At 37.7% G+C, this 251,520-nt stretch overlaps 2 protein-coding genes across 4 annotated transcripts; one reads left to right on the plus strand and one right to left on the minus strand.

Annotated features, from left to right (window-relative positions):
* The first annotated feature begins 20,371 nt into the window (after positions 1-20,371).
* Positions 20,372-24,067, plus strand: LOC114142396 (free fatty acid receptor 2-like). 2 transcript variants are annotated; one of them, XM_028013667.1, is made up of 2 exons: positions 20,372-20,637; positions 22,239-24,067. In XM_028013667.1, exon 2 carries the CDS (start codon positions 22,474-22,476, stop codon positions 23,509-23,511), a length of 1,038 nt encoding a protein of 345 aa, XP_027869468.1. In that variant the 5' UTR covers positions 20,372-20,637; positions 22,239-22,473; the 3' UTR covers positions 23,512-24,067. The 2 variants fall into 2 exon arrangements, with proteins under 2 accessions (XP_027869468.1, XP_027869467.1); XM_028013666.1 differs by lacking the exon at positions 20,372-20,637 and adding an exon at positions 20,778-20,897.
* Positions 24,068-36,415: 12,348 nt separating this feature from the next.
* On the minus strand, positions 36,416-189,780 carry iglon5 (IgLON family member 5). Of its 2 annotated transcripts, none has more exons than XM_028012726.1 (8): positions 189,159-189,780; positions 70,199-70,277; positions 64,992-65,224; positions 62,286-62,405; positions 53,687-53,818; positions 53,300-53,420; positions 48,726-48,877; positions 36,416-43,699 (listed from the first exon to the last, which is right to left on the minus strand). In XM_028012726.1, exons 1-8 carry the CDS (start codon positions 189,217-189,219, stop codon positions 43,596-43,598), a joined length of 1,002 nt encoding a protein of 333 aa, XP_027868527.1. In that variant the 5' UTR covers positions 189,220-189,780; the 3' UTR covers positions 36,416-43,595. The 2 variants fall into 2 exon arrangements, with proteins under 2 accessions (XP_027868527.1, XP_027868526.1); XM_028012725.1 differs by lacking the exon at positions 189,159-189,780 and adding an exon at positions 89,259-89,626.
* Between the last annotated feature and the right edge of the window lie 61,740 nt (positions 189,781-251,520).

The following is a 251,520-nucleotide window of genomic DNA, read 5'->3' on the forward strand; positions in this document are numbered from 1 at the left end:
TTTAAGTGACTTTTAACATTGTTGCCAGACAGGCTGGTCAGAGTATTTCAGAGACTGCTGAGCTTGTGGGATTTTACACGCACATCCATCTCTGAGGTTTACAGAAAAGAGTGCAATGCCTTAAAGATGCCAGAGAAGAATGGTGAGGCTGGTCTGAGTTAATAGAAAGGCTGCAGTATCTGAAAAAAGCACTACTTCTGGGTTTGTACTATTTTACTCTTTTTTTATTCACAACTGTCATAATTCTTTGTGGCATAGATTAAACGTGTTGGAATCATTCCGCAAAAGATTTTCATCCATATTGACATGATAGCATCACACAGTTTCAGCAGGTTTCTCAGCTGCTCTTCCTTGATGTAAATCTTTGATAGTGCTTTTTTTTTTGCTTTAATCTACAACCAGTCTGTGCATTCTCCCCTGAAGGCTAAAAAGCATTTTGTGCCGCTTGCAGGACATTTTCTGTTGTTTGGACTGTTCTCTTTTAATTCAAGAGATGGCTGTAGGTTGAAATCAGCCAACAGCAATGCCACTTTCAAAGGCAGCTACATCCTCTGTCTTTAAGATATTATTTTTTGTGTCTAAAATGTTTATAAATACAAGAAGGTTTTGTGTGCCCCATATTTTAGGGAGACACCATTGTCATATTCTACTAGTAAACAAACTTCATTTGTAATTTTGATCTCCCATGCATAGATAAGTAGATATAATAAAAGAGTAGGATAAAATAGCCCTCATAAGCTTGCATCTTACTGGAATATTATTTAAAATAACTGTTAAATTTTTGATTCATCTTTGAGAAAAGACAAGAAAACCAAAGGAAACCATCATCACTGCAGCTGTCTGGCAATATTGTTTTTTCAATTTATTCTTCCATTTTGGTTGGCCTTTGGCCAGAAAGATACGTCTGTGCTGCTTATAGGCTAAAAATTGTATGAAAGTCTCCACACTGAAACTGCAACAGTGACAGTTTAGGTCTCTTCACCCACCAGGGGGAGCTGTGAGAAAGTAGTCTTGACACCCATTGAGTTGCATTTAGTTCCTTATTTATCAGCATCTCGAGGCCTTGGCCATCTGTTCAACTCTAAAGGTGTGTGCTGCAAGCCATAGGCAAAGTTATTTTTATCAACAGACCGATAAAAAATAGAAAAAAATAATAAATAAAGAAAAGAGCAAGGGGAAAGAAGTGCAACAACAACAAAACCCTCAGTTGTCACAGGCTTGTTTAAAGGTGAACTGCTGCCTTCAGGGGAACAAATAAACCACAGTTTCTTCAAAGAGTTTTGTTTTCTATCATAATCTTTTGTTGGATCAACTGAGCGCATCATGTTCTGTTTAATATTTTCAGCATGTTTCACTTCAGATGCAGGCAAACTGTTTTATTCCTACTGTGCAGTAAAATAAGTCAGAAAAAATCTGAGTCCTTGTGGAATTTTAGTGTTTTAAACTCTTCTCAGCATTGATGAATTCTTATTTCTGCCTTGTGACGTTTTTAAAGATGTCTGAGAAGATGAAATTTAGAACTAGAAATAGGCAATCATTTTATTTCATGTTAAATGTGCTTGACCTTGAGGCTGTCTACCACAGTGCAAATGAAACTGTGCTGACCCATCATGCCCTACTTCACAAGCTTCTGAAATCCACAGCTACTAAGTATGTCAGAGGCCGAGTTTTGTCATCTAAAACTGAAACCACAGAGGAGAGTGCAGAAGAAATTCAGGGGGCTGAAAAAAAGCTGATTCTTCGAAGTGAGGGGGGATGTGTATTTGCAGCAGAAACTCAATATAAGGAAAACAAAAAAAAGTGAGCTGACACATGACTCACTAAAAATATATGTAAGCCCAGAATAGCAATGCATGCAGTCTCAGAATGGTGTGCATTTAGCGAAGTGATAGAACATTAGGCGCATGCTGAGTGGACTTATGCTGCTTCTGCTCTGTTTTTAGAAGGGAATTTTATGCCTTTTAGTCAACTCTCTCTCCACTAACTTTTAAGTTCTTATGTCTTACAAAACAAGTTACTCAGCATCCAGTAAATGGAATATAGAAAACGAAATTGATGAATGATGGATTGTCATGAGTTTTTAATTTGGGTCACAGCTGATTTATCCACATTTTAGCACACTGACCACATTTCACATTTATATCCAGAAATGAAAAAATGAACAAATCAGAATTTAACTCCATGAGACTTTGCCATAACTCTGACCAATTTCTTTCTTCCTGCATAGAACGGTCTTCCCCACTGCATAATGTTGCCTCTGCCATGTTTCACAGTAGGGATATTATGTTCAAGGTGATGCTCAGTGTTATTTTCTGTGTGTGCCACAGTGTTTTGCATGTATCCAGAAAGTCTTATTTTAATCTCTTCCTACCAGAGAACTTTCTTCCACATGGTTTTTGTATCTTCAAATCATTGATTCCAGACCTTGGATGTCAAAGCAGCTCATTTTTCAAATATTGTACCTTAAAAAAAAGAAAATCCTTTGGTTTTTCTTACCGTTTTACAGTTGTGTGCTACTTTGTGTTGGCCTATCAAACAAAATCCCAATGAAATAGAAGTTTGAGGTGGACAAAAAGAGAAGAATTTCAAGCAGTATGCATACTTTTGCAACGCACTACATCTGAAAGCTGGAGGCACAGACCTCATAAGTATTCAATGCATAACTCTACATGGCCTTTAAATATACAACCTAACCTGAAGTAGCAACAAGCGATGATCAATTCAGTACAGTGAACCGGTAGCCAAGGAGTATGAAAGTTGCTCAAACGAGTTTTTCCCTCTTTACTTTGTTTGAACTGTTTCCTGTCTCGTGCTCATTATTATGGGAGGAGAGGATGAAGAAGATAGAGCTCAGAGAGTTAAGGCCAGCTCTGCTCCTGTGACAGCCGGGTGGAGGTAAGGTGCAGAATATTATAGAGGAAGACTGATTAAACAAGCAAACAACCCTCTGTCCTCCAGCACTTTAACACCTGCAGCTAAAAAAATATAAAAAACGTTAAATAAACATAATCATAGGGCTGGCAGAGGAGCTGTAAATACCCCGCGGGAAAGGTGGTTTACTCATTTATTGGCTATATTTTCATGCCTCCAACTGGATTGCTTTCTCCTCTTCCCTCATTTATGATGTTTGGATTCATATGTTTTTACTGCAAAGCAAGGCATACAACCAAAACATGTCAAAAATATCTAAAAATCACAAATCATGACATATAGTACTGATCTCTTTTGGAAGTGACACATTCTTTGCCACAGAAATCTGTATTCTTATCGTTTTCTGGTCTCTGGTACAGAATATTAAACATTTAGATAAATTTATTGTGAAATAAATTTAGCTGAAAAAATTTCTCTCTCTCTCTTGCTATACATACATATATATATATATATATATATATATATATATATATATGCTCTGCTAGAAACTACGAGCAAGCATTTCAGCACAGTCACTCAATGAGCACAGGTGAAGATGTGAAAGAGTAAAATCAAATCCCTTTTTTAATCTCCTTAGCAGACTGATTGCATGAAGTAATTAGCAACAATTGCCTCCAAAAGAAAAGTGAACACCTGTCATCACTTTGCATCAAAATGGCCTCACAAGGAAGGAAGCTGCTGCACAAATAATTGTTTTCCTTCATCATCAAGAACTTCAAGATGAGATGAGTTGCAGTGAGGAAGATGTTAGTATAAAGCAAAAACCACAGCGAGTTGTCTCCTCTTGAGGACCAATGTAGAGCTTGTGCAACAAAGGCAGCAAATTGTTGTGTGTCAATCTGCATGCATGCTGGTGGAAATGGTAATTAGTAATGGCCATGTGAGAAGAATAAGGACAGCAAAGATCCCAACTTGTCTTAAAGAAAAACAGTGAATAGACTGAAATGTTACTGGGAATGCAATGCAGCAGAGGACTCATTTTACTTAGTGAAACCAATTCTAAATGGTTGGGTGCCTGGAAAATAATTTGTCCAGATAAGGAAAGGTAAGCTGTACTATCAGTGAAGGATCCTAAAACAATTCTTGTTTGGAGTTGCTGCTTTTCCATGGTAAACAAAACTGCCATAAATAAAGATTAGGATCAGAACATTCAGGCCCAGCAATCCAGTTCCAGTTTGGTGAATATCTGTGTGTATCTTCCATGATGAAACATTGTGTCCAGTAGAGATTGTTATGAGTAATGTGGCTTTTGACTATGGGGCAACAAAACTTTGGGTGTGCTACGATGCAAATAATAAAGAAATGTTCCCTTTGTTGCATCCTAAATAAATATCGCATCTCCAGTCAAAGGTACAGGAGGAACTCTGTGGTATGTAAAAAAACAACAACCCATTACAGAAAATTGTAGGACACTGATTACGCTGTAGTTGTCTAATTTGCATGGTATTAGTGATACGTTCTATGCATTTAAACTGTTAAACTGAAATAAATATTAACGTATTGTTTTCTCAAGTAAGAAAGAAACTCAGTTCACTTTAAAGGGTTAAAATCCCTACTTAACTAAAGGCCATGACAATTAAAATGAATTAATTCTATTCCTTACAATTCCAAAAAAGTCACCAATACATAGTCACTTCTGAAAGGAAAAACAGAAAGCCAAGTTGTATTACTAAAAAAAACAAAGTGAAGGAAAATACAAAGTAAAAGGAAGCATGGTGCAGCATGTTTTGTGAGAAATCAGTGCAATTACATTACAAGAAGATTTATTAGGACTTTTACCTTTTTTTTTAAGCCTTTGCATTTCTTCAGCATATCTATACCAAAGAAATTGACAATAATCTATAAATACTTAGGTCTAAAACATTTGCGTCACTGCCACAACTGCACATGTATTAAACACGATGCGTTTTAAAGCTGTACTTCACATTCAGCTCACATCCTGCTCTGAAACAAGCCTTTATGGAAAACTGTTTTTAGATTACCTAACATGCTCTTTTTACAGATCTTTCCTGTTTATGGCACTGATTGCACTCTGGTGTGAACTCCAACATTCCTTTTAAATGCAACCCTTCTTTTTGTACACAGAGCTCCTAGCCTAGTTTTAAAGTTGTAATATCCTGGAGGTTTTTGCATTTATAGTTTTTCTGTTTGAGTTTCCACTTTCTTGCTTACCTGTGATCAGCCTGAGTTTTTGTTTGTACTTTTGATCAGTCTTTCTTTTGTTTATTTCTTCAGCTTATTTTTTTTGTGGTAATATTCACTTGCCACTATGCTCTCTTTCCCCCAGCCTGCCTGTCTGGTCCTCTCTTTCACCTGCACCTTGTTGCCATTCAGCCACCTGTTCTTTGTCAGTAATCACTCTTTTCTGTTTCTAACTCTGTAGGATTTTTCCCTTGCATCCTCTCCTGCTGTCTCCTGTTGGTTCCTGTTTGCAAGTTTATAATTTGTTCATTAAAACACCATGACAAAAGGTTGCATTCAATCTGTGACTGTTGTAAAATTAAATCTAATTTTATCTTTTACACTCAAAGCAACAAACAAAATGGGCTTTAAATTAATAAAGTTTTTAAATGTAAGGTTTAATCTGTTTCAAATGAAAGTTTTTTTTTTATTTGCATTGATTCATGCATGTCACTGAACAGTGTGGGGACCATTTGACTGGGTTTTAATATGTTAGGGTTATCCTAAAAGTTTCCCACCATGTCAGATTTCTTCAGTTTTTGCTCATTTGCCACACTTGCATGCTTCACACCAAATAATTACAAATATAACCTGAGTAAATGCTAAATGCAGCTTTCAAAGTCTTTCATGTTAAGCAAAAGAGCTATGCAGAACAACCTGGCCCAAAATGAAAAAGCAATCTCCTCTTTCATAACATCGCCATTTCTAGAGCTTTGGGACTCCAGCGAACCACAGTGAGAGCTATTATCCACAAAAGGGTAAAACATGGAAAAAATGAACCTTCCCTGGAGTGGCTGGCCTACCAAAATTACAAGCCTGCATCAATGATTAACCCAGGATGTCAAAAAAAAAAAAAAGAACCCAGAACAACATCTACAGCCCTGCAGCAGTCACTTTCCTCAGTAATCATCAGTCATCATCAGTGTTAAGAAAGAGATTAGGAAAAAACTGAAATTAATGAGGGAGTTCGAAGCTGAAAACCAACACTGACCACAAAGGACCCAAATGGCCAGCTCATATTTGCCAAAAAAAACATTTTAATGATTTTTCAGGTCTTTGGGGAAAATATTCTGTGGATTAATGAGGAAAAAAAAAAGATCATCATGTTAGTATGATGGTCTCAGGTTGCTTGGCTTCTTTATAAGTGGTAGGTCCATGAGATTTATGAGAATTTGTGGTTTTTCTACCAGTTAATCATGAAGGATAATGTCTCTTTGACCTTTTATCTGACGCTTGAGTTATGTAGCAGATCAATTAACCAAAGTAAATAAGCAAGCCTGCCTCTAAATGGCTGGAAAAAGGGTAGAGGGGTCAAAGGCATGACCTTAAACAGGCCATTCATCCACAGAAAACCCTCCAGTCTTGCTGATAAACAATTCTGTAATAAAGTGTGAGCCACAATAACTTGATGGGGATTTAAGACTCATTTCCAGTTGTTGCTTGACTGTACTATAGGCCACCAAGGGTGGTACAAGCAGTTATAAAGTGCAGGGGCAACCTAATGTAGAATCAAATTGGTTGCAATAGCTCTTTTCCTTCAATAAATGAATCCATCATTTGAAAATGGAGCTTTGAAATTGTCTGACTGCCTGAAATCTGCACAATAAGGCCATGCAGCATGCTTTACCTGCTCTATGACTATGTATTCCATCAAATGATATCAACAATAATTTTATCTGTGTTAAACCTTCTACAGATTAGTCACAGAGGATAAACCCATCCCAAATACATTCATTATCAACCAAAAGTCCTCTTATCTGTTCATGCTGTGTGATAAACAGCAATTATAAGTGTTTGAATGCTTCTTGCTAATGTTAAAAAGAAAATACGGGTATTTTTCTTAGATAAAATCACATAGTCAAATACTGACAGCTTGAAAGACTGCACTCAGACATAATAATAATTTTCTGATTGATTTCTGAGGGATATACACTGATATTTAATTTGAGCTGTTGTCTAACCAAGAAAGTCCTTTTTATGAAACAGATAATATTTTAGGTTTTATACACTCACAGATAATTAGCTGCAATTTGAAAAAGCCTAACTTTGAGAAATTATTCATTTATTTTCTCGCCAATAAAAACATCCATCAAACAAGACCCTGCTTTCATTATCTTCCCACTGAGTCCTTCTTGGAAATTACTTTGGTTTCTGATGGGCTTTTGTAATTAATTCTGGCATTTAAAATAAAGAACCTGGACAGAAAGTAAATGGTAATGAAAAACAGCATTTGTTACAGACCTTGAGAGTAGCAACCTGTTCCTGCTTATTTTTGCTCAGGCTCATATTATATCTCTGCCTTTAAAATGCCACCGCGCTGCCATGTGACCCCACATAAGACAGGACTTTGAGGGAGTTAAATGTGACATTTGAAAAAAAAAAAAACTATTAGGCATGGTTCAATTTTGTAAAAAAAAAAAAAAAAAAAAAAAAAATCCACTATCATGTATTTTCCAATGGCCTTTGATAAGGACAATGTTTTCTAAAAGGTTTGTTGGACTTTGTAGAGAGTGACATTTTGCTGACCTAAAAAATGCAGCTTGTTCCATCTGTCATCACAGAAAGAGCTGAGTCAGCACTTCAAAGCTGAATAGTAATAACTTATTTTTTATTTATCTGTAAACTCAGCAGAAGCAAGGTCTTAAATAATAAATATACACTAGAATCATGATGACGTTTTTATTTGACAAGTGACAACAATGTATATTTAGAATAACCAGTGTTTTTTGTCCAGATTCTTTTATTTGGGAGATATAAGAGTACATCCTCCCTCCTATCCCAATTCAGACTTTTTGGGGGGTGGGAAAGACATCTAAAAAACATGGAGTGCATTTGTATTCACCACTCTTGACTCTGTTACACCTAAATAAAACCCAGTGCAACTAAGAGTCTTCAGATGTAACATATATAGCACATCTTAGTATAATTCCAGCTATTCTGTGAGGGAAGTTCTGCAGAAAACAGTGAACAAGCAAGCAAGAACGAGGACCATACAAAAAACAGTTTGGTTTACATTGCCATAATATGCTATTTGTGTGCAGAATTTTGAGAAAAGATATTAATTTAATACAATTTGGAATAAGTCTGTGCCATTACAAAATGTGGAAGTGAAGTGCTGTGAATACTTTACTGAGGCACTGTTCACTTTTCAATGTAACATAAACATATAGCCATAAATGCCAGGCTTTATATTTTCATATGTTAGAATGGCCAGGTCAAATGACAGATCTAAATTTAATTAAGAATCTGTGGCAAGACTTCAAAATTGACATTCACCAACGCTCTCCATCAAATCTGATTGAGGTTGAACATATTATGCTGTGTGGACAAAGGTCACAATAACTACTCTATATACGTTTTGTTAAGCAGATATATTTTGCTCTAGTTCATAAATCTGTTTCAATCCATATGATGAGCAGAATGTCCAACAAAAACACTCAGAATATTTAACTTCCACACCTTCTCAGCCATTAACATTTTAATCATATTTTTAAGATTAATGGCAACAGTCAGCTCAAATTGAGATACACATAGAAAAAATCCCCAACAAAAACATCTCTGTGGACATTGAGTTGTTTTAATGCAGAAAGCTGCTGTGCTCAAAATTAGGTTGCTTTGAAATTATTTTTCAACAATTAATTTTACCTTAACATACTAAGCAAACTGATTTCCAAAGCACTTTCCCTTTGGAGGATGTTAGAAATGCCATTCAAAATAAAACAACCAACAACAACAAATGTATATATCTTTATATATACAGTACAGACCAAAAGTTTGGGCACACCTTTCTAATTCAATGGGTTTTCTTTATTTTCATGACTATTTATAAGGCAAGAAATCCCACTTATTAACCTGACAGGGCACACCTATGAAGTGAAAACCATTTCAGGTGACGACCTCTTGAAGCTCATCAAGAAAATGCAGAGTGTGTGTAAAGCAGTAATCACAGCAAAATGTTGCTACTTTGAAGAAACTAGAAAATAAGGGGTATTTTCAGTTGTTTTACACCTTTTTGTTTAGTGCATATTTCCACATGTGTTATTCATAGTTTTGATGCCTTCAGTGTGAATCTACAATGTCAATAGTCATGAAAATAAAGGAAACTCATTGAATTAAAAGGTGTGTCCAAACGTTTGGTCTGTACTGTATATATTTTTAAATATATGCATATATATTTTTTTGTTTTTGCAAAATGTCTATCAACATCTAGGGAAGGCCTACAGCATCATGATCAAACCCAAAGCCACTAAGGTCATATTATTATTATTATTATTATTATTATTATTATTATTATTAATGTACCTATATCAAATTATATAATCAGATATAATTTGACTTAGTGTCAAATACCAAATACATTTATTTGGGTGCCAAATAAATGTAATTGCTGTTAAGTAGGTATACTTACAGTATATGCATATAGTAGTTTTTATTTTAAAGGTTTTCCAAAATAACACCACTCATAAGTTCATTTACTATTTTTATATTTTTAACCTTTTTTTAAAACTATTTTAAAATCTCCTTTTAAGAAAAGAAATCAAACATTGATTAGTTTTACAGCTATAACTGTGGGTCCATCAGCTGCCCATAAAAATGTTCCAAACACATGTCAAATGTTCCCCACAGCCATCATTAAACTTTCATCTCACCTTAATTTTGGTACAGAGCAGCCTCCTTTGTATTAAACGGTAAATTATAGAGTTGTAATTTGCTCATCTTTTTCACACTCTGATTAGAGGAGTAGTGACTTTCAAGTTGGACTGACCTCGAAGAATGAGTGCGATTTCTTCGTCTTGTGCCTCTGGTTCAAAAGGAGGTTGCTTTTATCTCACCAAACACCCGTTGCTTGATGAAATCAATGATTTAGCTCCTTTTTTGTCTCCATAATTAGATGCATTTTAAGAGCAAAGCTTTTTGATCTTTCTAGACATTTCTCATCTTCAGGAGGTGATATCATTCATTTTTTAGACAAACTCTGCTGAGCTGAGAGTTTAATGACCTTTCCTCGGTATGTTATCAAGTTTCACACAGGCCTGGTTGTGGAGCAGTTCATTTAATTCAGGTAAAATATCTAACATATAGGACATTGGGACTGAAGAAACTGAGTTGCCCATACCTGATTCAATTAAATTCAAATTTAATTAATGCTTTGTTTATTCCTAATGGAAATTAAATGAGGTCATAACTCACATCATCCAAGTATCTTCAAAGAGTCGTTATGGATGGTGATGCAGGAACGATCTGTGGTAGCAGTCAGCCTTGCAACAAATTTGATGAGGCCTCTGACTGAAGGCTATTGCTGTTTGACCGTCTCATGGCAGTCATGACATGCTAACAGACGATATTTCACAGTAACATGTACTGGATGATGCCAAGCACTGCTAATCTAGATCATTTGCGTTTGCTGCACCTTTTTTGAATCTGTGTGGATGTATCATTAAAAGTCCTAACAGAGAGACATTGGTGTCGGGGACAGGATTCTTGCCCAGTAGGATCAATGGAAGATGTTGTGGAAAAAAACAAAACAAACTATTTTACCAAGCACTGTCAGGTGAAATCACTCAATCAGGTTTATTCATATATTGTGCACAATACAGAGAGCTTGTAGGACAATCAATAATGAAGCAGGTCTGGGTGAAAAGCTATGCCAGACAACACGTGAGTTTTATACCAAAGATAAAGGCTCCAAAACAAGGGATGAGACAGTCTGGTTCTGATGCAGCTGTAGAAAACAACTCCCAGCCTTGTACATGTAACCCAAATAGTTCTTTTGGTGAGAGTTCACAAGCATTTCATATAACATGGTCAGCAGATGTTAACTTGTAGTAATTTTCCACCACAAAGCAATGGGTTGAACTTCCTCCTACTCTGTCAGCCCTTTAGTCCTGCTCTGCATCTATGAAGAGCATAGGAGTTTCTTTCTGTCATGTGGTTGCAGTTCTGCTATTATTTGAGCTTTTGAGATGCTAATCAGTTGCTGACAGTTGTAAAAACAATGTCTTGCTGCCATGGTTACACATCATAGCAACTGTCAGAGAGTATAAAAAGTATTTGTAAGAATTTACAACAGAAGGAATAGTTGAATTTAAGTCCATCAAAAAGTAACTTTTAGCCATTTTGTCATGCAAATCTCAATATCTTGTATTGGGTATTTTTTTGACAGCTCAACACAAGGTAGTGATAATGAAATAGAAGAATGCATGATTTTTTGTTTCTTTACATATAAGATAAGAAAAGGTGTGGCATGTATTTGCTTTCAGCCAACTTGAATTAATACCTTCTGTCCTAAATTACCAGTTGCACATCTTCTAGGATGTCCCTACAAGTTTGGAACAGAATAATTGTATCCCCATTCAAGCCAGTTAATGCAAAAACTCCTAAATTCCAACAGATATAAATTAATTAGTAATTAATCTCAAAACACTTTACAAAATAAACTGATTTAAATTTTACACCTGGATACTGATCAATCCAATGCAACGACATTGACAGATTTAAATTCAAACTTGATCATAGTTATAATATCATTCAGACGAGTTTGGATTATTGTATGGTGTGAAAAAAGCACAGCTGATTTGATTGAATCGTTGACTTTGGAGTAATTTTTCTGCATGGATGATGGTGACAGTAGAAAGACATGACTCCCTACAGCTTAGAGTGAGAATAGACCATCTACTGCAACTAACATTCCTCTTTGCAAAGCAGTTTTACCATAGATTTTCAACAAGATCTAGACGTTTTTTTCTGGTTTGCCCTTTGTGTATGTCTAGCCCATGAACTCTGACCCATTACCCTGTCACTGCTTGTGACCACAGCATCTTCTTTGTTCTGTTACCTCTGATCTATAAACTAAAATGTTTAATTTTCTTTTTCCTTCCAACAATTTACTGCCCTTTCCACTCTTTTACAGAGGCAACATCTGTGGAGTTTTCATCTAATAGTTCTGTCCACAGATTCTCCCACCTAAACTGAAATGCTGCAGCTCCTCCTGCTTCTCTGATTAGCATTCTCAGACAGTCTTTCAGTCTTGATAGGTTTTCATACTCCTTTCATTTTCACATGATTGATTACGCAGGGCTCTTTGAGCTTGGGACATTATTTTATAACCTATTTCCACTTTAAAATTTCTCCCTAAGCTTAGCCCCAACCAGCTATGTTCATTGGTCAACATGATGCTGTTTATTCACAAGATTTCTCTGATAAACTTCTGAGGCCTTCACAGAATAGTTAGTGGTTGTAATGTAATACAATGAGAAAAATTTTAAATCTTTTTGCTAGTAGACAGAGTATTTCTAAGTTTCTGGGTGATTGTGAACTGTGTATGTTTTGAAAGGATATTTTCTTTTAAGACTCAAACCAACTGACCATCCCAAAAAAACAAATAGGTTAGCCAGTGTTGGTCCTGATTATGCACTTCCAGAAACACACACGATCAAATAAACCCACGTCTGCACCCATTGCACCTTTGTGTGGCTTGCGCTTTGTTCTGTTTTCTGAAACTGTCGTAGTTTCTGTGTTCACAAGAGTACATAATTACTGCAATAGTGTTTGCACATATCTGGCATTTCAAAATGAGTCTGTTGGAGAATTTCCTTTTGGTGTTTCTGTATAAAAGGTATTGATTTGATCATTATGAATGTGATTACTTGAAATGGGAGGGGAGCCAAGGTCTGAAAATCAATTTTGTCTTTGTGGCCCTTAAGTGTTTTCTATTTTTACGCCCAGTTTTCTCCCCTGTCCTGTTTCTTGGACTCAGGTCAGTCTAGATAAGGCTGCCAGCGGAATGTGGAGGATTATCTTTTAAACATGGCAAGCTTTATTTCATTAATGTGTCACTGGGAATGGAATCAGCCCAAGCCATGTTGGCCACAAAATCACTCTTCAAATAGCAACACGGTAGCTTAGCTCCGACTGAACTCTTCTGTTGGGTTGAGAGAATTATGTTGTCATTCTCTTCCCTCCACCACAAACATAAGGGAGCTTATAGGTTCATGCTCTGGGTATTAACAGAGGGATTAGTGAAGCAAGCTTCTGGGATGCTCCAGTCTGTGATGCACAGAGCAGCAAGCTCTTAATTGTTGAGATATCTCCTTGATGTAACACAATGAGGTTTTTATTTCAAACGCCCCAGAACAAGATGGCAGCAGATTTTAGATGCATTCTTTCTTTCTGTGGGGGACCCAACATGATGTGTGGGGAGCAACTGTCTTCCTTCAGACAGCAATTATTCCTCTATAATCTGAACCATAACTCTATGCGACGATAAGAAGCTATGAATTCTGTGAGATGTGGGTCAGATAAACTGTGAAGCTGGACGAATTAACGACATGATGTAGCAAATGGTTCTCATAGACTTAATTAAAACACTTCATAGATGAAGACGGAACAACTAAAATTAGCAGGAGACAGTTTGAGGTGTAATCCCTTTGTGGTGGGTGAAGGATGTAATACGTTAAGTGTATTTCTTCAAGCAAACAAATATTGCTAAAGCTAACATGAAACAATAACAAAGAAGACACTGAATCCATCTTCAGTAGCCGAAGATCAGATTACAAAGGTTTGGCCTCTACCCATCCCATATTGCACCCGCCATCTTTGACCCTTCCCACAGGTGGTGGTTGTTACATTGTATTTTCTGATTTACAAGCTGGTATCTCTTAGCAGCTAGCAGTGCAGTTTCCCACCAAAACTCTTCCTCAAATATCTGCACGCATTATTCATTAATAGTGCCTTGACACAGGAAAGAGTTGCTAATGTCATGTACATCTGTGCAGCTGCACTAATGCTGATGATAGAAAGCAGACTTGTTCCTCTTTTCTGTGCATTTCCAATTTTTATTCACAAAACCACAGAGCAGTTTTCTTTTCCACTGCCAGGCAACTTAAAAAAGCTCAGACAAAGTGAAGACTTCCATCAGGACTGAGAAATATTTTTGCTTTTATTTGCTTTCTAGACGTGCAGAATAAAGCATCACCAGCAAATGCAGGAACTCAATTAGGTCGTCAACTGTAGTTATATTTTTAAAGGTACATATGATTTCATAAATAGTGTCAATGTGCTGATTCTGAAACTGTGGTGACAAGTGAAGACCAGGAAGTACCACAATTAAGATCTGAGTCAACAGTCTACTTCTTTTTTTTTACAGTGAGGCTAACTAGAACAATAGAGCTAGAAGTTATTCTTTTATAACATGACTTTTTCTTAAGGTTTTAATGCTGAAAGTTTTGAATTTCATCCACACTTCTAAAATTTGCAATTTACATTTTTTTATTTATTTTATAAAGGGACATTTTTAAAGGTACAGATACATAAAATGTCAGTATAACAATAATAAACATTAATGAAGCAAAATTCAACGGTACCTTTTCGATTCCCTTCTGACCTACATTAAATATAAAATGCAATAGCAGAAAAAACAAATCTCCCTCACTGACTTTTCATTTATTTTCTTAATCTAAAAACAATTTTTAAGCTAAGAGCATTTTTGCACATTTCACAAATGGAAAGATTTGAATCACACTGGGTATTTACCACCGCAACTTTCAACAAAAATAATCACCATCAGACGAGCTGAGTGAGGGATGTTAGAACATGTTTCACATTGCATGTGGTGGTGGTTACCTCAGCAGAGAATTTCTTCTCACTTTATTTCCTTCTCCTTTCTCTGAAGAGCTCAGGAAGCTGAGAGTTTTTTTTATTTTATTTTATTCTTAAAATTTACAGTAAATGAAGAAGTTAAAGCACATACAGTATTTCCCACTTTATCCTACTGCACAGTCATCTCCAAACTCTTCCAGTTGCTTCTCAAACAGATGCTGATAACGCAGCAGAACCACTCTCGTCTCTACAGCAGCATGTTTGTGCTCTTCAACAACACAAGCCCTCTCACGCTCTGCTTTTAACAGCCATGGCAATTGGACTCGAAACTGGCCTTTTCTGTTGGGCGCAGAGAAATAGATGAAGGATCTATTTTTTAGCTGCTGTAGATTTGATTAAATATTCAGATATTTTCACTTCATAAACCCCTTAAAAACCTTTTTAGTATAATGAAATTCTAGTTAGCAGCTGCATTAAGCATAATTGCTGAACTTTTTCTGTTGATCTCTGAACCGCCTAGGAAAGAAAAAAAAAATCTCTAAACATTTGTTAACATTTGCACATTTGTTTTGAGAAAATAAAGTAGGAATTTTCTAAATAAACTCATAATCTTCTTGGACAAAACCAAAAACATATGCAGTCTTTTTATTAAATATTTTAATGAGAGTATCTTTGTGTTTTTCATCAACACGGCCTGATACAGTCACACACCATTACTTTCTACCCATTGCATGATTGTATTCGTGCTACTCCAGTGACCACACAGAGTGCTGCTTTGATGACTCTTTTCTGTGAACCTCAGCAACACTTTTGAACCATGTCCTTGTTCTATTTTCTACGCTCTGTCACAAATATCATTTCATTGCATCAGCTATGACCAGCTATGTTGTGAACGCCTAAGGTTTTTGATGCTGCTGTCCATAGCCTGTTTTCAAACAAACCAGATCTAATGTAAAATAGTTTATTTTTCTTAGACAGTTGTCTGCAGCAGCTGGCAGGATGCTAAGTCTTTAATATTGTATTGGTCTGAGTAAATGAAACACCTGTGACATGGTTTGGCCTTTTAGTTACCAAGGTTGTGTCCGTTTGTGTCATGTTACAAGCACAGATGTCAGTCAATTTCAGTGGGATTTTATGTCATAAATATGCACAAAATAGTTCATATTTGTGAAGTGGGAGGAACTCATGCCAACTCTGTATAGCTTCAGAGACTCAGAGATCAGAAGGGACAATTTGTTAACACAAGAATGTATTCCTCACTTTACAAATCTGGCATTTATATTCAGAATGACAAAAAGCAAGCAGTTTCTTATGCTTTTAGACAACAGCATAAGAAACCCTGTTAAAGGTCAGAGGGGAACATGGCAAGCATGTGGTACAATGACACTATGTGACAAAAGTTTACGTTTTGATCTACGTGCTAAAAGCTGAGGGGAGAAAAATTACCATTGCATATGTCCCTTAACACTCCATCTACACTGTGAAACAAAGCAGGGTCATGAAGAGAGGCTACTTTTTTAGCAGAGACAGGAAGAATGACCCAGTCTTAGTCCAAACCACCATCCAGTTGAGCACCTTTGGCAGTACTTAAAAATTGATGCTAATATGCAGTTTTTATTCAGTCTGACTGAAATTGAGCAAATTAGCATCTAATAGGCAATGGTTCAAGAGCTGCAAAACTGGCAGAGAGGAAGATTTACTACAGACATTGCAGTGAAATGTAGTTTTGCAATATATTAATAAGTAAGCTTGCCACACATTTTTGATTTTAATTTCTAGAAACTTTGTCAACAACCTTTACTCTCCAGAATCATGTACTTCTTCATGTTGGCTCAAAATGTAAAGTCCCAATATCAAACACTGAAATTTATGACTGTTATATGACAAAATGTGAAAATGAGAAGGAGTTTGATGCACTATTTCTAATGCAGCTTCTACACTGTTAAACACCCACAACCTTTTTAAATAGTGTCAATGTGCTGATTCTGAATCTGTGGTGACAAGTGAAGACCAGTAACTACAACAATTAAGATCTGAGTCAACAGTCTACTTCTTTTTTTTTTTTTTTACAGTGAGGCGAACTAGAACAATAGAGCTAGAAGTTATTCTTTTATAACATGACTTTTTCTTAAGGTTTTAATGCTGAAAGTTTTGAATTTCATCCACACTTCTAAAATTTGCAAAAGAAAAGAAAGGGACAGACGTCAAACTTGTCATTTTGTAACATAGGTGTTGTGTAAGAACATATGAACAAGCACAATGCAGCACAGTTCTTGCTATTGCCTCACAAACCACAAGTGTCATCATGTATTTTTTTCATAATTCTCTATTAATTTGGTTTTCCACAGAATATACCTCAGACTGTTGCACAGTGGAAAATTACATTTGTATCTCAAACATTTGTATAGTTTTCTAAACCTGTGAAGTAGAGACTAGGCCAAAACTGTGGCTTTCACTCACATTCAGGCTAACAGAGTCCATTTGAACACAAGCTTTAATAAACAGATTTTAAAGTAACTATAAGAAGTCAAATTTATCATGCCAGGTGGTAAAATGTTTGCTATATAAGGAATCCCATCTGAATGTATCGAATCACTGATTTTAAGGCAAATCAAAAACAGAGCGTCCATGTGGCGACAGTAGAAAGAAAAAACTCCCTTTTAATATGAAAAAGCCTCCAGCAAAACTATTTGAGTTTGTAACCATGTAACATTATGTTTCCATCTTAATTTGCAATTCCTTTTTAAACCACACCGGTAGATGAAAATAACAGCTCAGCCTGCTGTACGTCACCTTAGGTGCTTTGTAACACTATAAATACACCTTTAAAAACTTTCTCTCAAGCAAACACACACACACAAACACACACATGCACACGCCCCTGTGCACACAACACACACACACACACATGCCACACATATGTCTGCACAGCTATCTTTGCGGGGACTTTCCATTGACTTCCATTCATTTCTAGAGCCTAAACCTTACCCTTACCCTAACCCTAACCCTAACCAAAACTCAATTCACACCTTAGTCCTAAATCTGACCCCTGACCCAAAAACAACGTTTCCCCTTGTGGGGACCAGGATTTGGTCCCCACAAGGAGCAGTGTGTCCCCACAACGTAGTATATGTCAGGAAAATGGTCCCCAGAAGGTATTAGAAACAAACGCACTAGATTGGGAGAACAATAGCGGAGACTAGTTTTTATCAATGTGATTAATTGGTTATAGTAAACAAAAAGTTAACAATATGAATTATTCTGGTCAGACAGACATCTTCCCTCATGAATACAACTCATATGGACTACAATCAGACAAAGATTAGACAGAGGTAGTGTTCCAGCTACAAGAGTTGCAGCCTCATATACTGGATCAGAAAATTACAGAAAATTTACCAGCCGATATGGATTGCAACCATCAACTGAGGCTGAATTAAATAATGACTGGGATAGTGATTGGCTCCTGAGCTTACACTTCTATAAATCTATTTGCAGTCCAGTTTAAGGATTGACATTTGACAGATTTTCACATATTTAACTGCAAACAATTGTAAATGTTGTACTCTGCCAGCTTTACCCCAACAAAATATGTGACCAGCCAGGTCAGCAGTCATAAAAAGTATATACAAATCCAACGTAATATACATTAATCCTCTTGGAATGTGAGTAAACAGAGCTGAGACTTAATCGCGTGATTTGTGCATAACAGAATTGGGTGCTGTGTTTCAAAGATTCCCTTGTTCACTCGCTGCAACGAAGCTCACTCCTTGTTTCAATTAATAGCAAACCTTTAAATCATGTTTAACAGCTGCAGACACGATGGGGCTGACTGGCTGAAATACACGCCTCATCCAGCTGTCTGTTTGCCCATGATTCTTGGTAGTTATCTTTGATGATGCAGCAGTTACATGAGTTTGATTGATTTTAAAGCCGACTGTGATGTTTAACTTTCCATAAATTGCTGTTAATGCTCTTGAAGACTTAATTTGAAGACCCCTTGATCTGGACTTTACACATAGACTCTCAATTTTTTTTTTTTTCACTCATATTTTAATTTTGAATTTGACCTTTCAAATACAGTGTTGTAACCCATCACAGATTTCTTCAAAAAATATTTCCTCTTCTAATTTTGCTGTTTATACACAGTCAAATGTTTAAGATCAAACTCTTTTGAATATCAAAGACAACCTGAGAAAATACAAAATAAGTTTTTTGTCTTGATCACTTGACTAAAAAAATGATTCAAGCTACGTGAACAATAACTTTCCCCTCGTCTGATTAACTAAATATTAACCTATTGACCTTGTGATGCTTATAGTGCTTCACATGTTGTGATCTCCTGGATGAGTTGTGGATGGACTTTTGGAGTATTTGGCTGGCCAGGCACTCCTGGTCTGGTTTTTCAGTGCTCCATCTTGTCCATTTGTTGAATCCCTGTAATTTCCTACTGTGGTTCATTAAAGCACCAAAGCCTTAGAAATGACTATTTTTATCAATGTGATAAAAAAAACCAAAACAGCATGACACAAAATAACTCTGTAGGGGCGAATAATTATTTTTTATTTTTTTGTTAACAATGCTCTTTGTATATAATATTCAAATGGTTGGGTAAATTTAAATTAGTTCATACACTACAAAATGCTGGATTTAAACTTTATTGCACATAATGAACTAAATATTTCCATTGCTAGTAGCGATAATTTTAATTTAAAAATAATGTTCTGACTCAGACGGCATTTAAAAAGATAAGAAAATGTTAAAGTGCAAACGATACCCTGTATGCAAATCCTTTTTCAGTTATGCTTCTGTCTCGTGCCGAGAGCTCAAATTTTTTCTACTTTCTTAAGCGGTTTTGTAAGACGATTATGACATACCACACAGCATCACAACTGAGACGTTGGTGGTCAGACAACATCTCTAAAGTTCTCTGATGTCACTCTGTAAAAACACGTCTTACAGTGTTACAAAGGCGCTTTCATAATCTATTATGTCCAGGATTGTGCAAGGAATACTAAAACTGACATAAACACAATTTGTGCTTTTTTTACCCCTGTAAAAAAACAGCATAACGAGGGTTTAAGAAAAAAAAAATTCAATAGCTGCACTTAGAAGTGAGTGACAAAGTTAAAAAGGATTATTAAATAGGTCTGGCAAAACACCTGAAACTCGCCCTCACAAGTCAAGTGTTTAAAGAATTACTTTAAATGAAACCAACTCAGTGATTGCATACATTTAGCAACATCAAAAGGACTCCATACTCCTCTGAGTCATAACTTCAAAAGCCTGGGTAGGTGACTTTGTAAAAATTAACCAGGGGCATCTTTACTTCCTCTATCACCTACTCAAGACAAATCTGACCTGCTGGCTCCAATTTTCAATACATTCAGAAACAGTCTATGATTTCTGACATGACTGAGAGTTATTCAGGAATAGATTATTAACTATTCCTCTAAATGTAAGCCAAAGTTCACATTAATTTGGTTTATTTACTTTTCTTTTTATCACATGGCATTTTAAGCCTCTATTTGACAGTCATATAGATGGCTTTACTACATGTTGTTGCAGGGAGGGACATCGCTTTTACAGATCACCTCACTTACCTGCGTCACGTGATGACATGAACTACTAAACACGATTTAACTGTCTGGAATCAAAAAGGACTGCAAAGACTGTCTGTGACTGTCACAGAGGGAAAAGGCCAGTTGTTACCAAGGAAACTATGTTTGGCAAATGTGGGGGATAAATTGTGGCGGTGTCTCACTAATAATAATTTCTATTATCAGTGCTGAATGTTTAGATTATCATGTAAATAAGGGGCTGTGCCAGGCAGAGGCAGATTGGATTTGAAGGCTGGTGAATGGAAAATATCAAACAAAACAGCTGAGCAATCATGGCATGTTGGTCCATCCAAGTATGTCTGCAGTGGAGGTAAGCCCCTATTACCTGTGTTATTTCTTTTGAATTGAAAGCTTGTGGTAGAGCACATTTACTCTGAGGGGAGAAAAAAACCCACCGCATAAAGAGGAAGTCTTCTTCAGGTTACTTTAGTTAGTGTTGCTTCTTTTTTTTCATCACAATGCTATTAAGGAAACAAACAGTACTTCCTCTTGCTACACTAGTAACCTATAAGAGGAGAGATTCAGCCGCTCAAGTAAACATTTGAATCGAAACAACCATTTACAGAAGAGGTAAGAAATACATAGTTTTTATTTCGAAATGTTTTTGTAAATTGTTTTTTGATTTCTTTTAGCAGTATGAAAATCAGTGCTCGATTTCCTTAAGAATCAAGCATTTCTACAGTTTTATGCTGATATTTAAAAAATGTAGACCGTCATTTGAACTTGTTTACTACAGTCCAGGTCTCAGGTTATCTGCACTTTTTCACTTAATTTTTAACTTGGGCTAGTAGTTGAATAAATAATTATTTCTCTGATCAAATTTAGGCACAAAACCTTCCTTTTCAGATTAATTTGGTTTTATTTATTCACCAGACTGACTTAAATGGTGTTCATAATTTATTTGAAGGTTCTTAAATTTTATGAGACCTTTTTACTTTCAAACAGCATTGCTTAAAAGAAAAACGCTTCCCGAACTAAAATTAGCTTAACAACAGTGAGGTAGTGGTATATATATTAATTGGGAGTAATCTACATACCGATGCCTCCTATAGGTCACACAAGGAACACAGCTGTGACAAGCGAATACAACTCAGTAGACAGTAATATAATATTTTATTTTACTTTTACGTGTCACAACAAAAAAAGAAGTGGATTAGAGAGATAGTTTAAACAATCCTATTCATCATATTGTAGCACTTTTGTGGCAAGCCATTTGTATTAATTCAACGGCCTCAATATCAAGTATTATTTGACCTAATTGTGATTATATATCCCTAGAGAACGATGTAAAGGCCAGGGGGATCATGGTGACTTTGTTGAACTAAAACACATTCATATTTAATTTTTAACAAATAATTAGAAAATAATCAAACTTCTGATTTGACTGACCTTTTTAGGCTTGTTGTAATTTAATTCCTTAAAAGACTTATGAACTTGTCCACCTATGAAAAAAAGCAAGATACAAACGACATTTTCTATCTCAATTATTTTATAATTGAGAGGTGTTGAATTGAAATTTAAGTGTCAAAATTTAGAGGAAAAACTTCTTTAAAATTGCCACTGGTTTTGGCTGTCATACAGTCCCTATGGTATAACACAATCCAAATAATAAAGATTTAGGTTTATCTCCATCTACAAAATGTCCCAGAACTGCAATCAGTTCTGATAGGGGTCCAAACCTCTAACAAAGAAGGATTATTTGTTTAAAAAAACAAAAACCAGGTAAGAAAAAAGGGATAAAAAATATATAAATAAATAAAACAACTCCTAAAATAAATAGTCTATTTTTGCTTTATATTATGTCTATACATATAATCCTCATTATAGCTAAATAAAAGCAAAGAAGTAAATGACCTGTATGTACTTTGTTGAGCAGTGAAGTAATCACTTTCTACTCTCTCTTATCATCAGAACTCAGACCTCAAGGGAAAGATGAGCGTCGGGAAGACAGTGAAACCATCTTGTCCTGTCACGTTTTTTCCAGGCCACTGACCAAATAAGAAGCCTTTGTGTCCTTTGCTTTGGACTGCATGACAGATCAAACATTCCTGTGCAGTGGCCCATTTGTCCTCAGAGTCAGAGTCAAGGATATAATGTGACACATCTCAATCCCTGACACTTGTGCGAGAATAAATCTGAAGACAACATGCAGGAGTGCCACACTGGGCTGTGTCTCTCTGTCTACATCATCACCTTTGTGCTGGGCTTCCCCACCAATGTCCTGGCCTTCTACACCTTTTGGAAGAAAGTGAAGCAAAAACCCACGCCAATCGACATTCTTCTGCTCAACCTGACCATCTCTGATCTCCTCTTCCTCCTGTTTTTGCCCTTCAAGATGCAGGAAGCTGTGGACGACTTGAAGTGGAACCTGCCCTATGCCCTGTGCCCACTGTCTGGCTTTGTTTTCTACATGACCATTTACAACAGTACTTTCTTCCTCACTGCCGTCAGCGTAGAGCGGTACTTGGGTGTCGCTTTCCCTATCAAGCACACCCTGAAGCGTCGACCCATTTATGCTGTCGCTGCCAGCATCTTCTTCTGGATCTTCTCCTTCCTCCACCTGAGCATTGTATTCATAGTGCCATTTATTGGACAAGAACATGGCATAAATTCCACCTTAGCCATCCCTGAAAGCAAGAAGGACGTGTGTTATGAAAATTTTACTGATGCCCAACTAAAGGTCCTCCTGCCTGTGCGTTTGGAGCTCTGCATAGTGCTTTTCTGCATCCCCTTCCTCATTTCCAGTTACTGCTACATCAACTTCATCAGGATTCTGTCCAAGCTGCAGCACATCGACCGCCGCCGCCGCCTGCGGGCCATCGGCATGGCATTGGGGACACTAGTCGTCTTCGCCTTGTGCTTCGGCCCCTACAACGTCTCACACATTGTGGGCTTCATCAGAAAGAGGAGTCCCGATTGGAGAGACAAAGCACTGCTGTGCAGCACCTTCAACGCCTGTCTGGACCCTTTTATTTTCTACTTCTCCTCCTCTGCTGTGAGAGGAACTGTCGACAAATTGAAGCAAGGAGTTAAAAGTTGCCTCTGCAGGTGCGTGTCCTGTCACATGCTCCAGGACATGTGTGGGAGAGCTAACAAGAATGAGAAAGATAAGGAACACAAACAACAGGAGATCAATGCTATCACAACTGACAGGAAGGGGACTGGGAGCAGTAGCCTCAACTAATTTCTTCATCTCTGCAAGCAGGAAATTAATACCGCATTTATGTTTTTACCCATGTGAAAATGACTTGGCTGTGTATACTATGGCGGGATTTGTTTGACTCACTGATGAACTTGCGATGTGAGGCGCCCTTTTGTTTGCCTGAACAAGCCGCAGCAATTTTTAAAGGCAGCGTAGTGTGTAAAGCTGCAGAGACAGGCCTGCTTTGAACTGTCACATGAAATAAAAAAAGCATTTCTTGCATTAAGTAGCAGGGTTTCATAATAACACCCATAATGCAGTGGGGTGCAGGGATTGCATGCCGCAGGGATTGCAAATATGCAGCACCTAAGCAATAGCTTCAACTGTCACTTCCCTGCAATAAGATTGAGGAGCTTGTTGTTTTTTTGGATTGTTTATTTCCATTTGTAATCAATAGAGAGATATTGTCACTTTGGGCTCATTATATTTCAGGCTTTGGTGATGTTTTTATGTGGATTATACATTATATTTTTACTGAGTACTTCAAACGTAAGCATTATTTTTTATACATGAATCATATAAAAAGAGTTTTACATAATCATGTCTCCGAGTGTTTTGTAAAAAGATCAACCATGTAAAGCTGGTGTGTGTGCATGAGAGAGAGCGAGAGCGAGAGGAAACCAAACTTAATGAGAAGAGGAAGAAAACAGGTTCCTCTATAAACAGAATTTCCATATATGAATCACATAATAATTTGTTTGAGTAATTAATAACCATTCAATAAACAGGAGCAAGAAAGAAAGCCACTGTGTGCATGAGGAAGTAGAGATAATGAGTGATTTGGTTTTAAAGAAGCAAAAGCATGAAAGCTGATTGTACCCACTGCATCTCCATCAGATCAGCAACGTTACATAAAATGCATGCTACTTGTGTATTTTTCCATTTATAAATTTAGAGAAAACAATGATTAATGCGATCACTCAAAACTCTTCTAAGTTGATAAAACAGCCTGTGTTTGACGTCACTAATCTGCTTATAAATGGTTCTCCATATTGTGTTCACTTTCTCTGGGACTAGTTCTTCTTTTTTTGTGGTCAGAGTTATATTTATAGATCACACAACATGTGAATGAACAGATCCACCACATGTTCCAAAGAGAAACAATTCTCTGACATAAGCAAAATGTTGGCATAGGCAGTAATCCTGTTTGGTGAGGATTAGAACAGTACGGAGGTTGAGCTAATCACTGTATCTGCTTGACAGGTGGATGACGAAATTGTGCATTTTGACTCATAAATGCTGGAGAATGACTAACATGGGCAGGCTACAAACCACTAAAGCAAGGGAAAATGATCTCAAACTACACAAGCATGGTATAGTGAAAGAGATGTGATATGAAGTGTAAGAAATTGATATAAAATATGACAATTGTGAATCTTTGTGTACATTTGTACTTATTATGAGCATGTTGCTCTGTTAATTTGGGACTGTTCTTAAGCTAAATAACCATAATACAAACAAGTGCAATAATGTTTTATACAATGATTTAATGCCCACTTTTTCAATTATTGTTTTTTCTTGCAAAAATATTTTAAGTAATGGTCATGAAATCTTTGGATGTTATAAAAATGGCCCCACAAGTCTTTCTCAATTTATTCAGATTTACAATTATCCGTAGATATTTTCACTTCACTTCTATTGGTCAGTCCAGTGACGGCTGCCAAATAAATCCAAAAACAAACTTTGAACTTCATCCAATTGCCATCACTGACAAGAAGCTTATAAAACGTAGCTCTGTCATGTTAAAAACCCCTAAAATAAATAGATGCATGTATTTATTTAATCCTACAGGAAAAGTTTGGAGCCTGTCTTAATGAGAGTTTTTAAAAGTCATTGTAGATTTTCTTTTATAATCACTCCATTGGGAAGGGTGATTACACCTGTATGGAAAAGAGTACTTGCTAACTAGGGATGAATCATGTTTGTCCTGTGATGGATCTCTGCTTAAATTTGCATGAACTTGTTTGTCAAAGGTTGGTTTGCTGAGAAAAAACACCCAGAATCCCAGCAGTCCCTTTTTGAATATGTAGTTCCTGAAAGACAGTCATTGGTTTTCCCATCAGTGTTGACTTTTTTCTAATCCTGGGTGATAAGTTACAGTGATAAGGCAATAAGAAAAACACCCTTGGGAGATGATATCAGTACAAGCGTCTGTGTTTGCCAAAGGCAGAGAAACACTGTCCTCACATGACCATCATCACTGTCCCTGTATCCGGACATCATTGACTGCTGTGAAAAACAACGCTGAGCCAATTAAACAACATTCTTTAAAGGCTTTCTAGGATTCTTCGAAATTTCCAGTAAACATCTCAGCCATCAGAGGAAGCACATTTTTACATTCCAATGTGCAATCAACTAATTTGGTGTGGCATCTGGAATCTGGAACAAGAAAATTACAGCATTGACTTGTCTGTTTTATCAATTTATTGAGACTGATACAAAAATCTAAACGAGGCTAAACTGGATTAGGTGCAAAAATGTTCCTCTTCTCGCTGGAAGTTTTAAGCACTGACTGGGAAAAATCATTAACTTGCCCAGCTATGTTCTATTTCAGGCAACCCGATGCCTCTGACTAATCAGTCTGTGAATAGATCAAGCAGCTTTAGTGAAGTCTTGTCACCCAGACACTCTGCTTCAGTGCAGAATGAGTTGATTTGCAAAGTGGGCAATTGCCTTTTTATGGGATCATTAAAAGTCCAGTTTATTGACTGGCTGTTCAAAGTGAACTGAAGAGATCTGATGGTTAAATGAAATAGGAACTCACACCTGATTTATCAGGTTTTGAGAAGTGTGACACAGTACTTATTACCTGCGTTAATAAATACAATGTCACCAAAAAGATATACAATATATTCAATTATTCAATACATTCAATTTTGTGCTTATCCACTCTTTTTCCATACTTTCATTTAGATTTTTTATTTTTTTTTAAACAGGAATTTGGACTAATGGGCAACAGTTAAGTCCCGATTCTCCTTGGACTAGGTAAAATGTTTCTGATGTTATTTCCTTCTACTCAGATTCTCATCAACATTCTTGGACACAGCGCTCTGTGATCGGCCTGCATCTTTAGCAAATAACTTTTGTGGTTTATCCTCCTTGGATTCTTTAACTGTTTACTGGAGAACTGTCAAATCAGTTTCCATCAGATTCCTTTGTGGATTACAATGCAACATTTCTGATTTAAACAACAACAAAAAAGGCCTTCCATAATGTCTAATTGTGTAAGAAAGCCAACCTCGGGTTCTCATTAGGTGTCATCCAAAGTTATTAAATATATTATATGTGTAAGAATTTATGTAGTGAGTTGTTGAACATAAAAAAAAAACTTTATTGATGGTATTCTTATGTATTGAGATCACTTTTTATCTGCATTTAATTTGAAATCAGAGCATTGAGATAGATAATTAATATCAAGAAGTTAAATGGGAACATATTTTATATAAAAAAAACAAACATGCAGACATCAATTTATCATGAGCACCAAACAGCAGAAACACTGAGCTCCTGCTGTAATAGTGGTTAACAAATAAGCTTTTTAGCGTCTTAAAAGCTTAACTTTGTATGAAATAAACACCAGTGCTTTTTGCCGGGACATGCAACATGCAATATCAAAAAACTTTAACTTTTTAAAATATTCAGCAAATAAAATATAAAAAAACTTCTGTTTTATGGGTTTCCTGAAGTCTAAACAAATCCATTCTGCACTTTGTTTTTGCTGTAACTATGTTCAGTGATGTAGAAACAACGTTTATTGAAGGGAATTGGGCTCCTGGTTTGCAGTCGTGATTCATTCATGCACTTGGCAGCTTTCCTAACAAGCCGCAGCTATCATAATATTTAGTGCAATCTGTCATATTAAAATGAAAAAATACATGATGTGTTACATAAATTGCTGGTGGGAGTAGCATATATAATCCCATGTAATGTTATGCTACTTACTAATTTTAATTGAAAGAAATTGCCTAATTTAAAAAAGCACTCGAGTAAAAATAATCCAACAACAAGCAACAAATTTCTAGCTCCTTTTCCAGCAACACTTACCCTGTGTGTAGGAAGCAGTCAAAGCAAAGTTCATAGTAAGATGTTACTTCACCCATGTGAATGCTATCCCTGCTTTCAGGGATTGCTTTCTAGGAAGGATAATACAACTGAACAGCTACACTTTCAGACGTGGGTTGTCTGTCACCACAAAGCACTTTGACTGGCGTGAAGGGATGGAGTTCACCAACAAGCCTGAAGACAGCAGGGCTCTGCCAACAGGAGGTTCAGGCATGCTGCCTCCAGAGATGTTGGCTGGGAGGGTGTAACGGGCATCTGACACGAGATCAATATCAGCTGCTGTGCCTCGATACATCCAGGTGACAGAGAGTCTGCTTGGAGGGAACCCTCCAGTGAAGCAAAGGAGAGCCTACTAATCGCCCTGTGTGCAAGGAGGAGTCTAGAGATAGAGTTTCGGAGCGGAAGGTATGGTAAACATTGGGAGATGGGCATAAAACCAAGCTAACAGTTCATACAGTGTCAGTTAATTACAGGTAGACCATTCTAACTCCAATTAAAATAGTAAAAAAAAAATAAAAATATGGTGAGGATGATTGCCACATTTATGTAACATAGCAACGAACTTTACTTTCATGAACTCTAATGAGACACAAAGTAGGTGAACAAACACACTCTTAAACTGCCTTTCAGAAGTATTCATTCACATTTAGGATCATTGCAGAATTGTGAAGTGCAAAACTAACACTGCATCTCACCATAACCATAACATTCCTATGCTCAAGCATGCTGGTGGCAGCATCATGCTCTGGGAATTCAGAGGGAATAGTGGAGCTAGCCTGAATTGATGTGTAGATCCTATTAGAAAAACTGTTAGAGGTCCAAAGAAATTACAAAGGTTCAGCTTCCAGCAGCACAAAAACATTAAAGGCCCAGCCAGAGCAGCAGTAGGATGGTTTTAGATCGAATAATATTCATGCATCAGACTTGCCTAGTTTGTTCTGTTTGTGTCTACAGAATCTTTCCATCCAAACCAACTGAGACAGAGTTACTTTTGTAAGAAAAATGGCAAAAGCAAGTACAGACAACAACAGGCATACATGTACATACATATTTACAGTATATCATCACTATGACACAAAAAAACTTGTTTCTCCAATAAATTTTACTTTTTAGAAAGTGACTGATACAAAATTAATATAAAGAAATGAAGTACAAGGTCTGGCAAAAGCCAGACAGCATCAAAATGATTTGGTGGCTCTACAAAACTTTGTCCCAAGGACATTTGGTAAATACAACAGTGGACCAAGTATTTCAAATAATTACTTTAGGTAGCACTTTTTTTCAACTTAACAACTTCACAATTGTTCTATTATATAAAATCCTGACATTTGAAAGCCTCACCATATCCAAATCAAATATATTTTTGAAGCTTATGAAGTTTACCCTGCGGTACAAGAATATGACACTGTAGTTAAAAAAGATAAAATCATGACATAAAACATATTAAAACTATTATAATCAGAAAAGAGTAAATAGAAAGAGCATGTTACCTCACGCTTGGCCAAATGCGACTGAAAAGGTCTAATACCGGTATTAAAAGTTCTAAAGGTTGGAAACCACAAAATATTAACACTAAACATTCCCACACTAGTCCCTAAATAAGCATTTAAAACAATTTAAAACAATATTAAAAAAGGGAGCTCCAAGATTAAAGTTTGAGCAAACTAAGCCCAAATGATAGAATTTACAAAGGCATGTTTAAAAACATCAGGGGTGATACTGGTAGTAATACTGGTGTTTAAAAAAGAAAGGTCATAGGTTCAAGTTGAAAGAAAAAAGAACTTGCAGGGTTTTCAGCAAGTTTTATTTGATAAACCACCTCTTTATTTATTTTTTTGTTTTACATAAAATGGGCTCTAACTTATTTAAGACAACAAGAATATTTAAAGAATGGACAGGGTATGATTGCATCTCTGATACTTCCTTTAACAACTCTACACTGAACTGACTTATTGAAGTCATTTCAGACAAACAATGGATTATAAAACCTTAACCTACAGCAAATAAACCCAGAAATTGAAGCTAACTAAAGTACAATACAACAGCAAGAAAAATTATTACAAAAAACCCCAATAAAAACGTGTAAAAACATGTTGGCCATTCGGTGGGGACAACATCCAGGGGAAATCAAAAGAAAGCTTTTCTTCCGCATGAAGGATTTCCACATAATAATTTGGCCATCCCTCCCTGCCTTGTTTTCTGGTGAGTTTCAATTCCCGGGGCAAGATCAATACAAGGCACAGCGAATCGTGCTGGGGCGATTATTTCTAGATCTGTCACGAAACTGCTCAGGCAAAAAGATGAACTCAAAGGGAATTTCACGTCTTGAATTTTTATAGATTGAGCCTGGCCGTTCCTTTTTTCACTGTGATACATGGGCCTCGTAAGGACCACACTAAACAGTGTTGCTCTTGTGCACAGAGGATACAAATGAGACGTAATTACCAGCACAGCAAGATCTCCCAAACACGGCAAGCCTAATAAATTGCGGCCATGTTCATTTCTGAAACAGACTATTTGTTTCTCACCCAAGAAGAGCAGCTTGGTCCCATTTCCCAGCTTTGGGTCCTTCTGTAGGACGTTCACCTCACAGAAAAACCACCCACAATCCTCTAGTGTCACCTCAGTGATCACCAGAGAGGAGGTTTGATTCTTCTCTACAAAGATCCGCCTCAGTGACTTTGGGATGAGCTGCTTTCCAGGCTTCATTTTGAACCACTGAACCCCAGACTTAAGGGACTTGAAGTTGAAATGACAGGACAGGGTTGCCATCTCGCCCACTGTGACAGTGAGAGATTGAGGATACTGTCTAACCTTCAGTCCTTTGGGTGTTGGTGTGAGGCCTAAAGACAGAGCCATTAATACAATGTGTTATACAAGGTATTTTGACAATGAAAAATGTTATTTTAAATGTGTTTCTAAGGTAAACTGACAAGGGTTAAACTGGTCCCATGTTTGTCATGTTTACTTGTGGGGAAGGAAGTCACATGTCCTGTCGGTCCAGACAAATATCACAGTGAAATGTGAGAATAATAAAATCATTCTACAGCAATAGTATTCTTACAGCTAAAGAAAATTTTAATGGATTATTGCAAGTGATAGACTACTTTAAATTATAACCTGATTAATCTAATAAGAAAGTTCAAATATATTTTTGACAACTAGTGATGAGTTTTTGTAGATTCGTAAAAAAACAGAGAAATATTTAATATTCAGTCAAGCCAGTTACAAGTTTTAATGGATATTAGTGATGAACTAAATTATAATACTTGGTATTATTGCTTTATTTCAAGCCTTATAGAAGAAACAAAAATACTTACATCCTTTAGTAAGTAAAACACGTACAAACAAAACTACTGCATAACTAATGAATTGATCAGTATTACATATGTATATAAATTAATCTAGTTGTCAATTGTTGAGGATAAATCATTCTGTGTTTTTCCTTCTATCTCTTTTAGCTAGTTGCAAAGCTAAAGCTAAAAGAAATGACATGTTGGGAAATGCCTTCAAAGCTAGGATTAAAGGATGTGACACACTAGGGAACGCCCTCTTTAGGGCGTAGCTTAGACAGAGGCTAACAAAGGAAGTTACCAACTGTTGCTTGTTGCCATTTTGTCCTGCCAGCTCCTAAAGGTAGTATGAGAAATGGACCAGCTGTATTTTGGTATTAATAAATAGAATTTATGAATTCAACTCACTGACTCTTCTTCAACCTCAGACACCAAGAATGGATAAATTCTCCAAAAAGCAAGGACAGAAAACAGAACCACCATCACTACTGAAAGGATCTCACTTTTCCAGTTCCCAGTCAGCACAGCAACACATAATTTTCCACCTTGTGTCCTGTGGAAAACTTGCTCTCTTGGTTTCAGGCTTTCAGTATTCAGACAGAATGTCGTCTCCTTTTCTTTATGTTGAAGCTGCCTCAGGCTGTAGACCATTAGAAAGGCCTGGATTACTCTGGGGAACGAGAGGAGGCAACAGGTTGTTTGGACGATGCCTCCAGGGACCATTATTAATGTAACGCCCAGTGGACAAAAGAAGATGGCTACTTGCGGGGTTGATTCTTGGGAGGTTTCCCAGTTGATGAGAAAGTGACACAGTCTGTAAGAAGTTGCATACAAAAGTCTCTTCTCAGGAATGTTTCAGAGTCTCAGGAGTGTTGAGGGCAAAAAATCCCCCCCCAGAAAGCAGCAACATTGACACAAACAAAACCTTACAAAGGATTTTCAGCCAGTCACACAAGGCAAAGCAGATCAGACTGAACCATACTGATGGGACATCTCTTGGCTGGAGCAGATTCACATATCTCTGACATGTTGCTGAGATGACTAGATTTTAACATCTCCCCAAGTCTCTCAATTGTTCAAGCAATTTCTGAAAAGTTGTTCTGATAAGGAGGAGACATGAATAACAAATGCAATCCGGACACCATTCAGGACGATGTTTTCTCAAAGTATGGTGAATCTGTGGGTGACAACCCTCATCAAGACTTCAGCACAAAAAGAGCTGTTCAAACAAGATCTGAAAAAAATACTCCAAAATTCTAACCTCTTCAAAATGACAAGTAGTATTTCCTAAGAAGTCAGTAGATTTTTTTTTTCTAAAAACAAAATTTTAAGTTTTTGAAATTAGATTTTAAAAAAATTATTTTTGCATTACTTCAAGGATGCTGTGCAACTTGTCTCAGAACTTAAAGGTAAGAAAAAATGTCTGTAAACCAAACATTGTTTACAGAAATATTTTTTAAGCTTCACTGTATAAATATAATTGCTTTACATCCAACATTTGGTTCTGTGTGAAACTACAGGGTGGTTCATATTTAAAGTTCTTTACAATAAATAGGGTTTTTTTTTAGGTTTTTAATTGCAGAGAAAGTATTATCCAGATAAATGTTTAAAATTCAGCAGCATCTGCCAACATGTCGTGTTCTAAGTTAATGTGAAAATTTGTGATTTATAAAGTCTGATACAAAAATATTAATATTTAGAGTGGGAGAGGAAGGAGGCACCTGACTCTTTAACTTAGAATTTTATAATTGAGCTGGAAGGCGGAAAATCCATTGATCCAACTTCATATAAATATTTCCGTTGTTGCTGAAAAGTATAGAAGGTTATGCAAGGTTGAATTCACTAACTTCAATGAGATTGTTTTTCCAAACAGAACCATTGTCTTGTCTCATTGCATTAAATTATAACCATGCCTACAATAAATTATAAATTGGAGAAACAAATAAATTGTTAATTGTAAGAGATAGAGATAAAGATAGAGATCTGTAAAAGTCAAATTAATACAATACTAACCTAAAACTAATTACCAGTAGATAAAAAAAACTATTTTGAACATGACAATTCAGACTGACCTGTTTATTGGGAGTCAACTACATAAGCAAACATAGATTTGCTTGTTTTACCATACTGCAGTTGTTCCTTCCTGCTGTTCTGAGTACTGAAATAATTTCTCTGGATCTGTGAAATCTGAACCTTGCTGAGCATTAAATTCTGATGCTCTCAGCTTTCATTCTTTTTTTTTTAATTTTTTTACCCGTCACACTGTAGTTAACGCTGATGGTTCATTATTAGGTCATGTCTCAGCACAAACTTGCATCTCAGTGACCAATGGGGTAAAAAACTACATATGTCAGTGTCTAGGAAGACAATTATGCAGTTTGCCTGCATGCTGACATAAACTGCATTGCAACATTGATTATTATTCTGCAAGGTGCTTTTTTTGACCCAGATTAGTCAGGACACCTTTAGACAAGAGCGGTTTAGATTCAAGTAGTGCCTGTTTCTTTTTTAAGATAACAAAATCTTTAATCCTTGGTATGACCCAGAAAGAAGTTTTTTATTTCATTTCATTTTGCATAGCACTTGCATCATAGTCCTATGTGTACTCATATTTTTCAAGTCTCACTTTGATTTGGATTTTGTGAGTTTTTACTTATGCAACAGCATTAAATACATGTGCTCTCACAAGGTACAGTGAAACCTAAATCTCTTTCATCAACATAAGTAACTTACTTTCAAGTTTAATAATAAGCTGTCTGCTAGGACTTGATTTGCTTAACATAAGTATCATATGATTGTCCTTGAAAACTCTTTTTTTACATTAATTTGAAAAGGAATAACCCTGTATTCTTAAAGTGACAAGATGGACTTGTCACAAAAATACCAAAAATAGTGAAAAAAAAAGGAAAATAGTATAACTGTAAATAATGTTAGTAAGAAACCATGCATAATGTCTGAATGACCTTGAATAGTTCACAAGAACTCTCTACAAGCACAAGCACATACTCATTTAAATGTACACTGAAATTTTTCCATGTGGAAAATAACCTAATGAGCAAATTTGATTTGATGTTAAATGATCTCTGCAGAACACACATCAGAGTTTGCACATTAAGTTAAGTCATTATGATCATATTTAAACTGAGGTTTGAATGTGCAACTTTGACAGAAATACAGTACCTAGTTTTTTTTTTTTTTAGTGATACTGTATGTTATAAACCAATATGGTTATATTAAACTTTTTTCTGATGTCAGGATGAATAAAAAAATGTGAGAATTTAGCATACTGACCAATTCCTTAAAAAATAAAAAACATAAACATCAATAACTTTTCTTGTTAATTTGCATAAAACCCACAGGAATCTCTTGTGCTCTAAATGGCTATCAAAGAGTTTCCTGTGATTTCCTCCCTGAATTATTTGCAATTTTGTTATGCAGTTATGCAGTACTTCAAGTTAATAACTCTTTTACACTTTAACATATGTGTACCTAAACTAATCGAGCATTTAAAAACAACAACAATTAGAGAAGGCACATGATATCTCTGGAATAGCTGCAGAAATCCACCGCTCAGACAAGAGAGTCTGTAGTAAAAGTAATCAAATTCCCATTTTGCCACTATGGGACACAGACATGCATGAAAGAATGTAGCCTGGTCACATGAGAAGAAAACAGGAGCTTTTTGGCCTACTTTGGGAAACATTGTAATGGAAAACATGCACATCACCCTGAACACATCATGATGAAAGCATCATTCTATGGTGACATTTTGTGTTGCACAGGCAGGTAAGTCGATCACAGTACAGTAGATTGGAAGATGATTCTAGGTATATAAGGAGTGAACTTGAAAAACAAACTGTTAAAGGCTGCAAATGTCTTATTTGCAGCGTTTGTTTGTAGTTTACCATCATCCAAACTGGATGGACATTTGAAGCTGATACTGTAACAGGATGAAGTATTCATTAAATACTGCATTGTATGCAAAAAAACAAGAACAAAAAAAATATCCCTGACAATAATCATTAACATACATAACAAGCAGAAATAATTGCCTATAGTGTGCACAACATGCAGAAAGACCCCAGGCTGGGATTCAAACCAAGGATCTTCTTGCTGCAAGGCAGAGGTGCTATCAACTGCACCACTGTGCAACCTTATTTCTAAATGTTTTATTTACATTTTTAGGAATAACTTCGGGGGACAAAGTATAAGGAAGTTCTGTGCCCACTTTGTCACTCTTCAGTTTGGACCAGACAATAGATATTTGTTGCAAATTGAAACTAATTATTTTTATCAATGTAACATGAATCATTAAAATATAAAAGGCTACAGAATCTTTTCCATCCATTCCTTAAATAATTTACCACTTTACTAAGTGTTAAGAAGCTTGTTCCAAATGGGTGTTTGTCTGCACAGGAGAATTGAACATCTAATTATTTTTGAAATATTCCCACCAAGCTGTCAGAGATGAACTGATATTATTGCTTTAAAAACAGCTATGCTGTTTAATGAAAGGGCTGGTTGATATAATGTGTGAGAAACAAATTTCATCTGCAATAGTCTTGAGATTGGGGTAGAGAGTAGCCTTTAGGCAGAACAACAGATTAAAGTATATTCATCACATAAAATAGCCAAAGTCCAAACCTACACAAAAAGTAAAACCATTCCTGAAAATGTAGATGGACAACATACTACATGCAGTGTGACTGATCTTGAACTATTTCGAAAACAAAAATAGGCAAAATGTTAAGCATCTAGATGTCGAAACCTTCTAGAGGCTCAAAACACTTGGAGCATCTAATCAGCTCACGAGAGCTCAATACAAATGCAACACATTTTTAAGATTTTATTTCCTCCTCAAGGATAAAACTTTTCTTAAAGATAAAATTAACTCTTTTCTCCACCTTCCAATTATGTTCTGCATTTTTGACATTGATGTTTTCAGTTTACAAAATTTGAAAAAGTAAATTTTGGTAAAAAATACTTTACTACATAAAATGTGTGGTAATGTTTCTGTGCTTTCCTAATTAACTGGACCAAATTTGTGCACAAAGTGATTCTCTATCTATGTGATCTTCTTAGATTAAATATGCAGAAGTTGTTGATGAGAGCACATCAATGTTTGTCCTTAGGGATGTTTTTTTGGCTGCAAAATCATCTTCTGAGGAGAAACCATTGTGAAATTAACACCAAACATGAAGCGACAGCGATAATTTTCTCCTCAAAAATGAATAATGACAAGACATTGTGTCAATCAATTATCTCAAAACAGTGCGTGGCTGTTGGTTATCAATTTGATGTGAGCCTAAAATTAAAGAGTATTGTTTAAACAGATATGTCAGATGCTCATGAAGGCAAAAAACAAACAAACCAAACAGAAAATCATGCATTAACACTACAAAATCAAGGACCTTTTATAACAATAGAAAGCTAAAACCAAGGTGAAGAAGCAACAAGCTGACCTCACCTCATTTTCTCAATTTGATTCTCTTGCACTGCCCCATTTCCAGCAACAAAACACACAAAATAGGTTTTGTTAAAAACAAAACTGTTTTATTTTTTGTCTCCCTCCACTTGATATCATTTTCCACTTTGTGGATTTTGAAAAAAAAAGGAAAAATACCAACAGCAATGAAATAAAAGTAAAAAAGACAGGATTTGCAGTTAAAAAAAATACAATCATCACTTTACAGCACAGAACAACAACTCTCAGGATGGAAAACAAACATTTTGTTCCTTTCATTTTGTCTTGTGTGTTTACGTTGATAACATCTTTAGGAATGTAATAAGAACCTGCAATCCAGGTGTATGTTACGAATGAAACAACCTGCCCAGTGGAGCTTTGAGGGAACACAAACACGCAGATGCACACATACTGCTCAGATACAAGGCCCTTGGTATTACTAATGGATAATGCACACTTTAACATGCATCACTGCAGTCCTTGTGCTAGTTTATACACAATGCATCTCTAAAAAATGCAAAAAGGTGGGCAAACCTGTAGAAAAGAGGGGTGGGGACCATTTTCTCAGATCATCTGCACAAATTCAAATTGTAAAAAAGAGAAATATGGAGAGATGGGTTTTTACATTCAACATTAAGTCAGCTTATTCCAGCAATTATACACATCAGGAGTCCTCAAGTAAAATTTGTTATCAGATTTCAAATGAGACGTTTTCCTTGTTCTATTTGAAGCAGTAATTTCCATCCAGAGGCACACAGCCCTCTTACTATCTTCTCATGTATCCCAGATTCCAGCATTTTACCCTGCAGCTGTGACTTCAGCTTGCCTTGGTTTGCAACATAACTGCTTTTCTGTAACATGACTGCAATATTAATCAGCACAAAAATACCAGTTGTGACTGTGAGTTGTGGAAAAAAAAAATCATCCACCTTTTTTTTTTCTCCCTGTCAGTCCTTGGAACTGCATCCAATATTTACTCATCAGTTGATTGACAAGGAAAATGCAACGCGTAGGACGGTTATTCACAGAGGCCAAGTAATGGTGCTCTCTCTGTGTTGGAGATGCGAGGTGGGCGACGTAATGACTAGAAAGACGTGGTGGGCGAGATTCCTGCTTTTGCCTGCCTGAATGTTGCTGTTGCCCAGGTGGTGGACTGTGGCATGCTGTTAATTAGACCAATCCTTCTGCTCTGTGGCCCGAAGTCTTTGTTAAGAGAAGAATCTCTGCCTGTCTGTCCATCTATCAATCCATCGCAGTTTTTCCTCGCCTTATTGACACCCAACAGGCAGCATACAGGGGCACACGTTAGCGGCAGTAATGAAACTATATTGCGTCTTAATAAACTTGCAACACTGACTTTGCCCACGAGAGCAAAATGGGCCTCCGGATAGCTGGTAAACAATGGATGATTGGGATAATATATGGGAATTAGGCATGCTTTGCAGTAAAGGACATGAGCAGGGGATTTGGAATAATGATATTGATTCATATGCAATCTGGTGTAGCATATCCTTTTGGTATACTGCCTCTAGTTGCTGTGAGACCATGCTGTAGCTCACAAATGAAACTAATCTGTTGCACATAATTTATTGTTCTTGTGGATGTCAACCCTATATTGACATAATAGCTAAATTTAAGTCTGTGTTGCTGTTGCTCTGGAATTAAATTGCACATGCAATGTTATAGGGAGGCTATGTACCAAAACAAGCAATACGAATACAAGACTGCATTTACTTGGAAATGGAAAAGTAATGATTAATTCTTTATTTCCTTGGATCTGACTCATACTTCTGAGTACAGAGTTTACCAAGCAGATATTACAGCTTGCCCAAATAGTTTCAGAAAAGGGCCTAAAATCGATGTGCAATTAGGGGTGTCTTGTATCAGGCATGATGAATAATGCTCTCTGCTCTAAGGCTGGGTTATGGACACTTGATCAATCCAGCTTCTGAGGCTGGGGAGATATTGCTCTATTTCAAAGCTGTTCAGTCAACTATATTGATTAACTATTGTGTTGAGGATTGAAAGTCTATTCCAGGATTTGCTTTGAGCAGCAAACCTGCTGTAAAGAGGGGATATGCTGTAAGCCCACTACCATGTATTAAATTGCGGGATATATTCATGTTGTTCTAACTATCAGATTTACTTTTCAACAGTTATATTTATTATTTTACTACCGTGCTTTTATTTGTACCATTAAGCATTTAAATATGCTATCCTTTTCTAAAAGCACATTTCTCTGAATATTTTACAATCCTCTTCATGCAACTTTAATAATATGCTAAACATAAATAAAGATCCAATAAATCTATTCATTTAATATTCTTTGACCAAGCATTTATGTGAAACAATTGTGAAACAAATACAGCTGTTAAAGTGCACTACAATGCTACAAACAGCTGAAGTTTAGTGAGCTCCAAACAACATGGCACTTTATTAAGAATGACTCTGGAAATAGATCATCATAACCTTCAGCTACAGGAGCCAATCAACACTTTCTCATCAGGGTACGCCGAATGTAATTAGGGCCTGAAGAATTGTCTTGTTTATATCACTGTAAACGCATTGCACCCCAGTTGGAGTGTTATTTACACACTGGAAATAGGCCAGACTGCATTTGTGATCAAGGCTATGTTAATGATGTTCATATTACATGGTGCAAGCATAAATAGAATGTGCTACACCTTCCCCTGGGGGGGACCACAAAGCTCAAGTTTGGAAATGCAATTTGAATGCTTGTCTGTCTTCCTTCTCTCAATGAAGGGTTCACTGTCTGGTGAGTGTCATTGCATCTCCCTCTAGCTATGAACTTTTGGATTTGCATTGTCAGGATATCATCCCACGGGATCATCCGGCTGGTTGTTCCCTCAGCAGAAACTTCATCTGCCCTTAAATTTTACACCCCAGGGATCTTCTTCCAGCTTGACAGCCTTCTCTGCAGCCTTTATGTCATAATAAGAGTGTGAATCATGTATGGCTGTGAGCAAAGATATGTGCTTGTGTATATATAATAACATTGACAAAAAGCTTCAAAGAGGCCTGTCATTATCAACCTGTTGCTCAGTAGTTGATACTAAAGATTAAATAAGAGGTTAGCAATGAGGAAACAATGATCTCTAATAGAAGGAGTGGCAACCCCAAGTGTAGCAGGTGTTGAAGGAGTGTGGTAGTTTCAGTTTTATCTGAAACTGGATTAGATGAAGAGAGCAATTAGTATTTTGTGGAAATAGTTAAAAAAAACAACACTTGCTTGGCAGTAGTAAGCAAGAGAGGCAAGATCCAAAGCAGATTAATTAGTTTTATGCTTTCCATTTTTGGGTATGGAATGGGACATTTAGCATGGACCGCTGGCAAAGCAACTCTATTTCCAAAGTTTTTATGACTTCTTGTGGTATAAAATCAAGTGTTACAGTGGTTCGACTACTGATTTTGATACTTTACCTTTAGTTAGTTAGTCACTTTGTAAGGTGAAGCACTCTTCACACGTTTAAAAAAATTTGGCTAAGGAGGACACTCCCAAATTATCTTATGCAAATAAGTAAATAAAATAAAAATGTCAGGAGTGTAAAGGTGTAAAGAATGACCTTTAGCTGTTATAAAATGTTTGAGATTGAAATTGCTCCATTAAAACCAGTACTGCTCTGACAAGTTGTTAGCACTTGGTGTTGGCACTACATGATTCTCTAGTCTTCCCTGAAATATACCATTCAGAGAACTCTGCTGTACGATAACGACTACCTTCAAGGAGGCTGGAAGAATCCAAACAAGCTAAAATATGTCAAAACAGCCTTTGATTGTAGTTGTTCCCTTGATTTAATCCCAGTTTTGCTAAACTACAGCATCCAGAAAGTTTTCTACTGGAAGATCTTAGTCTGATACCAAATCCGGGTAGCATTGAAATGGCCCTCAAACCTTGATCTTCAATGCAAAAAATTATAAGAGTTATGTTTAAAAATACACAACAGTAAATGTGTGGAGGTTTATAAAGAATCATTTTTTTAAATGAACTCTTATTAAAATTTGTTTTGCAAGGGAAGAAATACGGATAGGACCCATATTCTCTGCTTCTACAAACTAATGTGTTCATTATTTCCTATTAAAAATCCAAACTAGCCGACTCAAATATATCAATAGACATAAGCATGCTGTTAGCATGAAGCTAAATGTCACTCCTGCAAGATATTACCCTCTCATAATTCTTCCTTCCTAAATTCAATCTAATCAGTTGAATGATGGTAAAATTACTAAAACATATTGAAGAATAGCAATACATATTTAGTTGAATCAATAGCCTAGGAAAATTCATGAAATCTAAAGTAATTCCAGTAATCTTTCCAAGTTGTAAAACCTAATATCATATAAAAGTGTATTATGGTGAAATGGGAGAAATGTTTCAAACATTGAAATGCTTAGATTCAGTTTTAAACCTGTACTCTTTTCAGACCTTTCACCATTAAACTTGAACATAACAGACAAAATCTGGTAGTTTTTTTTTTTTCAAAATCCACCCATTCACAAATACAGACATGCTATTTTCAAACACACGCTGACAAACATGACATGTTTTCTCGTCCACAGTTTTTTTTTATCTTCTTTTTATCTTTATCAACAACAGATTATGTACAGACAGATGTTATGGGCCACTGATAACCCTCAGTGGGTAGCAGACGCAGGACAGTAAGTGAGTGTGAAAAAAAAATCTTCTAAAAGACAGTAAGAGTTTAAAAATATTGGCAATAAATGTTTCACAGACCAAATGACCTGTTATTGTGCTTGAAATGGAATCCATCATTGTTTTGGGAGCAAGTAGTTGCATGCACAATATGTGTTCTTTAACACCCAAATACATCGCAGAGGAAACGACATATAGTGTCCTAGCTTAAGGGCCATTTAAACAGAGCTTCACAATCATTTCCGAGGAAAGTACACAGTAAAAGTACAACAACAGACTTTTGATAGAGCTTGTTAATGGCAGATCATTTCAGATATTACACCACAGATTTGACCATGATGGAAATCTCTTGCACAGTAAAATTAGGGGTTATTGCTGATTTGAAAAAGAAACAACAAAATAAACAAACAAACAAACAAACAAAAACACATTCACACATTTGATTCAGTATTGAGTAATTCCCCTGTCATGTTGTAGTAGTCAGGGTTTAGCTGGGGTAGACTCATCTCTTGGTGCACACTTGCTATGGCAAATTTGCATATAGTCTCTGAGTGTGAGCTGAACACAAGAAATGGGTGCAGGCATGACGAAATACGGGATTTCCTCTCGCTGTTTGTGCTGTACAGGGTTTTTTGTCACAGGTACACACACCAGAGGGAGTAGTGGTGCACCAAGGTGAGATTTGTCCTTGAAGAGGATTCCTGTCAGTGGTAGGATTGAGCTTGATTTATGGGGGCCATAACTGAGCGGCGGAAAGGACAGGTGGAGCTCGGGCTCCTTCGCTCAGCCAGCCACAGGTAATGGCTAATTACATCTTTATCTCCCTGTGGTCTGGCAGAACAAGAACTGACTTACAGCCACAGCCAGAGACCGACATGGATCAAAATCATTTATCTAGATGGTCGGTAGAGGACACACCATGACAAGAGGACAGATGTGGTGTAAATGTGTGTTTGATGCAGTTAAAAGCATGACAGAAAGAGTCAAATACATAAACTGTTACAAATTATAAATTACATCACCAGCCACCGCTTCAGGACCTGATCGAAATGACCCCCTCGAACTGTTTCAAATGTGATTTTAAAAAGCTTGCCATGGCAAAATAGACCACATCACTTCAAAAACTTTACACCTTTTTTTGTTCTGTTTTTTTTTACCTTCATTGAAGTTGTTCGATGTGTGCGAGCAAAGTAGAAAACATTTCTTTTTTTTATCTCCCCACGCACAACTCATTACCATCGTATTTTGTTCATGTTTTCTCCTTACATGGAATTACTATTCATAGTTATTCAAATACTTATTAACATCATCATCATCATCACTGAATCATTATCATCAGTAGTAGTAGTAGTATTAACACCAAAAAAGTAAAAGCAGTAAAAGCAGGTAACCTTGCAGAGAAAAAACAGACACAGTGCAGGGAGAGAGAGAGGGCGTATGGACTCACAACAGGAACATTTCTAACCAGTACATGCTATCAACAAGCGACAAAGATAATGGAGCAGCAACAGCTTTGAAACAGAAGATATTATTTATCAATAGACAGTCTCTTGCTGCTTCAGAAGACTTAAGTGTAGTAGAGGCTTGCTGAAGATCTTATGGAGGCAACCTGAAGTCACCAGCATGGCCTCTGTACTGCGTATATTTACAGTGGCGGGATGAAGAGCAGGTGATGATGTTTGGTAGGATTGACGCACAGCTGAGAACACTAGCAATATGAAGCTCAACTAGACAAAGCAGTTTAAACAGAGAGGCAAGGAGGAGGGTGGAGGGACTTAAAAAGGTCTGGGTAGTGAGGGCTACATGCGAAAACTTAGTATAAACCTCCCCAAATTACATAAAGGGGACTGGCGCCATCACCACCCATCCTTTTTTAATACATTTTGACATCATTCATAGCAGCTTCACTGCTACACTGGTAAAATAAAAATAATAATAATTTAAAAAAAACATACATGTGTCTCCACTTGGTTTAAGTGTGTGATCATAGGGTGAAACTTCACATGACAGCCAGTATCACATTATAATTATCATTTCCATAAATATCCACCAAAATATTGTGATTTCATGTATTATTTCCATAAGGCAAACATTGTAGGTCAGTCAATAGTCTGTTTTATATTACATAAATGACCATACAGTTGTTAGATTATCTATTTTCTCGTTTGTCGCTGTCATTGTTAATATACACTCTCTATCAGCTTCACCTCAGTGGGAGTAATGGGGGAAAGCAAAAGGCGGAGAGGGGAAGTACCAAGTCAGACAAGTCTGCAAGGTGAAAAGGACAAATTGTATGCATGAAAGAGAAACAGAAGAAAGACATATTGTGACTAAGTTGAATTCATAACTGAACAGAGGGTGCAGGGGAGGGAGTTTCAAGGGAGTAGTCGTGTTTGATGCAGTGTTTCAATGGCTCCTGAAATAATGCATATTCTTTTTGTTCACAGTGATGGGTTCGTAATTAAAGAATTTCATTTCCGTTTTCCTTCCTTTGAGAGAGGGGAGAGAGTGAGACAGAGGGAGCAGAGGAAGAAATGGGGCTTGGTGTTTGAGGATGATTCCAGCAAACAGAGCTTCACACTTTCACCAGAAGAACAGCAGAGAGGGAAACCCAAACACACAGGCTGGCACTCATCCCTGCATGTAAACCAGCTCCTCGCCCCTGGAGGGCTCCTGGTCCTGGATAGAGAAATAGGAGATTGGAAAAGAGAGCCGGGAGACAGGTGAGGGAGAAAGAAAAAAAAAAAAAAGAGGTCTATTTACTATCACTTACAACATGAGTTCCTGAAGATCACTAGCTCTTACATCCATCACAATTTATATCTAGATTCTGAGATTTTTCACACATGACTAAATTCATATCGATTTGTAATCTGATTTATGGCAAAAACATATTTTTCTGGCTGTTGACTGTGTGCTGATTTATTAAAGGATAAAACCAGGTATCCAGTATGCTCTCTGGATGTGTCACTGGCTGGAACCTGCCAATTAAACGTAAGAATTTTCATATACTTGTAGTGTAAAAATAAATGAATATTTCTATCTTGTTTGGCTATAAATAGCTAGTTTGCATACATTTTATTCTATATGTTGACAATGCAGGTTACACAGTGAAAACTCCATCCAGCACTCAAATTCCTCCCATAAAAAGCTTAATACCAATGGCCTAATAGCTTTCACATGTTGCTTTACTACATGACATTTTATAACCATGATAAGGTATGGCAGTTATTAATTTCACTTTGATGCATCTGTGTTAGACACATGAGATGAAAAAGGTGACCTTAATGTCCTGATCTAATAATTTGAACATGGTGAATCCCACGTCATGAAAGCATGCATGAGGCTTGTCATTTTGACTCATCAAGCAACATTCATTTGACATCTGTCAAAAAATAACGACATTGATTGCTCTGTGGCAATTTTAGTTATCCCAGTGAGGCGTTACACCGTGTCAACATCTCCATAACAGTGTCACATCAGACAAAGACCACCAGAGTAAATACAAAAAAACTCTTTTCAAAAATACTTTTTTTATTGGAGGGAGAAATGTATCCAAGCCATCCTGGCACTGTGTGAATATATAATTCAATCATGAATTAGCTGTTGACAACCTTTGTAGGAGTTTAAAGTTTAAATCTGGCCACCAAGACCAGAATACTGACTGCTTTTTAAAATAGATAGATCACTTAATGAGTAGAATGTGTCTGACAAAACAAAGGAAGCTGAAGATCTCAAAAAGCAACACATTAATCTAAAGCCTCTGTGATCACTCTGTGGCATGTCAGTGTGTGCTATTATCAAAAACCAGGAGAAAATATGGCACAGTGATGAGCCTTCTCAGAAGTGGCCAAGGCCTCACTGATGTTCACAAAGATCGACTTCTAAAGAACAATTTACCCTTACTTGTCTCAATTAAAGGTGACCTTGATTTTTTCTTGAACAGGTTAGGGTAGGTCTGTACAAAATATGTGTGTTTTTGCACAAAATAATTCTTAGATAATGAGATTTTAGTCTGGTCGGTTCTGCCTATTTTGAGCTCCTTTCAGAATGAGCTGATTCAGAGGCTCTTGCCAGACAAAACACTTGTCTTTTCCAGCAAGCATTGTACAGCACACAGTGGTAAGACCAGCTGAGCAAACATGCTCGAGTTCCACTTGGGTTGCTAGGTAACAGGCTGGGCTCAGCTGGGATTTCTAGGTAACGGCATACGATCAGTCAATTGTGACTCAACAATTAAGAGGTTTTTGAAATGGGCAATTTTCCAGAGGCCAAAAAATAATAGCTCCCCTTTTATGTCAGTATTCATGATTCATCAATATTACTTAAGTAACTGAAGAGTGATTTTCAGTACAAAAAGTTAACAGAACATAAACAATTTTTAATCAAAGTTTCTTATATCTTACCCTGTCATTCTTAGTCTGGTTGCCCAAATGAACATCTGACAGACTTACATATCCTGTACTCTTCTTGGTGTACTGTAATTTGTCACATGTCATTTTTTTCTCAGTATCAGGCTTGTCTACATATTTTTCAGTCTGTATTGTTAAACTTACAACTAAATGCTGATTCTGTATCCTCCTTTTATGAGTGATTTAACTCATAAATTGGGACACTAACATCTTATGTGAAAGTAAGCCTTGGAGACAGCTATATGTTAGCCAGCAGCTAAATCTGGTTCTGCGCATCTCTTTCCCCGTGAATGTATGTCACTGTGTGATTCAGAATAAATTAACATCCAATCATCAACTGATGTTTATTTATATCATTGTGCCAAAAAAACAACTACTGTAGTTGTGCTGAAATTATAAGAGACCATTTGATCTTTTGTCAGATTAATAAGTAGATTTTAACTGTTCAAACTTCCTTTCTTTAATAATTGTGTGTCAGTTTAGGTCAGTGATCATCATTTGGATAAGCAAGCTGATTCCATCCTGCTCAAAAGTGTTCAGTAATTAAATGCATTGCACACAATCTAATGCAGAAATTATTTTCATTTCAGCTCAGAAGAGGTTAATGATGGTGGTATCTTAGTTCATAGTATGTGGTCAATGCTGAGTCAGACTCTGACATAGAGCAAAAACACCACCAAAGAAAAAAACAAAACAAAAAAAAAACAAGCAGCTGACCACTGAAAAACTGTTTTGCTGGTTTGCTCAGTAGAAGGAAAGAAAAACTGCAAAGCTGATCACCCAGCTGAACTTATTTTCTTGATGATTCCTGATGGCTTGGTGTAATTGTAAACTTCTTTTAATTTAAAATGTGTATCAAAGTTATCCAGTAGACATGGACTAATATTATTGTTTATTATTTTATACTGTTGCACCTCAAAACAGATTGAGGTTTGTTGTATTTTTAATGTACTTCACAGTCATTTCTCATTGTCAAGAAAACAGTGACTGATTGAAGATACTCTAGAAGAGTTTGAGTGCTATAGAGTTCAACTATTTAATGAATCCAAGACTGGAGATTCTTAAAAGCTTTGTTTTTGTTTTACTAATTCAACATTAAAATATACAGTAGGTATGTAGTAGCCTAAATACTATTATTTTCTGTTCATGTTGTGCTTGGCTCACTTTGTTTATTCAATAGTTGTTTTGGGTAGTGAGAATTTGTGTTATGGTTTTGAAACTCATTAAAACATTTTATATTATGACATAATCATGATTATTGTATAAGTTTGTATTATATTTTTTATTAGTTTTCTTACCTGAGTGCTTCAACTTAAAATGTTTAATTTTTGTCATCATGACCTGTAATGGCAGGAAGGTACAAAAGATTGTGATATATTTGAAAATCATCTAACAGATTAGAAATCTCTTCCAAAATAATAATGTTGAGTGCATCCATAAAGACACATCCCCGTGTTACATACACTCAATCATTACATAAAAGCAACACTTATAAAGTGAATCACTTCAATTACAGTGCTTTATTATGAAGGCACTTGATCTGTGGACTCTCCTTCTTCTACCAATGATTTTTATAAAGGCAGATTTTTAGTTGGAGCAATATCTACTTTTTGAAAATTAGACTGGTAGTGAATGAATGTTGAAGATAAAACATTTCTCACCTTGAACGTGTTTTTTGAAGATGTACCGAGGACTATACTTTATGCTCCTTACAGCCTGAGAAAAGTTTGGATACTCCTGCACTTTCTCTGGTGTATTCTCTAAAAAACTTTAAATTCATGGACAGGCAAATTTTGCATTTTGGAAATCCTGATATTGATAACCAGATTATGGCTACATGTAGGTAAAGGAAGCCTTTACTTTTAACAAACACGCTGGTGTTGGCGTTGTTATTTAAGTGGCATTACTCTGATCTTTATTCATTTATACTTTTCAAGAAACAATTGAGAACATGAATGTTTAGGAGGTATGTAAGATAACTAAGCAAACATTAAAAATACTAAGAAATGAGAGCAGCAAAAGTTAAAACATAGCAGACAAAAACATTATAACATCTCACAAAAAAATCTTTTTTTTCCTCTGTGTCTGCAGCTAAAGATGAAGGATCTGTTGTAACCCCGAGAATCTTCACACAAAGCCACTGTTTAGTGGGTGTAATTCTCTAGAAAAACAAGTCATTATTTTTTATGTCACTAAACATGTTTAGCAGTAACACGGCAGTAACACTTAAAAGGCTAAACTGGAAACCCCTTAATTAACCCTTTGTATTCATATTGTCGCTTGTTTTACAGTTTACAGAGATAAAAGCAGGTGATTTATGCTGTAGCGTATGAGTGTAAAGTGAAAGCAAGTAGCGACTGCCAATGGTCTATGTAATGGACTCATCGACAGAGAGTAATTACAATAATGTGCCAATTTTGACATGATTGGGGGGTTGCTGGTGTTGAAACATTGCATTTGGTACCTTTAAAATGGTGAACAAAGAGGTATAGTAGCAGACAAATTAAGTCATGTGAGGTAAAGACAGTGAGGCTCTGAATGTGAACAAAAAAACACAAAAGGATTCAGATTATGGTCCATTACTGGTTGAGGAAAGAAGTGGGTTTGTTGTGTACTAATGATAGCAGGAGAAGATTAGGAAAGAAAAAGTAGGCAGAAGGACAGATGATGGAGAGATAGGCTGACAGAAGTGACTGTGGCGGTGAAAAAGAGAGCAGAAAGATGTATGGGTCTGGCAGAGGAGTGAGTCATTGAAGGGAGACTGGACGAGATAATGGGGAAAGGAATGGAAGAAGAAAAGGGATAGATGAAGGACTCACTTAAGATGGTAATGCCAAATGCACTAAAGGGAGGGTGATGGGAAATGGAAGGGTAGGAAATCGCTCATTGGGGACGGTTAATGTGAATTGGGCTCTGAGAGAAATGACAACTTCTCGGGTAACAGGACAGAATAGAGCGACAGTCGGGGTGTAAAGGCGGGTGTGCGAACAGACGAGCTATAGTAGGGGAGAGTGTGAGCGAACAGAAAGAGAAAGAGGCTGTAATATAGGCAGCAAAGCTTTAATGGGGCGGAGAAAAACGTAAATGGGAAGAAGGAGGGAGTGTAAAGGCTCAGTGAAGGCTGTGCAGTGTGCAGAGCAAAAACAGATTTGGAATATTTTTGCAGCAGACAGTCCTGTCTAACTCCGGATAGTCACAAAAGATGAATGTGAACATATTTGGCAAAAAAAAATAAATAAAAAAGGTCAATGCGCTTGCACACCTAGGTATGTGAGATGTGTGTGATAACTTACGAAACAGCAGCATACTGGCGTTGGAGGAGCCCAGACGGTTTGAGGCGAAGCAAGTGTAGTTGCCAAAATGTTTCTCTGTCACATTGGTAAACAGCAACAGCGAGCGCGTCTTCTCGTTTTTGATCCGTAAGGTGTTGTCATTCTCTACTGGCCTGGGTTGTGTGCGCAAAAGCAAAGAAAAGAAAAGGAAAGAAACAGAACAACGGAGTTTTTTTTAGAGAAACAGAAAGAAAACCCAGGATAATATCACACCTCCTGACTCAGTCTGCCGAGAAGAATACATTACTCTGTCATTTAACATTTTTGCAGCATAGTCTCTAATAATGATCTTACTTTGTAACAACATTTGAACTCTCACTGTGTTTAAACAACAAATGCTTTGTATAGAAGTCTATTATACTGCATTCTCAAACGAAAGCTTAATTTCTATTAGCACGTATTTGTTTAACAGATACCATATCACACATGTTTATGTCTGTTGTTTCATTTCATTCTACTGAATATGATAGAACAACAGTCTGTTTAAGATTTGCTGAAGGTAAACAGCTGTGACAATCAAGACTTTTGCTGCCCATTCTCCTTGTTAAGGCTACACAACATATAGTGCAAATACATTGCCAACACATGCAATTTTCACATAACTAAGGACTGTTTAGAGTGGAATAACTGTAATACTTAGCCAGTTGGACAGAATCTCATAACTCCGGACACAAATGACAAATCAGTCAAAATGCTAAAAGTTCAACAGAGTGGGATACACAGATGAGAATAAGAGAAAAAAGAATTTTAATATTTGTCATTGCAATATTTATCATTATTTTCTCCATCACAGCAGTTTCTAATCTTGTTTAGCCCTACTGTGTATTATGTTCTTGTCCAGTCTGGTTGGTCATAGTTCAGGTTGTTTTTTACCTGTGTGACTCTAAATATGACCAAGTTTAGATAAGTCTTTTTTTTTTTTTTTTGCAATGAAGAGCTTTGCCTTATATGAATGGCTAATTTTCTTTTCTTACCCAATTTGAAAAGAGGTACTCATGGGAGGTTTTGTTATTGACTGTTTACAAGTTTAATTTGAAGCAAATTAGACGTAATGTGACACTAATAAGCACAAATAAGGATGAGTAGCTTAAGCATATTATTCTTTGCTTCAGACAGATAACACTCAGAGGTGAAGTGCAGGGGAGAGTATTTTCAGAACCGACTCAGAAGTGAACCAAAAACAAGCGGCAATGGCAAAACACACTGTGGTTCATTTTGCCCCTAAAGTCAAAAGTTGGATCTCAGAATAACATCAAAACTTGTACTCCTGTTGCAAGTCTTAACTCAGAAGGACTTACAAATTGTTCTAGTACATGATCAGGCAGATTTTATTTATTTTTTTAGCAATACAAGCTAAAAGCTTGGGAAAAATGGGGAAAAAAAGCGTTTTTTTCCCATTTAATACTAGCAAATACTAAAGCAAGATGTTTTATTACACAAACCAGCTTTCCTGACCCTGGTGAAGAAAAAACATCCCCACAGCATGATTCTCCCACCACTGTGTTACACTGTGAGGGTGGTTCATTCAGGATGACATGCTGTCCCTGCCACACGAAGCATTTTGTATACACATCAAGAGGAACACCTTTCTCCAGATTTGCTATGGGCCTTAGGAAGTTTCCGGTAAACTTTAACCAGGACTTCCAGGCTGAACACACCACAAATACACTTATTTTTTGAAAGCAACATAATCATTTATCTTGACTAATTCTTATTTGCTATTTTATCTTAATTTATCACATAAAATAAGGTTGTATTGTGTCAAAATATGTGAGAAAGGTCAAGGAATATAAATACTTTTCCACATCATGGTACTTTTGGCAGCATAGAGACATTTTTTTCTTAATTAATTCTCTCTTTTGTTTTATTTTCAGGCAGTTGGCCATGTACATATGGCTTCATAGACTTTGACTGGAGTGTCATACACAGCAATAAGATTACTGTCTGAAAATGCACAGACAATTTCATTTTAAAGTATACTGCTCAGAAAAATAAAGGGAACACTCAAATAACACATCCTAGATCTGAATGAAAGAAATAGTCTCATTGAATACTTTGTTCTGTACAAAGTTGAATGTGCTGACAACAAAATCACATTGATTGTCAATCAGTGTTGCTTCCTAAGTGGACAGTTTGATTCCACAGAGGTTTGTTTTACTTGGAGTTATATTGTGTTGTTTAAGTGTTCCCTTTATTTTTTTGAGCAGTGTATTTTTAAAGCAAAAAAAAAAATAGATAACTTAATAAATACTCAACCATGCTGCTCAAGGGACACTGCCTTGCATGTTTTAGGTGTTTTCCTGCTTCGGCACACCTGATTTCAATTGATGACTGATTAACAGGCTTTTACTGAACTGCAATCATCTGAATTGAGTATTTTAAAGCAGAGAAACAAATAAAACACACAGTGCAAAAATGATATAAGGACTAGGGTGGGGAAAATCTGACCTAAGCTATGAGTATATGAAGTCTTGAAAATAACGACAATTTGTTTTGAAATATAAAATGTCACAGAAGATTCTGAAATCTGTTCTTCTGCTTTGGTGTTTGGTAACAAATGATTATGAGGAAAGTCGGAAAAAAAAACATTGTATTGTAGCATTTTTTTTATGTGGTTATATGTGCTGTTTCACTTCTAAAATATTTTTTAAAAAGACACAGCTGCTGTAGTCACTGCGTTTTCAGGGATTTTTTACTGACAGAAACCACACAGCATGTGTCCAAAACTCTGAAAAAAAAAAAAAAAAAAAATAACAGAACTACTAAGCTTTTAGACCTTGATACTCAAGTTTTATATAAATGCTACAGGTTTGCCAAATATCTCACATCATGAATACAAATTTGTTCTCAAGCTTAACTTTTGAGCTTCTCAAGATCCTGTTTACTTACAAGGTCACTGAACCAGTGCTGGGTCAGCTTGACATCTCAGTTCACCAAAGTTTAGGTTGAATTATACAGATAAGCATTCCTTTCAATTACTAACTCTGTGTTTTTATCAAAAACAACTCATTCTCATCAGAATCAACACATATCTGGTAGAAATTAGACTATTACTCAAAGTTAATGAAGTCTATAGTCTTGTAGCAACTCATATAACTCCTTTAACTGTGCATACCTAATTTACTCTCTAACTCCCTCTCAATCAGAGTAAACAATGCACTCACATTTTTCTATGTCACTTTTTCTGTCATCATTAAGCAGGGAATTGTTGTGGCTCATGAACCCATCATTCTAACCCTCTGAGAAATTTGATGCCTAAAAGATGTTTCCCAGAAATCCATAATGGCTTATTTGCATTTAGATATTGAGTTAAGATGGAATACATTATATCCTGGCGACATCACAAACAAACTTTATTTTTCTGAGCGTTCATTCTATTAATGCTCTATGCGTCACCAGCTTGTCTCTACATTGCTTTAGCTATAATTTCTTAAGAGAAGAATTTGCTGACATATTTAGTGATTCTCTTATAAAGACAAAAACTAGGCCCAAAAGACAAGTGTTGCAAAAGGCTGTTGAAGAAAACTATTCAAACACATTGGTGCTGTCTTAACAACATATGGAGACACTCCTTAAAAATAACTGAATAACATTTAATGTAAAAAAAGCACAGATTTTATTTCTACATAATTGTAAGCTTTTCTTAATAACCTTCTAAAAATCCCAACTACTTGTTAATGCCAGGACCTTAATATATTGTAGTGCATGTAATAAAAGAGTAATTAATGAGCTGACATTCCAAATACTGCAATGTAATATAGTTTCATAAACATTGTAGCTATACATTGTTATCAATTAAACTTAAGCCTCTTAGCATTTTTCTGACATTGACAAACAAAAATCTGAAAAGATTCACCATTAAATGAAGTTGTAGAGAAGTTTAAAGCAGGATTATCTTGAAAAGCAGCACCACTTTTAATATCTCAGACTACTGTTCAGTGCATCATCTCAATATGAAAAGATTTTGAAACAGCTACAATCAAGACACAGCCATCCTGACAGGCTCGACAAGAAAAGCAGAGAAATGGAATCACTGGAGGAGCTGCAGAGATCCTCAACTAAAGAGGGAGAATCTGCCAACAGGTTGATTTTTAGCTGTGTCTTCTTCAAATTTGGCTTCTATGTGTCTGTATATGTGAGAAGTACCCTGCTATTGAGTGAAAGTCATAAGAAATCCTATTTACCACAAGCAGGGTAGGGGGCACAGAGGAGGAAGGGGCTCTGAATACGTGAGACAAAAAAGTTCCTTTTTGGCATACAGGCAAAATTTTTTGTGTGGTAGAAAATTCACACTCCTTTCCAGTGCAAGCAAAATATATATTTCTTAATACATTTTTATAACAGATGTAAAGTATGAATCAATGTCACCACAAGAAAGATGTTTCAGAAAATCAGATGTGTAAAAACTTAGATTTGGTTATGAAGAGTATTTATCAAAATGCATCCATGCAGACTCTAAAAGGTTTTATAGTGGTTTCATATGGTCATAGAGAAATAATCTCAACAACCCTGACCTATTTGCTCTGTAACCTTACCTATGATCGTCTCTGTACCACTCAAATGTAGCTGGTGGAACTGCCATTGCATCACACCTCAAGATGGCTGTCTTTCCTAGATTTGCAGGCATGTTCTTCATGTCTGTGATCATCGGAGGGTCTGGTGGAAAAAAAAAGTAGAAAAATAAAATCAGCAAGAGATAATTCAATAATTAATACACACCATCTTTTACTGAATAATCAAGTCAGGTCTGATGGGGGTTGCGTACAAGGTTGAAAAATGCCCACAGAGAATGAAATTAAAATATGTAGAGACTAATGCATTCACAACATTAACATATATTATTAATACATAATTATGCACATGAGGTTGACCTGGATTACGACCACTGGCCTTTTGTGTCCTGCAAACAGAGAAGTACTTACAGTTTACCGTGACTCTGACCTTCTGCTGGTCAGGTGGAGCCACACCGTTGTGGGTGATGCATTCATAATCCTCAGCCTGCTGCCTCTTGATCTCTGTGATATCCAAGAACTCCCCCTCACTCACCAGTCCATCTAATTACAGAAAGGGTAAAGTCAAAGGTCACAATACATCAAGTGCAAGGCGACTCAGTCTGCAGATTTACGGCACACTACTTGAAGTACAGCATACGCCCTTCCAGCTTTAGACAGTTTAAGAGCATGCAGAAGGCCAACATGCAAATAACTGCAAATGAAGCATCACTCAATTCTGCCGGGGAATATTGATATACAAAGATGGGGGATGTGATGGAAATCAATATCATGATAATTAAAACCGTAATGACATGATGAAAAGGATGATAATGAATTTATCAACAGACACTAATGAAACATTTGTAATGAAGAAAAATTGATCATATTGCAGTTTTTGCCAGCAGCCGGTTCGACACTGACAGAAAATAACTGCACTTGTTCATGTAGAAAAACGAACACCCTCTGACGTAAGTGGCACTATTACTTTTGAAATGCTAGGGGAACTTGGACACTTCTCAACAAACAACTGGATGAGCCGGGGTGTAATAGCTAATTCGCCACATTACATGGTGAGAAGAATATTTGGCGGTTGTTTGATGTTGACAAACTCCCAGGTGCAGCTAAAACCAAATTAGTCAGTCTAGCGCTTTTCCTCGGGCGACGAACATCTCTTCAGAGGTGGAGAGTCGAGGGAATAGACTGCGAGTTATTGCTCCTTCATGTGGGGGGAATTGATGTTATTGGCTCGACAGTGACAGAGACTGAGACAGGAAGAAAACAAAGGACAAGACTGACTGTGCACACGTTCCATCCAGTCAGCCTCAGCAGCCAGCTGTCTCTTAGCCCTTAAAGCCATCAGGCCTATTTTTTCTTCCTCTTTAACCAATTAAAGAAGCCAGACTGTGTGACACAGCAGAACATATAACCTCACAGTTAACAAGGAAATCCATCTATTAATTTGCTACTTACTTTTCCATTTGAACCCTCCTCTAAGGAATACAAACAAACAAAAAATTCCACCAATCTATTGTCAGTCTGTAGACCTATACCTCCCATCATGAACTCTGCAGCAGGAAATTTAAGAACAACACTAACACACAAACACCAAAAAGACACTAAACGCTACAATTATTCCTGTCAGAGATTAGCGCTGCGCTTCTAATTGAAGATTATGCTGGAGGATTATTAGTGAGGCTACTGAGCTGGAGACGATCCATTGTGGCTGAGAGGAGAACGCCGACACTATGACGACTGCATGTGCCACCCAAGAGATGGCAGGCAGACGCTAAGTGTTGCGGTCGGGTGGTTGCAATATTATTCACTCATGCCATTAGTGAACAAAGTACACCGTAGGTCTCTTGTGACAGAATTGTTAAGCAGACAGAAACAATATAAAACGTCAGTACACCTTTTAAAATAGAAAACTTGTTTTATAAAAAACCCCAAAAAATATATTATTACAAGACAAATCACTGCAGAGCATCTGTCTTTCTTTAATGTGACCTATAACCTATGCAATTCAGCTCAAATATTTTAGGAACCTAATGATCTAAAGTGAGATAAGCAAAGAAGATGCCCTCAAAATCTAGCAAATCTGAAGATTTTTTGCAGCATTTAGACAAATATGCCAAGATGTGTTATTCTCATTGACTTCTGCTGGAGAAAAGACTGGCTACTGTGTTAACAGTAAACAATGAATGAAAAAGTAGGAGCTTAAATGTGTTCATATTAACACAACCCCTTTGCTTTAGTTCTTCAGTTGTTATTCTTCAACCCAATAAATGTCACTGTTCTTATTAGTGACATTAAAGTCAAAAAAAGTTGGTAGTTATTTATTCTCTTAATTAATGTCACATTTAAAAAAAAACCTAGTAAACAAATAAATCTGGCATTTTAACAAGGCCATGAAGATTTTTCTGACTCACTGTAAACTGACATTAACAGAGGAGTTGTAAGAAATAAAGATGACAAATTAAATGACACATTGGAGTAAACAAGCGCTAAATTTTACATTGCAGACATAAAGACCGATAATATACAACACTTGGAAGAAGATGCAGAGATGAAAGGTGAGTAGGATGGAAAAAAAAAAAGCCACACAGAGGAGAACGGTAACGTGTCAAGTTGGGTTTTTGATATGCTTGGTCTTTTTTCACTGACAATTCATCGACAGCTCCTACAGACTGTATGATGTAATATGACAGCCCCTCTCTTGCTCCATCCCCTGAGATCTGCGAACATGCCTTGCACATTTCTTTGCACTTTGGCGGGTGATCATATCTTAGCAGACGGCCTCTGGCACTCCTACAATGGTCAGTAAAATACAGCTCCATCAACCACTTAAGGCTTTTGAAGGAGCCTAACTCCTGACCACCAGAGATAATTGGATTCCACCTTGGAGGAGAGGGAAAGGGAGGAGTGTGAATGAACAAAAATGGGGGAAAGGATCAGGACTCTTGGCTTTCCCCAGCAGTGAAATGGTGCTCTATTTTTCGACGGCACTGAGAGTCTGAGTGGAACTTCAGGGTGCTTGATTTCTGGGCTTCTCTGATCCGTTTCCATTACAAAAACTACAGTGATGGCAAAGAGGACTGAAGTTAGGCTGAAAAGGAGAATAATAGGGAGACTAAAATTAATTTTACTCAGAACTCTGAAAGGGAGGACTTATGTTCGCTTGTTTTTGTGAAAAATTTGGTGATTGCTACTACAGTGCTGACCTGATTTATTGGGACTAGTGTAAATTAATCAACGGTAAATAAGGTTTTGATTGCAAAGATATAAGTTTATGCTAAAAACCTTCAGAAAAACCCAACCTTGCATTTGAGCACACTTATTTGGTGGGGGTAAAACTTCAAATCTTTATTAAAAAACTCACTGCTGACCTCATTATTGGCACCCTTTACTGTCAATACTTTGGATACTCAATTTCTGCAAGCCAGACAGATGTTAGTCCTTTGCAAAATATGGACTTTGTAAGGTTTTTAAAAGACAGAGTTATATTTGACCATTTCTTTTTGCACAATTTTCTAGTTCATAAGGAGCCCTGAGTCTCAACAGATTTTAAATCTGGTGTCTGACCCTAGTCCTACCCCTATTGACCATGGAAACAGTTTGATTTTTTTGTTTAGTTATCAATTGCTGCTTTGGCAAAATCTTTCTGTCAATATTCTATTGATGCAAAATTATGACTTATTCTCAGTTTTCTGCCAGAGGTTGACAGGTTTTAATTCAAAATTTTGTATTTCCAAGAAACCACAGTATCATATCTAACAAGGTTAATAGAACATTTAAAAGACGAAAAAGCCCATAGCATGATGGATTCTCTGCCATAATTAACATTAGGTGGGTCTTTTATAAAAGATATATGACATTACCTTGTAAATTGGATACAAGTATTTGAAGCCCAGATATGGGCCACTTGCCTTGAACTTACGATGTCTGCAGCAAAGTTTAGAAAACTTTCAACTTTTAAAAGCATCAAGTAAAAATACTTCAGTTGAATCTATTTTAAAGAATTTCCGCTAATACTTTCTCCATCTGTAATTTTGTTAAAAACAACACTCGACATGGATTGTTTTTCGTGTAAGAAAGTGTACACAGATTACAAGGTGAATTTTCAAATGTGACAGTTGCCACTGTATTTCAGTAATTTAGCTACTCTAAACAGCTATATTAGATTTTTTTAAAACAATTTAAAATGCTTAGGAACATGTTTTTACTAATAATTTCATCAAAACAATTAAATTAGGTAAGGATTGGTAAATTGACTTGATTAACATTCTGCAGACTGATTTGGGGACTTTAGCTGCATTTTGAGAACATTTATCATTATCACTGTAATAAACTGAGAGCTGATATTCATCACTTAGATTCATTAGGGAACAGTAATCAAGATACATCATTGTCTCAGTTGAAAATAATTGCTCTAACAAAAGTGAGAGGGAAGCAGTCTCGGTCTGCACCTTTGAAAAGTTGACTTATGAAAAACGTACTGTAAAAGATTTTTGGTACATTATGTATTAAAATATTTGAAAAATAGTGTGCTGAGACCAAGCTGGAAGCAATTTATTCCCTTGAGAAAAACAAAGTTTTATTAAGTCATAACTCTTGTTTGGAAGTTTTGGTACAACACTTTTATGACTGTAAATCATTTATCATTTGTGCATCAGACCTATAAATCCTAGTATGTGCTGTCGTCACATTTTAATTCAGAGTTAGATTCAGAAGCGGTATTCATATCCAGTTATAGAGACTCAGAAGAGACTTATGTAAAACTAAAAAAACAAAAAATGAACAAAATGCCAATAACCATTTTTCCACTGATGTTAATTCCAACAAAAATATGTCTAATATTAATCTGCACTTGTTTGGCTGTCCAATACAAACAGTAACACCTTTGGCCTGTCAAAACATCTTGTGTTTTATCACAAATCCTTCTATGAACAGTAAACAGGATTTTGCCTGAGGTAATTACCCAAAGTCAAAGTGCAATGACGTACTAAGGTTACTAGTGGAAACCATGATGGGTTTTATAACTCAAGACAAACTAACAAGCGTGTAAGTACCAGTGATAAAGTAAAATAAAAAAGGTCAGGCATTAACACCTACACTGTGCCAAAGTAAAGAGCAATACACTTGTCCCACATCTGCTGCCATGAACAAAGAGGCTGGTATATGCTGATCTGTTTTACACAGGTTATATGAGGCCCAGTTTAGGGAAGTACCACAACTTGTTGATGATTACTGTATCCCACTCCTTCCATTCTTGCATGAAAGAGTCAAAAAGTATCTCATGTCTATGAGCTTTTTGTGCTTCCTTGAGATATCTTGGCTGCTTTTCTTGTCAATATTTCACCACATTTGCATATGAACTTTGAAATTCACATACTTGATTTAGAAGGAAGATTTTTCTTTTGGTAGCTTCACAAAGAAAATTCAAGTTGGTATAGATGAATGAAAGCTAGCCCCCTGGCAAAAATCTTGTGAAATGTCTTTTGTGATGAAAAAGGGAACTTTGGTTCTTTTTGACTATTGTTGAAAAAAAAAGTAAAAAAAAAAAATTCTGCAAAAAAATTCGCCTTGTCTAGATCTGACCTCTGCTGATGCTGCTTTTTCTCTGCGTTAGAATAGCAGCCAAGGCATTTAATTTAATACCACTGTCCTCTTTGTAGGCATCATTGAAGTTAGTTTTAACATAATGAAATGCTATTTACTATGAGTATGACGTTTAAAGATAATCAGAACTTTTTCAGAAACTGGCTGAGTGACTCATTGACTGACTGTCTTTTGTTCTTTAAACTCTGAAAAGAGTCATTTTTTAAAAGAAAAGGATTATTGACATTTTAGTTTGATTTAGAAGCTCATGTCTCATCCTCCCATCACCTTTCTTGACATACAGTATGTTCAGGTTAAGTCTTTGTATTTTAAAGAATTGCATCTGAGGCTCTATTTGACAAAATGGCAAGTTTTTTGCTGTGTGGGTAAATGATGGAGCTCATGTTTGGGTGAGTCAAAGATCAGATCTGTGCTTCGGTTAAGATAAAGAAGGCGGCACCTGAAAATAATGGTGCAGCACAGTCTCACTGCAGCATGCAGGTAAGATCTCAGGAAACTGCAGACACACTCCGAAGGTTTCTGGGACTTTAAGCAGGTCCCTGTGACCTCTGAGGTCCTCCGGCTCCTCCTAATTCACAGCCTCCTGGTGTAAATTCGCACATCAACACACACACACACACACACACACACACACACACACACACACACACACACACCCCATCCAACTTAGATTCTTCTCCAGAATGCCCTCCCTGCAGTTTTCTCTGCAGTCTCTGAGTAATGGGGACAGATGGCTAGCAGCTTCTTGCTGTTTCTTTGGGCTCAACAACCCCCCATCCCCTATCTACAGCAACCCCTGGTCTCCTACAACTGATGGTTTGGTTGTAGAAACTCCCATGGAATAGCAATGTGGGCGCTATCTCATTCTCTGCTCGCTGAGGGGTTATGAGGGGGTAGAGGAAGGGAGGGAGGATGAGATGATGGGGGCGGCTAGAGAGGGAGGATTACTGCTGACAGAGGAGAAATGCTGTAGGCTTTCAAGTGAGGACAACCGCACAGAGTTTGTGATGCGGAGTTGTGTCTGTGTGTGTTTGTTGCAGGTGTGCATTCATGCGTGCTTTCCTTTTCTCCTGTTTACTTCTGTGTTTCTGTGGGTGTGTATGATCTCCACTGGGCTTGTCCCTGCCCGAGGTACTGTATTCTACTGTGCAGCATCACAAACAATACTTGTGGGAAGAAGGGCAAACACAGGTAGGAACACAGGAGAGGAGGGGGATCCGACCTTTGAGCAAGCCTATAGCTGACTGTACATACACCAGTACAGTTGTTTGTGAATATATTTGCTTGCTGTATAATTACAGTATGTTTCAGTAGTTGTTCACACTGACCTGTTTATTGTTACTATCCTGCTGCTTATTACTATCTACAAAACAACTTTAAAAACAAAACATCATCCAGCAGTAGACAGAGTGAGGGTGAACACTGCTGGAAACATAATGCAATAAAGCAAATGTCAAATATGGTTTGACTTAATGTTGTTGAACAAAGTGCAATACATAAAGTAGCACAGAAATGTAAAACAACAGCAGAAATTACAAAATAAAAATTGTACAGATTAAAAACAGGCACTCTTCCAACAGGTGGGATCACTTGGTTCTATAGTTTAAATCAGGGGTGCCCAAAGTTGGTCCTTGAGGGCCAGTATCCTGTATGTTTTAGTTCTCTCCCTGGTTTAACGCACCTGGATCAAATGATGGCTCGTTAGAAGGCCTAAGAAGAATACTGACATGCTGAAAATGTTGTTGGTACTACCAAGGAGAGAACTAAAAAGTGCAGGATGCCGACCCTCGAGGACCGACTTTGGGCACCCCTGGTTTAAATGCTATAGCTCTTCAAAACACTAAAGAGCAATTTGTACATCTAGGTGAGCTGAATGACTAAGAGATACATAGAAAACATTGTGTCCATTAATTACGTCACATGATCAAATCAGAATGCTCTTGTTATACATCAATGTAAGGATTTGGTTTTTCTTTGTGTTAGGTTAGGTTTTTGTGTGTCGTTTTTCAGTTTATTGAGTCTTTGTATTGTCCTGTCTACCCTTTGATTGTTCCCAGCTGTGTCTCGTTCCCCGATTACCCTCTGTGTATTTAATGCCACCTGTGTTCAATGTTCTTTGTCGGGTCCTTGTCGTATCTGTCTTGTCAAGCTGTCTGGTTAAGTCTGTTGCTACCGTCAATTGAGTTTCCAGTTGCTACCAGTTTTTTTAGCCTTAGCCTTCTGCTCTTTATCTGTGCTGCCTGGACTTTGGATTGTTGTTTTTTCTGAATTCATCATTAAATCATTGTTTTTTCATTTTCTACCTGGGTCCTCAGCGTCTGCCTCACCACTTCACACCACACATCATGACAATCAATGCAAGAAATAGATATCACTCTATCCAAAGCATAATATTTCAATTTTGTACAATTTAAAACCGAGTAACATTTAATATTGAACATTAAACCCTGAACCATAACATGTATTGTGTTTGTAGACCTGTACTTTCAAAATTACAGAGAAGAGATCCTAGCAGAGGATAGTGAGGGGAGATGAGAAATTTAGTGGACTCTATCCTCTGTTCAGAGCTTAGCATAGTTATAGGAACACGAATTCTGTCAGAATCCTCACTCTCTTTCCTACTAAACAGTTCCCATCAGGCAAACCACACAGCAGCTTCAAAAGCTGAACCACTAGGCTGCTTCATAGGTTTCTGCCTTCAGTTGTTAAAAAGCTGTAGTTGGATGAGATGAAGGGACACAGCCAGGACAGGTTGCTTACCATCATAGGGGAACATAGAGACACACAACCATGCTCACGCACTCACACCGAAGGGCAATTTAGAGAGACCATTTACCTAACAGTCATGTTTTTATACTCCCAATTAGAGCTATAAAGTCTTTACACTTGACACTTTCCAGAGGCAATGCAGAGATTGTTTTGTCTCAGTCTGAACTGATAACAACAAAGATGTGAGCTTGTATGCTACAAAAACTGCACTCATAATATCAAGAATCATGAATTCAAACACATTTAGAAGCAAAAACGGTCAGATTTTAAGCCCAAAGTAGCCATGCGGCCAATGTGGTACAGGCTGAAAGGGTGGATGAAGACAGATGTCGACAATTATAGGTGGTGCAGTGGGAATAATTATGTGTAATGTGCGGGTATTCAGGACAAAACATTAGGAGAAATGCAAAATGATTTAGGCAGGGGACAGAATAAACAGTTAGATTTAAGAGAGATGACACAGGGACAAAGGATAAAGAGATGGATGCAAGCTGAATGCTGATAAGCCTGCAGGTTGGAAAAGAAAGCATGGATAGACTTCAGCTGGCAGAATATGGACAGGGATGAGCGTGTAGACTGGGAGATAAAGGCAAGGGTGTTAACATAAGATATCTGGATGTAAAAACAAGAATCAGTAGCTTACATTTCTGGTCCTTCCATGTGACTGTGGGCTCCGGCCGGCCGACAGCCAGACAATAAAGGTTTACATTCTCTCCCTCATTCACTGAAACGCTTTTTGAGATGTTTACGATTCTTGCTGGCACTGAAAAACAAGATTTCACCATTAAAACCCGACCTCAAAATCACCTTTCACTCATAAATTATTGATAAGGCTTGGCCTTGCAGTTTATTAAGGTGTTAAGGTCTTTGCGTTTCAGACAGACAGGCAATCAGCTGATTAATGATCTAAGCCTGGGTGCTTACTGAACTGTGCAACAATATGGTCGACCATCTACTTAAAATGCAATAGATCTTTAAGCTCCTGCAAATTAACATTAAAATGCCCTCCTAACATTTGATCTCATTTCATCCTTAGCTGGAAAGAACATCTATTAGGTTACCCACTTGTTGGAGGAGTTTTTTTTTCTTGTATTCCTTTAACATAATGACCCTAAACTCAAAGTACTGGTGCACTACATATGTTCTTAGTCTGATATCATGATGGACCTTGAATTTAAATGACCACGTATCATTATTTTTAATGAGCTTGGCTCAGAAATTTGTAACATCAACTGAGGATTTTTATGTTATGTCTTTCTGGAGTGGAAAGCTTGCAGTGATAAAGCACAGATTGCAGTGCTGCTACTGCTCAGGGGTATAATTATTTTGTGTACCACCAAGCTCTGACTTCAATTGGAGGAAACTTGGAACTGAACATAAACAGTCATCCTTGCCAGCTTTCAGATCCTGCAGACATAGCTGCTTTTAAATGTGTTAGTAAAGTGGCTCATATTCACCTGTGACCAACCCTTATCATTTATATTTAAGCAAAATGTAACTAATATAGCTATCAGTAGTTTTAATCTGCTAGTAACGTATAACTATTATATGAATATAGCAATTTACCAGACCATAAACTGTAAATAGGGGGTGTGAGGCCCTCCTGGCAGTCCTGCATCAATACTTTGTGTCACTCAAGATCAGTCAGTTTCACTGCACTGAATTGCTGACGTGATGACTGAGCCTCAGTCATGAGCCTACGCTGACAGTCACTGTATTTAGTCAGACAGTTGGACTGCCTCCTGTGCATTTAATCTACTCAACACAGATGCTCATTCATTCGAAGCATGCCCAAAATTCTGTTTAAGGTTAATGGAAAGTTAGCAGGCTATAGAAACAAAATAAGAAATGCATTTAAGTTCTTCGACAGGACACCTTCATGTTCTGTGTCACCTGCTATGCTGTTTTCTGTTAGTGATTATAACCTAAATACACTGCTCAAAAAAATAAAGGGAACACTTAAACAACACAATATAACTCCAAGTAAATCAAACTTCTGTGAAATCAAACTGTCCACTTAGGAAGCAACACTGACTGACAATCAATGTCACCTGCTGTTGTGCAAATGGAACTTTGTACAGAACAAAGTATTCAATGAGAATATTTCTTTCATTCAGATCTAGGATGTGTTATTTGAGTGTTCCCTTTATTTTTTTGAGCAGTATATTTATATCATAACAATCTCTATCAATAATACCATTTATAATTTAGTTTAGTTGAAATACTTCCATTGGTATGAATTTCTATAATAATTCAGATACATTTGAATTACTCATTACAAAATATTACGTACAAGCTAAAATGAATAAATCAATACTTCCCATCTAATTTTTGTTAAACATTCCTTACCAAGTTGCAGCTTGACCACACTCTTTTTGAAGCTATTAGCAAACTTCTGACATATTTCTGGCAGGATATTTGAATAATGTTATTATCAGAAAGCTTATTTTTCTGGTCCTGACCTGTCCTTCAAGTGCAGTTTAAAGATTTTCAATAAGGTTGAGATAAAGATCAGGAAGTTTAAAGCAGTTTTCCATTTAAAAACCAAATTAATGTGTGTTTACTTTACACTCAGCAGTTACTCAGCAGTCAGTGTTTATTTGTTGTAAAACTCTGGTAGTAATGACCTCCTTGACTTTAAGAAGTGAAGCTTGGGATTTCAAACTTACAAATACTGTGTCATCTATCAAGCATGAGGGCAGTTTATTGTACTGTGTATTGGTTTAGATGTTATTTATACTGGTGGAAGAAGTTGACATAATGAAGAAAGATGGCCACATCTAAATTCTTCAACTTAACTTTAGCTTCAACGTGAATCCCAAACACTCATCAAAACAAGTTTTAGGACAGATAAAGCAGGCTAACAATTAACTTCTAGAATGATCCAGAGTTCAACCCTATTAAAAATGTGTGAAATATTCACAAAAGATCAGTCCTTTCCTGTAAACCGACCAGTTTAAAAAAAACTTTACGATTGCTGATAAGACTGACCATAAATGTGAGTTGTTTGTCGGTAACTTGCTTAATGACATTTGATCAGATACTAATGGGTTGGTGTGCGTATATTTTGAGTTTACTTTACACATGTTTTCAAATAATAGAAAAAAAATCTGTAATAAATGAATTCCATTTTGAAAAAAGCTCATTTAAAATGCATTCTGAAGAGTCAAATATTAATGACGGTCTTGCCTACAATGAGTGTATGATAAACCTTTCTTTTGCACGATATTTGCATAGCTAATATCTAAAATTGCAGTATACATAAAAAATGCAGACTGCAGACTATTAATCATTTATTGCATTTAACTGCCACACATTAAAATTCAGTTGTCACATCTCAGCTGCTGACCTTGGACTATGAGGTAGACATGGGTGATGCGGGGTTTGTTGTTGGCCTGAAAGGTGCAGGTGTACGGTCCCTCGTCTGTTACTTGCACCTTGTCGATGAGGATGGAGAACTCCCTGTTGCTGGTGTTGACCAGCGTCACTCTCTTGTCCAGAGACCACTTATCAGTCCCCGTGAAAAGGATGTTTGAGCGGTTCAGCCAAGCTTTGTGGGTCACCTCCTCGTCGATCCGACATCTATTAGACAGCATAGTGTTATTTATAAGTGGCAGGATTTTCACTTCAAAACATAACATTTAGTAACAAAATATTACCTTTCTTGGTTAACATACTTTACATAGTCAAAGCTTTAGAGGATAAACAAATATATTGTATATATAGTTTTTTTATATATATAAAACATACATTGCCACTTTCTGAGCAACATGTTAGTTTGGTTTATCTTAGTTTATGCCAAATTCAACTTTTGCATTTTAATGCAAAATGTTTTGGTCACCTCAAATATTTGGGCTAAGACAGACCATTCTAATTTGAAGAGAGTAAAAAAACATGACTTGCAGAAGAATTTATACCAAATGACAATTTACATTTTCTTTCACATTAAAACCACAGCCTCAAATATGAGCTATGTATTAATATGTATTTTATTGGAATTGCATTCGATAGACAAGCACAACTATTAAGTTTTAGTTTAAGAATACATGCTTTTCTATATGTTCAGTAGCAAAAATACAGTATGTGTAATGTGCATATACATGCAGCAACCCTGAGCCAATACTTAGTATTCTAACTTTTTACTACAGTAGAAGCTACAAGTCTTCTTTGGATATCGTTCTCATACTTATGAACAGTAAGAAACTGATTTTTATTTATTTATTTCTTTGTCTATTCTTTGCAAAATACACGTATGAATGTCAACTTTCAAGTCTGGGCACAGATTGCCAGTTGAACTTAGGTCTGGACTTTTAACATGTTATCTTTTAAGACTGCCTAATATTTAACACCCATATCTGTGACCAGGTTTTCTGTTCCTGTTGATGAAAAGCATCACAATCATAATGTGGCCTCTTTCATCAGTGGCTTTCTTCTCATCATTCATCTACAAAGCCCAGAGTTTTGGAGTGCATAAAAAATAAGTTATTCCGTTACTGATGGTCCCACCTGAGTTGCAGCTCTCTGCAGCGTGTCACAATTACTTCTCTGGTAATAAGTAAGTTGAGCTACAGTCTTTCTATGTCCAAAAAAGCATTAAACAGTGCTCCATGAGGTCTTTACAATTTTTATTGTAAAAATGTAGTTTCTTTCCACTTCACAATTATGTTCAACCTTGTGTTGGTCTATTACATAAAGCAAAGATAGAATACATTAAAAGTTTGCAGTTGCAACATAAGAAAAATGTCAGGAGCTGTATGAAACAGACTGTGTTTATAATGTATGCCTTTTAAAGCTTTCTGCAAAACCTTTTAGCATTGCAGAAGAACCCAACCTCCATTTTTCTAAAAATAATCCTTCTGTTGCTGTTTCGATGAGAATGAGTGAGCACTCTCTGTTCATTTAAGAAAAAATGCTGTGACTGCAAAGGAAACAGCACATCATTTACCTCATTATCATTCCCATCAAACCATTCAATTACCCTATCTGCTGAATCAGCATTGCTTTGTCTAGCAAATTTTTTTTTGCAACCTTTTTTCTTTAATTTGTCTTTAACTGTTCTGCAATGCACTCAAATGTTTTATGCTGGAGAAAAGGGATTGAAGTGATAACACATTTGGCTGTCTAAGACCAGTCATATGTCAGAAAACAGCTTGTGAGCAACACATTGCATGACAAGAGGCTGTATAACATTATTCACAGCTTAGTAATTTGTTTTGTCGGGAAGCAAATTTAGAAAACCTATTTGGTCTACAACTCAAGAAAGTAGATTTCCTCCCTAAATTAAAGTTAACAGCAATACATTGAAAAATCTGTCAAACAATGAGAAGTAATATAGCACTTTTTGCTGGAGCTCTGTAATTTGCTTTTGTTTTGTTGTGTGCAGCCTGACACAAATGCCAAAGCTTTGACATCTAGTGCTTAGCTTGGCCACTAGATGTCCTTAACCAGCTTCAACTAGTAAGAAACCAGCATACTGAAGTCCTCATGTTTAATTGATATGACCTGGATAAATATCTCTGAGGTAGATCACTTGCCAACTTACAGGCAGTGACACAATGCATAACAACCAGAGTACAAGTGAGCTTGGAAGTCTTCAACAAACAGACTGCAAGGCACTGATCTGATGTTCAGGTCGACATGAGACCTAAAAGCACAGCGTTCTTATCCTACTCATACAGATTAGTACACTGTTTGTAGCTTGTGGGTTTAAATGGAGAGACAATCTAGTGATAAATCCCTCCATAAAATTCATTATCTATGTACACACATCGTCTAATAATCTATTTTTAAAATTAATCACTTCTGCACTGATGCTGTTGCAATGAGACTGCATGCCCAGAGGAAATGAGCACCATAATAACATCAACTGAGCCTCATCTTAATGGGCCGCATCAAAGCCAACACAACAGCATTGTCTTAGGCATAACACAAGTATTTGTGCCACTTGGGCATAAGCAATTTGCATGAAAATAAAGCAGTTAAGTATTTTGTTTAACAGCTATGCACTGACCAACACAGACTATAACCAAGCAGATATGTTTTCATTATAAGTTGCGCTGATTAATCCGTGTCGCAGTCATCAACTCTAGAAATGTAGTTTACGCTTGATAATAAAGTCATTGAAAATGTAAGAATAACTTAGAATGAAAGAAAAAAAGTCGCACTGACAGAGCAGTTTTTGTTGCCTAAGTTTGTGCTTAAAATAAACCTCATGTATTTGACTTCACAACATCAATAAAGCAGCTTCAGGCTTCATGTCCTGATGACAATATAGATCTTGCTTCTTTGATTTCTAACTTTCGTGGAGACTTGCTGATGCTGACAAATATTGACAGAATTGTACTTGGCTTCACAACACCATGTTTGATTTTAAAGTAAGGTTGGCTCTTCTTTCAAGGGAAAAAGCCTGGTACTAAAGGACAAATTTGTTCATATTTGTTAGAGATGTGAAGACTCAAATGTTTAAGTAATGTTGACTGAGGACTTTTTGGTATTGCTGAGTGTACTGCCAAGCCAGGTCACAGCCAGGGGAAAAAAGCAAGTTGGCTCTTTTCCTCCCCTCAGTTGGGAGTCAGGGAAAGCTGTGATTTCTACTTTATCACGCACAGTAAGATAGGTGTGGTTTGGACAGAGAGGCTGTTCACCCATCCATGGACAAGGACAAATTTATTGACTCCTCTGAGAAGGATGGACCAAACGCTCTAAAATAAATTATTTGGTATGGCAGTAGCATAGTATCACACTAAAACAAAATCCAACAATTTATTTAAGGAAAAGGTATCCAGAGATGAAAAAATTGTTTTTGATAAAATCACCATTGGCATTTTATGAAATCTTCCCCAAGGTATAAATATTACACAGTGCAAGATGGGTGCATCTTGCACTGTAAGTTATTCTTATAAATTGAGTTTGCCCGTGATCAGGATGGTGAAGCTGCTGTCATATTTTTATCTTGCTATGCATGCTGGCATACCTCAAAACAAGTCTTAAATGCATTAAACATGTGGAAATAAAATTAAGTGGAGCATTAAGTCCTGTCATGTTAACTTGCTTGTACTGAATATTGTTGTGTCCTACTGCGTCAGGTAAGAGAAATTACATTTGTCCTGTTGTCACAATCTTCTTTTGTTTCCTTGGAAGACTTTATGAGCTGGAGATGAAAGCTCATAGTTTATCAGCATCCCCAAGTGGTCAAATAAATATTAGCTTGCCTAGTTAAAAAGTAGATCAGAATGAACTTTGAGTCGCTCTGAGCATTTGGCATGGCATGGTGAATGAATCTGCACCAGTACAGAGAATAACTGTGCACAGCACAGCATAAGATTGTGCTATGCTTTTTGTCAGTTTCACAGCAGTGGTTTCTACCAGTTCAGGATTTGGATGCACATGCCAAAACATTTTGCAACTTGTCTAAAATAATCCACATAACTTGACTTAGTTGGTAAGTAAGGAAGTGGAAAATAGATAAAGTTTATTTATAAAGCATCTTTTACTGAAACAAAGTCACAAAGTGATGTACAACATAAATCAAATTTGAAACAAATATAAACATACACAATTAAAATAATGAATAAAAAAGTTTTCCATTGTTTTTTAAAAGCACTGATAGAGTTTGCAAAACAAAGTTTTAGGGTCAGACTGTTCCACAGCTTAGGAACTACAGACTGAAAGGCCCAGCCTAACTTTGGTTTTTAATCTAATAAGAGGAAAAACCAGGACATCCAGGGCGTGGCACAAAAAGAAACAACTAGCTCTGTTTGTGGTTAAAACAAAAGACATATATATTATTATGAGCATGGCCAGTTAGGGCCTTGTAAGTGAATCCAGGTGTTTTAATCTTTTGGGATCCAGATAGTAAAATCTGAAGTGATACGAGTGCATTTATTAAACTTAGAGAGAATTCTGGTTGCTGTGTTCTGAATGGATTGCAGATAAAACTGATAATTTCAGTAGAAGTGTGATAACAGAAATGCTTAATAAATGTTCCAGAGATCCACTCCAGAGACCATATGTTAAAAATATTTCTTAAATAAAAGAAGCAGGGAGGAGAAACTGATCAGATACAAGTCAAAGTGAAGAAAGGAATCAACTCTAATTTCTTACATTAGCCTTAGCTGCTTCATGAAAAAAGCTAGTGTCTGACAGATTTAAGAATGTAGATGACTAGTGTTCAAACAAAGAAAAAAAAAATGCTGAAGAGCAAGTCAGTGATGTGAGGGTGGACAGTCTATCCTACCAGTACGGTTTGAAAGATGTATACAGTTGGATGTCATCTGCATAGATATAACAGTAGGTGTAAGATGCATTTATTTCAAGACATTCAGCACATCTTTGCACATTAGTGTTGCCTATACATGAAGTTGGCACTTGAATTTAAAAGTTTAACATTATTCAATTAGAAACACAGACAGAGCTAAAAATAATTGCACATTTTAGGACTTCTAATTGAGGTTATGAGACACAGACTTGGCAATTAAAGATGCATGACAGGCGGTAGAAGGGCAAACATGGTTTTTTTATGTAATCAGTTGGTGCAGGTGTAGGATCAGGAGTTACCTCAAGGTGACGCTTTCGCCTTCCAAAACTGTAATATTGTCCGGCAGGTGGCTGAATTCTGCTCCGAGCACATTGGACCCTGCCAAGAGAAATGAGAGAAGAGTGCAATGAGCATCCAATAATGACACTAGACGCTCCACGGCTGCTCATCAATCTCAGCTCAGGTGTTTCAAGATTCAATACTTCAACTAGTAATCTGCAGTACGGATGTGTCCTGCATCCTGCTCACTTACTTCAGAAGGAAAAGTAATAGCTGTACAAAACAAAAAGAGAGCCATAACGTCTGCACTGACCCCCGTACTTGAATAATAATTCGGTTTTACCCAGCATTCTGGTGGGATGTGCGTTCATTGAACAGCACTGATAATGAGCCAAGGGAAGAGGATTCACGCGGAGCTGCCGGAGCGTGAAATGAAGGGACAGCAACGGTAACAGAAGGGATGCTCATCCTGCCTACCAATACACACACAGAACTGGAGCACACGCACGGAAAAGCACAAACGTATACTATATCACCAACTCTCACAAGAACAAACACATCCTGGAAGCCATTAGCTGAAGTGGAAAAACAAAGTTGGCATCTCTGAGTGTCTTAGTCAGGCAAAAAAGAGAGAAAAGATTTAAATACTTGGCATAAATTCTGTGCTAAAGTTCATTGGAGACAAAACATTTCTAAGATGGGTGTGATGTTGCATGTCAAAAAAGGTAGCTCCCCCTGTAGGACAGGTGGCATTCTTTATTCTAACTCTGCTGAAACACAACAGGACACTGAATAAGCTGGCTCATGTGCTCAGTCAATCTTTGATAATCTTTTATTCCTTCTTCCCATAAGATGACCTCAATATCTCAGTAGGCTTTTACTGGGACCTAGCCTTGAGGTTTAATAAATGGTGACTTTATGAAATAAAGCTGCCGCGCTGAAGTGTTAAGAAGCACCTCAAGGTTTGTTAAGTAGAAGTCAGCGACACTTTCAGCATGGCAGATGAGAACTTGCTAAAGATGAAAGCCAGAAGTAATGGCAATGCACATCTAAGAAGATGAGAACTCTGGGTTTTAAATTAGACATGGGTTTTTGAGGAATCATTATTTGATTACACAGAATAATGAGAGAGGGTTTCATATTATAATGGGCATCTTGCATCAGTAATCAAAAGGTTCTTAAAAGCATAATAAGAAGTACTTCTACTGATACTAAAGAACAACTTATAATTTCTTAATAAACACAAGCTATCCTTTGACATCGAGACAAACAAAATGACAGTATAGTGCCTTGTATAAGTACTCTCACCCCTCAAGCTTTTTTACAGGAAAAGGAAGCTGTTTAGAGTTGATGGGGAAGTGGACCGAATCACCGGGTAATTATGGAAGAATACCCGTTAGAGAGTAAAACAGACTTGGAACTGGGATAGAGGTGGAAACATACCCAAAACATCACAACACAGTAGGTATTAATATAAGGGGCCTAAATACAAATCCAGACCACACAGATTTCATCTGCATCAAATCTATCATGTTGCTTCAATTCCACATCTGTGCTAACTAAAATTATATAATAATACACTGCTGTTTTTAGCTTGCATTGTGACAAAATGTGAAAAACATTTGAATACTTTTGTAAGGCAGCGTAGATGTTTAAAATAATAATAAAAAAATGTTAAGGAATAAACATAAAGGAGCCAGGAGATACATTTTCTGTCACCATAGTAAGATTGTTTACAACATAGAGTGAGTGAGAGTGTGTTTTCCAGAGTGTCATGCTGTCAACAGATAAAAACAAAGGTTGGGTATGTGTGCGTGGGAAAATGGTGGTGGAACAGAGGAAACAAAAGCTTGAGGAGAAGCTTCATGGTGAGATTTTATGGCTCTTTTGTGTTTTTGTAAATGTAAATTAGGTTTGGCTTGCCTGTATGGATGGAGCGTGGTACTGAAGGCTATATGCTTGCATGTGTAATTGTATATTCATGTGTGGAATGACTTGTGTGTGTTTCATTCCGTGCGATGCTCATGGCAGATGCTGGGAGTGATTGTGTATATTCTTGTTTGCGGACATACCAACAGGGAGAAAGAAAACAGGACAAACTAATGACGCCTCGGAAGAAAATTGGCCCTGAAAATCTCTCACTAAAAGCTGTAATCGCATTAATGGCTGCTGCTGCTGTTGCCACTACTGCTGCTGCTGCTATCTAGGCCGGCCAAAGATCTGAGAACTGGCTCCAACCCCAAAAGCCTTGAAGGAGGGGCATGGTACATTAGCAGCTTCGTTTGACATTCAAAAATGCTCACAAGTTTTAGGTTTTCTTTCTTTTAATACTGTGGAATAATCCTGCAATGCTTAACCAGAGATCATCCTTCCTGCTTTTTAGTTGTACCTTTAAAGTGCTTTGTACTCCAGACACCAGGCTTTATTTGGGTTAATTTAATTCAGTTCCAGAGCTTGGAGACACGTGTGACACGCTGTCATAAAAACATCTCACAGACGCAATTATAGCCACAGACATAAAGAAAAGATGATCCCTGTAATAAAATATAACGCTGGGGCAAACACATTCTACACACACAAACACACCGTGCACGCGTTTTGTTAGAATGAATGATAAATGCAAACTCCAAACAACACTGCGAAGGTTACAAACCAGCAGGGGGGTTATTCCCATTTCCCTACTCAATTCCCAGCTTCGCAGCTCGATTGGCACCTCAAATTCTAAGACATGCATCACTCAGTCTCCTCTCTTCCAGGCGCTGCATAGCATGATAACCAGGTCAACATATCTGCCACGTACTCCTCTTTCTCACACTGAATCACTGGACAAATCACAGACAAGCCTGTTTGAATACACACAAAGAATGACGCAAGCTGCCACATGTGAAAGAATCTACTGTGACATCAAAATCAGAAAAGATTCCCTTCATATTTCTTATTGAAAATAAGACACATACACACATATACTTTTAAGTGAAAACCCCCACTCAATGATTCATGCACTCACCTGCAGCACTGTATAACTCCTTCTGACCTCTGCCACTCTCTCTGAATGCATCAGTGAAACAAGACCTGTATTTCAGCAATGGGAAACCACCTCTGTCCTTCCACAAAGGTGCCCTATGAAAAATGCTGGGATTTCAGTAGCTTTTGTACCTGAGATTTCCTTACAAAGTATCATGCAGTTCCGTTGTGAAGTTTACATGGACTGATCATAGACATGAAAGTCACACACTAGGTCTTAAATGAACTGTTTGAACCAATTTAGGACACTATGACTACAGAACAAATATCATATAATATATCATATAATATGATATTTTAAATATCATATAAAATATCATATAATATATTATATAATATTATTATATTATATTATAATATAATATAAGTATATTATATTATAATATAATATAATAATCACAATTAGCTTTGCAGGTGTATGTTGCTGTGATAAAATCATTGAACACTAGAGGGATAAGCATGCCGCTGTGTGTTAACATCAGTAAAAACATTTTTTTATATTAAATATCATACAGGTACAGAGTTCTGCATTTTTATAGATGGTTTTGTTGTTGGTTCTCAATAGAAGTGAAGGACCAATGATAAAAATACACACAGTGTCAAGGTTAGATTTTTATACAAGCTTTTAACTGGAAAGGGAAATTTTACAGATATGCTTATGAGACAGATGACCTCAAAGTATTTTATTTAGGTTGGAAAAAAAACCTTGACGTCAGTGGTTTGTAAGGGTGTAAATTTATTAAAGCCAAATATTTACATCAGAGACAGTGTGTGAGAGCATTAGCAAAGATTGCTAATGCTCTATTTTCCTGTCAGAGTGAATTAATACACAAGAGTTACTGCCTGAGTACAGTGGTTGGTCAGTGCATACAGGCTGGCCAGTGATGCACTTACAGGAAATGAATGAGACCACTTAGTCCTCTCATCTTTCTGAGAATATCAGTCTGTATTCTCAAAAAATATTTCAATTAAACAAAAAAAACAACAACTTTGAAGTATGTTTAAAAGCCCATAAAATGTGGATTTATAGGTAATTTCATGCAAATCTGCAGACCAAAATGACAAGAAACACTATTTATGTAATTCAGTATCAGTATACTGAGAAAGTAATCATTTAAAATCAGATATTTTACTTGTATTAAACTAGTGCAGAACAGGTGTATGTGTGCCCATGGTTGCCTGTCCTGTACATTTCTTTGTTGCCTTGTCCAAGGCGTACCCCACCTCTTGCCCAATGACTGCTGAAGGTAATCACCACACCCTCATGCCTGCAAGGAGAAGCGGGTATACACAGAGGATGGATGGATGATCTCATGCCATCCTTAGATAGAAAACATACCAACTTGTCTTATGAATTGAGTTTGACTAGAATCTAATTGAAATGCAAATAATAATTATATAAAATTGATTTTATATTCCTCTGTATAAACCAGACATTTTTGTCTTGTACTTGAGACAACCTTTGCTATGCATTCGTGCTATGTACATAAACTGAGTTAAATTGACTTGAACATTCATTAGCCAGTTTGAGATTGTTTTTATTTATGTGGTATTTCGTTGCAACAGAAAATATAATGAAAAGACAACTACAGAAATGGCAGCTGAAGATATTACATAATTGTTTTTGCCCAGAGTTGTTTATAGGTTTTCTAAATGAATGAGAAATATAAACTAACAGGCAGTATAAAACAATATGTAATCATAATTTTTCTGAATGACAGTATGTCTGCAAACCAACATTTGTCAATAAAATTGGCTGCACATTACAAGAAATATCAAGAAGTGAAACACTAATGAGGCCAGACAGCAGCCACCAGTTTCATACTGCAAAAGCAAAAACATCTCTGTCACCTTCAGCAGTCTTTTTGTTTTTTTAGCCTTAGATCACTGTCTTAAATTCTCATTTTCCCTGCTCTCTCCTGGGTTTGGCAGACAGGCTGAACTGCACCCACCAGAATGATTCAGGAGTCTTGGCCACCAAAAGGGAGTATGCTTGCCAACAAGGAAGCTTAAACCATCACTCTAAATGGGGAAACACAAAATGAAAAGACTGTTTTCTTTGCTATTTTATTACTCTTAAAACAAAACTGAGAGCAAAACCTGGCTAGTCAACATAAAAAAGAAATCTGACAACAAATGATAAATACCAATGTAGAACAGAGCTGGAGAATGTTTCTGCCGAACACCGCAGTGGCCTCTCATGTTGTTGCCCACCAACATATTGAATTTCCCCTCTTGCTGCTGTCTACAGCAGATACAGTCTGGTTTGGCGAATGGTATCTCGTGTCCTTGCCACGACCTGCTTTGCACACAAATGGAACCTCCACCAGTGGCGCACACACAGACAGGCACAAACGCTCATATTCAGCCAAGCACCTCAAGCTTTTATCTGCACAAAGTTATGAACCTCAAGCCTAAATTTGACATCATTAAAAAAAAGCGGGGATAGCAGGCAGACAATAATGCATTTTATTATTCACTGTAAAGCAAGTTTTTTATTGGTTATTCAGCTCTGCTATACACAGAGAAAGCAAAAACATACTTGGCTCATCTGATGATAATGTTTTATCTGTCACTGGCCTAGACATTCAACCATTATCCCATCACTTGCATTTTATTTTCTTTTTGTCTCTAGAACACTTTTTCTTGTCTGTCAAAGTGTTGCAAGGCTGCTTGTTCCTTAACCACCAGACATCTTTTATATGATTTGTATTATCTTGTCTTTTACATGAGCCTGTTTGTAATTGCACTCGCTGTAGGCAGAAATTTGTGCATAGCACTCTTTTGAGCTGCACAACTACCTCAAAAACTACTTGAAAGCCTGCTTTTCTACTGTTTATCTGCATCGCATTGCCCTTGACTATCACATAAACATATGGAGAATGGGACGCTACTTCAGAAAACATGATTGGTGTCATGACGGATAAGACGCAGACGTTATAATGGAACCCATAACAATAATCTGTTTGAAAGAGGTTTGCCGTGGTTTTTGAAATTAAACAGAGAAGAAGAGCAGTGCAGCACAAGGTGGAAGGGAGAGGTGAAGATAGATAACCAGGGTGAGGTGAGGACCTGGAAAGGAAAGTCACTGAGAGGATGGAAAAGCTGTAATGGAATAGGGAATTATGAGGTAATGGTAACCACAGTCAAAGCAGCAGGGGAATCTAATCCGACATAATAGTGGTATACCGACCTTCCATTTTATTAGGTACACCTGTTCAATAGCATGTTAGCTAATCAGCCAATCACATAGTAGCAGCACAATGTATTGGGACATCAACACATGGTAAAGCTGACTAGTCTGAATATATATTTTTAAAAGCTGCTTTAATTGAATTTTTCTCCAAAAAGGAGAACATATCTTGTGAAGGACTATGACAACGTTAACAGTAGGTCAAATAGTCACTCATTACAATCAAGGTATGAGGACCATCATCTCAACATACATATTGAAACTACGTCAGACAAAAATCACACATTGCTGCCAGCTAAGGACAGGAAACCAATGGTAAAATTCGCCCCCAAAAAAAGTAGTAACAAAAATGTTGACACTTGTGAACATTTTGAAGTTGAGGTGGAATTGTTTAAAAGCAACTAGCGTCCTCCTCTTTGTGTGACAGGTCTCAGTTTTAAAGGGCACCTTTGGGATGCAAAATGGAGATTTGCATCATGCATATGCATTTGACAAACACCCTGCAACTGTGTGGTGATATTATGTCAATATGAACCAAAATCTCAGAGTAATTTGTCTGGTATCTTGTTCAAGCTGCACTTCAAAGAATTAAAGCAGTGGTGAAAAAGAAGGGGTACAACCAGGTACTCGCAAGGCTTACCAAATAAAAATAGCCTGTGAATATAAATGGCAATGAGGAAAGACACAATAGAAAGCCATCAATATGCTGTGATGAGGATAAAGTGCTGCTGGAAAAGAGAACAAATCACAGAGAGACACACCCGCATAATTAACACCGGCATACTGCAGCCAATTAAATATTTACAGGGGCCCTTCCCTTTGACACCTTGATGATGAACAGAAGCAGCCCAAGGATTATCAGATGCCAGAGCTGCAGGCAGGAGACAAAGGCATTGGAGATGAGGGATTAAACATTAACAGGCACCGATATCCCTTTCTCTTCCACGTCTGATCCCATTAACTCTGGACAGCCAAAATCCAACCCCATGTCCACCTTTCTTCCTGCCCTCATTTTTTCTAACCACCTTTTCACTTCAGTACTCATTCAACCCCTCTATTGCCTATGTATAAAACCCCAGGTTCCCCTCCTTGGCTGCTTCCACCCTCGGTACCACCTGTCAGGGACAGAGCAACAGGAGAGCAGGAAGAGAGTGATGAGCAAGTGGCGAGAAACCACCTGGATGCCTCGTGCAAACAGCTCAACAAGACGAATATAAGGGTCGCTTGCTTTTCACAACTGCTTGTGAGGCAAAATGGATGTCGGCAGGATTCCACTTGACAGAAAATCTAAGAAATGTCAAAGAAGTCAGGGTGGATGGATTGTTTTGAATCTGTCTGATAATGTCATTTTTTCCTCCTACAGTAAATATGCTTTTTTCCTTCGGATGAATTTAGTGAAATAGCAAAATCAATTGTACTTTGTTACAGTGATTTATTCTGCCATTATAAATGCTGCACTGGGACTGTTCAGATGCATCAAGAAATTTGGCTTGACACCTCATTGCTTGTCCCTCAAGGTCATTTTGTTTGACACAGAAATAATGCTTAACTCATCTAAATTTTTGAATCATGATGTAAACAAATGCAGCACATTACAAATTTGTGTCTTGCCAAAGATGTGACATTGGCTTCTTTTCATAGTACACATGCTGCAGCCACAATTCTGCCTCTAGTCACTTCCTCCAACGTAACATCTTTCCCCCTTCCTCCCTGGCTCCCTCCTCCTCCCACCTACTAATCCCTCTTCACACATCAATCAATAGAGGACTGCAGAGTGCACAGAGCCATACAGTACTCAATGCAGCAGTTGCACAACTTCAATGGGCAGCCACAGATCTTTACCACTGAATCAAGCATGGCTAGGGAAGAAAAACCCAAGCGCACTAAAACCTGGGACGAGCCCTGCTACGCTTTCTTTTACCCCCTATTTTCCCTGAACTGACATCTAAACCCCTTAGCACTCTCGAAATCAATATTGTAGTTAAACTGTTACTTCCTTTTCCCGGTGAGTCCACTCACAGACACGCGTGCCCGCCTGCCTTACACAAGGCCCTGTAGACTCCCTTAAATACACCCTGTGCACTGGTAATTTGACAGATTTGTGGGTTAGTGTTGACACTGCTTTAAAAAAGAAACACACACTGAAAAAGCAACCAAATGGAATATAATCCCAGCTACACAAGAAGCCCAATAACATGAATAAGGCATAAAGAACATCAGGTTAAATGGCGATTAGGTCACCCAGCCAGGCAAGACAACAGAGGCCTCAATAAACTACTGACACCATAGGCACCAGAAGGTATTACAGGTATCTGCACACAAATCCATTTAGGAATGTAATGTATTAAAATGTTACTTAAAAGCAAAAAAAAAAAAAGAAGAAGAAAAAAGAGCTAAAGTCCTGTTTCCATTAATCGGTTGCAAAGATCACTTTAATATTCAGCGAACTGTAGGGGTTAATATGGAGTCAGTGAGTACAACGTGTTTAAACATGACTCACCAGTTTGATAAATTTCATTCACAACAAATGTAATCACAACGCGCTTTGCAAGACAGGTTCAATTCATATCCAGAAATGTACAATAAAACCAATCCAATACAGTCTAGTCTTAAGGACAAATTCAGTATTAAACAAAAAATATAGTTTTTACAGCATTATGGTACCTTTGTGGTGAAAATAATATAATTATTTATAGTATCAATATTAATATAATATTAATATTTATAATATACTAATAAATAGGAACATTTATTCCTATTCTAATGCACAGATGAGCATAAGGAGACAAAGAGAACAATAGAAAACTATTTATGACATTGATTTTAAGTAGTTAGTAAAAAATACAATCCTGATTAAATCTCAGCTTTAATCAGTAATACCAATTAAAGGCAGCTTCAACTAAAACACCAGAAAATCAGCACATAATTCTAAAGCACAATGTGACTTTGAGCAGATGCACAAAGTGGCATAGGAAAAAAAAAAACACTTGTGATGTTAAACATTATTGTAAGCATTATTGTTAGGGGGTATTTTGCCAATGGCGAGCCACCTGTTGACTACATATTTAACTAAGAGTCTCACGTAGATTGTTACAAACATTTACTTCAAAAATCTATTTTATAGTACTGAAATGTCAAAATATTTCTTTTCCTACAACCCACTATCCAGGTGGTGTCAGCATTTGAATTTGTTTCTTGAAACAATGCTCTGCTCTCACATGGAAACAATATTCCTCTTGAGTGATCTGATTGTGTAAAGACAGCACTAAATCAGAATTGAACACACTCAAGATGCCTTGAGCACAATTTTCCTCTGACTGGGTTCTGAAGTCAGCAAAGGTTTAGTGGTTTTGAATGTGATCCATCCTGGAACACATTCTGGGACACATGCAAGAACCACTGGAAGACTGTCACTCAATAATGAAATAAAAATTAATTTTGTAGACTATGTAATATTTTGTAGATTATGCTACTGTCAGTAATTGACTACTACTGAACAACAATTTAGATTTTTATTGGAAAAGTTTTTTTTTAGTTCAAATCCTTAGACCCTCTGCTATCACTATGTTTAAAAAATATTTTTTAAACATATTTGTTCAAAATGTTACGGATCACAGTGTGCAATAACTAATAAAGTTATGGAGAAGAGCCGTCAGCTGTTTCACTGCTCTTATTTCTTTAAGGGTTAAACTCTCTCCGTGGTGAGATTGGTAATGGCTCTCTTGTATCACATCTGTTAAGCAACACAGGACAACTTAAGTAGTTTGTTGCCAAAATAATCATAAAAACTTGCATGAGAGGGCAATAAGTTACATTGTAACTTAGTAGAGTCAGCATCCAATAAATGAAGGTCATCGGTCATCAGTACAGCCGTTCAGGCTTTGATTGCCAACTTATTGACCTTTGCTGCATTTTTTCCACCACTCTTGCTCTCTGTCAATTTCCTTTAAAGTTACTTTGAATGAAAGCTACAAGAAAAGAAACTGAGATGAAACTTGGATGTTTTGATTTCTGAAGAATTATGTAATACAAAAGAAGGAAATGTTACAAACCTATTGATTACTAAGTTTACAGCTCTCTCTGTGACAAGACTGTTTATTAGAATTTCATGTGATGCAAGTGTGATCTAATGACTAAGGATGGAATTCAGTGTGTGGTGTAACTGTTAGTTGTAAGGCTTGTCTATTTACACCCAGATGAGGTAGGGTGTATATTGATAGCAAATCTCACCTCACGCTTTCACCTTAAAATTTACACTCTTACATGAAAATGGCTGCCTTCAGATGCGCAATTATACAACTGCACATTTTTGAAAAGCAGATGTAGACCCTCCTGCATAGCCAACAAGAATGTAGTGAGTGGTTTCTGCATGGTAAGTCAACAAAAAAGACTTATCTTTTCCAGCAGCCATTATACAGTGCATACACTGGTAAAACCAGCTGACCAAATGTGCTGGAGCTCATCTTGGATTGCAAGGTAATGACTCAGTGGCCATTGTGACTTAACAATCAGGAGCATTTTGAAAAGGCTACTTTTCCAGACACCAAAAGTAATTCACTTATTGCCAATAAACCTCTGGCTGTTTCTTTTAATTGCTTGGGCTGTTTTTAAAAGCAGTTGAGTCCCAAATGGAAGTATAAAAACATGCAAAATATGAATTTTGCATAATAGTTTCCCTTTATAGCCCAGATTGTGATTTATGAGACCTTTATTTCAGCTATGAAAATACAAAAAGGAAGTGTTTCAGTTCTTTTTTCCATTAAGGACCACCATACATTTAGATAAAGTCTCTGGAGCCCACTATATTGTGTCATTCTGTGTCATGAGCTAAATGAATGGAGTCGCTTCACAATTCAGAGTAAAGGTTCAGGGGGATACATGGAGGATTATTCTTCTATTTGCCAAAAGAAAAGTCTGCTTCCTCCCTAGCATCGTACCGAAGTGTGTTTAAACCAGTATCAGTATGAGAGAAGATTTTTGTGGTTTACTGGCTTTCTATGTGATTTTGACTTGTTAGGCAGTAAACTGGTAGGAAGTATTGAGGATATTTGTTTTCAACTTTTTGGTTAAGATTTATATGAAGTAGAGAGGTAAATGCATGACGTTGCAATATGTTTGATGCCATTTTTGTTAGAATTTCCCAAATGAGGATTTAACCCATTGACTGAAAAAGTGCACTTACCACAAGCAGTTGTCTGCATCTAACTGTCCAACTATATTTGGCTTTTCAGGTTGCCAGTTGTACCGCATGAAAACCTTTAGTACAATCCTAAAAAAGCTTATACTCTTATGCTTTTTAGAAGGACAGTCTAAAAAAGTAACTCAATTCTTCTTTTACCACAAATTACATACATCTTTTATGCATTTCTTCAGATTTCAAAACCTACTTCACCATTCTCACAGTTCACTTATAAACAACACTGACCAGAGCAGAATTTTACTTCATTGAATCTACTGCTAAACTATGAAGAACTGCCAAATTTATACACTTCAAAAAGTATAAAACTCTAAATAGTAACATTTAGTCCACTACAGGCCTCTCTTTGTAGGTTGTTGTGAGACTAAACAAGTGGCCACATTTCTACACAGTAGCAAAGCTCATACTGTATAATATACTTGAGCTTTTTAGAGGCTACAATAAAAACCGCAATTACCAGCCTGTGGTGACAGGTGACAAAGAAGTGTAATAGCATGGGCGCCATTCTATTTTAAAGGGACTATTGCCCATAAAGTGGAGTCAAAGGGAATGAGGCATGAAAAAGTTAGTTGAGTGTTTGGGAAGTATGTGTGTGAAATGGATGAGGAGACAAGCTGACAATGGTCATTTATGGAACACTTGAAAAGTTGCTCTAATGAGAAAACAGAGTTTATGATGAGAGATGAGGAGTTAGAAACTCTCTTGTTAATCTGGCCATTAATTTGGGAAAGAAAAATCATGCAATTTCCATCAAAGCCAACGTTATAATGTACTGAAAATGTATTCAGTGGATTCCAAAGAAAGTCTCCAGTTATTATGGAGCTAAATAAAAGATTTCATTTGGCTCTTTGTTTCACATTTTTTCCATGCAAGAGCCTTACAGCCACCACTCCTGACTTAGCTTATTAATTTTTCCACCGACATTCATTTCTTTCTGATGACATATTTGTGTGGAAAAATGCGAAACATGTAATATCCTCAAACAGAGCAATAAGACCGGTTAATTGTAATGAGTGAATGGAGGGCAATTAGCGGCTGTCTGAAGCAGCAATGCTAATGAGCAATCTAAAATAAGTCATTCTCTGTGGCTTTTGTGAGCAGCAAAACAAACAACGTTTAGAAAACTGGAAAAGCACTGCTAATTTCATATTAATTTAATCTCCAGTGAATCCAAAAGGAAATATGCCAAAAATGGAAGATGCAACATGCACATAGGTAATTGTTCATAATGTATGCACAAAATCTTTAACATGTTTTTTTTCCCACTGATTGTTTGGTAATGTTAAGGTTCAACTTAGTTTATTTGTGTGTCTTAATGTTTTCTAGACCACTAGGCTGCTTGTCCTGGGGTCCTGCTACTTGCATCACAGGGGGTTTGGTAAGAGCGTGTCGATGAAAGCACAAGATCCAAGTGGGGAGGAAAGGATGCAGGTGCAAGGTGCAGGATAAAAGTTGAGAAATAGTCTAGGGGCCAGAACAGAGAAAAGGGTGAAGACCAGTGCTTGGCGATAAGGAACTGCAGGGATAGTTCACAGCAGTAATACTTGGTGCAAACAAGAAGTCTTACTTGGGGAAATAGAAATGTGCTAACTCCTTTCCTTTGCTGCCATGTCCTTCAAAAGCATTCATATCCCTTAAATATTCCTTTTATATTTCAGCTTCAAGCTTCATGTTTTATCGAGGCTTTATGCCACTGGCAAGGAGTAGGCAATCCTGGTCCATGAGAACTGTTTTTCTGCATGTTTTGGATGTTTCTGTTACCTTGCAGTGAATCCATTGGACATTAGAAGACTCTAGTAGAAATAGGTAAAAGCTTTGGAGTTGTTATGTAGGCAGAGGATAATTGTAAACTTGGACTAAAATGATGTAAGGCTTTGAAATGCTGGAAATTATTATACTTTGCTCAAAATCACAACTTTATATTTAGGGTTGTTGTTCTTATGGAAGATAAAGCTATGACCCAGTTTGGAATCTTCTGCAGCTTATAACAAGTTTTCTTTCAGGATTGTGTTGCAATTATCATTGTATCCATCTTCTCATCAATTTTGACTGGCTTCCCTGTCTCTATTTCTGAAAAGCATCCCAAAATCATAATGCTGACACAGCCATGTGTCACTGTAGGAAGGATATGCTCACAGTCTATTGTTAGATTTCCACCATTAATACCATTTTCATTCAACAAGGGCTTTCTTCAGATCACTTTGCTATAATTAGATATTTGTGGAGTGGCAGGGGTTTGACGTAGTGTCTCACTAGAGCTGTGCATCTCTGCAGCTCCTCCAAAAGACACCACAAACCTCCTTGCTGCTCCGCTCATGAATACTGTCCTTAACAGGCCAATTTGTTTGACAACAATTTGTGTGTTAAACATATTTTTAACTCTGACCTCTCCGTTTATTGTTCCTTCCACTTCATCATGATGTTTTTTTCATTAATATTCTCTAGCAAACCTCTAGGGCTTTCACAGAGCAGCTGTATTTATTCTGAGATAAAATTACACACTCTATTTTCTAATTAGGTGACTTCAGAGTAAAAGGTGTTTTAGGTATTTTTTACCTATTAAAAAAAAACATTGAGATTTTTTGTAATGTCATATGTGGAAGGATTGATTTTTGCCTGGCACTTTGTCATGGTCTGTGATTAACATCACATCTTCAGCCATTTTGGTGCATTGTGTGTTTTAGTGACAGGGCAAGAATTTACTTGAATATGTGTGTCAGCAAGGTTTTTAAAATCTCTGAATGTGTTTTGATTCTGTACACTGTGTGGGAGCATGCAATTCTCTACAAGTGTTTGCACACTTACCCTTTGCTTGTGTGCAGTAGGATTGTGCTTAGCTGTGCCCACAGTCATCCTTACAAGCTGTGGAAGAGGTTTATTTGCATCCGGAATTGCAGCAGCTCTTCCCATTGTTGCTGTACTACTGTGACTCGTTGCAGCTGGAACCAACACACACACAGTCCCCGTGCCAGTTATGTCTGGCTACGGCTATGCTGGGAACCACATGGCAGACATTTTAACCAACACCATGAGCTCGTGCCTGCAAGTCAGAGGGAAGTTGGCTGATGTGAATTTCCTCTGCGCTCTGTTTGGTTCACTAGGAAACATGTACTCCCCTTCTACAAATCCTGAAGCTCTCCTTTCTCTGTCCTTGTCTCACACCAGATGGGAGGCGGATGACATCTCAGCTAGCTTTTGGCAGCACCATCACACTACCGCTGCTCAGCCGCAGAAAGGCCCTCATTCCCTATGACAACATGATAGTCTTGTTCATGCTCACTGGTCGACCTCTTATCTTGATGAGAAAAGAGGCCCTCTGAGTTTAAAATATTCTCAGATTTTCAAGACATGTCTGCCCCCATTTTCACCCTCCAGCCACTTCTTTCATCCTGGGTGATGGAGCTTTTGGTGTTTAAGAGAGGCCAGTGCATCAGAAAGTGGCAATCAATAGAGAGGCCATTTAATCTTTGTAGCTGAGGAAAACTGAGAGGGATCTTGTGTATGGCATGGTGAAAAAAACACACATACACACATATACTCAAGATAAAAAAAAATGAATGAGCAAAGATGTGAAGGTGAATTAAAGTGTCATAGTTGTTTTGAGAAGGAAAAAAGTATGCATACAGTCACTGGAGGCAAAGCTAAGCTGTACATTTATGTTGGTCCTGGAGGATTGAGCCACTTATGAATCAGCTGGCTTGTGTTCCCAGCGAGACAGCTTTACCAAAGCCTGAGGCTATCAAGCAATAGGAGGAAATAAGGAGCATAACTAACACTGTGACAGAAGTAACGTGTAATTAAATGCAATGCCACAAGCTAATTTGCCTTTCATTTATCACAACATCAATTTCTTGTAGCCTTTTCCAAGTGGAAATGGTTGCATATCTCCCATTGGCATTTATTAAATTTCAGTGCACTTTAACAAATATAAGCAAATTCATACATCTCCTTAAGTTATTAGAAGGTTCCCTCCTTGGAGCTGTTGTAAATTGGATTAGTGCTCTATAAGCTGAAGAACTAGAAACAATCTCTGTCACTTTTCGCACATAGGCAAAGGAGCTAAAATCAGTTCAACTTCTGCGCAGTAAGCACATGATGCAACCATCTGAATATCAACCTTATGCATGTGCAGGTGTAGCTCAATGAATTAGAATATCATCAAAAACTTGATTTATTTCTGGTTTCTCTGAATATCTCAATGTTACAACATAAAATAGAAAAATTAGTGTTAGAGAGGAGGCAAACTATTTAATATGCCTGAGGTCCAGAGGGCTTTATGAAGAATTATGTCAAAATTTTGAAAATCCATTGGCATTCAGCTATAGCCTTCAAAATAAACTCAAGTGTATCCTTAAAATACATACAGTACAGACCAAAAGTTTGGGCACACCTTTCTAATTCAATGGGTTTTCTTTATTTTCATGACTATTTATAAGGCAAGAAATCCCACTTATTAACCTGACAGGGCACACCTATGAAGTGAAAACCATTTCAGGTGACGACCTCTTGAAGCTCATCAAGAAAATGCAGAGTGTGTGCAAAGCAGTAATCACAGCAAAAGGTTGCTACTTTGAAGAAACTAGAATATAAGGGGTATTTTCAGTTGTTTTACACTTTTTTGTTTAGTGCATATTTCCACATGTGTTATTCATAGTTTTGATGCCTTCAGTGTGAATCTACAATGTCAATAGTCATGAAAATAAAGGAAACTCATTGAATTAAAAGGTGTGTCCAAACTTTTGGTCTGTACTGTATGTGTGTAATGAATATATTTTATCTAATTTTTGAACTGAATTACTTAAATGAAAAGAACTTTTAATGACATTCCGATTTTATTGACTTGCAAATTTGCATAAACATAACCTCTAACTTGCTATGTCATGGTGCAGCTGCATATAGTGGTAATTAAAATGAATAAAACGCTTTTTCATCCTAAGTTGGCACATTTGTAACTTCCTGTAACACATAATAAAATTGTCATTGCAAGTGTGCTTTGATGCAAGAAAATATGGTAATAAAGCTAAATTTAAATCAAATTCAAAATCTAACAGCTGGTCAACCCTGGACTGAATTATTCTAAGCTAATTACACTTTAGTCTGGTAAAAAACAGCCTCTTGTTGCACGCTTCGCTTCGTACAGAGGGTATGGACCCCTGGCTGTTGAGAAACAATTGCTTGCTCAAGATGTGAATTCTATAGCAGTATAAAATATTTCCCAATTGCTAAGGTTTGACATGATACATGTAATGTAGCATTTTGATGTTATGAAGCATTGCATACACAATGCTTCACTAACAACCATAGTGATCTGAAAATCACAATCTGAAAAATATTAATTCAGTACTTTGAGGCGTCCCCAACATGGACTGAACGGCTTTGTTCACTTCCTAATTTCTAAAACTTCAGGGAGATGGAAATTCTGAAACAGCTCAGAAAATCAATGCCATCTTTCTGTACTACTCATTCTGTTTGCTGGATGGTCTGGTTGAACTTCAACTGGAGAAATAAAGGGCAAGGGGAGAAAGGCCCGACTGCTCACTGAAGGGAGATGAGAATTGAACTGATCGCATAGGAAGGCAATGACCAGGATGGAGATTCTTTGAAACATAGAATAGAATAGAATTCAACTTTATTGTCATTGCACTGTCACAAGTACAAGCAACAAGATGTAGTTTGCATCTATCCAGAAGTGCTCTACGAGATACAAATATTTATTTACAGATGTACAAAACTATGTATGTACATTGTATGTCACATTGTAGGCTCCAGCCAGATTGGAGTAGACATGGTCCAGACATGGTCCTCTGCAGTGTTGTATAGTAACGAAGTAAAAATACTTCACTACTTTACTTAAGTATATTTTGGAGTACTTCATACTTTCCTCGAGTATGAACATTTTTGATGACTTTCACTTTTACTTCACTATATTTCCGAACTTAATTGCGTACTTTTACTCCGATACATTTTCAATGTGTGGTTTAGTTACTCGTTACAAAAAAGCGAGAGAGAGAAACGCAAGTGTTTTGATCCCACCTACTGATTAGCAAGTAGCAAGTAGGCTACCGAACAAAGTCCGTAGCCTACTTGCCTGGGCTTGTTCATCACCACCAATAGGATACACCTGTTTCGCTTCTCCCATTAAACACAAAGCAAGTCTCGCAATCAGCCGCAGCCACATGGAGGAGGAGACGGAGACCACAACGACTGCAACTACGTCGGACACGGCTCCAGGGGAACCACCAGCTGGTGATGAGAGCCCATGACACAGTACACTCTTTCGTGGGTGTTAAAGATTCGTCGTACCGCATGCAGTTTATGTTATTCCTGCCCGAAGATGTGGAAATTCTATCTTACAAAAACTCCCCGTCCCACTTGAAGAAACACATCGAGGCAACGTCTTATGAAATGGTTATAATCCTCCTGTTTCAGTAACTATAGCTTGGTCACTAGGCACTACTGTATTGTGAAATGTTGACCATAAATGAACTTTGTTTGGCATTGTTTCAGTTCCACACGTGGTGTATTTAGCTTAGGCTTAATGTTGACTGTAGCAGGCTACCTAGACTCCTCTGTTCAAGGGGGGATGGAAGCCATAGCGATAGCAATTTAGACTAAATTGAACGAATATAGGAAAGGGATGCAAGTTCAAAACCAGGTTTACAGATGCCAATAAGCTGCATTTCCCTCCCAATTCTTTTTTTCTTTTGCATAATGACCAGTTGTGTGCACCACCTACTGACTGTAGCATTGACTGATTCACTGATTTGTGAAGTAGAGTAATCGTAACAGCTCTTTTTCTTCATGTTGGCCGCATTTTCTGTACTATTTATTTTTCTCATTTTCAGCACTGACCTTACTTGAAGGGAAACTTGAGGCTTACAAAAACTTTGTATTTTCTGTCCTGGAGGGTTTACTAAGAAGCTGGTTCAGTTGTAAAGCAGGTTAAGTTAACCTTGTGCTATAGGTAAAGCACCTAATTTTCTTAACTAAATGATGCCTGCAGGTATATCTATTAGCAGGTTTAATTTTGCCTGCACTTGGTTGGGTACATCATTTTAAGTGTATTTGACAAGTTTACCAAAATATAAAAAATGTCATTCAAACTGCATTTGCCTTGTTTTACTTTTTACTTGTACTTTTCATTACATTACTTGAGTACATCAATTTTTACAGTAATTTCCATACTTAAGTACAAGAAGTTTCAGATACTTTAAGACTTTAACTCAAGTAACATTTCAGTCAGTGACTTCGACTTTTACCAAAGTCATATTTTGGAGAGGTACTTATACTTTTACTTGACTCTGAGATTTCAGTACTTTATACAACACTGGTCCTCTGGTGTGGCAGGAGACATGTTGGTGGAATCTAGGAAGAACTGTCTTCACGTTGGAATGATTGAAATCACCTGCAACAATAAAACCAGCCTCGGGGTATTTAGTTTGGTGTTTGCTAATAGCCGCATAGAGTTCTTTCATGGCTAGCTTGGCATTAGCATCCGGGGGGGCGGGGCCGGGGGTGTACACGGCAGTGAGGATGATCGAGGTGAATTCCCTTGGGAGGTAATAAGGTCTGCATTTGACCATTAAAAACTCCACATTCTGTGAGCAGTGACTCTCGGTAGTAGCAGAGTCTGTGCACCAAGCTTTGTTAATATAAATGCACAAACCTCTGCCTCTGGTCTTGCCGGAGTCATCTGCTGTCCTGTCGGCTCGGTGTGTGTGGCGTCCACTTAGCTGGATAGTGTTGTCCGGGCAGCTGTTGTTTAGCCACGTTTCAGTGAAAAACATGACATTTGAGTCCATAATCCGTCTGTCACTCGTGATGGATAGTCGTAACTCATCCATTTTATTAGCCAGAGAACGGACATTGGCGAGGAAAATGCTGGGTAAAGGGAGCCGGTGTGGTGTTAGCTTTAGCCTAGCTCGCACCCCTCCACGCTTACCCCGCCTTTGTTTACGTTCTCGTCGCGGCCTGCGTACACTTCCACCTGGCCGGGAGAAGTGAGACGTCCCCGGTGTGCTGGACATATCTGGGATGAGTCGGAGATCGGCGATCATAGTCAAAAACATGATTCATTTGTGAAATTTTTTCTGCATTTGTGAAAACAAACACTGGGTCATCTAGGTCACAATTTATGAAGGAATCGTCATGGTATGACAAATCATCTTGAACAGACAGAATTCAATGCAAATAACAGTGCAGGAATCAAAAAGAAAATACTCTGACAAAGACCGTGATTGCTGCCTGACAAAGATCACTGAAAATTATGCAGCACATAATGACGTTGGAATGAACATATCTATTGTATAAGTTATTTGTTAATGTGCTGCAACAACCTTCATAGCTCCAGTTTATAGATATAGAAGAAACATTTGGTCATGTTCCTTCATTTTCATGTCATTCTTCATTATTATTATTAAGCACAAGTGCAAGAGACTGTGTCATAAGCAAGATTGCTTTTTATCACACAATTTTGAACCTTTTACAAGCTGCCTCATTATCCTCCCTCACTCCATAACACAGTGGCACCAACTTCCTCTGCAAATGACCCGAGAAAACATTAGCCAGATGTTTACTCTCTGCATTTGCACAAGCGTCTGGGGTATAAGATTAAAATCAACACTAACTTCCAGAAAGCCATGACTATGCATGACTCACGACATTCAGCTCATGATTAAAAGAAAAAAAAACTTTTGATTGAAGAGAAGAGGCCACAGATAAGGTTATTAAGGGAAAGGGAAAAAATAGCAGAAATTATTATTTTACATTTTATACAACTTATCATGAATCTCTTGCGTTCAGAGTGTTCCAGGAGTTCTTCTGTGGCAATGTAATTTACTCTCTCTGGTGTACCCACTTTGCAGCAATCAGCTTCACCTATTTTTGCTAAATCTTTTCATTTTTTGAGTTGCCTATGAATAAGATGTCACATTTAGTTCATTTTTGAAATCTAATCTTAAACATTTACTTTACTTTAACAGGTTAAGGGTAAGATATTCTTTTAAAAATATATATCTTATTCTACTCTGCAAAGCAACATATATACATTCTTACAAACTTTAATCCCTTGATGCTCCGTCTTGGACTGCATAAAATGTCACTTTGTTTTCTGCTTGTTTCTGTCTGTGCTGCCCTGCTGTTTGTTCAGTTTCTTTGCCCTCTCCCTGCATTAGCCTGTCAGTTTCTGTTTCTTGCAATACGGCACAAAGTTTATGTTTGCATGTGTATAACAATGCTGATGCAGAACAATTTCACACTCTCATGAATACATAGAAACTGACAGACTGTCTGTATTGCAGTTACATTTTTATTTTTTCTCAGATAACTGTGTAGTGGCATGCCTCACTACTATTTTCTGATTTTACTTCTGTTGTTTGAAAAACAACCCTCACTCACAACTAACGTCCCAATATAACAAGTTAAACAATTTAATTTTCAGCCGTTCCTGAAATTATTATTCCAAATTCTGATCTTTTATAAAGTCTCGTAAAGAAAATCTAACAACTGCATAAAATAAAAGAAGAATTTCTTCTTTTTTTCATATTTTTGAGGTAACTATCACATGCTCAACTAAAATTATCCTTACGTGTGCATTGCTGTCTTAGTATTTTGGAAATGTTACCATGGCCCAGTGAATGTGAGAGAATGTTTAAAGAAAAAGACTGGTCACACTTTTTACCTTACCCACATGAGAACTGCTGATTGGATTCACACCAGGCTAGTGTCTGTGCTGACAGTGTTTCTATAATGAGGCTAATAATGGTCAAATAGAAACCCCCGGTGGTGTAAAAACGATGGCTTTACATGAAGATGCCAATAACCATTCTGCCTGCAGCTACAGATACATTTGAAAACTACTGTCAGTGAAAAAGAATGCCAGAGAAAATCTAAAATGACAAATTTGGCTTTAATCCCCAAAATTCCCTGCTAGCTATTGCTTAAAAATACCACCAGCAGTAGAAATTGTTATTGATATCTTGGGAGGATGCGCTCCTGACCCGAAGTCTGTACAAAACTGAAAAAGTACAGTATATTAACACAATGTTAAATGAAATTTGTTCTGAATTGATGACATATAAATATACTAAACTGGGTTGAATTTAATTATTAATGTTGTTTATTGCATCTATTTATTGTTTTTGCTTTGATTAATTGCGTTAAGCAAAAACATACAATAAGTACCCTGTAAATTTAATAGTATTAATTTTAAAGGCCTTAATGTGCAGAATTACTGCTTAGCTCATCATAAAGCAACATAAGCATAGGAAGCTGACATTAGTTGGTCAGGATACATAACATGCAGCAGTTATTGCCTTAACTGACAATGACTGTTAAGGCACTGTTAAGTAACTGCAGTGCTTGTTACTTCAGCACTGCAGTTTTATGAAAGATGAAAATGGTGACACACTTATTTTGTTTCCATGCAATGACAGACCAGATATTTTTCCAAGAAGTCAATTTTTTCTTTCTTGTAATCAAGGGGTTAGTGGACAGGCTTTTGTCAACAAGTGAATGTCAGTGTAGGGTAGTTCAGTGATGCATTACTTTCTGCTCTATTCTGCCAGATAAAACTCTGGTCGCTCCAGCATTTTTGTTCGTCTTGAAACTGGTTAAACGTTTTTAAATCAGAGTGCTTATATACAGGTAAACAGCCCATTCTTTTTTCCGAGGTGACATAAGAGGACCATTAAACTTGAACTATTCACAAGTTCTAAGCAACGAGGGCAATGTTAGCCTTGTTTGCTTGAGCTAGCATAAGTAGTTATAACACAAATAACATTTGGAGTGGCTTCATTGATGTTCCATTCTGACTGCTTATCTCCATTATACTGCAATGTCCATTTAGTGGCTAAAATTTGCTTTCAACTGCAGATTTGATCTAATTTATAACGCAATAGAAATCATCTGAAGGAAAACCATAATGCATTAATAATTACACTAATGTATTGTGGTTTGTAATTTTGCTGTTGAAACTGTAGCTTAAAATCGAGCCTTGAACTTAAAGTTATTGTGGCATCATAAAATAAAACCTGATATTTGTGGTGGCTGCTTAAGGAAAACAACAGAAGAGAAAAAAAGAGTGTCTTGCTGTTTTTTTCCTAGCTTATTATAATAACTGACAACAATTTGGTGGATAAATTGGTTTGTCTAAAAAATCCACAAAAGAAGAGAACTACAAGAATTTCGAACTGGAAGAAGTAGAAGTTTACCCTGTTGCAAACTAAGTTTACAGTTGGTGGTAGAACATCATACATTGTAGCACAAAATCTATAGAATAAGAAATACACAAAACTACCTTAAAATCTATATATCTTTGCATATACCCAATGTTGACATTTTTGGCTTTCCAAGAGCCAGTTTTTAAAGATGTTTATTTTTTAATGAGATGAGAATGAAATGTCCCTTATGTAACTTGGAAATGTATTCCAATTGTGAGAGACATGATAAGAAAAAGTAGCTTGATGCAAATCAGTTTTCTTGCCTGCTTCTAGTTTGTTCAGATGATCTCTAGGTGAACTATTCTCTGGTTCTCACTGCAGTTCTGTCTCACCTCACATATGTTCTTTCAGGTTCTGTTCCTAATTGGAAAGTCTACATTTTAACTTTCAAATTGATGAAAAATCAGAACAATGTATAATCAGTGATTAGTCTGCTTAGTTTGCTTTATTTTTTATGGTATTGCAATATTTTTTTCTTTATTTGTCCAACCTTATAGACAGTATTTGCTCATGTAAAAAGCATTATAAACATAAAAATTAAAAAATAACTTCTGTAACTTCACTGAAGTTCTTTTACAACATGATTACGACTGCTGATAACATCAAAATAATCAACAACTTGACAGTTCTGACTGTCTGGGTGCAAAGAGACAAAAACAAAGCATCAAAGAAGCAAAGTAAGTCGTTCTGAGTGAAGCTTATGGTTGTGATTAAGACCGTCTTTGTTATTCTAGTTGACATTTCTGGCAAATAAAGCAATATGGGATATGTATGAAAGAGTTTGCCAGCCATCTATCCTTCAATAACTGCTTATTTTACAGGTGGGGCCTAAATGTAATAGTCATTGCCCAAGAGGCTGGGTACACCACAGAGGAGTTGCCAGTCAAAGTCCAGGCAGGCATTCAAATATGATATTCTTGTTGCTGCAAAGCAACAGTGCCAACCACTTCATCACTGAGCAGCTTGAGTGCAAACTTCTTATTCTCTAAAAATGCTATTTGCAGATCGGTGCCAGTTTGTTTATGTAAATGGGCAAAGCACAGCTGGACTACATACAAACTTAACGTAAATGTAAATATACTTTTGATATTGAATTTTGCTCAATAGTAGAAATATTTTTATCTCCACTGGGTCACATGTAGTTGACATGCATACATTAAAACATTAGTTCACACATGAACGGAAATGATGTTGCACTTAAGTTAAAGTGTCAAAAATGCATTGACACATCTTTGTTACTATCTCCTCAGTCTGCTGGGGTTGTGATTTAACGGTACATTGTGGGAGCAAATGTCTGGCAAAGAACAAAATACATGACTCATAATAAATCTTAAGGGTAATATCAAATGGAAAGTGCAAAAAGTAAAACAATTGCAGCTATCAGATCATGTTACTCTCCATCTGTGTTCCTAACACCTCCTACAATAACTTTGCCTATCTTCTCTGCTACATCCTACCCAGCCTGCCTCCTCTTTTTCCTGTTCCGCAGCTTTTCGGCTCTCCTCTTTTGCCTCCCTCTGTTCTTATCTTCTCACATAAGCAGTTGCTCATCTCCTCTCCCCGGCCGTGCCACAGCTGATCTTCTCCTACGTCTAATTCAGTCGCTTATCTAAGCATACAAGTTCCACAAAGGCCTGCGATCCCTGTCACCTCACTGGCCCCGTGGGAATCATGAGTCAGCGCTGCAGATAGATGATGAGGATGAAACGGAGTTGGGGGACAAGGAGGTTGGCATGGGAGATAGAGGAGGTGTCAGAAAGATGATGACAATGTTGGGCAGCACTTGGGAACCAGAAGAGGACTTAGTTTTAGAGAAGTGAGTAAAAATCAAACAACTGACCATTTTTGGTGAATACGTCTTTAAAACTGCTCCAGTCACCTGCCATGGCAGATCATCAGGTGATCATTTTAGTGTAGCGAAGAACAGAACAGGTTTAAGGGACTGAAAATAAAGTAAAAGTAATGAGGATAGAGGGGGCAGAGCATGAGAGGCAGAACTCCCCAGATAAAGACAGACACAGGCAGAATGTCGATGTTTGAGATTTGGTGAAGATTGTGTCACACAAATCCAGATCTTTAGTCAAACTCTGACAGGCACAAAGCACATCTCCCCTCTTTGCAGAGACCCCCTGTTAGTCTTCCTTCGTCTTCGTCATCTTTTCCTCTTCTTTGGCTCCCATCCCCTCGAGGTTCCATCTCTTTTGTCACTCCTTCTCCGCCTCATTTCTCCATTTGCCTCACTCCGTTCCTCGCATTTTTCTCTTTCGCTTTGCATCGTCTCTCCCTGCACTCGTTTTCTCAGTGCACCTACTTGACTCTGCTCTGACACTCTTTCCTACCGCTTTTCCTTTCTCTCATTGCAACTCTTCAAAAATTCTTTTGAGAAAGATTTTCCATTAAAAAAAAGCTTCAAAACACATTTTCTGCAGCCCTCTTGGTCCCCCGCTTCTTCCTTCCTGCCCCTTTCTCTCCATCTGTGGCATTCTCTTGGTAGATATTTGCTCTTCATCTTGCTTATTCTCTCCACTAATGAATTTTGGGCACTTTGCAGCCACAGATGGTGCAGCAGGCAGCCCCTGGTGGCAGGGCCCTGGCTTAACAAACTGGAGAGAGAAAGGAAGACAAAACGGTGCAGCAGCAGACCGTCTGCCAACACCTCTCTTTAAAAAAAAAAAGTTGCTCGAAACACATGTGTGAATATCTTCTCATTTAAGCCCCCGTTCCTCCTTTGCATGGAATTATGTGCACGCTTCAGGCAGGCAGGTGTTCATAGCACACACACATCTCGAGTTTTAGAGAATTTTTGTCTTTTGTTTTTCACACCCACACTCTCATCATTTTTTTTCCAAGGTGGCACTCCAGTTAATTGCAAATCCTTGTTTCTTTCTGGTGAGTCTAAAACCTCTTTCCCTGCGGGGATGGCTTTGGGCAAGGAGTACAACCCTTGAGTTGCTCTTGCCACCTTTCCGACCAGCAACACAGCCTTATCAGCTTTCCCTTTTTACCCCACGTATAGCTTGCAGTACTCCATGCTTAATTCATTCTGTCCTTGGACTGTGAGAAAAACAACTATAAATCACAGCAAAAATTCAGAGTTTCCCTTTGCTTTAAGGTGTTATGTATATTATTTTTTAACAGGTTTTGAAGTTCAGAAAACTCAGCTGTACAAAGCATGCTATATCAATCCATATAATTATTTCCAACGTAAACTTTTTTTGTGGGGACAACAAACTAAAGAAATATTAAAGCAAACTCCTGCTTTCTTGATGGGTATATATTTTTACACTTTTACCTTTTGAGTTGTAGTCAAACATGTGGCTGACAATAGTTATGTTAACTTACATGACAGAAATTTAGAAATATCAGAAAAAGCATATGAAGAAAGCTAAAAGTTGCCAAGAGGTCTCAGTTGTTTACTGCATCTATCAAATTCTGCGTTATCACGAATGATGATAGGAACGGATCAGCATTTGGAGTGGTGGTTATCACTGTAGCCTAGCTAAAAGCTTTCCAATTCAAAAGTGAGCCATGGCAGCATTTTTGGGAAGGTTATTTTACATCTGTCTGTATGTGTGTGAGGGTTTTTGTGTTTTCCAAGCCATTTTTTTGCTGCAGTCCAACATGCTAAGTAAATGGGAGGGTGTTTGGTAACCCTAACCAGGTTTGTCGAACTTCAGTTTACATGTAAATGTGGCAAAAGTAATGAAATCCTGATGTATTTGAATCTACACTTCCTTTTGGAGAGGAAACTCGTTTAATGCACGTTTAAAATTGGTACATGCACTGATCTGAGATGGCCTCAGCAGGGAATCATGTTTGCTTTGCTTCAGCAAGTCCACAGCTCAAACATAAATAAAAGATAAATAGAGTTAGTACTGTAAATACTGGGTCATCTGAAGGAATGTACTGTCTAGTTCGAATGTCCCCGTAGGGTCAACGCATCCTGAGGTAACACTGAATGATTTATGAATTCAGGGAGATATAACATGCTCAAACAGCATTGCTCAACACTATTTATGTTAACCTCTATAGAAAGCTATGTATAGTACCATTGGGCATATAGGTTAATTGTGCTTACTCAAGGACGTCCCAGCTGTGGTGCCCTTGAAAGATCTACCATTGTGTGTTTAAAGGCCAACCAATCCCTCCCCTTGAAGCTTTTCCTCCTGATTTACTCACTTTATTTCAGACACCCTTCCTTTTCAACTGTCTCTCTAACCTCTGCAAACAAACTGCCTCGTCATCAAAATCATCATTTCCCCTGACAACGCTGGTTGCTTTCAGAGCCCCCCGGGTGAGAGCTGTTCTCAAACACAGAGACTGCAGATGTTAAGTGCAATGACTACATGGAAACTTTGCAGAAAAAAACTGGCAAAACATCAGCTTGATACAATTAGATAGTGATGACATTTAAGATGAATTGCTCGCGATACAAAAGAGTGTAGAAAATCCCTGATCTTGTGTTGATTGTTTAGGGAAATGACACAGACTACTCATTCATATTTAAGACTACCTGCTCTCTCTGGTGCATAATTTTCTGTGTAGGTGTTTCAATCTATTATAATCTCACATCTACAGTGAATTGTAGATGTGAGATCTATTGCATCTTGTAATAGATGCAATAGATTTCTGTACATGTTTTGCTACAAGCACAATGTTAAATGTATGTAATTGAGATTTTATGTGACAGGGCAACATAAAGTAATGCACAACTGTGAATTTGAGGAACAATAATGTATGGATGAAATGTTACGCAAGCTTACTTAACCATAATTCAGAGGCAAGAACGTTATGGTTTACATATTTTTCAATTTATTAAACACAAATTAGAAAACAGGGTTTTTCATAACACTTCACAGAATTAACAAAACACCTGAAACTATTTGTAAAAAGTAGAACACTTAGACACATTATGAACAATTTCAGTGTCAAACATATATAAGCATGTTTACTGTTCAGCAAATCACAGTGTTTTGCAAAACGTATGAAGCTGCTAGCTGTCGTGTTAATATGAGTTTTGTCTCCTTGGCTCCGGTTTTGCTCATTTTAATTTTAGTGCATCAGCACTCCTGTGAAATTGGCCTCTTTAAAGTCCAGACCTGAATGTAACTGTAAATCTGAGGCAAAACTTAAAACTTACTGTTCACAAATGCTCTCCATCCAATCTGATTGAGCTGGAGCCATTTTTCATGGTAATGACTATTGCTTCACAATTTTTAGTAATACTTTTTTTTAATCAAGAAAAAGCGTTATTTATTCTGACTTTTGTTTGTTTACTGATAAGTGCCTTGATTGTTCCCCTGATGATTAAAAAGAGCCACTGTTTAAGACAAACAATAATTTTCATTAATTAGCAGCATTGTTCTAAATAAACAAGCAAAAATTTGAAAGTAACACAATAGACTTTATAATCCTCCACTTATCTGACAAATGATTCGGCCTCCAGATATCCTTCTTCAGAGACCCTATTGGAAAACTAAACTATACTGTTATCTAAATGTGGAAACATGTGACAACTTAATTTTCTCAGATTTTGCAAATAAAGTCACATTGTCTCTCCCATTTTTATCTCCCAAAGGAATAAACAAGTTATAAAATAAGTTTTCTCAACTTTTTTTTGCAACAATTCCTCTCCCATCCCTGATTTTCTACTCTATCTTCTTCCTGCAGTTTTCTCATTCTGGCCCATTCCCTGGGTAGGCGGCAGTGCGGGGGAACTGACAGTCATCACTGCATCGTTTGTCGCCCGACTGCTAATCTGCATGCCGTTAATAATTGATTGAAGGCTGCAACCAGAGATCTGTGATGGACTCTCTCTTCCCTCACTCATATTCATTCCATCTTGTTTCTTTTGCCTCTAAACACTCTCCCACTTCACTTCTCTTGTAATATCTGAATCATATTCCAGCCTTATTTTCTTTCCCTCTTGATAATTTAACTAAGCCATCCAAATTCTTCTCCAACAGCCTCAGTCTCTCTGATGCATACGCAAACACATTCTGTGCCCGCCTCTTACTGCACATGCACATTTTACACGTCTGTTTCAGCTTTTAATCCACCTGTTCGGTTTCTTGGTGCTGAACCTTTTCAAGTTGCTCAGCTGTCACCCCACATGAGGTGGATTTATGTATCGTTTCTTCATCAGCAACTGAACGTTACTTCAAATGCTTCGTCAAGGCCTTTCCACCTGCCCCATCGTCAGCAATATCTCATCAGACACAGGCTATAGGGGAGTGCACACACACAACTTTTTATTTGACATCATAATCCTGCCAGGCAACTGTCTGTGATTTATGGGATCCAGTTAAAAGGACGTGAGGGTTCTCTCTTCCTCGCTCCTCTTTCTCTCATTTTGTCCGTCTTTAAATCTCCAAGAGTTGTTTATGCCCGCATAAATCTGTTATGAGAAGAGATGTAGCTATATAAGGTACACTTTGAATTTAGTCAATGGAAAATCCCGTGATTTCTGACAGCACACAACTCATCACTCACCGACCTCAGTCACATGTGTAATCTTACAGTGCCTAAAAAATATCTGCACCCCTGAACTTTAAATTCTGTTATGTTACATCTTCAATCTTCAATGCATTTTATGAGACTAATGCAAAGTAGGATGTAATTGTGAGGGGAAAGCAAAAGGACATAGGTTTCAAAACATTTTATCATAAAAAGCTGCATGCATAAGTATTGAGCACCCTATATTCCTATACCTCTTCATAAAGTCAAGTGCAACCAATTGTTTTCACAGTATTCACACAAGAGTACAGCAAGATATTTACCAAGTTAAAACATTCATCTGACCTGACCAGCGTGACAAGGAGATGTTTGTTCACAGAAGTAACTAGAATCTGCAGAGACTGACAGCAACTGTTGGAGAATCTGTCAACATCACACCTATTAGTAGTACAATCTGCAGATACAACCTTTATGAAATAGTGGCAAAAAGAAAACTATTCTTGAAAGGAAATCATAATTAGTACCATTTGCACTTTGGTACAAGCCATGCTTGGGACATAACCAAAATTTGAAAGAAGGTGCTCTTGTCAGATAAAACTGATATTAAAATTTTTGACCTATGTGGAAAACAAAACAAAGTTTGTCTTTGTCCCTGCATGAGCACATGAATAATATCTATTATGTACAGGAGATAATATGATTTACTGGGACTTCTATATGTTAAAAACATCAGTTTAAACTTCAAGCATTTATGGGGCCGAAGTTCAGGGGTCCCTAAACAGCTTTTTAGTTTGCTTCTGCCTCTACAAACACATACATGTATTCATGCTATTTAAATATTGTTGGCAATTCCTTATAAAATGAGGTGGAACATATTTTAACAGATATTTTACACAACCCTATTTAAGTTTCTCTAAAATTTTTGATAACCAGCAAGATTATGGAAACATTGTTGGTGGAAAAAATCATCAGTAAAATATAATGGGAAAACAAAGGGTTAAAGATGATATTTGTAAAGTTTAACCCTATTTTGAGTTGATAGATATTCTGCAGTCATTCATGCTTATCAGTACTTTCAGCAATAAAATTATATCTGTATGACTAAGCTTTAAAAATATATTTTTTCTGATCACTCTTGAACAGTTCATTAAAATCTTTGCCCTTGAAGGCTGTTTGGGTCTGAATCCAGACTCATATCTGTTTTACAATCATTTTGGCAGCAAATTACAAATATTTGACTCGATTGTTGATTAAAAACGCCCTTAAACCATGTTTTACTGCAGACAAGATGTACTTTGTCTTACTAGAATTTTAATGAAGAGCTCTTTTCCAATGATACCAGCTGTGCTGACAGGGTCCCACAGTTCACTGACTGACAAAAAATCCCAAAGCATTACAAGTCTATCACCCTGCCCAAGTGCAAGGAAGGCAATCTGAGAGATGAATACTTTTTTCCTCTGCTAGAAGAAAGCCAAGTCTCTGTGTTGAGGCAACTCTTTTTTTGTCTGGTGTACAAGGCAAGCTTTTGTGTGCCTGTCTCACTGAAGTGGAGTCCTGGCATTATTTCAGTAGGCTTTTGCTGTAGTCTTGAGGCACCGTGTTATATTTGAGTCTAAACAGAAAATTAGATTTTGCTGCATCTTATGTTAGAAGTTCTGATTTCCTGTTTTTGATGTTGATAGTTTGATAAGACACTGAGGTGAAAACTGTAATAGTTTAAGATGTTACATAGGCAATGCTGCTTTGGTTTAAATGTATCATCAACCACTTTATTCAGTCTTACTAGTCCTGGGTTAGATCCAAGCTTGTATTCATTCCCTAATTATGTCTGATTCAAAAAGGCGTTCTTACATTCTGAGTGATTTTGACAGGTTTCGATCATATAGATGCAGCAGAGTTTTTGGCTGAACACTCTTTATTCCAAGTCCTTGTTACACCATATCCTAAAGATTGATATCTGACAGGATCAGTTCCTGAAAAATGCAGAGGTTACTGAAGTGCAGAGAATTCATAAGGAAAAAACAACTTAAGATTTGTGGCATAGTCCTCTGTGAAATAGCTTTTAAATGTTTTTTTTTTTCTTTTTTTTTTTTTTGACCCTACCATCCTGCTGATATCACTGCTAAAATTTAGACTCACTGAACCAGTTAGCAGTTTTTGGATGTGTTATTGTCCAGTTTTGGTATGACTGTGTGAACTATTGACGGAGGTCGAACAGTAGACCCACGGTCATATGATTGCAAGACACTGGTTTATGCACACATCCTTCAAGGTCCACACTTGTACACCAAGTTTTGTGGACTCGGTCCACAAGACACACCAAGTCAAGCTCCTGTGAAACTCCACCCCCGCCAGCACACTTCATGATGTTTTCTCATATCATATTGGACTTCTGATAACATGAAAAATAAAATAAGATGTTGCAGTTGCAACCTTTTCTTTTTATCATGATGTTTAGTACACTGATTTACATCAGTGTACTACAAGGATGCTGAGTCCTTGTACACTGATTTACATCAGTGTACTAAACATCATGATAAAAAGAAAAGGTTGCAACTGCAACATCTTATTTTATTTTTCATGTTATCAGAAGTCCAAAATAAAATAAAATAAAAAGAGAAGGCTTTGGTGGGACACCTTCTTCATTGCACTAAGCAAGGGTTTTTTTACCCTTCTAGGGGGTCTTTTGTGGGCTCTAGTGTCCCTTATATGAAAGAAGGCTGATAAGAAAAGGGGAAAAAAAAGGAGGAAGACATGCGGCAAATATCGTCGGGTCCAGCAGTCGAACCCGCGACGGCCACGTTGAGGACTCAAGGCCTCCAAACATGGGTCGTGCTAACCCCTACGCCACCACGGCACGCCCAGCAAGGGTAGTTTAATGGTTTTGTGTGTACTACCACACAACCTATAACAATTGGTCCTCAAGACTTTCCCATCCTGCTCTCTGTCTGAAAAACTGACTGCTGGAAGTCAAGTAGTTAGAGCTGTTTTCCACAAAAAAAAATTTCTGAACAACACAATTCACTCAAGTGCAAAAATGAGAACCAATTTCAGTTAAATTAATTTCTCATATGTCTTCTGTGTGTTTGTGTGCCCAACTGCTGTTTATTTTATATTAAGAACATGGCAATCATGCCACGTTTAAGATATTCAGATGCTCAGCATGGTCTTGAAATTTTCAGTTTTGGTGATGCTGAGTCCTTGTTTAATGGCTATCAACTACAACCAAGCCTAATTTTACATCTGCATTATGAATTTTATTTTTTTTCTGCATGGTGCTGTGTTTAAATCAAAAACAGGAGTTCAAACAGAGGACTCATATCTGCCCTATGGCCCAAAGCAGGTTAATAAAGCTCTGGTGTTATCCCATGCTATAAAAATAAAAATTCCTTTGAGCTGCAGTCTTTTACAGCAGCACAATCAATCTCAGCTTTACACATGGATGTAATATATGTCCAGTCAGCACACACAAACATTCCCAAATAGACACACACACATTTTCTCAGTCTTCATATACATTCTACACCCTCCAAGCACATCAACTCATAATGGGGTCTTCAGGCAATCATCCATAGCAACATAAACAGATTTGAAAGAATCTAAGCAGCAGGAGACATGGTGGTGTGTATTTTTTTGGAGGGGGGATGCATGGGGGTCTGTGTGTGTTTGATGGAGGCTGATGCACGCAGGGGGCTTGGCCGGGGCTGGGCTTTTTGGCAGTAGCCAATCTACCCAGACTGTTAGTCACGATGCAGTGACAACCGGGGCTCCCAGGAACTGCATGGGTCATTAAGAAGCAGCAGCACAGCCGGAGGATGACCGGACAAAAGCACACGGAGGAATGCTGATGCACACAAACAACTAAATGTGACATCACTACAGAAAAACAGTGCCCCATACTTTGGCACCATGGAGTTTATAGAGGAATGAGAAATTGGATAGTGCACAGAAACACACACAACTCCCACCATCCTCCACAGGGGGAGCCGGTGTGGGTAGAACTAGCCAAATGGGAATCATTTACTCAATTTCTTAATTAAATTCTGGACCTCCATTGACTTCAGAGAAGGGGATATTTGAGAAGATGAACCCCTTACTGCAATGTTAGTGTTGATATGCACATACCTGGCCTTGGCCTTAGTCAGACCAAGACAGAGAGCATAGGCAAAGGTCAAAAGATATGATTGTCGAGCAAGATCAAGTCAGCACCTAAAGGGTCATAGCTAGATAGATTAAATAGATAAGAGGATTAGAGTTGATTTCTGCTTCCCTGGACTGACTGGACTTAACTGTTGAGTTATGACACTCAAGCAAAAGTATCCAGAATAGTCAAGATCTTTACATTATGTATCCAGAATGCAAATGTGTGAAGAAAATGGTTTTTACAATGTCCCTCTTCTTTGGAGTGGAATTGTGCTGATCTACTGTTCTAATAAAAGAAGCTGGGAAATAATCAGCATCCCAGGAGAGAATGGAGTAGTTTCTAAGTCATCGAAGTGAGATGCTACCCACCTGGGGAGAACAGTTTTTGTTTGTTAAGAGTGCTGAGGAAAGGAGGAGAGAAAATTTTAACCGTTTTTTAATTAAAATTTAATCAAGAGATAATTTTATCCCCAATCCATTTAGCAGAAGCAGATAGAAAGCAAAAAAGGGGAGCGGCTCGGCCGTGATAGATTGGATGTTTAAAACCAGCAGAGAGGCCATCACTAGCGTCTTGTTAAAATTTAATTGATCAGTTGATTCTCAATGACACTGTCAGCTCCAAGAAAAGAAAAAAAGCCACTACGCTATAAAAGTGAAATTCTTCAATGAGGCTCATGTCCACTCATCTCAGCATATGTATCTAAGGTGTTAAGAGGCAAAAATCTCAGGTGGGCACCAATACTGATCTTGTTACTTTAATATGAGGTCAAAAGGAGAAAAGTCCTTGTAATTGTACTTATCCCCTAAAGATGAATATAATTACTGCATTAGTTCTCTCTTGAGCTCCCATATTATTGTTGATAATGTCACCATCTTCTAAACAACCACCACATTCACTTGGCCACCAAAAATGACCCGACCTTTAAACAAAGCCCCAGTGCTCAATATGGCTTTATTACTTTATTGACTTCACCAGCTTAGTAGAGCAAGAGCTGCATAGTAGACATTTCATCCTGAATGTCAGACTGCTGATGTCACAGATGACCGGGACGTTGGACCCATCTTCATGAAACAACAGAAGCATGTAATCATCTAACCTCTCCTGCTCTGCTGTATTCTCTGCTCTTTATAAGACGCTTGTTGGGATGTGAAGTCTTGCATTTCTGCCTGAACCATGACTACATTACATTCCCCACACTGATGTGCTGCAATAAACAGAAACACCACCAGTAATTATGTGATCGTATTCACTCAGCAGCTTAGAGTAGCGGTAACTAGCTGTGAGGCTGGGCTCTGTGCAAGATTACATTTCAGCAGACTGTTTCCTGGCATTACGGCTGGCTATTTCTATTATCACCTTCCCTTGCAAGGCAGGATAACAGCAAAGCAGCACATAAAGTGAAAATGTCATGGCAGTTTTCAGCCAGTAAGAAGAGGTTTGGAGAGGCAGAGCTAGCAGGGCTTCAGTGCAGAGGGCAGAGTGTGTTTCTGACATGGTGTGTGACGAGGAGCATTGCACCGACCTCTGCTCATGAATAAGACATAGGCTGAAAGGACCGCTGGGGTGCCCAGTGTCCATTTGCCATTTGCACGGTTGGCCAAAGCCATGGTGGATGGGTGGTGAGGGAGTCACTCCAGGAATAAGCATGGAGCTGCAGAGTACACAGAGGAGACTGCAACATGCAGCTGTGCCATTGGTGAATTAAAGTTTTAAGGTCTACTACCCTGCCTTAATTAATTACAAGGTTTCCTGATTACATGGGCATACACAGCAAGTCAATTTGATTGTATTTTGAAGAGGGAGAGCATCTGTGATTCTCATTTGTATGGCAATAGTGTCTCCCTACATCTTAGACTGTATGGCTACAGCAGGAAATGCTCTCTGTCCATTTTCAGAGGCAGCAACGTGGCTACAATCTCAGGTGTACCTGAAAGCACAGAAATGGCTGCAGGGCAAGATTTACTAATGCTGTGCAGAACATTCCCAATATTTACTTTGGACACAGATGTTTGCTTTAATTATTTCCAAAGTTGGCCTTGAGCTTACGAATTAATGTCCTTCAATGATTTCCAATAATGACTGACATCCTGCAGTCGCACCGGTTGCAAGTTCAATGAAAATGGAAATTGCTAAATGTTGCATGGAAAATTCAATTTTGTGGTAGCATTTAGGATTAAAATAAAAAGCAAACAATTCTGGTAGTTTTATTTCATTAACTCAGAATGGAAAACAGAATTGGTAAAGGACCTTCATCAAAAATTCATTCAGAGTTACACCCAAGAGAAGTGAAGCTAACATCGATCCACCGACCTCATTCTTGTCTCTCTCCCCCTCCTTTTCCACACAACCAAGGCAGATTGGAATCAATAGAAAATCAAGGAAATGACTTGAAAATAAGTTGCTTGTGAAATGTTCCAGACCAAAATTTTACATCAAAGGGAACCTCTGAAACACGGGGTTCGACAGGCACACCCATCACAAGAACTTTGAAGCCCTGGTCTTTGGATGTGAAGCAGCAAATTGAGGTGAGGAGTCAGAGGGAGGCTTCTGGCTGCACAGAGAGGATAAGAGGTCAAAAACACTACAGATGAATGGGACAAATAATTGTTCTGCTGTTAACACAACCTGACACCAAAACAGAGAGGCTAAGCCTTGTTCAACATTGCTGTTTCTGACTATTCGTAAGACAAGGGGGTTTGAGGGTTTTCAGCCTGCTCTTTTGACAGTTTTATAATGAGCAGAAACACAGCATGCTGAGAGAAGGCTTCTGTCTTTTTGTTGGAGCTATGGTTGCATTTCACACAATTTTCTTGAACTAAACTGTCAATCTTGCCTCTCCTCCTCAAAGCATGCTTAAATGTAAACAGTCCTAACTGATGAACTTGGTGTTTAACCTGTAAGCCCATTAGGTTTACATTCTCACATTTTAATATGCCTTTCAGTTGAGAAATGAGGATTTCAGCAGGAAGCAAGCTAGTTCAAGAGAGCTGTTAACTACTGACCTTGTGACTCTGTTGGTAGAGTAACATGTCAGATACTACTACTGCTATACAAAAGATGAAAGGCTGCTGAGGGTTTAAACAGCAAATGTTTTTAGGTAGTGGTAGAGGTATTTAAAACATTTACCATTACAGTACTACAGTGCAACTATTACATTCAGAGATCACTTCATTTGTAAATAGAGTCCACATAAATATGTGTAATTTAACCGTAGCAGCTACTTTGGGAGGGCATCAGAGGTTTCTTAGAGATTAGTTTTGAAAAAATATCATAACAACCAAACAACAAAGCAAGCAGGAACAACATAAACAATTTTAAAACAGAATTGGGTTATAAAGCAATAATATTAGCTTTTGATATCTCAGTAAGTACCAATTAAATGCATCATCTGAAAACTGAGGGTATAGCAAAATTGCATACATACCAAAACATGGCCATTCACCTGAAATGACAAGCCAGGCAGAGAGGAAATTAACCAAAATAACAAACATTTAAGAAGTCCAGGGCAACTCCAGAGGAGTTTCAGAGATCCACATTTCAAGTTTGAAATTCTATTGAGAGCTAAATCTTAACTGTGCACTTCCCAAATGTAAAGCTTATGGAAGGGTGGCAAGAGAAAAAAAAACTGTTTCATTTATGAAGAGAAAAGAGCAAATATGTGAAAGGATGTGGTCTGGTAAAATTAACTATTGCCATAAAGACTAACATTGCTCATCACTTTGAATGATGCCCCACACACTATGAAACATGGTGCAGGGAGTATGCTGTGAAAAAGTTTTTTTTTTTGTTTGTTTTACAGTCAGAACTGCCGTGAAGTTGAATGGACCTACCGGTAGGTCCATTCAAAAGAAAAAAATGTTAGTACTTGCAAAAGACTTTAGACAAAGGCTATTTTAAGAAGAACTGCCCAAAAGGTCAGTGTCTGTGTGCATGCCTTACTAAAAGAAAAAACTTTAACCATGTGTCCTTTTTTTTCACTGCAATATTATGCTCTACTTTGTGTTATTTTTCTAAATAGATCCCAATAAAATATCTTGCGGTTTATGGTTTTCATGTGATAAATGCAAAAAGATAACTAGGTAAGAATGGCTTGGAACCAAAATGTATGTATACATTTTCCTATAATGAGATGTTGGTGGTATGGAAGTGAGTATGTAAGTTGTAAATATCACAGAGTGCATTCCAAAAAACCTTAAATTTACTAAACCAGGAAGATTTGAAAGAAAAAACATATTATGACATTTTTAGCTAAGTGTGCTAACAGTTGGGATTGAAATTTTCAAAGTCAAATTTGTCATGCGAGTCCTGATGACATATTTCCTTTGCAAGAAATGTAAAGTAACATTTATATGGGCCCACGGACTCTTGGGCCCATGTTATGTAAGAGATATGTATTTAATGAGAATGCATTACATGACTGTTACACCTTCAGTAAGGAAATCTCAGAGTACTACAAAATGGGTGTTTATATCAGACAGCATTTAATTAGAGGAGAGTGAATAATATCTAGAGGACTGGGAGCTCAGCGGGGATCTGCCATGCTTGTGTATGTGGAAGAAAAAGATGAAACATATCAAGTAACAATTGGGCAAAAAAAAAGAGCAACTTGGGTGATAATTGGGAACAAGTTGGAAAGGGTAAACTTCTGTTGGAGGATTGATAGAGTGGTTGGAGGTGTAAGACAATCAACTGTAGGAGGGAGACCTTTGGCACAGCCTGTAATTAAAAGTGATAAAATGAGAGTCTTGCGATTGCAGCATGTAACAGAAGAAGGAAGTGGACAGAAATGGATGGAAGCATAGAGGTACACAGGTGGGGGTGGCAACAGCAGTGTTGGTGATGTGGCGTTGTAATTGGCTGGCAGACAGACTGGCTCAGCTGATCTTTGCCCTCTGTGGCAATTTGGTGTGTGCTGTAGGAGCAGAGAGAGAATTGATCATCAGATTTGTTCATTCCCGTAGAAAGTCTAGAAACCGGGTAAGGAACAAGGGTTCTGAAAAATTGGGCTCATCCAAGTCTGATTGAGGGAGAACAAAGGTAAACAAGGTTACCTAGAGGAGTGGCAAAAAGGGGCAAAAAATAGAAATGATGTGAAGATGAAATATTTAAAAAAAAACTGAAAAGAGAAGAGAAAGAAAAAGAATCTCACAGACTCAAGGGAGCACTAGGACACAAATGCAATGGAGACAAAAACAGACAAACTAATTTAAAGATGCCAGTCAGAGGCATCGTCAAAGTTTTTAAGTCGATCATGGAATTCCAAATTGGCCTGCCAGGTTTCAGCTAACTCATGCAGAGTTCACAGAAGGAGCAAAGCTATCTCTCTATATTCAGGTGGCTCAAAAATTGCATGTTCAAGTCCAGTTCACCTCAGTCTTTATTGTCTAATTATAACTTCAAATAGTTCAGCCTTACTTTGACATTTTTAATAGACACAGGAAGAGGGCTGCCAGGAGCTTTTAACCTTATAGGTATAGGAATTATAGTGCGAGGTGAGCAAGCCATAATAAAAACTAAAAGAAATATAATCATTCTCCTACTTAACTATAACCTCATGTCCCATCTGACCTTTTTAATTCACAACACTATGAAGAAAATGTATATCTCTGCTACAGTTCTCATCAATTCTTTCATAAGAAGGCTTAATACTTGAACCAGAACAGCATCCTCAACACAAGCCCATGTATACAATCTTGCTAGGCCTGTAAACCTTTAATCAGCCATTTTCAAAGTTTGAACACTGATATGGACCACAAAACAAGTCAGACTTAATGTAGTCCACATATTATTTTAGGACACACTCAGCTAAGGCTCAATTAACAAATGTGTGGAAGAGTCTTGAGCACATCACAACACTCTGCAATAACAATGGCCATTAACATTTATTAATTTAGCTGAACTTAGCTGATTAACTAAAGTAGTCTATGTCCAGTAACCATTACCTGTATAGTGGTTAATGATAAGCAAGTTAACCTTGCTGAATGCATGTCGACTTTCACATTATCTGGGCTTTCCTAGCTTGTAAGATTATTTGGATGTCATTGCAATTGACGTCAGTGTGCTTTTATTTGCCACAGTTGCGGTAGTCATGTGAAGTAAAGGCAGTTTGATGAGCAGGTATTTGAAAGATAGTTGATGAAATTAACCACAACTTCCTTCAAACCGAAAGGAAGTTGTTAGCATAAATAGTTGGCACTATCTATGCTTTTGACAATGAGAGTCAAAAGCATAGATATTGCTTAAACATAGACAGAAAGTCTAGAAACAAAGTAAGAAACAAGGGTTCTAAAATCCTCTGTAGAAATGGCATATTTAAAAAGATTATAAAATTGTGGGAAAAAAGTCATAATTTTTTATTTATTTTAAAACCCATTGTAATACACATTTTTCTTGATCACTAAAATTGCAATGTAGATTGACTTTCTAATGTGAAGAGTTCTTATTTAATAAAACAACAAAAAGTACATTCACAATAAAACCTGGGCATTTTTCAGTTGGATTTTTTACATATTACTTTAAAGTCAGTAACAACCTCCTGCATCCTAAGTGCACAAAAGGAGCATCACTACAGATCTTTCCTTTCAGCAGCTGTTAGACTTTATAACCATCATTGCTCCCGACAAACTAAATACATATTTACATCCCTACTTTATTTGCACAGATTCTCATTTCAACTAAAATTCCTACTGTCCTTTGCATATCTGGTTTATAGTTTTATTTTAACTTCTGTTTTTAGTGCACAGATATGTATTCACATTTTATAATTTTTTTTTAATTATCCAACTTAAATACACTTTTTGTCATTTTGTGGTGGTGATGGATCCAAATGCAGAAAGGCAAAGGCAGCAAGTATGCAATGAAAGTGTAATAAAGAATTGATGAACAAAAACTTAGAAAACCATAGTGGACACAGCAATACAGGAGCAAACGGTAGTAGAGTAACAGGTAAGTAACGAGACTTAAGAGGAGGAACCAGCGAGGAGAAGTGTTTAAATACTGTAAGAGTGAGTGATGGAACAATAGACAGGGTCTGATAAGCTAATGGGCCACAGGTGTGAAGAGAGAGAGTGGGACAAGGAAGAGTAAACAGGGGAGCAAAGAAATGAATCCAACCATAGCAAAAATGTCTAGACACAATTAATAAATAAACATAATTAAACTAGAATCACTAAAAAGAACTGAATTAAAGAAACCCAAACATGAAGAGCAGGTTTGCCAGAGAAATATATATCTGTAAGCCTTGCTTTGAAAAAAAATCCTTCTTTTTAGAAGGCAAGAATGTGATAAAATTGCACATGAATGTGCCAGTCACAGTTATTTTGAAGTAGATGCTAAAAAGGGGCCTTTAAAGTGAAACACCAGTAGAGATAAAAGCAAAGAGATGACAATGAAAATAAAGAACAAAAGTTATGGTAAAGAAAAGAGATAGTCCAAGTGAAAGTCACAGTAACCAGGAGCAACAAAATTATGAAAACAAAAGCTTAGATCTGTTTCACTGTTATACTGCAAATCTCTTTAGAGATAAAGTGAGGTGAAGGGAAAAAAGAAGATGATAATAATATTGCACTAAGTCAAGCAGGATTGAGGTGCAAAAGTGGCCCCAGTTCACTAATACTACTGCCAAGCTATCAGCACGTCCCCTTCAGGCAGTTTTTCCACAACAAAAACAGACAGTCATTTTCAGAGAAAGAAGAAGGGAAAAAAAAGAAAAAACTTTTCTTGCAGCAGATAATCAAGCTGCAGTTGCATGGTGCTGCATATGTAATGTGTTTTCCATGCTTGGGGATATATTTCAGGACCAAAGGATTCCTCAGCACTTACATAGCCTTGGTCACTCCGCTGTCGAGATTATAGGTAAGACGTTGATAAATCTTCCATGAAACCAGCTCAAAAAGTGAACAGAATAAATCTCTAAGCCCAGCGGGAGGGTAGAAACAGACCTGCTGGAGAATTTCAATAAGAAAAAGAAAAGACAGAAAGCAGATACCAGAAGAAACGTGCATAAACTCCTGACACATTCAACATCCATGTTAGGCCTTGAGGTTGAAATATTTCCTGACCCTCCTTGAATGGGACATTTTGTAGAAGGTGCTCAGATGTAAATCTGATCTTTCTGATGAGTTTAAATGAACTGCTTTATCTGAATGAGAAGCAAAAGTAAAGGAGACGAACATGAAGATCATAAACAGTAATTCTTTCTTTTGTCTTCAGTGTTTCAAGAGTGGTACTTAGCGTAAGTTTGTCCACAAACAGCTATGTCCGTCATTGAGTCCTGACCCTTTAACCTCCCCTCCCACCCAAAGACCCCAATGTGCCCCCTGGAGGCATTTATACTTCCTGTATATTTCCCCTTCGAGTGCCAGAAACTGAAGCCTGTTGCTATAGAAACAGCCTTGTATAAGAGGGGTGGGGAAAAAAATCTCTGCAGCATTACTTAACTTGGACTAGTGTTTTGTATGTGCGAGTGTGTTCATGTGTGTACGGCGACTTCATGAATGACTGTGTAATCAGGGAGTTTCAGAGAGACGATGTGTGTTTCTTAATGTGCCTCAGAGAAAGAAAGAAGGGATGAAAAGAAGAGCAAATAAAAGTATTTGCATGTTACGTACGATTAAATGTCTGTAAAGTAATTTTAAACACCAACTTCCTTTGTATTCCTGGTATTTCTGTTTGTCTCTATCTGCAGTGGTGCCAGTTTGCTGCTACAGGCTTAATTCACAGTCCATTAATGTGCAGCATTAATGTAAATGAGACAGGTTATTTGATTAGTGGCATCACTTACATTTGCTGGACGCATGGCAGGTCCATTACACAGCCCAGCCTGGTTAAAGCCTCCGAGCCAATCCGAAGATTGCTGTGCTGGAATTGAATCTGTTCAATTTGCTTCTGTATTCCAAAGACCTAAACGGTCTTTACTGTAGCCAAACCCCCTTCCCCCCAACCTTACAGGCTCAACCCCTCTGGTGGGTGAGGTGACATATTGTATTAGACCATCAGACAGAGGTTACTGAGCCTTGGTCTATATCCTCTGCAATTCTCATTCAGGCCCATACTCTCCTCCCTTGCCTCTCCAGCCGCTCAGCAGCCTGGCAGCAACCCTTCTCTATTGATCCCACAATCTCATCAAGCATGTTTCCTGAAGATGCAATTTCCAACACATCAACACACAGGGCCCAAGCACTTTGTTCTGGCCGCACCCGCCGTGTCATTGATCTTGTTTGCCGCCTTCTTGCAGGTTGCCAGTGGCCTCCTTCGAGTTCTGCTATCATCGCACCACTGCCAGCATCACCTCGAGCAACTCCACATCAAAACAGCCACTCCCCACTTTCCAACACCGTTGGATACATGCCTCTCCGTGTTCTCTGCGAATTTATTTTTCCAATGCTGCCAGCATTTATGACTGAATGAGCTTTGGAGGAGCAATGTGAACTATAGGTACACATGCAGGCTTAAGTCAGAGTCAAATTTATTGAATTAAATTAAATTTATCTATATAAGGCCATTTCACAGCTAATGTCAAATAAGGCCGCTTTACAAGAAAATCAGGCCCAGTTTATATATAGACAGATTAGATTTGATTGGTTCAGTTTGGAAAGCTAATTTGTAGAAATGTATCTATGTAAGGAAGCCAAGCAATTGCACCACAGGATTGACTTTGCAGCAATCTCTCTTCCTAAGCAATGAAGTGGCAACAGTGGACACATAATTGCATTGAGTTGTTGACCTTACAGCAATATCATTTGCGTAGCACTAAAGGAAAATGCACAATGGAAAAAACACATAGGTCCAAGAATCAGTTCCTAAAGGGAAGTCTGGTCGGAGTAGACAAAAATACTTCTGTTAACCCAGATATGTTTGTTACTGATGTATGAACAAAGCTAATTCACACTTTACACTTTTAATCCCAGTCCAATGCTCCAGATAAGGGATAAGAATGCATTGGTCAACAATGGTAAAATACCCACACAAAAGGGACAGCCAAGGGCATTTCACACACAGGCATACAGACACAAGCGCTGTCATTTGACCTCCATCAAAGCCATGGCAGAAAAGGCCATGAGCGACCCCACAGGGACGTTGACAGGTTTCCTCTTTCTGAAAAACTAAAAAGTGCTTTTATGAACAGCAAGTTACTATTGATCAAACCTCCACACCAGCAGCAGCTGCCATGCACAGGATAGTTGTACTGTACAGCCAACAAAGACTCAAGCGTAAGCATTCTGTGTACATTTACTTTATATTTCGTTTCTTTAATCTTTTTTTTTCATTTTCTTTACAAATCTATTTAACAAAAAGCATAAAAAGCTAATCCTCTGGCCTTTCAGTGGTGAGGTCACAGGAGCCTAAGCCTACACCTCAGGGCTACAAAACCTCATCCGGTTTCTTCATCCTCCTACGACTTCCCATTTGTCTTCTCCCCTCTCGCCCCTTTGTAATCTCCTCCTATTTTTCTTTTGCATAATCTTGTCACGTATGCGTTTCAGATATGACTAACGCATCCTCTCGTCCATTCACCTTTCCCTTTCATCCACTGCTTTTCGCCCTCTGTCTCTAATTACCAAGGCAATCACATTTACCAGTTCTCCTCCGCTTGTTTACGCCTCCCTGCAACTGTTTGAATATTGAAATTGCTTTATTTCCTATGCATTCTTGAAGAAAAGGAAAAATGTAATACAGAAGGCTAGGAAATTTAATTGAGTGGGTCAGTGGCTTTGGGATGAATTATTAAATAAGCAGCAAACTCTGTTAATAAAAGTCGGTAAAAAATACATTGACATGTTTTCACAGGCCGCTTACCCTGGCCATTGCCCTTCTTCTCACATTAACATCTATAATGGTCATTAGAAATGTTTTCAGTCAGGAAAATGAGGCAAAAGCTCTCCAAATGGTCTTAAAATAATGTTAAAGAATTAGGTAATTTTGTTTGATCAGACTTCTTTGAGTATAAAATTGGAGGATTAATCCTGCTATTGCATGAAAAATAAAACAAACATAATAGAAAACCTAATGATTTTTTTCCTGTGCTTTATGACAGGCATGGAATCATTTATTTGCAAGAAGTTCATTAAAATTTGGTGATAGGGTTTGAGATGTGATAGTTCGGAGGTGCCTATCAGTGAACTATTTTCGCTGCTGTAACAGGTTGGCACTATTAAGTATTTTAGATGCATTTTGGACGCCATTTTAGAGATGAAGGTCAGAACAGTGTGGGACTCAAAGTTGTACTTTTCTTTGAGTGTGCTTTTATGCATTAGTTTTTCACACCTATGGGGATGTTTACAGGTGCTCTTAAGGTCAATGACCATTGATTGGGGAACAGTTGCATTTTATTTTCAACTTTAAAAACAGCAAACTGCCCCGTGAACTCATTTGTATACACATGGTCAGTTTATCAGCTAAACGTGCACTTGAGAACACTGACTTTGGTTTGTGCAACAAGTTTCCTTGCTGCATCTGACTTACCCTCAAGCTGCCCTAATGTCTTGAGCCATGTGTAGGACTATATAGTATGCTATATACTGGCCAGCTGTCAGGCCATTAATAATAGATTCATAAAGTTGTCCTTGTGTTTGACATGTCTGATGTAGAAGAAAACCTGATGATGAATCAAGTTGAGTACATATACTGTGCTGCACGTCTTCATACAATACAGTGAACACACATATATCTATACCTTTATCACATTTGATTAAAAAATAATTTTTTATATAGCCAATAAGTTGATTTCTGATAGGAATTGTGTTTCCACGATCTCACCTATTAATACTAACTGGGAAATTGGGAAAGTAAAGTAGTCAGTATTCACTTTGTGTCACAATCAGTCATATGATCACCACCATGGGTGCTCACAAACACATTATTAATATTAATCCATCCATCCATCCATCCATCCATCCTCTTCCGCTTATCCGAGGTCGGGTCGCGGGGGTAGCAACTTCAGAAGGGAGGCCCAGACTTCCCTCTCCCCAGCCACTTCTTCTAGCTCTTCCGGGGGAATCCCGAGGCGTTCCCAGGCCAGCCGAGAGACATAGTCCCTCCAGCGTGTCCTGGGTCTTCCCCGGGGCCTCCTGCCGGTGGGACGTGCCCGGAACACCTCACCAGGGAGGCGTCCAGGAGGCATCCTGGCCAGATGCCCGAGCCACCTCAACTGGCTCCTCTCGATGTGAAGGAGCAGCGGCTCTACTCTGAGTCCCTCCCGGATGACTGAGCTTCTCACCCTATCTCTAAGGGAGAGCCCAGCCACCCTACGGAGAAAACCCATTTCGGCCGCTTGTATCCACGATCTCGTTCTTTCGGTCATGACCCAAAGCTCATGACCATAGATGAGGGTGGGAACGTAGATCGACCGGTAAATCGAGAGCTTCGCTTTTTGGCTCAGCTCTCTCTTCACCACGACGGACTGGTACAGCGCCCGCTTGACAGCAGACGCTGCGCCAATCCGCCTGTCGATCTCCCGCTCCCTTCTTCCCTCATTCGTGAACAAGATCCCGAGATACTTGAACTCCTCCACCTGGGGCAGGACACCCCCCTTGACCCGGAGAAGGCACTCTACCCTTTTCCGGCTCAAGACCATGGCCTCGGATTTGGAGGCACTGATCCCCATCCCGACCGCTTCACACTCGGCTGCGAACCGCTCCAGCGAGAGCTGCAGATCACGATCTGATGAAGCCAAAAGGACCACATCATCTGCAAAAAGTAGAGATGAGATCCTAAGGCCACCAAATCGGATCTCCTCAACACCTTGGCTGCGCCTAGAAATTCTGTCCATGAAAGTAATGAACAGAATCGGTGACAAAGGGCAGCCCTGGCGGAGTCCAACTCTCACCGGAAACGAGCCCGACTTACTGCCGGCAATGCGGACCAGACTCTGACACCGGTCATACAGGGACCTGACAGCCCGTATCAAAGGGCCCGGTACCCCATACTCCCGGAGAACCCCCCACAGGGCTCCCCGAGGGACACGGTCGAACGCCTTCTCCAAGTCCACAAAACACACGTAGACTGGTTGGGCGAACTCCCATGCACCCTCCAGGATCCTGCCGAGGGTGTAGAGCTGGTCCAGTGTTCCACGACCAGGACGAAAACCACACTGCTCTTCCTGGATCCGAGGTTCGACTATCCGACGGACCCTCCTCTCCAGGACCCCTGAGTAGACCTTACCAGGGAGGCTTAAGAGTGTGACCCCTCTATAATTGGAGCACACCCTCCAGTCCCCCTTTTTGAACAGGGGGACCACCACCCCGGTCTGCCAGTCCAGGGGAACTGCCTCCGATGTCAATGCGATATTGCAGAGTCGCGTCAGCCAACACAACCCTACAACATCCAGAGCCTTAAGGAACTCCGGGCGGATCTCATCCACCCCCGGGGCCTTGCCACCGAGGAGCTTTTTTACCACCTCGGCGACCTCGTCCCCAGAGATTGGAGAGCCCAACCCAGAGTCCCCAGGCTCAGCTTCTTCAATAGAAGGCATGTTGGTGGGATTGAGGAGGTCTTCGAAGTACTCTGCCCACCGGCCCACAACGTCCCGAGTCGAGGTCAGCAGCACACCATCCCCACTATAAACAGTTTTGGTGCTGTACTGCTTCCCCCCCCTGAGACGCCGGATGGTGGACCAGAATCGCTTCGAAGCCGTACGGAAGTCTTTCTCCATGGCCTCTCCAAACTCCTCCCACGCCCGAGTTTTTGCCTCAGCAACCACCCGAGCCGCATGCCGCTTCGCCTGCCGGTACCCATCAGCTGCTTCCGGAGTCCCACAGGCCAAAAAGGCCCGGTAGGACTCTTTCTTCAGCCTGACGGCATCCCTCACCGAAGGTGTCCACCAACGGGTACGAGGGTTGCCGCCGCGACAGGCACCGACAACCTTGCGGCCACAGCTCCGACCGGCCGCCTCGACAATGGAGGCACGGAACACAGTCCACTCAGACTCCATGTCCGCCACCTCCCCCGGGACGTGTTCAAAGTTTTGCCGGAGATGGGAGTTAAAGCTCTGTCTCACAGGGGATTCCGCCAGACGTTCCCAGCAGACCCTCACAACACGTTTGGGCCTGCCAGGTCTGACCGGCTTTCTCCCCCACCACCGGAGCCAACTCACCACCAGGTAGTGGTCAGTGGACAGCTCCGCACCTCTCTTCACCCGAGTGTCCAAGACATACGGCCGCAGATCCGATGAAACGACGACAAAGTCGATCATCGAACTGCGGCCTAGGGTGTCCTGGTGCCAAGTGCACATATGAACACCCTTATGCCTGAACATGGTGCTCGATATGGACAATCCATGACGAGCACAGAAGTCCAACAACAGAACACCATTCGAGTTCAGATCGGGGGGGCCGTTCCTGCCAACCACGCCCCTCCAGGTCTCACTGTCATTGCCCACGTGAGCGTTGAAGTCCCCCAGTAGAACAAGGGAGCCCCCCAGAGGAGCACTCTCCAGTACCCCCTCTAAGGACTCCAAAAAGGGTGGGTAATCTGAACTGTCGTTCGGCCCGTAAGCACAAACTACAGTCAGGACCCGTCCCCCCACCCGTAGGCGGAGGGAAGCTACCCTCTCGTTCACCGGAGTAAACCCCAACGTACAGGCGCCGAGATGGGGAGCAACAAGTATGCCCACTCCTGCCCGACGCCTCTCACCTTGGGCAACTCCAGAGTGGAAGTATGTCCAGCCCCTCTCAAGGAGGCTGGTTCCAGAACCAGAGCCGTGCGTCGAGGTGAGACAGACTATTTCTAGCCAGAACCTCTCGACCTCACACACTAGCTCCGGCTCCTTCCCCACCAGAGAGGTGACATTCCACGTCCCAAGAGCCAGCTTCTGCAACCGAGGATCGGATCGCCAGGGTCCCCTCCCTCTGCCGCCACCCATCCCACACTGCACCCGACCCCTTTGGCCCCTCTCACAGGTGGTGGGCCCATGGGAGGGGGGACCCATGTTTCCTCTTGGGGCTGAGCCCGGCCGGGCTCCATGGGTTAAAGCCCGGCCACCAGACGCTCGCCATCGTGCCCCCCCTCTAGGCCTGGCTCCAGAGTGGGGCCCCGGTGACCCGCGTCCGGGCGAGGGAACGCCAAGTCCAATGTTTTTATCCATCATTGGGGTCTTCGGGCTGCGCTTTGTCTGGTCCCTCACCTAGGACCTGTCTGCCTTGGGTGACCCTACTAGGGGCATGAAGCCCCAGACAGCATAGCTCCTAGGATCATTGGAGCACTCAAACCCCTCCACCACGATAAGGTGGCAGCCCAAGGAGAGGCTATTAATTATTAATATTAATAGTGCTTAAAATTACATGTCGGACTTAAAGGGATTGCTAAAATTGTGCTGCGTAGTCCATTCAGTCACTTCAGTGGCTAAGTGATACATTATCTAGAGGTTATTGATTTTTAGTGCAGCAAATTATTTAATAAAACAAATACTTAATTAAAATATTTTTTTATCTTTGAGTCTTTGATTTAATTTCCCTTATTAGTTTAGTTGCGCTACAACTCAAAAATTAAATATTTTGTTAATAAATTATTACATTTTAAAGAGAAGTTGCTTTGATTAAATTACTAATTTTGTTACCAACTCTTACTTAATAATAGTGAAAGCAAACCTATTGCTGCACAACACCATTAATAAGGACTGAGACAAACATTAAGTAAATAAGTATTTATTACATTCACCTGTCTTATTTGTAAGACAGGCAAATACAATAATGCATGCTCTTATGAATTACTAGCAGCCACTGGATGCCACCAAACTAGTGGTGCAAGACAGTGATGTTGCTTTCTTTGCACTATCATCTCTGAATCTTTTGTAGCCCCAAGCAACTTTATCCTGGACAAGATGTTGTAGGGCAAAGTATTACATCACATAGCAGAGAGTAATGTCCTGAAATATTTTATTTCCACTGTAAAACTCTATGTAGTACTCTTTACATCAGCTTGCTTTTAAGTGGTAGCTAAGATTACTGTTGTCCTTCGTCCTCATTGAGCTGGAGTTGGAGAGCATTGAACTGCGTCCAGTTTCTAATTTGAGAATAATCTGCCATAATTCTTGCATAGGCAGCCCATCATCAAGGATTGGCATGGTTGACACATTTTGCAATCAGCACAGAGTTTGTCTGGAAGCCAGCCTGATTACTCTGTGGGGGGTAATGACATTTCTGAGTGCAAATAATCACATGTTGAGCGCCACTTTTCTTTAAAGAGGTGAATTATATAAGACATATGTATCAGGGCCATTATAAAAAGACACAAACTGACTACTGTTTCAGCTTGTGTTTCATTTACATCCTGCTACCTGGTGGTAAGAGTGACAAATACAAGTGGGCTATATTTCGCTGCATACATTGACCTTGTTTCTCCTTACTTATGAAACAGAAATTAGAAAGCCTCCAACGTCTGACCAATCCTTACGAGTGTCTCGTTGCTGGGCTCCTCTTGGTTTTAATCAGTAAAAGGATGGGACTTGCTGGCCTGTCTGAGGTAATCAACATCAGGGGCCATAAAGCGATGCTAATTGAATGGTCTCCTCATTGTTATGCACAAGGGGTCTCTCTATCCTACCTCCCTCCTTTCTCTCCCAAACATTCACTTTCCACTCTGACTCCCCCACTGCCTTTTCTCTCATACGCCTCTCATACAAGTCCCTTGGAGACCCTCCATAGCCGGCACTGGCTTTTCCCACCGACAGCTCTAAGAAAACAAGCCTTGTCTGAAGTGGCTGTAGGAGCTGCTGAGAGAGTTTAGCCCTAGTTAGGATTCAAATTTAAGAGGAGGGGGTGTTCAAGAGGGGGTAGGCATCTGAGAAAATGGTTTGAGCCTTTGCATGGAACTAAATTAATCTCTATTTTTTTTTACTGTTAGATAATTTGCAAGCAAAGGTTTTTTGTTTTTTTATGAAGAAACATCAGTAACACTTTTTAATTATATATTTTAAAAGTTAGATCTGAGGAATTCTAGAAGAAATGTTTTAAAACACTGGGTGTTTTAAGAGTTTCTCCCTCACCGTGGCCCCTCATTTAGACCCTGCTGTGAATACCCACAGAAATAAGCAAAGGCTGTGACTGAACACATTGGCTTAAACAACAGTCTTTTTAGATGAAAGGAATTAGGGTCATATCACATACTGCTATATGATGGCACATTGATGATTCATGATGAGGCAAATATTGTGGGAGGATGTAATTTGACAAAATCATGTGGTTACAAAACCAGTGTGATTAATCTGAACAAGCATCATTGTCCATGTTTAGATCACAGAGGCAATTCAAACTGAGGCGTCTTCAACTAAGCTAGTGAGATTGAAAGTCAGTCCTTAAAGGAATGTTATTTTCTTTTGCTAGTTCTGCTTGTCTGGACATTACTTTCCTACTCAATTCCGCTTAATTATCATCTCCCTTCAGTGCTCCATCTGGGATTTCTCCCATTGAGCTAAATTTTTCAAAATGAATTTCAAGTGTCAGTCAGTGAACAGAAGTAGAAGTTTTGAAAAATGTTGTCAATGTTCTACAGTGTTTTCAAACAGTAGGCTACCTGTAGTTTTAGCAATGGCAGCTGAGGAAGTGAATAAAGTCATGTAGTCCACACTTCCAAATATTGAATTAACATTAACAGCCATCTTTTTCAGCTTGGCTCTTCTCTCTTTCCAGTCAGGAATGGTAATTCATTGTGCAGGAAATGTCTGGTAAGCTTCATAGCATCGAACTGGCGTATTACATAGGTCATGGCCAAACATTAGCAACTGGCAAGCAATCGTTTCTCAACATCTGAGGGTCCAGACTAGTTGTACAAAGCAAAGCAAAGAAAAAGGGGTTGGTTTTTACCAGGCATTAGTTCAAAACACACTGAATCAAATGATGGTTCATTAACAGGCCTCTGCAAAACTTTAACATGCTGAAGAAGCTAATTCAAATGGTACAAGTTAGATGGACCATCTGAGATAGCCTCACTGCTGTTGGACCAGTGAGATATCTGAGCTGGACACCTATGCACTAGCCTAACACCACAAGGGAATGTCATAGGAGGTGGCAAGCACATTGCTTCCAAAACCGATTTCATAAAACCCAACCCGTGAAACAAAGTCACTCTTGGTAACCACGCAGCACAGAGTTGGCTGTGTTTGTCGATCAGTGGCTGAAGCAGTCACACCATAGCATGCCACTGACAATTGATTTTCTTTTGTGTGCGCCCATTTTCACCTGGAATTGCATGAAGGCTGTAATCTCTTCCCATACCAACACCACACACAAGCCCACCTTCCCCCGCAGGCAGCTGATGCTCAGGCTGCCATCTGGAGAGAAGCTGACCACTGCTTATCAGCCCCCTGGCTCATCACACAGCTGGCACTGTGGCACAGAGTATACGCATGTGTGCAGGGGTGTGTGTGTGGAGTTAGTAAAGGGGGCCAGAGAGGAAGCTGAACAGTTACTGAAACACATACAGAAATGTAATTGTGTAAGGAAGGTGAAAAGCACCACAGAAAAAAAGGGAACATTTAGATTAGTAAACATTACAAAACACAATATGCAACAGTATGCAAAAGAGCTGCAAACTTGCATGACAAAATAGTAGAAATTAACTGCTAAAAGAATCATATTGAAGAATTACTAGACTTGGGTTGGGCACTTGGAACTAAACCAACATGTCTGCCCTTTATGCTTCACAAATTCTCTTTCATGGCTTGGTTGTAGGAGCTATTGATCTGAAAAAGTCAAACACACCCACTCAGGTCTTGCAAGATGGACCATTTTTGCCTCTATTCATTACATTTCTCTCGCTGACTCTTATTAGAGGTTATTCTGTTTTCAGCTAACGAGGAATGATTTTGTGCAGAACATCCTTAGTATCCAACCTATACCTGCATATGTCCAAAAAATGTGGGATGTTTATGTGGGGTTTCTCTCCTCCTGTTTGTAATGAGACTTTATGTTGCCACGAGTCACTGTCAGTCAGTTCACTTACTGTTTCTGTCAGGCAGCCTGTGTGAATCAGGGAGTGTGTCATGCGGGTTAAATGGTACCCAGACCACTGTGTGTCCTGCCACTATCTGTGGCAAAGTGCCTGATACTGATGCAAGAAATCAAAGTCCTTTCTTTATTTTTTAAAATTAGAGTATGATAGTTGTGTTTATGAACCTAACACAAACCTTTCACAAAGAAATTCCATTAAAGAGGTGCAAAGATAATCTAAGCCATTTCTTACCATTTGTAAAATGCCAGTGAAGGTCATCATGTCCCACACATGGGTAAGCTTTCAAACTTTTACCAAGAGATGTGGAATGAAACAAAAAATTTAAGAAAATTGCCCCCTTAGCTGAAGTCCAAAGATTCGTTCTGCCTTGCTGCACTTCACCGCTACCTATTCACTTTGTTCTTCAAAAAATTTAACATGCATGAAGCACTGTGCTGTGGCATACTTGGTGTGTTTTTGCTTTAAATATACTTTTGAGCTTGTTGCACAGATTGTTTGTCATCAGTACATGGCACCCTTGAGTTCTGAATAAGGCTAGCCCTTACACAAGTCAACCTCTTTTTCACAAAACACTTCTATCATAAAATTGTAAACACAGGCCCCGCTCTTAGCTTCTCGGCTGCTCATAAATTATCAATCGCAGTGGCCATCTTTAATGCCCATGAGCTTTTTAAAAATCAAGCTGGCATTGTGAAACCAAAGGAGACAAAAAGTGCAACTCAGTAGGAAAAATATAAAGCCTTACAAACAAACTGTACACAAAGCTGGAAAACCCTTACCTAAGTAAGCCATTACAGGGTTGTGACTACCTCTCTCAAAACCTCAGAGGTTTGACTTCAATCTCCCCTTGTCATCTTAGTCCTTTCAGAAAACACACATAGAAGTGCTTTTTGAAACAGGCAGTAGGGTCTCTCTCTGTTGAGAGGCAAGAACTCTGATTTTCTTGAGGGCTGGAAAACTGACCCTTGACCCTTTTGTGTTGTTCCTTCATGTTACTCAACATATATTCATACCAAAACACTGGTAGAATGCTTGCAAAACTCATTGAAACCCAGCCTCCCTCTTGCAGAAATGTTTGGTTTCACCAATTAGTTCTTCTGGCAAGAAATTCAGCATTCCATGTGCTTAGCCAGTCTTATTTCCATTAATCAATCATCCAAGTTGGCTCTAAATTGGTACTCTAGTGCTGGGGTCTCCTACTGAGCCTGCAGCTGTGGGAGCATGTTGAGACTCTATGGGCTAGACAATCTCACAGGAAAAGGTTAGCCAGCGCCAGGTTTGGTCCAACTTCCTCCTGAGAATCCAACTGGCTTCCTCATTTCCTTCCCACACCTCATTTTAATTATCAAATTCAACTGGTCATTTAAATAATGACTTTCAATGCCTCTTCCAATTTAGTTTTTAAGTCCAGAAGACATGTCTTAATGAGATGATAATTAAACAGCATCTGAAGTTTTACAGAGTGGCAGTGCATCTTAACTTGGGTAAAATAGATAAGCAAGGTGCTTATGCCAGAGCTCTTGCCTGTCTTAAAGGGAAGAAGTAAACACCTCCAGTGAGAGATAGGCAAACAAACCTGATTAAATAATATTTATTTTTGTGCTTGTCCCAATTGTCTCTTTGTTCCAGTTTGCTTTCTTTCTGGAGTCCCTGTGATGGGGGAGAAGTGGGGGGCACTACAGGAGCAAAAGCATCAGCTTTCTTCTTCCTTCCTCTAAAGAGATTATAAGTGCCTGTGAAATAACTTCAAGGAAAACGCATGGAATTCTCTTTTTCACTTCATATCAGCATGCAACCATGAGATTGAGACAGCTCCCAGGGAGGAAAAAATGGCTTCAGACATCTTGCCACACACAAAGTCCACACCAACAATGAACCAGCCTCGTTTAAGCCTGTTTCCTCTGCCACCGTAGCCATCTGGACAGTCTAATAGCTTGTTAGCCTGAATCCAGTGAACTAGTCTTTGAGGAGGGTGCAAAGAGTATAGTTGACTGGCAAAGGTCAGAACGTCTGAGAGGGTTCGACCGCAAAGCAGCCGCAGAGATGATTTACAGTGATCCCTTTAATTAGTGCATTCAAGCGTGTTAACACTTCTGCTTTGCAGACCATAGCTGCCTCATTACATATGCACTGGTAGACAGGCAGTACTGATGAACTGTATTTCTGATATATAGGATGTGTAAGGGTGTTTTATGTGACAGTGTAGGGCTTAACATAGATGTTTTATGATGGTCCTTGCCTTTGATACAGCCTGTTTCCTGGAGGATGAGTCTTTGAAGTCTTTTTGTCACTACACTAATGCTTACCCATGTGTATTGCCCAGAGAGACTGGTGCAATTTCAAGTGTGCTAAACAATATGGCCTCTGTATGTATGTGAGGTCTCTGCTCACTAAAATTTGTAAAGTCTGTGGTATTGCTTACTCCCTATTCCTACTGTCCCGTGACACTCATTTCTGCTTAGTGGATTTTCTAATGAGTTTTTGGCACAGCTTGGGCTGATCCTAGAGGCGTGGATATTAAGAAGGCTTAGATGCCAGGTGGTGATTTGCTCTGTGGAAAAAAAAAAAAGATCTGGGACATAATTGTCCTCAAAAGAAACCTTTCCAGCTGTATAAACAAATGAAACCTAATGATTTGCTGTCTACTTTCACTTTTCAGATAAATTAGGTTCAGAAGGGCTACAGCTCAGGATACTGCAGAAAAACTATTTGAGCTACAAATAGACAGATCTCCCACCTAACCCCTAAACCAGTTACCAGAATATACTACATATAGAAGTCATATAGGAATATATCCCTAAAAAATGTAACAGATTTTCTGTCCTAAATTTTCTGTTAACAAAATGATGTTCATCATCATAATACTTTAGTCTTGATGATTGACGCACAATTTAAATTACCTGCTTTAAACCACATTTTTTTTGTTTTTACTGTTTTTTAGTGTACTGTAAAGAAGCCCATTTATGTTAATCTAAGTCATAACAGTTTTTTTTGAGAGAGAAGAAGTCTTCAGTTCTAAAGCAACCACATGCTCCAATTTACTCCCTAAGTAAAAAGAAATATTCATATTAGGCTAATTGCAGATCCTAAATCCTAAAAGGGTATGAATGTCTGTAACCTAGTAACCCTCAGGAAAAGCATGCATGTATGCATGGATGGATGAAACAACATATATTAAAGTATTAGCCCCAAATTTTTAAAAATATCATTGGTAGTAAAATTTTCACTTTATTTTGCTTTCATTAAAATGGCTAAAATGCACTAATAGAAGTGTGAAAATTATGAAAATACATTGCGTACTGTACTTTAGTTTAATATGCATTAAACAAACCAAGTCATCAATAGAATAATTTTGTATGAAATGTAAATTTAATAATAAAGTTATTGTTGAAGTATGAACTAAAAAATGTTTGTTCAAGATTTACACAGTATTACTCTTGAATGAAGATCTCACCTTATACCAACATATATTTTCTTATGGAAAATATATGTTTCTTGCTCTATTTACTCTACCTTTAATATACAATTTTCTTAACAGGTTTTACATTATGTTTTAAAAGAAAGATGACATTTATGGAAGGTATTGTGAATTTTCCCTTTTAGCATTGTTTGAAGCGGTTAATCAAGTTTTACCACCAAAGTGGTTCCAGTGTTCACCATGGTTCTTAAGTGGTTTTATAAAAAGCAGTTAACAACCAGCTGGTTTTATACAATTTGAGATCCGCACTATGTCATTATGTCACTTAAAAGGTCTTTTCTTGAAAATGGGTGATTCTCTTTTCATTTAATGTTAAATCCCAGGCAAGAAACAACAAAATCGGCATATTCATCCCAGAATCCCAGACATTAGATACGTTCAACTGGAAGGCATGCTTCTCAAAAATTAAATGGTCAAATTTGAGCCGATGCTAAAGTGTAATAACTTGTACCTTGGTATAACTACCTTATTGGAGACAAAAAAAACACTTTGAGAGGTACATTCAGCAATTTCCAGGTGGCTTTTATCGCTGATAAGAGTGAATATTGTTTTTTTAACCAAATTCAATTTTGTCCATTTTAATTTTTCTTCCTAATTTCATGTTTTAGACAGTTTTTCACCTTAAGAATGTCTAATCATATGCGTAACCTTTCAACAGGGGAAGTGGATTTCATGTTTGCATTATGTGCTGACACTGGAGTCTCTTCTATATTTTTTTCAGGACAGTTAGTGATATTTTGTTCCTGCAAGACAGCTTACTTTGCTCCAGTATAGAGTTAGAGAGACCAAATAGGCACCCTTCTGTCATAATGTAATCGATGGAGTGATTGACAACCCTAATCGTTAATTGCTTTTAATTTCTGGTGACAGAATGCCCCCCCCCCCCCCCCACTTCCATTAAACACAATGCGATACATTGTTTTGGTAAACTCCTCCTGATCTCTATGAGTTTTAAGAGTAATACAATTAAAGTATGAAAAACAATAAGTGATAGATAGTCAAGAACAATATATATAGTATATACTGTACTATACCTAGAGAAGTTTAAATAGATATGGATGTTGTAATTATCTCCGGTTTTAAACAGAATGTCTTTCTGATACACTGCCTGAAGCGGGACAGGGCTGACCCAACAGGATGACTCTCATAACCTGTGGTCAGCATGCGTGACACGTGTGATACTCTATGTTTTCGGTAATTTCAATTCAGTCTTTATCAGGGGCTGGTTGGTATGATTTAAACGCCAGCACAGATTCCTTCTTATGACCTCTGGTGGAAGGGCCGATGGCAGTGATACGCACCAAGCCATTTGTCTGTGTGTGTGTGTGTGTGTGGGGGGGGGGGGGGGGGGGGGGAGTGACCACTTGTGAGCAAATTAAAGTACAGCACAGTTAGAGCACAAAAAATAATAAGTGATCATCAGTATCAAGATTAATACATAGATTGTCTCCTTTTCTAGATAAGTTTAGATTTAACCTTGCCATCTATGTGTGTGTGCATGTGTGAGTGTGTGGTCGGCGTGTGTGTGTGTATGTGTCTGGGACATAAGAGTGGATAGGGGGCTGACCCCAGCCCTGGCATCTGTGTGTGCGTGTGTGTGGGTGCGTGTGCATGTGGGCGTGTGCGCGTCCCTGTGTAAGAGTAAACCCATACCTCTAAAGAAAACCTAGAGTTTAACTGTTTTACTGCATTATTTATGGTTGCACGATTAGTCAGTGCTGACTATGAGTTTGTGATTTCCTTCATCCGTTTCAAAAACTGTCACTTAAGTATTAAACTTTTATAGATTCTTTTTCTATAACACTTGCTAGTGTGATACATTTCAATAAATGTTCCTCATTTGTACATGTACATCTTAAGAATATGTGACAGACAGTAAACAGGCCTACTCAAATTTGGCTTTTAGCTTTCCGCAGTTAAAGTGGAAGACAACCTCTAACATCACTCCCTTTCCAGAATTTGTCCTGGCATCATTGTGAATGCTACTTTCATTCAGTTTTTTTCCTGCTGCTGAATCAACACTGATCTTCCCACTGCTTCATGCTTTCTCCAAAATAGTAAATGTTGGTTTAAATACATTTGAAACTCATAGATTTTTTTTCTGTAACACTTGCTAGTGTGATACATGTCAGTAAAAGTTCCTCATCTGTAAATGTATTTCTTAGAAATATGTGACAGTCATTACACAGGCCGAGGTGAGGCTAATCATATTTAACTTTCAGCTTTCCCCAAAGTTGAATTTGTTTTACATTGCACAACCACGCTCCAAGAGTTGCTCCAACATGGGAAATTGTTATTTTTTTACCTTTAACATTATCCACTACTTTTGTCTCTTACTTATGGGTTGTATGTTTCTTGGCCCTAATGGTGCTTTCCCTCCATCCACTATCTTACACACTTGAGTGTGTTCACTAACAAAATAAAATTTTGACTGAAGGGTGCCTATTTGGTCTCTCTAGAGTTAATTGGGTTTCAGCCTGGTATACACTACTTTGGGAGCACACATGACTGGGAAAACATGACTGTATTAAGACACAGTTTGCTAAGACACAGACAAACACTGTGTACAATTTTTCAAGAAAATTCCACACAATGCTTTAATATTTGCCCTTGGCTATGAGAGAGATTAATTGGTTGTGGGGGAGTCTGTAGCACTAAACAGCCACAGAAATGTGTCTAAAGTTCCTGATGAACTGAATGATTTTTTAATGATTCTGGTAAAACAAAAAAGCATGTCTAAAGCTAAACATTGCACAGTATGGAACCTGGCTGGCTCTCAAGATTGACAGTGTGGAAGATTTTATCTGTATTGGTATGCTAATGTTTCTTTTCTGTTTTGATATCACTCATTGATAATTGACTCATATTTGGATGGATGGATTATTACAAACAGAGAGGGCGGACAAATTGAGCTTGTGTTATGAAATAACCTTCTGTTTTATTTGAAGTTTTTTTTATAGTTTTAAATTGAAGTAGTCTAAAAGTAAAATTTATTCAGGAGTTTTAAACATGGCACAATTTAATTTGTTATTGGCCTCTATAAGCCCGCCTTCTTCCACTGGCCCTGCAAATCACTCATGACTTGAACCAGAGGTGATGTTCCGCTGCTATTGACGTGAGCGTGTCAAATCAGTTCAAACTAGGAAAAGTTACTAGATCTTAATTTGACCACTTATGTGTTTCTCAAGTTGGAAGGGGTGATTTTTCCTGCCTTACCCACCTAAGTTTCACTTTCATCTGAATTCTTTTGTGCAAGACTGTTGCAGGGTTTTTTTTCCCAGCCTTCTTGTTTTGTTAGTTTTCACACAAATTTGTACCTAAGACTTGAGTTCAGCTTACTTGAAACTTGACTTAGAAGTGTACTTTAAAGACTCAAGACATGACTTTGATTTCGTGTCTATGACTTATGTATATTTTGTATATTAATCCCAGACTTTGGCAGACTGTCGAATCATAGCAACATCTTTGGTGTAACATCATAGGAAAGATCCCACAGATGTCTCTCAAACAGAAGTCTATATTGGGCTTTGGGTCATTTCAGAAAAAAAAAAAATCAATATACTTATGTCATCTTTTTCTATTACTGTTCAGAGAAAGAATAAACAAGGCCTCTAAACCCTATATCACAAATTAAGCAAATAAATTGACAATTTAAGCAAAGGAAATATCTGGTTTTAACCATATCAAAACACAAATATCAATAATTAATTGAAATAAAATCACTTCCTATTTGCTTCATTCAGTAATTCAACAATGACTGATGCTAACATTTTTAATAAGACTGCTTGATTATATTTTTAGAGTCACAAATAAAATACCTAATTAATTCTGAATGTTCTAAAGACAGAGAAAGTCCCGAAATGTTCAAGTAGTTCCGGTAGGCTTAAGAAAAAAGATTTAAAAGCAGACAATGCCATTATAATTATGTTACTTCAAACTTAAATGATTAAGAAGGAAAAAACTGATTTCTAAAAATATGTGCTGGGAAAAACCCTGAAATTATTTATCTTTTAAAACTTAAGCAAATTCATGTCATTGGTCTTTGGCCAGTAAAACACTGGGAAAATTTACTCTTATAAAATATCATTTGATGTCATGAATGCTAGAACATATATGTAAAGTGTTAACATGTCTTATAATTGCAGTTATTAAGAGATAAACCTATCTATAGTGCAATGGTAGCAATTCTTGTAGATAATAATTTCTCTTACATAAATTCAAGTCCATTTGCATGAAATACCATAATGGATGCAGTGCATATGATAAGATTCACCATATCTATATGGATAATGGGGTTTCTGACACAGCAAAAGAAATGGATTAGCCTGGACATAAATCTTGACACAACAGTCCTTTTTGTATGCAGATGAACTCTTGTCAGAATGAGGGAAAATGGGATATTGCTAATTATAGTTATTAAATGCATGTCTGTCAGTATCAGCTTGCTAGGAGGCAAACATGATGGGCTTAGTAACTTACACAGAGAAACCACTTAATTTGCTAATTATCTGAACAACCCCAGCAACTTATAGAGCTTATAGAAAACATTCATCCTGAAGTGCAGATGCTGTGTCCCTCACTGTGAGCAAAGGCCCTCCTCTGGCTTTTAGCACATCTACGCTGCCATGTCAAGTCACACTTGTAAAGCTTTAATGTCATTCAGAACGGAAAATCAAGTGCTATTTCCATTTTCTGGAACCATGAAAATGCATGGTGGCAGACCACTCACTGTATAGACATGTTAAAAAAAAAAATAAAACCCTGTCAATATGAGCGACAGGCAGCAAGCTGGAACCAACGCATGATTGAACTCCACGAACCACCTTCTGAGCGAGGGGTCAAAAGAGACTGAAACCCTGACAGAATTATTGAAGTCAGGCTCATAACTAAGTATAATTTGAGGAAGACAACAAGAGCTGTGGCTGAAAATAGCAGCTAATGAAATGTGCCCTGCAGTGGTGTTGTGGAGGAAGTGACAAAGTGATGTTAAAGCAATAGGACATTTGATGGGCTGAGAGTTAAAATAGAAAGGAAGTAGGAGGGAAATGCCACTCGGTTTGTATGCCTTTCACACTGGCTTACTGTATTTTTTCTGACACTCAGAGACACACAGGTACGCACACCCCAGCTCATACTGACCACGACAAGCAAGGCAAACCCATGGGTTGCCCTGAGTGCTCTGCTTATCGGGGACTATTACACTCAGTGACCTGTGACCTGCGTGCCACTTTATGTCACAGACTGTCTTTTTGCAGATATGCAGTGACTCATTTTTTTCTGGAAGCTACAGCCAAATAAAAAAAATAAAAGATACAAACATGAATCACACTGAGCATTTTCTTTTTCTTGTACTCACATGAATTGTTAGTTCAAAAAGTTTTACAAAGCGCAGCTGCATCTCAATAAAATATAGTTTCACTGATTTTCCAAACATATTTCAAAATGAGAAATGTCAGCATTGAGCTTTTTTTTTTTTTTTAGAAAATCAGTACATTAGATATAGTACTAATAAAAACAGCATTCTTAATGCAGAAATTATGTTATGGTACATACAATCATGGACAAGACTGTCCACTTGACAGTAGTAATTGACATCCTTCACAAGGAAAGTAAGCCACAGATGGCCAATGCAAAAGACCATCCAATCTTTTATTGACAGAACATTCAAAGTGTTTGTGGACATGGTACTTCTGTTATACTTACAGGAGACCCCTTTACCAACACTACCTCTAGTCACCTAACCAAACATCCTGGAGCTCGACTTGTGCTGCTAGGTGACGGGCGGAGCTATGCCAAGGTTGCTAGGTAACGGGCTGGGCTTTAGTAGGGTTGCTAGGTGTGCTGCTGATACGTGCAGTTACATTCGAAAGAGTTTTGAAACAACCAATTTTCCAGACCCCCAAAACATTAACTTATTGACAAAAAATGATTAGGCCTTTTAGAAGCCAGAGGGAGTAAATGGAAGTACAAAAATGTGCAAAATGTCACTTTTTCATAATAGATTCCCTTTTAAGTCCAAGGTCAGTCTAATGGGAAATTCCAAACTTGCTACAAGTATCAAAACATGTTTTTTGTGTTATATATTGACCATGCTTCATTTGCTAGCAACCTTAGCTGACCTAAACCCTTTTTTTTTCAAACATACTGAGTACTTGGTGAATATACTGTGCCAACAATGGACAAGTGCTTAAATAGAAGCCAACTGAACTTCTCATGTTTCTTGAAGATGATTCACCTCTCAACCAAGATGCTTTTTTGGTTCTTAACTACAGTTCAGAAGTCCAGTGACCTTTTACTTAAGTACTAAGTAGAAGGCCAATACAAGGCTACTGTGTAGATGTTCACCCGGGTCAAGAAAATTTAATATTTGAAGTCTTTTCTTATCCCAGATGATTGAGTATGTTCATTAATCCAGCATCTAACACTAAATAAATAATTTAATTAGTCTGATATAAAAACATAATATTCTGAGAACACACTTTTGGATTGTTTTTTTATTAGCTAATAAGCCACAATTATTCAGATTAAAATGGACCACAATTACCAGCTATTAGAACTGAAACCATAAACTGATTCAAAATTTTTGTCCCAGCTGTAACTTCTTTTTTCCCCAAGTTCTCTTAGTTCTGGAGTGACAAATTGATTCCACGTGCAACAGAATAAAAGGAGAAAAAAACACAAAGCACAGCCTCCCCTGAGCTAATGGTAAACACTGAAGAAAAGTGAAGCTGCAATTAGAAAGTCTTGTTGTCGTGAATATTTTAGATTGTTCTTTTCCCGCTGTCTTTTAAGTCCATCGTTGCGCTATCACACTAAATGTGGTACTCTGACATGCATGTGAATTGACTAATTCACTGCCTCATCTTATTTCCCCCCAGACTCATTTGTGAGGCCTGGCGGCTGCCGAACACAAGCTGGATGCACACCAGCAGGTTCACAGTCAATTAAACAAAACACAATGCTACGGTGATGAATAGAAAGCCAATGGATCTGACAATAATTGTGCCCTTGTAACATCGTGTGTGGAACTTTGCTTCTGAAACGTTCTATGATGCCATTATTGCAACAAAGAAACAAGGAGAAATAGGAGATGAAATCCCGTGAAGCTGCTGGCATCAGCATTCAACTTGTGTAACAGTAAGGTAGTTATGAAAGGCCTGTGAGCATGTGGGTGTTCTGCTTTTAGTCAAGTGCAAACATTTTAGCCTAAAGAGAGAGACCTGCCAGAGTCCACTGCCAATATGAATGCACCATCAACACCCACGCTGTTTCCAGTAACTCAAACCCACACCTCATACATATAAACAGTGCAAACGCACACACCAAACAAGCTCTCCACATAGTACATATTACATTTGCATGTCATTACATGCTCTCATGTGCATTTCCTCCCGTTTCCACATTGTGCAAATAAGTGAACTAGCAAAATCAGAGAGCAGACTAATTAAGCTGTTGCAACGCAGGCATTGCTGTGCCCAACAGAACGTGGTCTAAAGCTCTTCTGAGTAGACAATTTTACCACTGAGGACCATTGTATCACCCAAAGACACCAATAATGTTATATGAGAGTTTAATAGCTTATTTCCTAATACAATATTTGACCCTAATGATTTCTATCTTCATATTTGACTTGCATTTGAGTGAGAAAGATTAAAGAAACTCCATGACCTTTTTAAGAAACTCTATGTGTAAGCATTTTTAATACACCAGCGTAATTACTTTATTAATCGCACAACTATGCAAGATTCTCAGTTGGAGACAAAGGAAGTTTAGATCCTTTACAACTTCTATTAGCCATGAACACCAACAAGCACGTCTTCCTAATTTTGGAAAAAGAAAATGCACTTGCATATAAAAGACTCGTCAAAATTCCTCCCTAATTTTAACAAAATAATTGTTCATATCAAAAAGGCGTGTGCTGTCATTCCTTCATATTTTTTTCTTGTTGTTTACCATAATACATTCATGTTAATGTTCCTAACTGTGTCAAGAGACCTCATGAGTGGCGACCGATTGTGACAGACTCACAACCAGCATGGCTGATTGTGCAAATGAACAACTATCAATATATAATTGTTTCACATAGTTATCAATATTATTAGGTGTTTTACATTGAAAACAGTTTATACTTAGTATGTTTGAACCTGATTTCTTCAGATATAGAATTGAGTTATACGTCTTGGAAGGCGCATCACTTGACACTTGACACCTGAAGTTTGTGGAAAAGTTATTTAAAATTTACACTTAATATGTCTAATGAAGTAAATATTTCTGTTTTCTAAAATCACCTGAGTTATTCAGATAAAAGGTTATGTGACGGTTACTAACATAGCTGTCATGTAACTGTCATGTAAAAGTATTTTTGGGATTAACTGTGCATACTCACTTTCAAGTTTTCATCCAGAATTATGCTCCATCAAAAACCCACCAAAGGAAAAACAAAACATTTTGTGTAAATATTTGAAACCTTGGCTTTTATATCTTATGATAGGAATCATAAGAGATAAAATTTTAATAAAGTCCACTGTAGACTATTGCTGACGTGCTGACAAATACTGCAGATAAAGATATAATACTCATGTCACTTGGAATACGTCCAGAGTGGAAAAAAATATTAACAATGTTTAATAATGAGTTTGACAATGATTATGAGCTTTCTGTGTGACCTCTGGTCCCAACCATCTGTAGGAATGAAGGTCACCTCGACATGGTTACACAAGCAGCAAAAATCCTCGCTCTGTCACGGTGTCGAGCAAGCTGGTATTCTGGTTTCTATTACAGATCACCTCCTTGCTGATTAATTAGACTCATTCTGCTAATTGAATGTCACCCTTTCACCCTGTGTTCAGCTATCAGGCTGAGGTTAGGGGGGGGACAGTGACCATCACAGCATGAAATGTCAACACACTCTGATAAATCAACAAGTAGCCAACACATTTTTCTTCTCCATCCTTCCCCAGTCCCTCACTGGTGCCCTTCTTTTGCTATTCCTGCTGTAAATGACAGCCAGCCCACACCGGTCGCCCTGGGAGCAACTGGCGTAACAAGCTAATTAACTAATTAGGCCCTCGTTTGGAAGGCCTAACCAGGAACACAGACACTCATTTGTGTGAATTTGGACTACATTTGAATAACTTAAATGCATGTGTTCATGTGCAGAGGTCAATAAATGGGAAATAAAACACCACATAGTGTGCACAAGTTTCTGCCAACAGACGCCTCCTCTCATATGCATGAAGTGAGGAAGCAGAGAGGCTGCAATATGGTGATTCATTTATTCTAATGATACCACTGACATCAGCCAAGTGGAGAAGGGGATCAGATGTGTCTTAGCGCGGCCGGAAGAGTTAAAGCTCTGACTCCTAAAAGCTTAGATTCATGTAAAACTGTAAACAGACATGAGCAGAATAGCTACCATTTCTCCTGCCGTCCGGTATCAATCTACATCAAGAGACATGACACCCATTGATCTTGCAGCTTCGTGCAGGGTTTGATGAAAAGGCTCTATAAATTAAGTCTGTGTGATGAAAAACTGAATGCAAAATGTGCTCCCGCCTTGCTTATTGGACAGTTAATATGCAATGCATCAAATCACAGGGTTCAAACAAATACAAGGCATATAATATTGAATACCCTTCTGCTGTTGCTGTCTAAAAGTGCAAACACTGATTTATTTGCTGAAACAAAGTGAATTAAATCCTTACGTGGGTAAATGGTTTTATCGTAGGGAATAAATACCTTTTTTCACAATTGAATTTTTTGACAAAAAGTAGAAACTGTTAGCATACTTCCTGGAAAACATACCAGAAGGACAATTTACAAAGTAGTGGAATTTCCTCTAGTTCTTGCAATTGTTTTGCACAGTCTGACTTTATTTCTACAGAATTGGATAATAGAATGCACTATTTATATTCAGCTTCAAACACACCTATTAAGTTCAGCAAATGCAATCAGTTTGTTGATGTTCTGGTGTCAGGCTGAACTTCTCCTCACTTCAACAACAAAGTTAGCAAGCGCAGAAGTGATGAAGGAGACAGAAAAAAATATTTCCTGCATGCAAACCAGTATCTCTCAGCAAAACGTGACAGTATTAGGGGAGAATCCAGTTTGAAGGGCTTTTCAAAATCAATCAGATGTGAATGTTTTTATTAAACTGCTGCATAATGTAGAAGATGATAGAATGACTAATGCCTTAAACTGATTTATTCAAAGGTAATATCCTCTTATTTTCACTTAATAAATGTTTTTATAGCAGGGTGTTAGATGTGCACTCACTTGCCACCACATCCTTAAGGAGATGCTATTAGCCTGGTGGAGCTTTTTTAGGAGAAAATGTTGAAATTGAATTGAAAATACACAAACTCTGGTTTTTACACACTCAAGATTTTACTAATCCCTTTGCGAATTCACCTGGAAGAGGATCAGATATTTGGCAGCTTTTATGGTCAAAAATAATTCACTTTCTATAATATGTGATGGGTTATAGACCAACATACATCAAATTTAACTGAGTGAATAAACATATAGACAAAGTGAAGTAAAGGGGTTAATATTCATAGGAATGAAAACACCCTAAAACACTGCCTGTAATGTATTTATGAATCCTGTATTTCTAGAAACAGACAAAAATTGGGATTCTTACTTTCCCCAGAATATTGTGCAAATTTTTAAGTAAAAAAATTATATCGTTAATTATCACATAAGCTGTATGTGCCATTACACCCATAGACAAAGTCTTTTTGTCACAATAGTGGATGATGTGTGAAGATTTTGCTTCCAGTTTGCATGAACTAAAGTATTTTTGGAACTTGTATCCACTGACTGGAATAATGTCACACCTGAGGGGCAGCAGGTAATGGCAGATGATGGGATCATGTGTCAACGGGTAAATCACACATGACAAGTTGAAATGTTTTATCTGGTGGTGCAGAAAGGATGTGTAGAGTGCGGGGCTTTCATGTCTTTAAAAAAAAATGTTAAATTTTTTTCCAAGAGGCCCATGCAGTGAGCATTCAGTTTGCCCTGAAAATGACGCCAGGCTCAGTGCCTTGACATGTGTGTTATTAAGTGCCGCTTTTAAATCCTCATGTGACAGAATCAACTCTGTCAACAGCTATGACTCTGATCAAGTCTGTGGCTAATCCTTGATGACTGAGCCTCTGATATGCACAAAATGGTGGGGATTGAGATACTGATGGAATATATGGGCATATGTGTGCAAGTTTGTGCTTTTTATTTTTGCTTACATTACAATGGAGATGGATGCAAAAAATTAAAAAAGAGATAAATAATTGGATGGGGAGCAGAAATATAAAAAGTTGAGGGGTAATGTAGGGATGTAAAACAATGATGAACAGGAGAGAAACGCCAGGGAATGTCATCTGATCTGAGCAAATTGCTTAAAAACCAAGGCAGTCGAAAATTGAATTTATAATCACACAGAAGAGCAAGAGTCCAGAGAATGACTGGTGTTGTTGATGGTTGCAATAACGACAGGGTGGTGCAGGATACGAAGGCCTGAGGGTTGACTTTTTTTTCTCTCTTTATTTTCTGCTTGATGTCAGCAGTTTTGTGTGTGGACTGAGGGTGAGTAGATCGATGTGAATTTCTACAGCTAGAATACTCTCCTCCATCCCTGACAAGCGCTACACTGGTATGATAGCCCACTGGGATGGAGGATAGAGGCAGTAAAACAAGAAAATGTGTAGAAGTGTGCAGAAAAAGCAATTGTGTAAAGATCATTATCACATTTTACTCTCTAAAAGGACAGATAAATCTGTTTTCTGCTCCTTGTCCATTTTGCTGCTAAGTTTTCTCACCAGGGTGATTGATCCTACACCTTCCCAGTCACTTTAAAAGTTTGCCATATTGATTATGTACTCCTATGAGCGAATGCAAAGTCATATCTGCTCATACACTGCCATACTATAAATTAATTAACTGCATAAATTCGTAAAGGACTACTCAACATATAGATCAAACCTAAATGAGCCCATGAAAGCTCACAAAAAAAAAATACAGTTTAACTACTGGTAATAACTAACCTCCCTGCTACTGCTTGTGGGACATTAATGCAAACCCACAACTCTGCCATTTAATGGACAGCATGAGTGCCTTTATTTCCCAATCCATTTCTTACTTTCCTCTCATACAGTGCATTACATGGTCAAGTCAACACAAGATAAAAAAAGTTGTGAAAACAAAGGGCTACAAAGTGCCATTCAAGCCATCACTGTTGTGATACTGATAGGCAACAGCAGAAAACATTCCTATATTTTTTTAAATATCAAATTAAGAAATTAGCTAAATGTATCAATAAAATCTAATTGAAATATTTATTTAATGCTTAGTCACCCTCTTCATTTAAAAAAATAATCACATATGTACAGAAATGTAACTGACCTTACAGATTTCTTATTGGTTTACTGATTTTCTTAGATTCAAATATTCCAGATCACCATTAAAATGTTGATATCAGGCAACAACAACCTGAGTAAACACAAAAGCTATTTGTAAATGAAAACTGAATTTATAAACATGATTAGTCATGTTTTTTGGATCAACGTCATTAGCCACATACAAATCTGAAAACTGTCTGACCTGTAGATACCCAGTTTGAACTTAACTTTATTTAATATTAGATCGTGTTTGAAATATGACTAAAACAGAAGAAATATGGAAAGGGTCAGATACTGTAAACATGTTTATATACACACAAAGGTAACTTTCCACATAGGGCACATTTTAGTTTGCAAGCAGAACATGAAGATGAAATATTTCAACATCTATTCTTATGTACCTAACGCTCAAGTCTGCAAATGGGTTTCAAGCCACATATAGGGGATTCCCAACATGAAGTAACCCTCACACAAGAAAGTACAAAACACAGTGGTGTGTAAGTCATACAAGCAGTGTGAGCATGACATTGACAATGTCCTTCAGTAGGGTCCCTAACCAGGCCAACTCAGGCAGCACTAACTCGTAAATGTGCACTGTATGAAAAATTTAAGTGGCTTAAATTGCATTAGATTATGGCAGCCATGAAGCGAGTAAGTGACAGAATAAAACAATAAGCCTCGATGTCAGTGTTCCCAGCAGGAAGGAAAAGCATGTGGCATTAGTTCCCAGGTCTGCTGCTGCTGCCACACCACTGGCAGCCAGTTGGACATGCCCCACTGCCAGGTGTAGAAGGATTTAATGCTTGTTGCCTTGTCCTCTATGTGAATATTCAGTGGAATTACAATCTTATGACCTGATATGTGCTCTAGCAACTTTGCGTTTTATTTATCTACTGTACCGCTACAGTGATTCCTGTCATTGTGGTGATACACTTCAATGTGCTGCATAGCATTTTTAGTTTCTTACATCACAAGGTGGAACTGTGCTTTATGTGCAGTGAGTCAGAGGTTCTTTTGTCCCAAGCTGTGTCCTTTAATTCAAATTGTAATTCACCAAGTCCTACAGCAGAACTTATACCACATATGCAGGTATTAAGGTAAGCTGCTTCGGCATTGACTGTGCCTCACTCTCTCCAGTTCCATTAAAGACCTCCTTGTGTTGGATAAATAATTGGAAAGGCATCATTGCTGTGTTGAGGCAAGCAGCTTTACAAGAGAACAAATGCATATATTTCATTAACAGATCTCACAACACAAATCCTGAACTTGCACGTTACATTTTGACAGGCTGTACACATATTTTCCAAGTATCTCTTAGAAAGGGTTTACTGTGACAGCATTAAACGGCCTCAAACTGAAAGGAATGACAGGAACAACCCACAAAATAGAGACTAGTGCGTGAGTTAATTACAGTAAAGACATCTAATAATTGTCTCAGGCAAGCGGCCTTTTATTTTTTATACAATAGCTTAACATGTTGTAGCAGCAGCTCATTAATTCAGCCTAAAGATTATTTGCTGATTAATTTATATTTCAGCCTTTTAGGTAATTTAAACAGTAAATCAAAGCGTTGGGTTCATACTATTATTATCACACTATACAGAAACACAAGATGAAGATTTTTTGTAATTTGACCAACTGTATTAGAGTTGGTCAAATTATAATGAAGCGACGGAAAGGAAAAGGGAGTCAAGATTTGCTGATTTGACATAGGCTAACTTTAGACCCTTTTGGATTGTACTTTAATCCCAGCTCTTCATGGAATATGGGTTTGAGTTGACCAATCATTATTAAGTCCCGGATCCACCTCAGGAGGTAACCCACAACCACGATGAGCTGTAAAGTAAAGATGGGCTTGGAAGACAAGTGTGACAGGGTGAATTTAAACAAATCAAAGACAGTAGACCAAGTTTGTGGGTGCTGGGAGAGCAATGACACTGAGTGTGTCATTGCTGAAAAAAACAATTTTACTCAGAAAGAAATAACACATTGAGAATGCTGCAAAACAATATATGTAGTAAATATTTTTGTATGTTTTCAATTTTGTTTTAAATCGTTTCTTGTTACACGAGTCTATTGATACACCTCTAAAAGCAATGCAGACAGTTTGAAGAACATTAAAAAATAGTAAGAAGATAGGTCAATCCTATAATTGGAAAGGAATTTCATTCCTATAAACACATTTAAATTAGAAAACAGTTGCAAAGGTTTTTATTATCTTGTCCTTTGAATACAGAAAAGTATTGTAAAAGTGAAATGAATATTGTTTTCCAAATAAACTGAAAGACAAACTGAGGTTTTAGTGTTTTCCATGGACTAAAACAACACATGCAACTAAATAACAAATGACTGGGAAGTATTTACTATGATTACTTTAACAAAATATGTAAGGTTTCTTTTTTTATCTTAAGATATTAGTGTAGAAAACAAAATTGATGAATCATTAAGTGGAAGTGATTTCTGTGTCTTCCCTCACCTGAAGAGTTTTGCTATTCACTATTCAGTTCTTCAGGGCCTAAGATGAATAACCTCCTATCATTTACAGAGTCTTAGTACATATAAAAGGAAAATGACACTGGTAAAAAGACAGTAAAGTAACTGTTCAACAGATGTCTTTTCCCAGTCACATGATCTTCACACATCTGCTCCTAATTTTCACCTGAAACCACATCTGTCACTCCCACGGTTTACACTGGCATGCTTCACAAATTTTAATTAATAATGATCAGTTTGGAAAAGGAAATGAACATGGCTTTCTATATTAGTTGATTCATCTAGACAAACTTAGGGTGCTAATTGTCCTGCTGGGAGTTATTAAATTAGAGTAGAAAATTGGGATTTATAAAAAGGTAAAAAAAAACAAACAAAAAAAAACAGATTTACAGATTTATTGTAAATTTAAAGGAACTATGATATCAAGTGTGTCTTATGTCTGAGTAGGCTACATAAAGTACAGTAATCTGAATTCCTCTCTCAGTATAGTGTGCATGTGGGTGACCAACTCCCACAAAGACAAAACATGCATAGGCAATTGATGGATAACTGGAAACCAGTCAGTTTGCTGGAATCAATAAAACCAGTTTTTCACCTCAATTTTGCAAGCTAAGCTTTGAAATATTTTTTTTCTGCTCTCCTTAAATCTGTTTTTTTTGTTGCAAAAAACTACACAAAAAGCAAGTATTGGTAAAATTATCTTAAAAATCACTCCTTCCTTTATAAATAAGGAAGGACGTTTCTGCTTTACTAAATCACATCTTCTATAGTCATTTTAAGATTTTGTTTTCCTTGTGGTTTTCTTTGGGTTTATTAGTCCCTAATTAGATTTTTTTTCTCCTCTTTATTTAACTAAAAAAAACACAGAAGCAGTGTTGGAAAAACAAGTACTTTTTTGCTCCTTTCATTGAGACTAGGAAGATAAGTAGCAGCCATGGTCTGCTAATCAATCTTATTGTGAACTAGCCTGTCCATTACCTTCAAATTTGACTTTAATCTCTCTTCACATTTATATCTGGGTTTTCTCCCATTGAAGTGGATTTTCTGTTAGAATTTCAACTGGAGCAATCAGCAAACAGGACAAGTTGTGAACGATGACATTGATTGTCTGCGCTGTTTTAGAATTATAATCTGCCTGTAGTTTTAGCAATGGCAGCAGAAGAAGAAAACAAAGTCTTTCAGTTCATGTTGGTTGTTAATAGCACAGGCAATTTCTATTAAGTTTCATCGCATCAATCTGGCACATTACATACTTTGCAGGGAAACATTAGTGATTGGGTAAAATTTCAGACTTCATCTGAGTTCAAGCCTCCAGCAAGCAATCGTTTCTCAATACCTGAGGGTCCAGACCTTCTGTATGAAGTAACGTGTAGAATAAGAGGCTGGTTTTTACCAGGCTAAGAGGACTCTTGTTTTATTAATACACAAACAGACTGTAAAATGAAGTTGGAAAAATAATGTGGTTTACATCTTATATTTCCCATAAATATCTGAGTCAATGTTTTAAAATGTAATCAATCAATCAATCAATCAATCAAATTTTATTTGTATAGCACATTTCGTCAGCAAGGCATTTCAAAGTGCTTTACATCATAAAAAACACAAAAACACAAAGTCATGCAACATAGAATCAACAATCAAAACATTACATTAAGTCAAGTTCCATCATTAAATTTGTAATTGATTAAGTTTCGAATACAGTTCTAAACAGGTGGGCTTTTAGTCGAGATTTAAAGGAAGTCGGTGTTTCATCTGTTTTACAGTGTTCTGGAAGCTTGTTCCAAATTTGTGGTGCATAGATGCTGAATGCTGCTTCTCCTCATTTGGTTCTGGTTCTGGGGATCTCCACAAACTGTCTGCATCAATCTTCTCCAAACAAATGTAAAATAATTGATGGTTCTACTTATTTCTCAAGGCTAACTTTGGTGAAAACCAAGTGCAGTATATTAGAATGAATGTCTACAGTATATAACACACTTTAGCATGTGTAGCTTATAAAAGGTCTAATCTGTAAAAAGCTAATATTGGCACCCGAATCACAACAGTTAGAAATGATAGATTACAAAAGCTCATATTTTTCACAAAATAGTAATCCTGTGGGATTAGACAGCACAAAGGCAATTCACACTACCACAGTCCTGTCAGAGTTTGTTTTACAGCCTTAAAACCAGGTTTGATAATGGTTCAGTTGATCCAGCATCAGTGTTGTCACCAGCTGAGCATAACTCCCAGCATGCACCAAAATATGAGGGTCAGTCAGCAATGCAGAATGAAGAGAAAAACTTGACAGAATTACATTCATGTCATGAGGGAAGTTGTGATCATTTGCAAAGCCATCAACTGGATGTCCTTTCATATCTGAAGTCTCTGCTGCCCTATCACTCATGCACACAGGGGATCTTAATGATGACTCTCATATTTGCAGTTATTTCAGGAAATTCAATGACTTACTTGCCAGGGTCATGAGCAAAATGAACAAGACAAGCATCTTTGAAGATTATGATAATGCGAAAGGAGGGCAAAATTGGAATTGTTTTAAAATTCACCCGCACGTTCCACATCTTATTATCCTGCCACTTGGCAGTCAACCATTTTCAAAGGCGTGATAAAAATACACATTAGATATATTTGCTGCGACTGCTGCGTGGCACCGAATTTTATAGCTTGTGCAGTCTGGCATTTCAAAATGAGAAAAATAAACACTCTTCCTATGAAAGCTAAAAGACATGGATCAGAAATCTGAAGATAGATGTTGGTCCGTCTGTAAAACAGTGATTAAGATTTACTCAGCACAGTAGATGAAATGTAGCTGTGCATCATATAATTTACTGTGCTTGTTTTTTTAAGCTAAATGCTACATACTCCTATACTGAGATGTAAATTGAAACCTTCCATTCTGGGCGGAAGAGATGATCCAACGCTTAATTCAACACTGAACTGTAGACCAGATGTTGCAGACTAAAACACGCTTTAGGAGGGAGGATGCTTTTTCAAGACGAAGACACATGCAAATCAGGTCTTCATTGAAGCTGTTGACTCATGCAATTTTGCTGTGTTTACCAATAACAAATTGGAATGGGACACCAATAGCGCTTTTCATGAAAAACCCCGGATAAAACTAAACGTTTAGCAAAATGTGTTATTCCAGCTGACCCCAGAGCTGAAATGCTACATTAGCAAATTATGAAAGGTTTTAGTAGGTGCTCTGCATGTAATGAAAGGGAAGAAAAGGACACGGCGACCTCACTAAACACACACACACACACGCACACACACACACACACACACACACATTAAGAAAATGTCAGCCATGGCTTTTGATCTGTGCAGACTAAATAAGTACTGACTAAAACATATGCAATTACATTGGTGAGGGAGAAACATCTGAGACCGTGTGTCCACCCGTGTCACAGACAGTGTGGCTCAACACAAAATTATTCATCTCATTCTGAACCTTCTGTTTCTTTGCTTCATATTTCTATCCGGTAATTAGAACTGCACAAAATTCGTTGTCTGCATATCTCCAACATTGCTTCAGTTGGGAAGTAAGGAATTTCTCTTTAGTGGAAATCACTGTGAACTCAAAAGGTTACAGTTAGTCAAAATTTCACTACATATAAGCATCAGGCTAGAAGATTATCTTAGATTTATTTATAGTATATCTCAGATTCAGCATTTTATTTATTCCTAAATTGTTGACTGTTTCCAATAACAAGAATTAAAAGAATAATAAAAAAAAGCAATAACTCTGAATAAAAACCTGGGTGTGATTTAAGGTCAAGACTACTCCACTAAATTTAAGACAGAAAGGTTTCACAGAATGTTGTTGGCAGAAATTAGGAATATTTTATTTGCATTTCTAGAGAAGAGATTTCTTTACATTATGTTTTGACATTGTCTTTATTACCTTATTTGTCTCTTGTTAATGGAAATTTCCTCATTTCACAATCATTGAAAGAAGCAAGCTATCTAAATCATTGGCATCTTACTAAAGTTTTTTTCTTTCTTTGAACAAATTATTTCATTTCTAGGTAATTACTTCTGGAAATTAAAAAGCTGCTATTCTATTCTTTTTGAATCAAGATTTCCATATATTTACGTTGAACACATTTATTATGACTATATTAATATAAATAACACAGAACCTTTTACTTTTTCAGGGGATCCAAGCCTAACCTATAGTGTCAGAGCCACTATTGGCGAGTTCACAACAAATATTCTGAAAAGAGTTTCTCAGATCTTATGCTACAACATTAAGACAACAAGGCAAGTTGACTCACTAAAGACTTACGTCCAAGTCTGTCATATATTTCTGATTTTTGGACATCTGGAGTGTGGTAGTGGATAAAGAAGTTTGGAAGGACACAGCAGACTGCAGGGAAGATGGGTGCAGTATATGATACAAGGGGGTGTGAGGAAACCAGGTGCTGTGAAGTGTGAAGCTCTGCCCTCCCAGCTGATGATCAAAAACAAGCATAACTACCACTGATGACTGTGGCTGCTGGCCAGAAAAATGCACAACATAGAAGCAACATTATCAGCTGTATCAAGGGATGGCAGTGCCAGCCAAAAAATACCATTACTGGCACCAAGAAACATTCACACGGAAACAAAAACCACACAATGCATCATCAGTTATTCATATAATTCTTTGTCTTCTTTCACTTAGCCTGTATTCCCACAATTCTTCATTAATGACTTTGCTTTGGTTTGACATTTTAAAGAGGTTTTGCCATCTGGGGATTGTTCAGAGTCTGATATTAAGAGAATATGTCCCATCAGTCAGCTAACAGAGATACTATTAATGAAGTCTTGTGGGATCCTCTACCAGGTCTCCTGATGCAGGCCCAGAGGGGTCCACTGAGTCTTTCTGCACTAGTACAAAGCTCTCTGATATTTCCTACCTACCATTAACTCCTCTTTTACAGAATGAAACTCTTCATTAAAAATATCATAACATGATTATATATCATTAGTTGTCATTAATTATCAGAGCTCTGGTCTTCTCCAGACCTGTTTCCCAATTGGCAGATACAGAGAGAGCTTCGGCAGGAGAATTTCATTGAACAAGAAATGGGAAACAAAATGTTCGGCTGACTGTGTGAGTACTGTCATTGTGTCCCAGAGCTCTACTGTGAAAAAGCGACCACATAAGAAAAGACCATTCATTAAATTGATGACTTAGGCACGGTCTTTCCTCTGAACCGCCCTTTTATCACTTTAACATTTTATCACTTTAGTCCACAACCACAGTAAATCCTACCTCTGCCACAGTAACAAAGTCCCATGATAGCCTTTATCACAAAATGATGAACACACACATTTAACTTACTGATGTAGAATTGAATTTTTTAAGGTTTATATCTTTAGAAACAGATGGAAACTCATCTTGCCACTGTTGTCTAATACTCTTGAGAGTTGTTCATTTTGATGTTTCATTCCATATTGGAGCTTCTTCGTGTGTTATCTTTGGTACTGTTTTAATTTTCTAATTTCTTCTAATTTTTTTACTTTATGCATCCCAGCAGGGAAATTATTTTGCAGTTACAGCACACGACAGGAGCTGTGTCTGCAGGCAGCCAGCTGAGCCAGCGCCATTTTTTGAAGGAGGACATGTGGCACAGGTCGTCGGGACCGGGAGTCAAACCCGCGACGTCCGCGGGTCTAAGGCCTCCAAACGTGGGTCGTGCTAACCCGCTGCGCCACCACAGCACGCCACAATTGTATTTCCAGTTTTTATTTTGTAATCTTGCTGTTAATGTTCACTTTATTCAAACATAAAGTCTATTTTACAGTTGATATTTATGTTGCAATTATTAAAATCCATGGGTTAATGACACAATAAGCACATTGTTCTCAAGTGGCCAAGGTGTCATCAACATCTGAAAAAGCCAATTGTCCTGGGTCAATTTACCCCTTTGATAATTCTTACCCCACTTTACAATCACATGCTGCTAATTTGTTATAACCTGCTTCCATTTTGTACCTGCAAAGACAGCCTACCAGTTGACGTGGCAAGGCAGTTACCCTTTTCATGAATTATGAAATTCTAAAGAAGTCTAAAACTTATTTAATTTTAATGCTGTTACATATTATTCACTGAAGATGTTATGCTGCACCATGTTTCTGTTCATTATGGTTTTGATTCCTGTTTGGGCCTGTGGACTTATAAGAAATGTAGCAATAATACATGACTTTGGATATTGCAAGTTTATTGAATCATGGAAGACAATATTCAGTGCACTATGATGGCTGCAGAAGACAACAACCAATCTTTTCTGGACTTTATGGTGCCAATTGAGAGAGATGGAAGCCTTCCAAGTATCCCTTAAGATATTCTTAATCTCAATGATGTCTCCCTGGTTAAACAAAGGTTTATTTAAATTATTGAAGTCTACTGAAAGCTTTGAACTCTACCAAAGACCAACACTTGTTTATGTATCTCAATCCTGGTTGAAACAACTTAAATTGTGAGTCATCACAGTTCTACAGAATTAGGGCAAATAGGTCCCAACATGTACAGAAGGAAAGGGCATGGAGCATAAACACAAACATAAGCAGGCTTATGGTACGGCATCAAAAATATTCAGGGAAAATATTTCATAAGGTAGAATCCTGTTGCTTAAACAGATTAAAATACCATACATTTTTGCTTCAGTAAAGCACATAATTAAATTAATCATTTTCACAAAAAAGTATGTTTTAATAATTCGAGGCTGAGCAGTACACAGAGAGCCATTTCGAGTAGGAGGCTCAAAGCTGAACTGTAGTAATTTTTCATCATCAAGTCTAATCAGAGAGGGAGAGGCTACGGAGATGCACTCAATGAAAACGCATGTCCTTCAAACTTTCTTTTGCCCATGCTAATATTACAAGCACAATTCAAAAACTCTGTGTACCATGCAGCCCTAGTATTAATGTTACTTTAGGATTAAAATCATTTAATTAAAATTGTTAAATTGCACCATTTTAAACATGAAAATTAAAACTGCAATAGCTGTCAATGACAACCTAAGACTCAACTCAAACTACAAAGTAGTTTTTGGATTATAGGTCGCTTCAAGATCAGAAAAAATGAAGCAAAACAACAATCGATCAAAAGTACCCAACTAAAATGGTAAATAAAATTAAATGCATTTAAGTACCTGGGTACAAAACTATTTGTTTACTGGTGCAAAATGGATGTAGAAACAAATGATATGGTAGCATATTTGTATGCAATGGGGGTAGGCATATATAATAATGTTTTTATTTTTACACCATAGTAGCCTCTGCATACCATTAAAACGAAACCACCTTCCAAAATAAGGTCAAGGACATACCCTTTTCAACACTGTATTTAATTTGAAAACGAAACCACCTTCCAAAATAAGGTCAAGGACATACCCTTTTCAACACTGTATTTAATTTGGAAAAGCATTCCAAACCAGGGAAGTATCACAATGAACAGATTCACAAAGATCAGTATCAACAGTTCTCATAGAGCACAGAACTATGCCAAGATCAGTTTCACAAAATCTTACTTGGTAGTTTAGTTTATTATTTATGTTACACATCAGGAAAGGGAAAAAACACCTTGAAAATACTGCACTGAGGCTAAGAACTCAGGTTGTGTAATGGATACTGGAACAACTATCATAGGTATCATATGGCGAAACCCAGATCTATTTCAGGCTGAAACATGATAAATATATAGAAATCAGCAAGTATTTGTAAGTTCATACCATCCTGAGAGTAATTGCTGAGACTTGAGAAATGCAGCGATGCATTCAGTATGGTAAATGGTAGTGTACAAACAAAGTACTTTGGTCATTAAATTCCATTAGTAGAATCAGCAGTTTGTGCAGCTTCCATTAAACGTGAAGGCTTATGGACAGTAATGCTGCAAAGTCTTTCCTGTGTGATCATAAAGTAGGCTTTCCATTCTACCAGTGGTATTCCCTATGATGCACTAAAGGATTAATATAAATAAGAATAGCAACTTGTGCTAGCTGGAGTCTTCACAAAAGATTATGTGGCGCGTCTAAAGAAGAAGCTGGCATTCCCAGGGACTCACTTTACAAATGATAGGAACTTCGCATCAATTACACAAACATATGCAGTATATGCACACACAGACACACACAGCATGGGGGCAACCATCTGCTGCTGGAAAATCATTGTATTTCTTTGAAGTTAACCTGTTTTCTTTTTACTTTAGATCTACTTGATTTAGGTGGATCTAATGAACTTCCTAGATCAAAAGTCTATACCTTTGTTGCTCCACAAACCTTTTGTTGGGTGAGCTTGTGGCCTAATAGTACGAGCTGAATGTCATGCTCTCCTTGGGACGATCAATCCAGGCGATCAGATATCAGACACCTGGGGGAAGGCTCTAACCACAGATCACTTGCTGGCAAACTCTCTCCGGCTGGCACAAAAATACAATTGAGACACATTGTTGATTATATTCCATGCACACATGCATTCTAAAGAATTCATAGAACTATGAGCTAAATCGTGGCGGGGGCCAAGGACGTGAGCTTGTCAGCAGAGAATCGTGCTGAAGCAAAAGGTTTATTCTCCTAAAGCATTCTATCTTTCTTCTCTTTCAGCCATTATGTTATCTGCATGTCAGCTTGATGAGATGTCTCTCAAACCAATACGACCCTCTGTTCAATGCAACTGCTGCACTTGTCACATCCTCAGTGACTGAAAATTGCGTACCTTGCTCAAGGTCACAGACACTGGTTTTCACTCAGGGGTACAAGGAGCCAGACGTGCAACTCCCTCTCTTCACGCGTCTGTGTCTCTGCTTGATTTCTAATTGCCTCTGTGAGAGGCTCTGGCCTGTGGGGGGACGGTGGGACAGCCAAGAACCATTTTGTATTCCCCTGTAAAAGTCATTCAACACACAATCAGTAGTAATAAACATGCAGTTTATCCTCTGTGGGAGTGTTGATGGCAATCATTTTATTAGTGGTTCATCTGTCTCAAACCAAGAGGGATACCAGTCATTCCCTTATAAATATAAGAAAAGATTTACAAAGGTTTACAAAGATGGGACGAATGATATCATATATTCTGCTTTACATACTTAGGCTGATAGACTGTTCAATTGTATTGCAGAATTGGCATTAACAACTCCAATGCCATCATCTTATTCATTTCTGATATCTAGCCAACTAGTGTATGTGAGGTCTACAAAGATTTTAATCAGGCTGGATGATTCCGAAGCAGACATGACAAAACGGGATTCTTCTTTGTACTAGCTATTTTTTTTCAGTTTACGTTTATTTAAAGTCTCAAAGAGATTTAACAAGGTGTGCTGTGGTGGCGCAGGGTTTAAGCACAACCCACATATAGAGACCTTAGGCCTTGATGAGACTGTCGCAGGTTCGACTCCCGGCCTGGCGACCTTTGCTTCATGTCTTTCCCTTCTCTCATTACCCACTTTCCTGTCAGTTAACTATCAAATAAAGGCCACTAGAGCCAATAAAATCTAAAAAAAAAACACATTTAACAGGGAGACATAAGGTCTCAAAATAAAGCTGCACACTTTGCAGCTTTTTTTGTAAAACATTTTGAAAACCATTAAATATTTTTCCTACCCTTTCTCAATGATGTACTACTTTGTGTTGGTATCCACATAAAACCCCAATAAAATACTATTTTGAGACTTAAGTTCTTTTGCAAGACAATTTAGGTTTTACCTCGGTCTGAAATGAAAGGACCCACATAGGACCCCCTCTTTTTATCCAAAGTTGTCCTGCAACAAACCTATGAAGGCGATGAACATCAAATTCTTTTGGATTATTTGCAGAAACCGGTGTGCATTCCAAATATAAATGTGCCCATTTGCTTGGCAGTGATGAGTTTTACAACATGCAGCAGGTATCCTTTCCCAGACGTATCATTATGTCCCTTAAAATATTTAATATATAGGTCCATCATTTAAGCTTTGACACCATCTTCTCTCACCAATCTCCTTTTCCCTCTTAACTCCAATTTGCGCTTTCATCCAGTTTCTTTGACACTTCCATTATTTCTAATCTCGATTTGAACAAAAAAAACTCATTTTAATTTTTTTTCCATCCGACTCTGACAATGTTTTATTTTTTTGCCTCCTTATTTCTTGTAATTTGGTCTCCAACAATGCACAGTTGTTCTGACCGAATTGCCTTCATCTTAGCACATCTGAAACTCCTCTTAATTCCAATGAAGGCTCTGAAGGTTTTCAGTCTCTACAGCTCTGCAGAGCAATTCTATCAAATAAATTGTGCTAAGGGTCATTAATGGTTTTGATAGAATTTGAAAAATGACTAGCAGGGCTTGATGATGCATTCCCTTTTGAGAGACTAATTCTCATTAAATCCAAGAGTGAATTGCGATTGTTGCTATTCTAAGAATTCCACTCCAAGTTACTATGTATGTCTATTTTTTGGACAGTAAACCTCCTAAAATAGGTAATAGCTCTAATCTACTTGTGTTTTCCAGATAATTTGGTATTCAAGGAAACACTAGTGGATAAGAGGCACTGCAGTAATGTGCCTTGCTAAATCAATCCCAATGTGAGAGAGTCCGTTTACTCCCCAGTCATTGCACTGCCAACATATTGAGCCAGTATCTTAGTGGGTAGTGGATTAATTGAATGAAAACACATCACGGGGATACCACTGGGTGCTCATTTCCAGTGTTGAATGACACTGCTTTGAAATGTAAATGTGAAAAAAAGGATGGACTACAGCCTTCAAAGAGTAACAAGTGATGCTACAATGTTACATTCAACAAAAAAACATCCTTGTATGAAACAAAATTTCTTGTTTGCAACTGAATTTAATTTATTTTGTATAAAGCACAAGCAACAAATCAAATATTAGGGCACACTAAAATCTAAATAGGTTCAATTTATATCCATGATGTAGAGATGTAAAGATCAGTCCAATTCATTCAAGTGCATTCAAATGATATACACTGGTTTACATATATTCCTAAATAATGTTAATTATGACTTTAAAACCAAAGTTACTTAATTATAAAATGTCATTTGGTAAAAACTTTCTACCCTTTCTGGCACTCCTTCTTCAGCATGTCATGACAGCAAGGCTTTTCCATGTCATTTATTGATGTTGTTTACAAGCTCAGGAGACGTGCAGCTTCACCAGTTGTTTGCTAATTGTCGCTGCCGCTAGTCTAATAGAGTTGCATGTATTTGTGTGATGCTGGAGTTTCAAATGAGTCAAAGCAAAACTTTGAGTATGTGTTTGATGAGGGAATGACATTATAATATGATATAAAGCTAAAAAAAAAAAGAGCTAATTTTGCATACACCCCCTTTAAAGAAAAGTTGGTTAGAAAATATATATTTTTTAATCTTTTGTTTAAGTACAACAATGTTAAATGTAAGTGTTCACCTGTTATTAAGTTATTTTTATTTCAGAGATAAACAAAGTAGACATTGATATGTGAACATCGCTTTTAAAAGAACAACAATTTTAATGGACTATCCTATTTTTTCACATGGCTGTATGTGAAAGCCTGGGTTCATGCAGACAAGCAAAAATAAGCCACTATGTGCCCATAAGAATTTTCTCTGTTTTGATCGTTTCCCGCTTCAGATGTTTTGTGGCGGGAAAAAGATGAAGTGATAATGTAAACTGCCAGCTGATATTCTGACAAAGTAAGGCCAGTGACTAGAATCTGAAAGTAGCACACCACCATTCTAGGCGGAGCTAAAAAAGTAACCTTGTTAGCGCTTTAATATGTTACTTTGTAATGTATTACTTGAAAGATTGCTCATTTATATATTTATTCATACACAAAACATTGTCATCGAGCAGTTGCATATGGATTCTGGTTAGATTTTCAAAGCAGATTTGCATTTGCATGCACCTGCTCTGCCTGCTGCAAAATTTATTTTATCATCTATAATTTGAACCTAATAACAGGAATTACAGATGTAATATCCCACTGACAGCACAGTATTAAGGATCTTGCCAGCAAATATAAATTCGTGGTTAGCCTGCAGTGCAAATTTGTGTACAGGTCTTTGTTGCTTAAAGACATCTCTTACACTAAGGCAGTAAATGTACTGTTGTTGCTTTCCTTTTGAGTTTGTTTTAAAAGAAGTCCCATCCTCAGGGTAAACAGCTGTTATCTTTCTATCTCAGGGTTGTACATATGCAAAAATATGTATAAGCCTCTCTTTCTACTGAGGAGTAAAAATCCATTTCATACCTAAAGGATTTCACTATCTTTTCCACATTTTTGTTCAACTAAAGTAACAGAGGATAACTAGAATTAAAACACTATTATACCGGATAGTTTTATCTAAGAAGCAATTTTTGTAATTAGCTCACATTTTCCTCATTCTTCTCTTTTTCATCAACAATGTCCTTACCACTGTCACTATGAAAAATAAAACCTTGATAAAATGTAGGTTTTAAGCCTTGAACTTGCAAAAGATCTTGACGTCCATGGCATGAATGTATGGTATTCACATCCAAGTAGTCCTTGATATGATATTATGATTTGAGGTGCTGAGCAGTTGTAGTTTTATCTGGTTATTGCTCATTTGTACATCTACAAAGAATTGTCATTCATGTCTGTGCTATACATTCTAATTTTACACCGGGTCCCAAGGAGCAATAAGAAAGAGGTGGGGTACCCTGTGGTAAAGATGTACCCTGGACAGGTCACCACTCCCATCACAGGGCCAGACACATACATTCCCACCTAAGTAGTCAATTAACCTGACGTGTTTCAGAATATATGCACAAGAAGAGAACATGCAAACTCCATTCAGAAAGTCTCTAGGTCAGGATTTAAACCCAGGACCTTCTTGTTGCGTGGTAACAGTGCTAATGACAGTGCCTACAAAGAACATAAAGCATAAATGCTCAAATCAATAACAAAAAACCTAATGCTTATCTTCTTTGAAAAAGCTTAAATAAGATGGACAATCTAGCTGAATTTAATTAAATTGCAACTTTGCATATTTAACTATTACACTGAAGTTATAGTTGAATAACTTTGTTGCATTTTGTTGCTTTCATCTGCAACAAAATGAGTGCAGATATTTGTGGAGTCCTTGGAAGATGCATATTTGCTTTCAGATGTTTTCCCACTGAAATGACACAGGAGTTCAATCCAAAGAGATAAATCTGTCTGCAATCTAACTCTACCTACAGACAGGCACACATACATACCCAACAAAATGCATCACAATAAGGTAAGGAGAGTGAACCTGCTTGTGATTAAATTCATCTTTAAAGGAATAGAAAGAAAATTAAACCTACAAAACTTCTTTACAAGACCATGTTGCCTCACCATCTGGCTCAAGTGTTTCAATCTCTGTTACACCTTTATGCTCCCGCCTGAACACAAGCGAGTGGTAGTGGTATTGATCCAGCCGTATACTCGTTTTATTATCTCCTCTCCCGTCCAAAGGCAGCTTTCTGCTTTGATAGCGCCACTGTTGTAGAAAAGCATAAATTCTCAAGCTCATTTGCTGTGAGGGGGAGGATAAATGGATGTGAAATCAAGCCATGAAAAGCCAACATGGCATGGTGGGAAATTTTATCCTGAGCTCATTAAAGAAACATGTTCCTCTCCTTGCTTGCAATAGTGCACAGTATGCTGAGAGATTTTTTTAAGCTGTCTGGTTCTCAGGTTTTAATGAATTCATTTGATTGGGAATGTTAATTTAAGCTTTTGTTCTGTAGATACAATTTTTGGCATGCAGTCCGTGGGAGAAATCCAGCCTGGCCTCAGTTTGTCACACTAACAGTGGGCCATAGAAGACGTGAGGAAGATTGTCCTAAAGTCTCTCCGTGCTTTATGACAATAGGCCAGCTGTGTGTCAGGAAGATCGGAGTAAATAGGGCTGTTTGTAGACGCAGATCTGCCCTGATCAAAGGCCTCTCTCTCAGCTTGCTGTCAGTTCCTAACGTCTTTGCTGTTGCTTCTCTGCCCAGTCTTCCGCTGGCAGATTGACTGGCAGAGTCACTACACTAATGTGAATAGAGGGTGGCCTTAAAAGAAAAGTAGAAAGACACTGACAGCAACATGCTGCTACATGGAATCACTTTGTGAGGAAGGCTGACGGTGCAGCAAATTAGAATTCTCAGTTCCTGCAAGATTCTGTTGCTTTTATGAAAAATAGCTGCAAAGTTTAAAAGTCATCCAGCACCTGTTGTTTTCTTCCCATACCTCCACCTCTTTCCCCTCATTACAGCACATAACGCACACTCCAAAGTGCATTGCTCATCTCTGGAGACTGCTACAACAAGCACATATTGCATTGCAAGAATGCATGCTATAGTTGACATTTAAATCTGGGATTAGAAGCTTGGGTTTGGACTGATATTTTTAGAGAAACACATACTCTGTAGAATAAGTCTTCTTTTTCAGTTTTAGTATTTCCTTCCCTACGTATATACCACCAGCTCTTCGATTAGAGAATTCACACCATGCTTTCGCTACAGTTACTGCTCGGTTTGCATATCTTGCTCTCTCCTACATGGCAAGATCACAGTGAGCTGATGTGTGACTGTTCATGATTGAGTCCCCGTGAGCTAACAGCTGTTATCATTTCTGCAAACCTTACACCAATAACCCCCACAAGAGGTGAAATAGATTAACAAATGTATGAATAATCTGATCCCAAAAACAGGCACAGTGTGAAATTCCAAGTGAGAGTGGGCTTCAGCAGCTAAGAATCACAATTTCAGAATCTGCTGTGTTGTCATTGGATTTCCATATTCAAACTTTTGTGATGTAATACTCCTGAGGCCGGTAATCAATTTACAAGCATCACATTGAATCTTTACATCTTTAAGCAAGGTGACCTTGATTTTGGCCTGAATAGTCAACAGTCTGCATTTGTTTAAAATCATGCAAATGCATTTTTCATCATTTAAATAGGTCTTGACTGCACAATGGTGAACTTGTTAGCACCGTTGCACTGTTCTTAGCTCTAATCTTGGTGTGGGGTCCTTCCCTCACTTGCATCTTGTCAAGTTACCAATGAACTCTAACTTATATTTTAGGAAATTATGAAAGGAAAATGTAGATTGTGAGGAAACATCTTATTGCTAATGTGATACCCAAGACAGAATGATCATGAAAGCTGCAAGAAAAAAGCTATTTGGTGTGCTCAATAACTTCATTAATGACTTCATACTAGACAGATTTGCTGTTACCTCAGGACATTTTTGAAGGTCTTGAGGTCTACAGCAGGGTTCTGCTCTGGGTTAAATGGGTCCTAATGTGGACATAAAGTTTTTCTTGTTGCATGCCTATTTCACAGAATGTCGATTGTTGGGGATGCAACATTCAACTCTCTACAAGTCAGAGTCATTAAAACTGTCTAGAGATTACCTAAAAGGACCTTCATTTATCAGGAAGATAAATGTCTATTGACATAGACTGAGGTGAGTGGGGGAGTCTCAATAAATCTCACCGCATGTCTGTTGGAGCCTAGCTCTGATAGCAGGACAGGGTCTAAAACCTACCCCTCTCCATGCTGCTCTCTTTATCGTTCCTCTAGCAGCTCAACAGCATGCATTCCTGCGTTTTTTTCACTACCTCCCATCAAATTACCGTCTTTGCACCTGTAACCCTGGGTGGGAGATGATTACCCCTTCTTGAGCTGTAACTGACCTCAGAGTTTGGCCTCCAACTCACTCAAACACATCCACCTCCATCTATCATTTGAAAATGTTGAAAAACACATTTATGCACTGCTTAACAGCAACATCCACCTGTTGAATCCCAAAGAATAGAATGTGGGGGATTATTTTTTGAAGAAAATATATCTAATTTAAGGTTACTGCTAGAGGTACTAATAAGATTTTTATTAAAAACATGATGCACAGATCTTTTTTTGCTCTCATTTAAACCTTATACGACAAATAATGGTGATGAAGTCTGATTCTCCACATGCTACATCTCCCACAGAGTCCACAATGAACTCATTTTCTCTACAAAAAAAGGCATGAGAGCTTAGAAAACCTCCCCGCAGTCCTGATGGCAAACGGTAAGACAGAATAGAAAAACAGAGAACCAGCATGGAAAGATTGAGGTTGAGGGCATGCAAAAAAAAAAGTAAGGAAAAAAGTGATGGATTGAAAAGAGGGGTATTCGTAGTTTTAAGAGAGATGAAATGCCTTTAAGGTAAGCTGTGGGGGGAGACAGAAGTAAGGAAGGGGGGACATGGGAAAAAACGACACACTTTCCTGGCTTATTTACACGTAGCTGCCAGTATGACAGGTAATTTGGGCAAATTCTCCACAGAGCCCGCAGCAGACGGTGAGGGGATAAAGACGAAAGGAGAGAGCAAAAGAGAGAAAAAAGGCGAGAGGGACGTGAGCAGACTACCTGACAAGGTCTGAGTTAGGTCTGAGAGCAAGATAGCAAATGGGTTTCCAGATTCCAATCAGAGGAGAGGAGTGGGGGTGAAAAGATAGAAGGATGAGGGTGTGTTCGGCAGGAGGCGGAGACGGGTGAAAGAGGGGCGGAAGTCATCCTGTTAGAGTCTGATCATTTTATTTATCTTCAGCAAGGAGGAGATATCAAAAGTGCTTTTTAATTCAATTTCTCTTTTCCTGTTGATGCTGAAAGATCAAGAAGGCAGCAGTAGCAAAAGGAAACGGTGAAAGGAGCGAAAAATATATCAAGATCTTGCAATTTATTCATGGTATTTATTCAGTTGTTTGCGTCTCTCGTGCCTTGTGTGAATGTGAACATTCATCCTATTGAACTTTCAGGTTGAGTCAAAGAAAGCTTGTATTTATAAAAAGTTCACTTTTCCATGACTGTCTGTCTGTGCTCAAAGCCAGTTAGAAAACAGTTGTTAATGAGGCAATGTCTTCCTTCCTGAAATCATCTATGTGTGACTTCATTTTTTTCTGCTGTTAAGATGGAGATTTCAAACTTTTATATGTTTGGTACTTGAGGTGTCAGCTCTATGGTTTTGAAACACAAACAAAAGATCTGGGAGCTCCAAGTAATGCCTTCCCTAGAAATCAAAACAGAGTATGAAGATGCTAAGATCAGCAAAGGCAGCTCTTTCCCTTGTTTGTCACACACACAGCCAAGGAAAAGAGACAACATAAATGGGGGATAGAAGAAACAAAGAAGATATAGCCAGAAGGATCAATATCCATGATGATATGATGGAGAAGTTGAGAGGAGAAAGTCAGCAATGCGGTCAAATACAAACAAAGTCAAGCCAGCAGAAGATTAAGCCATTCAAGCAGTGAAAATAAACACCTTTTAAACTGACATCCTCATCATGAGCTTCCTATTCTGTGTAGACAGATCCTCCTAAGAAATTATTGTTTTACCGCTACAAAAATTGAGGTGCAGATGTGGGTGGAAGCCCCATCTGGGGCTGTGTGTGCATCCACTTCTTGCTGTAACTTGATGTTTATAGAAGTGTTTGACATATTCACCTTTCCTCCTTATAAGAGCTCAATCCTTCAGGTATCACAAACATCACTTGGCCTTCTCATGAAAAACATGAGAGCAGAGGATTCTGTGCTCACATGCTGCACATACATCTGTTAAACCCAAAGTATGTTTACTAATGCATGGCCATCCATGCATTAGGACAGCTGTCCTTTTTCTAGGTATTCGGACTGAGTGATACCATATTGCCAAATGTCTTGATACAATTGCCTTTATACTCATGCATAAATCTTAAGACATCTCAGAATTTAAAGAAAAACTTTAGAAGAAAATTGACCCACCTCTAACGGCCCAAAGGCTTTCCACTAGGTTTAGAATGGTCTTTATAGAAATACTAGATCTTTCTTCTGGGAGAGCATTTGTGAGGAAAGGCTCTCAAACAGGAGAAGTGTGTCTCCCTCATTGACTCCACTACAGTTTACCCCAAATTTTCTCTGGGGGATTTTGCCAGAACTCTTTCTGGGCTGATCAAATTTCTCCACACCAAATTCGCTCATCAGTGCCTTAACTTTCCTATTTTGCTTTGCGAACTACTGATTAGTCATGTTGGAACTGGAAGCGGCTATCCATAGACTGGTCCCACACAGTAGAGAATATCGCATTTCCCAAAATATTTTTTGGCTCCATTGTTAGAACTAAGGGGTCAAGAAAAAATTCAGAGAAAGTATCTCCTGCTCTAATTCAGTCAGCATGTCTCCACTGATCTAGAGTCTATTTCTGTGCATTAGATGCTTTGGCATGATTTTACATTGCCCATCACATTTATGCCTCAATCTGTTATTACAAGCACAACCAAATTACAAGCAGTCTTGCCTAGCTGTTGGATTGTATACATATTGGGCTATGATGATGATTTTAACGCCTGGATTCACTTATTTGGAAGAGTGTCTCAGCATTATTCATAATTTGTGTGCACCAAGATGACATACAATCTTCCCTTTAAATACAGAGCATTAAGGTCTAGACCAGGAGTGTCGAAGTCCAGTCCTCGAGCGCTACCACCCTGCAACTTTTAGATGCATCCCTTGTCTAACACATCTGGGTCAAATAAATGGCTCCTTCCCAGGCCTCTGCAGAGCTCACTTACTGCTGGTGAAGGAATTTGGCCTTTTGACTCAGGCATTTTGAAGCTGGAGTGAATCTAAAAGTTGTCGGATGGTGGCTCTCGAGGACTGGACTTGAGCACCCCAGCTCTAGACATACTGCTACGTCTCAGCCTATAGCTGGGTCAGTAAAACAGTTCTGGTAAACTAACTCTAAAGAAGTTTTAACATTCAAAATAAAGTTTTTTGATGGAAGACACAAAAAGACAGACTTTTTTTCTGACAGGAATGATTTAGAGTTAAATATGAGTTTAAGAAGAGAAATGTTCACATTGGTTGCCACAAATTATTAAATTGCATAGATGAAATTTAGGAGAAGTATGAGTTCATTGGGTGGTTCTGGGTTGAAGAACAGAGCAACAAAACATAATCAAAGTGGGAGAACGGATTACCTCTTTTGCTTCAGTGGAGTATGTAATTGTAGGAAGAAAAAAACACTGAGTAGCTGCAACAACAAAACACAATTGTGCAGCAGAAAGCCAAGTGCGATGCAGGGAATTAACAGCAGCGATAAAGATAGAGATAACAGAGAGACGATGGGGAGGACAGATTGAGATGATTATCGGTGTTGATGATAACAGTGTTGGTGGTTATCATAATGAAGGTGGTGAGGATTAAATGTGGCATAATATCTTGATGATATGACAAAAAAGATGACTTGATTAAAATTGCTACTGATGCCAATGATGATAGTGGTATTTTTGTTGGCAGAATTTTAATCACATTGATATCTGATTTCACATATTCTGGCATAATTCAGTGTAGCAAGAAGCTGTTATGCTTCACATAATTCCTTTCGGGTTTTTATTTTTTCTCATCAATGCAGAACGCAGCACCCCATATGACTTTATGAATATTCCACTACAAATACTGCCCTGGGGTGTCAACACTAGTGTCACTCATTTGCTTTTATTTAAAATCTAGTTTGACTACTGACACTAAAAATTAAATTAGGCCTACACACGCCATTTTTATCCAGAGAAGAAAAGCTTTTAAGCTTTTCAATCCTCTCCCTTCAGTGAGTGAAGGTACTACCCAGCTCTTGTCACACATACTGATAAGGTAATATGCCTGAGGGCGAGGAAACAAAGAAAAATAAATAAATCTGTGACATACATGATTCAAAAATAACTGCATTTTTCTTAATCAAAAACCTGTCTAATTGTTAAATGCAAATCAGTATGCTGAATAAAGGCAAATTCTTTACTTACTGTAATAAACAAATTTCTTTTAAGATTTTTCTTTTGTAGGTTTAAGTCTCTTAAATGCAAAACAATACATTCAAGTCAGAGATGGCCCTTGGCAAGATGCTCTTTCAAGTAGAATAAAATCTGCTGCTATTGCTTTTATTACAGCAAAATCTAAATCTGAAATATGATAGCCAAGAGAGGTTTTGTTTCATACCATCAATTGTAGTGGTTTCACACTAATTATCTAAGATATTTAACCCTCGTGCGATCCTAACATTCTGTTTACTCCCTTTGTCCTACGGGTCAAAAATAACCCGCCCTAACAAAAGGCCCAAAATAAAGCAAATGAATTTAATTTTAAATCCAAAATCTATTTTGCATGATGGAACAATCTGTTATTTATCATCCATCCATCCATCCATTTTCTGTTCACCCTTGTCCCTAATGGGGTCGGGAGGGTTGCTGGTGCCTATCTCCAGCTACGTTGCAGGCGAGAGGCGGGGTCACCCTGGACAGGTCGCCAGTCTGTCGCAGCTGTTATTTATCAATTCAACTCAATTTAATTCATTTTTTATCATGTATATTTGTTATACAATACAAACATATGATCAACAGGATTACACTCTTTTTCTTTTTACCACAAACCATGTGTTGTAGCAGTTTTCTTTTACATAGTAAAGTTTTATTATTGTAATTATATAAATGTGAAGTTATTACTTCTGATAATTATACTAATTATACTGAAAGGGAACAAAAAGTCAAAAATATGAAACTTTTTAGTCAACGGTTCATTCCTTAATATTTTTTTAGGAAGCAAATTATAAAAATACCTCTCGTAACACAACAAAACAAAATGTAGCTTGATTTTGTGAACAATTTAACATCAACTCTTATGTTGTGTCTCATAATTATATGAGATGACAGGAATTATAGAATTATATGACAAAACAGGTGGCGCAGGATGGTGCAGGGCAAAATACAATCATGTAAGGAGGTATTAGCCCTCTACTCGAAAGTCACAGGTTCGAATCCCAGCCTGATAACCTTTGCTGCATGTCTTCCCCCTCTCTCATTTACCCACTTTCTTGTCTGACCACTTTCAAATAACGACCATAAGAGCCAACAAAACCATTAAAACAGAACATATTATATATATATATATATATATATATATATATATATATATATATTAGACTTCTCGTTCTTTCCTCAGTTGTTAATGCAGTTTACTGTGTTGTAGTAGTATGAAGTATGAAAGACTTTGTTACATCATATCATTGGTTTCAGATGTGCCAATCAAATTATACAGTCTACCTGGAAGCCCTGTGTGGTTAGCAGAATACTTCTGTAAACAAAGCTATGATTAACTGGTCTTCACTCTGACCTCAATCTCAGAAAAGCTCAGATAGGCCCCAACTCTATATTGCTTTACACAGGTAATGTGGGGGAGGTCATCAGTCAACCATATGTAATTAACTAGGTGGTCTGAAAATGCGCCTTAAGGATACCATTAGCCTGTGTGAGCCTAACAAGTCTGAGCAAACATAGTCCAAATACACCAGCAAACACACATCTGTGACTAGAATGAGTTGGTGAGCAGAAAAAAAAATCCATTTCATGAATATTGGATTTCATTATGAGGGTGAAAAAACAGCTTTGCAGTGGATCATTCTTTAATGACCCTAAAGTCCACATGCATGAATCTTTTAGCAGTGTCTGTCTTTTTGATATGGAAGAAAGAAAGAGAGAAATAAAGAAAGAGGAGAATTATTCCCTAGAGGGTTTTGATGAACCACCAGGTCTCAGAGTTTCAGGTTGAGCACCTCAATCACGATCTCATACAATCTTTCAGACAGGTGGGTCATCCTGATGCAGACACAAAAAGAGGCCAGTCGGGTTCATATCTTATTTATGGAAATCTGTCGAGGGGAAACAATAGTTTCTGAGTGCAGAATAAAAAGTTCTTGACAAATATTGTGGCTGCCTAAAAGGACATACACATATTTCTGTTTTATTTTGCTTAGTAGCTATTATTATTATAAAAAAATTAACAAATATATATACATCCGCTCAGAAGTTTCTGCATTTTAAAGTGCAGCACTTAACAGCTGTTGTGATTTTCAAAACAAATAAACTTTTGTCCTGGCTAAGACATTGCACTTAGTATTCCTTTCTCACTGATGCAAGCTTTTACCTAAAAAAAATTCTATTGCTTGTTGCCCTGGGCAGCAACCATCCTCACATTAATCATCACTCAGAGGATAAAAGAATCCAATAGACAGACTTCACACTCGAGGATAACATTTCGGCAAGATGTAGTAGCAAAACTGTATATAGCATTTCTTTTATTGAGTTGTTTAATCAGGTTCCACAAAGTTCAGCTATATACTCAATACTTAGTTACTTAGTTCAATGCAAAAAAATGTTTTTCATCTCTGCACATCTAGAAAAGTGAAATATTTGTACCTAACATAACATTGCCATTCTTGCTTCTTTCGATTTAGCAGTGGGTAACAGTTGAGTTTAATGCCCTAAAAATTGCCATGAAAAGATAAGACATTGCTATATTAGCATTAGCTTTTCTTCCAAAACAGATATCTGAATTGCGTCCTTTTGCAACATTTGTAAAAGGAAATCAGAAATTAAGCACAAAACCTAAGCTGTTTCCCATCTTGCTACATGTGTCTTTGAATCTGTAGAAATGCTTTTTCATAGGTTTAAATATAAAACACATTTTCTAAAACCTTAAGTCTGTTCAGGTATAAAAAATATACCTGTTGCATGTATTGAGCTTCCCGAGTTCTGCTAACGACCTAATTACTAGACTCAGGTGTGTTAAAACAGAGAGACATCTAAAAGTTGCAGGACACCAGCACTTGAGGGCTGGATTTGAAGACCTCTGCTCTTTAAAGTTAGTGTCCTGCAAGTGGTCCAGTAATCCATTAATTCATCCATTATCTATACAAACACATCCGAGCAGTCTTACAGGAGGGCTGGTGTCTATTGCCAACAGTCTGTAGATGCAGGATGCACACTGGACAGGTCGCCAGCAGTAACACAGAGGTACACCGTTTATAGAGTGGAGCACGCACGCACTCAGTCCTAAAAGCAATTTACAATGGTCAATAAACCTAACGTATGATTTTCAGACACTGGGAGGCTCACCGGTACTATATTTGTTTCACATTTATATACTTTTTTGGGCAGAGGCAAGTTTTTATCAAAATCAGCTGACTTGTCAATTTCAAAGCTTTTACATTTTCCATAGGTTTTAAGACAACAAAGGTCAAACTGTCAACCTGTCTTTTATGGAACATGATGGATTTGGTCCTGATCGCAACCTTATCTCAGAGATAAGATAAGGATGTCTACATGTAGATACTTTAATTGCAGTGAACCACAACCAAATTATTTTGGATGGATGGATTTATGGATGGATGGATGGATGGATGGATGGATGGAAAATATTTTTTTTATACTGAAATTAACTCAAGTCAGTATTGGTATGTCAAAATTTTAAAGAAGCAGTGAAATCAGTCAGACAATTTGGCTTTGTGCATCTCTGTACAAAAGAATGCAAAAGACATCTTCTTAAAATAAGCCCCTTAATTTAAAAGTCACATTGTGGCATTTTAGAGAAAAAAAAGAATGAATGACAGCACCGTTTTTAGCTTTTTATTTATCAGCAGTCTGCAGTTATCTGTCGCAGACGATAGTCAGGGGCCTCTCTCACACTGCTATCAAAGTTTATTTTGTGAATATCTAGGTCAACTGATTTTCAGAATTGGAGCCCAAGAACAGAGCAATTTTTGCTGTCAATAACCACTCAAAGCTCAAAATTTTATAGGAGTCGAAAAGTAACAAGTACTGTGGATATTTAAACAGTGTCACCTTCAAATTTTTGCATGCTAAATTTATTTGAAAGACAGTGAAGAATGTTGCACATTCCATTAAGATTTAGGTGACTCATCTTCAACTTTATTTTTTTCCCTAAAATTTTGTCTTTAAAATGGACACAGTTTAAAGACAAATCTGGAAGCTTTCCAGATTTGGGAAGCTTCCAAACCAAGAGGACCTTCCTCTTGATTCTTTTCCACTCTTCCGTCTAATCTGCTGCCAATAATTCAGAAACAATTCACCATTTTAGCCATAGCGGTGCCTACACACACCCAGTTTGTAAAGCAGTGAATGTTATGAGTTGGTTTGTATGCACCTCAAGTTGAGCAGACGTTTATTTTCTTTGTCATTTTTGAGATTGTAATATTCAATATATTTTCCCTCTAACAAGTTCTCCCATTGTAAGTCAACACTCAGGTGACTGACATTATGATGACCAACTACAAGCAACACTGATGAGAAATGAAAAAGGAAACCTAGCAGGTCAGAGAACATGATTGAAGTAGATAAGTGTCAAGGCAGGTGAATGCTGAGCTAATTTGTCATCTTAAGATCTTGTGTCCTTGTAGCTCACATGAAGATTTGTCATTTAAGAGAATATAGAGTGAGATAGAAATGTCATTGTGAGCTTTAAGCGATTAGAGCAGAACCCAAGACATTTAAAATGTTATTAATCACTTCATGTAGCTTTCCTGCTGTATGAGAGGGAGCCCATGCTTCTTTATTTTGTGTTATCTGAAGTCAGCAACCTCAGCTCAAGATGCAGGTGTGGTAACACAGGCATGAAATTAATGTTGCAACCAACGTGGCAGGGCTAATAAATAAAACAACCGACTACAGCTGGACACAGCCCTCCATATGGTCCACTTCTATCTCAATCTGCCGCTATCCATCCTTTGTGCAATACACAGTCTATCCAAGGAGGGGTCTTATATACTCCAGCCCGGTTTCTCTTCTCATCTTGCACTTCCCCAAATGAGACAGCAAGAGCAGGTTCTACTATCTTCCTGAACTACAGGCAAGGAAGATTCATGAGTTTAATAGGTCTAATGCATTAGGGAACCATTCAGTGACACCCTGGTTTTACAGCATGGGGCCCAGGTGCCCTGTAGAAAATGCATTAAGCTGCTTGACAGTAAAATAAAACATGGTGCTTTGTATTGTTTTCATTCTATAGTCATGAGCAAACACACACATTTTGATTTTGTACTGGCAAATTCAAGGACTATATGACCATGTGATAAATTACCAGTTTCACATCAGTTGACAACATAATTTGCTTTGGAAATAACTTCATAATAGTGATACATGCTTCTGTTCAGTAAACATACACATAATCATACATACACACTTGATTCTAAAACTGATTCACTTTATTTTCAGTATAATCAGGATGAGTGCTTCCTACTTCAACCGAGTAATAATAAAATATCTGTCTATGTATGCTATTAAATTTGATGCAGAAGGCTTATCTGTTACAGGGATTTTATTTACTACATGACAGAAACACAGAGAGTAACAAATAACATTGCAGTTTTAATCACAGCATTGCATAAAACCAAACTGTGTCCTTTGGCATCATTTCTACAAGGAAATCAACAGTTAAGCACAAAACCTAACCTGCTATGCCAATGTTGTATGATACTGTTCAAACTTTAGTTGTGTATAGTTTGTGCTGCACCTGTGTTACATAAATTGTGTGTATTGTAATGAAGGATATATAAATTACAGTGTTACTATCTAAGAAAAGAGTAAATATCACATTTATGCTGTGATGCAGCCTGACCGTCTTTAACTAAAAGTTCAATGCTCTACACAGTTGGTGCCCAGCAGGTGGTCAGATAATCTATTTATCCATCTATTATAGCTCATCCCAGCAGTGCTGCAGGGGAGCTGGTGTCTGTCACCAGCAGTGACAAGGAGATGGGTACACCTTGGATGAGTTGCCAGTCCTATACATGGTAACAAAAAGACACAGGCTACACAGAAAAAGCTATTTAGAATGGTCAATAAACCTACCATGGATAATTTTGGACTGTGAGAGGAAGACAAAGTACACTTCCTACTGGCCCAATGGGCACCTTGTAGAAATTTCTACAAAATTAAAATAATAAAAAATAATAATAGTTTAAATTTCAGTCTTGAGTAGAGGATCCAAATAACATATAAGAGTTGCAGTTAAAGAAAAAAAAAATAGTAAGGAGAAATAGCCAACAACTAAGTTAAGAAAACAGGGTGGAGACTGCATTAGAATCTAGTCCTGGGAACACTGAAGACTAAGGAAAGTAAGAGAATGTAGTTGGAGGAGTAGTTAAGTCACTGTCTTCGCACCAATAATTTAACTTAAACAGGCATATAGATTGGACAGTAGTGTACAACCAATCCCACGAATCAGGAGGGTGAGAGGACATGTAAATTAAATATTGCTTCCAGTATATAGATATTTTGTTACTCTACAACAACAACAAAAAACTCTGTATCTTAGACCTCCCTGATCTTGTAGGGAGGCCTAATTCATAAAGACACATTTCACCTAATATTAAGGTCATTCTAGGTAACTGGAGGCTTACTTCTGATTCACAAAAATTGTGAACTCAAAATCTTTAAGCACACTGGAAAATCCTTGTTTTAAAGTCGCACTGTCAGGTTTTCAAAATTACATTGCAAGGCATGATGACGTATAAAAATAATGCCCTAACGTTCATGTGCATTTAACACTAGAATGCACAATCTGATCGCCGTTGTAGAAGCAAGTCTACCACAGATATTTTGGATGCCACTTGAGGGCTGAGGCACTACCACATCATGCAAACAGCAAATGTGCACTACTGCCACAATCAATGTGACTCAAATAGCCCAACCATGACCCAATAATAATGTTGATTAATCTCATACTACACTATGCTAATACTTTACTGCCGTTTGGCATGGGATGTTTGAAACTGAAGATGACACTTAAACCACCACTTGGGGTGTATGCGTATATATGCACACCCAACGAGACTGTGATGTCACTGAAAAGTTACGTACCTGGTTAGAACATAATTGTATACTGTGAATTGTTTCCAGTATGGGCACAACACGAGAACAAATCAAACATGACCTTACATAACGTGACTCGTTCCACAAAATCTCCTTGATTTCCACACATTTAAATCCATGTAATGCAAGTTTCTCTTTTATGATGCTAACACCAATTAGTCTAAGTGCTCATGAACAAAGAAGAATATTGTAACTATTTTAAAGACAGTCTTAGCAAAGTAGATAAGTATTAAATTTAAATTTCCCATTCTGTGGATGAGACAGTGGGTTGACAAGTGAAGTCAAAATTATAGTTTTGGAACGCATCACTTTTGTAGAAAATACAGCGAAGAAAGATACAGCCATTGTTTTGGTTATAAAAAGGAATGTCCTTAGATTGTGTAGGTGAAAAACAGAAGCAGATAAAACAGAAGGCAGTAATTAATTCTAAACCTCCTTAATTAACAATTCCTAACATGTTTATATAGCTCGTGCAAAGTTCACAATATGCCTGAGGCCATATACATCTTTTTACAGCACTGCTAGTAAGGCATGCTATAAAATCAAAGCTAATTGTATAGCTTTTTATATATAGAAGCTACTTAAGAGATAAAAAAAACTGCTAAAACTGTAATTATACTGCACAAAACCTAGGTTCAGTCTTTGTTTAACATCAGCTTTAGCAAAAAGTTAGTTATTACTCTATGTTTATTTGCAAACTTCAGTATCTAAAACCACCAAAAATGTGTTTGTTGCTGTCATTCTGTTAAGTGCCGCCCTGAACAATCAGTCTGTCTGAGGAGAATATTTGCCATTTTCAGCCACTTTGATGGAATTAGCCATGAATGAGGCCATTAATATCCACCGCAGCAGGGGAAATACAGCATTTATTAAAGGTTGAGAGGATGTGGTTTGGTCCCCAGGTAATCAGCACAGACACAGCAGGGCTGACAGGTCTGCTGGTGCTTTTTTTTTTTTTTTACCACATATGCCCACATCCCTATAGGCATCGAGCGGCCCTAGAAAAGGCAAACAGATGGCCTTAGGTTGTGCGCTCGTGTCTTGAAGTGTGAGCTGAGAGCAGGAAGCAGGGACGGGTGAGTGGGCACAGTCAGAAGGCCTGTGGGGTCCCCAGGGCTGAGCACTAAGCACAGAGCAAAAAACTGACTGAATTATAATAAATGTGACAGTGCTGTAATGCAATTCCATCCCCTTCCATGTTTGACTGTGTAATTGCTGTTCTCTGAATTGAAATGTTGCAGTTTCAAAGGCAATGCATTTCAAAGCCAGTCAGTCTATATGCTCTGACAATTTGCGTTACGCCATCTTTGCTTTCAGCCTGAGCTGCACACTTGTATAGAAATGTTTCTTGGTTAGAAGTCCCGTCTTTAGAAAAAAGAGAGAGAAAAAGAACTACTGTGCTACATCAAAAGCCACTGTCAAAATCAGGAGAGCAGACATGTATATGTGCTTGAGAGGAACAACCTCACTGAGACGCAGTGAACACAAATGAGGTTTTAAATGAGAGGGGAGTGGCTGAAGAACCTATTTTTTAGCTCATAATATCAAATCGTTTTTCTTAAGTACGTTAGACAGCTTTTCTATATTATTTACACCCATTGAGCTTCTGCACACTTTGTTACACTGTAATCACAAAGACTCATGTATCTCATTGACCCTTTATGAAAATAACACCAAGTGTTGCATCTGAGTGAAAGCAAAGCAAAATGAATTAGAATTGTCACGATTTCTTCCAAAAATCTATTCAGCCATAGAGAAAATTCAAGGTTTTGTAGACTCGCCTTTTACTTACAATTGCATCTGCTGTTGAGAGTGTCCTCTTTGCATATTTAGAAAGTGAAATTGAAATATCTTTTTATAACCTAACCGTGCTTTATGCTTCTCCCCCTTTCCTCCTGACCTGTCTGAAAGGTTTCTTGTTCTTCATGTTTGTTCACTAATGTTTTCTTACAACCCTCTGAGGTCTTCAGAGAACAGCTGTATTGACATTGAGGTATATTCTGTTAAGTGGTATTTGAGTAAATAGGTCTGAATACAACTGCAAAATATACATTTACGATATTTGCATGTAGAAATGTTGAAAACTGTGAAACCTATCCCCCTACCTCATAATTCTTTTCTACCACACAATGTCGCAATAAAATGTACAGAAGTTTGTGGTTGCAATTTCACAAATGCAAAAACAGTGCAAGGTGTATGAATACTTTTGTAAGGCACTGAAATCAGGTCTTAGTTAAGCTTACATGTTTCATACTGTAGGTTGTGCAATTGCTTTAGCAGGCTGAAATAATAAGAGCAAGTGTTCACCCAGAGTCTGAAGTCTTCAAATTAATTTACCATGCAAAAACACTGTGAAACAAAGTCTAATTAACAGAAAATCAATAGCACCAGCACAAGCAGCAGAATTCCCCTTAACATTTTTAGACTAATAACTGTTCCCTACAGCCCAATGACAGCGCCGTTTTTAGCCAAATCATTCCAAGCAGCAGTCAATTAGCACCTATCTTTCTTTTTCTCTCAACTGTCAAAAGAAAATCTTAATAGGAGCTCACTGTCAATATGGCTTCATCATGATGGATTCAAGGGAGGATCAATCACGTCGGTCTGATTTAGAAAACACCTGCACGCTCTGCCCAACATTTGTCATGTCAGTTTTAGCAGCCTCCCTGTAGCATACAGATCAATTTTGATTACAGCTGTCACGTTCAAAATAACAAACAAAGGTATCTGAAGATGTGATAAAGCAGATGTTTACGATACATGAGGCTTTAATAACAAGCTATGAATTGGGCTGTTTGTCTTCTGTGGCTCAGATAATGTCTCTTCACATCAGATTTCAATCTTCACAAGCCTGGCAATAGCCTCATAATGATTTTTTTTTCTTTAGCCTGGGTTTCATTTCATCACATTTATAACATTTTCATTTTAATCACCTATACTAAACTGTTGACTGCAGCAGAAGGAGTCCTTGTGAAAATGAACAAATCTGTTGTAAAACATGCTTATGGCATGTCTGTGGATCTGTGTCACCAAGGGGGATTATACTGACTTGTCAGCAAATGCATGTTGCATTAAAGTACTGTTGCCCAACATTAAGCAGCTAATTGCCCTTTTCTGACACCTTCATTATTTCTTAATGGAATTGGAGGTCTGCTGGCCAGAGAAAGGTCACATCAATACAGGCTGTGCCCCCTTGATAGCAGGAAAGAAGATGTTCTGCTGGCTTGACAAAGTGGTTTGAAAAAGTCATTTCTGGGATGGGAGCTGCTAAGACATTAGCTTTTATGAACTACAATTACTTTTAGTATTTCAGTCAAGCCTTTTCACAGCATACCCATCAATAGCTTTAGATTTATGGCACACTAATACAACAGTATATCTGATGGTATCTCATTTAACATTCCATTTGTCACAGCAGGACTGCATTATCGTAAAGTTGGGTATAGAACCTTAAGACAAATTCTTCTTTAATTAGAGTAGCACAATCACACACTGGAACTCCAACCTTTATTTCGTCAATAGGCCTTAGTCATCTCCTATAACATTTCACAAGTCTGGAGGATACAATCGCTCTAGATCATTCCCAGTCCTTTGTCCAGTTTTCTCTATTTAGTTGAAACAGAGAATTAAGTGCCCTTTGTTTAGGCACCTGATTCAGGTAGTGAGTAAAATATCCCACTAAGAAATGTGATGCTCCTCCAACATCCATCATTTGTGATTTCTAATTCCTACGATGTAAAAAATTAATGACTTAAAATGCTTATATATTATGCAAAACAATTATCAGTCCCATCCACATATATTTTTTTAATTATATACTTGGAATAAAAACAATAACTAGTATTTTTCCTAGTGAAAAATAATCCCCTTTGAAATATTTACAATGCAAACTTTAAATATTAATTAATAGTATTTCCCACCATTAAAACCAGTATGAACAAATGATATGGTATGTAGCTGATCAATAATTTATGTATTCACAATCAATATTCAAATAGACCTCTAATATACTGTTGAGTAACCAGCTAGCAGATATACTTTGATATTCAATTCAAGTTTTGTTATTTTGCAATTGTTTTCCTTTTGCAAGAGAAGAAGACCCACATCATCACAGGTCCTCTGTCATACTTAGCAGTGGGGATGAGGTGCTTTGCTACTTGTGTAGCTGGGGTAGACTGGAGGACTGGCAGGAGTGTGTTCTATTGCTTTGACAAATTTATTTAATAAAATCTTTTGGTAGGGAATGTTGCTAAGATATTTCTTTTGAGCGTGTACATTTATTTTAACATTTTACCTCTGCATTTTCTTCATATACCCAGCATTTGCTCTGCTACTGTAGCAACTAGGACCCAACAGTCACTAAATGAAAGCAGTAAATTGATGAAATCTGGAGAATGTCATGCATTTTGACAATTCCATTTTCAACAAGATTCTTTTAATGTATTGGTGCTCAAACACAAGATGGCAGAGGAAAGTAATGAAGATTGAGTTTTTATCATGCATCCACATCAGTCTTAAAGTTTTATCAGAAACTGATTTTTAGAAAGGAATTAAAAAGCTACACCCTTGGAATAACATTATTCAATAAATTAGACTGCACCATCCATTCATATCTGTCATTCAGTAAGGCAGGAAAATTAGATTGTAGTCCAATTTAAAAGCAGAGCACATCCTTGAAATTTCTTAAATAATCTCATTCAAATACTGTTCTCAGGTTCAACCAATAATAGGATCTGGCTCCTTGAATCACAAAAGAGCAGTGAAAGCTTTTAGTGTTATCCAACTGCACACATAAATATCTATCAGTTCAATACAACTGCATCATCTTCTAAACCCAGCTAAATGTCTGCAACAGCAAAAAATACTTGATAGAAGCAAACATTTCAATTATAACAGCAACACATCCTTACACTTTTGCTAGTCTTTCCCCACTTTCCCCAAGACTATTCCTATCTCAAAATCTGTGGAAGAATTTTTCAATACCTAATACATAGAAGCCAGGGTGAACAGAAACACAACTTTTCAAGATGCTGCAGAACTGTGAATGTATTTACGGGTTGACACATCCAAATCCTTGCTAACTGAGTCTCTTCTGTCAGAATGTCATGCTAACATAGACACTTTATTACAAGAACTCCCACCGGCACTTTCACTGCTTGAGTTGGAGACGTGTGTCTGTATTGACGACGGGAGAATTGTGATACTTCTATAATCACAGTGTGGATGAATACAAATGATAAAAACAATAGGTTCCACACAGTGTTGACATTTCTTTCTAATTATCCAGCTTTCTTCACATCAATGGCAGATGATGGAGTAGTGTTTGAGTTTGTGTTGCTGGCTTTAGATGCAGTTGACAAACATTAACAGGTGAAGGCAAGTGGCTGAAAGTTCAAATCAAGTAAGGGGTAGAAAGAGTTTTCTTTTTCCAACATGGTTGTTGGTGATAAACAAACAGGCTGCTGTATTTCTAAAAAAAAAAAAAAGCTACAAATATAATGAGATTTTCACCTATGCCACAATGTTTCAGGTTTACAAAGAATGTGCAAAATAAAGAAATTATCAAGTGAGCAGGATTTTTACTTTTTGTTAAACAAAAATGGACAACAAACAGGAAATTGTATTTTGTCTGCCGACATGAATCACAATAGATAGATGTTAGTCAGAATTTGTGATAAACAACACAAAATAAACACACAAGACCACACCACCTAAATATTGTTGCAGATCATTGCCATCCATGACAACAGATACATTCAAACACATCTGCATACTTAGTCTTTGCACAACAATCCCACTCTCTATTTTGTGAAAACATATGCCACAATTTATATGGGAGTCAATGCAAGTTCTGGAGAACATAAATTATGCACGACATACTGTTATTATCACTGTAGGCGATATCAATATTGCAAAGAACAAGTTGGACAGCAATAAATGTTAGCTAAACATATGGATTCCATTAAGAAGCAAAAAATAAATAAATAAATGTTTAAAGATGTTCTAGTAAAATTATTCTGAAAATACAACTATTTTATTAGAGCACCAAAACAAAAACAGATGTACCCATTTGCAACTTTTTAAATGACATCAGGCTATATAATCATTCCAGCATTCACCAAAACTATTACCATGTCAGAGGTCCAATCATCTTAAGCTGATTTTTTGAATCAGATCACGGGCCTAACAGGGCGTCTTTAGGGTGTGATGGAACGGGAGATTCACTGCCTACATATCTGCAGCAACTGTGTGATGCTGTGTCAGTTTCAACCAAAATTTATATGGAATATTTCTGACACCGTGTTGAGTTAGATCTGAAGGTAAAGGACCATACAGCTTGGAACTAGATGGTGTAAGCTGTACCTAATACAGTGACAGATGAGGGTATCATAATCACAGGGTAAAGATTGTAAAGGCAATGACTTTCATAATCTTGACATTTTTGTTACAATTATGTAACTTTCTATATACCAACAGCAGGTCATGTTGTACTAGTATTTTTTATGATGTGTCATTGGTTTTACATACTGTCTAAATATAATAACGTGTGTAACCTGTGGATTCTTGACAATCTCTAAACAGCTTATTATGTGGGCGCACTGCATTACTGTCTTATTAGAGGTGCTCTGCCTGGCTGGAATGACTCCCTAACCAGCAGCATATCGCATTAGCACCAGCTCCTTAACACCGCAATATCACACAACAAGTGACCCTGAAAAGGTTTCACCGCTCCCACTCAAGCAGCAATATTACCAAACTTGTCTTTCATTGGCAGGATAAACCTGCCATGTATTTTTTATTTTTTTTTTGCCTCCACCTAATCATCTGCCTGCGAAATGAATCCATCTCGATCACCGCCTGTTGCGGGTCTTTGCATCCCTCCTCCCCGTCCTCCCTCACGCCATCTGTCTCTCTTCCCTCGCTCCCTCTCCCCGCAGCCCTCCTTCAATCATTTTTTCATAACTCCTCCATCTCTGCGGCCTGTACGTTCTCATATGCTTCCCCTATCTTTTTTTCCTCTCATGCTGCGTCTGCTCCATGCATTAAATACGTGCATCTCGTTTCTGGTGCGGCGTGTAACACGTTTCCTGGACGAGCAAATTTCAGTACATATCAGCTGATGATTGGCACTGACGACAGCTGCGCCTGATGCACGGCGACACGTTGGCCATCTCAGCTGTTGAGCGGCTCATTATCATTTAGAAGTGCTTGGTGCACAAACTACACTCCCACACAGTCTGCCGCTAACTCCTGACAGGAATTAAAATTAAGTGAAAGTCAGCAAGGGAAAGACTCTTACAGTCATTGTTATAGTGAGCCAAACTTTCAGACCGCAGCCATCTCATGGCTTTTTTGGGTTCCCTTGGAGGACAATGTTGGTATGTGCCGCTCGTTAGCACGCCCTGTGTCTCTTTCTCACTCCTCACTCATGCCTCCTCCCTCTGTCTATTAAAGTCTGGGACCAAATTATCCCCATTCTCTGTCGGTCTCTTTCACCCTCCATCTCCCTCTGAGCTCGCTGTGAATAAGAGTCTGGAACACAATAACCCCTGTTCTCACTTTCTCTCTTTTTTTCCGCTTCATCCATCCCTCCCTCTCTCTGTGCGTTAGCCTCTCTATTCTTATGGCTTACAGGAGAACTCTGTGAAGGGAGCAGATGCTGAAATATTTATTGATCTGTTTCCCTCAGTTTTATTTATTTCCCTCTCTTCCTGTTGCTCTCCCATCCCGTCTGCAAAGACCCAGAAACACCTCCAGCGTCACGAGACGGCAGAGGCAGCAGGAGAGGCAGAAAATCCACAACATAAAACTATTATTTAGCATTTGTTGCACCCAGCGGTTTCACCTGTGTAAACAGAAAATGAGAGGCGCGAGCGTGGGATGGAGGCTGAAAATGTGAGGGAGAAAAAAACATGGCAATGTCGACTCCAGCTGGAACAGCAGCTTTGGCATCGATTGAGTCGTGAGACAGGTGGGCCGTTCGGCACGTTTTGGTGCCGGCATCTGCTTCACGGAGTTGTTGACAGGAAACACTGATGCTGCTTTTTTTCCTCTTTTTTGTTCTGTGCAAAGGAAGTTGTGCAAAACCACTGGCTATTGAGGTAGAAGTAGTCATGGCAACAACGCCCTTAGTAATTATAATTACAAGAGCAACAAAGTTAGTGGGGTCAGTGCCGATTTTGATATGGATGAAGTGGCTTTTTGCCCGGGGCAGCATGGCCTGAGGGAAGCCAGGAGGGGGAGAAACACTGTGGATAAGTTCTCTCCCAACTGATATGTATGCTTGGATTGAATCACCTTTCTATAAAATGCCTTGAGGTGACATGTGTTCTGAATTGGTGCTATGGAAATAAACTGAATTGAACTGAACTTAAGTCAATGGGGAGTAGAGCGCCCATGTCTACCTAGTAAAAAGTGTAAGAAAATATGGCTATACACCACAGCCTGTGAATGACAGTGAAGTTGATACAGAGATAAAATAAAGTGCAATTACGTCTGGCCAGTTCTATTTACAAATCTGTTTATTTAGTTTATTTATATTCTACACTTTTGTTCTATTTTTGGATGTTTTAAGATTGAGCCAAACATGAAAACCATGAGAAGCACAAACTTTTACACAAATTCAAAAGTTGGCTGAAATAAATGTTTTCTCCTCTGCAAAGGAAAATGATTTAAAGAATGATTAAAATTTCAACACAGCAAAGGGAGGTTTGTCCTCGAACGCAGCACATGGGACATGGAAAACACACATGAATACAAGGCTGAATCCCTTCACCAGACATGGCCTGCATTAGCGTCTGAGCTTTTTCCATTGATTTGCTGGAGAGCGCCTTGTCTTTTGGTAATGAGGACAGGGAGAAAAGCAAGACCCTGGTCCCTCCAGGCTCCCTCAGGAAAAGCCGCCCGCACTAATCTGAATTGTGTTTCGAATGATTCTAACTCCCCGGCACTAAAACAGACCAGAAGAATGAGGAATAGAGGAAAGAAAATCACACAGAGCTCTCCGTCTTGTAGAATTCACTCCTCCAAAGTGTATGCAATGTAATACACATTGCCAAAAAATAAAACATCTCTTTTCTTGTTGTACTCTTCTCCTGTCTGCAGAATATCTTCATCTGCATAGTAAACCGAAGCTTTGGAAAACAAAGGAAGGATTTATGTTTAATTTAGTAGGAATGCACTTAGAAATAAATTATTAGAAGTATTTTCTAAAACATTTAAAAACATTTGTAAACATTTAAGGAACTTTTTTTTTCTTTTTCCCCTCCAGGGTGTCTTTTGTGGGCTCTAGTGTCCCTTATATGAAAGTAGGCAACTGCAATATAAAAAAATATTATAAGGCTTTTCACACATTTTGAAACATGGTGTATGTTATTCTTGGAGATGTTCTGCTTCTCTTTTGTTTCAATCAAAACGTGAGCTAGTGCTGTGTTACATTCTGCATATTGACTTAGATTTTATTAAATAAATGTAAAATAGGAATTGCACGTTTTATAAAGTAGCCATCTTACTCAGCGTGAGCTTTCTGCAGAAAAATAACAAAATGACTTCTTAAAAGAAGAGGGTTGAATCTTTAGAACAAGTTTAGAGAAGTTCAATATTTTGACAAAAATAGTATAGCAAATTTCTGGAATGCAGAAATGTAATTCTGGTGCAAATCACAGAGAAATATCCTGACTTCATTAAATTGTACAGCAGGGCTGCCCATGGTTTTCAGAAACCAGCTACTTATAAATGTTAAAGTCACATTTATAAGTGACAGTGCTGTTGTACAGCTCAGCAGTGGGAAGGCTCATATTTAAATAGAATAGAATAGAATAGAAGTACTTTATTCATCCCAGCAGGGAAATTACTTCGCAGTTACAGCATAGAGACAAGACAAGACAAGAGACAAGACACAATAACAACGTCCGGGTGTTGAGTCTGGAGTTTGGCTGCGGTAGAGCTGATGACGTCACAGGTCACCGCTGCATCAGCCGATGGGGGAATGCAGTTTTTTCCTCTTTCTGCCGTCTTTTATACTATCTCAGCCCATGGTTGTGTATGGGGAGATGGTATACGTGACTCCTTGAACGTTCGATGAGTCTATGGAAAGTTCCAACCTTCCCCAACCGTCAGCCCTTGCGTAACTAACAGCGTTAAACATCATGTGAACTTCCTCTTTTTGCGAGTCATCTGGCGTCTTTCGCAATCGTACTCCTTGACACTCCCCTGCTCCCCCGCTCTACTCAGCTTGTCTATTGCGACACAGCCTGAGAACAGGACCTCACTCATCACTTTAATTCCATCTTTTTAAATCATCACATTTCTGTTAATTCTATAAATCATTAACACAATCATCTTGTCATCTCGTCAAGGTGGCGCCGGCGCAGCTGGCTGCCTGCAGACGCAGCTCCCGTCGTGTGTGTTTGTCTGTGTATATTTGCTGTAACCGATTAATGATCCGTGCTTGAAGAACCCATGGATCATCAGTTGGGCACAATGGCTGGATGTGGTTCTGTCTATGTTCTCTGCGTTTGTCTGCTACTTTTTATACTCTTGGTGGCGGAGAACCTCGCCGAGTGGTGTAGCGGCATTGTTTGCTCGCGTGAATGGCTGATTGCGCTGTGTGGGCATCTGCTGCTGCCCGGAGACGGGCCTGTGGTTCCGGAGGAGTTACGGAGGAAACGACGGGGCTGCGGGTCTGGAGTTAAACGGAGGTAGAAGAAGAGACGGCGCAGGCCAGCGTTACTGGCGATTATTGTGGGGAACGTGAGGTCTTTGGTAAATTGGACAGATGAACTCACGGCGCTGGGTAGGACCCAGAAGGAGTACTGGGAGTGCAGCATCTTCTGCTTCACGGAAACCTGGCTACACTCGCTTATTCCGGGCTACAGTGTGGAGGTTCCTGGAGCCACTGTCCCTCCCTGCCTAAAGTCCTCTACCAGTGCCTATGAAAAAAGTGCAGTGCCTTTTTTCATAGGCACTGCACTGCCTATGAAAAAAGCTTTTAACCAATTTATGTGAATGGAATTCGAATACATTGTTCTCTTTTTTTAATATTCAGCCTTTTTAAATGATTGTCAATTAGTGTGTAACCTTTTTAATGAGAAGCTTATGCCACATTATCAAAATACAGTGGTTTAGTGCATTTTTACTGAAGCTGATTTAGTTTGGGGGTTTTTTTGTTTGCCTTTTTTTGCCTGTGGTAATCAAGTTTTCTTTTTAAAAAATAATTTCTGGCAATCTAACATTACTGGGGTTTAGTGTTTCAATACTTTGTGTGTAATCGTTACTAGCTTCAAAATGTCAGCAGGTAGTTTTCAGAGCAAAAGGGGTAAAGTTTCACCTTATCAATAATTCACAGAGTAAGGTAGTCGTTAAGCATTTTTTTTTCTTAAATTTTTAGGTTGATTAATACTACCATAGACATTCACTTACTATTGAATTTCCACTGATTTACCGTTTACAGCTTTAGAGGAAATTGGTGCAATTCATATTCCCTGTAGCCCAAATAAATTATTATTCAGTGCGTATATAGGCAAAAGTATGTTGTTCTGTCTCAGACCGTGTGCGCCTGTTTTATATGAAATGGCTGAGGCATTACTTATTGCTTCCTCGACAAGAATTAGTTTTCCCTCATGAAATATCCATCCCTCATCATTAATAATAGATTCTAATTTTCAGTTTGCAATAGTAAGAACACTCAAACAATGTTTGTAGTCATGCCAAAAATCTGTACAGGTCTTTCTGCTGAACGTAATAGACAGGAAGGACGAAAGAAGGTTGTAACAAGACAACAGTCTAATTTAATTGGGCTACATTTCTAGAGGTCTAAATATCAAGCCTACTTTATTAGATTTAGTGTTGCCAGTAGAACAACATGTCATACCATTCCTGAAGATTATTTGCTCAGGATAAAATTTACTCTCCCAAAACCAATATTCCACATGCACATGCATCTGGTGACATCACATTAGGCATGAGCAGGTTAACCAGATTTCATTCAATGAGAGAACATTGTAATTCATTCATCTTATCTTATATTATCAGTACATCTTTCTGCATTTATCTTTCATTTAACCCATGTTGTTTGTTTCCTCCTTCTGTTGTGTTTACTTGTATTCTCCAAAGCTGAACCAACATATCCGAGTCAAATGTCAGAGCAATTTCAAGTCTTAAGGAAAAGCGACTGATTTCAGCAATCGTTTTGAGTCATGTACTTATAAAAACCACATGATTTGGACGATGCATTGCATTAAGATGATTTTCAAGTCCCAACTGTTTTCTGCAGAACTGCTGCATAGCCTGCTCCTCCCAGGGAAAATGTTCGCAGAGAGGAAAACCAATAATCAGCCCAATCCAAGCAGTTAGCCCCACCATGCATGCACCTGCAGCACAGCCTGTACCATCAGCATTACTCCTGCCAACTCCCAGAGGGAAGAGATAAAAAAAAAATAAAGATCACTTGGCAGTCTAAAAGAGAGAGGTCATTCCAGACTGCATGCAGCAACAATCTACTACTAAATTACAGACCTTAGGGTGAAACATTCAAAATGTGGCATTTACTCAAGAGTGGCAAATACGCACAAAAACCATTCAAGTAGAAAACAAAAGAGGAATATACGCAAATTCATACCAGTTAAAGTTCTGTAGAGAATCAGTGTTGTTGTTATCCCTGCATTGCCAACCACATTTGGTTGTGCAACATCCATTGATTACACCAAAATCTGTGAAAAGTTGATTTGTTCCCGTTGTGTCATCAGCACAAACACACACAAAGCTAGAAGTCAAACCTGCCTGATGGATCCATCAATCTGTCAGGCAGGATTGATGGACGGATGTTTTCAGACTGTGCACAAGATTCCTTTACTTTTCCTTATACCTTTCTCCATATATCATAACTACTAGAAAGTTTTTTTATTATTCATCATATATCATAACTGATATCTGAATAATAACTGACATTATTCTTCCTATAACTGAATATGACAGTGACATAAGTAATTGCTAAGCTCCTAAACCCAATGCGTGAAGCCCTATTGGAGCGGTCATCAAAACCAACTAAAGGAATCTCAGCGGTATCAAGACAGTGTTCCTGCTGCCTATTATGCACAGAGGCACTCTGGATAACCATCCTAAGGGGATTTTAACTTGTGACCTCTCACTTTCTGTTCTAGTCCGATAGCTGCTAACACCATAAGATGTTGAGGGCAGAGTTCAGCTTTAGCTTGACATATCACAGGGTCACTGGTTTATTTGTTATTTATCTCTGTCAAACAAATAAGTAGAAAACCTTACTACTGTCTAAAATCCTTTTAGGAGGATATGATGCACTTCTTTGGAATATGTACAACAAACACTACAATGAATATACAGTATATGAATATATGTATTTAAAGAAAATATTTTTGGAATGTTGGTTTGTAAGATGACTGGATGGAACAAATGTTCTGTTGTCTTACTATATTTAAGATTTAACTGTCCAGACTTGCCTGTCTAAGTGTTTAATTTTGTTGCATCCTCTTCTTTCGGCATTGGATTGCTTATCACAAATCTGCTTAGGAGTCAGATCTGATGGTTTTGTTTAAATTATGCCTCCAGCTAAATTATCCACTGTGACCAAGAAAAAGTAAAGCGTTCTTTTTTTTTTTACCTTCTGCTGATGTGCTTCTGTGACTTCCGTGACTTCCCGAAATTCAATACAGATTCTGCCAAAGGTTGCCAACTCTACTGCTATTCCTTGGATTGTATTCGCAAGACCAAAGTCAAGGTACAATAGCCACTTCACACCTGAATGATTGAGTCATAATTTAAAACTGATAATTCAAGTGATTCTGTACAATCTTTGGTGTGTAACAGGGACTCGTTTCAAGAACCTTTGGTGAGTTTACAAAATCTTATCCCTACATAAAAAGAAGCAAATCATAAGTTTGCTCTCTTTTTCTGTCACACCAACCTGAATACTTTACTACTCAAGAGTTGCCATGGTAACATCAAACCAATGTCATTCTATCTTTTTGTGTTTAATATACAAATTATGAGAAATACTGAAAAAAAAAACATCCAATGAAACAGGAAACAATGGCTCAGTATCGATTAATAAAAACACTTAAGTTTTCAGGCCCCAATCTGACTTTATTAAATTGAAATTTTTCATTTCAAAGGACTAAACTCATAAACAACCAAATGTTGTTCGACCCCACAGTACATTCTGAAGGTTGATGCATTTAAAAAATTAAAATGGTGGGATGTTTTTGCTTTGTTCCATTTAATGAAGCTCTCGCTGAAATAATGGTGCTCAACTACTTTTAGTTGTTCTAACTTGGTAGATCAAATTGTGAAACAAATTAATCCTACAAACCTGTTTGTAGAAATTTGCTTTATGTAATTTTAATTTCATATTAATCCCTGGGGCAGTTTCCGTCATTAAGGTAAATTAAGTTTTTTGCAGGGGGGTTTATGATTCAAAGCCCATAAAACATGCATATACCATTTAGCACACCAGAGGAAATGCTAAAATTACTCAGTTTTCTCCAGTCGTATGAGGCGTTGAGTACCAGAGCACTGCACCCCTCACGTTTTGCTGCACCTGCCAGTCAGCTGACTGAAAGAAGGTTTCTACATTTTTTCCTTGCTAAAAAAACCCGACAAATTTTACTGTTTTGAAATATTTCTAGTTGCAAAAAACCTTTGAAATTCATGGCACGGAAACTAAATGAGCACTTCACATCACTTCTACTAAAGCAGCACTGTTTTGAAATTGCACTCCGCATAAACCAGCTACCTCAAATAATCAGGTAATGTCACGTTGGAATAGTTATGTTACTCTTTGAAGAACAGATAAGGAAATCACTTCTAAATTTAGATGGTGTTTATTATATGCTTTGAAATTGTATTAATTATTATGATGAATTATTTTTGCAATTGTAACAGTTGCATTTCTTATTTTACATGTGATTAGATCATATTATAATTTTTTGCAAACATTTTTGTGAAAACACTGTGGTATTTTTACTCAAGGTTTACACACTGTGAGAGTACCTTACAAGCTCATGGCAAATATATCCAATCTATCCTTATTCAAAGTTATAGTATGTACAGAAAAGTCTCAATGTTTTCCGACCCCTGAACACAGCAACACAACCTTAACATTGATTCCGGGCTTTCATGGAGCTTTGATTTCATTTTTACTAAATCCAAGGTCACCAATTTCTACACCGTCAAGATCCAGACCCAAACGCCTCACTCAGATCCAGATCTGCTCTGAGACTTCAGTGAAATATTTTTTAGGGTAATCCATTCAAAGCGACTCAGCTTTTCTAGCCTTCAGGACAGTCGCAGCAGAGCAATTTTTGAGGATGACAGCAGAACTCTTGAAGCTGTCTGCTCAGACACACAAGCCGATTCAGAGAGCAAGACACACACAAGACTGATGCTAAAACTGAGTAAAAAAGTTAGGAGAAAAAAAAATATTATTATTATTCAGGCTGCAAATGTGTTCTTTCTATAAATAGTTCAAACCCTGTGTGCCTCATATGTACAGAGACAAGCGATCAGGGTCACTTTTGAATAATCATACCCACTACATCCTGAGCTGAATGCAGTGCTTTGTAAAGTATGCATATATCTTAAACTTTTTTACATACGGCCACATAACAGTCGTAAACTTAAATGTATTTTACCAAAATTTTAACCAATAAACACTCTAGTGCATAATAATGTAGTAGAAAAGGACAGTCAAGATGTTTTACCCCCAAAATCTGAGAGATGTGGCATCCATATGTATTCAGTCAATAGTAACCTCTGCCTCAGTTTCAAGTGTTAAGTAGCCTCTTACAGATTTTCTTCCAGAATTACCCCTCCAATAATTTTCTCAAACACTTACCAGCTTCTCTATCCCTAATAAAGAAAAACCTTCCCACAACATGATACAGAAATCAACATATTTCAACTTCACGATGTCCAGAAGTAATCTTACCTGTTTTGCATACTGAACAAACATGCCACACCTTTAATTTGTTTTTCACTATAATTATTTACTAAAGGTAAAAAAGTATGGAAACCATAACCTGCCCCTTCTGCTTTACAAATATGGACTATTTTGTGTTGATCACATTAAATGTTAATAAAATGCACTAAAGTTTCTGGTTGAAATGTGACAAAATAGGAAAAAGTTCAAGAGGTATGAATATTTTTACTACCTAATCTGAGAGGTGTCTTAAAATGTAGAAAATATGCACAGCTAAGCAGCAACCTTAAAACTTGTGCCAACATAAATGTTGACAATCTCAGGGATTGTTAGAGTGCATGACTGTAGTAGAATAATATTTGTATCGGAAAATGCCTTTTTAAATGGCATCTTGAGTCTGTCTTTCTCAGTTTTATGTCAGAACATGAAACATCCACACACATTTACTTTCACTGTTTTTATAGAAGTAATTGCACATATAGTTGGTTCATCATTGTATTTATTTAGAAAAGAAGCATAAAACATCAGAATCTGAGGGAAGTCAACCCTCTTCTTCACAATATGCCGTTTTATTCAGTTTTAGTGTGTTTTAACATGTAATTAAAATATAATATTTTTTAAACATTGCTTGAATTAAGATTAATGAAATTCACTTTTGTTTCAGTCTCCCAACCTGTCTCTCTGATGTGAAACAGTAGCGTTTTGAGGTTTGATCTGCTCAATGGTGCATGAGCAACAAATTCACTGTAAAGGCAGCAAATGTGGCACACCACCACACAACAGCAGAGAAAGAGAGGGAGACCAAAAAAAAAAAAAATAGAAACCCTTGGGAGAATTTTCAGACCACAGGCCCTCTCAGTTCTGGTTATACCTTCCACCCTTGTCCCCGAGGCTCTTCACAACCAATCATAGCCCTCTCACTTGAACACTAGCAGATAAATAAAAATCTGCCAAACCAGCAGAGCATTTCTAAGCCAAACATGGAGAACAACAGCTCACAGAGACCAAGGATTTCAAAGGGAGGGAGAAAAACCAGAAGCCCCTCCAGAATAGGAGTGTGAGGCATCTGTTGATGCTGGCAACTCTCTTCTCTTCATCTCCAAGCCAAGACTGTTGATCCAGTGGAGGACTTGTGTGTGTGTGTTTATGCATGCATGTGTGTTTGAGCATCCAGGATGAAGAGGGATGTCTATGTGCTAACATTTGCAATGCGCATTGACCCCACTTGGCCTCCATATGTTGCTGAAACAAGAAGGATGGTGGGGTACAAATCGACCTCTCATGTTTTCACCTGCGTTCCTACCTTCTACACTTCCTCTTACTGAAGCTTCCGGGATGCTGATAGGAAACCCGTCTGTTGCACTGGTTCAGTACAATATATGTAATATGATCTCTGTATACGTCAGTGTGAAACTGGAATTTTAGGGCATTTGTGAACAAGGGAAAACAGATTTATTATAAAATTAGAACTAAAATAAAATTATCTGGTTTAATTTAAAAAAAAAATTTAAACCAAGACTCAGTGGAATTATAACTTAACAATTGAGGGCATCAACTTTTTCCACTATTGCCTTGGGGGAAAAAAGAAGAAGAAGAAAAAAACATTTCACAATTTCATCCCACTTCCTCTTCAACTTGTAACACCAAATGGATAAAAGATGTCAATTCATAAATTACACTTTTAAAGATATTAGATTATTATAGGATATTGGTGAAAAGCTTGATCTTAAGAGCATCTTGTTCTGTCCAGTATGGGCGACAATGGTTATGTAATTTAAAAACAATTTTCATTCCTTTTATGCAGGGTTATTTTTAATTTTTTTTGGTTGTGGCAGACTTAATAAAAAGGACCAGAAGACTGAAATGAACACTAAATGCTGACTGCAAAACAAAGCAGAGACAGGCGCATGCTGTTCACAATAAATAAAATCAAATGAATTTGGTCCAAATATAATATTTTGGTTGTTATCTAGCAGCAACAAAATATAAACTACTGGGTATGATAATGTCTAAATAGAGATCAATTGCTTGCTGGGGTCTTTCTTTAAAGGAGAGATATATATTTTTTTTTCCTTGAAAGAGATTTGCAAGACAGCGGTTCATCTGGTAAACTCCTAACTACTTTAAGTGGAAAACACAAAGCTAGAGTAATTATCTTGTTTGAAGAACCCAGTTTAGAAATTAAACAAGTGAAATCCCTTAACCCAGCTGCTGAATCAGAAGCTACAAATCAGATCTTCAGAATCCAGGGGAAACAACCACTAATATCGCTAACCATAATTAGGAAAGGTTAAGATAAATGTTACACTAAGACACTTTCTACAATGAAATAAACTCTGAGGATTAATAAACTTTTATTACAGAGATTCATTCCAGACCAAAATAAAACTGGCAGTGGGGGAATGGATGTGTTCTATTTTAGGGAGCATGAAATCATAAGATTTCTTTCACACTAAAGCTGCTATTTAACATGAACAGGCCCCATAGAACAGTGTTTTCCAACCCTGGTCCTCAAGGCACACTGCCCTGCATGTTTTTGGTGTTTCCCTGCCCAGGTGATTCTAATTGACAGGTGTTTACTTAACTGCAATCAGCTGAATCAGGTGTAGTGAAGCAGGGAAACATCTAAAACATGCACAGGGCACAGAAACACTTCCATAGAAGATGTCCACTATGATGCCGAGTACGTCCCCCTTCTTGCTTTTTCCTGCCCTGTCTGGCATGTACCCTGCTGGGATCTTTGTTGCATCTTGAACAAATTATCTTCGTACCTCCATTTTCTCCCGAATAAGCAATGGATTCATTATCTACATTAAATATTAAAGTATTCTATTACAACAGAAGTCTCTCTCTAATTTCATATGTATATTTGTATGGATATATTCCAGCTATAATGTCCAGTGCCTGGTCTGATTTCAGTAATGAAACAGGTTTTGAGTAATCACAGGCGGTGTGCGTGCCAAGAATGCAAAGATATTTTGCCGTGAATTTCAGGAGGCGCTTGGCCAGCCATCCAGATTAACCAAATTTTGTATTTCACGTAACAAGGGCAAATAAATGAGAAAGAGAAAGGTATGATCTCATGCCAGGACCTGGATACCACATGTGTGGTGTGGTTTGTGCATTCACAGGCCAAGTCTGTGGGAAACCTTTGAATAGCTTAATGGTGTTTTGCAGCTCATAAAAATCCTCTGGCAGGCATGCCATTGTGCAGGTCTGAATCATATTTTGCTGTTTCTGAGTGCATGTGCAAAATATGTGCAGCTCTTGTAAAGCATTTCTGATTTGAGAATGAGAGAATTAAATATTAAATAAACAGAATTCAGTAGAAACAATACAGAGAAATGTGTCTTCTACATCATTAAACAGTCAATAATAACTCACATACAGTCTACTAAACAGTGTCGGTGAAGTATTTAGGCAGTCACAGTGTGCACACGTCTCCTGGGGCCACAGATATGAAGGATTGTTCTGCTGCTGCATGATTTATAAAGCATTGAGCTGCAGCCTTTTAACAGTTCTGTTCTTCCTTTATAATGCATGCTTTCCACCTTAAATAGATGGACATACGAAAGGCCTTACAGCACCTTGCAGTAGAAGGCAGCATTCCTCTCAAAGATGGTTCTGATTCACATGTAAGGCAATGCGCTTACATCAGCGTCCAATCACTCCTCAGCTATGCCTGAGATGATTGATCGCACCTTCATATCGCAAAGAATGCCACAGGTTACAAATTCAGACAAATGATATCTGAAATGAGGCTCACTTTTTGTCGTGGGGTTGGTTTGTGTGACACCGAAGCCTGCTGTGGTTTTGTGTGCTGTGTGTACGTCCTGCAGGGCTGTCCGTCTGCTGTCTGCCTGGGCTGGATACGGGGAGCTTGCTGCAGGAAGTCAAGCATGACTGGCTGGGCTTTCACTGCCCACAAGAAAGTCAGGAGCAGGAGGGTACAGGCCTGTCTGTATCTGCAGATTGTTAACCTCATATCTCATTGCACTGACACATCAATTATTGTTATTAAGCAGCCAGAGTAATTTATTTATATACTGATTTCCCACCAGACTAAGGCAGGACTAATTGAGACAGGTGTGAGGATTTGAGCTTGATGGGCCAAGGGAAATAAGAGGATATGGTGAGAATGGTATGTGCACAGCTAGTGAGTCGTGGATCGCCCAGCTGTAAAGTGAGAACTTAGTGGATGATTTTGATAAAAATGCACTAATAAGGCACAACATTATGGCCACCTCTTTAATTATGTGTTGGTCCTCTTTTGCTTCCACAACAGCCCTGACTTTTAAATATATGTATGTACTCCATTAGAGTCCCAAACGAGTGCAGTGATTTCTGGCACAAAGATGTTAGCAGCAGATCCTTTAAGCTGCATGATGGAGATCACTTATGTTGAATTGAATTAAGATTAGGGAAATTTTAAATCCAATTCAGCAGTCAAACCTTTCCCACCTAAAACCAATCATGAAATATTTCTGATATGTGGAGGATATAGGCATTAATGAATATCATTTCCATTAAAGGGTGTGTTTGGTCAATGCTTAGTTAGATGATATGGGTGAGAGAAAAATCCACATGGATCTCAACAGAACATTGCCCATTGCATTAACTATCCTTCTTCCAATGGTGTCTCTTTGTTGCAGGTGTTCCCTCAGGAAAGGTCTGCAAACAAGCTGCACTGTAGATTTAGATGCCTTTTTTTGTCAGGACTGGCTTTAACTTCTTCAGCAATTTGAGGCTCAGTAGCTACTTGTTGGAATTAATGTGAATTGATGTGTAACAGCCTACCTTGTTCACCACTGTTCCTTCTTTAGATCAGTAATGATTCTGACCTCTCCAAAACCTATAAGAGCTATAGATTTTGGAGATGCCCTAGTCCAGTTGTCTGGCCATCACAATTTGACCCATGTTACGAAGTAATTATGAATTTATTCATCCATCAATCCAGCCAGCCTTGTTTCTGTCACCCATCAATATATCCATGTGTCAATCCATCCATCTAATCATCCATTTACACAATTTTTACACAAGGGACACTGACAGAATTATTTGTATTCAATACATTGGTCAACTTTAAAATAGGCAAAACTGACTAAAAACTCAGAAAATGTGAATCTGGTAACTCTATAATATTGAGTAAGAATGTGTAGTAATTTTTGGCGCATGTTCCTAAAGTGCGCTTGCCTCCCGCGATGAGCTGAATTAAAATGTTTTATGCCAGCATTAAAAGAAGAAACCCAGGCAGTCCATGCTGGATCACTTTAGCATCCCAAAACCTTCCATCCATCTCTCATTCTTCCGCGACCTTGGTTTGAGGAAAGAATAAAAACATTGTCTCTCTGCATTGCTCCGACCCGTACTCACATTAACTCCACGCAGCCTACCCCCAGCCCCCTCCCTCCTGCACACAAAATGCGTCGTGCGCATGGGGATGCCGCCGGCCCATTCAAGTCACGTAGTAAAGGAACGTTCACCGAGAACCGAGGGATAGGAGTCTATTCCCCCCCTTCTGTAAACATCTCAACAAGCATCAGTCGATGCCCACGCTAAGCCACGATGTCTACTAGTAGCTGCACACTGCTCTGCGCTCACACGCACGCGTTCTGTGTGCATGCGTACAAGCAGCATTTCTTGACATCTGTGTGTAAGCAAACATAAAACAGCAGACACGCGTGATCCACATGCAGGCTTGGACCCCCAGCCTCCTCCTCTTCCTTCTCATCATTAGTATTCCCCCCCATAACCATTAACAGAATATTAAAAAGCAAAAGCTCACTGAAGAAACTTACCTTTAGACAGAAGAACCAGGATCAAACCAGCCAATGTGTTCTGCAAAAGAGGGCAGCCCATGATGGAGTTCTGATTGATTTTCTGCTCAAATGTTACGGTATTCCTTCCTTATGGAACCTCTGCGGGAATTCTCTATGTAAACACGACCCACTGGATGAATCTCAGCAGAAATAGTCCAACTCTTCTACATCCGACTTTTTTAATAAGTCCCGTCAGAGAGAGAAAGAGAGAGACAGAGAGCAAAAGATGGGAAAAAGAAAGAGTGAGATTTTCTTAAATGTCTCTGTCTGCCAGAAAAAAATATTACAGCAGAAAGCCCAAATATCCCAGGCAGACTTAGTTTGGCTCTCAGTGCCTTGAAGAACAAGCAGAATTTCTCTAAAAACGAATGAAAACTGAAAGGTTAACATTCACACCGTCCGATAATCTGATTTGATAATGTTTTTCTCAGAGAGCAGGATGGAGTCTGTGCGTCCTGGCCAAAAAACCTCGAGCCTCTCCGTTTGTGTCTCTGTTGGTATGCAGCGCGTCTCCTCGCTCCGCACTCAGCGCGTCGCAGAGAGCAGCGTTGAACGCGAGGCGCACAGCGCGGAGCATGATTGGCAGCTCAAGGAGAGGCCCTCTCCCCCAATCGCTGGCCCCAAGGAAGGAGGCGGGATGTACGATTGCACCGATGTCCCGCAGAGAAAGGCAGACCGAGGAGCCGAGCAGGCCAATGGGAAGCGCTGGGTGGGCGGGGAGGATAGAGAGGCAAAGCGCGGCGCGGTGGTAATGCAATGTGATTTATAGCCAGTTTGGTGTTGCTGCAGTACTCAGAGAAGGTAGTCCACTGGGGGGCGGGAGGACAGGCGGGCAGCCGTGATAACTACAGGGACAGAGGAGGAGGATGGAGTCAGGAGCAGGTGAAGTCCTCACATCAGTGGTCATGTTGTAGCAGACTAGGCAGAACATTATGACCACCTTCATTAGTGTTTTGACCTTAAAGATGAGGAACAATGATGTTATGTTTCTCTGGGATCTATGTATAGCCCTTCAGCCACCAAAGACAAAAGTAATCATTCTAAGGTTTCCAGCTTGAATTTAAGTTCATAATGTGAAGATTTATGTGGAGATTTTCCTGGTGAGGTGGAGGAAGCCATGGGAAAATGTTTGAGAGCAGCTTAACAAACCTCCATCCTAAAGGGATTTAAAAGCCATCTATCGTGAGCTTATGTTTTTTTTTTTTTTTTTACATTATTCACCATAGTAATGAATGCCTGCTTATGATAAATATTATAATTCATAAAACTAGATTTTTTTTTTGCAGCATTCAGGTGAACACTGTAATTTCTGCTTCATATCTGGCCAGCAGTGACCAGCTCCTGCATTTCTCTAGAATACTAGCTAAATATATTAGCAAACTATGCAGTAATTTAAAATGATCCATGAACATCAGCAGACTTTCTTTTTTTTTTTTTTTTTTGCTTTACGTTACTGTTGTAAAAAACAGCAAATTCCTATCAGATAAACGTTACACACACAAGCAGCTACTGCGACAGTATGATGGTCTGGCTGTTGACTCTGAGCTACCAGTTATGCCTCTGGTAGACTTAGACTTAGACTTGTACTTTATTGATCCCTTGGGAAGACTCCCTCAGGAAATTGAAGGTATGAACTGTGTTTGTGTCCAACATTTTTGTGTTGGAGATGCTCAGACCCAGCCATCATAGTCTGGCTCTTGTCAAACTTCCTTAAATCCTCATGCTTGACCATTTGTTCCTCTTCTAGCACATCAACTTGGTGGACAAAATATTCTCTAGCTGCTATCCCTTTGCTCTGACAGGTGCCATGATGAAAAGATAATCCTTGTTATTCACTTTAATTGTCAGTGGTCATAATCCTTTTTATGATTTATGCATGAATTTCAACCTGACATGACTCAAATGTTGAATGTCAGCAATACAAAGAAGGTAAATGGGAGAAAAAAATAGGATGTCTTATGCGTGTGAGCACAGACTGACTTGTGTCTGTAACAATCTGATTCTAACAGACGCCAACATAAACCCATTTAGGTAGACATCTTCAATTTATGCAGAAGTAGACAACTAATGAGCTATTTGTAGGCACGTTAGTCTCTTTGTCTCTGCTGCATCTGCTGCCAATTACATAAGAGGCAGTTGCTTTTAGTAAGGGGCCACAGTGAGCAGGTAATCTTATTTCAAAGCTTGATGACAACCACAGACAGGAAGGTAAATGCAGAAAAGTTTGCGTCGCATATTTATGATAAGATTACAAACACCTGACAGCTCCTTACAGTCATAAAACATCACATAGTCCTTGTTATTTAGCTCACCGTGGTCTTTCCATTCTATATACAGTATTCCTAAATAGGTTATATCCATATTAAGTTTTTTTTTTTTTTTTTCATTTTTGAGTGCTGCTTTGTTTTTATTCCCAGAATAGCCAATTAATGCTTTATAACTGCTGAGTACATAAGTAATACAGCAGTGCTGGCTGATTTATGTTATTCAGACAAAATTAGAACAAATACAGTTGGGGATAAACAAAGTGCATCTCAGGCTCTGATGAAAGATGAATAGGCCAAGAAGAGGAATAGGCCAATATTAATAAAACCAAGGACTGATTAGTGAGGTCGTTGTTGGAATGAGCTACAAACTGTGAATGACTTGCCCGTAAATTTATATTATTCCTTATAATTAGCTCTGATGCAGCAGAGAACATCTGAAGTCACTCATTAGGGCACTATTTATAACATAACTGTTTGCTTGTCTGATATAAAATGAATAATCACTCCTGGTTAACCTCAAATAAAGTTCAGCTGTTTTTTTTCCTCAACAATTTTTGAGTCACATACAACACTGAGCCTCCAAAGAATTAGAAAACGTTCATTATTGAACGATACCGGTCAGTGAAAGAGAGCCGAAGAATCTTTTAGGGTTTTAAATAGACCAGGGAACACTTGTATTCTTCATATATCTGGGATATGATGTATAATGGAAGGACAAAAGGCCTTACATTGTTATTTGTGCTTAATAGTGTAAGTGTGCACACTTATGTAATAAAACAGTTTTACTTTGGGTGAGGCAAAAAGTAGTTCAATAGATTAGCAATTGTATTATCAAAAGGGAGTTATAAGCTTGATGTTTGCTGATCATTTAGTTTCTTTGCATCAAGAATTGTAAGTTGAGCGATAATAAAAGGATGCCACATCTTTGAATGGATGCCTGCAGTTTTTTTCTGATACAAATCACCACGTCCTTTAGCTCAATATAAAAATTCGAATTAGATGACTTTTCATTTATTAAGGTAAAAAAAAAAAGCAAAACAAATCTAGCCTTATTTGAAAAACTAGCCCCATTCTTGTTAACTTAAATTCATTGTGATTAACTACATTTCTACTTGCAATTATTTACAGATTTTATTCTATTGTGTTATCATTTTTGTATATCAATTTGGTGTTTTTAAAAGTTCTATATACAAAAAAATGACATGGACACTGACAGAACAGAAAATGTTGCTCTGAAAGAAATTCTTGAAGGATATTATCCAACCAACATTTTGTGATCTGAAACTCAATTGGACTTGGGTTATAGAATAGAATAGAATAGAATAGAATTACTTTATTCATCCCAGCAGGGAAATTATTTCGCAGTTACAGCAGCATAGAGACAAGACACACAACAACCACCACTGAGTAGCAATTGTAGACAAAATAAAAATAAAATATAACATGCTGTCAATATAAAAAGCAACTTAGAGCAGTCCTTGCAAAGATCCAAAAATGCAGATACAGTATGTATATGTAAATATATGTACAGCAAGTGTGCCACAGTGCAGTTGTGCAAAATTGGACTGATTAGTGCAGAACAATGATTTAGCTTTTATTGTACAGCGAGATGGCATGTGGCAGGAAGGATTTCCTGTATCTGTCCCTACGACAGCGGAGCTGGAGCAGCCTATGTGAGAAAGTGCTCGGCTGTCTGTCCACTATGTGGTGGAGAGGGTGCTGTTTATTGTCCATAATAGACAGAACTTTCTTCAGTGTCCTCCTCTCCACCACAGTTTCCAGGGACTCCAGCCTTAGTCCCAGTACAGAGCCAGCTTTCCTGATGATTTTGTCTAGTCTATTAGAGTCGCCGGCTCTGATGCTGCTTCCCCAACACACAGCAGCAAAGAAGATGGCGCCGGCAACAACACTGTGATAAAAGGTCTCCAACATCTTGCTGCACACATTGAAGGATCTCAGCTTCCTTAAAAAATAGAGTCTGCTCATCCCCTTCCTGCACACAGCGTCAATGTTAGATGCCCAGTCCAGTCTGTTGCCGATTACAACTCCCAGGTATTTGTAATCCTCCACCTCCTCCACCACTTCCCCTTTGATCTTTAGTGGCCGTGAAGGTATCTTCTTCCTTCTGAAGTCAATCACCATCTCTCTGGTCTTACTAATGTTGAGCCTCAGGTGATTCTGGTCAGACCACTCCACAAAGCTGTCCACCAGTGTCCTGTACTCCCCCTCCCCTCCATCCCCTATACACCCGACAACCGCTGAGTCATCAGAAAACTTCTGTAGGTGACATGACTCAGAGTTGTACTGGAAGTCAGTGGAGTACTGGGTGAAAAGAAAGGGAGAAAGCACAGTTCCCTGTGGAGCTCCTACGTCACTGACCACCACATCAGACAGGACACTGCCCAGACGGACAAATGTGGCCTGCCTGTCAAGTAGTCAGTCACCCAGGAGATCACTGAGTCGTTGACACCCATCCTCCGCAGCGTCTCACCCAGCAGCAGAGGCTGGATGGTGTTGAAGGCACTGGAGAAATCAAAGAATGTGATTCTCATAGTGTCTCCTCATGCACATCAGCAAGACCAACTATAAATGCATAGACAAATTAAGGCTTTGAAGATGCCCAGTCAAGGTCCAGACTATAATGTGACTGAGATGCTGTGACATGACCCTAACCAAGTTATTCATTCTCATTTTCCCATAGTAGGCTACCTGAAATCCTTTTTTAAAACTTGCAATTTGGGATTTACTCAGATAATCTTTACCTGAAATTTTTTAAGGAGTTCAACATCTAAATGTGAGAAACAAACAAAATAAATATGTTTTTTTTCCAAAACACTTTATATGTCTGTTGTAAAGATGATTACAATATCAAATTTCTGCATTTATGAATGCAGAAAGGTGCTAATTTGAACAATAGAAACATTATCTAGAGTAAAGATAGCAGGTCTTGGGCCAGAGGAAAACCCCGTTTCAAAATTGGCTTAACGGCATGCTATTTCTTTAAACAAAACTCCAACACTAGTATGGTATGCTGTTCTTCTAATCAGCATGTCCTCCTCCCCCCCTTCTTGTTTTCGGTACAAGTGTAGTTCAGTATTTCCACTGAAATGCCGCAGGACAGCTCCCACATTAACATAGAAATATTGGCTTGGTGTGACGCTGAGAACTGAGATCCAAACAAAAGATATGGTATTTGCACTTGGGCGGCTTTCATTAATGGCTCCCATTATTGCAATCAGTGATTCAGCTGGGCTCTGTTGTACTTGCAAATATTATTTATACACCTGTCATATGTCAGACTTTGTTTGTAATCTGTTGTTGCCAGTTATTCTGCAAAAATAGAAACACCTGAAAAAATGTTGACACAAATTTGCATTTTGACTCAGATTTTTTACAAAAGGCAATTACCCTCAAACCTCACCAGCTCCCATCAAGCTGGGTGACAACCCGAGCACGATGAAAGCGAGTGAGCAGACATGAGGCAGTTCGCAAGTTAGGAAAGTCTGGTTTGAAGCAGTTTTAAAAAATTATATTGAATTTCTACTACCTTGGCTTAAAATTAGGAACAAGATATTTTAGGGTTCCTGACTGCTGTCCCCAGGCTTACAAAGTAAATATATATTTGTTTTGGGGGGATTTTTTGGTGCTATTTTTTAGTTATTTTTCTTAACTTTTGTTTGCAAATTCTTGTCTTGAAGCACAATAGTGCTTATGTTCTAATTCCACAAAGGGAATATATCATCCTCAACAAACACAGCTTTATGGAAATGTGCTCATAAATGTCCAGGAGGTTGAAGCATTTCCATAAAGTAGAAGAGTGAAATAGAAGTTTGGTAAAAAAGGGTAAATTTGTACATAAACAGAGTGACAATACATGATGGAGTGTTTTTGTATTTTCTTCTGCATTCCTCTTTCTGGGTTTATTATTGTTAGAAAATGTCTTCCCACATTCAGTAGTTATTGCCATTATGGTTGTGTCATATTAATAGTATTATATTTGGTTTCTGTTTATTCTTGTGTTCTGTTCTTTGTGCATTTGCATTTAATTCTCTTAGTCCAGGGTTTAGTTACTTTCCCCTTGGTTTGTATTTTGTCTTTCTTTGTCTAGTTCAGGTTACTTTGAGTTCATTATTCATCATCCCTCAGTCTGCCTGTTTGCTCTCCTCCAGAGCAATACCTAATCCCTGATTAAATCACCTGCATTCAATGTAATTCCCCACTTTTCCCTCTGAATGCAAGCTTATGATGCATTCCAGTTGTAGTGGGAACTGGAAAATACAGTAGGTGATGTTGGCTTTCCCACTGAGAAAGGGGAGCAACTCCAACTATGCCCAGTTACAACTTGTGAGGCAGATTTTGTGTTTCAATATGGCCACTCCTCACATCAATAGTGACAAACTATGATGGAAACATGTTCACTTTATGAGACACTTGTAAAAATGTTACATGTGGCACCTGCATCTCTAAATTGAACAAATTACTGGAACACAGCATCACTGGTTTTTATTGTTATATGTTGCTCATTCCTATTATAATCTATTCTATGAAAATCTACTGTCCATCATATTTCCTCCATAGTACTAGTTTGTTTTTGTTGTTGCGTTATCAGATTTATTTTTGCTCGTGTTCTATCTCAATTGCCCACATTTGTGTCCTCCAAATCCACCAACCCCGTTTGCTACTAAAGGACAGGGGGAAGCAAACTAGGCTCTGCTGGATCATAACAGACAGCTGACAGGACATCTTCTATTTAAAGAAAACAGTACTGCTGAAGAAATGACCAAAAAAGCCCAGTTACTCACAGAAGAGGAGAGATTTAGAAAAAATTTAAAACTTCGTCTTCCATGGTAACATTAATTAGCTCTGCAGTGTCAGGGTCTAAACCTTTTGCACATTTCTTTTACCTTCAGCAACATTTTTTTTAGTGAGGCTCCTTTTAACTGCACTGACCAATTATTGTAACTAAACTTCTGACTTAATCTTAGTCATATTTCAGAAATGTTACCCTCTCAACATCTTTATGTGTCATTACTTCAGTGAACTACCATTTTCCAGCTATTTTTGAACAGAGTTAACAAGCTTCATGGTGTTGTCATAACGTAAGCTGAAAAGATGTAAAAGGCTTTTCAAAATTTTCTTCAGCTTCCTTGCTGTGAGCACAGAGTCACAAAAATGTGGATTTGTTAACTAATGCAGCCTAAAAATCAAATGTCAAGGTTTGGGTGTCTGTTGAAAAACAGTCACCATCTGTTATTATTCGTAGAAACAAAAGCAATATTCAAAAATCAAAAAATGCAAAAATAAATAAAAATAAATTTTCTGTCACTCAAACTAATAAGTTAGAATCACCAAACCAAAAACCCAAAGCCGTCCAATCATAACCAAGGTATTAATTACCATGTGGTAATTTCTTAGAAACACAATGTTAAGGAATGTTTTGGTATCTTCTGAAAAAATACTATGCAGGTTTTTTTACAGAAAAATGCTAAAGTTCTAAATTATAAATCTATTCCTTAATAGAAATGCATAAAAAACAAACTAAGCAAGCAAATTTTCTATTAAAACAAAGTAGTCCAATTTTTGAAGGAAATAGAACTATGAATTCTTTATGATTTGAATGTTTACTGTGATAAAAAATAGTTTCCTTCATTTTTGGATTGATTTTCACTTCTTTGGTGTCATTTCTCAGATATAAGAAAGGGACACTTCTTAAAATCTTTCTGTATTTAACCAAATTTAATAATTAATATGCTTTTGAGTGCCAAGGAAATTTATGGTAATTACTATAAAATCAAAATGAAAAAGAAATCATGATTTCATAAAAGACAAATACTTTGCACTCTCACTCTTAAAACTTTTAAAAATGTTCACTTGAATTAACTTTCTGTGCATCATTCCAAACTGCCCTTGATATAGAAATAGGCGTATTAGCAATAAAAAAAATGCATACGTTTGGTCTTGCGAAGCTCTTGTCAGTCTGAGTGATGCTTATACAGAGCCAATATGCTCAAGCCAATTATCTTGATATAGTTTCTTCCATAGTTGATGTTTTAAAAGGACCATAAACCCACCTATATTGCAATCAGCATTGACAAATCCTGCTCCACTGACAGCAAAATCAAAATGTTGATCAAAGAAAGGACCCACATAGCATTTGGCTGACACATTCAAAGGCATAAACCTGTTAGTGGTACAAGTACAAGGTTTATTTATGTTCTGTTAGCTGGCAATAACACAATGCAATTATTCTTTAATTGTGCATGTGAAAAAACAAATCTTGTAAAGATATACAAGACTTCAGAACAGCATTGTGTGCATTTCTACTTAGTCTACATTAGTCTAAAATCCCCAAATAAAATTCCATTAAACCTACTACTTTAAGAAGATGCTTTATTAGTAAACATGTTTACTTAGAGAAGCAGCCAAGATGCCCTTGATCGCTCTGGAGGAGCAATAGAGAGCCAAAGCTCATGTGGCAAAATCTCTCAACAGTACAACTATTAGCCATGCTCATAAAAGACAAAACATAACAAAAAGCAAAAAGCTTTGTACTTCACACCAAGAAGGCAGATCCACACATGTAAAAGAGATAATTACATTTTTGGAAGAGTTTTGTGAAAGAAAATTGTGGTCTAATTAACTGGTTGCAGTCTGGACAGTAGTTTGCAGGGTAACTTGTTTATCTCATGATAAAATGTAGCTGTGATATTTTTAAAGAAGTTGGTATTAATTTTAGCCATACAATAAAACCATAATTTAACAAAACTGACATATTCAGGTTTGTGGATTTTGAACATCTGGTCATTCTTTATTCACTTGGCTGGTTTGTTGCTGCTTTTGTTGACCACCAAGTACCTAATCTCTTGTTTGGTACCTTAAGATAACGGCAATGTATACAATAGCTGAGTGTGACTGGACACAATGGAACTGAATGCATCATTACTCATCAGAGGTAGAAACAGAAAGGCCAGTTTGATGGATGGTAACCAACATTACTTGCTCTCAGGCCTTTGTGGAGGTTGCATCCATAGTTTTATGCAGACAGAAAGCTTTTGGTTCAGAATACTGAAATAATTATGGGATTCCCTGTTGATTTTGAGAGTTTGCTCACTTACAAAGCCTCTGATTTTTATTGTGGCTTCAATTAAGTGAGGTGAGACAGGCTATCCCTAACTTGTGATGTGTAAAAAGTTCATCAATGTTTTCCATTCCAAGTTCTACACTACCATGGGCAACACCAAAGAGCTGTCAAAGGACATCAGGTACAAGATAATTGATCTGCACAAGGCTGGAAAGGATCAGGGGACCATCAGCAAGAACCTGTGAGAGAAGTTAAACATGAAATGACCACCAATAGCTCACAGTCTGGAGCTCTATTCAATGTCTCGCTTCATGGGGTGAGAAAGATCATGAGAAAGGTGAGGGATAAATACAAGAGAAGCTTGTTAATGATCTGAACCAGCTTGGGTCACATTCACTAGAAACACCTTTGGTAACATAATAATGGACATCTTGCAGCCTGTTACAATAGAGGGCTAATGTACAGGCCATGTACAAATCTGCTAATGAAAATGTTAATTATCCTTTAGATGCATTAGAGGATAAAAAATGACCCAGTGAGGTTGTTTTCTTGCCATATCTTTATTTTATATAGATATTTCACATCCCAGCTATTTCTCAGAGGGTTGTTGAAATTATGCCATTTAAATGATTAATTATAACTACAATACATTTTACAAAACATATTTTAACCCAAGTGCAGAGGTAACAGAGATGAGCTTGATATATATAACACACACCACATCACATGCATCTAATGCATGTACTTATTATCTTCAGTTGTTTACCTCATATTTGTATGTATATATATTGTGTGAAAGAGTTAGGGAGAAGTTAGGTCTGGCTAACTTTTTTTTAAACTATTTATCCAAACAAGTACAAATAAGCATAGCAATTCAAAAATAATGTAAATCTATAGGACTAGCTAACTGAGGTAGCTAACTGTATTTAATTCAATTCAGTTTATTCATATTGCATCAAGTTACGTCATCTCAAGGCACTTTGCAAAACAACAAAGTCTTTTTATCCAATCATAAAAGATTTTTATGATCCATTCCAATAGATACTTATTATCAAGCACTGCATCAAGTTCAGTTTAATATCCAAATCAATTTAAAACATATTCTATCTACTGAAACTACAAGATTGCATTGAGACATTGATTTGCAGGTTTCACTCCTCCTGGATGAGCACATAGAAAAAGTAGACAATTGCTTGTATTGTGTTGTTGACTTGGCAGCAATCCCTCATACCAAGTTTCCATAAAGCGACAATGGAGAGAAGAAAAACTAACCTTCTCGAATGTGTGTGTGCGTTCATTTGTATGACTCATATGACTCATCACTATAGTGTGACTGTGTTTACCATTCAAAATTCATTTTGTCTATTTTATAGTATTTCTAAGTCAACATTACACTATTTATAGTCTGTGTGTCATTCATGACTATTGTCTGAAAGAATAGGTCTCGTTATCATGTATCACCACATTAGTCTGTTTAATAACTTTATAGGTTTGATGAACCAGCTAGCTGTCATTACTATATGTATTATGCAACATATTATAAATGACAATGATTATACTTAACCAAATTAAGAGAAATAGCACAAAAAATGCATTGATTTTAATGAGGGTCATTGTGTAGGGTTCTGTCACTCATTCAAAAAAAAGTGAAAAAAGTATTATTAAAAGTTACAAAAACCAAAACCTGTATCATCACCTCAATAAGCCATGTTGAAATAAGAGAAATGCTGCATTTGACCTAATAATACATAGCTAGCATAAGATACATACACCGTCTACAATGTAACAAAAACAAATTTCAAATAAACTGGATGTAAATCAGATAAGGGTCTATGCCTGACCTACTGCTCCTAATACCAACATCAAGATGCACTTTGAGTGGCCAGACTGTCCCAATAGTTATTTCACACCTGGTCAGTACACAAAAAATCATGTACAATGACGTCAGATTGTGGCATCTTGACTGTAGGAGGACAAACACTGAAGGACACATCGCTGAGCTTTCTCAAAGAGAGGGAAAGTTTATGCAAACACGTCTGACTTAGAGTACGTCTGGCTGGGGCGACGTGTCCCTGAAGTGTCTGCTGTAGAGCTACCAGTTGGGCTGAGACACTCCAGCAGCCTGTTCAGCATGGTAATGTATGGAGATGCAGCCACATACCCTTTTTCCCTCTTTCCCACAGCTCCATCTTTAAGCCTCCAACATTAATTGGCATGGCAGGGGCAGCAGTACCTTGGTTGTAATCACTGTCCCTCTGAGAGCCCTACTGAGCAGGATTGAAAGGGGGGGCTATGAAGGAAGATTGAAAGAGAGTCCTTGGTCTCCAAGGGCTTGTCTTCTGAAATATGGTATGCTTTGAGATGCGATGAAGACAAAGAGAGGGTGGAAAAGCGAGGCGGAAGGACATGGAACAATCAGAAAAAACGGGGAAAAAGTAGTTGGAAAATTGTATTGAGCACTTCCTGGAAAAAAAAAAAAAAAGATGTCAAATAATGGAACAGGAGGAGAACGTAGGCAGAAAAGGAAAACTCATGCAGAGGATTACTGACAGAGATTGAATTGTTTAGAAAAGCTGTGGAGAGATGGAAGAGGTTAAGGTTTTGATTGCAGTGAAGCATGGAGGCAGAAGGGAATTCCAGGTCAACACAAGATAAAAAAAGTTTTCTGACTTCCAAAATGAACCTACATTAATTGTGTCCAGTGTGAAATGTCTTTTGGACTTCTAAAAACCACAAAGGCATATAATCCCATTAATTACCTACCAAAAGAGCCCACTGTATTTCTCATATCCTATCCTAGTTTATACTGGCAAGGCAATTGATTCCTTTCCATTGCCAGTATATTCTAAAGCTAGTGTTCTGATTTATTATTAATAATTTCTCCAATTGCAAACAATTAAAATACTATTAAAAGAGAACTGTATGACTGAGAGGTGGTCAGTCACATTTATAAGAAATGTATTTAATGTTCTGCCAAACATAATCTCTGCACAGTTCAGATGATATTTTCTTAGTTTGTGAGCCTGTTTAGGAGTCTATGTGTTACAGGACACATCACTCAGCAAAGCAGGAGGATGGGTTATGGCGAACCATGTCATGATGCTGGGTTTATGTCTGTGTAATTACTGTAGATTGTTCACTTTTTTTTACCACATTCCCTGTTTATTCAAAGCCATTTCTTCCAGTCAATCTTTTGTGGAATTTAATGACAGCTTACATCCATAAAAAAATGTCTTACTGCCACATGAAGGTACTAGATCCTTTGACATATTAAATCTCCTTTAGTAGACCCCAATCCAATAAACACGTCAAGAAAGCAACGCTTGATACTTGGGTTGCAATTTGGTCCAAAAGATGTTTCCTTTCAGCTGAGTATTTACTCAGCTGAAAGGAAACATTCAAGATAACATGGTTCACATTTTCTGTGCTCAGTCACAACTTCCATTGTCATATTTCCCAATAATAAATATAGTGCTGTGCAGACATGTATGACCTTTTCTTTATCTTAATATGGAATCCTCCCTCCTGTTTCCTCCACAATACCTGGTTCTGAAAATTGTGTTCTGCAATGCAAAAAGAGGTTTTCCCCTTGTCTCTTGTTCCCACTGCTGTTGCAAAAGCTGGTTAATGTGTCTACAAACAATACTTTTACATTCTTGTTTAGATAACTGAATATTTAAGCCTACATTGTCTGTATTAAGAGCATGTTTAGCAATCTGGTCAGCGTTTTCAGTTCCCTGCACCCCTCTATCCACATATACCCACAAAATATTTCTTCCTTCTGTAACAAGCTGAGAATGAACAAAGTTATAAGTAATATATCCTTGCTTTTGATGTTTCTGAAATGATGCATGACAAAGTAGACACAGCATCACCACTAATATGAACATTCTTAATAGAACAGAATTAATCTATTCTATAGCCAGATAAATGGCATGAAGGTTCAACTGAAAACACATTTAAAAAGTATGATGTGTGCCTACCAGTTTCAATTTTATACTTTGGGGTAGCAACAAGAAAACTAGCTTGACCTGAATCAGGGTCTCTATATCATCTGCTCTTCCACCTACATGTCTTGTAGAGTTTGGTTGTACGTGGTTTGCACATATAGAAACTAGCATTTTGCCCATTTATCTCCCAAAATTAGTTCAATCAGACTCAATGAGGAATGGATCTATGGATATACATTTTCGAGATTTAAACTTATCTGTCAAGGTTCTCTCCATGTATTTAGCTCTCCCACACTTCCAAGAACTCTGAATAACTTCACAGTCCTTAATGAGAAAAGTATGATGATGCCACCACTGTAGACACTGTATTCAGGGTGAGTGGAAAACCACAAATATTAGCGATTGTCAAATGTACAACAGAAGTAAAAGACATGCGTGATACGTTACAAGATACTGTGCAGTAGTGCAATGCACTTTGTATTCTGAATGGTTAATGGTGATGAGGTAAAAAAATAAAAACAAAAAAAAATACCGACAGACTAAGGTGGAGAAACATTTCTAGGATTTGTGGTTCCAGATGCTTTTCTACAAGCTCCTCAGTAAAATGGTAATTTTTGAAAATAATTAGATTATTTAGAGATTATGTTTTTCTCTTAGTTACGATTCCTTGAAATTGAAGATAAAAGCATGTTAGCCTTCAACTAGTTCCTGTTAATCATTGTTTATATTCTCAAAATAGGCAGGAGCAAAGATTTCATTCTGATTTTAAAAGTCAGATTGCTTATTAATATGATTTATTGACACTTTTAATGAAAAGTTTGTTTCTTAGAACATCTTATGATGTTTACATTTTGCTTTAAGGCACACTTGTTTTCAGCCCTGATTTCTTTTTGCTGCAACATGATGTGCTTGTTAAGTGCTTTCATGCTGGGAAAACTTCTTTTGAAACGAAAACCGAGTTGACAAAGGGGACTTGCAGAGTAATAAAAAAAGCAATTTGATATGAGAAGAAAAGAGAAAAATATGACCAAAAAGATTTCTCTCAGGGTGAAAATGTCAACGCTGTTAGCCAAGGTTTTTAATTTAACTACGGGTTTAGTAGCTGGAAAGTGTACGTAGGTGTTGGTGAGCATATACACTTCAAATTGGTTAGCTGTAGGTGGAAAATGATGGATTGTTAATAATGAAACAAGACATGGGTCACCTTTTAAGCAGCAAATGGAGCTGGAGCGCATCAGAGAGCTCGGCCTTGAAGCCGGATCAAAGTTGCAAACCGAGCTGCAATAGATGATAGAATTTAATCATGTCTGCTGCCCAACACTGTCTCATATTCCCTTTCTATGTTCTATTGCAGTAAAAAAAATACAAAAAGTTTAATTTAATGACTATTTTCAATGCTGCACAATTTCTATAAAATTTACAAAACTATTAAAATGTTTGTTTCACAATTTTACTCGGTTTTCATGTGCTATGACACAAAAACAACATATTGTATTAGTTCATTTGGACAAGCTGCTGTTTCAAACAAACTGGTGATGTAACATATCATTGATTTAATTTGCAGGAGATCATTTTTAAAATCTAATTAGCAGGGTTCTGATAAGTCATCAAAGCCAAACATCTTTCAATGAGCGTAATTAAGTAAACACCTGAATAGGCTGTGTTAAAAAAAAGAAACATTTGTTTAAACTGTTTAGCGGCACATTATACTCAAAATTAAGAGCTTCATATAAATGTCTGGGGAAAGAAAGCAATGGAGTGGACATTTACAGCTAGTTAATGTAATGTTGATACAGTGAACTGAGCAGAACCTTGGATAAACAAACAAAGTTGAGATATATCTAAAAGGACTCTTATTCTTATGAATATGCACATGTAAGTGCAGCTACTGCCATTCTTTGAATTTCCTATTTACCTCCTGGCTATGAAGAGTTCTCTGCTGTGTTTTTCTACTTGTGTACCCTTGAAGGCTGCATCTTTCTCTACAAGCCATTCCTCAATAATTAAAAGACACATAATAATTGTTTGATTGAGCATTGGTTCAGTTATTAATCATCTACACATCTCCATGATCTAGAGCGAGTTTATAAGTGATAGAAAGAAAAAAAAAAAAAAAAAAGAAGAGTCCTTCAGTATCATAACCCCCCCCCAAAAACTATTCATCTGCAGCCACACAGAAACACCTTAGCTGGTTCTGAGGCATATTTTGTCAAAACATGTTGTATTCAGGGATTTTTTTTAAATCTGTTTTGTGTATTGTGCATACTACATTGAGATGAAGGGGACAACATTAACAGCATACCATTGCTTTCAGAAACGGTGTTATAGTTGCAGTGACATCATACTTTATTCTTATATGTCTTGTCCCAAATGGTCACACAATTACAAGTGAAATTAGTTCAATATGATTTCACAGTGAAACAGTTGAAACCGTTTGAACATTTTTCCTGCAGAGGTTGGTAGATCTTCATCAGTACAGACAGAGTTAGCAGACAGTTGCATGATGCAGAACTTAAATTGATTCTATATGGTGGATAAATTCACCATTTATGGCATCTAAAGTTGTGACCTACAGGCAGATTTCTTTCGCCCTATCCAACAAAATCTGTGACAGCCTGGTGACCAATGTCTTAATGCACAAGAAGAAAATTGAATTTTGTTTTCTTAAAGCTGAGCACCTTCCTACATTTGTATGTCACATTATTTTCTTGCTAAGACACTAAAATTAAACATATTCTGGAATTGAGCAAATTATAGATGATCCCATGTTATAAAAAGCTGCAATACTCTCTTAAAGTTTTGTAAGTCATCAAAGTCTCTTTACAAAAATAATTCTCTAGCAGACTAGTTTTGAAATGAACAATTTCAGATGTTTTTATTTTTTACCTCAGTATAGCAATGGGACTCTTCTGCCAAACATAGATGCCATGGATGAAGGAGGCACTTGTGACATCAAGCTTCAATGGGTCTAAAACACTTTACATAGCTGGTAATTTACCAGTGATGTGTTTGGGAGTTGCAGAACTCTAACAGGGCCATTTAAGTGGATAAACTCATATTTTAAGAAAGGATTTGTGATCCCATGAATTTCTTTGCCGGTTGTTGCTAGGAAAATACACCTTCTGAAGTCAACACAAATATGACACTGATGAATCACTGGTTTCTGAAGGTAGATATGTATCAGCGATAACCACTTCAAGTGCTACAATTCAACCTCTAATATGTGCTTATGTCTGGCTCACATATCATTTTAGCCACTCCCAACCTCCCTAATGGATTCTATACCCCTGTTGTCTGTGTCACTCTGTCTGTTTTATCCATTTTTCATTTAACCACAGTAAAGTGAATCACTGCTTTTTCTGCCCGTCTCAGATGTTTTTTGTTGTTGTCTCACCCATCTTTTTTCATTTTCCTGTCTGTCACCCATTATGGCAGTGTCCAATCTCCAGCTGGCTATTTGTCTCACTATCTCTCTCTCACTTGGAGCTTCAGTTTCTACCTCCCCAGCTTGATTCAGCAGCTATGAGGGCTTCTTGAGGTGGGACTGGCCTGAGGTGAGTTTGAGAAGCAGAGAGGTTAATGAGGATCAAAACATCTTTTTTTGCCTGGGGCATTAAAGAGACGGAAAATAAATTAAGAAAACCAGACACACACACTGATATGTCTAACATTTACAGCAGTAAATCAAGTTAAAGCACAAATGTAATGCTTAACAGTTTGACTACCAACTGATGCCAAAATATGAATGACAAGCAGGTGTATTAATAAGGGCAGGGTAACCTTGTTATAGTAGTAACTACTTCTTGATAGGATATGCATGAGTGTATTTGAAGAGTCTGATCATTTCTCCCACAGAAACTATTCTTAGAAACACTATGCAGCAGTTATCTGTGCTAAGGGTGGCATAAGCATTCATTAGGATTTGAGTAGGTTTGGTATTGTTTTGATGTCCTTACTAAATAAAACTGGCATTTAAAGACTGCATCTTTGATTAACTTTGATCAACACTGTGTAATATGAAAGTATGTTAGATTATCTGAAGAACGTAGGTGACAAAAACACAGATGAAATGTTTTCGATTTTGATTTTACCTCTGTGCATCGTTCTGTGCGTAGTGAATCTTATATACAGGATTTTTGAATGGAATTACTAATAAAAGCTTGCACTAGAAAATGTTTGAACAGTAACATTTTAAAAATTGTATAGTATTATTAAGAGTCAGAATTATGAGAGTAAATCTTTGATTTAGCTTAATCTCTGGAAAGCATTGCCAAGGTTGCTGTGGCTTAGAAAATGTAAAAATCAAACACACACGGTTTCAAACACTAAACATAGTTCAGCAGTTATGCCAAGAGGAGCCGATTGAATGATGCCACTATAGAGACTCTATTCATCTGAAAGAGCACTTAGGACTGATAATGCTAGCAGGGGGAAAAATGGATAGATGGAAAAAAAGAAAAGAAAGATGATAGAAACAACGGATGAATAATGATGCTTTAAAGCTCCAATCCAAATTAGACTAAAGCAAAAACTACTAAATTAACTTCAAAGAAGTCCTTCTCTGAGCATTGATTAAACATCTAAAAATTTATCTCTGTTCATTAAAATTACATATTAAGAGTATACTTGATAAATAATATCTTTACGTCTCAAAATGTAACTCCAGCGCAACAGATGAAGGCCTCTTTTCTTTCCTGGGTTAGTTAGGGTTAGGAGTTTGTCCTGGTTCTTTGTGGTTCTTTATTTTGTAAGGTTTACCTTCATTTTCTGTTTAATTTAGTCATTATATTCCTGCTTGTGTATACAACTTAGTTCTGCTTCCTGACTCTGCAATTAGAATAGAATAAACCAAACAAACACAGTAAGAATGGACCTATACAATTTCTTTGCAAAGACACACACATATGCATGTCAAATAGGGCAGAGAGAAAGCAACGGAACAGCATATAGAAAAAGTCTCTGGCACTGTGTTGATAGCTTGTTTCATTTCTGAGTTCTGATCCAAGACAGACAGATAGAAAAGGTTACAAAAACATGGCAACAAGGTTGAAAACTTGATTTTCACAATGCAGGACTCAAAAACATAAAATGCTTTGGTATATCCTGACAAGTAGTTTGCACCTCCACACCCTCCTCTTGAATTTGACAAGCCCTCATTTTCTCTTCTGACCTTCAGTCACCCATTAGTGACATCTATTTTTCTGTCATCTCTTCCTTCACCTTGCTCTGTCTTTACTCACACCCACTCTCATCACCATTTTCCTCGTCTTCTTCCAAATCAATCTCTCATTTCGTCCAGAATTGATTTTGGTATTTCTAAATGTTTATGTATCTCTGCAATCCTCTCTTGCTAACTCATTTGATTCTGCTCAACTCCATCTTTGCTGATTAACACCACCCTGTTTTGGTCTTGCTATGTGTTGCCCCCTGTAACTCATTACAAATTAAGCCCATTGAGTCATTTTTTGTCATGTTCACCTATTACAGTATAATAGGTTTTAGTAGGAAGTGACATACCACAACAATTTCGGTTTTAAATATTTGTTGAAGAGAACTGTGGATGAGACGTTAGAACTGAGGTGGAAATGGGGAAAGAAGGCAGTAGTACAAGAAAAAAGGAGATGGTGATGAGAGACTAAGAAGGCAAGGATGAATGGTAAAGGAAGTACTGATGAGTGATGAAGGATGAAATAATGAAAGAGATAGGGATGATGCGTTGTAAGAAGAAGAAATAATGGACAAAGAAGCCAGAAATAAAGGAAGCAGGATGTAGCAACAAGGGATAAAAGGTGTAGAAAAGATGGAGAATTAGATAAATGAAGAAGGGACAGAGATTTTAAAAAAAAGATTTGGGAAGAGGGAGGTACAGGTTAATAATGATGGCGTTAAAGCTGACTAGCGAAGGAGCAGAGGATGAGAGATGAAAGCGTCAGTTTTCCACCTTTTACTGCTTATTTTGATGTTATTGTATGCATTTTTAAAATTTTAGATTTTGGCTTAATAAGTGTAGTGTCTCTCTTTATTGTTTGCATTTTAAACCTTACTTAATATTTGTTTTTATATAATCAAATGTCAAACCGAGAATAAACATTTCAAATTAGTTTAGGCCCAGAATTTTGTCAAAAGTCCCAAAAAGGTAAAATAATAAATGAAGCTAAATTAAATTGGATATAGGATGAAAAAAGGAAGGAAAAGTGATGAAGGCGGTGAGTGGTGAGGGACAAAGAAAGTAGAGATAAAGAATGAAGGGATGTGGACTTGGAATGATGAAGGTTGCGATGATGGATGATTAAAGTAAGGTTGAGGGATGAAATGATAGAGGAACAAATGAAGAAAGTACAGAAAAAGAAAAAAGGAATAGATTAAGTTATACATAGAAGATGAAGACAGTAGATGTACTGAAAGGAGGGATGGATAAAGGGAAGAGGAGGACAGGAAAAGTTAGGACAGTAGGATGAAGAAAGTATGACGAGACTAGGTATACAAAACAAAGAAGGTTGCAATGAGAAACGAAGGACATTGGAAAATAAATTGACAGTAAAGGGCGAATGAGGTTAGACTAAGGAATGAAAGAGGTAGTGATGATGGATGAAGGGAAGAAAAGTTAATGCAAGAATAAACATGGTGAACTAAGTTAAATAGGAGACCACTCCAGAAGCTAATTTAACACATTAACACCAAAAGTTCCTAAATATGTCCTGAAATTTTCTTTTGGTCACATTGTGTTTTCTGATCGCTTCTCAAAATGATCAGTGTAAGGTAAAGTACAGTGAATGTACACTATCTGTCATAAGAGTATTGTGAAAGTATAACAATATACTGTACTGTTCACATTTATATGCATGTAAATGGCTTCTTCCTGTTGTATAAGTGGCAAAAATAACTATTCTAAAGATATGAGACTTGAGTTGGATTTGGTAAAGATGACTCTTGAATACTGTTGCCTCAATCTTATTATTGAATAATAAGAGCACGCCCACACACACAACCAGAGAATATTATAAAATAATTTCTTCGATGCTATCTAGTCCAGTTGTGATGCTCTTTGTATTTTGACACCTTTCCATCTGAATCATAATTAATGTACTCAAACAGATTTAGCCACTGTAGGCCATCTGTCAAAATGGTACTACTCACCACCCCTGAAACCGGTCAATGAACCCCCACCATTTCTTGGTATTTTTTACCAATACCAACCACTACAGACCAGAAATGCCTCACAAAAAAGAGCTGCAGTTTTGTAGATAAAATAACCCAGTCATTTAGTCTTCACATTTTGGTCCTTGTCAAGCTCTCTCATACTTGACCATATTTACAGTTTCTAACATCACCTTTAAGGACAAAATCCCTCCCATTAACAGCTGCCATGATGAAGGAGTAATTACTACTATTCACTTTGCCTGTCATGATTTCATGATGCTATTTGACACCAAAATGTGCCTTTTGTTTCTTAATCCATGCTCATGAATGTGCAGCTCCTGCACATACGTAAAATCCAAGAATGTAGTTCTAGTTTGGTTTCCCTAAATCATTTTCTTCAAAATGATTTTAGAGTGTATTCATCTTTTTCCAGTAACAACAAGAACTAAAACAGCTTTTCATTATATGATTGTAGATGTATATGGAGTCCCTTATTAGGGAATGAAGTAGCCAATTTTTGAATTGAAAACCAAGAATGGACTGTCTCAGGTCACAGTTGGGTTTTGTCTTTCAGTTAGTGCTGCAACATCTTCAAACTCTGCCCACAAATTGGCAAAAGTGACTGCGGCACTGGATGTGTTGTTGCCGTTTACGAGTTGCTGTTAAAACAAAAAGGGTGAATTTCTCTCTGACCAATCAGTGAGGTCAACTGTTTCACCATTTTGTTTGGCAAGACATTAACTTTTTTGCATCTTTGACTGAGGTAGAACAAAAACAAAGGAAACTTAAATGTTTGCTTGAGCAAACCCATAAATAGAAGCTAAGAATTTATGAAAGCCTAACATACTGAATTTGTTATGGATGCCAATTCAGAAATACAGTGGAGTGAATTTAAAACAACACGTTGTGTGTTTCTGAAATCCCTTTAAATCAAGTACATGCTAGAGCTTGAACACAACACTGCAGTCTTTGAACAGCCAGTAAAAGCAGTGCCAGAGCACAAAGAGACAGATCTTTCACTCTGCCAAGTGATTAGTAGAAGCGCATGCAGAAAATTTGTAAGCATGAAGGAAACTTTGCCAAATACGTAAGCAGCATATTGACTCTAGGTTCAAGGCTTAATGAAAAATCTATTTATTTTCTGAGAGATACCATATGTATCATCACCAGTTGCACTTACATAGAGAGAGCCAACTCTTTTAAACCAACAGAAAATAATAAAATTGTGAGGTGGGTGGAGAACAGCATGATATTTCAATGAACATAGGGTTGGTTGTGCTTGGGACACATAGCAATTATTAAGTTGCCATTTGTTGTAAAAAGTTTAGGGTAGTTATTCAGTTGGATGATGAACTTCCCCAGACTTGAGGCTTATAGCCAGTAACAATTTTTTCCAAGTTTCTTCCCAACAAATTCTGATAAAAAAAAAACAAAACAAAAAAAAACATAATTCAGTGTGGAGACATGCTAAACAGCTTTTTGCATGTGGAACAAATATTTCTGTTTTGGTCTCATTAGCCTGGTAAAAACCATGAAATTGCATGGGAAGGCAATGGCCAGCCTTTTTCTCATCTGGACCACCAGACCACCTTCATTTACACATTTGCTATATCCCAAATGGTGCCTGGCAAGTGTTAATGGGACTTCTTATGTTTTTGTTGTCATTACTTAACAATCTAGCCACTTTGCCACTGAGGCAAGGTTTGCAGAGTGTAGAACTAATAGCTGCTCTGCTAATGGATTCTCCCATCTCAGCTTTGCCGTGCAACACTTGTATTATCTGATTAAGGCTGTCCTTGCCTGGCCTGTCGGTTTTGGTAGATTTGCAACTATTCCATGCTTTTTCCATTTTCAACTAATGGACTGAAGACTATAAGTGATATTCAAGCCTTGGGATATTGTTTCAAAACATAACCCTGCTTTAAAATCTCAATAATTCTATCACTGATATTCCTTGGTCTTGACGATGTTTGCTGACCAATTCTCACAAGCAAAACTTTGGTCACCTTCACAAAACAGCTGGATTTATTCTGGCATTTAATTACCAGTGGACTCTATTAAAACAAATTAGTTGCATTGGATTTAACTCAAGAGTAACTTGAGTTTACTTCTGAATTATGTGTGTACATTATATGTTCTATATTTTAATTTAAAAAAATGTAATAATTTTTCTTTCACTTCACAGTTATGCACCATGTTGTTTGTCATTCCAAAACATCCCAGTAAAGAACAATAAAATTGTGGCCATAAGGTGACAAAATGTGAAGAAACATTAAGAGATATTAACACCTTTGAATTCACTATGTAAAGGAAAATAAGTGCAGTCATGAAACTGACCTGCTAAAATTTCAGACATGAATTAAGATTTCAGGCCTGCAGAGAGACATCAGACACACGCTTACTTCTTTCCATCATTAGCTTCATGCAGCTTTTATACTTACAGGTGGAGAAGAGGGCAAATATTGATTCCATCAATTTAACCCCCGAGGTGCATAAAAGAAGCAGTTAAATGGTCCTGCACACGAATGAGCTCAGACTTTATTCTTCTCTTTGATGGTTGCTTCTCAGTTCTGGGCTGTTAGGCAGTTTCCTCAAGACAATTTTTCTCATAAAACGCAGTGCTGGGAATTTGATTGATGGGAGGGAAAAAAAGGCAATGAAAACACCTTTTGGAGTGACGGACAGAGATGTATACAACGACAACATACACTCATCAGTACAATAACAGTCTCATCAGTTTGTAGATGCAAAACAATTTTAAAACAAGCTGCACTCAGCTGTTTGTGCAGTGTAATCACACAAGCATATGCGGGTAGAGCTATCCATTTCCTCTCAAAATTCAGCAACATTCCTACAGGGTAGCATTCCCCGATGCATAAGCAGAGAGCGATAATCAATCTGTGTCATGCCTCATTCTCTCAGCAGGTTTCTGCTGGATTCGTAATGTTCTTCAAGGAAATAGTTTAAGAAAAAGGAAAGGAATTAAGCAGGATTCTGAAGGGAGGATTGAGGGTTGAAAAAAAAGATACAACTAGGGATTTTAACTTGGTATTGATACCATCTACAGTGCAGTAAACTCATCCAAGAAGAGATACAACACTTCTCAGTGTAACCTCTGTGGCTTCTTAAATTGATTATTTTCACCCAACGGAGGAGCTAAGTGGAGTGGAATGCACAATTAAATGTGTGATTGTTTATGTTGCTGCCATTCATTTTGCAGCCTGTCCCCTAACCTATTTAGCATGGCCCATCAATATGCTTTTAAACAGTTGTGTAAAGGACATGCTTTACTATTAGCGTACCAGTTCTGGCACATTTGTTTTGCACTTGGACTGAATCCCGGTGAAATTGTTAATCAAAGTAGATCTGTCACCAACATCCTGGCATGATTATCACACACTGCTGTAATTAATGTATTGATTCTAGACACTGTCAAGCTTCTCTGTAATTTGTAGGAAATTTTCCCAACCTCTGGGTGCTGCGTCTGTTAAATTCTCAAACATACATTTTGATTTGTCCATTAATAAAACAACACCTCCATTTCCCAAGCATGAGGGACATTTGTCAATACTTGTTATCACCTCAGTGCTGACGTGGCTTTATGACAGTGCCAATTAGTGATGCATTACCTGCTTCTCAGCTCGTCTATCCCTGTTGCAGTGTATCTCACTCAGTCTGCACATATCCATCACTCTCCCTGACCCTCCAGCTTTCTCTTTCTTCGCCTCTCTGACCTCCCTCAATACATCCCCACTCACCACCCATTGATCACGTCTAATCAGAACCTGTGTGCCATGTTGTGGATGGTACTTTTTAAATCTGTAATATTCTCAGCCAAATTATGGAAAGCGATTTGGAGCGAAAATGAATGCTGAGAACGAATGCTTTGTCTTGTCTGATAGAGCTGTCCTGACAGGCCAGCAGCTGTTGTTCTACGGTAGTTCACTGACATTCTGAGGAAAACAGATTTGCAACTCAGCGTGACTCTCATTATTATGCATTTGAAAAATTACATTACCTTCTAGATAATCTATTTTGGCTCCACGACCACAGCATTGTGCCACCTGGTAGTGTTTTTATTAGATAATTTCATATAATAAAACAATAGAAGATGTGTTATTGTTATATTTCTCTCATTGCCACACAATCTGTAACTTTCAGGAACGTATCTACAGTAAGTACAAAACAACTATTTTGCTGAGGACTGATCCAACTATCACTGTAAAAGATGCAGTGTCCAGGCAACTAAGAATTATATAAACAAACAGACTACCATGTAAGCCCACTCACACATATGGTCAATTAAGAATCACCAATTCACTTAGTAGAACTAGCTCTTTGTCTTTAGACACTTCACAAAATGACCAAGCACATGCCACACAACTCGCTATGGAAACTGTAAAGCTATAAAATCTTTTTATACTTTGAAGCTGTTTTGCTACAGAGTTATACTAGCTCCAGAAGCTAAAGGTGTTGATTTTCATAGCCCAATCTTACAATATTAATATTATTAAATAAATTATGAATGTTCAGTTCTTCCTTTAACATTGTTCAAGGACACTGTTTCAAAGACTATGAAAATAAAATATTCTTTTATTCATTGTTTTGTGGGGGATGTTTTCCAATTAAGTTTTTAATAATAATTTCAGTCTTTTAACAATGGGACCTGCGATTATTAAAATTAGAGTCTCTGTTCTGCTAATCATCATCTCCCTAAATATAAATCTATCTAAACAAGAGCTGCTTTACAGACCTAAAATACCACAGTGGTTTTTATTTGCAGCTAGAAAACTGCAACTGAATTCTTTATCCAGTCTTCTTGTAATAACGTAATCTACTTTCATAATTATATTAAACTTGTTTAACTCAGTTACATAAGCTATGTTTGACCCAGAGCTAAAAGACACAATAAATACACATTAAATACACATGTATTTAATGTGTCTTTGATTCTGTATATGTCTTATTCTCAGTTGAAGACGAAGCATTGGTAACCAGGTGCTATTTAATGGGGCCAAAGAATTTGTGCTCTGCTGTTTCTTTGCAACTGATCTGATGTAAAATAAAGATGTTTAAAATTTCTGCTTGGCCCTGTAAGTGCATAAGAATTGTGCAGTACGTTTACCAATGTAAATTGAAGTTTGAATGGATGCCGTGACATTTGGGGAAACTCCTCCCTGGAAAAGAGCTGCAGCTTGTTCGCTGTTCTTGTCTTGTGGTTTATTTTTTTCCCTCCCTTGCGCTTTTATAACAGCCTCACTCCCACACCACCGTCCGCTTGGCAGAAATACTATGCAGCAGTGTTCTTGAGGTGACAAAATTAAAATTGGAGGAGTTAACTCCTCCAGGATCTCTCAGTTTATCTTGGAAAAAAAGCATAAAATGAATAAAGGAATTGAATTCAGCACAAATCTGAACTTGAAAGTAAAAGGAGTATGTGTGAATTCCTAAGTGTTAAATATGGCCTTGGCTGAATGATGGTTTGCTAAATTACCAGCAGTTTGGGCTTGCTATGAAAATCTCAACATATTAAAAGCAGGAAATTGGAAAAAAAAAGGTTCAGACAGGTAAAAAAATGTTTCTTCAGAGTTTTTTGTTGAACCAAAAAATATGACAGAAATAGGAATGTGCGAGTTACTTCCAGGGATTAATCAACCGGAAAGCTAGCAGCCCAATTCATGACCATCTCTTTATGCACCTAATGCATTTCTCGTTTTACCAAAAGTTAAAACGAGTCAAAAATAGTGCTGGCACGCATCAAAATAAACAACTGATTTCACAACATGAGCCCAGAGTAATTACCAGATTAGTCTTAAAAATGTATTTTGTCACAGTTAAAAAACTGGCATGAGCTTCTTACCAAAGCCATTCAGGGACAACATGCACCTGTACAAACAGACTGCAGCAGGTGTCAGATGCTGAGCCGGTCGATGGAAGCCAATAGTGCCCGTATCCTAATAGTTAAGATTGACTCTAAGAGTGCAAGAGTATAATTCTTGCTTCAGGCACCAGACTGCTTCCAAAAGCTTAGCTTCAAGATGCTCTTCTAGGGTTCCATCCAAATGGGATGGCTCTCTCTGCTCGGCTCGGTTCCCTCGTAAATCTGTCTTCTATTTTCACGGAGAGTGTGCCCTCAATATGCTCATGGATGGCTACATACACAGCCAGTGTTGTTCTTTCATGTTTTCTTTGGCTGAAAATCTACATTTGACAAATATAAATTACAGATTGTGGGCTGATGAAATGTGTCCATGTGTCTATTTAAATATGATCTCAAAATTTCAAAGTACAGAAATCAGAATTTTATTCAGTGAGTGTTAACCTAATGCTGTATTTAAGAATGAAAATATATTACAAAATATATTTGAATTATGCAGATATTTCCCAGTAAAGTGACAAGCAGGGACATCTGAAACGATTAAAATACCATGAAAAAGCTAGATTTTTTATGAGCCACTTCAGAAAATGAAATATACAGATTCACCACATAGATTGAAATATTTCAAGGTTTTATCTCTTGCAATTTTGACATAGTCTCAGAAAATGTTTATATTTTGAAAAAGTGAAATATTGGGAACTCGTGGTGTAACACAATAATCAGCTAATTACCGGTAATTGAAATTACACATTATATAGAAGTAACTTTCCAAAAGAACTATATATATATATATATATATAGTGAGAGCATCTGTAATCAGAACTGTGACTATAATAATAATAATAATAGAGGAAGGGGGTTGCGGTCTAAGAGAGAAATTCAAACGATTGACTGATTTCAAATGATTATATATATACGTATATATACTGCCCAAAAAAAATAAAGGGAACATTTAAACACAATATAACTCCAAGTAAATCAAACTTCTGTGAAATCAAACTGTCCACTTAGGAAGCAACACTGATTGACAATCAATTTCACCTGCTGTTGTGCAAATGGAACTTTGTACAGAACAAAGTATTCAATGAGAATATTTCTTTCATTCAGATCTAGGATGTGTTATTTGAGTGTTCCCTTTATTTTTTTGAGCAGTGTATATATATATATATATATATATATATATATTTCTCCCAATATTCTAATTTTTTTTCAGGTGCATCTGTATTTCACCATAATTCTTGCAATTTTGTTCATTCAAGTGGTCTAGTTTCTTGGTGATTAAAGTTTACTTAAACTGGATTGTTTAATTTTATCCACATCTCTGCCTTGTTTTTGGGCGGAATCCCAAGGGAAAAAAGTACTTTCTTACAGTGCTGTAATGTTCTTGCCCAGCTACATTCCTTTTAAGAAGAAAGTTTTATTTTTTGAAAAATTCCAGTCTGCCTTCAAACAATGACAGCACAGAGTCTGCCTTTCTAAAAGCACACAATGACATTGCTTTGTCCATTGATGGTGGGTTTCCTGTTGTGTTGGTGCTGCTGGTCCTCACAGCAGCTTTTAATGCTACTGATCATTCTGTCCTTCTGTCTCACTTACAGCACTATGTTGGGATCTGTGCCTCATTTGGTGAGAATGCCACCATTTATGTCCGTGCTGTGAATTTTATGTTCGCTGGCACCCTGTAACAAGTCTGGGGTTGATTTTTTTTTTTTTTTTAAATAGTCAAGTCAAACTTTTACCACCTTTGTCTTTAGCTAAATTTAAGTTATTTTTAATCCATGCTGACCTTGAGAAAAAATATGCACACCTTTTATCAGCTCAAGAGTTAATGATCTTTAGAAGCAGAATAGATCAGAATCTGGCTTCATTATCCTGCAAAGGGAAAATTCAGGTGTAACAGGAATGCACACCACAATGGCTGTTATTGTACATGTGTGTGATAGATCTATGGTAATTTACCCCATCCTAATGGGCAACTACAACTTTATGATTCTATCAGTGATGGTGAATTCAGCATTTGTATTATTATATCATATGATTTGGGATGAGCAGATACTATGCATCACCAAGTTCCTCACAAGCCTAAAATCTTGACATTTATACCGCATAAAAATTACATCTGCTCACAACCAAATCTTGTAGATTTACTACAAAAAGGTGGAGTGCCTATGTTGTATTATAAATTGGATTTTTCTGTGTAACATTAAACTCCATGACCAGAAGGCAAGCAGATCCCCGCAAGGCACTTAGAAACTGGGTGTTATGACGCTTGGAGGACCCAAACACAGCCTCATAGGTAGTCAGAAGAATGAATGGAAACAGAACTTTTACTTTCAAATAAATAAACAATCTTGCCATGGATGGTACTTTTGTTAAAAAAAAAAAAAACGAAACAGAGAAAAGCTGAGTCTTTGACTAAGCAATCAATAATCCACAAAGGCTCTTGGAGAGTAAACACTTTAACTTATATAAAAAAAAAAATCTCAGGAACATAGAGCCGCCAATGCTTGCAACAAAAAAAGTAAACGTCCCTTTACCAACAACAGCAAGATTGTTTTTTTTTTTCACATCTTGTATAAAAAGCAGCTTGTCAACAGGAGGGGAAAATAAGAAAAAAAGAGTTCAACAGGTGCCTCTAAACCCTTTTATCTGTTGCAACACTCACTGGGTGCATTGAACTCATAAGTGATCCTTGAAATCCTTCAACAACTTTAGTGGAGTAAATAACAGCATAGTTAATTTTACTGAAAATATTTAAGACATCTCACATTTCCCAGGGTTTAAGATCAGTTCATGAGTCAAAACCAAGCCACAAGGATCAGAAAAGTATCTTGAAACTGTAACTTCCCTGTGTCCAGGCTCAGAGGAGCAGGGATGTATGGAAAAACACCATTTTCTAAGCATTTAAGTTAGTTAAAAGCGGTGCATACTTTCCAACATGGAGGAAGTGAATAGCAATACTTAATTGACCTTCTAGAGCCAGTTAAATAAAAGATCAGGAAGTTTCTTAGTGTGCTCAGGTTTAAGTGAAGGTTTGCATTTTTTTGAAATTAAGATTTCAACAAAACTTACCAAAAAAAAAGCCATTTAAAAAAATCCATCCAAACAAGTGTTTGTAGACTTATGAAAAAGTAAAAAGAATTAATTGAAGTTTGAAATATAATTACATATGTTGAACTCTACAGGGTCTGAAAACTTTCTGCTTTAACTTTTTAAGCTCCACATTGACAACACAGGTGACATGTATTAACAGCTGTAGAGCACATTTCCCCATGGTCTAAGCTTCATAATAAATTAAAGTGACCTGCAAGGCCACCATGCATTCACACCAAAATGCCACGTACTGTTAGCAATACTTTCTTTGTGAAATGACATACAATACCCTGCAGCAGAAGGGGAGAAAAGACACTAAATGAAAAAAGAGAAATGGCTGCAAAGGAGAAAGCTCTGTAGTCTGCAAAATGTGTCATACATTGTTGCTTTGATGGAGGTGAAGAGAAGTCTTCAAAAAAGCAGTGTGAAAGAGATTAAGTAGCATCCTTCCTTGGGTGCTAATGTTTTGGGGGTTTGTGGCCTTGGTGTGTATAAAAGCTTAAATACAGTGCCTTGCAAAAGTATTCATCCTTAGAACCTTTGCACATTTCAGTCAGAAGCCTTTATGTTTGGCACATAATTGTGGAAGGTAAAGGACAAAAGTTTTTTTTTTTGTTTTTTTTCCACAAATTGAAAATCTGAAAAAATGTGATTTGTATTTGTATCCAGCTCCCTTCAGTCAATGCTCTATAGAACTTATTTTCACTGCAATTACACTTGCAAGTCTTTTTGAGTTATGTCTTTACCAGACTAAAGATTTTGCAAAATAGCTCATGCTCATTCAGATTGGATAGAGTGCATCTGTGGGCAACAATTTTTAAATCTTTTCACAGATACTCATTTGGATTTAGGGCTGAAATTTGAGAGGGTGATTCAAATTCATCACTAATCACTCCAACTCTGATCAGGTTCTCTGACTCAACAACAGTAACCCCACAGCATGATACTACTACCACCATGGAGATCCTGTGTTCAGGGCGATGCATTGTTAGAGTTATGCCACATATGATATGTCGCGTGTTGACAAAAAAAAAAATTCAGTTTTGGTACCGAACTGACTAGAGCACCTTCTTACACATTTTCACTCTTTAGCCTACTCAGGGTTATTATTGGCATAGTTCCCTTACCTGTAGCAGAAAGATTTAATAGGATGAGCTTAAATTTAAAATAAAATTCAATATATTCTGTAACTGGTGTAACGCTAAGAATATAGACTTACGTTAGCGAATCAAAATTAAGATGTTTGTATCAATGGGATAAAACACTAGAGCCTGAAAAAAAAAAAAAAAACTAGATGCTATTTTGTCCTGACAACCACTGTGTTCCTATATGGAGTTGCGTTGGTTGAGCTTAGCTCATCAGCTTATATGGGGGATGTTGCTGACTGGAAGTATGTGGAATTTTTTTTTTTAAGTTGCATGACCTGTAAAGCACAGGAATATACCATCTTTGATGCCATTGAACAGCTGACAGTCTGCTTGGCATAGACGGGACTGATGAGTTCCAGTGGATCTGGCAGTTTTCTTTCAACAGCACCTTGAAACTGTGATTGAAGTGGATTTTACGTAGGGGTTTCAGAATCAAAGATTTTTATGTGAAAAACATTTTTAATAATATTTAACTTTGTTTCATTTCACAAATATGCACTATTTGTTTTGGTCTCATAAAATTGTTAGCCACAAGTAATATATATTAAAGTTTGTTGTTTGATATGATAAAAATTGGAAAAGTTCACTGAGAATGAGTAATTTTTAAATCAAGACCCACAGAAACATACTTTGACAAAAATATAATTTGATACTTGTAAATTGTTCTGAAATTTAATCAAAATTCCAAGATTAAAGTTATATTCCCCTTTTATCCTGTTTTCTAAACAGAAAGTGCAAAAAGCAGCTACAGAACACAATAGCATTATTGACGTTTCTGCATGCTGAGCCAACATTAAGCTGTGATTAGCTTTAGCTTGATCACTAGCTTTGTCCTTTTACCATCACTATAAATGACAAAGAAAGGGAACATCAAGGGTCGTAAGCTCCTTGACAAGGAGTCATTCTACTGCCTGATAATAAAGTGGATCTCAAGAGGGGTTTATATAAGGTTGAAAAAGAAGTGTGTCGTGGCAGGGCCTAGCTGTGCGACAGGCCATCAAAAAAAGAAATAAAGGCAAGTACAAATAAAATGAGGAATTACTTGGATGATAAAGAATAGTGCCTTAGCGTCTGAGTGCGAGTCACTTCTTGGCATTTTGCTCTGCTGAATGGGCTTTTTCCTTTATGACCACACTTTATCTAATATCCTCCAAAGGGAGCTGAACACCAAGTATTACTGATCTGGAGGAAATTATTTTTGTGGTAATAAATATTTAAGCAGAAAGAAATGCAACAAAATTGATTGAGTCATGTTGAATGACATTCTTATTTTGTAAAATGTCATCTCAACTAGCTTGTAGAGGTACATGGCTCAACATGTTTTTGAAACTGTGCTGTTCTCAACTTGTCTTCTGTGAGATGAAAACCTGAGAATTCCACACGAGTTGGTTTTCTTCTGGTTGATCTAATAGAAAATCTTACAAGTTCGTGTAAACAAATAAAATGGTCAGACATTGTTGTGCACATGGGGACACGCTAAAGGGCAACAAACAGAACACATCAAAAAACACGGCCGTATTTTTTCCTGTTTTAGGATAAAACCAGTGCAGCCTACAAATGTGAAGGCAGTACAAACTTGTTAAATAATGAATTACCACTGAGCATCGCCAGATGCAAAACTTAAGGTTAAAAATAAATGTGATTCCAGTAGAAGCAATATTTAACTAAAACTTTAACATAAAAAATATTATGTTTGTGCCATCCGTTGACTGCATTTTTTTATATTTTCAGGCTGTGTTCTAACCTCTACAAACTAAAATAATTACTCATCCACTCATATATTCACACAATGAATCTCTTTCCAAACAGTTTTTTCCCCACACTTAGATTGTATCTATTCAAGCAAGTCAGGAACATTAATCACCATAAGTATATTTTTGAAAATAAATCACATTTCTAATTAGCAATAAGTATGTTAATAGCTCAACTGTAACCTGATTTGTAGGTAGCACTTCTAGACATGGAGCCTGTTAGCTCTACTGCAGTTGATTCATCCTCCAACCCTCCAGGCACATCTGGCACAAAGTGCCTCAGCCTTCTGTAATAACTCTTTGATTATCCAGATATTCTTTAAACATTTTTTTCTGTGGGAACATGCTTTGTTATGTCATGCTCCGGCTTCTGTGGTTAGTGAATAACCACCCAAACGGAGTATATTTTATCCAATACTTGTTACAATTTTCCAGCATCAATTCTGATTTTGTCCCCTAAATGGTCTTAAAGTTTAATGCATGTTTAGTACAAGGGGGTCCAACTTTCTAATATTTCTATTTACTTTCTATTTAATTAAATGTTATCATGAGTTGACATTTTTATTTGTAATAGTATGTTATCATTTGAGTTTTATAATTAGTCACTGTTTCATTTCTCATTAACTCATTGGCCTTTTTGATAAATCAAATTAAAACTATAATGGGCAAAAATATGAACTCTTTGCTGATGCCTGACTTAGTTAAAGGGGTTGATTGTGATTAATGAGTATTAATCATTGATTTTTGATCCATAAACATCATTTAACTTTTATCACAAGCCTGTTTGATTTATCTGAATCTCAAGGCAGAATTAATCCCAAGGGAAAAGTTGCTAGTCTGTCACAGGGCAGTGCAGAGACATTTAGGACAAGCAACCATGTACATATAGACTCACTCCCAAGGGCAAATTACTAATTAACCTACCTTGCATGTGTTGGGACTGTGGGAGGAAGCTGGAGTATCCATAGAGAACTAAAATGCACGGTCAGAACATGCCATCTTCATGTAGAGCATTGTTTATCATTTAAATAGTTTTATGATTATTGGTATGATATAAGAAATAAATGCTGCCTAGCCATTTATCTTTTTTAAACTCGCTTACCACTGACTTATACTGTAGCTCAATCATGAGGAGTCATAGCTAAATGAAAATGAAAGCGAACTGAAAAAACCACAACAACAAATTTATTCTTGCTGTTTTATGTGGACTTAAATTCAAAGATGCATAAAATACAACTCATGTCAATTAGTAATTTTGAGTAGCAATGGTCTTTAGTTGAATTCAGCAGTCTTTTTATGAAATATTTATGTTTTGGTTGCTTTGTTTTAGACTCTCACCAACTGTTTGGGAAAGACTTAGCTCATTAGCTGCTAAATATTCTACAATATTAACACAGTTGCTAATTTTGTCTGTCTGCTTTTTGGTGCTAGGCAGGTTGGGTTCACTGGATTTTTACAGTTTGTTTCCCAAAGAGAGTCACTTTATGTGGACATTATCAAAGCCACTTCAGAGATATAATGAATCTTTCAAACTGAAACTATAAGTCCTGCAATTTTGTTGAATTATCTGTCACTTTAAACAAATATTTACATCTTCAAATTACATTTTGTGTTACTGTCCAGTTATTTCTTTTTGTAAAAATAATGAAACGGTTGCCCTTGTAGATCAGGGGTGCCCAACCCCAGTCCTCAAGAACCACTTTCCCATAACCTTTAGGTAAATCCCTTCTCCCACATATCACCAGATCCTGGTTTAAGCCAACCAATACAGTACACATGCAGGAATAGTTGGGAAGCAAACCTAAATATCCAGAGTGCCAATTTATGGACAATTACTTTGGAAAAAATGAGCAAATGTAATCCCTCTTGTCATAAGGGTGAAGAGTTTACAGCAACATCATTGGCACAGATGCATTTACAGCTGCATTTGGATCTTTCAGAGAAAATATTTACTTCCAACCCTTCTGGAACATGTCTGAAAAAATGTAGGGGTGTACCGTCAGTGTGAACACATCTAGGGTGTTTTCCTGTGACTCACTTATTCTGAACTTATTCTGCCGAGCCTTTCCAATGAGTGAAACTGCAACTCTAACTAAACCACTACATCTTTCTTTTGTCTTAATCTTCCTTTTCCCCCGTTACTGCTATGGACTAACAGAACACAAACACACAAAAAGTAAAACCACACTAATACCAGCATATTTTCTGTGGTGACAGAGGACACTTCAAGCAGTGGTCCAACTGTTCAAGTCTCACTGCTCCAATTCGGCTTATGCCAGGCTCTGCACCACTGCAGTATTGACCTGCCCGACTGTCTTTAAATGAACAAAACAGACAGAGCTCCAAATACTTACATTGCACAAAAACTTTTTGACTTTCAAGTCTTTGCCCCAAGGGCTGTACTTTTCAGGGATTCACTCTGCAGGGTCTGACTTTGCTTTTGTCTGAATGTATTTGTGCATTTTAAAGAAGTGAAAAAAACTTTCCTACCGATATAGTGGGCTTACATCGATGGTCAGCAGCCAATTTAAGTCACACGGTATGCTTGTTCTTGGTGCAATATAGCACTAAACTGTGTGGGCCATCTTGTGCATTGTCCGTTCATATATTATAGACTGGTAAAATGAGCAGATGTGAAAACTGATCTAAGCAGAGAATATTTTTGTATTCTTTTCAGGGGCATCTAGTTGCTGTTTTGATCATGGACAGCTGCAAAACTCTCAAGAGCATGCCTTAAATTATTTTTTATAGAAATAATCTGATGCTGTTTGTGTTACTTCTTTTGAAAAAGAAGCACTCAATTTTCATTTGTAACACAATCCTCACCTATGGTCATTAGAGATCAGTTGTGATTGAAAAAACAACATTATGAATACAAGGAGCAGAATTAGCTTCCCAACCAAAGGATGAGAAGCTCTGGGTTAACACTATCTGACTATCTGGGTGTCTGATAAGAATGTCTCCAGGGAGTTGGAAATTCCTTTGGAGGTCTTTCTGGACATGCCCTGCTGGATTGTAGGATGGCTAGACTTTCATGCTGGACCTGTTACCAGATCCATCCTCTCTCTGCTAAATACAAGAGAATAGAAATTGTCTGTCAGAAAAGGGAAAATAAAACATGAGGTTTCACCTTGACTAGTATCTCACCACCTGTTAAAGGAAGTACAATCTTCACTACCAGTAATTTTTCTGTTTTCTAGCTAATGAAAAAAAAACACCTCCCTCTATTTTCTTCTAAGTACTGGATCGTCATCTGTTTTCAGTAAGCACTCAGATATTCTGGCTCCCCATCATTTCACTCTGGGCAGAGGGCCTACAATCAGCTCTTGTGTGCCGGAGAACTGAGCGGCTGCCCGCAGTTTAATTTTCAGGTTTTGCTTCAGAGTGAGTCACTAAAATAAGCAAGGAAGGAATCAGGCTCTGAATATCCACCTGAATATTTGTGAAACTGCAGTAGTTGCAATAATTCAGTATAAGGTTGTCAGTTGATTTATTGTTAAAACAAACATTCTTGCTTAATACACTTTCAAATGAAATATAATTTTCTCTGACAGTAGGTATTTTCAAAATTCTCCCCCTTTGTGTCATTCTGATTCAGTAAAGCAAAGCAAAAATTCCTTTATTGATTCATCCGCTACCTGCCTTCATTTCTCATGGAACAAGAAAGATTGAAATAGTAGACATGGCAGAGTCCCTGTGGATTAAAAGCAGCACTGAGCTCTGCAATCATTACAAATCTTTTTATACACCCAAGGAAATTAGTCCTATATGAATGGAACTCTTTCACTCCGTTATCAACAGCACTTCATTTTTTCTTGTTTATTCTAAATCTCAATTCATCTTCAACCCTTGTGTACTTTTAATTGTGTTTTTATCACTGCTTGAGGTATTAATCATTTTAATGGAACCAAATTTTTAAATCTTGGTAAAACATGCAACAGTTTTGCCTTAATGAGCATATATTGATGGTATCCTGTCAATTAGTTCTACAAATTAAATATTTAATCTGAGTGAGAGCAAGTTAAAATTTATTGTTCTAGTTAATGCTGGGTTGGTTTCTGTTGTGACTTCTGAAAAACTACACTGTGTACATTGTAAATAAGGTTATTTTACCTCAACATTATTTCTGTATACAATTTTCAACTCCAAACTGTAGAAACTTAATTTTGTTAAATTCATATCCATCTATGTCTCCAGAAATAGACACCTACAGTGACAAATATCTGCTCATATATTCACAGCTGTTGGGTAGATTCATCAGCTCATATCAGTTAAACAAAGTGATCCCAAAAAATCAGAGCTGATTGCAAACTGATTGTGACTACTCTACATACTCGTGGTTTTGTTGTGAATACTCAACAAGGCAGAAACATTTGCTGAATTAGTAAGTAAAAAAGCCAGACTCAAAATGCTGATTGGAAGAACCAGCAGCACTCTAATCCAGTCTACAGACTTGTATGCTACTCATGTTATTGTCACTCCTTTTTTTCCCTGTGCTGTTGAAATACCACATATTGGCACCGTCAGAACTTCCCCTGGCTCTTTAAGTCAGTTCCTGGTTCAGACCATAACTGCAGTACTAACCTGAGAAAATGTACTTGATCCATGTGATTTTATTGCAGAATCAACCCATTTATTCTAACTATAATCTAACATGTCTGTCAGTTCCTGTCACCCTGGGATCTACAGACACCCTACACCCCTGCTGGTAACAACTGTGAAACAATTACAAACAAATATTATTCCTTTCCAAATGATCCAACCTTGACTCAGACTCTCTTCCTGTTGTGTTTTTTGTTTCTCCCAGTTATGTAAATATAACTAATCTTACAATAAACATTTTCTTAACCTTGTTTATTGGCTTTACACGTGTTTGGGTCAGAAAGGAACAATTCAGCCAGACACATGTACAGTAATCCTTGGAGTGCCTTCACACCAGGATAACCCAGGGAGCTTGGTTCGGTTAGATGGAGATTACAGGAAAATTTCGCACTTTCATTTGATTTGGGTCCCATTTGCTCTGCACCTTTGAAAGCAGACAAAACCACCTGGACAACATCCCAGAGCCGTCTCTACAAGCTGCCCAGTATGAGCAGTAGGCGAAGAAATGAGATATCCAGCATGATGCTCTGTATACATGATGACTGCAGCAAGACAGAAAAAAGCAGATGTTAAGACATGCTGCTCTGATTACACAGTAAGAGTGAATTAAAAGATCACATCTTTATCCTCAATATCCACAAGGTCTGTTGTGAAGTCCACTGGATATGAGCACCAGGCCCCCCATCACCCTGCAAGGACAATTTGGGGATGGATGGATCTATCTGTGAGCTTTCAAATCTACTCAAACAAAGCTGAATATCTGAAGAAACAACCCCTGGTCTGCTTAATGTGGCCCAAACAGCTCTAGTAAGATATCTGTCTTAGTAATCTCACATTGAACTCAATATCCACAAGGTCTGCTGTATTTCAGGCTTGTGAGTAACTTGAAGTGCCAAAAAAGGTATTAAATGCTTCGAGGCACAATACAGAAAACAATCATTCAGTCATGACAGTTCAGTAGGATTCACCGCCTGAAGCATCACAAATAGAACAGAATGTTTTATAAAGACAAAATTTTCAACATTGCAAGGATATGAACAATGTAAAAATCTCAAAGATGACCAGAACAATAATAACGCGCTTCTTTTTTCATCATACTTAAAAAAAAACAAAAGCATTTGAATCATTCTCAAACATGAGTTCTGTAGCCTCCTAAACAAAGTCTTTGAACAACGTTTGTGAGGTTGTGGGTGTTGTTTTAGCAGCAGGTCAATAAACTGTGGAAGGCTTTTGACAGTTGCAGTAAAAACCAAGAATATTATTTTCATCCAGAAATGTAATGATTCCTAAATCCTTGCCTAAAGTTTGTTTTTAGCAGATATCATGTATTCAAAAATCAATAAATCAGTTGTGTTTGAAAGTTGTGCACTCTTCATTGTAGAAATATACAATGAAGAGTTGTGTAATGTACATCATAGTGAGCTCAACCGGGCTGAAAATGTGGGCTCTAAACCAGTGATGCCTCTAATTGAAGATGCATGCATATGGCAGTAACTCAGGTCTCAACATAACCTACATTTCAAACCTATACAAATATTTAAGTTCTGTTTTTAAATGATAATTATTTAAATAAAATATGTTGTCAATGTGCTAAAATAATGAAAATTATCTTGGCACATTTTTTTATGTGGGTCAAATCTTTTGAGTAAACAATTAAGCAAGTATCCACAATTATATGATTAAAAACTAACTCCATGTGTGTGTTTTCTTGCTAGCCAGTCTTGAGTGCTTGGAACATGATTAATAGAGTAGATTAATACTTTCTATCCATATAATTATTTCATTTATAAACTACCCAGGACTTTATTCAGTTTGAGAGCCTAAGAGTAAATGGACATTATGAAACAACTGCTGAGACAAGGACTTTAGCATGAAAATATTCTCACTTTCTGACATGCTGAGATCCATAGATTTGTATTGATAAGAGAAGTGGACTAGTCATTAGTTCCCACTGCTTCTGCAAGCTGGATAAGTAAGATTTCAGTATTATTATCGTTTCAGCCCACAAATTTGTGAAGCTATTAGAGACTGTATTGGCAGGTAACTTTTATGGATAGCTAAACCTTGCTTGTACCAGATTGAACCACCTTTTGCTTTCAGAGCTGCCTTGATTGTTCAAATCCTTAATACAAATGAACAAAGTGTTGGAAACATTCCTCTGAGATTTTAATTATTGATTGTGTCATTCAGATTTTTCAACTGCATATCCATGATGTAAATCTCCCATTCCATATTCCAGTGGTTCTACGATCAATATTCAGGTAGGTTTGGATGGTTAACGATACTCAGATGGTAATAAGGAACCTACAGTGTGCAAAGAAAAATACTGCATCTCCCACACAGCTACACTACCATCAGCCAGAACCATCGATACAAAGCCAGATGGATCCATCCTTTAGTATTGTTTACACCAAATTCTGACCTTGACATTGGAACCTCAGCTAAAGATGAAATTAATTTTTATTTGAACACAAAAAAATATATATTTTTCAATTATTTTCTGGACTTTTTTTTCCAATCTTGGACACATTCTAGACTTGGTTTTCTGTTCTTAGAAGACAGGCGGCACAAATTTGTCTCCTGCTGCTGTAGTCCATCTGTTTTAAGGGTCAACATGCTGAGCATTTAGAGATGATAATCCACATTCCTCTAAAGCTATTTATGTCTTTATATAATCTCAAACAAGCCTACCCATTCCCCTCTGAGCTTTGACTTTAATAAGGTATTGTTGTCCACACAGCTGCCATTCACTGGTTATTTTCTCTCTGACCATTCTCCGTAAACCTAAGAGATTTGTGAAAATCCCAGTGGATCAGCAGTTGCTGAAATACTCAGTCCAACCTGTCTAGCACCAAAAATCATTCAATGTACAAAGTACACATAGATCCTCAATTCTTCCTCTCCATGTCTAAATGCCAAAATGCATCCGAGTTATCATGTGGTAGGCTAATAAAATGAACGGTGAGACTGAAAACTAGTTTACATAAAAGAAAAACACGAGTATTTTTTATATTTTATTTTTAACCAATTACCTGACATTAATCCCCACCTGATCTTGTAGATGAATTGTTGAGCAGGCAACATGAATAAACTAGAGGTGGTCATAACCTCCACATTATATCCAAAGATGCTTGCACGGGATTGCTTCATGTCAGCCTAGTTTAACAGAAACAAAAAAAGTGTGTTTTTATTAAACCATATTAAACAGTGACATTACTTTGCACTTCACTTTGAAGTGCAAAGTGAAGTTCACAGAGCAGGCAAATATGATCCAAATCACATTTTTTGCTCCCATCTAACTTTCATGTCATGGTTTTAGATACATTGCTGACTAGGTGCACAACTAAATACTTTTAGAGATGTAAACAGACAATATAGGTGCCCCTGCCGAGGATTTGCAATTTACAGATGGATAAATGAGTTGGTCATAGATTTATAAAATACAAGACTTCTATTGCAGATTTTTATTTTATATTATGCATTATCATAGGTTATCATCTCATCAAAAACAAAAAATAGTGTGTAATTGTAGAGGAATATAATTATATTAATAGTTAATTATGTTGTTTGGTTGGTTCGCACTAAGATATGTTTTAACCTAAAAGAAGTGTATTGTGTCAAATGGACTGGGTTAATCTGACCTAGAAGTCAGGAAGGAATTCAGATTTGGAGAGATGTTTAATAACAATCACTAAAGAGAGGAAATACTTCTTATGGAGTTGTTTTGCAGATGTGCATTCACATCTCTTCCCGTTCGACTATGAGCAGAGGGAGTTCTGAGTCTTGTGTAATTCTTTATTTAAATATCCAATGAGTTTAGGCACCTTTCAATCTCCAACATAATAATTTAAGGAAATGTAACTGTAGCAGCACCTGGTGCTCAAATTTTCTATTGTGGAAATATGAAATTATGGTAAAGGAGCAGAGGGGGGCCTAATCACACATCACATGAACAGACGGGTGTTAAATACAAAGAATGCCGATTTACGTCATTGCTTTTGCACCTTCTCTAGCAAAAGCGGCGCACCTATGTGTCATATATGGTACATATACCCACTTTTTGCACCACTAATTCTGACCCACATGCACAAACATTCCCAGGAGGCTGAACAGAGTTTTGAAGATTTATTTAGAAAATGAACAGTGAAAGGGTGCTGAAGCGGGAAGCTGGAGACTTGGACAACAGGTACACTGAGGAGATGAAGAAGAGAGCAACAAAATGTAAAAGCTGAGGAGCAATGATGGTGAGAGACTGAGGACTGATGACGATGATAGTAGACTGATGGAAAAAAGGGAGAGATGAGTGGAATGGGGGTTGTTGGCTGAGCGATGACTGTCAGATGGAGCGATGAGTCTTAGAGCTGTGAGAACCGAGAGGCCCGAGGACACTGGAGACTTGGAACGAGGAGCACAGAGGTAAGCTAGAGATTTGAACAGAATAACAGAGTGAAATTCTGGAGGGCAAACAGGTGGTTCGCAAGAGTATGAAGATGACTAAGAGGAGTGTACTGTAGAGGAGGCCAGATGTAAGAAGAATCCAACAGGTATTGTTGGAGTGAGGAAATCTAGGTGATTGCATATAAAAAATTGAGTCACAAGGAAGAAGAAATGTCTAAAGGAAAAAAAAGCACTAGGAGAGAAGTCAGAGCTGGTTGCAGGCACTGAGAAGATAAGGAGACACAGATGGCTTGGGTTGCTGCACAGGTTCACACTCTGGCAGAGCGTCTGGCATCCAGCTCCTCTTATCCTCCTGCTGATGATCTTAATGAGGACCTGCAGCAACCGTCCTCCAGCGGAGAACCAACAGTTCCAGGTCTCTGCTATGCCTTCTGGTGGAAGCTGCAGCTCCAAAAGAACAGAGCACCACACGACAACCCTATCCCAGCTTTTTTTTCTGGCAGTCTGAACAGCCCAATTCCAGTCTTTCCACCATCAAAAAAATCTGATTTGTTATTCCCAATGAATATGCAGCCATTATAATCAATGAAAACATTTATAATGTCTGCGTATCCATCAAAATTAGAGCTGATCCCATTTTTGCCAGACACAGAGTCGAGTCAATTTTCATCAGGGAAGTGCACAGGTACAACAATGGATGGGAAAAGGTTAATTTTGGAAGTTGAGATCTAGTTTTTTGTTTGACACCACTCATTCTTTTTGTCACCAGCTTTAGAACAAACTGAGGAAAAATACATTGTTCACACCTGGTGAGTGAAATTGTTAAATATAGTAAAACTACATTTTTATCTTGATTTGAAAAGCGAGATGGTCTTTCTGATTGTCGAGAACAGTGATTGGGTTTACAGTGAAGTGAAGACGCATGAAGTGTAAATCAGGGTGATCGAAAATGACTCCACTTCTCTAACAGAAGTACGCAGCAAAAACAGACACAAAAGAAAAGTAAATCTGGGGTTGATTTTTAAGTTAATACAACTATGGTGCTCTTGCCATACTGAGGAAGACAGAGTGGATTGGGTATTAGTAACATCAGCTGGTAATGATTGATCAGTTTGCAGGAGCAGAATGAAATCTACACTTTAACAAAAAGGTTCCACAAGAAAATGAAAAGACTAAAGTTTTCACTTTACACTCTTCTTTCTGGTGCAGAGCCAAAGTGCTTCCCCTTCCTGGGTGATCCTGGTAGCTACTATAGGGAAGTTAATGGGCCTTGTCAGTCTCTTCTGCTTTCCTTTAGCCGCTTCTATAAACCCATCCTGCAACCATCCCTGCTTCTAAGGCCCACTCTTTTCCCTGATCGGGTTGCACGTATCCCCAGGACACACACAGCTGGGCCTCTTGGCTCCCTTCATTTCATGCCCTTCACTCCACAGGCCACAAATCTTTTTCATTCTTTTACCATCTTTCCCTGTGTACATTATCTCAACCTGCTTGTTGTACATTGTGCCATTTTGTGGTGCCCAAGATGTCAATGTTTGTCTATCTGAGCTTTGCTTTTTATCTCCTCCTTCAGCCCCTCTTTTAGCACTTTTCTCTTTTGCTGCATTTCTTTTTTTCTCATTCATCATTACTTTCCCCCCATTCTTCCCTGCATAATCCTTCTTCTTTCTTTCCAAAACCACTAATGTGCTTTATTGGTGTGTGCTGTGCTATTCGCTGCCAACACATTCCTCATGGTAGAGGTGTAGCGCCGCATTCAAATATAATGTAGAATCTGTCATGCAGAAACATTACAGGACATAAATATTTATTCTCCACTCTTCGCTGCTACTGCCTCCATCTTCAGCCATTCCTTCCCCTCTCCTTCTGTCTATCTCTCTCCCTTCTCTTCCTGTTTTTCTTCGTAATTTCTTTGACTGCTTTCGTTCCAACCTGCTCTGGGTGAGGTCCAAGCTTGCATGCCTGTGCTCACCCGCTGAGGAAAAAGCCCTTGTTTATCAAAGAAAAACACTTCTGAAAAATTGATCTGCCATATCAAAGACCTCACTTCTTTATGAAAAAAATAAATCCATTTCTGTGGTGCAAGCCAGACCAAACAACCATAAAGCCGATATGTCTTAGTCCCCAAGGGAATGGATGAAACAGTGCATTTTAGAGGTAAGAAATGATAAACCCCCCCCCAAAAAAACATCTTTTTGCATAGTAATATTTATCATATCTATGCCAATTATCTCTTCATTTTTACTGTGGTCTTTAAAGGAAGACACCCTCTGGCGTGGATCTTAAAAATATAAATTGTGTTCACTAACAATAAGACAAAATCAGGCTCCTTGATTACATTTTGCCCACAAGGTTCAGTGTTTCACAAAGAAAAACATTTCATCTCAATGGCTTAGTTAACATCTGCACTCAGTTAATTTTCTCATTAAGCCAAAACCCCCAACACAAAGCAACCTTAACAATTATAACACAAGCCCAGCAGCAAAAGGCTTTGTGGCAGAAAAAATTACAACCTTTTCCATGCCGTTTTCATATCGACTCTTTATGTTCTTGTTCTTTGATGCTACCTTTCTGCCAGCCAATTTCTTTCTTTCATTACCATATTTGCAAAAGCTGAAAATTTGAATTAAAATTTGTCTCAATGTTTATTTTGTTTATAGCTTATACCTTAAACTGCTCACTTTAAGGGGATCTTGCTTTAATTGATAGTGAGTCATTTTTGCAGTTGCATGTAATCCTTCATGATTCCCATTTTGCAAAGGAGAAAGAAAAGCAACATGTTACAAGACCATGACACCCACTGTGCTCTAAAATGTTACAGCTGGGAGGAATGAAGCTTTGAGTTTCACGTTGAGACCGCCGTGCGCAAACTGTGCTGACTCTCCCTTTACGGTTTCTGCAAGATACAGATACATATTTCTGACTTCTGATTGTTTCGCTGAGATTCTTGGTAAGTTCCAACATGTTTTCCTCCAGATTCTTTGTGTTAGAAGCAGATGTTTTGTCTGATCACTGAGGAAAGTGACTTTAGGTTTATCCTAGAGAAAGGTTTGTTCCCATAGCCTTCAGCGCTACCATACCATAAATTAAGGGCAGATACATTGCTCATACCTGGTGAGTGAAATTATTAAGTATGTCAAAATTTAATTCTAACCCCCTGGAGGGGTAAAAAAAAACAAAAAAAAACCCATTTAATTCTAGAGTTTTATCTTGGTTTGAAAATTGGGAAGATTTGTCTGTCAAGAGCAGGAATTGAAACGCTAGCCATCGTAGGTCTATTTGAGGTATTTGAAGATCTATGGCAGAGTGCAGAAGGTTCATTGTGATCATCTCTGAACACTTTTAGTAAATAAGTAGTAAATAACATTAAAAAAAGTATTTTCAATATTTATTTTTTTCAGTAGTGACATACACCGTGTTCCAAATTATTATGCAGGTGATATTTGCTCAGATTTTCTTAAATGGTCAATGCAAATGATAGTCAGTATAATTTTCAAGTCATGAACTATTGCAGTATAAATCAAATTTTACTCAACAAAGCTCCACGTGAGAATAGTATTATTTCTCAAAAAATAAAAAACTCAAAATGCACTGTTCCAAATTATTATGCACAGCAGATTTTCTAAACATTTTATGGATTATAAAGAACTGCAAACGGTCATTCTTTGAATGTGCAACATAAAGTGGTCACATGTACTAATCAAAAACATCTTAACAGACCGAGTTACATGTTAACATAGGACCCCTTCTTTGATATCACCTGCACAATTCTTGCATCCATTGAACTTGTGAGTTTGTGGATAGTTTCTGCTTGAATTTCTTTGAAGGATGTCAGAATACCTTCCCAGACCTGCTGTTTTGATATGAACTGCATTGCACCCTCAAATCTTCTGCTTGAGGAAACTCCAAAGGTTCTCAATAGAGTTGAGATCAGAGGTGGATGGTGACATTGCAAAGCACATAAACTAACAAATAGCTGCTTGGATAACATTTTAACTACCATTAAGTTCCTTTAAGTCTCAAAACAGAATATAGCACTTTGTGCTGTGATGACACTCCCTGAAGAGATTTGAGTACAGAAAAATATACAGTTAAGTCCAAAATTATTTATTCCATGAGAAGATTTAAGTTTAAATGGTAAATGTCCAGCACTTGTATAGTGCTTTATCAAGTCTTTATCAAGACTGCAAAGTGCTTTAAACTACTAACAGTCATTGACCCATTCACACACTGATGGTGGTAAGCTACATTGTAGCCACAGCTGCCCTGGAACAAACTAACTGCCCTTCAATCAGCCCTCCAACCATCACAAGCAGCAAAAGTGGGTGAAGTGACAGAGACTAAAAGTAAGCTTAAAGTAATGTACGTTTTTGTACTTGAACTATTAGGATTTTTTTTATATAGGCACACACAAAGCCCTGACTTGATTTGATTGAGAATCTGTTGAGAAAGCTAAATATTGAGGTGATGGCAAGAAGGGTTTCCAACCTTTAACACCTGCAACTCATCAGTAAAGATAAATTGTCAAAACAGCAGTAAAAACCTGCAAAAATGCTGGTCAGCAATTATAAGAGGGCTTGTGTTAATGTAATATATATATATATATATATATATACACACATACATACATATATATATACACAGTATATATATAGATTATTGTCAGCATAAATCATTTTTGGCATGACACTTTTGATGTTTCTGTTTTTTCAAAATTGATATTGACAAAAAGCATTTTATAAGAATGTTTGGACCTTCAGGGCACATTGCTTTTCTTTTGACCGAAAACAGCCCTCTGACCTTTGGCTGTATGAAATGCTGTAATTCTGTCAACTTCACATTAAATCTACTGGCTGACAATGTAAGCAGTCATGACTGGGCGTGGAGTGACAGGGAAGCATTACCCAGAAGGAATAAAACCCAGCAAAGTAGAGAACTGGTTCGAACAACTGTCTAGATTTCTGAATCAGCACTAAGACGAGCCAGACAGTGCATCAATCATAGCAGCAGTTGTGTCAGCCTTTTCCTCCTTTCCGTGTAACTCTCTGCTGGATCAGTGCAAGTTGGACAGTACAAATAAATCAGCGAGGCGATAAAGGCTGAATAGCAATGGCATTTAGGGTCTTACAGGATTTTACATTTTGAGTGAACAAGCAAATGATGAAGCTTGTTACTTTGATGAGAGATGGAGTTGCGGTTTGACTGCCTGTGTGTGCTGGTAAATCTATGGTTTTCGCATGCGAGTGACTGGTTTTCTCTACTAAAAACAAGCTTAGCAGAGCTTTCATCTGGCAAGCACATCCAAATCTCATCTATGTCAACAGGATGTATGAGCACACACGTGTCAAGGTATTTATGAGGCTGTCCCATGCACGTTTTCAAGAGTACCAAGATTGAGAAGGTTTTTGCTTCGTTGCATCCCATGTTTACCCCTGCATTTCTCTTCTACCTGTCCTTGTTACATGACTGCAGCCTGTAGCTGGCACCACCTACAAGCCTGCCGTAATTAAAGTGTTTGATCTCCTTTCCTTCCCCACCGAGACACACATTTCCAGACTAGCAAACACCACACTATTGCCACCGTGATCAATGACTGAAGGAGAGGCGAGAGCCACAAACTGACAGTGCAAAGATTGAAGAAGGAGATGCAGGGGTAGAAAGCAGCACAGCAAGGTGTGGAGGAAGAGGAGAAGGTTAGTTAAGATGAAGAGTAAAGGGAAACAGGGGTGAAGTGAAAGTTGATGAGGTAAGTTGAGGAATGTAGAAGCTCGGCCTTGGACTGCACATCTCAGAAAAAATAACATTAAATTCTCATTACTGGTAAATGAAATGCAAGAGACTGCATTTCAAAGAGAGAGAAGTGTTTTACGCATCTCCCCAAACAAGAGAGCAATTCATTTGCTATATAAACTCGATTCCAAGACAAATCAAATGTTGTATAAGGAAAATCACATTTTAATTAAAGAGGCTCCTGAGCAGTATTGTGCAAAAAGCGAACAAATTATGTAAAACAGAAAGAACTGCATCATTTGTACTGCGATTTTTACTTGCATTAGTCAGTGGGGAAAAAAGCCCAGCGTGATGTACAAGCTCGAGCAACAGAACTAAAGGTTAGCTAGCTGAAATAAAAAAAAAATGTTCTGGAGAATCATGTTACCCTGGTGGAACATAAAATTGATTTTCTGAGCTACACTTACTCAGCCACATCTCCAACGAAATGATCTAGTGACGTCCACATGAGGTTCACATATGCACACTGGCACACATAATGCAGACAATGATAGCACAAAGCTGGAATGCACCTGAACATCTGGGTGTAAGCAGTAACAGCAACAGCCAAAAGCAAGCTTATCACTATGTAGAATAAAATATGACATGTCCAATACAGGAGGAAAATAAATATGCAACTGCACATATTGGAACAAAATGCTATTTTGCACTCTGATTTGGCATGGAAACTAATTTGATAAATTTAAATAGCTACACACAAGGTAGTGTTCAAACATATCAGCCAGACATTTCATTTGGGTTTCTCACTGCAAGTCACATTTGGTTTCTGCTCTCCCAAACAGAAACAGTGAGAGTAAAAAGAAACTCGGCATGGCCACAGAGTGGAAAGTCCAATCATAGCTTCAAAAGATGATACGGAGGCGACTGTTTTCAAGCCACAGGTGATGCAGGGGAAAAGAATAAAAATGACAGGAAAGGAAAAAATATCAGTGTTACCAATGTTGTTTGGCTGACAGAAAACTAAACTGAGCAAAACTGCCCCAAAAACGTCACATTATGCACTTTAAGACATTTTAACAGTTTCCCCCCTTAAATCCATTCGCTGTTCAAAACTTGAAGCAAGTTCTGTTTTCACTTAATAGATTGTAAACTGAACACTGAAATTAGTTAAGTAGCATGCATCAAATCGAATCCAAACCAGAAGATTAGGTTATATGTCCAATATAGGAATAGTTTTAACTATGTTCCTTGTTTCAGTACATCTGGAATGATGATGTTTTCTTTTGATTTGTTTATTTGTATTCCATTTCCTATATTGGACTGATGTGGATCATTTTATTTATTAAGATTATTTATTAAAATTGCACTGACAAACTGAGTCAGTGCAACAAAACTATAGCATACTTTACATTGTTTTTGTTAATGGACCTTTTCTCTCCTACACATAACGGAAATGAAACCTACATGATACAAACTAATAGTATTTGTTTTAAGCATCTGGTGTTTTATTTATTTGTTCAACTAAGTGAGTGGAGGTGCACAAATTGCAAAAATAATCGGATGTTATTGGCCATGCCTAAAAATAAAATCTCAAAATTAGTTCAAATAAGTTCACCTACACACAAATTGGCCAAAAGCAGCATTATGAAACCCTATCCTTTAAAGTATTTAGTTAACAGTTTATTTCAGAGATTAAAACTGATTTAAATAATCTTAATTGTTTCAAGATGTAAAAAAAAAAAAGCTACAAACTTACTGTTGAAGTGTGCAACCCTTAGACTGTTAAATCATTTTTTGATGTAAATCAGCATTTACCAATATTTTCATTGAGCTTATCCAAAATGTTATAATGTTATAGGAAGCAGAAATATCTGGTTGCAATGGTACTGGATACACTATTGGCTGGCATTTACCATGCAGCCAATAGAAACACCTTTTACTTTCCTTTGCCTGTAAAAACAGACAGTTACAAACGTCTTTAAAGGAAGTCTCAAGTGTTTATGGATTTTAATTATTCATGGGTGACTTTGGTTCCTAAACCCTGTTAATACCAGGGGTTCACTATACAGAGAGGCTGATTAACCATAAATAAAGTTAATCTGCATTTATACAGCTTCCTCATGTTTGCTTGTTTACATCCTTTAGCTAAAAACATATTTTACAGAGGCTCCAAATGCTTAAAATTATCTTAATGTGAAAAAGCATGAATAAGAAGAAGGGTGGCAAAAAATAAATATTCATCAGCAATTGGAGAAAAATATTTAACACGGACATTACACAAACATCGAGTTTCTCCAAAACTGATGTAAAGACAAAATGTAAGCTGGTCAGGGAGGCTGCAAAGAGCCTGACGGTAAAGTTGAAGGAGCTGCTGCAATATCTGGTAAGCAGTGGTTGTGTTCTACATATGAAAACCATTCTTCAGTATTCAACATCTGAACAAAGTGGTAAGGAAACCAGAAAAATAATTTTCAATAAAAAGCATGAGCTGGCTAGAATCCCCCCCCCCACCTCCCAAAGTACCCTGTGGAAAAGTATCACGGTCTGATGAAACCAAAATTATGCTTGGCACAAAATAGTACAGTAAATACAGTACGTGAAGAGGACCATGTCCTCAATGTGACTAAACAGGATTTTTATCAATGGGCCCCATATAAATATTGGAGGATACAGATCTGCAGCAACCTAAAGCTTCCTACATAATTAAAGTGGAAGTTGCTAGCCTAAGAAAAGAGCAACATGAAATAAAAACAACCTTTTTTCCTATTAAGTTCGATTTTTCAGCTATTCTGGTTTTTTAATGATGCAAGAACAAGCTGTGGTCTGTTCATGTTCTGCAGTTAAAAATAATCTTTCAGTTTGAAGTTCAAAATAAACATTTCTACTTCATGAACTTCAGTTCATGCATATCACTGCCCACATGTGCTGTAAATCTCAAATGACTTGCACTCCAACAACTTTACCTAAGGCATAGATTTTTGTTGTTGTTGTTGAAGAAAGCTTCTGTTAACTTGCCACTAACAGACAAGTGGTGATGCTATAAGTTTGCAGAAGAGTAATATATACTCAGAGGGGATGAAAATATCAGCTTTAACAAAATTTGTTAGTTGCTAAAACACTGGGTTTTATACAGCTGTTGTGATGTACAAAATGTCTTCAATAAACATCTTCCTTTGCCGAGTATGCTTTTACTTGACTAGATGTTTGCTGAGGTACTAATACACATTATCTTGCTACCTTTTTGTTTCAACATTATTCATTGTATTATGCTTCCTAATGTCCTTTTTCGGCAGTTACAGTTAATTATGTATGGATTTAAAAAAAAAAAAACATGTCATAAACCTAATGCTTTCATTTGAACATTCTAAGTAGTACCAATTCGTTTTATTGCAGTGTGTTTGAGTTATAATCGGTTCCCTCCTATATGGCTATTGGCTGAGCCTCAGCTGAGTATCCCCTAAAAAATAAATGTAATCTGGATTGGATCCAGAATCTAGATTTACACAATCACTGATCTGCCAGTAAAAGAAGCCAGCAGCTGCATCAAGCATCAACCAACGTAGCTTTAGATACATTTTGGAATTCTTCTGACTAAATGTTAATCTCTCCTAAAATTGTATTCACTTCTCTACAATTCTACAATGACATTATATATTTCTGCTGGAAATAGAGAAACTATTAATGATAACTCTGCAAAACCTTACTTCAAAAAAATTCTAAACTGTAAAATTTGTAAGTGGTGTTGTACAAGTGAGACATTATTAGAGATGTCAGAAAATGTATTTTTAAGCAGAACTGGAGCTTGAGAATCAGCATTAAGGCAAAGACCCGACCTTAAGTAATAAAGTGCAGTGGACAGATTAATCAAATATGATCAAGAAGAATCTCAAACCAACGGTGAAGCAACGAGGTGCAAATGAATTATGCATGATATCAAGGAGTGCATGGGCGATAGAGTCAGAGTCAAAGCCCAGATTTGAATCCTATTGGAATGCTTTGAATAGATTTGAATCAGGCAGTGCACATAAAAAATACCTAAAAACATTTGCAAGGGAAGAATTTTATGCACCATGTTTATGTCAGACTGTTGGATAATCATAACTTCTCAGACTGCATTTGGGACCAAAATAGGAAAATATGTATAAGAAAGTATCAACATTTGATGAAAGACACCATGCTGTGTTCTTACTTTTGGATGCACATCCCCCAACAAGATTTAATAGGAAAACTATAATCAGATAAAAAATAGTTTCATCTCTTTGAAAGTATATATGCTGGGGCTTTTTGGGTGTTCTAAACAAGCTCCTTCTGATTCAGCGGTGACTTTGCTTGGAATCCGTGAGAAAGAAAATCTTTTTGTTTCTTTTGTTGAAAAAAAAACATAATAATAATTTATACGCCTCTACAAGGAACACCTATTGATGCTTAATGTAATTTTTTTATGTGTAATTTTTATTTTAATGTCAGCAATAAATTCAAAACGAGACAAAAATGACAGCTTTTATATTAATGTATTCCAACTTTCAAAGATTAAAAAAAATCTTCTAATTAACAGCTGAGCTACATTGTGAGGCTCCACCTCATAAAATCTGAGTAACTTTTTCTGAAGTTTGTGGTTGTGAAAATATCTAAAAAAGTGCAGTGGGGTGTGTACCATGTGTGTTAGAGATACAGAAACAAAATTAACTGAAGGCATTTTTCCACTAAAATAACTAGTTCCGGAACTGGTTCCATCCGCACGCATTCGAATGTTTGTGCTTTGTTGAGAAAGCCCAAACATTCTGGTACTGGTAGTAATCCCATTACTACCAGTTAGGGAAACGAGGGACTCATCATGTACACTGGCTGTGACACAAGACAGTAGGCTTTATGACCCTGAAGAGGATTAGGCAGCATGCAAGACAATAGGCTTTAGAAAAAAATAAAATAAAAATCATACCTTTATTTGATTTTTGCTTCTTTGCTAAAAAATATTAACATTATTTTCCACACTTATCCCAAATTCATCTACCCTGCTGAGAGCCAGCTGTCTTTGACAGCTTACTGCTTTTGCAAATAAACATTCAGGTGTTAAGGCAGTCTCTTCAGTTTCTTCTAAAATGTTGACATAATTACACCTTGTTCTTATTTAGCATTTTCACAGTTTGACAAACAGTTTTGGAAATTGTTTGAGAATTGCTGTGTTCTCCGCTATTCTCTGCAGCAGTCACGTGCATGCTGAACTTCCTCCATCACAGCATCATCCTCCCTATCTTTGAAGAATGTTTGCCTCTGCATGAGTAGTCTTTGAGGAGCAAGCTCAAGTCAAGTCTTATTAGTAAAATTAACAGTGCAATGCTGTAGGTTATAAATTTAAACCATGTGAATTGAATTGCCTTCAAGGACAAAAAAAACGACATAAAATTAAATGGGTTTTTTTTCCCCCCCATCAGGCCTAATTTAACAGACACATTCACAAATTACTTCTTACATTTTAAAATACAAGAAGAATCAAAATATATTTTTTAATGATGTGCCTAAACGGTTAACAGACTTTCATAAGAGACCATTTCTTTTGTCCAACCAAATAACATTCATGTTCTGAAGTGAAGCTAAAATGAGCAGGCTCAATGAGCGTTGTCAGTCCGTTACTGTGTCTGTGTCACTTCAGTCTCTCTCTACCGCCACATTGAATGTAGTAAACGCTTAGATTCTGAGACCAACTTTGGATATGCAAAAGCATATTGTTATGTCCTGGTGCTCATCGAGTCTCGTCATTTGTGACATGAGCTGTGTCAGGAACCTAAATTTTGAAATACCACCAACAGCAGGACTATTCAGCTTCCCAATCTTTGAAAAAAGTCTGTGCCAGATCGGGACAATAAAGAAAGGTGGAAAATTAATTTTAAAAATGGTAATGTATTTCCTCAAAAGTAAAAAAAAAAAATAGGCCTACAACAAAATAGAGTCTGTACATAGACAAAATTACAGGATGCACCAGCTACAAAACATATATTGCACATTACCCCTTCAGCAGTAAATGGTATCTTCAAACTCAACCAATAACTAAAAAAATTTAATGCAACTACAGGAATAAAGCACTGCAAGAGAAATAGTAACAAGCAAAGACAAATATGCAAAGTAATCAAATCAACAAAATAGCAAAACATGAAAGTAAATGACAAACAATTTGCATGCAAAGATAAACGGCAAGCAGCAAATGAAGAAGCAGCAAAATTACTAAAGGACTCACCATGAGCGGATTGAGCACACCGTGCGCCACGTACCTGCAGGTCAGGCGCGGGCACCCGCAGGCCGCAGGAGGAGGAAGAGAGCCGCGGAAGATTAACGGCCAAGGCCCGCAACAACCCAGGATCTAAAGCCAAAATTTAGTGTCAGTCATCCCAAAACAAGTTGGACAATGAAGTCACTTAGCCCGTAAAAACCCCGAGCCCACGCTCACACCCTGCGGAAAAGGCGCGAGATCACACAACCCAACCGCGACTCTGAACCCAAAACAGGCACGATTACAAAGAACCAGTCTAAAAACCAGACAAATTCAGACCACAAAACTTACCTGGATGCGGCGGCGAAATCCACAACGTTTTGAAAAGACACAGACCCAAACGAGATACTGTGGGAGCTCACAGCACGTGATCACCACAAAGCCCAGTAGAAATGGTATGTGTATGCTCGCGCACGGTGCTCACCTGGTTTTAAAGACTACGTTGGTGCCACCCACCACTCATCTTAAAGGTGAACCTGCACCAACATGCCACTCGTTTAAAATAAAATTAAATAAAATACATAAATAAATAAAAAACATTCTGGTGTGAAGGACAAAGAAAAACTTTGAGTTTCTGATTAAACTGGAGATGTGCTTTTATTTTGATAAGTAACAAGAGTCTTTGTAATGATGCAAGTATCTCAACAGGAAGAGAGCAAAATGTCACCAACAGATTAAGGATGTTTTGTTCTAAATTTAACCAAAATTATTTTATCGAACTTTGAGTTTATCATCCCTTCACAATGATCATCTGTTAGCTCTTACGTCTGTAACTTCTTTTCACTCGTGGAATAAGGTTTGATAACAAGACTTGGTGGTAAGGTTTGATAACAGACCACAAGCCTAAGTCAAGTTTTGAGCCTTCAGACTTGACTTTAGATGTATCCCTGCTCTAACACTGAAACAAGACTATGTCATCATGTAAGAAGCTCAAGTTGACAAGAATTTGATCCCAGTGGTTTAAATAAGTCTGAAGGGATTTTATAATTCAGGTCCATCTATCATTGAGCTATGCTTCTACTGCCTTTACAGTGCTGACCAATATTAGTCTGTATACAGAAGCTGAGAAATATCATTGGGTATTTTCTTTTTTATTGGTATTTTTGAATGCTAAAATCAAGATTGACATATTTTTTTAGTTCACCTATTTATGTTTTTATTTTACATAAACATTTAGGTGTCAACATGGGATTTGCAATTTTCAGTTTATTTAAAATTTTTATTTACGTCATGATTATTCTCATAGTATACAATAAACCTGTTTTGGAAATAACTTTTTTTGAAGTAAAAGCTCAATGCTGAATGTCTGCAACTACTTCCATCTCCATCCCAGCATCTCTCTCCTTCTCTGATGATTTAGTTCAGGGGTTTATTTGTGGGGAATACCTCTCTTTGAAAAATGTTTTTTGCCATCCCAGCTATCATGAACTCTTTAAAAAACAAGCTTTCTGCTACCGACTAAAAATCCTGCTGAAATAAAATCAATATACAGTATGTGTTCCTTTAGGTCGTGAATTGAGGTCAGTGGGTTTTTACACAAGAACTAGCCTTGTTTTTTGTTTTTTTTTCAATAAAGCAGAGGTAAACAAAAAAAGACCTACACTGACCTGCAGGTGGGCTGAACTGAATTTTGGCAGCCTCAAACTGATTTCGTTTGATGTATCTTGCCCTTTTCTTCCTTCTTTGCACACCAAAAACCCACACACTTGCTGAAAACCCACAGGACAAACAGAGGGCATACGCAGACCTGCTCAGACCCAAGTCATGTACCTGCCTTGTAGATTACCTGACATCTGTCTTCTCCCCCCTATACACACTCATTAACACGCGCGCACACACACACAACTCTGCGTCTGCCCCCCTGCCTCTGCCTTTTTCTCCCTTCGTAAGTCAGACAAGCAGCAATCCCAAGTCCACATTCCCATTCTTTGCAACTCTTCGGCTGGCTGACCTTCGAGCAGCGAGGACAGATCAGAGACAGACAGGGTGGGAAAAGAAGCTGCTATTCATCTTCTCTAGGCGTGCCAGGCCGGCCAAACAAGCTTGGGGAAACAATCCCTAGCTAGAGAGAGCTGCAAGCATCACCAGCCTGAGTGGCACGATCTGTCAAATTACCTGATCTTTCTGGGCTATGGGCTGGCTCCATATTGGGAGGCTGGCTGCAGGCCTGTGATTGAGAGCAGACACACACACACACACTCTCACACGAATCCACAGGTCTGCCATTGTCACATGGGATTGCAATTTTTTCCAAGACATTTATTTTTGGCAATGTGTTGTCTTTCTGTTTGTACGGCCTTAATATGTTTGACCTTGCTTTACCCGAGAGTCTCTAGAAAAAATCTCTCCTCCACCCTATTTCATGAAAAAAAAAAAATTCTTTCAGTTTAATTGTTTTGGGATCTGCCAATTTTTTTGCTTATCTCTTTTTTTACTTATGTAAAACCTGCTTAGAAAAAAAACTATCCCGCCTCTCTCACTCTCAACTCTATCTCCATCTTTGTGGAGATAATGCCAGTAAGCTCTGTAGCTTCAATTTTTCCCTTTACCACCCTCTTCTCTCCCATACTTTTACTCTTTTTAATCTTAGTATTATTTGCTTCTTTTTACAGAAAAAATTTGCACCTCACTTCAGATTCATCGCTTGCATTTTTTTCTTTTTTCATGGTAATCAGTTTCCAAATCAGTGCAGTGTTATTAAGTTGTGCGGATCACTCTGCCTTAATCTGCAAGGGGGTGGAATGGTTTTGGACTGCGCAGAGCGCAAGAGCGCACTATTTTGCAGTAGATTTATATTGCAAAGAAAACTCAAAAGGTGAGAAGATTTACATTTAAAAAGCAGAGCAACTAAAAAATAATAATAATAAAAAAAATCCAAACACTTAGGAGACAAAATAACAAAGGTATACTATTGTACTGAGTGATTTGTAGACTTCTTACAAATCATAATTTTTAAAGTTTTTCCTTTATTTGGGCTGGCGGCTCTTCACACTTATAAAAACTTTCTGTGCAACATTCAGAAATATGCATGAATGCTAGCAACTAACAACAAAGTTGAAAGTGGCAGAAGAGGACGAGACTACACTTAGAATGCAAAACTTGACTATCAATGAATAACACATTGATCATGCATTCATTATCAAACCTGCTTATCATTTCAGAATTGCGGGTGGCTGGCGTCTGTCTCCAGCAGTCATTGGGTGAGAGGCAGAGTAAACAGGATCCAGAGCCTTAGCATTGCAACTGTGCAGCCGTCCAGCCTGCCACAAATCCATTTTATATTTTCCTATTAAAGAGGAATGTTTTTATCATGAAAATGTTCTGCTCTATGATTACTGTGAAAGATGTCCAGGTTATATTATTTCCTACGCCACATAATCATTAGATGGAAGTACGTATTAGATTTTCAGGGAGTGACTCAACATGCTTTTCTATGTCAGGAAGATGCATTTTAAAATTGCATAACTCATTTGAAAGCCAGTTGGAACAATGTGTTATGTTTAATACTTTGAAGTATGAAATATAAGGTCATTAGGTTTACTGGCATTAAATATTATTGTCCTCTGAAATTCAAAATAACCCTCTTAAATTATTGTCAACTTACAGTTGTTCAATGCTAGCAGATGACTTTGAAATCAGAAATTGTCAAAGACATTTCTACAATTTCTGATGATATAGTTAAGAATTTTTGAGTGTCATTGTTGACAGATTTATGTGTCTCTATGTTTGATGTATTTAATGCATGTCGGAATCTAAGGTGGTGCTATTGTCAGTAAAGCTGTAGAAATGCTCTTTTGTGGTTTCACCAACAGAATAAAGATGAAGCCAAAAATTTCTGGTTTGTGTAGAATATCTGATGCCTGACAAGTCTAACTATATATCAACTTGGATAAAAAATAAATAAATAAAATTCTTATTGGCATTTTTCTTTTTTTCAAAAAGCTCCGCTTGGTGTCAAGTGATTTATTTTGTATATATTTCCAAGACTGTATAGACCTGTCTTTGTTTTGTTTTACCCTGATAGTCACTTGGAGAAATGGCTGAAGGTCATTATGGTTTACAGGTGTAGACGATGCTTCTTTATTTCCTCTGCAAGAGTAATGGAAAGCATAAAAAGAAGGGGAAAGAATGAGACTTTTTTACAAGTTTCCTCCAAGGACCTTATCTTACCACAAACTATTAACTGAGACAAAGAGAAAATGAAAAGCCTGTCTGAGTGATTTTTCTTCATAGAGGAACTCAGTAAATGCCTTGACAGCTGCCGCACAGATGGTATGTAATGGACTTTGTGTTGGATACCTTTAAAAGGTTAGTGACTTAAGATTTAGGTCTTCAAGAATATTAAACCAGAATGGTTTGACTTCATAGTTAATTCTATCCCAAGTTCTTTTCACACTGTTCAGGCAGAAACTATCCAAACCCCTGACCAACTTAGATCTATAGTAATCTTTTGCTAACATGTTTCTGCTCACTGGATGTAATAATAATATTTTGTGAACCAATCAGAGTCCTAACTTGAACCTGATAGAGAATATGGATAGAGTAAAATATCAGGGTTCCCTTCCATCCTCAAAGGTTTGGAAGTCATTACCAAAGGCAAATCGTCAAAATATCTGTGGAGGTATTCAACAAGGTAGACAGTAATTAAAAGACAAACGAATGTGATACAGATTAGGATTTTTCCACAAATCATTAAGAAAGACATAAATATTTCTCATTATACTTACATTCAATGAGATTTGATGATCCCCCCTTTAAATCTATCCAATCATTGGCTATACCAGCATACCCTTTCAGGGTCACTAGGAGCTTGGTATCTATCTCCAGGGGTCATTAGGCAAAAGGTGGGATACACCTGGACAGGTCACCAGTCCATCACCCTTTACATTAATTTATTATCATTTTATAAAGGTTTGTCTCGTTTCCTATCAGAGACAAGCTTCTTGGTTGAATGAAATTAAATCTATATCTGCATGTGGCTTGAATAATTCCAGCTTAACAATACATGTAACGCAAAATCATTTAGTTTGGAGTCCTTCTGGGACTGTAGGTTTGATTTCCTTTGATTTCAAAGATGATAATCTAGTCTAGTCACCAGTCCTTATGATTTTAAGATAGCACTATGAAAGGTTAGCTGGAATCAGGAAGGTCTTTGCATTACCTTGGAAAAGTGTCCAGTTGTGCATTAAGAACACAGTGTGTTCTCCATTACGTTTTGTGGACCCAGGAGAGTTCCCTGCCTGACTGACCTTAAGTAATTACATAAAAATAACATCAAAGTGGGTCTGTCTTACAGTGGCAGCGTAGGAAGCAAAGGAGTGTGATTTTGGCCAGCCTGGTGGCAGCAGGTGCTAAAGAATTTCAAATGGGAGTGGATCCACCGTCCAAAAGCAGAGTCGAACTTCGTCACGTCCACCTCAGTTGGCAGCACTTTAAGTTATTGTAATCCTGTTGACACACCATCTGCTATACTCATCTCATCCTGCTGCTCTGGCTACTATCAAAAGGATCTCGGCAGACACCAATGAAAAACTGACAATCTCTACACCAATAAATACTGGTCCAAGCTCAGACTCCTCCTCTGACTAACTGGTCCAAACCACCAAGTTGGTTATAAGTGAAATTTTGCTCAGGGAGATTTAGCAAAGGGGTTTTTCAGCCTGGAGTCTAAATATGTACAGGCTGTGTTTGTCCTATTGTGAAAGACATTTTGTGAGCTTAATACCATCTGACAGAACTCACTGAGGTATGTGTACAAAGCTCTGAGTCAAGTTAAAATTCCTCTCATGCACCCGCTTATGCTACTGGTAACCTGATGAAACTACAGATAATGTGCTTCATCTTCCACAGGAAGACTAAAACTGATGGTGGAGCCACAAAAAAAATCCCATATATGGAAAAATTTCTCATATTGTGAGGAAACACCCAAGTCAAGATATGCCTCATAACTGTAGCAATGTGATGGGATGGAATGAGTACTAGGGATGCATTAATGATGCCTTTAAACTTAATTTCCCAATTTGACACGAGGAAGCGGTATTCAAAACTAGAAATCACAGAGACTTGTGGGAGATGTGATCTGATATGATCCTATCAGCTGAATTGGTGAAGATCTGTGGATGTCTAAATGTTTGTTATGGCAGATAGAGCCATGGAAGACAAATGTGAAACAAATGGATAACCAAATAGAGCTCAGAAAAACAACTAGGTGTATCTCTCCTCCCCTTTATGCAGTAGCAATCACAGATAGGAGATTTTCTTTGAAGGAAAGTCATACTTAGGGACCTTTGGGATTCCCCTCAGTCTGTGCTCTAAAGACAGTAATTATTTGACTCCCAGAATCAAACAAAATTATTGGTTTTGGCTAGCGCATTTAGTTGCAGTGGATCATTCATACAAATCTTCACAGGGGCATGTTATCAAACTTAGATGATGAATGTTTAGAAAACAAGGAACCCGGTTTGCGGATTTATGCTGCAGAGCACTGCTACAGACCTGAATCAGCAGGATAAAAGGATGCTGGATGTGTCTGCAATAAATAAACTCTTCCTCTGTTTCCCCCTTATAAGACATGACTAACCTTTTGGAAGGGTTTTTCTTCACACTGATATCGCGTGACTATTTATTTTCATTTTTGTAAAGTGAGAACAAACATATTCCTGCAGATGACATGAGACCAAAACAAGAAATTTCCCTGATCATTGGAGCTGTAAAGAGTGCTGTGATCACACACGCAAATATTCAAATGATTATTAAAAGCAACAAAGCTTTTGTTATGATTCTCTACAAAGAAACAGAAACACATTTTCTGAAATACCTCCAAGGTCATAAGAAAAACAAACAACACTGGGTTGTTATCATTAACGTGACGCTTTCAAGAGGAGCCCAGAAAATCCCTCTGAGGCTTTTTCTTTGGGAATCAGTTCCAAATTACAGAAGGAGATGCAGGGAATTTGGGAGGTGTATGCATATGAGACCACACCAAAGGAAGTAAAAGAGGATTTTCTTAATCAGAGTCGATTTTCCACCAGCATCATCTTCAAATACATTATCTCTTTGCTTATTATATAGAGGTCTGAAGCCTCCACAGAGAGTCTTCCTCCAAAGATGAGGTACATTTTCAGCTGGTACTTTGACCAAAATATATAAACAGTGAGAAAATAAGCATTTAACATGATGATGTTTTCTTCAGTAAATATGCTTCTAATGGTGCTGCTAGCATTAATTTCACACCATAAGTCAATAGCAACCTAGATAATCCAAACATATAAACACATAAAAACAAAAGTCTTAAAATTGTGTTATCTGTAAAAAAGTGGAATGACTGGAAATAATTCTTAATTTTAAAGCCGTTATTTGTGTTTATTGTGATGATTTTCTGCCTAAAACAATTGGAACCATATTTACAACAAAAACATTTCACCAGACCTGTAAAAAATACATTCTTAATTCAGATTTTGAGAAAATTATATTTGATACTTGCTTAAAGGTCATTTAAAAATCTATTAGTAATCTAACTAACAAGCTCCCATGGTGATGAGCTCCACGTCTTTGTGGTTGAAAAGCATCCTTGCCATCACCCTAATCTTTATACTATTCACATAGAACTGTCATAACTCACACTCTTCTTTTTTTCCAAAGTATACTCTTTTCATTTTCTTTTTTATAATCCTTTTTGCAAGTACAATAAATTTCCTTTACCCGTTATGGAAAAAATACTCTCATTTTTAATTTTTTTTCCATAACTGTTCTATTTGCGTTTAACTCAAACTGAGTTGCAGTTTCCGTTGCAGAAAATAGAACTGGGACCATTTTTGTAATTGTTACAAGAAAGTAAGCGGAAGAGTAAGGGAATTGGAAATTCTTCCCAACAGCTGGAGCCAGGAAATGGAGGAGGAATGCCAGATCGATGGATGGTGCAACCCCAAGCTCATTTTTAACTCCAGGAGGAGGTTATTTGTGCAAGACCCGTTGCCTGCAAGAGACAGACAGGCTAAGAGGATGCAGTAGACACGCATGCACGCATTTCCCTACAGATATGATGGCGTCAGCAGGAAAAATACATCTCCTGGGACGCCAAACGGCTGCTAATATCTTTCCCTCCCCGTACTGTATCATCACATGTGACCTAACAAATCACCAGCCTCACAGTGCTCAAGTCGCCGTGGATCTGTCGAGCATATACGCAGAGGCGGCTAATCGGAACCATCCATTATGAGGCGGCAGGCTTGTTTCAAGCCACTGGCCACTCGCGGTGATGGATGTGAATGAAGGCCAAGGGAGAGACAAAGACTGAGAGAGACCTTTAGGGTGTAAGAAGAGATTAAGTTAGTCATATACAGCATTATAGTATTACATGAAAATGCACTGATGCATGATCGCAGTACAAGTATATTCCTTTTATTAGGGGTCTACACAAATCCTGGACTAATTTAACTTCTTAAGTCTGGACATGCTCGCAGAATTTTGTAACAAAATCCTTTTTTGTTGGTCTAAATGCCATACAGTACAATATAAAATTTACATAGAATAATTGCAAAGAGTCTCTCATTTAAGATGCAGCCCTCCCCATACCCTACACAAAGTTATCTTATTTTCTAATCTGACATTAACAGTAAGTGGCATCCACTTTGCAACCTCAGCCCAGATTGGGCGGTTTAAGATGAAAAGCCAGAATGACAAATCCATGCTGTATGATTTTGTAGAACTGTTATATTGACTTGAGGCACACAGGGGAGCCTGTACAGCTCCATAGTGGGGCGTGAGCCAGTAAAACAATGACAAGTCCTATCTATCCACCCCAAGGTGGCTCCTCCGAAGTCTGGAGTATTAAACTGAGCCCTGAGATAAAGAGGCTTCTCTCACAGTTCAGCCGTGGGGGAAAATGCACTTATGTATTCCAGCCGTGCTGCATATTGTTTGATTTAATCAACATGGACCAGGAGGTTCTGTGCAGCTCTCGAACACGTAGCCCTCCCAGGAGTAATATAAGGCTGAGCACCACTGACATACGATGTATGCAGATTTTAGGACAAAGC

Source organism: Xiphophorus couchianus, chromosome 3 (genome assembly GCF_001444195.1).
Source record: "Xiphophorus couchianus chromosome 3, X_couchianus-1.0, whole genome shotgun sequence".
In the NCBI taxonomy this organism is placed as follows: Eukaryota; Metazoa; Chordata; class Actinopteri; order Cyprinodontiformes; family Poeciliidae; genus Xiphophorus; species Xiphophorus couchianus.

What these genes read in the sequence shown, in the direction of transcription:
- LOC114142396 (XM_028013667.1), top strand. Translation starts at nt 22,474, where the DNA reads ATGCAGGAGTGCCACACTGGGCTGTGTCTCTCTGTCTACATCATCACC.
- iglon5 (XM_028012725.1), bottom strand. Translation starts at nt 89,619, where the DNA reads ATGTCCAGCACACCGGGGACGTCTCACTTCTCCCGGCCAGGTGGAAGT. An exon ending in TGGTACAGAGACGATCATAG is followed by an intron (nt 48,878 to 53,299) that starts GTAAGGTTACAG and finishes CACACAACCCAG; the next exon opens with GCCAGTAGAGAATGACAACA. An exon ending in CGCCAGTATGCTGCTGTTTC is followed by an intron (nt 43,700 to 48,725) that starts GTAAGTTATCAC and finishes TTCTCTATCCAG; the next exon opens with GACCAGGAGCCCTCCAGGGG.